Below are 288,358 nucleotides of genomic sequence, written 5' to 3' on the forward strand. Positions count from 1 at the left end.
TAATCATTAGGACTTAACATCTGACAATGACAATCATACCGGTAAAATCCATTGTTGACAAGGAAGAAATAACATTTATAGCCCCAGAAGACAACAAAGCAGAACAGAAACAAGACATGCCACATCTTGACTAATGGGGCATCACTCCCACTTTTGAAACTCTAGGTCTGTTTTCACTTTCACTAAGGGTTTATAGTCCTGTCTGCTTGTATGACTCACAGCTGACGGCAACAACCTGATTCTCATTTTCCAGGTGTTGCTGAGCATCAAGTAGAGTATTAAAAAGTTGAATGATAGAAGCAAATGAGGCAGGGTGAGAAAACAGCTAAAACAGACTGTTAGATTAACAGCAGGTGGTGCAAATGACTGGTTTCACACTGAATACATTTGATGATGCATCTGTGAGTCAACAGAACATATTGTTTTTCTTTTGACTTTCATTTGATTCGGTAAGGATTAGTCATCAATTAGATAAGTAAAGAAATGCTGGACTGTGCCTGTTCTCGAAGAAGTAAAAAGTGGATAGCAGAGTTATATATATATATATATATATATATATATATATATATATATATTTTATCACAGTCTTGTGATAGACCTTTCAACCCTGTCTCATGGTCTTCCTCAGTGGATGGAGTTTACTCAGTTGTCATCAGGTGATTTAATTTAGTTCAATTTATTTTTTTAATTGTAAAATAGGACACAAATAAATGAATAATAATAATAATAATAATAATAATAATAATAATAATAATAATAATAATAATAATAATAAATAAATAAATAAATAAATAAATAAATAAATAAAATTTAAAAAATACAATAAAAATAATATTGGAATAAAATAAGAATAAATAAACAAATAACCCCAATTCCAAAAGGTTTTACTAGAACAGGACATTCCCTGACATAAAGACAAATAAATAAATAAATAAATAAATGTTAGAAAATAAATAAATGAGAGAAAATAAATAAAATCTAAATGAAATGAAATGAATGCATCAAATTCATGAATCAGTGTTTTTGATCATTAGATATCTTGGCTTTGCATTTGCATTGCATTCAGTTCAGTACATTCGCATTTTATTAAGCTTTTCACAGGATCCCAACTTTTTTGGATTCACTGTAATAAGCAGATGTGTACAATCAATTTTTGATTCTAATTGCTGTTACAACACCCCATCTTGTACTGGCGTAGAGTTGAACTCAAGTGCACCTTTGTACAAAATTGTCCATTTTCAGGTGCAGGATTGGTTCTTTTATGTAAACCTCTTTTACTGCCAGTAACCACCAGGTAATGGAAGGTGGTTATACAAACCTCTTGTTCACACTTATCATTTTCTTGGCAATCAGTAAAAGCATAATATACCTCTGAGCTGTGCCATTTGTCTGTTTAGGCCTGCTTCCTGAAAAAATAAATAGAATCATTTACTCTAATTTTATTATTTAATACTCATATATAAACCTTCAATTATTGGGCAATCCTGAAAGCTGTTTGTGGTCCTGCATTTTTTCCACAGTTTGAATAAATCAGGTATGAATAGATTATGATACCAAAGCAGCTCTAAAAAAAATCCTACATGTTCCAAATGTTTTCTGATGTTGCCTCATACAGTGTTAGCATATTCCTTCTCGGTGACAGTTGTAGTTGTGAATGTTCAGTGTTCCGCCTCAATTTGATTATTACAGGTCATGTCATATTGATTATTGCTAAAAACAAGATCAATATGAATTGATTGTCTTTTAGCAGATCCTACTTATTAAGTTGATCTAATGTATGATCAATGCACAGAGACACTGGATGAATCAACACACCTCGATCACAAATGAATTACTGAGATACACTAAACAACATATTATAAGAGCAGAAGAGCATCTGATAATGAGTTTGACTTCTTTCATTACATAAGGACTTCTCTAAAGTGTTTAGATTATGTTATACCAAAGTTTCAGGTCTGTAGTTACAGAACCTAGTTCAAGACACCACAAATAAACACATTTTATATATTAAGTTAACTGTAATAATAATAATCCCAATTGTGAATTCTCTAAATGCTCTTCATTGCCAGAGAGACCCTTCTCATGGAGAAATGCTTAAGCCTTTTATTTTGTATTAATTTGTTGGCATGAAAGTAGAATAATTTAAATATATTAAATAAAGAAATTCTAATATGTGCTTGTCTTTAATAGCTTCTTTGCATAAAATACATCAGCTCTCTTTCCAGATGGAGGTCAGTTAATGAGGGATAACAACTACCAACTGCACAAATTACTATTATTTGTGCTATAAGGCTGTTCCAACCAGTCAAAATGGGAAAACAACTATAACGTTTGGCTCCCAAAAATAGTAGGACATAAAGAAAAAGTTAAGAAAATTCGAAGAGAAGGTGGGGGAGACATGGATCAAAAACTGGACTGTCAGTCTAGAGGAGCAAGTGTTGCATTAAACTGTCTTGAGTTGATATTGCTTTGCAGTTACAATGTGCTGGGACAAACTTCTACTTCAACTAGGTTTTTAACAGTTTTTCACCAGATCTCTGGGAATTATAGTTAGTATACTTTGTTATAGGGCAGGGACTCGATAAAAAAAATGAATCTAATTAATTAGAGGCTTTGTAATTAATTAATCGAAATTAATCACATTTTAATCGCATATAAATATTTGACATGAGAACAGTGAGAAGTAATTTTTTTCACATGGATTTTTAGTATACCATTGAATAATGACTGAATACATATGATAAAGCAACAAAAATATTGTTTATATATATATATATATATATATATATATATATATATATTGTTAAATTGTTAAATATTGTTAATATTGTTCAAGTCCAACAGACCAGTGCAATTTTTGCCATTAAGTGTAGCAATAGCATATTTAGAAATATAGTACATTTCAGAAATTCAGGTAGCCTATAGGTAGGTAGACCTTCTGTAAACTATAATACTTTGGTTTTAGGGTCATAGCTTGCACACACCCATGCTCTTATCAACGCTTCCATCCGTTGTTTTTTTGTAACAAAATGTCCCATCATCCACGGGGCCAACCAAAGCGTCTCATCAGCTTCTTCCTTCATGTTCACTGTGGTTTGTTGTTGTCTGAACTCATGAACGCTAGTTGGTGCTCCAGTATAAATGGTCCGCCTGAAACTCATCCAGTGAGAAACGTTCTGCGGTGCAAAGATAAGTGCGATTAAAATGCGTACATTTTTTAATGCGTTAATTTTTGTGTAATTAATGATTTTTAGTCAATAGGAAAATGGCCCAGCTTCTGACTTGACTTGGATTGACTTGACGTGGTCTCTAATGAAAGTTTAAATTCTTGTTAAATACATCATGATCTTTATTTCATAAATGATGTTCCCATTTAGAGCAAAATAGAAGATAAAGCAGGGGATGATTTACAGCATAGCTAACTCGTGATTGACAGGTCGCTACCACTGCACTGTGTGTTTTCGTCTTTGAACTTTGTTTGTCTTTGGAACAATTTGGCTCCTTAAGAACATCTTGTTCAGTGTTTAGTTGGACAAAAAGACACTGTGAGTAATCGGCTATTTGCTTTTAAACATGATCGTCCCTTGCTAACCTAATTATATAGGGAGTGCTAGTTTTAACTGATGACATAACATAATTTCAGCTCCTGATCTGTTCTTTGGCAGCAAAAACATTCTGGCGACGACCATTAACCAAGATTGTGATGGCTAAAATCGTCAAAATCGAAGATTTAAAACCCCAAGTTCATGAACCAACATCACAGTGACTACACCCACCACAAACCAGTGGTTTAATACTACAGATCTCAGACTTCTTTGGGCAGCAAACTGTCACTGAGCAGCTACTTTTGTCAGAAACAATAACAAAACAGCAACTGGTACAGCCAAAAAAAACCTCTGTATGTATTAATAAAGTAGTCAGACACTAATTGGCCTTTTCCCATCATGTCATGAGCAACTGTGATCTGATTTCATGCTGTGCAGTTTCCCACACAACAGCAGGACATGGTAACAGGAGTTGTTGAGGGATTGGAGGTGTGCGGCCTGTCGCCTGGAGCTCTTCATCTAATGGCTCACTGTGGCTGCTCTGTCTCGTTCCATTACTCCCTGCGATATTTAAAACTGATCCACTGTCAAAAAATGCTGAAAATGAGTGTCGTCTTGTTTTGTAGACGCATTTCTGATGAATGATTGTGGTTTGCGCAAACCTCATTTAATTTTGACTGACTCACAATGAAAGTCTCCTCTCTGGTTTACCAGTTGAACTTTTATGATGTCAAGCGGCAGTTTTGCATTAGCAGTAACTTCATTTAGGTCTGACACAGCTTAAGGCACAATGAAGAGAAAACTGTGAGATTGATTTAAATTACATACAGTTAACGTGGAATACACGCATGCATCCTTTCCTGTGAAATCCTCATGCATGGTAATGGCGTCCAGTCATTCGTGAATAGAGCGGATGCCAGTGGTGGACTGTTATTAAGTCTATTCACCCAAGACCTGCACTCAAAGGGGAAATTATGTTCATTTTCAAGTTCATACATATTACGTTTCAACTAGAACATTTCTACATGACAGCTTGAAGGGCAGCTGAATTGTTGCGCACAAGAATCAAAGGATCATGAAGTCGCACGTCCATCTTGTCAGGCTTCAGGTGATGCGTTTGTGATTGAACAGCCAGTTGTTGAATCAATCAGCTTGCTGTAAAGATCTGTTGGCAGCTATAGGTGTGTGTGAAGACCATAGACTGTATATAAATAATGGACGTAGTGACCGTGACGTCACCCATTGGTTTGCGGACTTCCCGTTTGAAGCATCGAGTTCAGCGTTACACTCGTCGCCATCTTTCTTTATGTATCTCACCATCTTGTTTTCGGAAATGGGGAGCAGACCATATTTGGACTGTGGAGGAGCGAGAGGGATCTGATGACACTGCACTACACGCCTCTCTACACCTCAACCTGACTGAGAGAAGTTGCTGCTAAGTCATGTTAGCATTAACTGGAGCATTAACTTGGATGTTAGTTTTGGCTAGCAAAAACCAAAAACAAAGTGTATTTTACCTTACCTTATAAAACTCCTTGGAGTGTCTGTTAGTCCAACCAAACGCTGAACAAGACATTTTTAAATGAACAAAAACTGTCATTATGTGAAAACACAGTGTGAAAGGGTTAAAGTTATGAAACCAAACTGGTAAATGTCCTTTTTTAATTCTTTTTAAAAACTTTATTGACGCAGTGTCGTAGATAACCATTGCTTTTCTTCTCTCCTGATGACAGCTCCCCTTGTTAGTGACCTGTCAATCAAAGGTAGCCACCCCCCAAATCATATGATTCTTTATCTTCTATTTTCTTCTAAATGGAGCTTAAGGCACTGGCGAAGGTTGCCGCTTGATGATGACCAGTAACCACACAAGGGTATGTTCAAAACAGCAGTTGCAATGGTGACTCAGACAGATGGTTGGAAAGTTTGCAATGACAACTTCTCAGATGGTTCTGGCAGCATCAGCTTTGTTTACACACTGAGAAAAATATTTTTTTTTAACATTACAAACTCTCTGAATATACCTGTATTCACCGTCTGTTGAAACACTCAATTTAAGTGCCTGTGTCTTTAACCCCTCCCATCTTCTGAAAAAACCCAGTCTCCTCTGATTGGCTTGCAGGAAAAATACGGTGCACCACTGTAAAGGTAGATCTCAAACGATGGGTGAAGAGACTCAGATGTGGGGTGGTATATTTTAATGAGACTGCATGTGACAAGCCAACTCTGAATGGGTTATTGTATCAGGCAGCCAACAAAAAACTGAATGAGTTGTCTAACTGTACAGTTTGTGGGTTGGTAGACACTTCAGATACCCAAATGTATGTGCACAAACACTGAAAAGGAGAGTTTTTCACAATATGTCCCCTTTAAATACAATTGTGATAAAACTATCTGGTATCTTCACTTGTATATTATAAAATGTCTGATTTCCAGATTGAGCCTGAAGCACTAATTGCCTTCTTTGCTTGTTCTAAAGCTTCCCTTGCACTGCCACATACTGTACAGCAGGCCCTTATGTTTGGCATGCTAGTGGCAATGAGGATAATTATCAATGAATGGAAGGCAGCGCTCCTTGTTTCTCCAGATGGCTAAGGTAACTATAGTCTCAGAGATACACCTTAAGAGACTTTGAAGGAGTATGCACAGTTCCTATGAAAAATATGAGAGTACCAGGGGCCCAATTATCAGACACCTTAACTCTCCCGTTTGCTAGCTGAAGTCCCTGCTGCCGCATACCAAGTTTAACTATTCTCAGCCATATGCTTTTTCTTTTTCTTTATCTTTGTTTTTTTGATGATCTAGACAGAACATTGTTGTATTCATCTCTGTCTAGTCTGGCTTTTTGTGATACTTCACAAAAAGCCAGACTAGACATTTTTCTTCTGCTTTTGAAAGTTTGTTTGTAAATGTCACATTTTTGTGTGATGAAAATTAACATATAACAAAGTACTGAATTTCAGTTCAAGTTCAAGCTACTTGTACTTTACTGTCTTTTTATTGTGTGCAACTTTATACCTTTTTTCCTCCATATCGCTAGTGATGCCACCGAGGGGCAACCTTTGGGTCTGATAAGTGAAGTTAATGCAGAAGTGCCTTAATAAACCTGCATTCTTTCTAAAGGCCAGCAGGGGGCGACTCCACTGGTTACAAAGGGGAGTGAATAGGAAAATGTCCCTGCTTCTGACTTGATTTATTACCAAAGTAAACATTCTCATGATAAGTTCATGGTCTCAAATGAAAGTTACAATTCTTCTTAAATACGTCATGATGCTTTTTTCTTAAATTATGGTCCCATTTAGAGCCAAATAAACGATAAAACGGGATGATTTAGAGCGTAGCTAACTTGTGATCGACAGGTTGCCACAACAGTGCAGTGTGTGTTTTCGCCTTTGAGCTTTGACCCTTTTATGATGTCAAGCAGCAGTTTTGCATGAGCAGTAACTTCATTTAGGTCTGACACATCTTATAGCACAATGAAGAGAAAACTGTGAGATTAATTTAAATTACATACAGTAAACATGAATTACATGCATGCATCATTTCCTGTGAAACCCTCATGCATGGTAATGGTGTCCAGTCATTCATGAATAGAACGGATGCCAGTGGTAGACTGTTGTTTAAGTATAGTCAGCCAAGACCTGCACTCAAAGGGGAAATTATGTTCATTTTCAAGTTCATACATATTACAATTTTAAATTTGAAAGAAACCTCTACATGTTAGCTTTCAAAGTGTGTTTTTGTCTCTATAACAATTTGGGCGCTTAAGAACGTCTTGTTCAGTGTTTAGTTGGACAAAAAGACACTGTGAGTCAGAGGTGTCAAACTGATCCAGGAAAGGGCCAAGTGGCTGCAGGTTTTTGTTCCAACCTAGCAGGAGCACACCTTATCAGGTGTAATCAACCAAGTGAAGACAGCTCAGGTGATTAGATGAGTGGAGTCATGTGTGCTCCTGATTGGTTGGAATGAAAACCTGCTGGAACTTCCTGGATCAGTTTGACACCCCTGCTGTAAGTAATCAACTGCTGCATGCTTTGAAACATTGTCCCTTGCTAACCTAATTAGTTAGCGCGTGCTTGTTTTACCTGATGATGTAGCGTCATTTCAGCTCCTGATCTGTTCTCTGGGTGCACTGGCTGCAAAATACCACTATGGTGACGGCCATTAACCAAGATTGTAATGGTTAAAATCTTCAAAATCTAAGCTTTAAAACCCCAACGTCACGAACCAATGGGTGACATTACAGTGACTACACCCGCTATAATTATACAATCTATGGATGACACCCAAAATAACTCAAGAAATAGATAAGTTATTCATATGGTACCAAGCTGGTATATTTTCAGAAAAATGCTGACCATAAATAGCATAAAAATGGGGTTCGATTTCATAAAAATCTTAAGAATTATAACACTAAACCTCCAAGTTGACGGAAAATGAGATGACATCACCTCTGTGTCTTCAGGCCCTGTCTGCTGCACCTGTAACAGCACCACTGCATATTGGAAAGTCGTCTAATCGACTTCTTCACTCAGTCAATAATAACCTGACGCTTCATTGTGGATTAATCTTCTGTGGAAAAATTATGCAACAGTTCAGAGGTCAGGTCAAAGGCCGGCTGCTCACAGCGTCCCTGAGGCAGATGATACAAATTATTAAGCATGTCAATCATAGACACTTAAGCGTGGCCTACTTTATTCCATTCTATTCTGTTCTATTTTCCACACACACACACACACACACACACACACACACACACACATGCACAGACCAAGAGGGGGGGATTATTGTGAATTTATGTCTCTGTTATGTTTCTTCCTTTTTTCCCCTCACTGACCTTGTCTGCCTCTAATTCCTAATTACCCAATCATGCGTTATGAGGGTCACAAGGGTGCGGTTCACTCCAAAGTCAGCCATCACCTACAGCCATATAGCGTCAGATTACAGGGATTATATATAGTCTCCCTATCCGCTAATGCGACATATGATGTAAGGCAGAGAACGTACAACAGTGGATTTATGCTATCTGTGATAAATAAAAAAAGGGCGGCAGATAATTTAAGACACTGAACAAGAGCCATGTTGTTTAGATGACAGTAGTTGTACATTATTGTACTGATAATACGTGTATTCAGCCATTCATTTCAAGGCTTTTTTTTATTCTGCCCCCATGCCTGTTTGAGTACACATGTGCCTGTGTGTGTGCCTGTACTAAAGAGGCAGTTAATCTGACCATGTCTGCTGGCAGGACATCAGGTCGCCCCATAGTGCATTTAGGCAAACGGCCAACCTCAAATAACATTTGACTGTTCATTCTGGTAGGGCTACAGTAGCTCTGCCTCCAGGATCTGATGCATCCACCAGCAGCAGCAGCTGGAGTGCAGAGAAACACCAAGAAATGTGGGTTCCCATCCCACACTCCCAAAAAAATAAAAAATAAAAAATACAGTTATCTCTCTAATGCTCTGCTGTATGACTGTTTCATTCTCCAGCAGCCTGGATTTTATACAATTTCGTCAAGAACTTTCCCAGTTTGGGTTTGATAGTACAGTACTTATCAGGCTATCTCGCTCTCCAAATGGGAAAGCATCTAATCTAAATGACTGTCTGCGGCGCTTCAAGTGCCATGCAACCCTCTCTCTTCTACCGGAACAGCTGGCTGGCGGTCGCTTCAGTTCAGAGGAAGAGGCGACGGATGATTGAGGCACATATAGGAAGAGAGAGAGAGGAGAGAAACTGAATTCCAGCGAATTAATCACCGTCTGTTCCACTGTATGTGTGTTTGAGAGAGAGAGGGAGGGAGAGAGAGAGAGAGTCAAAGGCAGCCAAACAGAGAGAGGGAGAGAGAGAGAGAGGAGGGGGGAGTGGAGCCTGACGCAGTGTGAGAAACTGAGAGGAGAGAGACAGAGAACGAGGGAGACAGCGGCGCGGAGGCAGCACATCACATCAGGCGCCGTTTTGCATCCAAAAAAATCTTGACGCCACACTGGCTGCTGCTACTGAGCTCCTTTCACGGTCACCTGCAGAGGAGGCGCGTGCAAGCCTGCTACCAAATCAGTGACAGACAAAAAGAAAGATAAAAATCACACCAACACAGCCACGCACACTGCCAGGGGCAACGAGCGGGACCGTTTCGCTGAGGAAGAGGCGCCGTCTTCCACGCTGACATCTGGAACAGGTAAAGTACAAAAAAAAAATCAAAACACGCGAATATCTGTAGATTTGGCTTAATTTTGGCGTGCCTGCCGTGTGATGTCTGCACTCGCGGTACGTAGGCAACTTTGCAATACGCCAGCAGCTTCTGGCATTCCTGCGGTTCTGAAATCACCGACTCTGAACCCATCTGTGTGCGTGAGCGCGCGTCTCTCTCTCGGTCTGTGTGTGTGTGTGTGTGTGTGTGTATAGTCGTGATGAATGACGGGAATTTGCTGGTTTCGCTCTTCCTAGGCAGCCTCGTTGTCTTATCTCCATCTCCGGTGTGTCCATTGATAATGCAGAAACATAGATCCAGATTTATATTATCAGCTCAGAGTGTGTGCGGTGCTCCGGTTCCTTTGTAGCCAATAACTGTGCAACTTTGATCCGCATTTAAAGATATGTCTGACGCGTGTCATATTTTAAGCTGGTCACTTGGTATCATTTAGTTTTGTCCCGGGACGGGCTGCGGTGGCAGAGAGGGGGACCGGCACGGTTTAGCCCGCATACCAGCACCGCAGTCCAGCGGGCTGAGCGTTCAGCACCTTGGACAGCGACTCTACACACTGTGGGCTGCAGGCAGAGAAACATCCAGCCCAATCAACTCTCTGCTTTCTCTCTCTCCCTCCCTCTCTTTCTGAGATGTCTTTGAAATAGCAGTTTTCATCTGTATGTTTGTGTCAGCATGTTCCTTAATTTTAGATGTGAGTGAGAAGTCTGTGGTAGGAAACACTTTAATGCATCAGGCCTAAAGCTACATTACTTCATGTTTCAAGCTGCACATAGATGTATCCCTCTGGAAGATGTCAGTGGGAATGTGCACAGGTTTTAGTTTTTCCATCTCAGCACACAGATCCACACACACTGCAGAACATCCCAACATAAGTGCTTGTGCATGCAAGAGAGTGATCATGTGCAGACAGGTGACACATTAATGGGGTACTCTTGTGATTTAGTTTTGCATTTTGATAAAGTTTTTTTGGGCGGCAAAGGGGGTCACAAATGAGGCCGCAGAGGTCAAGAGATGCTGACTTTTAGTCCCTCACATTCAGTTTTGTGATTCAATTAAAAAGTCTTTAATTAGACATAGTTAGTACATGTTTTTCAATATTTTACATCCTGTGTTTTACTGATGAGTAAACTGTATTTCATGCATAAAATCAGTGGAGTTCTCCTTTAATAGAAATAACTGAATGTGCAGAGTGCAGTGGAGAAACAGAGCAAATCCAGATGTTTCCATACAGGCATGAAGGGGGTCACTGAATGGTTAAATGAGCATGAAAATGAAGTGAATCAGATGCTTCACACTCACCAGATGTCAACCCAATCAAACACCTATGGGAGACTTTGGAGTGGAGTGTTAGATGTCACCTTCCACCACTATCCTAAAATGAGGGAAGATCTGTTGGAAAAATGTTGTTTGTCGCTCCAGTAGAGCCTGCAGAGCTTATGCCAAGTAGCATGTGTTGTTGGTGGTGGTCAAACTGTTGCACCCATCTGCATGTTTATCACCAGTTTGGCAAACAAGTGCAGGCCAGTTGATAAGTGGCTGTGCAGCAGAAGTCCACTCTTGATGTGCAGTTAAAACGCCACTGAGTGCATGTGTGTATTACAAAGTTGCTCAGCCAGTTAAATTTTGGCTGCCGTGCCCTGTGCCTCCTGCCTACTGCCCCACTGTCTGTTGTAACGGATGTTGTTGCCACTTTGTCCCATAGGGCATGGACTACTAACAGAGTTTTTCCACTGACTGACTCCAGTTGTTGGCTGAGTGCCACAGAGGGAGAGAGGGAAAGAAAAGGAAGATAGAAAGATTGATAGAAAGAGAGAGAGCGAGAGGATCGGGGTCCCAGTCCTCTCGCTCCATGAATAAACATGAGGTAGTCCCACAAAAACGGAACAGCTTCAACGACTCATTTTAGGGACATTATGCGTTGGGGTGTGAGAAATGGTCGGTTGGCTCTTTTCAGGGCCAGAGATCCTCAGTCACAGCATAGCCTTTAGTTGTCCTGGGAATTCATTGATAACTATCTTAGAGGTCGCTCATCTTGCTTTCATCCTGCATTAGCACTGCAGTGCTTGCTGCAGCACACTTTTTCTCAAGAGTTGTGAGAGCAGAACAAAGAGGTCTCCAAACCTGTGGTAACTAAACTGCTCTGTTTGATTCAAGAGGGTTAACAAATTTAGCAAATACAACTAAACAAAGCCTCTTCCCAAGCAGCTACACGGGCAGTGAAAGCTTTTTGTGCTGCCGCAGCAGAAGTGTCAAAGATGGTGGGACTCTAATGGTTACATCTGTAATAAGGAAGGTGGTAACATTAGCAGTAATGAAAAGTGACAACTTTACTAGAGAGGAACTGTCAGAATGTCTGAAAGTGCAAAATGAATGAACAGGGATGGGTTTAATGTCTGTGTGCTGACTTGTCATTACACCCGGTTGTTGCTCCCACTTCACCTGAAGTTGTAAAGCTAGTTTTCTTTTCTCCGTGTATCGTTTACTGCAGACCCAGGAGTGAGCTATCCATCCATGGTACAACTTACTACCTGGAGGCATAACTGTGGGGCAAGTTCTCCAAGAATACTAAAGAAACACTGCTGTGTAATGGGAGATCCCTCCTCGCTCTCCCATCCATTTAGTGCATTTTTCGCCCCTTTAGCTGCCTCTGCAAGGGAGCGGCATAAAGCACCTAGCAGCTGAAATCCCAGGCTAAATCTACAAATCTACTCTCATCAGTTATTATTTGTCAAAGACATCCATATTTCAACAGAAACTAGCTCTCCATATTAAGCATGTTGGTGCAAAGAGAGCCGGCAGTATCTCTTGTCATAATGTTGATCTTTGTTGAGAGGGAATACCCCATGGTGTGGGAGCAAATCTGCATGCAGAGTTAACATGGCACCTCCCTGCTGACTGGGTCTGAATGTGAAGACATTTTTCTAAACTCTGCTATTGTGGAGAAATTGTCTGCTGTTACATTTATTCATTTTCTGTTTTGTTATTGAAATACTATTGGAATACAAATAAGTTGTAAACAAACGTTAGATTAGGCTACTTGTCATGAGAAAAGAAACCAAGCTCACACAAATTCCATGTAACATTTAAACGCACAAACAAACGTTGTGTAGTACACACATAGCAGCACATACACAAACCTATGTGGAAAAAGCTTCTGCATAGGAGGGTAAGGGGGATGTGTAAAGACATGCAAATAGACGTGCCTGCACAAACGCTAACACACGTGCGCGCTGCAGACACACACTTCCGAGCACAGGATGCACACGCTCAAGCGAGCACATGGATTAATAATGTACCATATTCCCTGTAGGAGGCTAGTTAGCATTTCAGGAAGATTGCACTAACACTGGGGAACTGTAATTAGGAAGTTATTGTTGCAAGTTGCAGCTCACACACACACACACACACACACACACACACACACACACACACACACACACAGTATGCAAATAGTGTAGCAAGGGGTGGTGCAGTTTGTTATCCGTTACTCCTAATCTGTGTTTTTATCAGTCCGTGTACTCTTTTCCCCCTGTTATTCTCATACTGTATAGACAGTGGTAAGATAAGATAAGATGAGATAACATAGCCCTAATTGTCATTATACAGACACCTATACAACAAGTGTTTGGTATGACACCATTTAAAACACACTATACGCACAAATAACACAATAATATATCATAATACCATAATCATAACACCTAGTCGAATACGTGTCGAAACAGTAGAATATACCAAAGAACAGTTACTCAAGTACTTGTAATAAAGTATTTCCACTTTATACTCCCTTTTTACTCTACTGCATTTCAGAGAAATATATTGTACTATTTAATCAATTTTTACTCTGTTTTTAAAGGCACAATGAGTAAGATTTGTCTGTTTAGATTTGTAAACAAAACCTTTGGCCCCTCCTCCCTGACTAAATGGCATCTAATTAGCAAGACTCTATATGAAGATGGACAGCCTGACAGTTCCCTGAAAATGAAGCCAAAACATATTGATTGCCCCCTGTTGGCTGGCTGCAGTATAGATTATAAACCTCTGTGTTAGTGGATGGGACAAGAGCCAAACTAAAAAAAATCATTCGTCAAAATTATTTTTTCTGGTTTCTTTGTTTCTGGTGTCGGTTGTTGTCGTCATGCTGATGTTTGTTCAAGTGTTCATTTTTTAAAGTTTGGCTTAAATTTGTTATTTTGTGCTATGAAACAGGTGTGTAACATCATGATTGACAGCTCACATAGTGCTCTGAGTGCCTGGGTGGGAACTTGATACGGCAGCTCCTCTCTTTGTCACTACTACACACACTCGGGCTCCAAATGACATCGCCAGCACCAGATAGCAGCAGGATATTTTGGCTCCACTTTGGTACAGTGGGAGGAAGTGGAGACGTGTTGTCCATTCTTTATACAATCTACGGTCCAGACAGGAGAATTTAGCAGAGCTCCCGAGCTTCCAACTAAGACGACAAAGATTACAGTGTCAGCCAGGCCAAGCCCAGACACATCCCGAACGCATCAAAATGAAAAGAAAGGAGAAAATACAGACAGAGAGCAGGATCCCTGCAGATATACACACTGCCAACACTTCTACTGAGTCATATACTGATTGTGCCTTTGAGTAGCATTTGAAATGCAGCACTTTTAGATGTAATGGGGCATTTTTAAATTGTGACAATGATACTTTTTTCTGAAAACTGTATTTGAATAAAGAAAAAAATACAGTAACAGAATATTCTACGTCCCAAAAACCCTGACAGATTATATTATATTGTTTATCTTCTTTGCATAAGATTAAAATTTTGAAAATCAATTGTTATTTAGTTTATACGGGATATATCTTGTGCACAGGGGCGATCAGATGCCTCGTTTGCACAAGATGAAAAACAAGAGAGACATGTAATCTTTTGGATTATCTAACCATGTGTCTCCCCACCCAACTATAACATAGTTGAATGTTAAACAGTTTGTGCTGCTCACAATGTTAAAAAAAACTACATTTTAAATATTCAACAGTAACATCTGTTATTTCCAGAGACAGCAACCCCCTTCAGTAGAAAGTATTTCCATTTAAAACTGTTAGTAGTGCTGTAGTACTATTATCCAGACTAGATTGTTTTGGCTTGAGTTGCTGAGTGCTGGAGATATCGGATGCAGAGATGTCTGCCTTCTCTCTAATGTGACTATATGGCTCAAAGTGCCCAAAAAAATACACCCCCCCCCCCACCTAACAGCCATGCCTTTTAACAGAAATCCTGCTGCCTTCAAAGTGCCATACAGTTCCATTATATTTGAGAGAAAGCAGACATCTCTACATCCCGCGTCTCCAACACTCAGCAGCACACAGCAAACAAAAAGATTAAAAGATAGCACTACAGGTAGTAGAAAATTTGCATTATATTAGGTGGAATCAGTAAGTTTAGAGAGGTCAAAAGCTGGGCAGAAAACCACTTAATCATGGTGAACTGGCCCTTTAACATAGTCCATATATAGGCAGTTTGTGGGCGCAGGTCGACGACCCTGAATTCAACCTCATCCTCCGTGCTGAAATGGTGCCTAAACTTTTTTGGCCCACAGCTCATCAAATTTTGATGGTCTTCGTCTGGGAATCCTGCAAACTGGAATCACTTTGTGTCTCAAGTCGTAGTTTAAGAATTCCTGAGTGCTGGTTTCATTAACCCGAGCGCTACGTTTTGAAACAACGAGACAACCCATCGCTGACCTCATCCCCCGTGTTCATAGCGTGAATGATGAATGAGCTGCTTAATGTATGCTGACGCATGTCTTGCTGATGCCAGCATGCCAGAACTCGAGCTAATCCCAAACTAAACTCTCCAGCAAAGGTCTCACACCTTTTCTTTTTCTTTCTATCTCCCTCTCCCCAAACACCTTTTCCATCCTCCCCTCGGTTCCTCTCATCTCTCGCCATCTCTGCCTCCATCTTCCCATACCGTCCACAATGCACACACCCTTTTCATGCAGCCTCTGTGTGTGTGTGTGTGTGTGTGTGTATTGAGTCAGCTAGTTTGTATGCCGGCTGCTGCTATACCAGCCTCTCTCTGGAAATCAAGGAGAGATCGTGGTGTGTATGCTGAGAGAGGAAGAGGAAGAAAGAACAGGGGGAGGAGAGGAGGCGAGGAGGGCTAGAGGTGATAGAGACTGAAAGAGAGATAGAGAGAGGGATAGGGATGCCACCGGCTGAAATGAAAAGGCAGAGGAAAAAAATAACAAAAGGGTGGGAAAGATGGAGAAAGCGTTCAATAGATGTGTTTTCCTCCCAGCCTCTTCGTCTCTATTCGGTTTCATTACCTCTGCCCTCTGTTCTGCAGACAGCACTGCCGCTGTGGCAGAGGCAGTTTGGAGACACTGTGGCCTGGCTTGAAAACCCTCTGATGTTCTGCTCTCAGGTGCTCTTCAGGGCTAAGAGGAGAAATCTCTTTGGCTGTGCCATTAACTACTACACACCGGACTATTGAAATTGTATTACCTCCCCTGACTGAACAGCACATCGGCACTTCCTCCATTTCCAGACAAAGATCTGTCATTCAAACCCCAAGATACCAGCAGCAGGAGCGCAACAGGGAGATTGTTTTTTGATTTGTCTCTTATCTTTTAGGCATCTCTCTTTCTGTTTTCTCTCTTCTCTGGTGACAAATTTCTCTAGGGTTTGGCCATCATTTGTATCCCCGTCCTGTTGCTTGAAACATCCCGAGAGCAGCCCTGACAGAGACAATGACGGAGAAGAAGGGCGAAGATAATTCTCTCAGATAACTTTCATATTTGAGGGACGGTTTAAACCCTAAAAAAATATTTTTTGTTTGTTTTTAAAACCATTAGTATGTCCATTTAATACCCAACAGTTAGTTTCACAACCAGTTTACAATATCTGTCTCAGAAATAAGAGTTTAAAAAAAGTCTAGAAATATTGAAACATAGATTCAAAGACCTTTGGTGACGTTTTATATGTCACCATCACACACTGATCCTTCTGTATGAACTCCAAAACTTAAAAAATTTCACACTCACTTGCTATTTAGTACGCTAAAACAGTATGTGAGATGTTTGAGTATTTCTGAAACGTTACTATGACACCAATAATACGTGGATTGCATACTATTTCTGATGTAATATTACAGTATGCACTGTACAACTTTCATAACAGACATTGGCGGACAGCGACAGCAGCTCTGTAACATCAATAACGCTTCAATTTAGCTGTAGGCTAAGTGTAAGATTGCTCTTTGCAGAGGGAAATATATAAAATTAAAGAGGTTCATCATGCTTGCTGTCAGGTGTTGCAGCTGGTGGTAGAGCTGGAGTTGACACAGATTACCATGGTCACACGTCTCCAACAGGCACAGAGGCTCTCAAGAAGTGACATTGTAATTACAGTTCAGTGTGTTCAGAAATGTACATACAACTGTTTATTCGCACTGAAGTATGCTGAAACATAGTGAGTGGTGCAATCTCCTCAGTTTTTCATGACGTTAAGTGGCACATTTTCACATAGATAACAAATTACACAAATATCCCTGTGTGTGCGTGCGTGTGTGTGTGTGTGTGTGTGTGTGTGTGTGTGTGTATGTGTGTGTTATGAACTTGAGTGGACAGCAGCTGGCTACAGTGTCTTCATCAGGCTGACTGACAGCAGAAATTTACATGACGGATTCATGGGAAGAAATCAGCAATGTTTGCATGTAATGATTGATTGATTGATTTATTTCATATTCCCGCACACTGTAGCGAGTGAGTGGAATCTGCATGTACTGAAATGGGGACACAAACAGACCGGGAGCCTTGATCAATGAACGTAGATGCGGTAAATACGTTTAAAACGCATAAAGAACACAAAAATACGGCTAACAAATGTGACAACAATAGACTTGACGTTAGGGCTGGGCGATATGGCCAAAATCTTCTATCCCGATATAGGTAATTTCATATCTAACTAAGGATATATATCACGATATAGCATGTTTTCTGGTTATTTGCTGAATAGATTGTCTATATGAAATAACTACATGGTAAAGTCTAGTTTGTTATGCTCCATACTCTGTGTTGTCTCTGGTTCGCCCCAGCTTTGCCCCTACCTGCAAGGAAAAGAATGTAAAGCTTCATCTAAATGACATTAACTTGCTGTAACACCATACGGCTGCTGGGTTTTGACATTGCGATACAAACATTATAGATAAAAAGTATTTTTATGTTGTTTATGTGACAGATATTGTGATATTGCCCAGCGCTAGTGGTTGTTATTTGTTATTTTAAAGTAGACAATGTAATTTTGTATCTCGATATCTTGATATTTGTTTTTGTCACAATATGATGCCAATGAAAAACAGTAAATTATCGTATTGAACTATTGCCCAGCCATACATGACGTGTTAAAAAAGTTGGAGGGTCTCCGTGAGATGTACGTCTAACAATGTGAATAGACACATTTAATAGAATAGAATCCTATTTGATTCAGAGACGTCAAAAACACTTATAAGAGCGCGTCAAATCTGGATTTGACTTAACACTATATGGCTTCTACATGGATCATCAATTGTTAACTTTTTTTGCCTGAGATACTGCATGATACCCTAATATAATTCACGTGAGGCATCATGTGCATATTTAAGACCTTTTTACAGGGTTCTCTTATTACTATGAGTTAGCTGGAAACACTAAAAAGTCATCAGAGGTCATGTTTTTAACTAATTTGTGCAGCTAACGTAAGCTTAATTAGTTGACACAATCCACGATCACATGGAGAGAGATAGAACTGCTTTTTTCTATCGTGTCCAAAGTTTGGTGGTAAATCTGCCACCGTTATCACTTTAAACTACAAAAGCTGATGTACAAGAACAAAATACTTGACATATGTGAAACAGTAACTAAGTGGGTGGGGTGAACAACTAATTACTGTCAATTATAAAGGAAACTGAAATTGTTAGGACAACATTAAAACCTGAAATCTCTGAGAAAAGTTGGCGAGTAAGCTCTTTGTTTCTGTCTTTGTGTGTAGAGGATCAAAAGGAATCGCTGTGGGATTGTATAAGCTCCTTTATGTGCATTTGTGATACATGTTTGAACTGGGCATCTACAAAGAGAAAAATCATATTTCTTGTGGTTTCACTCTTGTCGAGTCAAGTCAAGTTTGTTTTTTTAGCCCAATATCCAATTCAGTGTCTCAGAGGGCTTTCCAGACCCCAAACAGCCCAAACTTTCTAAGAAGAAACAAAAAAACGTTAGCACATAAAAAATGGAACAAACTTTGAGAGGAAATTCAAGAAGTGATTCTTCGTCTGCCACAGTATGTATGTCAGCAGCAAACTTCAGATGTGTGGAGATATTGTCTATAACTTGAATGTTTTCCTTGTTTGCAGCCTATAAGAGTGTGAAATCATTGGTAGCCCAGTTTGAAAGGAGCTCAGGCAAGAGTTAAGAAGTAAAAAAAGTTGAGAAAAGGCGCACAGTGGTGTAAATGAAAGGAGTGAGGAGGATGTTTCATGATGGAGTGCTACTATTAGTATGAATGCAGCCTAATTTTAGCAGTGTTGCTCACCGAACAGTGATGACAGATTTACTGACTAACCAGATGATATAAAGGGTGCTTATGTACCACATTATCATACCATTAAAATCCAATTGAGTTTCAGCCTCCGTGTTCAAGCTAATACAAAGAACTGAAAAAATCTACATCGTCAAGTATTTTTTGTCTATTACTGAGTCTGAAAAGCCAAAATTTCTTATGTAAAAAAGTCTGTCAGTACAGTAAAATTAACCTTTTTCTAGTTATTTCAAGAATTTTCTAGAGGTAACTATCAGTATTTTCAAAGACAACATAATAATCTATCAATCAATCAAATTGTATTTATATAACACCTTTCAAACAATCCAGTAAAATTCAATTGTGAATGAATACATGTATACAAGAATTATAAATTAGAATTGAAATAAACATTCAATATAAACAATAAAATAAGATAAGATAAAAGCAGATAAAAGCTACTAAATTAAACAAGTAAAAACCATAAAATTGTGATAAAAAGATAATAGGATGCTATATAATAAGACACTACATAAAAGCCAGAATAAAAAAGAAAAAGGTTTTTAGAATAAGAAAGATTGCAGTACCTTTAATGGAAAATTGTTTATTCAGGACTCAAACAATTTAATTTTTAACACCAACACAATACAATACCAATGTGGATTTTTTTGTTTCAGTGTTAAAACAGATCTATTGATGCAGTTCACAGTTCACCGGTAATGTCCTCTTGCTTTTTTGATTATCAAGTTTACACTTTAAGACATAATGGTAGAAAATGTGAAAAAAACTTGAAATTCCTAAATCTAAATTGGATAGAGGATGACATTTTCTCTCTAAACAAAATTGTTTTTTCCTTCTTTTTAAATCAAATTCCAAAATACCTCTTCCCTATACCTACATACCTCTTTATAGTGGCTTTCAGGTAACAGAATATCTGTGGAGCCGGTAATTGGTTGGTTCATTCTGGACTAATGTAGAAACTTTTTTTTTGCAGTTTTTGATGCATTTCTTTACTTCTCACAATTCCATAACAAAAAATATAATACATTCTTTGCATTTATGAAGGAAATGAAACATTATGTCTCAACCATTTCTTTCTCACAAAACAACAACAAAAACAATCAAAACAATACAAATGCAAATGTCTTTATCATTTTCAGTGATCTTAATGTAAAACAACTCTTGCATCTCTATTTCTGCTGAATTTATTTGACCTTAATTTTTGTGTTTATTGTCCTCAATTTGTTAATGTTTCTTGTTTTATTTTCCCTCATACTTTATGTATATATATATTTATGTATATGATTTTAATACTGGTGGTTTTTTCCCCCTTATTTTGTGTAGGATCTGCTACCTATAAAGATGTGAAGAGTTCATTCAAAGCCAACAAAGGCGCAACAATTCTTAATTTCAGGTGATTAAACACTAATGAAAACATAGTTATAAACACTATATTCCATTCCTGCCAATAGATCCCCCTAAACCCTGATCCCTGCCCCTTTAAGGAAACTGATAGATGATTAATTTAGACTGATAAGATAGAGCTACAGTGTGTGCAGATTAATACAGAAACACTGCCTGCAGTCTGTAAACTTAATGGTGTCAGCTGATGAAAAGTGATGCTGACATTTAATGGTAGAGGTGACATTGACTGATTTTTACTGCTGCCTGTTTGTTTTTTTGTAATTCATCTGACCAAACATTGAAGGTGTTGTTTCCACTTCATTGATGTTTCTCTTGTGTTGTTTTTGTAACATGGCCTTTTTTTTCTCAGTTTTTTTTTGGTGTTTAATTTAGCACTTCAGTTATTCACAAGCTTTGTGAAATCAGCCAATTGGCAATCACAACAGGGGCTAAACCATACAAACCTTTTGTCAATTAGCACTCAGTAACACCGGGGAAAATACCCGTGCTTGGCAGCCATGTGTGCATGTGTGTATGTGTTTTGGGTGGTGAGGGTCTGTGTGTACGTGTGTGTGTGTACGTTAGTGCGTGCCTGTGTGTGTGTGTGTGTGTGTGTGCGTGTGCCTGTGTGTGCGTGCCTGTGTGTGTGTGTGTGTGTGTGTGTGTGTGTTTGTGTGAATTTGGAAGTGACAAAGCGTTTGAGTGGGTGGGCTTCTTGTTTCTATGTGTTTGAGTGAGGTCAAAGGTCATAAGTGTATGTTTATGTCAATTTGAGTATGTCATATGTATGTGTATGTGTGTGTGTGGGCAGGAAGTTATGGCGAAAAGTGTGTGTGTGTGTGTGTGTCGAGACAAACTAAATATCTCTCATCGTATAATCCTTTAATTTCCCAGAGCGCTGTGCATTTTATCCTGTTTTTGTAGCCAAGTTGCAGACATACTGGGGTGTGTGTGTGTGTGTGTGTGTGTGTGTGTGTGTGTGTGTATGTGTGTGTGTGTGTGTGTGTACAGTATGTTCATCTGAGAGTTGAACCAGAGAAAAGAAGAAGGAAATGAAAGAGAAACAGTGCTCATATCTGACAGCTGTTGGCAGTATGTACTCTAAGTGTTGAAAGTGTGACAAGCTCCATCTTTGTGTGTGTGCGTGTTGAAGCATATGCTTGGTGTTAAATGTGTGAGTGAAAGCAATATTGGGTGCATTCGATTTTATAATGGCCGCCTGTAGTCAGCCTATCATTTTCTCCCTTTGTCACTATCACTTTACTGTCTCTCCGGCTTTGTGTTTTGATGTGACACGTTGTCTTCAGAATGGATTGTTTGGAGAGCTTTACTCAAAACCTTAACAATTTACTCCTTAATTTCAGCTCATCTGAAGAGGTAAAAACATGCAGTTCAGAGAGTTTTGAAACCACAGCTATCCAGTCGAGCGCTGCAACTCATGATTATTATCCTTATCTATTAAACCTCCAGTTATTGTCTTGATTATCAGGGAGTTGTTTTCATCTACAATACTTTAGACTATTGTGATAACAGGTGATATTTGTTTTCTCTGAGAACCAAAGATATTCAATTTACAATTACACAAGACACAGAAAAGAAATAAATCCTCATACTTGAGGAGCTGGAGCCAGAGGAACGTGGACATTATTGCTTTAAGATTAACTTAAATAATTAATCAATGATTAAAATAGGAGCAATTTAAGTTGTATGAATAGACTAATCGAGTAATTGGCTAGTCGTTTCTGCTCCAATCCAGTCCGAAGGACATCAGGCTGCTTTAAAGCTTATAAAATCCTGTGAAGGAATACTTTATCATTTTGGAAAAAAATGCTTTCTTACCAACAGCTAGGTGAGAAGATTGATACCATTTCATGCCTGTACAGTAAATTATGAAGTTGCAACCACCAGCTCTGTCCAAAGGAAAATCCATCTACCAGCACCTTTAAAGCTCATTAAGTAACATGTTATCTTGATCTTTAAGGAGACTGTTTTTTTGGTAGGTGTAGTATCTCACAGTGACGGCAACACTTACTGCATTTTATTTCATACATGTCAACAAACTGTGCATCAGATGTTGAAAAAAAAAATAATAAAAAAATAACATACATAAAATAATCTAGCATCTACCACTTGTAGCTATACAGTTTGATTATATCTAGTTTCACTTGATAATGAACTGCTACAACAACAAAATTAGCAACTTAAACTATTTATTTGGTGTGACCATAGACTGTGAATATATAGAAGGCATGACAAATTCACGAAAGTGAAAGTGATCGCCCCCTGGTGGCTGGCTGCAGTACATGTCATAAACCCCGCCCCCTTCCTGTGAGTGGATGGGACATGTGCTAAAACTAAAAAGATACCAAAAAAGGGAAATACTCAACTCAAGTACACATACCTCAAAATTGTACTAAAGTACAGTACTTGAGTAAATGTACTTGGTTACATTCCACCACTGTTGAAAGCAGAACAAAGGATTTTTTGCCTCTGCTGACATTTTGTAAAACCAGTATATGAGGCACTGGTGGGCAGATTTTGTTGCTCTTGTAGAGAGCCAGTTTCCTCTTTGTGCTCTAACCTGCTGCTGGCTGTAGCTTCATATTTACTGTACAGACATGAGAGTGGTATCGATCCATCCTCTCGTCTAACCCTCAACAAGAAAGCAAATCCACAAAATGCTGAACTGTCCCTTTAAGCATCCATCTCACTTTAATCTCCAGCATTACTTTGCATTCATAGATAATGTGGTTTGTAAGCTTGCAGAGCCTGAAACACTCCACAGGTTACACACCGTCTTTTAGAAGGTGAAGACAAAATAAAAGTAGACATGCACTCCTATCCTTATTTCTCTATCCCCCCAAGATCACCCACAGACATGCATTACCATGACAACCCCGAGAATCCTGGGTAATGACAAACAAGCAGCACCGTCAAATGCTCAGGATTGTTCCTCTATACCAGAGCTTGAGCAGGCAAGGCACTGCTCAGATTCAGAGAAACTTAACCAAAACCCACATTTTACAGTGCATTTAATTTTATTAAGCAACCAGTCAAATTAAATTACAACCTCTAAAAAGCAAAAAGCTTCAATATACATGTGATACTAGAACATGTGTTATTGCTTTGCACTCGATGTAATGTGTCCTTGATATTTTTTCAAAAACTCTTTTCCACTGCAACCTCTCTTAAGCAGAAGAGGAATGAAACATGTTGTTATGGCAAAATTTTGATGAATGACACTTTATGTAAATCAGGTTGGTTGGGGAGATGGACCATGTTATCTCCATACAGTAAATACACAAGACTCGTTGCTGCAGAATCAAGCCCGCAGGCCTTTAAACCATCAGAGAGTCGTTTGGAAATTGTCTTAAAATATGTAATTTTGTGTGCTGTGCTAAAGATTTGACGTCATGAAAACATCATATAATGGTTGAAACATGCCACATAGTTTAGTTTTTTAGTAGGCAAGGAGAGAAAATTTTATTTACAGAGCACATTTTAATACATGTGCTTGTCATTACATTGCAGAATAGAATATAACAAATGGATGCAAAGAAAATTGATCTACTTACAGATGGTAAATAATCTAGATGAAAACCCATGTAACAAAAGATTATAATCATTTATAGGCATATTTGTTCCAGATGTGACAAACCGAGAATGCCATATTCAACCACAAATCCAAAGAAGTCGGGGTTCTATGTAAAAAATGTAGCAAAGAAAGAATTCAGAGTGCAAATTAACAAACAAAAGGTTATCAGTTTGAATGTTCACCTCCTAAAAACCCACCTGCCCGGGTAGGTTTAGGTGAAGGGTTAGGATTACACCAAAAAAGATTTTGAGCCAAAGCTTGTAACACAAGAACCATAAGACCAAAATGCACAAATGAGGCTTCATTTAAAAGGCAACATCCTTTAGTTTCTGCAGATGTGCTTTTACTGCAGTAAAGTTCATATTGGTCTATCCCTCTACCTTTACTTCTTGGCAGTTGGTGGGTTTTAAGAGGTTAAAATTATTAATTTATTAATTAATTATTAATTAAATGAGTTTTTAACTAAATATCTGTCACAAAGGATTAGCAGATTATTTAATTATGGTTTAATTTCATTATAGACAACGCCCCACCTTTTTTGGAGTCATCCAAACAACTTCAAGTGTCACATAAACAAACACACACTATAACTAAACGACCCTGGCTGGTTAACCCTGGTACACAGTGAACTGCCATTTACACACAAGACCTGCAGCTGAACTAGAGTCCCTAAACACCAACAGGTAGCTGAATGGAAAGTAGGTCAGTGTTCAAAATCACCTGTTACAAAATGTAGACGAATGAGGTATCCTGTAGCTTTAATATGAACTGTTTGCAGAAAAAAGATTAGATATTAGCCAATATTAGATATTCTGTTCAGAAATTATAACATCTAACTTGACTTTTACAATTTTTAATTAAAGGGAGTCTTAAAAATATCACATTTTCATTCAATTTGGGCCTAATAACGAGCTCTGAAGACAAGATTGCGTAATATCTACATGTTTGTCAATCACTGTCTAACCTTTCGTTCCACCTTCATACTTCCTGTGCTGATTCTGCCTTTCTCATAAATATTTCGTATGCAAAAAAAAGGAAAGTCGGCTTGTTTAAAAGGTGGGTTTATTTCTAAAAGCCTGCAAACATATGAATAGGGGAGCAAAGACTAAGTTTAGAGAGCAAACATTATACTAAGATTGTATCTCCACCATGCACACAAAAATAGAGAGATGCTATTTTAGCTGAATATCCAGATAAAATCAGAGTATGGAGCATGAAGCACTCACATACTCAGACAAACACACACACACACACGCACACACACACACACACACACACACACACACACACACACACACACCACACATAAGCAGCAGCATCATGATGTCAGGACCAAAGTCACATCATCTTGGAGAGAAAACAGGCCAGAATCTCATCACTGCATCCTGAAATGAGATTACCACCCCAGCCTTGCTTTTTATATAGAAGTCAATATACCATTCATCCTGCCTCTGCCTCCTTCCCCTACAAATTGTATTAAATCCCAGATATGTCCCTTAGAATAAAGAGCGGCTTGCATGGTGGGTTGGTTGGATGAGAGACAGAGGGAGGAAGAAAGGAGAGAGAGAGAGATGTGAGTGTTGGGGACTTCACAGAGTGCAGAGCTTTTTTTTCTGCGTCACTCAGAGCAAGCTCAGTCAAGGACACATTGAGACGTGTAAACTGAAAATATCACACACGGGAGTTTGTATCTGTTGTGTGTCTGCGTCTGTATGCATGTCACACAAAGCTGGGTGCACCATTATGTCTCTGTGACACACACACACACACACACACACACACACACACACACACACACACACACACACACACACACACACACACGCTGTTAACAAAGCTGATACTCTCAAATCACTGCGCTCACATTAGCTGCTGCTAAATTATTCTGTGCGGACGAAAGTATCTGAACAGCCCCTCTGATACTTTTTCAGACACATAAAACACAATAAATTCCTGCAGATAGAAGACAAGATGTGTATAGCTTCTATAAGTCATAAGATAACGGCTGTGCTATACTGCCAATAAGGTATATGCATATCTGTTGGTATGCATTTTAGTTTCTCTTGCACAGCATGTATTCGCAAGCTCAGCAAACTTGATATTTAGGTATGTGGTATTTCAGGAACAAGAGTCTACTGAGCACTTGAGTAAGATATTCATATGCTGACCACACATATACGTAACATCTGTGTTCAAAACTTGACCATGTTTGTACAATGTGAAGCATCTACAGTGTCCAGGAGTACTTGACACAAGGCCACAGCTGTGTAAATATTGCCTCTTCTATAACTTCTTCATTCATTCTGCTCGCATGGAAGAATTAAATCCTGGTGCATTAAAACTCGCCTCGAACTTCACTCTCCAACTCCTTATTCCACCACAAATGCATCCCAATACATATCCAAATACATACCCTAGTAAAAGTTTTACTCTGTGTGCTTTCTGGCTGCTCTTTGTACTGGATAACTAATATCCAATATATCCTAATATTTGCTCTTGTGAGATACATTTTGTTCCATAATGGATTAAGTAGAAAGTCCTCAATTAGAAGTAGTGTATTTGGGGAGAAAAGGGATATTTGTATTAATAACATTAGATATGCTGTTTAGATTAGATATACTCTTTACATTATGGTACACAAAATTGAGGATAGTTAATAAAGAACGAGTAAGGAGGGGATCATGAATCGTTAATGAGCAGTTTTAGGATTATGTAAGGGATAATGTACAGCAAGCGGGTAATTATTGCACAAAGAGCCCCAACTGGGCGGTGCAGGGGTTTGCAAGGCCTTAAATCACCCTGTTGCGGTTCTTTTCACAAAAAGAACACTGGCTGTACATTATCACGCTTATTAAATGGCTACTTACTAAAGAAATCAATCAAAAGTTGTCAGAATCAATGGTTGGAAGTGTGCCCTTTAATTTTGAACAGATGCATGAAATTACCGCAGCACCTGATGACTGTCAAGTCCGCTGACATTTTCTTTTCCAGTTTTTAAACCCCACCATAGCCCATACCATGTTCCATTTACTGGTTACTTCAAGTCTGTCATCCAGTTCTTTGTGTCTTTTTAACCTCTCCTGCTTCGTCCTCCTGTGTGTTTTTCTCTCTCTTTTTTAGCCATTTACCATGAATGGAAGTTTGAATGCTTTCTGAATATATAAAATTATCAGAAAAAATGATGCTAAATGAAAATTTTGACCTTTTTTTATGCAGACTTGATGTGATTGGACATAGAAGACTGAGAGAGATGTAACTGACAAATCAGAACCAAGTATTTAACAAAAAAAAGAGTATAACCTCCGAATGTTTGACATTTCTGTTTTTAAAAATGACAAAACAAGGATTTAGTTTGCAGAATAATTGCATTAACTACTGATGAATTGTATCAGTTGGTTTGAACTAGGCCACTGCCGAAACTAGGCCATGCAGTAAAGGGAACTCTTAATGTTACAGCATATAATGGTATTTTAGGGCATTTTCACACCTGAAAGTCCGAACCAAGGTCCGTGTTCTGTTACATTGTATACATTTGGTCCTGTTGGTTTTGGTTTCACACTGCAAAAGGAATAACGTACTTTACAAGACAATTCTACTGGACACATCTCCCTGTGCATCTGACCTCAGTGTTACTTCCTTTACGTGTTTACACTAAATGAATCCAGCGAGCCACCTTTTACCTGTGGTAATACTTTTGCTGGTCTCGTATCATTGATACGAAGGTCCAAACTATAAAAAAAGTTGTTTTCACACTACAAAAGGTTCGGACCTTGGTTTGTTTGGTCCGGACCGAGACCACCTCTTTTGGTCAGACCAAACTTTGTTCCTTTGGTGCACCTTTCCCACCTGGAATTTGGGTTCGGATCAAACTGAAAAGTCCTAAAGTCCGGACCAAACGAGATAAGTGTGAAAGCGCCCTTAGAGTGTTCAATTGTGCTTACATCTTTGTGGCACCAGTTCTATAATAACCCTATCCTGTTTCCACCTGACACTGTCTTCATGAACAAAAGGTCTGTATAGAGACTGGCTCCCCAGTTTGTCAGAACTTGCCTGGCCTGCTCAGAGCGCTGACCTCCACCCCATCCAACACCTTTGTGATGAAGTAACGGACAGACTGTGAGCCAGGCGTGTTCATATAGACACCAGCAATGTGGGAAAGGTGCAGCGCTCTCCTTCACCCCCGCTGAGCCGACGCAGAGGGCTCCTGCAAATAAACACAGGGTCGTCCTGCAGAAAAGTGGGGAAAAAAGTAACTCAACTTTTGCCGCAGCACGATGCACAGAATGATCCAACAAGGTGCCGCATGGAGCAATGAAATACGTACAAACGATCATTCTCTGTAGATTACTTTGTATAGAGAGCGTATTTCTACTCTTGGCACTTCAGTTTACAGACAATAAAAACGTCACAATACAAAATACAGTGGAGAAGAGCAGAGGCAAAACATCACACTATGCAGACACACAGCTCAGTGCTTCCAGCCACAGAGAACATATCCCCACAGGAAGAAACAGAAAAAGTCTACTGTCCTTACACTGTACCTCATCACACAGCAGTGTGACTCACCCACCCTTGTCTTCCCTCTCTGGTCTACAGTTGCCAACTCAGCTATTTAGCTCACGTCTGCCCTCTCTGACCATGCATGGCCTCACCCCTCCTTCCCCCCCGCTCTCCTCTCCTCTGTTCTCTTCTCCTCTCTTTCTCCCTCTCTCTATCTGCTCCTGCTGCTCTATAACTCTTAACAAAACCACTCACGCACGCCAGCACATACATGCCCACCCTGCCCCACACATACATTTAAGGTCCTTTATGTACTTAAGATGCAAATGCAACATAAAAGAGTGTCCTGATCAGCAAAAGGTCCTGACGCCAATCACTGTAATGAAGTCCACTGGGACGTGCGCATGTGTGGATTGCATGTGATTGTGTTTTACAGTGTGAATGTGAAGCTGTTTATGTGTGAATGGAGCTCTCTATCGTGGCTTAACAGTTGACTACTGTCCGTCTGTCCACATTTTCTACAATTAGAACTGAGTGACTGAATATTTGGCTCTTCTTCTTCCACCCGCGCAGCCCTTTGATGTGTGCAGCCAGCAGCTGTGTATCAATGGGCCGGCGGCCAATCAGAAGCCGACTAGGGCTCCTTATACTTTGGCCCAAAACCGCAAAACACTGGACTCTTTGATTTGAGTGGCACGATCATTTTGTGTTCAGTTGATGATAAAATGGAACAGAAAGTGAGGTCTGCCGAGGATTGAAGAGTTTTTGATGAGTCTGTGTAAATACTGCATGTCTGCAGCCTACATCCAGCCTGTTTTTGCAGGGCTTTGGCCTCTTGAGCCTTTCTCTATATGCATATAAAGTAGGGCCATATATGCATATTATTACACCAAGTTACTGCACTTTAATTAGTGTCTTGGGGGATTTTCAAAGGGCTAAATTAGGAAATCCAAATAAATCACAGGGGTGTTGCAATAACCTGGCAAGGCTCCGTGAGTCGAGTCCAGAAAACATTCACAAGAATCGATTGAGCCAAGCCAGATAATGTACAGTACATGCGGGACAAATTCATAAATTATGAGGAATACTGATACCATTACATTAATCAACTTAACTTTATGGTGGACATTTTGAGAAATGCTTTTTTTTCTGGCTTTAAAATTGGAGGCCAACCAGTGGCAAACTCGGAATTGGCATTTTTAGGGCGGGGGGAAAATCATACCACAACCTATTTTTCCAAGTTTAAGTGTCACAGATCTGATTACATCTTGTTTGGACATATTTCCTTCTTGGCTCAAAGACTTGATTCTCCCAGAAGCTGGAAACATGCAATAAAATATCTGAGTTAACTGTTGAACCTGAGGCCCTGTGGTGAATAATGATGTTAGCAGGGTGCAATAAGCTACGGAGGCATTTAGATTTTCTCAGAGGCTCTTAAAAAAAGGTTATTTAGATAGTTAAGTTGCTGATGGGGAAACATGTGTACAATACAGAGATACATAAACCGTTTGTGTTTGTATCAGTCAGTTTGATGGGCTGAGAGGAGAATGTATGCAGATATTAAATGTATAAAGTAGCATAAAATGGAAGCATTCAAGTGAAATACAAATATCTCAAACCTGTGATTAAGTACTCTGCTTCTGCAACCAGTTACATTCCATCACTGTCTCCGTCTCTGAGGAAATGCTCCGGAGACAAGTCATGTGTTAATGCTCATCTCCTCCAAATCGGCTTGTATGTGCACCTCAGTGAAAAGGTCAGACATTTCCTGTAAATTGACCTGTTTTCTCACCCTGTTAGGATCACACTCGATCAGGCCTCTAATGCCTCCCCTTGTGACTGGTTTTGCAGGAGCACACATCCACCGTACGGGTCATCCTGGGCCATCTGCTGCTTGTCACCGGCTGATTACTGTGCTTGTCTTCCTGCTTTGTCTGGCACCTGGTTGCTAGAGAAACGGCATGACACGACCATGAACATCCAGTCTGGTGAATTGTCCTTGAGCCAGAAACTGACTCCTTACCGGCTCTAAATCAGGCTGTGTAGCTGGAGGGCAACCGAAAAGAGATCTCCCTAGAGGGATAAACAGAGTATCACATTATTGCTAATTATTATCAGTGGCCCTGATGTGCCGATGATGAACACCTGATTTAATTATCATTGAAGAGTCTTTTTCTTATCAGGCTTATCGCAGCGACGAGGTGCTAAAGGTGCAGGAAATTTAGGAAGTAGATTTTGGAAGTGCTATTTCCCTGCTGGTCTTTTCTAATCTCTTAAAGGAGTCTTGTTTTATATGTCGCATGCGGTGGCCTGAATGCATACAAATCACCCAAAATTATACAGTTATTATAAATGTCAAGGAAATCAGCTGGTCCGTGCACATATGTGTACATAATTAATGAAGTAGCGCTACTCTGAAGAGGGGGGGGACATAGGTCGAGCTTAGAAAAAGACTGGCATTGCCATAGGAACCGGCTGCACCCACGCATTCACGGAGGGAAAGGCAGGCAGAGTCACAGAGAGACGGGGAGAACAAGAGAGAGTGAAAGAGAGAGGGAGAGATGTGAGAGTGATGTCTTTGATGTGACTAGCAGCCTCAGGTCTCTAATCTCTTCCTTCTAAATATTTTTCTGCTTATGCGATGAGATTTACCCTCCTTTTTTATATATATATATATATATATAAATCCCCCATTTACATGTTCTTTGCATCCGTGACAGATGTCCTTGGGCAGAGTGAACATGGAGATGGGAGTCAAGTCAGAGGTATGAGGCTGGTTTCTAACAGGAAATGATGTCAGTCAGCGTACCTCAGTGTGGAAGAGAAAGGGGGGTGGTGATAAACCTGCAGGGTGCCAACTGGAAGAAGCCTTCAGGGGAAGAAACACACTGTTGGATTGTATATGCATTGGACATGTGGGGGCCCATGTGTCACATCTTATCAGGCTGCCCAGAGTATCTTAGCAGCCGCCCCGAGTCTGCAGCGTGAAAGCTCTGTCTGTCACACGCTGAAATACTGAAATACTGCGGCGTCATTTTGTTTGGCCGGGCATTGATCTCTCTCATCTTGCTTACAGCAAACCCATCAAAAATTCCTTTTATCAAATACATCAATTACTAACTAGGGCCAGGCGCGCAACTTTGTTGTTTTTGGGTTTTTTTGTTGGCTTAATCAACTTGTTTCCATACAATAGAGACAACAGTCATGTTTTAGCTGTAACTCGGTGTGTTCGCAAAAAAACCCCAGCAGGCAATATTTTATTCTCTTAGATGAACAACTTGCTGTGAAATAGGGAATGATTTTGAAGAGATTCAGATGGTGAACATTGCTGTGGAATATGTAGCCTCAGTACTCTCTTAGTACTGGCCAACGTGTGAATATGTGTATATATATATATATAGTCATGGAAAAAAACATTAAACCCCCCTTGTTTTCTTCAATTTCTGGTTCATTTTAATGCCTGGTACAACTAAAGGTACATTTGTTTGGACAAATATAATGAAAACAATAAAAATAACTCATAAGAGTTTAATTTAAGATCAGCTCTTAAATTTTCCATGGTTTTCTTGATAATGATTTTGGTTATAAGTTTGTAGTCTACCAATTCTTCTCTACATCTTCAGATCTCTTGCATCTCATTTCTATCTAATCTATTTCATCTAATCTCATCTCTTTCATCTTATTTTCCTTAATTTCCTCGTTCTGTATCTGACTTCTTTCATCTAATTCCGTTATCTTATCACATTTTTATATACTATTTACATACTGATGCTCATTCAGCGTTGTTGTGATGTCTATATTTGTATTTAATATCTGTGATAATTGTGTTTAATGTTGTAACTTATCTCTATTTCAACTGCCTTTTTGACCAGGTCTCTCTTGAAAAAGAGATTTTTAATCTCACTGAGGCTTTTACCTGGTTAAATAAAAGATATATATATAATCTTATAACATTTTTCTTTGAACCCATTAGATTGAATCAAATTATAAATCCTGCTACAAGAGCTTTTTCCACCATTAAATCCACTGTCATGGTGTTCTTTTTCCAGAAATATATGTGCGTTGCATGTAAAAATAAATGCGTTTGTAAAAGTTTAATTACACCGAACAAATTCTCTTTTACTTTGGATTTGTTCAGACTTGATTTGGGGAAACGGTGACAGCTCTGGAGTGACTGTAGAGAATTGTCGGCCCAAGCCAAAATCCCATTCCTCTGTTTTATTTTATATCTCTGTTATTTTTCTCATCTAATTTCTTTAATATCCATTCTTGTATCTGATTTCTTGTATCTCATCATTCTTTTCATTTCTTCTCTTTTACCCAATCTCTCTCATCTCCTTTGATTCATCTCTTGTCACTTTTAAATATCATTTCTTAAAGGTACAGTATCCAATTCTAAACTGAGATTGAGTCTCTGTTGAGTTATGTCAGTTATTCAAACAGTATTTCTTCAATCTTCTCAACTTTCTTAATCTATTTCCACCTTTACATCTCATTTCTTGGATCTCATTTTTGTATCTCTTCTCATTTCTTTAACCTAAGTTCTCCATAGTATCTCATTTGTTGTACCTCCGTTCCCTTTCTCGACAAATTTTCATCTCATATTTTCCTTTCTTTGTCATTTCTTTCTTTATGTCTTTCTTTATAGAACTTATTAGTTTATTCTAAGTTTCTTCTCCTTCTACTTTTTAAAATCTTAATCTTATCTTATTTCTGTTAATGTAATTTATTTAATCATATCTCTTTCATCTCCTTTTTCATCTTATTAAATCTCCTATCTGAATATTATTATCATGATTGATTTATTTCCTGTTATATCACATTTCTTCTGTCTACATATTTTTTTTAACTAATGACTTTTATTTTTTGTTTTTGTTTCTTTGTCGTCAGTTTTCTTGCATCTCTTTTGTCTATCTCATCACATTTTTCTTTTTTTCCCCAAATCATTTTACCATTCTTAATTGTGTAGTTTATCTCTTTTCTTTGATCTTATTTCTTTCATTTTAATTGCATCTCCTCTCATTTTATAAAATTTTCTTTCTGTATCTTAATATCATGATTTATTTCTCTATTTCATCTTATCACATCATGTTCTCTTCTGTCTACATATCTTTATTTAAGTTTAATCAAATTTTTCTCTCATCTCATTTTTTAAATCTTTATTTCTGTGTTGTCACCTCTTGTTGCATCTCTTTTCTATATGTTATCATTTTAAAAAATATTATTTATATATTTCAATATTTTAAAATCTCTCATCTCCTCTCATCTTATTAATTCTTCCATCTGTATCTTATTATCATAATTTATGTCTCGATCTTATCGGATCACGTTCTCTCATCTATTCTCATTTGTCTTTTCATCATCATTACCTCATCAATAACTTTTTATCCAACCAACTCAGAGATACCTGACAGCTTAAAGTGTAAAAACTGACACTTTTGAGATACAACCTGTTCATGTGGCACAGTGAGGGTCTGTGGAAGTGAAAGAAAAAGAAGAGTAGAATGATAAGAGGGTAAGAGAGGTCAGTGGGAATGACAAATAGGAAGCTGGATGTCGTCATGACACCCGTGCTGACGGGACCATCTGTCACACGCACCTATCGTCCGGCTCGCCTGCAGCCACCTCACTCATTATCATCACTGAGGCCTGATGGATGGATTCGTGTGGTGGTACGTGTCAAGTCTGAGTCAACACCACCAGGACTGTGATATGTCGGCTGAGACAGGGGACGGAGTGCTTCCAGCGCGTTTTGTCATTAGATAATTGTGCGTATGTTGCTGGCACCACGTATGCTTTAGGGCAGCGTGGGCTATCGTTCCCCACCTCCTTTCTACTCGCTATTCATGTCCCTTAAGATGGAGCCATTCCTTTCCTTTCCTGTCCTTTCCTTTCCTTTCCTTTCCTTTCCTTTCCTTTCCTTTCCAATACCATCCTATCCTGTCCTAGACTGGCCGTCCTTTCCTTTACTTTCCTTTACTTTCCTATCCTAGACTGGCCGTTCTTTCCTTTCCTTTCCTTTACTTTCCTATCCTAGACTGGCCGTTCTTTCCTTTCCTTTCCTTTCCTTTCCTTTCCATCCTTTTCTACCATTTCCTTTCCTGTCCATTGCTTTCATTTAATTTAATTTCCTGTGCTGTGCGGACCTTTTCCTTTTCCTTATCCTTTTCTATCCTTTCCTTTCCTGTCTGTTGCTCTCCTGTTCTGTCCTTTCCTGTCCTTTCCCTCCTCCTCCTTTCTTTTCCTGTCATTACTTGTCCTCTCTTTTATTTACTGTCTTGTTCTGTCCTTTCTTTTCCTTTCATGTCCTTTCCTTTCTCTTCCATTTTCCTTTTCTAACCTTCCTTTCTTTTTCCTTTCCTTTCTTGAACATCTCACTTCCTGCTCACCCCTGTCATGTTTGGTGAATTCAATTAAAAATGGATGTTGAACTTTTCAAGTGATAAACTTCTATGCATGAGTTTCACTGCTTGTGATTAAAGCTGTGTCTGACAGTTGCCTTTTTGAAATCCTTCTCCCCCGAGGCTGAGCAAATGACAAAAACAAATATTTGGAAAAAAGATTTGGGTCGTTGGCTTGTCACAAAAGAATTTCCTTCCTGTTTGTTCGCTGAGCTGAGATCTCTGTGGGAAATGTGATATTTGACCACCTGAGCCGGTTGTCTTCTCGCGTGCCGTGAGCTCTGCAGTAGGTTTACAAAACCTGAGTGCCTTCGCTGCTTGTTTGAATCCCAATGAAAACCACAAGATCGAATTGTTCTCACTCATTAATGTTCCTTCTTATTCCCTTTGACTCATCTCCCCAACTCTTTCACTTAAAATACAGTATTTCTGCTGCTCCTCTTTCCCCACAGATTCCCTTTCTCTCACTCGCTCTCTCTTCCTGCATCTAACCCTACCTCCTTTAAAAGTGATCTATACCACCAGAGGGGTAATTTGCTTTAGCTCAAATCCTAGATGAAAGCCATTTTTCACCCAACAGAGTCAGGACGGCTACATATTCAAGTGCTAAGAGCAATATATTTCACAGAACAGAGGTGGGAATGGGCAGAATAGTAAAGACCAATGGGGGGAAGGGTTCAGAAAAACCCACAGACCAGAATCTACTCCACACTGATGTATCGGGGACATTCTGCGCCACTTTCTTTCCTTTCCTAACATCAAACAAAATAGCTGGCATTGTTTTTGTGGTGATAAAAATGCGTTAATTAACCAAGGAATGCCTTTGCAATAATTTGCGCAGAGAGAGAATAATGAGGAGGAGAAACACTAACTCGTGCATTATTCATGCTGGGAACCTTTTTATTTTGTACTCATTTTTAAAAAGTAAAACATCAATCTGGTGTTTGCTACCACGAGCCAGACGGAGATTAACTTTCTGTGACTCTGGCGAAAATAAGGTACTGTAGGTCTTCTGTCTACATATTGGCTTTCATTTCACACTCCACTTTAGTAATGTATGGGCGGTCACAGTAAGGTCCAAATCATCCTGCAGCCCAGGGAGCGGCTGCTTTACTGCTGTGGCGAGAAAGAGTTATTATAGCCTTCTCTCTTCCTGCTCCAGTATTGGCACTCTAGAGTGATGTTGGGCCAAATGACTTTACATATTTAATGCATTGCCACAGGCTGAAAGGCAACAGGCATCCACTCCTTGCATTGTGCACTACTTGTCCCTCATGCCTTCTAACAGCAGACCTAAATGATGCTGCTGGAGGGATTCTCAGCTCTGCCCTGGGCTTGTCCACATGCCATTTTAAAGACTGCACTGTGGTTTCAGGTTCGAATGCGAAAAAGAACATTAGCAGATGTGCATGTTCTCTGCCTGAGTGAAATCAAAGTGTTTTGCTCCTCAAGGAGCGTCACGACTGAGCTGTAAGGCATGTGCTGCTCGATTGGCTTTGTGCTCGCGCTGTGAAATAACTGTAAACTGCCTGTGAGATTTTCACACCAACTTGATTAAATCAAATGTTGTTTGGCTCATTTTGTCATCCGAGCCCGGGTCAGATTCTGTTGTATACTGTTCTGCTCAGTGATGTGCAATGTTGGCATATGAAGAGTATCATAAACACAGGAGAGGGCTGAGGTTGGGATTTTATTAGTTTCTGCTTCTTTATCTCCATACAGAAGGTGAATATTACAGTGCTATCGCTCTGAAGAGAGAGAGAGAGAGAGAGAGAGAGAGAGACTGTGTTTGTGTTTGTGTTTGCACTTATGAGTCTATGCTATGTGTGTTACTCATCAGACCAGTGGTCCTTGACAGTCTAACATCTGACACACAGACACACACCCACGCATACTTATACACACTCATGTTTGTATTTCTATACTTTCGAGCGCTCTCATGGACATAATAAATTTCCTAAACCTCTAACTTGAACTTAATTCAAGCATTAACCTTAAAACAAATGGGCATATTTGCTAAGCCTGTCACAAGTTACAGCCAACACAATTTCTCAATTTCATTTTCATTCCCTCCATGTTTCGCACCGCTCAACAGGAATGCCTTAAAATCTATTTTGCATGAGCCAAAACATGCAGTTTCCACCAACAGGGCTTTTCATGCATTTTACATGTGCAAAAGGTACATGAAAACAAAGATTGTTTTCACTTTTAGCAACTAAAGAAGTGATTTATATTCTTGGCAAATACAAAAAAAGTCAAACAAAGTGAGAACCAGCTATAACGTGCTCAGTTTCTAGAAATGTTTTCACTTTCAAGGACAAAAAATAAATATATTGATTTGGTGCTCAAAAGAGCACTTTTTCTTTCTGTACCTTAGAGAATTTCCGTTGTCTTCAAACATTTTCTCGTCCCTAAGTTGTGTATTTTAAGATTTCAATCCAGGTTGAAAATTTAGTCTGATTTTGATCAGTAAGGTTTTAACTTGAAATGTAACAGGTCCCAGAGCCCAAACGGAATGACAAAAAGTAAAGTATGAATCTCTGCAAATACAGCTTCTGCAAAAGAAAAACACTAATTAACTAATATACAAACAAAAAGAAGAAGCCACAATTTAGAGTATATTTTATTAGGTATTTTACTACTGAACTTATGATCAAATGTTGCCTTACGCATTATATGAAATATGCAAATGAAATAGCTCTTGTTTTCTGGATCTTGTCCATCCTGTGTGTGTCAGAACAAAATGTAAAAACCGCCTCAGAAAAGATAAACCAGCAACTACAAAACCTACTAAAAAATCAAGATTTCCCCTCCCAAAAAACAACCCATATGTTATTTGTATTGCAGCTTATTACAGCCCATATTTGAGTTTTTTGTTAGGCGGTGCCCTCTAGTGGCCATAGTAATGATGAAGTTGATAATGGTGATACAGATTATAAAGAATGACAAAGTCCACTTAGGGTGGATGTGAGGAATATTGGATTGGTGGAACAAACACAAGACAGGACCAATGTTCATGTACCATGTAAAAGTTAAATATCAAGGTTTAATTTATTTTAACTTGCATACTTACACTTACACCATGTACGTAATGTACTTAACCTACGTCATAACTTTCTAACGTAACTTAAGTTACATACAAAATGTGTTTATTTTAACCAAAACCAGGTTGACCTCCTGCTACTGTTAGGGGTGAAAATTTACGAAACGCTCCTTTTGGTTGTATTAGAAGGTAGGAACTAATATCGTGATTCTGTGGGTTGGGGAATTCTTTTTCAAAGACGGGTAATTAGAGAGTAGAAATATATTGAATTTGTATTGCTCGTTAAAGAAACACTGGCTTTAAATAGTGTAATGGAATAATGTAATCTTAAGTAGTATGACTTTCACTATGATTCTCCACTTAACCCTAAAACCAGGCCTTACCCTGACCCAGTGTCCTCAGTCTTCACCTTAAGACACAGATACACACATATGTTCAAACTGTGATAAGATCTTAGTTGCAGTCTTTACATAAAGTTTTAATGCACTCATGAATCTTAAATTGGAGTCATGATGAGGCTACTGAACCAAGAGCATGTGTGTGTCTCTTTGTGTGACAGCAAGATGCATGTGCAGGTCTAAGACACTGAGTGCAGTCTCAAAGGGGGAAAAAAGACTGCAGCTTCTTTGTTGATGGTTCTTTGCACAATAGAAAAGGCAAGTGGCATTAAAGAGGAATTCACCCTCAGAGACTTCTGCATCATTTTCAGCCATTAAGCGCTGATGTTCAGTGCATTCCAAGAATTATTATGCGATAAAGTGCTGTAATTTACTCGCCTCTGCATACCCTCATGTACTTTTAGTTCAGTTAGCAACTGCCTCCTGAGACACAAGTATGAATTGGTGTCATTCGGCTGTGAATTATACAGCACTATGTTTCCCAGGAGTGAGATTTTCTGGTCAAGAAAACATGAGAGTCGCACTGTTCACAGATGAAAAAAATGTGCCTTGTGGCTGAATTACGGTTCGGTCTGTCGACACTTCTCCTGCAGGGGAAACAGTTTTTATTTCTCTTTTATAATGGATTTTTGTAAGATTGTTGAACCTCAGTGAGTCTAAGTCCTTACTTTATATTTCTGAATAAACTGATATTCAAAATATTTTGCCGCTGACTATATTTAAAGCATCTCTAAAATCCAGTGCCTGTTGAAAATATGGTACAGTGTGTGTTCATGAAATCTCCTCCATCTCTTTTTGAGCTCCCGTGATTGAAAAAAAAAGTGTCTGAGTGAGAGATTTCCTCCCGCCTTGGAGTTAAATACATGATCGGTAAAATTCCTCCACACATGGATGATTGCTTGAGCCTGCTTGGAATGCATTTTGGGGTAAATTTACCCCGGTATATCACTTCTGCTCTAATCTGCTATCGTTTTCGGTTTTATTGTTGCGCCTGCAGTCTGATTGAATTTTCAACCTTTATCTGGAATTTGAGGAGGTGCCGAACTTCTCCTCAGCTCCGCTCGACAGCCCTGAGCGGAGCATTACAGTAGCACTTTAGTCAGTGTTGAAATTAGAAGTAACACAGTCCCACTGTGCTGTATGTGTAATGTAGAGGTGACTTACAGCATAAGTAAAAACTTGGGTTCTTAGTATAAGTTCTTAGTTCTTAGTATAGTTGCTTCAATCCAATCCAATCCCCTTTATTTATATAGCACAATTTTAGCAAACACAAGGTTTCCAAAGTGCTGCACAAACAATAAATACATAACACAATACAAAGAGATGTAGTAAACAATAGATCAGTAAGATGCAATGAGATAAAATAAATTAAAAATGGGATAAAAATAAATAAAATAAAATGTAAAATGTACTGCCCGCACAAAATAAAATATGCATGAATACAATAAAAAAATAAAATCATAAAATCATAAAATCAACATAAAATCAACATAAAATCAGCACTCTACGTGGTGTTAAAAGCCAACGAGAAGAGGTGGGTTTTAAGAAGAGATTTAAATGTTTTAAGAAGAGATTTAAATGCTTGAATGTAACATAACATATTACAGCAGGGATTTTTCAGGTCCTGAAATCTAAAATAGTCTACAATCTAGTATGCAGGTTTAAAAATGAATGTCTTGGTCAAGTTGTCAAGTCCTTGATGGAAGTGGATGTTTCTAGATCATTTGAAGTGGAGGCTTTGGCCACATGGATAAGGGGTACCAAAATGCAACCCATTAATTAAATAATTTTTTGGAAAAATTGTTGAATGGATAGCGAGCACTTCTGTTTAGGAAATTGCTAAAAAAAAAAAAAAACCCTGAATGTCGTCTGGTGGTTAGTTTTTGGTTGTGAAGTTTCATGAGGCTGTGATTTTAATAGAGGTCACAGCAGGTCATTTTATACAGTGAGCTCCAGTTACTACAATAAAATAAAATGGCTTCTGCGGGGACCAACACCATCACACATGAATACACTTGGGCTCATTGAATCCACAAGAGTCTCAGCCCTCCAGACATACCAAATTTATATGATTTCAAAGCTGTTTAGGGATCCCAGTCTGTACATATAAGAGACTGGTCTCCCCGCAAAGATGACAATATAAGGCGTTTGTACAGACCGCAAAATACAACATACATTTACGTTTTAGACTGTCCTCCACTGACATCTTGCTGACATCGTATTAATGATTGATGGCAATGCAGACTTTAAATGATAGACATCAAACTCAGGAAGGGGATGGGATGGGATGGGTCCAATAAATGGCGATTTTCATCCAGGAGAACGGGGTTCATATCCCATTAAAAAAAAAAAAGTAAACTTATTTTTCATAACTTCCGTGGCTCACTCGTAACTACTTCACTTCTGGCATTTACGTACATTTGACTGTTTAAACTGTCTTTCATAATGCCTAAACAGAAAGTTTTTTGCCCTATACCTAGGTCAGTTTTGTAGCATAAATTCACAGTAACTTCACCTTTTTACAACCACGAACAGTACGTGTATGTATAATGATTTTTGCACTTACAGTACCGTGAGCCTGTAAATGGTCATATAGGTCATTATGGGTGGTGTTGACATCAACCTATTCAGTCGCTGAGGTTGGAGACCTAGGGAGGGTCTTTGGGTAACCAGAAAAGCGCTATACAAATTCAATGTATTAATATTATTATTAGTACATCTTGTTGGTACATAACTATTCAAATACACTGTTTTACAATTGGTGGAAATAACACATTATAATACATGCAAAAAACTGCATGCAAATTAAATAGGATTATCATAGAGCATGTCTATAAAGAGGAGATTTGTGGGTATCCATAGAACCCATTTTCATTCTCTCATACCTTGAGGTCAGAGGTCAAGGCAACCTTTTAAAACTGGCCTGTGTCAGTTTTTATATCTTCTCTGTAACCATAAACCGCCTGCTAAAGGCTCTTAAAGACAGTCATGACAGTCGGACAAGATCTACTCAGAGGGGCAGGAGGGGGGTCCTGGCTTTAAGTTACTGGGGCAACCACCTTGCCCCCAATTACAACCATCATTGCTCCAGGTAACTGTGAGTGCAGAGTGAAGTCCAGTAGTCTCCATTATTGTGCCGTCTTCATACCAGCTGTGATCTCTGATGCGGAGGTGGATATTTCTTGTCCTATAATGTTTCCAAAGGATAAAAAAGTGCTGGAGTCAAAGTTAAATTGATACCCAAAATCAACTTAATCTGTTTTTGAAAATTTTGCCAATAATGCAGGAGCTCTGGGCAGTCCCAGAATATCTGCAGAGCCCTGACTGATGTATTTTTCAAAGTAAAGTCCTGGTAAACTTTTCTAATCATCTTTTTTGATTGGTTTTTGGACATTCTCCATTGTGAAGTACCACTATAATCGCTGCACTTGGCCTTCAGCACGGTGTCTTTGCACAATCTCAGAGTCTTATGTGACCGCTTAAAATGATTTGCCATCCACAAAAAGAAAAAGAAAGAGACAGAAAAAAACACTGATCACCTCAGGCTGGTTGTGTTTGGACAGTAGTGTCATCATTCTCCTTAATGTCCCCGTTAGCATGTTTCTCCCTGTGCACGTTGCTCTGTGATATGCCAGTTAATTAGTTTCTCTGAATTATGTGTTGTGACAAGAGTTTCTGCAGCTAATTCAGGATGCTAAAAAATAAATGGATACTAACGGGAAAAGGGTTACCACTGAATGCACAATTAGGTTAATTATTAGAATAACTTTGTGCCATTGGATGGTGTAATGGTAATGCAGGTCACTATTCAGATATCATCTGAATATTCAGATATCATCATCTCTGTTGCATCAGAGTGACACAGTTTGAAGGTAAAAGCTAACTTGTCCCCTAAAGCTAAAAATGACAGTGAAAAGGTTGTCCTGCCTCCCAGACTGTGACGTCTGTCTGATGTTTGTCTCTGTAAAAGAGACTTTCAGAGGGCTGGAAAAATGACTTTCACAGTACAAGAGTTACATGCTGATTTCCACATTGAATACCATTTTAAATGGCATGAAAACCATTTTCAATGCAGGAATGATTGAAAAGAGTCTCACAAATTAGTCCTCTGTTCACACAACGACATTTGAGGGTGATGTGACGTGTATATGTGAGAGATTAAAACATTTTCAGCTCGTAAAACTGGCCAGAAATGTTCCCTTAATTTCACACATGGCATGACAGCAGGTTAACACAACCACAGCTGTGGGTAATAGTGAAAGGCATTATCATTTAATGTTAGTTTTACTGATTTAATTCTTTAGAAATTAATTAGTCATGTACTCTGTTGTATTTTAGAAAGAGCAGCTGTTTAAAGATGCTTCATATTAATTTCATTATTCTTCATTAAAAGACTTTCGATTTAAAGCTCATGGTTCAATGCAATTTTAGATTTTTTTCATCATTGAAGGTTATGCCACCGTTAGACTAGTGAGTATTGATTTGTAAAGATGAACAGATCATTAGTTTATGCTTTTATGCTCTGACATCTGTCATTTACATTTTCAAATTCTTCTTTAAATGTAAACTGTAATTAAACATATATAGATTTAAGAAATAGTAAGAAAATGGGCTGTTTGAAAGTGCAAAGGTAATTTATCTATTTTTACAAATTTGTAAACTTTGGAACTTTTTCCTCCCTCCTCTTGCAATGAGAGTAAGTACACACATTCTTTATTTATAGCATCTAGTCCAGAAACTTAGCATGTCATCTCCAATGTACCATTGCAGGAAAGTTGCCATAATTACATTTCTTTTTACAATTTTTAGTAGTACAAAATGTAAACCGTACTTTTTTATTTTATCTTGTACAAAATGAACGAAAACACTGACTATGAGGATAGATAATGAATCAATATTAAACCATTTAAAATCTAATCTAAAAAACAAATCAGGTTTGAATTGAAATCAAACACTCTTACTAAGCCTGTTTACAAGATATTATCCCATGCTGATCTATGGAGGAAGCCATAAAGTGCAACTTTATAGATGGATTAGAAAGAATACACTGAATGGAAACTCTATCGGCGCCTCCAGCCCATAAAGTATTCATAAACAGTTACTGATTAGTTTGGGTAGCACTCAAACAAATTGCTCTAACATTTAAAGCATAGACTGGACTGAAAACTAATAAAGCATAAATCAAAAATAAGATCAAACAATAAAAAAGCATAAACAAAACCTTTAAAATGATCTCTGCATTCTTCACAACTGCTGTATACTGAGAAAGACAGAACTTTCTCTGGTGTTCATTTATATGTAAAAGTCCTGCACTCCAGCTTTAAGAAACAAAACAAAATTAATCTGTACTAAAAAGAATTCCCTGTTGCAGCTATATTATAAGCATTTCAAAATGATTAAATACCTTTTTATTGGCCTGTTTACAGGTAATAAAGGGCCTTTTGCACTGTGCTTGAAATTTGAGGGGGAAACCTGCAGCATCTCAGTCATCTGCCTTTAAATTTTAAAAGATGTTCTCTTTTGCCAGAGGAACAGCATTATGCAAAGTCTAAATCTGAGTAGTAGGCACCTTTTTAACTCAGCTACACCCCATATGGCGTCTCAAGTCCCTGTGGAAACCAGACCCGGCCCGAGATCCACTACACCGTGTCTGAGTGTGCTTCAATATCAGTATGTGTGCATACAGTATATTTGAGCTCAGATTCATTTTACATGTTAAAAGAGTAGACAAAAAACTAGCAGAAAAATGTCCAAATATGATGCCATGATGTAATATCATGGCAAAAAAGTCAACACTTAACATGAGCTTTCCTACAGAATGGTACAATATGTATGTTTTAATTTATGTTGGGAGAATTAACATCAAGAATGTAATCATTTTCTCATTACTTATATGTATTATGTCACTTAAAGGAACAGTTCCACCCAAAAATAATTTTTTGAAAATTTTTCTCTTACCTGTGGTGTTTCATAGTAATGTTTCATTCCAGATCTCATGACCCAGTTTCTAAAAATAGTCCACTGACCTTGTTGTGGGCAGTTTCACGTTTTATTTTTAGTATAATTCCTACATGATCTGTAGAGTTTATCTAAATGTGTGATTTAGTTATGAATTTGTGTGCCATATAGATCATTATTATCATTATTAAAAACCATTGCATGAAAACATTTTTTGCGTTTAGTGTTTCACCTTAATTAAACAGTCTGAGTACTTCTTCCACCGCTGGATTTTCCTTCAGAATTTCAAATTTGTATCCCTTATGGTACTTGTTACTGATAAACATAATCACATTACTTCTCACATAACGATTTAATGTGGCTGCTCCTTTTCTAACTTTCCTCTTGTCTTCCTTTCCTCGCACTCCGCCCTGAGACTTTTTTCCTCCTTTTGTCCTCTGCAGCCTCTCATCTCCGCTGGCTCTTGTCTCTCATTGTTCTCAAAGTTTTATCTCTTTCTATGACTGTGTTTTAGATTCTTTGAAATCTGAATATCTAACGTCAAATTAGAGGTCTTAACAATGTATAGTCGTCTTTGTTCATGGAGCTTTTGTCCTTGTAGTGCTCTGACCTGAGGGAAGACTCTCTCTCTCTCTCTCTCTCTCTCTCTCTCTCTCTCTCTCTCTCTCTCTCTCCCTCTCTCTCTCTCTCTCTCAGTAACACACACATGCACACTTTCACAAGAGAAGTCGGTCAAGTGAAGCAGTTTCAAAGCAGAGGACAAAAATCTGATGCCCTGATAGCTTCTGATCACAAGTTGTCTCCATCATCTGAGCGCTAGCACACTCCTGATGCCCCCAGACACCACTAATACTGGGCTGGAGTGTGACTGAGAGCAACAGCACAATACACTTCAACCAACTGTGCACTCAGACGCTTTTTTCTGTTTTGAACTGATGGTCTCTCATCCAGCCAGCGTGACCATTTCTTTCCTCCTTCCTCCTCCTCCCCTGTCCTTGCCTGTCCTCTCCTGCTGTGTACTGCCCTCTCCTCTCCTCTCCTCTCCTCTCCTCTCCTCTCCTCTCCTCTCCTCTCCTCTCCTCTCCTCTTATTCCCTTTCCTCTCCTCTTGTTTCCTCTCCTCTCGTTTCCTCTCCTCTCGTTTCCTCTCGTTTTCTCTCCTCTCCTCTTGACTTGTCTCGTCTCCTCCCCTCTCCTCTTATTCCCTTTCCTCTACTCTTGTTTTCTCTCCTCTCCTCTCGTTTTCTCTCCTCTCGTCTCCTCTCCTCTTATTCCCTTTCCTCTACTCTTGTTTTCTCTCCTCTCATTTCCTCTCCTCTCGTTTTCTCTCCTCTCCTCCCTAAACTCCAGACCATTCACAGGGATTTGCCCGTCTTGTCTCCTGCAGGGAGCTAAAGCGAGGAGAAATGTGGAGAGAATAAAAGTTGTTCAGATGGTTTGATTGCAGTGAGCCCTCGCTCCTCTTACCTTATAGTCTGTATAATAATGAAGAGGGGATGAGAGATGGATGAGGGAAGGCGAGGAGGGAGGAGGAGAGTGGGGAGGTGTCATAAAGAGCACTGATTGTGACCAAGAGTGGAGGTGAATTAGGTCTTTCTAAGTGTTGCATACTGATGAGTCGCGGAAGTGATTGGAATGAAGAAAAACATATGCATAATATCCGTAACATGATGTGACTGTTTGACTATTTTTGGATGCCGGGCAGGTTTTTTGTGTCATAAAAGATTTCAGTGAAGTCAGTTTTTACTCGAGTAAACCTGACAAAGAATGCATGCCTTGAAAAATACACTGACCGCAAAATATAGAACCGCCACAAACTACAAACCCCAGACACTCTCCAGAAAAATGACAGCACAGTTTGAAACACTTAAACCAACATGCACTGACCTGACAAATGACCTCTTGTGACCAACATTTCCTTTCACACTCTCTCCTTTTTCCTCCTGTCTCTCTACATTTATGAAGCGGTCCACCAATTTGTGTCGCCCACAGCGAGTTCACTTCTAGTTGCGTCTTTCCGTTGACTTTGTATGCAATTCTGTCTCCTCTAAAACTTGTTATGCATTCTGTCTGAACACACAGTTAGAGAGGAGGTTGGGGTTAGACCGACAAAGTGTGCATCCCGCCACAGTCAACCGTCAACACTGGTTGTTTCACCATGGCTACAATATTTTTTATTTATCAACCAATAAAAGTGGCCTAAACCTAATGTGGTAGAACATTACTAGACATAAAGGAACGTGTGATTTGTGCATGGTCACGGTTTGGTATTTTGAGAGACCTCAGAGTCCTTTACACTTGGCAGGCTTTATGTGAGGAGGCGCCGGTTGTCTGGAGGTTAAAAGAAAAGATGAATACCTTGATGGTGTTTCTACTCCCATGGCAGATAGTCTGCACCAAGTGGAGACCTCTGGCTCTGAAAAAGGAATGGTATTAAACCTGCATTCTTTCTAACAGCCTGCAGGGGGCAAAAAAAGTCAGATTGTCTGAAGTCTGTGAGAAAACTCACTTGTTTTTTATTACCTCAGTAGACATTTTCCAAATGGGTTCATGGTCTCAATCGCTAGTTTTAAGACTTCTTTAATACTGCATGATAGGGGCGTCCCAGTGGCTCACAGGTAGAGCACATACCACCAAGGCTGAGTCCTTGACGCAGCAGATCCGGGGTTTCGAGTCTGGCCCAAGGTCCCTTTGCTGGATATCTTCCATTCTCCCCGTCACTCTACAATATAGCATGTAAAATAGATTTAGATAAGCAAAGATGGTAAATCAGGGCAGGGTTTGGAGTGGGCTACCTTGTGATTGTTAAGTGGCTACCATGGCCCATTTAAGTGGTCATTCAGTTATTTTTGGGTGTTGTACTTGTTCAGCATTCAGTTGTACTAAAAGAAACTCTTCCCAGTCAGCTGTTTTGGTAAGTCGGGTAGCCTGTTGTTTTATAGCTGTCTCTATCTCTAGTTATAGAAGGGTGAAAAAAGTCTTTTGGACTGAATGCTCTCCAGAATCTAGATAGTTATGTTTGTGAGTAGCCAGCAGGTGGAAGGTAGATCCCTCTCAGACGGACAAAAAGTTACACACTTTAATTCCTATATAACCCATGTAATCATGAGCCTGAGATGAAGGTAGAGAGGAGGGTGAGTCTGGGTGGATGGGTCAAATGAATACAGGACTTTCATCCAGGAGACCACTGGTCATGTGTTAATGTAACATATTTATCTAAGTAAGTTTCCTAACAAACGTAGGTAAATGACCCAATAATGTTCACTTTTTTTGCCTGAACAGGTTGTGCTCTGCAGGGGCTTGTGCAGGTGCACTGATCACTCATATTGCTGGACATTTGAAGGACAGCAACATATAAGACATAATGCACAATATTTCCTAAAATATCATCTGCACCGTTGTATGAGTTTAGGATGCCTCAGTTGAATCATCTGCAAAAATCTGCATATCATGGTGGCGATGGAGGAGGAAGAGCGTTGTGCAAAACTGGAAACATATCAGTGGAAAACAGCATGTGAGGACAGTAAAAAAACTCACAATGGGGGTCCATGAAAGAGAAGAGATCTTCCTTGTAAAGCACACTGTGATTTAAAACAGCGTGTGTGTGCAAAAATCCATGAGAGTCAAAACAGGCAAAAACAAAAATAATCCAGTTTGTAATCTGTTTTTCCAAATGCACAAACACATGTGTGGGCAGGTACCCACTTACACACGCTCACACACTCACTCGCACACACACAGTAGAAAGTGCAGAGTTGGCAGGGCGTGCTAATTTATGCTTGAGTGCGGTTCAATTAAGGCAGATGTAAAGAACTGTTCCCCAGTCTCAGCATGTGCTAGCCTGTTAAACGCAATGCAGAGCACACACACATCCTCTATCTCTCTCTGTCACACACACACACACACACACACACACACACACACACACACACACACACACACAATCACACAATCACACAATCACACAATCACACAATACAGAGGCTGGTAGAAGAATTCACAGGCTTACATAATGAAGTTGGGGTTGTTTACTGAGCCATAGGATATGTCCAAACACAAGAAAGCCATAGCAACACAGAGAAGACAGCATGCCAGAGTGCTGGAATTTATGTGGCTTCAGACAGAACTGGATTGTAGCTTTGGTCAGAAAAGCATCTGGCATGATGCTTCTACACAACATGGAGAAGAAGAGTTATGATTTTTTTCATGCACTGTGTGTGAAAAGAACTCATCGTCAATTAAATAGAAGAAATGACCTAAGGAATGAGCAGCAGAATGACAAACAGTTTCCAGAGGAATCTTTCGTTACAAGGTTTTGCAGACACATTGTCACCTTGATATAAACACCTGTTGAGTGCAGTTGATGGTTTTCTTGCTGGTCATAACTTTTACTAGGCCTTGGCTGTTGCCTGCAGTGGTTATATGTGTTTTTCTGTCATAAAATGGTCCATCAAGCTGATGCAGTGACTCCCACCTACTTCAAGTATTATGGTTATTGTGAGAGCTGCTTGGTAGAGTCAGCCATCTCTTTTCTAATCTGACAATCATACATTAATTTAGTCACTTATGTGCAACAAATATAGGTAAAGAGATAGCTCAGGCATACAGGAGTGTGTGAGCACTCATGATGGAGATAACAGGTGATCAGAAGCTGTGCTAGGAGGCGCCGACCTATCCAGTTGCCTCTCAGCCAGCTCTAAGAAATGTATCCTAAATTTATACTCTAATTTGATTTTGGCCATTCGAAACACAGAGGAAAAAGTGGAGAACATGGGCATCAGCTATGATCCTGAATATTTGGAAAAGCAAGAGCATATCTGCAAGCATGGTGGAGTTTAGCACCAAGGAAAATTAATAAATTATTTGATTAATTTTCAGGCATCAGAGTCTTGATCTTTGACTTTGAAACAGCTTCCTATCTCTTTGAAAATGTGTATATGGTTGGAATAAAGCTGGACTAAGAGTTTTGACTGATTTTTTTCTTGGTTTTTCAGACTCTAGGTGACAGTTAGTGGTTCTAGCTTACTGTTTAAATTATATTTCTGCTTTCTAATGAGCACTATCACAATTGTACACACATTTTTGGCAATACGTGCACATTCTACCTTCTAGTCATGCCAGTTTCATACCAAACATGGCAGCACATACTGAAGAGTGTGCAGGAGCAAACAAAAAGTGCATTACATAAAGCTTTACCCATCTTATGAAGAAGTAACAAAGAAGGATGCTACATCATAAAACAAAGAATCAGGATATCAATTTTCAAACATGCAACTTTTGTCCTTTCTGATATCTTCTACTGAGCACAACAACTCTGATGTCATTTAATATTGTCATTAAGATCAATGAATTCCATGAAAAGACTAAAAACATAAATAAATGTAAAAATAACAAGCCCTAATAAAATCAAACAATAATGATATTAATACAATGACTATATATAAAGTCCTAATCAATGCAAAATTCACTGTGTTTGAAGCCATTACAGACAGAATCAGACTGCCAGGTCAAAAAAGAAGAATTTTTCAGGTTGAAAGAGAGTCAATATTATGAATGTCTTGTGGGAGTGAGTTCCAAAGGCCGGGAGGCAGAAACGCTGAAGGCTGTAGACCCCATGGTAGTGTAGCAGGCAGATGGCGTGGTGCGTCGGATCTTAGAATATAGGAAGGTGTGCACCATTGAAAAACTTCAGAAAGATACAAAGGGGCGAGGTTGTGAAGGACCTTAAAAGTGGGAAGCAGAATGTTGAAATCGATTTGAGTATTTAACAGAGAGCCGATAAAGTTGCCGAAGAACAGCAGTGATCTATAGAGGGAGTTCTGGTAATAATGCAGGCAGCTGCATTCTGGACCGATTGAAGTTTATGAAGACATTTCAGAGGAAGACCAGAGAGGATAGAACTGCAATAGTCAATAAGAGACAATAACGATGTAACCAGGGTTTGAATGAGAATGGTGCAGCCGTTCAGTGTGAGATACAGACAAAGAAGACGAGTAATACATGAAAGTATGCAGACCAAGTGCCGTTGTTGATGATGTGCTGTCCAGGATGACACCCAGACTCCTGACCTGAGGGGAAGGAAGAACTATGGAACTGTCGTAGATTTAGTTTTAATATTGTGGAGTTTGACACAATTGCAGAACAAAGATTTGATTTTTCAGTAAGCAGTCAGTATATTCTCTTCTGCTTGAGCATAACTGGACTTGCACTTTAAAATTGCATGCAGTTCATATATCACAGTCCAATAATGCACACAGGTGATACACCTATCATTTACATTACCTTTTATAGCAGCAAATGGGGTATGAATAACATGCCAAGTGCAAAAAGCATCAGGATGATTAGGGCCTTTCAGGGTGGGCGGGTCCACCAAATACAGGGCTTCGACCCAAGATACCAGTGTTTGTGTCCCAGTGTTTAATAAAAATATTTCCTTGAGTTTTAGTTGATTAATGTTTTGTTAAGTGGTTACAATCAATGTAACGTCACTTCCGATTGCCTTACTATGTCGTGTTTTACCTAAAGTTAACCATCTCGTCTTGTTGCCTAAACCTCACCAAGAACTTTCATTTAACAACATTAAATGTTAAGTTTCTAATTGCGTTTAACAGCCTTCAAACTTCCTTTTCATCTTCTCGGAGGTTAAAAACTGGATAAACACAAATAATCTGATTTTATCTTCTTTATCTTCTAAGCTCAGTCAGTTGGATGAAAAAATACTTAAATTAATAAATAAAAGTATTACACAAAGAAAATTCTTATGGCACATAACATTGTTGCAACTTAAACTGCCCATATTAATGATTAAACCTCCTTTGAGTTGAATAGTTGAAAATAAATAAAAACCATAAATAAGAATATGTGTAAAAAAACAAGTTTTTTCACTTGTATGGCAGATAATTAAATCTAAATTAATAATTTTCACAACAATCATCAATTTTAATGTTACTTTTAAACCATTTTAAATACAATTTATAGCAATATTTATTTAATTTGTATTTATTCACAACATTTTTTTTAATTAAAGTAACATTTTAATGATTTAATGACTTTTGTGGTGGAACATAATTCCCTTTAAAGTAACTAAAGGGATCCAGCTTTACACATTAGAAATACAATGAAATTAATAAATTCCTTCATTTCGTTTAATGACTGATGGTTACGTGTTCCAAATAGCGGCCATGCGACCGGCTTACAGCATGTTAAAAGCCATAAAAAAACATATATGAACAACATGCGAAAGCCTTAAAGCAGATAGATTTTCATATTGTGAAAAAGGTTCTGACTCCAGTCAACAAGTCAATATGTTTTTCTTGCACAATGGACCTGCACCACCTTTCTAGTTCAAAGGTTGAGCTGAGCAAACAATGTAAAATCACTAAACATGGTCTTTTCCACGACAAACAATTTCTCACAAAAGCATTCAATACTGAAGGTCGATTATGATCAGTGCTGCAGCTGACGCAAACATCTCATCTTCTTTCTCTTGGTTTTTTCTTTCTTTCTGCATAAATAAGTGACATACTTAAGATTCGAAGTCTTCCCTCTTTCACTGGCTATTTTTTTCTTTTCCTCCATCAACATCTGTGCACTGTGTGTCCTTGTTCCTGTGCAGTTTTAGTTTCTCTAGCTCTTACTTAATTCCCTGCTTCTCGTTCTCTCTCTTTTTCCCCCCCGTATATCTCTGCTCCCTCCCACATCTTATTGCTCAGAGCAAACAATTACTTGCCTTGTTTGAGATACTCTGGACTAAAATAAATCTGAATAAATGTAAGACTCTCAGTCGCTACAGAAATGTAATGCGGGAGAAGGAGGAACAGATGTAGAAAGGCAATAAGAGGTATACAAAGAGGATGTCACTGCTGCTGAGCGTCAGAATAACTTTCTCTGTGTTATTCCGCTTTGAACACATACATGCAAACACACAATTATATATGTCCACATATTTTTGAAACACAGCTTTGTTTCAAGAAATTACATCCCTAAAGGCAGGCAGGAAATAAAGTAAATTCTAGTGGATGACTTAAAGAAACATACAATCCTGTCAGACCTGAGGGCTTTTTATGCTGTTCCTGGGGAAAACCCCCTCTCATTTCTTGTTTCTTTCTACTTATCTATCGTGTTTGTTGTACTATAAATTATTAGTGCATTCCCTCAAATCATACACCCTGGTCCATGATGTACTGTGACCTCCATTTGAGTCTGTTTTCCCCAACTGCAACTCTAAGATCTTGGAAGAGACTTAAAGAAGATGGAAGGATTGCAAATAGGACTCTGCAGGGCTCCTGGGGATACATATACGCAATTATTTAAAACATTTATGGCTTTTCTGACTTTTATTTTACAGTGTACAGTAGGATGAGAGAGGGAAAACTGGGCAATGGAGAGAGAGTGGGAAGGGATGTTCGCGGTAATGAATTAAATTACTAATTTAATGGTCTCACCCGGATAAAAAAAAAAATATTTTCGGCCATGTCCAATTAAAGTCAAAGTACATTTTCAGCAATCAGCATTATTTTATCTTTGCTTCAATGGAATGAAAGTTGTTCCACATCTATTTTTAGATTAGATTACAGTGTTAAACATTTCACACATAGTATAAACATAGTATAAAAGTCAGTAAAATAAAATATATATACTTTAGAGTATATATAAAAACAGTCAGTGTTCTAATCCCATAGCCATGCCCTTAATTACGTATAACTTTAAGCCTTAATCAGGCAGCAACCTCAGTGAGAAAACTTCTCACTTGATTTATTACCAAAGAAATTTTGGTCTCAATTTGCTAGTAAAAAAATCTTCTCCAAGACAATTTGATGTTAATAGTTCAAATAATGGCCCCATTTAGAAGAAAATAGATAAAGAATCATATGATTTGGGGTGTGGCTACCTTTGATTGACAGGTCACTGACAAGGAGAGCCGTCATCAGGAGAGAAGCAGAGCAATGCGTATCCATGGCAACGTGTCAAGTTATATATAATGTTATATAACTCATAAATTTGATCCTTTCACACTGTGTTTTCACTTAATGACAGTTTATTTGAACGTTTTGTTCAGTAAAAATGTCTTGTTCAGTGTTTGGTTGGACTAACAGACACTCCAAGGAGTCGCTGTTCAGTTTTCTGAGGTAAGTAACGAACATTTTGTTTTTGTTTTTTTGCTAGCCAAAACTAACATCCCAGTTAATGCTCCAGTTACATGAACTAACTAACTACCATGAATTAGCAGCGGCTTCTCTCAGTCAGGTTGAGGTGTAGAGAGGCGTGTAGTCAGTGATCAGATCCCTCTCGCTCCTCCACAGTCCAAATATGGTCTGCTCCCCGTATCGGAAACAAGATGGTGACGAGTGTAACGCTGAACTCGATGCTTCCAACGGGCAGTCCACAAACCGATGGGTGACAACGCTGTGACTACGTCCATTATTTATACAGTCTATGGTCTTAATAGGATTTAAATAATTGAGTAATAATTTCTAATATAAGAAATGTATCCTCCTCAAAATTGTCATGAACAGTGAAATAAGCTAAAGAGACTAAAACCATTTTTAGTATCAGGCTGTAAACATGTTAAATTCTGCTGTGAATTTGGGCATTTTAACATGGGTGTCTATGAGGATTGGCTCTCTGTAGAGCCAGCCTCAAGTGGCCAGTTAAGGAACTAGTTTTTCTGCATTTGCGTCATCTTTCAGCCCCAGAGGTTCCAATGTGAGAATTTTTCAACAAGATATCACGGCAGAAAATGTGCTCCACTTAAGGTTAAAACCTTCAGTTTGCCACTTGTGTGTTATCACCCCGAGCCACCAGGTTTTACTGTTCATATTATTTCATCCCCTCAAATGACCCCCGCTCATTAGGAGTTAATTAAACAAAGAAGGACTGCTATATGGACTGTACACCTCATAATAAAACAAAGATTAACGCATTGAAGCACAAAGTCCTAATCTCCTTTGCTTTTGAGCCTTCTGTAAGAAGCTATATAACATAATATTGGCTTTTCAGCTTATGATAATTTCGTATAAGATCTCTGCAAAGATATATGGATAATACAGCATTTCTGCAATTCCAGTGCGGTTGTGTATGGGCGTGAATGTGTGTGTGATTTTGTGCCGATAATAGAATCTTAATTGGTTGATTAGGGAGGATTAAGGTCATTGATTGGATAGAGCTCAGGGCTCACCTGCTGTTCCCAACATCTAATTGGTTGGCTAAATAACATTTCAATGAAAGGATGGGAGCTGCGGCAGGCGAGCTTTCACACACTCACACACGTACGCACACACACACACGCTCATACAGCCGAGAGGGAAGGACGAAGACGGATAAGAAGAGGAGCAGGGGATGAAGGATGGAGGAGTAAAGGGAGAGGGAGAGAACATCCTTTTACACCCGAGTGTCTCAGCCTTTCTGGGTGACAAAAATATGGACTGTCAATCACAGAGCAGGGTGAAAATGTGTGTGTGTGTGTGTGTGTGTGTGTGTGTGTGTGTGACAGTGGAAGAAAGATGCTCAGAGCGCACAAGGTGCAGGTGTTCAGAGTAGGCCGCTAATAACCTGTGTCAGCACACACACACACACACACACACACACACAGTCACAGAGTCACACACGGCGCTGTGTGAAGTGTGATAGCTGCAGTGACAGTGACAGGATGTGGAAGATGAGACTAATAATTGATTGACATTGGTGTCCTTGCAGCTGTAACTGTGTTTCTATGTGTACGTATGGATTTGTGAGTGTGTAGTTGCCCGTGTGTGTGTGTGTGTGTGTGTGTGATTTGAATGTTGAATTTGTCACACTTACAGGGAAGAGAGTATAGATCCGTGTAGATGTGCTTTTCTGTGCAGCTGCATCTGCACCTGCAGGCTTTTATATGTGCTGTAACATGCTCAGTAGCTTGTTATCAATGTGTTTTCATGTTACACAGACTCATAGGATTCCACCTGGTTTATGAAAGCACAAAGGTACTGCAGGCTGCTGGAGGATTACTGAGATGTCTGCTTGGCAGCAACTGCCTGTATCATTATTATGGGAGACCTTAACGATGGTGAATTATCATTACTGCAGAAAATGCTCCCCTGCACAGTGGGAAGGAGGCACATAAACAAAATATTCACACACACAGGAGGTTGTAAATCCCACTCTAGATCTTTTTTAATGTGCTGTGTAGTGAAGTACTGGACTGAACAGCGGTGCACAAAGATGCCTGCAGAAATGCTTCTGTACAGTAGAATTTGTAGAATAAAAGTCTAAAGTAAATTTGAAAGTTGTATGGTAAATTCTCATTATTGATTAATGACGACAGACTTCTTACACAATTAAATCAACAACGATTAACTGACTTCTTTGACCTAATGAGGGGGATGCCACATTGTTTAGTTTTGCAATTTTACTTCCGTTTTTTAGAGCGGAAGTGCAACTACTTTGTGCAACAGCAGCTTTATCATACTTTTATGATTTTAAAAAAAGGCTGTTATTAAGTTTTAATATTATTTTCAGCCAAGAAAGTAACCAGTAAGACTTGATCAGTTTTTAAAAATATGTTTTCTGAACTGGGTGGAGCTGTAACATATTGATTTTCTATTTTTTATAGATTAAAACTCTTATTTTGTTGTAGGGCTGCTGCCGTTCGCTGAGCCTCTCCTCGCCCAAAACTCGCGTCCAGTTTATCAGGGCAAAAATGAGGCTAGTTAGCTAGCTAGCAAGCCTGCAGTCCCTAGCTTCACTCCCCACCGCTAGGAGACTTTGCTGGGAGGGGAGAGTGCAGTAGCTCCGCAGACACAGCAACTCTAACTCAGCCAGCCAGCCACGAACCCCAGTGCCGAGGATCAGACCCCCGGCGCTGTGGTTTGGACTTTGTTGCTACAGCAGCTAACTGAAGGTCGTGCCTCCCCCCCTGGTCAGCTACCAGCACAAATAGATCTCATTTTGTGGGAAACACTGCTGATGGCTGTGTGAGAACATTTGGTCAGAATACAAAAGCACATCGACAATGTTGTTAGAATACAACGTTACTGTGGACGTACTGATGCGCTCCGGTGCTTTTGTAGTTCCATCTACACCAAGAGACATTTCTGGCCATTTTGGTTCTGTTAAACCGTCCGATTGCAGCAGTGTACTGCTAAATGTTTCCAAGATGCCAATTATTGCTCACGACAAATACATTGATACCAGCACTATGCTAGTGCTAAATCTGAATAACAAATTCAATTGCGTTTAAACTGGAAGAGAAAATATGGACGGGCAGCATAAAATGAAAACATTTCCTTTTACAAAAAACGCGACAGCTTACCTCTTAAATATACCGAAACATTGTATCTCTTTCATTTACACACACACAGACACACACACACACACACACACACACAATACAAAACAATAAGGCCTTGACCTTTTTTCGGCAATGGTCATGTCATGCTAAGTAGGGGGTGAGTACAAACCTGACTCAGCTCTTTAGCTGTAGCATAGAAACACACACACACACACACACACACACACACATACACATTATGTGGACAGTGAGTGTGTGTGTTGAGTGAAAGCCACTAGAATAGCAGTCCCTCATTTGCCATATTGTTCATAAGAAGGTACTTAAAACCAGATGGATCTCTCTTCTCTCTCACACACACAGATGCAAACACACTCTGTCTTCTACAATTTGATTTTGCATATTTATAAGATGAATCTGAATTATTGAAAGGTTTTGAAATGGAGCCAATGAAAGTTCAGCAGCGTGTGTGTGTGTATGTATGTATATGATTGTGTTTTAAAATAAAAATGAGCTGAAAATCACGACATGCATCACGAACTCTGCAGGTATTGATTGCTTGACCAGGTCCACGTGCATGGACGCCCATACACACACACACACACACACACACACACACACACAAACACACACTGCAGACCTACACTTACACGTGCACACAGTATCCCTCAAACTCTTTCCACTGTGTGGGAATCTTTTTAGTGATTCATAGTTTTTTAAACACTTCAGTTGAACTTTTTAACAATTTATATTTTTCCTGACTCATATGTTCAGAGGCCACGCTCATGAAGTTTATTGGAAGAACTTGTTAAATTGGAAGTGAGCCAGTCCTGCATTAGCTGGATCCTGCAGCCTTCAGGACGTCGTGACACTCGTTCAAATATACAATCAGAGGGTCGGTCAGAGTGTTCTTTTCAAAGAGGGAGCCCTTCTTATCCTCCTGGACTAGTGCTTAAAAATAATGATACCTGTACTTCAGACCATTACGCTGAAAACACCAAGCAGCTGCACAGTGCAACCTGCACTTCATCACCAAGGTCAACATCGCAGGAGTCACAGGACTTTGTTTACTGTTTGGCTGCAGGTATTCTCTGGCCTGAATTAGTCACCAAAAGTGAATCCCCAATTATTAGTTTGGTCGAACACAGCAGAATCAAACTGCCTCTGCTCACTCAACTGCAGTTTTTCTAGATGTTTCATGGCAGCTTGTGGCATAAATCCCTCCCCCTCCATGTTGGCCAAACTAAAAAAATATGGCAATATATAAATACATGTCAGTTTCCCCAAAGATGGCTTTTGTCAGTCTAGGCAGTCCTTTACAGTGATGTATGTTGAAGTGTTAATTCTTCTGAAAAGTTTAGTTTTAATTAGTTATTTGATGCTATAGAACGTGGGTGTAACGTCGTGATTGACAGCTGTGACTGACTCATTATTAGTATGGGCTGGACCTTGATGCGACAGCTCCACAGCCTGATCACTGCTGCACACACTCTGGAGCGCCTGTTTCTGAGATATTATGGCTTCATTTTTGTACAGTGGGAGGAAGAGGAGACACCTCGTCCATCTTAATATACTTTTTATGGTTCAAATAAGTACTTAGTTAAGGTTGGAGGACATTTGTCATTATAGTTACAATAACAACCTCTTGGTCAAGGTTAGAACATCTAACACCCTAATCATGGTCTTTGAATTAGTCCTGGATGATAATTTAATGTGACTCTAAAAGTCACTTGCATATATCTGTGTATAAGGCATCTCTCTACATGTGTGCGTACATGTTTAAATGGCTTATCGGGCTCAAAATGAAACTTTATTTATTATTATTGATTTATTTATTTATCACACAAAGACATGTGTGCCATAGTTAGCAGTTTCCCCCTTTAACACTGGTTATTTAATGACATAACATCTTGCAGTGACTGTGACTTAAATTAATAATATTATGACATTATTATTAACTATTTTTTTATTTTTTATTTTTTTTTTTAGCTTTTTAGCTTATGTGTATCACTCTTTTCCCCATTCCTATTATTGTTGTCCCTATAAAGCCACTATTGCTTTGTTTTTGCATTTAATAATAAGAGTAAAATTGCCTTGTTAACAGTATATAGTACATAGTAATCTACCAGGAATGTAGGACTGTCCAACGCAGTACATTCCTACTGTTTTGCCTGCACCACAACAAATATCTAGAATTAATGATCAGGCTGCATATTTTCATACAGGCCTTCTTCTGTGCGTTGCCTTGAGTTCTAAATATAGGCCTACAGTACGTATCTACACTACTTGTCTTTGGTTATTGTTACGATTTTATGTTGAAGGAAACAAGAGGAACGCTGGAGGAAGGAACACGATGCAAACTGTTCTCTTTTAATAAAATATAATGGTTAATAGGAGACTGGTTCATAACACGAGTGCTGATTTTTTTCTTTTTACATCGTCGTTAGGAGGTATAAACGGTCACATGACCTGACCAGCCACCCCAGACCGGCCGTCCTATTCTTGGAATTTTAATGAATACAACCCAGTTTTACATCTTCACATGAATCACTCGGTTCTCAGGCTCTTTTCACTATTAACACCCTGTGGTAGTCACTCTGTGTTAACTTGAGAGTGTGCAAAAATATGAGTTACTCATTTAAATGCTCGTAACAGCGAACCACATCAATCCAATTTACATTTTCGGATGACAGACGTTTGCAAATTTCAGCCTCTGAAGACTGCGAGCTGCACGGTTGTGTACACTCGCAGTTATGAGACACAGCAGCTTGTACATTTTGATGAAAAATGAACTGAATTCAGAGTCATTAGTACAGTATGTGGGCTGCTCCAAAATCCACATACTGTATGATATTTTAGCCCAGGGCTTAGATTAAAGCCTTCTTTACACTGGTAATCATACTCAAAAGGTCTGGGCAGTACACGGCCATATTTCACCCTGATCTCCTCTGTCTTTCTCCAGCGTCTGTATAGTGTATCATCTCTCCCCTGAGAGGGCTACTGTTAGTTTTTCCAAAAAGAGAGAACATGTTTGAAGCACTTACATACAGGGTAAATGGAGCACTGAGTAAGATGGGATGTTGTGCTGTACTTAGTGGTTGCCATGACATTTGTAGCATCCAGACTGAAGAGAGCACTAAAGATTGTCCTCTATCACTGTCATCTGTCATCTATTTAATCTCTTTAATCCTCAACACTGAAGGAGGATCTGAGGCTCACGTTTAATATTTTCACGTACCATTTGAAAAACTGGGAGACTGCTATCAATTTTTGCAGACTAAAGGTCAATAGAGAGACAGAAATGTAATATTGTTGGCTTTTTTAATTGATTTTTGATGATTTATGAACTTAACCCTCCTGTTTAACCCATTTCCAATTTTTGAAATATAAAAAATGTAGTTAAAAGAATTTTTTTATAAAAATAAAAAAATAAATTAAAAATAATAATGTCATGTAAAACCATTGTATTTTATATGTAGGTTTTTCATATGTACATAATAAAGTTTTACCTTAATTTTTTTTTTGAAAAACAAGTGAATTATCCTCTTTGAACCTGATCTGTGAGAGGTAAAGAACACCATTGCACTAAATATTGATTGAGATGGTTAGCAATGGATCTCACCCAGTGACAGCTGGGATTGGCTCAACCTCCCCCCGACCCGAGTTCACTCACACAGGCGTTTGTTAGAATGCATTTCTTTGTAATTCTGCTCAGCATGTATTCACAAGCTCAACGTAAAGTTAGACTTAGGTATTTGTGTATTTCAGGAACAAGACTTGTGTCGCCACTGACCACTTGAGTAAGATGTTTCAATTATGACAGGCTGACCATATAAGCCAGGGATGGGCAACTGGAGGCCCGCACCCTCACTTGAAGTGGCTCTTAGTACAACTACATGCATTTGAACAAGAAATCTTAAAAGTGCAGTGTAAAAATACACAAAATTACTTCTTGCAATTAATGTTGGTCTGCTGTTCTTACACTGATAAAAAAGAAAACGCAGTAGGTTATTTTTTATTTGCTTCAAACCTTTTGTATTCCTATTTATACAGTTATACATGCTTTTGAGCATGAAATATGTTAAGTTACTGCACTGTAAACATATTTAAAATCTGGTTAAGTGCACGGTCCTATATGTGGCCCTGTGGTAGTGTCATGGGTAGTGTCCATGAAAAATTGTTGCCCCCTCCAGCATTTTAGTTGCCCGTCCCTGATATATATAGAGTAATATATCACGTGTGTTGACAACTTTACCATGTAAGCACAAAGGTAAGCAACCTTCAATGTACCAGAATGCCATGGCGAGTGTATATATATATGAAGTTTCAGTCTCTGTAACCTTTCCATTCATTCTGAAGCTGCCAGAACTGAATTTGACGTCATGTAGATTAAATGTGCATTGAACGTCACCTCTCTGCTTGTTCTCCTCATTCATCAAACCACAACAAAAATGCATACTATTAGCGGTTTAAGATAGTAAATGAATGAATGAATTTACCTTTTTACTGTGCTTTACCCATTTATTCAAATGTGACTGAGTTTTAATTTGTTATTTGGCATTGCATGAATGGTGGCAGTTTCTATAATTATTAATCACTGAGTCATTGAGTTTTACTGCTTCCTTACACTTAAATTCATTATATAATCCTGCAGTCAATGAAAAAATTTCCCTCTTCTATCCAAGCATGGGTTCAAAATCAGCTCTCAAGCAATGTTGTCTTGAATTGTGTAAAATTGCAGATGGTGTGAAAAAATATTTTTTGCATATGAAATGATTTCCGGCAACTACGTCAACAGTTGCATTATCAGAGAGTTGACTTAATAGGCTGTGTCTAGACAGGCCAGCGTGGTGCAGGATCTGTGTGGAGCAGAGAAGAAGAGAAAAGACAGTTAACAGTTGGATGAGTTTCTTCAAACCAGCAGCAGTTTGATTACAGCGCGGTGGGATTGTACTACCCGGTTGCTGGTTTTTCAAATTTGGCACAAGTGTTCACTTAGACTCATGGGTGAACTGATTGGATTGTGGAGGTCCAAAGGTCAAGATCTCTGTGACCTAACATCTGTCCCATTCTTACGGTGAACTCGATATCTCAGGAATGCCTTGAGGGAATTTCTTTAAAATTGGCACAAACATTCACTTGCACCTATAGATAAACTGATTAGAGTTTGGCGGTCAAACGTCACTGTGACCTCATGCCCATCCCATTTTTGTGAACATGATATTTCAGGAATGCCTGGAGGTGATTTCAATAAATGTTAAATAGACTGTGCTTTTCTAGTCATAGCCACTCAAAGCACTTTTATTTTCTATGCTACAGATTATTATTCATACACATTCACACACAGGTGGCCAAGGCTACCTTACATGGTGCCACCTGCCCCCATCAGTAAATAACCATTCATTCTCCAATGACGCAGCATCAGGAGCAATCTGGAGTTCAGTACCTTGCACAAGCATAATTCGACATTAAACCACAGACCTTTAGATTAGTGGGAAACCAGAAATATGGCCCAAAATAAAAGCAAGTAACTATACGGTGGGTGGCACCAACTGTGCCTGAGAAAATGTCACTTGCGCTGTTTTTATGTTTTTTCTTATGATTTTGTGAGTGCTTGACATCCTGTCATTATTCCAGCAGCTTGTCTGCTAATCCTCAAACTACAGACGAGCGGACAGTCGTCTGTTTAAGTTCAGTGGAGCAGACGGCTCTGCAGAGTCGTACAAATGTATGTGCAAATGTAAATGCAATGCCATGACATTTCATGAAATTATGAAGCAGCGGTGGTAAGCTGCAGCAGAATGTATAAACACGAAACCCTGCAGTTTCATTACAGCCATCACAAATCACCCAGAAAGGCTGGTACAGACAGGACAGATCAGAGTACCCAAGAAACAGTCGCAGTACACCAAGGAGTCAAATGTGCCAATAATATGTACCGGCCCACTTTGAGCACTGGTCCTCAACATAACTGCCACATTACAATCAAAATGATGACCCCTAACATCCGGAAATGCAGCATGACTTCAGAAGGCTTACTTGTGAGGAAGGTGATATTGATAAATCAGCTCTAGAGTGCAAGACGACATTACAGATGACACTGACAGTCATAAAGTGGAAACTGTTCTGTAACCTTGCTGTGAGATGTGACTGTCAGACTGTTTGAGGAGATGAAGGTTGCCCGTTGAACCTGAAAGCAGAAACCTTTTAACAGCAGACATGTCATGGCAGGAAAAGGTGTTACAAATAACACCAACAACAGCTTTGTTCTATTCAAGTGTCCGAATGAACCATGACAGTGTGATACTGAGTCGGCATGAACAATACCAGGCCTCTAAAAAGTGAAGCAGCTAAATGGAATTCATGGATATTATTCATTTCATGTACTGTGACAAGTCAAAATGTTTTGAGACAGTGAAGTGTGACACTGTTGAGCTTTAGCTTGACTTTAAAACACAAACATGGTGTAAAATTGTTACTCCCAGTTCCCCTGGTGGCTTTGAATGGACTTTATTAGCACTGTCAAGCAGAACAGGTGGCATCTTTTATGACAGAAACTCATTCACGAATGTTTCCAGCTGAGTTATATGCGTTATGCCGTCCGTTATCTCTGCTCAGATGTCTGGTTTGCCTCCACTTTCCGTAACTAGATGTTTAGAAGAGCATTATGTAATTTATGAGTGCTATCAACGATGACCAGCTGGCAGCAGCATCCACAGGTCTGTTTGAAATAAAAGAGTTGTTTGCTTTTTATGGCTTAAGAATGAAATGTGATGTAACGCTTTAAACACCCACCATTCTCCATCTTTCAAAAATGTTTTTGCGGGTGTGTGTGTGTGTGCATGTAATTGTGTGTCTGAAACTATGAGAAAAGTGTATTTTGGAAGGCAGAAATCTCATCTCAGCATCCCAGCATGCAAAGTAATCGTTAAGTCATTGGTATTGATTGAAATCCCTGCAGATATATTAAGGAGATTTTATGCGACGATAAAATCTTGCTCAGTGCTCCTTCAACAACTACATACAATTTAGAGTCATATTGCAGCAGACAGAAATGAAAATCCATAGCACTAATATCAGAGATCCCATATTGATTGGAATTGTTTTTTTTGTTTCTTAGCTTCTTGTACTTTCAGAGCAGTGCCTGCTAAATGAATCCCTGCTGCTTTTATGTGAGGAAACAAACTCTGAAATATTAGTAAGATAATGCGAGTCGACAGATCCGGGAGAGACGTGAGCAGAGATCAGCATGAGGAACCAAGAACAAGTCTATAAACACTTTGGGGAATGAAGCCCTGGCTGTCTGTTCTGGATAAGTGAGAGCCTTGTTCCATGTTTATAAGTTCAGACTAAAGTGATCAAAGAGTAACAGGTGGAGACTCAAATTGAAATTGGCCTTTTGATAAGCAGCTGAATAACAACGAGGGGCAAACAGTTTAGCACATCTTGCCAGCCTCCCCAGCTGGGAAGACTTAATCATTTGATCATTTCAAACTTTGGTTAATGTTGTGACTTAAGTGTTCAGAATACAAAATAAGACACTGAATATCTGCATGGACGATAAGTCTAATCAAATAATTTTTTAAAATGTGCTTCGAAATCAGTGTAGATGTAAACTGTTCCATGGTCTGTTTTTATGTTGGTGTGCAGTGGTAGAAGAAGTATTCAGCCCTTTGGCTGAAGCAAATAACACAATTTACGATAATACAAGTGAAATTGGCATTTAAAGCCCAGCTAAACCTGTAATAACTGATTCTTTTTTGGCCTCTTTTGGGCAGCGGGAACAAATAGTAATCACAAAATTGACATATCATCACCTGAACTTGTGAGCAGACAGCTGCTTATTTAAACACCCAGTAATTATAGAGCAACACTGGGAGTCATGTTTGTGTCCTATATTCACTCTCTTTTAGTGTACTCTGTGTTTTAATAGGTTAGATCAGATTCCGTAAAGTCACACATCTACAAAAACAAACTAACTGATTGAGGCGGTGGTAGACAGTAATAGTAACAGTAACCCCTGTAGTCTGCAAGGTGAAATTACTGGTTTTGTCAATGGAGTCTGGTGGCTTTGAAGAGAGCCTAGATGGCTGTAATGGCTTTGATTTCTGCAACCTCGGGACAGGAAACCATAATCTACTATACCAAGGTTATAATAGTTTTGGATTTTTCATTAGTTTTAGTTTTAATTTTGTTGTGAATTTTTGTTTTCAAAATCAGTTAGTTTTAATTTGTTTTAAGAGTGAGTTTGCCAGTTTTAATTAGTTTTTATTTTTTGGAAAATGCTTAGTTTTAGGGTTAGGGTTAGGGTTAGTTTTAGTTTTTTTGTAATGGGCTATTTGTTGGGTGTGAGATTCAAAAAATTCACAATAAATGTTGCCTTTATTTCCTTTGTCTGATCCATCTCAGCCCCAATAAGTTTATTAAGTCATAAAACCAGATAGATGAAATAGATTTCATATCAACCAAAAAGGTTTACGTATGAAAAAAGTTGACAAAGACGAAAACGAAGGACATTTTCACTATAATTTTTTAGTTTTGTAACCACAAAATACAGTTTCAGTTAGTTATCATTTTTTTAAAAACTTATTTTTATTTTTATTTCAGTTAACGAAAAAAAAAATTCAATTCTATTTTTCGTTATTTCGTTAGTTTTCATTAACTATAATAACTTGATATGTACGACCCCACTTAAAAAAATCCAAATCTATCCCTTTATCTAAAAATATACAGGGTGTCCATAAAGTATTTTTAAGACTTAAGAAAAAATTGCAAGAGCAAATGAACAGGCAAATGTGTGGAAATTATTCCAAAGGAGGCGTAGATATTGAATTTTTTTTTTCCTCATTTGATACACCTCTACACGGGCACCATTAGTTACATGAAGCACATCAAGATGGTGCTCTATTTTTGATGAGTAGCCATTTTTATAGTGTCTTCATTTACCACGAAATATTTAATCAACAGGGTACCAGAAATGCACAAATGCAATGTGATTAAAAACTTTGATAACCAATGACAAATCTGATTAAGATATCTCATCAATTGCCTTTGTAATATTTATTTTAAATTGTAAAAATACTTTATGGACACCCTGTAGATGTATCCTCTGAAAAATAGTATCAAAATAGTATCAAAAGTTAAAACACCTTGTCATGCATGCAGCAGAATGCATGACAAACATCTTATCATGTTGTTGATTGTTAAACTGGTGCCACTTTATGTCCTGCTGTGTAGTTTAATCTACAACAATGCCTCATATTTATAAGATAAATATGTTTAAAATCTTAATCTTCAAAGTAACTTCTACCTATGCATACTCTCTAGGTCGTCCTCAGACGAGCCTTCCATAGTGGCTTCCAGTCATACATCTGGCCAGTTCATCGGTACTTTGTGCTCCTGCATCGTCCTTGAGTACGTCCACATATGTTAGTGTGGGACGTCCCACAGGCCGACGCCCATGTGTTGGCTCCCACAGCACCAACAGTTGCTGGCCAACAGTTCTTGATGCCTTTGGCAGTGTCCTGCTAGTGTCATTCTCCTGGCTGTTATTTTCTGGCTCAACCTTGGTATTCCCTCGTACAGAGTCTTGGTAGTAACATGTGTACCCTTACTGATGTTTAGTACTGCACGCAGCATTCTGGTGTAGCACCCGTCTAGAAACTTCTGCAGGGTTGGCTTCAGGGTCCAGCATTCACTGCCATATAGGAGAACAGACTCCATAGTTGCATAGAAGAAGCTAAGTTTGATTTTACGGGGGAGGTTGGAGTTCCATACACTGGTCATGCCATTCAGGGCCCTCCATGCAAGTGTCTAACGAGGTCGGCCGGCTTGTTAACAAGCCTTAGCGATCTCTGTTTGTTTACAACAAGCACCGGAGTGAGCGGTGTCAGTGGGGTGAAAAGACGAGTGAAAACCTCTAACCTGTTGATTTCAGGTCTACAAGTTATGAAAAACGATCCGACGTGAACCCGAGGTATTTTATTTTGAAAATATACCGGATGTTTTATTTTGTGTCTGTGCACGACTTCCTGTCCCGAACGATCTGTTCTGTGCTGAATTTATGCGCCGTGCTCCGTCGTCCGACAAAAATAGAAGCTCTGCGCAAGTGTTGCGAGGGCTGTCGGATGGCCATGCGTTGTCGGACTCATTACGCAGCGGATTTGCAGTCGGTGGAATCTCACACATTGATTATAATGGGTGCGTAACGGCTCCGACGACGGATCTGCAGCCATTACGCATCCAGTGGAATCCATGGGTAAGATGAAGAGGAAGGGGGCTAGGGTGTCACCCTGCATTACGCCGGCATATACATATGATAATAACATCCCTTTTTAAATTAAATCAAATACTGAATACTAAGTATGAACTAGCAGAAAACAATTTACTACCTAAAATACAGCTAAAGCACAGTTTTTAATAAAAAATATTGATTTACTTTATAGATTTTCCAATACAAATGTTAATCTGATTTGGATGTCCTGCGAGACATTTTGGTGGTAGCTATTTGAATATGTAAAGATCAATTCATAAAAATTAACATGATGTATAAAATTGAAATGTTATCCACTTAGAAACAAAAACAAAGACAGCCACAGCTTCCATATTCAAGTGTTTATCTCTTCAAAAAAATAAACCAAAACTGTCAAAACAAACATACAAACAAACAAACAGCAGCTTTACTCTTCTCCCCCATATGGACAGAGACAGCTGCTCTTCTGCTACAGGTGTTAATGCAGCTCCACTGGATGGATGAAGTCAGAGGCTTGACATTGCAGGTGCATGTATTGAATGTAACAATGGGGCAGCTGTAGCTCAGTTGGTGGAGTGGGTTCACTTATTGAATGCAGTAATCTAAGGTGGCGGTGGTTAGCTTCACTGACCAAGTGTCACTGAAACACCAGTGGCTCCCAATGTATGTACTTGCATAAATATAATGTAACGCATTACCGACAATGGTATAATAAGCATGATACTTTTTATTGGATTTATTTTAGATTTATTGGCCACAATAAATATGCAGCAACCATAGTTTCAACAGCATGGAACCTAAAAATCCCAAAACCTTTCAACCACTTTTATAGTTTGAAACTATACATCTAGACATCTTTTGACCTGTGAGTAAACAAATCAATTCTGTTCCTACAGTGCTTATTATCTGTTCAAATCCACAAGGTTGTCTGGACAGTGAAAATATAGATGATGACGTATTTTTTTAAGCCAAATTATAGAGAGGAAGCTTTTCGTATGTTTTAGACAGCTCCCGTTCTGTTGTCGCTCTGTCTGCGATTTTCTCCATTCATTTGAGAAAGATTATTGAGTTTTTCTAAATGTTAAGGTCCATATTCATTAGTTTTTTGCTCCTATTATAGATTTACAGAAACTCATTTACTGTGGTACCAGAGCCCTCGCTGTAACAGAGCGTACTGCTGCGCAGCTGCAAATAAACTGCAGGGGAACATGAAGGCAGAGAACAGGTGGCGTTTAAATGCCCTGTCTTTTAAAAAATGAGGATTTCAGGACTAATATTCAGAGAGAGAGAGAGAGAGGGAGAGAGAGAGAGAGAGGGAAAGGGAGGGAGAGAGAGAGAGAGAGAGAGAGAGGGAGAGGGAGGGAGAGAGAGAGAGAGAGAGAGAATGGGGTTTTCGTTGAAAATACAGGCCTCACGGTAGGGCAGAGAGCATCTAAATCCTTTAGGGACTGTACGAAAATTATTTGGGTGGGGAGAGGGGGTTGAATTATATTTCACTAAAAAAATCTTCTCGAGCTCAGACAAACTTGCTGCAACCTCTTCCATCCCCAAATCTCTCAAAATGTAACACTGTGTTCATGCATCTAGTTTCAGCCAAGCGGCAACATCACGGGGCTGAAAAATAAGGCTTTATCTAAAATAATTAGATAAAGTATCTAGTTTGTGTATGTATACTTACAGATGTGTATGTGGGGGAGGGAGGGGTGGGTTTTGTCATTTTTATTGTTTGTTTTTTCTTATTTTTTGTAAAGCACTTTGTGTTGCATTTTTATGTATGAAAAGCGCTATATAAATAAAGTTTGATTTGATAAAGTTTGAAAACTGCAATTCCTCAAATGGCCACTTGAGGCTGGCTCCAAAAGCAAGTCACCCCGCATAGACTGCCATGTTAGACATTAGAACTTTACAGCAGAAATAAACATGTTTACAGCCAGAAATCTTTCGTGATGTCCAGAAAACTATGCCCTTATTTCATACAGTCTATGGTTTGACCATTAGCAAGTAATAGAGGCAGCATAAAGAATTTCAGTTTGTATAATACAATTTAAACCCCAATATATTTAAGGAAATATTTTTACAACAGCCACATTAGAAGTGGAATTAGTCATTTCCGATTTATGGCAAATATATAAGTGCTTTGAATATTCTAGCCGCACTCTAGCATAGAATAAATTGTCGATTGCTGGATGGATGGGGTCAACAAAACATCAGGCATTAGTCATTTCCTGTTTAAAACCATCAGTTGTTGTGTTTTTAATGCATAACCATTATCGTTCTACGTGTTTATTATCGTAGACATGATGAGCCAAGTATTTTTTAAATCAATTTTAATCTAAACCATGATGTGTCCCTGTCCTGCAGGAAATATTCAAGTACAAGTAACTCAAAACTGCATTAGTACAGTACTTGACTAAATGTACATAGTTACATTCCACCACTGAAAGGTATCTCAATCAAATCAAATCAAATCAAAATTACTTTATTTAATTCAGTTAGTCTGGTAGAATCTCTGTTACTGGGGATTTTCGCCGGCCGCGGAACGTCTCCGCCGCGGTTTTGCTCCGTCTTCTGCCCGTCGTTAACTCACACTGGGTGCGTTGCGGCCGCGGAATGGCAACATAGCGAGCCAGCCGTATACACACGCGATAATCCTGAACATACGGGAGACCGCGAGATCCCGTGATAAACTGTGTGTATAAAGTAAACACCAACAACAACCAACAGCTTACTTTGCTTCTCTGACGTGGAAGATCTGTTGATCTGACCATCTATCCTTACAAAAACAATATGTTATGTCATAAATGATTGTATGATGTTCCACTTCAACAATCAGTCTCTTGTCGTCCGTGTCTCCGATCCTCTGAGATCCTTTGATTGATTGATTGATTGCTGATCTGACGCCTCGGTCATAACATAATGTTGATGTGAAGTAGTTTTAGGCTGCATGAACTGCATGTTGTGTTTTATTTTGAAAGGGGGTGGAAGTGTATTACGTTGATTCTGAGTCGGACTTCCTGTCTGTTGCAATCTGCTCTGCTGAGATTTACAAGGTTTAGCAACGGCTCGCGGAGAAAATAGAAATGCTACCTGAGATGTTGCTGAAATGTCAGCGCGCCCGGTGGAAATGGTCTCATTGATTAGAGTGGCAGCGATCAGCAACGGTGACCGCGGTGCAACCGCTCTATCGCGCCCGGTGGAAATCAGGCTTTAGAATGAGACAGCCTGATGGCTGTAGGAGCGAAGGATCTTTTGTATCTCTCCTTCCTCCACCACCTCCTCCAGTGTGTCCAACCTGTTAATGCTATATTTGACTTAGTCTTATTCTTACCAGTTGCAGCTCAAAACCAGTTAATTAACTGCATTTTATAAAGTGATGAAATTAATATTGAGCAGAATTTAGTTCAGAGTATTAGTCCGGCGCTCCGCAACCTTTGCAGTATCTCATGTGGCCCCTTGGGAAATCGTCCTCCCCTGCTGTAACCCTTTGTGCCTCAACCTAACCATACCTTAAGCCTGATTTCCACCGGGCGCGTTACTGCAGCGTCACGTCAGCGTCACGTATGACGTTGCAAATAGGTAACACTCTAATCAATGAGAGCATTTCCACCGGGCGCGTAGCGTAACGTTACTGCAGCGTCACGTCAGCGTCTCTACGCGAGCATTAGGTAGGACTTCTATTTCTCCGCGAGACGCTGCCAAATCGCGTGAATCTCAACAGAGCAGATCGCACCAGACAGGAAGTCTGACTCAGAATCAACGTAAAACACTTCCGCCCCTTTCAAAATAAAACACAATACGCAGTTCATGCAGCCTAAAACTACTTCACATCAACATTATGTTATGACCGGGGCACCAGATCAGCAATCAATCAATCAAAGGGTCTCAGAGGATCGGCGACACGGACGACAAGAGACTGATTATTGAAGTGGAACATCATACAATCATTTATGACATAACATATTGTTTTTATAAGGATAGATGGTCAGATCAACATATCTTTCACCTCAGAGAAGCAAAGTAAGTTGGTTTTTGTTGTTGTTGTTTACTTTATACACACAGTTTATCCATAGACTGTATAAATAGAGTTTAAAGTTTATCACGGGATCTTGCGGTCGCCCGTATGGTCAGGATTATCGCGTGATCTCGTTATCTCGCGTGTATACGGCCGGCTCGCTAAGCTGACGTGCTGCTGCTGTAATGCGCCCGGTGTGAATTGACAGACGCAGCAAAAACGCTGTGGAGACGTGCTGCTGCTGTAACGCGTCCGGTGGAAATCCCCAGTTAGCATCCTCATATAATTCATCATTCAACAGTGATTTGTTGAGTTTCACTTATACTCCCAGTTGGATACGTGGACAGCTGCTTTGGACACCATGGACACCCAGCAGTTGTGTGAATACTAACCGCTTAAAAGGTGCATTCCACACATGCACAGTACTCACTATATAACAGCTTGTACCTTTGCAGCCACAAAGGCACAACAAATCTGCAGTATCTGGATGTCAGCATAGAGCCTCTGATGTTAAAATGTCATATGGACTCCAGTAGACCCTTGCATTCTTGTGAACACAAAAAGTACAATACATTTTGTTTTTTTAATTCATTAGGAGGACTTGTTGACTTTCTGTTGCAGCTGGGAGAGAAAACACTTAATATCTAATATCAGTAATACCTTAACATCCATAATTTATGTGTCTCACCACATGATATATTAGTCCAATTAGCTAGATGAAAAATTTAGCCCTTAAACAGTGACAGGATTGTTGTACTTTGGGTCTGGTGAAACTCAACCACTGTGCACTCTAAACTCAACAACTGACTATTTTATTCTTCTTTTTAATTCATCTTGCAAGGGGAGGATAAGATATAAATTTAGAATGAGTACAAATGAGTCCCTCCTCTGCATTCCCAAAAAAGTAGGAAAAATTAAAAATACATTACTCTCCCTTTCTCCGACCTCTCTTCCACCCCTAATAATTTTTGTACGGTCCCTAGGAGGTAAGTTACTCTGTGAGAACAAAAAACAAAGAGAAACTGAGGAGCTAAAATATCCGATACTCTCACTTGAGGTCAGAATTTTTTAGACTGACTTTTTTCCTGCTTTTGCTGCCTTTGAGCTTTTCTGATTTTTACACATGTACTGAAAAATAACAAGGTAACATTCCTGCTTTATACCTCTCCGTAGCTTATCTTTGCTCCCTTCATGCTACCACATGAATCATGCAGCGTGCACAACAGCAGGAATAGTAAATTACAGACCAACAGCTGGCCAGTAAAGATTCCCAACAGAAGCTATAAGACACATTCAAGGACGTCTGCATATGTGAGAAAGTTACCGAGATTTTTCTGCAAATTAAGAGGGAGGAAAAATTCTCCAAAGTACCTTTCTGTGTTCTCCATCCTCTCCTCTCTCTGTCCTCTGAAATGTTTCCACTAGTGCTACAAGTCATTAAAGCCATGCAGCGCCTCCATTATGTTTGTCTATTAAATCAGTGAAGAGTGTGTGAGTCTGTTTAATTGTTTCTCTCACATCTAATTGTACGCCAGCCCACTTCCTCCATTAGAGATACAGTATGTCAGAGGAGCCTCGAGGCATCTGTGTGTGGATCTGTGTGTGTTGTGCTGTTAAGAGTTTAGCCTTAGAGTCCTGTCAAAACCTTGAGTAAACACACACAGAGGCTCATTTGCAGGGGACACTCGACAACGAAAAAGACAAGACAAACAAGGCATGGAACAGAAAAAGACGTTATACAGTACAACTGTTCGGTGTTGGTGTGTGTGTGTGTGTGTGTGAATTCTTTGTGTTCGTGTGAATCCTCTGTGTTCTGGCCTTATTTAGGCTCATTTACAGTAAACAGATGAGTTAGAAATTCTGTTTATCTGGTGTCAGGGGGGGTGGCGGGGGTAGTTGGAAACGTGGGAAAGACGGAGAGAAGAGGCAGAGCGGCTCCTTGCATACAATGATCTATTTATCAATTCCCCATCCTGTTTCTCTCCTCTCCACCCATTCTCTCCTCTCCTCCTCCTATTTCTCCTCCTCTCTTGACTGCCCTACTTGCTTATCCTCTTCAGAGCACTTTAAATGCAACTTAACAACACTTTTTTTCCTCCTTTTTTTTGGCTGCCGCATCGCTCCTTTCCTCTCCTCTTTTCCCTTCATTTAATTTCTGTTCGATTGCTCTTCCCTCCTACAAATAAGATACACATGGAGACAATTGGCTGCCTCCATCTCATTCCCGTTATTACTCCGTTCCAACTTGTGTGTAAATGTGTTTGTGTGTGCAGTTTGTTTCAGAAAAGAGGGAAAGAAAGAAGCAGCGAGAACAATACAGCGGGCCATAATAACCGTGGCGTTGTTGTTCTCGACAGAACACTGCTGCAATGCTTTAATTAATGTCTAAATATAGCGCCTTAAATAAATGCTTAGAGGCTGATTTGAAGAAGTACATGCCAATTTCCTGTAGGCATATTGCTTAATTAAAAATGTTATTTTCTGAATTTAAGATTATGTCAGTCTGTAAAATGGAACCAGAAGCAGCAAGAGAGAGAGAGTGAAGGGAGGAGGAGAGTAAGGTGTCAGAATCTAAAGTGTGAACTTTTGTAAATGTGTTTAAACTGGACTAGGACCCTGTTTACGCTGAGACACGTTACATTAACACCTGTGTCCATCACGCGTCTCCGTCTTATCACTTGTGTTCACAATTCTTTGCTGCCTCCGTCCCTTCTGCTATGGTCAAAGGGCCCAGCGCATACTTACAACGCCCACACTCTAACCAGGCTGTGTAGCTGGAGCAGCCCGGTCTCGCTCCCAACTTGTCAGATATAGACACTTTGTCACAGCCCTCAGCGTCTGGTATCGATGCAGCGAAGTCACCCTTTAGTGTTGGTATGAGAAGCACCAGGCTTCCCATTAACTCCAGTGTACACCCTTGTGCTGCAATATTAGGCTACGTTTACACGAGGACGGTCTGAACAGAAGACACAAAAGTGGCGTCGCGTCTTCACTTTTTATTCCTCGTTTAGACGAGCATTTTTGGGAGGAAATCTGCGTGCATACGGTGATGCAAAAGTGTGTGAAATTCGATTGTATGCATGCCAGGCGGCATCACTTAAAGCGATAAGAGCATCTTTGGGCATGCAGAAGTTTTCACGCCACACATTCCTGTACTGGAGCATGTATGTGACGTAAACACATACGTGACGTGAGCAGATCTGAGCAGAGTTTTGCGTCTTGGCAGTATAGACGGACACGCTACGGCGGAGCGGATTTAACTTTTCCACTTTGGAAGGTGGTTTCAGGTTTTTGCAGCCCCAAAAACGCCGTCACCGTCTAAATGAAAGGCACTTCCGATAAAATATTTTGTCGTTTTTACCCGCGAGCGTCCTCGTGTAAACGGGGCCTTAGATACTTATAGTAAGGGACATACTACAAGAAGTCCGTTTAGGGAGGCCAGAATGTATGTAGTGACGCTCAAAAAAAAATTAAAAACCTAGCTAAAACCAGGCGGCAACCTCCGGGTGTGAGCAGGCAAACCAGGAAGTGCCTTAAGCTGCATTCTACCAAAAATTCCAGCAGGGGGCGCAAAGTTTGGCTGCAAAAAAATTCTATCCATCCATTTCAATGCAAAATGACAAAACTTCTCACTTGATTTATTACCTCAGATTTTTTTTTTATAGTCTCAATCGCTAGTAAAATATCTTCTTTCATGTTAATAGTGTAAACAATGACCCCATTTAGAAGAAAATAGAAGATAAAGAATTGTATGATTTGGGGCGTGGCTACCTTTGATTGACAGGTCACTGACAAGGAGAGCCGTCACCAGGAGAGAAGCAGAGCAATGCGTATCCATGGCAACGTGTCAATAAAGTTAAAAAACAGGACGTTTAGTGGTTTGGTCTCATAACTTTGACCCTTTCGCTGTATTTTCACTTAATGACAGTTTATTTGAACGTTTTGTCCAGTAAAAATGTCTTTGTCTTTGCATTTGGTTGGACTAACAGACACTCCAAGGCATCACTGTTTTTCTGAGGTAAGTAACATACATTTTGTTTTTGTTTTTTTGCTAGCCAAAACTAAAATCCCAGTTAATACTCCAGTTAATGCTAACATGGATTAGCAGCGGCTTCTCTCAGTCAGGTTGAGGTGTAGAGAGACGTGTAGTCAGTGATCAGATCACTCTCAATCCTCCACAGTCCAGATATGGTCTGCTCCCCGTATCGGAAACAAGATGGCGACGAGTGTAACCCTAAACTCGATGATTCCAACGGGCTACAAACCAATGGGGGACAACACGGTCACTTTATATACAGTCTATGGCTAAAACATGATAATCTATAAAATCTAGGCATTTAAACCTCCTGTCATGTTAATTTTTTCATTAACAGCAATGACCTGGGGCACGTTTAATTACTCTAAAGTGTCAGAAACTAAAAAATCCCAATAAACATTGTTTGTATTTCATCAATAACTGCATTTCTAACCATTTCTATCAATATTTAGTGCAATTGTGTTCTTCACCTCTCACAGGTCATCGTTCAATGAGGATAATTTACTCGTTTTTCATTAAAAAAAATTTATGATAAAACTATTTTTATGTACATTCGAAAAACCTACAAATGAAATACAAATTTATTTTTTCTTGTCATGAAAAAATTCTTTTAACTATATTCTTTTAGATTTTTAAACTTTGAAATGGGTTAATTTAACCCACAACGTGACAGGAGGGTTTAATTTGATTAGAGGATATTAATGCATTTTTTTATGTTCCTTAAATTTAAAATTTATGTTTCTTTGCATTGGACTTTGAAAATTAAATATTTTATTCTCTCGAACACCCTCTTTCCAAAGACGAGCAAAAATAAGAAAATATTTGTGAAACCTTGGACTCAATGGGCATGAACAAAATATACAATATACGGAAATGCAAACAAAATAATAATGCAAAGTTGTTCATATACTGTATCAGTTACTGCTTGATGTTTACTGTTCTTGATAATGACTGCTTGTTTGGGGTGGATGGTGTTTTGTTTTGCTTTGCCCTAAACCAAAGAGCAGTGAAAGACGTTTTCATTAATCTGGAAGCATTTTCTTCATTATGGAAGCAGTGGTGGAATGTAACTAAGTACATTCAGACATGTACAATTTTGAGGTACATGTATTTTTCTTGAGTTACTTTTCAGGTCAAGATTTAAGATGAATGACATCATCAATTTAACAGTATATTAAGTGGTTAATATTAGCTCCATCAACAGTAACATGCTGCTTACATAAATGCACCAAAATGAATAATAATCATATAATATATTTAAAATATATAAAACAATCTGAGTGGGTCCATTCTGCATAACGAGTACTTTTACTTTTGATACTTAAAGTACACTTTAAGTAAGTTTTGAATGCAGGACTTTTACTTGTAGTGGAGTGATTTCACAGTGTGGTATTAGTACCTTTACTTAACCAACAAAATCATCTGTATCTGCTGTATATTTTGATAAAAGACTGGAAATGGGAATTGTTTATAATGGAAGTCACATCACATCAAGCAAATATTGTATTTTCCAACCCTAATATTTATTGGCAGTGCAATTTTTGGGTATTCAAAGCATCAAGTTGATTAAAATTGACATCTAATTATGAAAAATACTTCCACATACTAATTCTGCATAATAATCAGCAAATTCAGAATAAGCAAAGATAAGATAGAACTTTATTAATCCAGAAGGAAATTTTGGTTTTGGTTCCAGATCGCTCCAAACTTTCCAAAACAATTACAATATAGGATAATATAAGAAAACAATGAACAAAATAGGTGATATTATATAATATATAATGGATAGAAGAAATATCTGTTTACATCACATTATTTGTGTTTTCTCAAATAATCTGTTTGAATTGTAGTACATCCCAAGCTATCAAGCTATGCAGGAAGGTGACATCAACATTTTTTATCCTACCTACGAAGCTCTGATTCGGTTGCCTCTTCCTCCAACTGGAGGAAACAACAGTCAATGGGCAGCAGGTCTGCTGTTTGTGAATCACTGAGATGTGTGCAGCCATTCACAGGTCTGGAATCAGACGAGGTGTATGTGGCATCGACTACAGAGGCCATGTTCATAGTAGACTAATAATAGAACATGTCTCTTGGTGCAGCGGTGTGGCTCATTGATGTGTTTTTTAATAGTTTTGGGGCAACAACTGAGCTCTGTGGCACAGGGGAATAAGATATCAGGCTTTGACTACACAGACAAGACTTGTTAGTGGGATCGAGTTATTACTGGCTTGAGCCTTTTTATGGGATTTGTTGACAATAAAAGAAATATAGAATTTCACCAGACATATCTTTTTAATAAGGGGAAGAGGATTCTGTTGTGTCTGACTGTGATGATTCGGAGATTTGTTCTGATCACCATTTGATCCCCTTGTATCTGTGTGTGTGTCTGTGTTTGTGTGTGTGTGTGTGTGTGTGTGTGTGTGTGAGAGAGAGAGAGAGAGAGAGGGAGAGACATGGCAAATCTGTGTCTCCTCATTTTCTACCAGAATTGTACATCCTTCCCACAGTAGGTTTTGTTTTTATATGAACAAACAGTAATCAGAGCAGGAGAACCCAGTGGGGGGCAGGACGAGAGAGAAAGAGAGAGACAGAGAGAGAGTGGGTGGAATCATTACTGTGTGTGCTGCTGTATGTTTTTTTTTCTTTTAGAGAGAGAGAGGGAGAGAGGGTGGAGGGGGAGATTACACTGAAGGGATAACTCAAAGCTGATTGAAGGCGAGGCGGGGCCGGAGCATGTGACTGGCTCATGTTGATATTATGGTGTCATCAAGATCATAGTTCGTTTCTAACACCCTTTAATCAGTAAAGCTGCTAAAACGCATGTGTTCAAGTGTATATTTAGTAACGCTGCACTGCTGCCCTTAGCAAGCATTTGCACCAAGATATAAAATTCTCCAGGCTAGATAATAGAAACAAACAGTGGATTTAGGGAATTAAAGGTACAATGAGTTGAATTTTCCTAAAAAAAACCCTCAAATAATGTAATCCCTCTGAATGAACATGTGTGACGTGTGTTGTCTGTTCCTGCAGAGACCCTGAACCAAATTTTTGTCTTTTTTCGCTGTGTTCGAGACATTTCTGGGTGTCACCCTTTGGGTGCTGGATGTGTATCCCACAGACACAGCATGCAAAGTGAGGGTGGGTTCTATAAAATGTAGCAACCAGGTATCAGATTGAAAGCATGCATCTAAGAGGAGGCTGTGAAAATGTCGGACACGTCACTGAAAGAACACAATAGTTAGTGAGGTGAAACACCAAGCGGACACAACTCAGAGTGAACACCATTTTGAAGATTTGCATTAGAGAAGCTTGATGGAAACACCAAAATTCGATAAAACTTTTGAAAATGCACAAAAAATTTTTTTACGCTTGCTTGAGGTGTTTTTTCTTTCAAAAATAGTTAATGCACTAAACGGGAGGCATGAACGAACAATTATAAGTTGCAGAATTTAATCCAATTCCTGAGGATTTCTCTCTATTTTCTCTTTTGGGTAGACAAAGTTGGCTGATTAGCAGACTCATTTTTGTTGTTATTTCTCTCTCTTGCAATCTCTACTGTTTACTGAAAGATAAGCCTACAGCAACACATTACACTGCCATCTTCTGACCGAAGTACATTTATGCAGCTTTGTTTATTCGCTCTAAACCAGTTGATGGAAACGTCCCTAATTCACATTTTCTTTAATGCAACAATTCAAAATGTTGATTTGAAATTTACTTTGACTTGAATGGAATCATTGTTTATGAACGCTGTGCTTTCAAACTGCAACTGACCAATCTTACTCACTGTGCCTTTAAAGTGATTTATAGAATTATCACGTTATTACGGATCGTGGTGAAGTATCACTAGTTTGTACAGTTCAGTAAATTATACCTTACAATTTCAGCACATTAATGCCTCAAAATACAGAGTTTTTAGCCGATTTGTCCTCAATTTATCCCTCCCCACAGTCAGAGGAGTAATATTTGGTGAAAAACTGGTTGGTCCTGATGTTTGGCTCAGATTATCTGGTGATGTTAGTGGCTTACAGTTCCAGTTTTTAACCTTCTGAACTGTTCACAGACCTGCCGGGGTTGCCAAGGTAATCATTAAACATGTTTAATATTTAAAATCTGTTAAAATTAAAATCTGGGTAATTATGTCAGTATTTTCCAAAGGGGACCACAACAGCCAATGAGTAAAATGAGCTGGAGCAGCTAATTGTGTTGCCAAGCAACAGTAAACATTCTTGCCCTTGAGGCTGCAGATACTAAAACTGGCGTTGTAACTTCACCTCCAGTTCTAGCTGTAGAATAGACACTCCATGTTGACCAGGTCTCTCCAACCATTTTCTCATCCAGACTTGTTCAGCCTTCTGCTCTTTTCTTTTTTCTTACTGCAAAGCGTTTATACAGCAAGTTGTTGCACCATGTCAGCCTCCATTTTCTTTACATATTTTCCCCAAGATACCATGTAAATTAGTGTCTAAGAACACTTGTGAGGTTTCTCCTTCTGATGCAACCTGATTTCAAAATCTGTTAGAATTTTAAAACTCCTGTGGTCTGAGCCGTGCTTTATCTGGACAAGAAAAAACATGTGTTGAAGGTGTATCTGCAGATGGTCTGGCTCAGTTTCTCACTGGGATTTTTTGCCAGATATAAACACAGTCTGTACAGTTTGGTAATATCTGCCCAACAAGCTGAAATGTAATTAACCTTCACCTTCTGCTACAGTTTCTCAAAAACAGCTGGTAAAAAGATACAGACAACTTCTTACTTCAAAATGAGCCAATACAGACAATTTCTTCGGCTTGGGATCAGATGTGTTTGTTTACAAGTTTTCCTTCTCTGCCTATCTGAGTTGTATATTGAGATTAAATCACAATGCATGCAAAATAGAGAAATTATTTTTTGTAAAAGTTCCAAGTTGTTGTTGCTGTCCTGGTCAGTTGTTGTATATATATATATATATATATATATATATATATATATATATATATATATATATATATATATATATGTGTGTGACGGGTCACAGCTATCTGTGAGATGCAGCTCCACACTACTGTTGCTCCTACAGACCACAGACGACGACCAGGTGGATTATGGGTGTTTTATTACTGTTCTTTCCTGCAACACAGCACACAGCCACAGTGGTGAGGGGAAGCCAACATGAATCTCGGGACAATCACAGTGAAGTCCTCTTTCCTCTGACTCAATTAATAATAAAATAAAATAAAATAAAATACAGAAACCTGTCCATATAAAATAAAAATAAAAGTTACATCCTGTGTGATCGTATAGTATATTATTTCATAAATCATAGGTGAAAAATCCCAGCATAACCCTTACATAACATGAAATGTCTTTTATGAACACGTTCAACATTTAACATGACAAGTATAAAAATCACAAGTAGCTTATTAACTAATTCAATTCATTAACATAACTATTAACAAATGTGAGCCAAACAAACACCATGAAAAGTCACACAAAAAGTACACAACATATCACCTGCAACGCAGCACACAGCCACAGTGGTGAGGGGAAGCCAACATGAATCTCGGGACAATCTGAACACCGGACACGAGGGAAAGCATTTAAGCTAGTTTAACATCATGAACAAGTCTCTAAACAACATTTTACGGTCCGATAAATAACAATAAGTACTCAAAACTGTTAGAATAGGTCACAGTAAATACGTAACATAGCAAAATATTAGTATAAACATCTGGAACTAGAAGAAATTAATTAATTATCCCGGACCACACAAGAGGACGTCTTACCACAGTGAAGTCCTCTTTCCTCTGAGCAGAACCCACGCTAACCACTGCGCCAATAGATGGCGGTGTTGCACCTTTTTCTGCCATGCTTTAACTGGCATAGATCTACTCCGTTACATATATATATATATATATATATATATATATATATATATATATATATATATGTATGCTTTTTTCCTCGTCCCCTCATTGCACTTTTATGCAGCTGTGATGCTGCATTGGAGCCTGGTCCAATAATATTGTCAAATTTCAGCTGCTGTCACTTAGATGCACATACTGAATACCACTGTGTAGCCTAAAGGCACAGTCACTCCAGCACCAGTCTGCGAAAATTACCTCTTCAATTCGATGCAACCGAAGCGTCAACGACAGACGAATACAAGATTTCCTGTCTTGGTGCAATTTTCCCAGCAGACTCAAAGGTTCACCTTTACTCAACCCCACAAATTTGCAATGTCAGCCAGCTCAAACACTGAGGTACTGTGTTTTAAAATGTATAAAAACTCAGCATTCTTCTTAAAGACTTCTTATTATTTGTCATCGCTCTGCTCAATCATGACAGCCATTTTTTGTTTTGAGTTTTGGGCAATTTTGTTAGACAGAAGTCTTATGTGAGCTTACTTGATGTAGTGAAAAATAACAAAAAATAATAAGTTAGAGATGTCAGACCACTGACAATGTAATCTAAATGAGCAGAAATAGATTTAATGCAGGTTTTAGTTAATTTAGAAATGTTATATTTTGCCTGTTGAACAACAATTTTCTGCTATAAACACATTAAATTGTCAACAATATTATTTAATATGATGCACTGCTAATTTAGAGGATAGAAGGTATTCATTTGGCAGTATGGTTGTGTATCAAACGTCAACTCTTGCTTTACTTTCATTTTGTGTTGATTTGGGCCCCTGTGGACAAAAGCGGTATCCATGATGAGCATCACCTCATGTGGTAAAGATCTTCCAGAATACCTCCGGGGCTGAAAAGAGAAGTATGTAGTAGTGCCACAGCACTGGAATTCCTCAAATGGCCACTTGAGGCTGGCTCTGAAATGGAGTCGATGCGCATAATCCCCTATTTGAAAATGCTCAACTTTGCAGCAGAAATAAAAATGTAAACATCCTGGTACAAAAAATGGTTTGGATTTTTATAGCTAAATTCCCTCTTTGTGATAAACTTGAGTGGGGTGATTTTTTTTATGTTACTCACCCATTCAACCTGTTTGCCACTTTGTTTTTGCTATATTCAGGATTTAGAAGGAGTCCTCTTCAGAAATCTATGAATAGGCCCTTTATAGTGCATTCCTGCAAATGTCCTGCTATATTGCTGTGAAGATCTGTGCTGCTTTTCACCTTCAGGCATTTATTGTGATCCTGCGAAGTTGTGATATTCGTGCCCTTTTGTAGTGCAGTCCGGCGTCAAAGAGGCGGGAGGAGACGATAGTGACGTGCAACACAACAGGAGCAGTGCTGCACAGTAGCACAGTGCTAATAGGCTGCACAGTTAGCACTGAGCAGTACAGTAACACTAGATAATAATAATCTTTGTTTATAGAGCACTTTTCAAAACACATGTTACAAAGTGCTTTACAAAGACAAGTTAAAAACAGACATAAAACAACAGATAAAAGTAATGTTAGAAAATTACATTATTCTGTGCAATTAACATACAGTTCAAGGGAAGTTAAAAATCAGGTAAAATCAGGAAAAGTATGTTTTCAGAAAAAACTTAAAAGAGATCACTGACTCAGCCGACATGTATGTGCTACAGCAGTATGTGTACAGTAAGAATCGTCCGTTTGTTTACAATAAGCGGCGGACACTGTGCACAGTTAGCGATGGCGTGTTTCTGATGTAACGCACAACATCAAATATTCCCCCCTGCTGGAATGGCCGATTCATAGTGATCCTGCTTCCAACAGTCCCACCAATTTTACGCCTCTGTGACTACCTCTGAAGGCGTTACAGAGCCGGGATCACTTAATCCCGGCATCCCGCTTCTGGCGCTTTCATAGTGCAGGCGAGACCTTATAGAGCAGTAAATGCCATGGCTTGAAACGGCACTGTGAAAGTGCCTAATGACGTCATTCACTGCATCCACAATGTATACAGTCCATGGTGTGTACTCAGTGAGACCTTGCTGGAGTCTGAGCTGAGGCTGATTTTGCAGTGAATCAGACTGGTGGCAGGCGTTAAGAACAACTATGTAAAAATAGTCAATCTTCTCACTGATGGTCTTGTTTGCTTCTCTAGGTCATTTAGAGGCATCAGTATTAAATTAAGACTTCTTGTCGTAACTTCAACACATTTATTATTTTTCCATAGCAGAGAGTATGAAAAGCACTGAAAGCTGGCATTAAATTAACCTTTTAACTCACTTGGAGACCAGATATTTCCCGCTTTAAATCCATGTGTAGCATATTTATGCAAATTTCTTGCAACTGTTTTGTGTTTAGACAACATTTAGAAAATTCCAGAGCACAGATTTGTATATTTTTTCCCCTTGAGACTTAGTAGGCTCTGGAACTCATAAATAAACAATGACAATAAATAATCCTGACATGATGACACCTCAAATAAGTCTTTGAGAAGGGGAGGGGGAGGGGGGTAGGCGAATATGCTCTCTAAACAGCACGCCCAGGCTGAAATAACCTGGGAAAAGGGTGAGCATGACACACCGAAACAGTTTATTTATGGTGGTGGTGGTGTGTGTGTGTGTTTGTTTGGGAAGGTCCTAGCAGTATGAGCTACTGCAGCTATAAGGTTCTTTCTCTTTGGGAAAGCAGGGGGTTGAGATAGGGAGAGAAATAGAGAAAGGGGAGCGGGGTGACAGAGGGAGAGGTTGGTGTGTTTTCAGCTGATCCACTTCCTCCCTGATGTTGGCTCTCATTTGTCTTGGCTGGAAACTGAGTACAAGGCTGGAATACTGATGACTGTTACTCCGCACCCCCCTCCTCCATCTCCTCCTCTCTTTCTACCTCTCTCTCATCTTCACCCCCTCCATTTATCCTCTCTACACATACTCTACATTCTGTCTGCTCAACTGATTTCCTGCCTCCCGTCTCTCTCCCCCCTTTTTACCCTCCTCATCTCAGCTCTCTCCCGCTGCAGCTGCACTTCGCCGACCCAAATTTGCCTTCAACCCCTCCTCTCCTCTCCTCTCTCCTCTCCTTCTATCCATCTCTCCATCTGACCTCGCTCTACCTCTCCCGCTGCTCAGTCTATCACTTACCGGCTACATTATCCAGCTCCATTCCTCCTCCCTCTTGCCTTTTCGCCCCGCGTTCCAACCAATTCTTCCTCTCATCTCGCCTTCAGCATCCCCCTCGCATCTCGCTTGTCTTCTCTGCTTCGGCTTTCTGCTTTCTCTCATTTAGCGTCGGCCCCCCTGTCCTCCCTGTTAGGTCTGCCTCCCGTCACCTTTCTGTTTCTTTTTCTTCCCGCCGTCTCTTTCTGGCCAGTGTGAATTAGTTCCTGGTCTATGTGGGTCACGGAGGTGATGAGACGTGAAATCAGAGGTGTGTATATGTGTGTGTGTTCCTGTGACTGAGAGCAAGGGAGAGCGGCCGAGGGAAACAGGAAGAGGAGTTACAGGAGAGAAACACTAAAAAAGACTGTGTACAGGTGACGTCCAGCCTGGTGTTTGAGAAATGAAGCGTAATGTGTATGATGTCTTTAAATAACAACATGATCTTCAGACAAAGTGTGCGGCTACCATCATTTTACACCTGTATCTGAAACACTGCAGGTCTTGGTATCTGCCTTGAGCTCTTTGTCTTGTTTTAAACTGCAAACAACCCAGCTTATAGTAGTTTAACCACCCTGTTAATGTGTTACCTTACACCATCTGGATTCTTGTGATATCACAGGATCACACAGGAATTGTGGCATCAAATATCACGTTATGAGGAGCTTCTAAAGAGATTAGCATAAATGCTGCAATAGTTATATTAGAATTTGAGAGTATCTTTTAATGAAAGAAGGGTTTTGCTCTTCTGCTGACTGGTTTCAGCCCGGTGTGTGACAGTGGTGGACAGATCACCTGCCAGGTATTTTTTTTCCCCTTTTCTAAAATGTTTCCAATGATCTCAGATGGTACTGTGTCACAATCCAGCTGTGTCAGGTTTGAACCCTAACATTGATCCCAAAAATGTGAAAATAAATCTGATTTGAATCCAGGAGACAACTGTACGCATACAAATTGTTTATTTTGAACATTGTAACTTATTTTGAATTGTCATTGTCATAATTTAACACATTTCATGTATTTTAAAAAAAAATGTATCTTGACCTAATCTTAATCCTAATCTGCATTAAAAATTGTATGCATGTAAAGTAAAAGTACATGATGAACAACAAGATGTAATTAAAGTATTAAAAGTAATCATTATGTAAAATGTGTATCTATAACAATGTATTATACTCCTTAAATTGATCATTTTGTTTTATATGTAAAATCTAGATCTCAAAAGTACCTACTATACTAGAACCATAGATGTAATAAATGTGGAGAAAATATATAAATAAGTATAAATGTAATTGAAGGATAAAATATCACAAAATGAAAAGTAAAGTACACATTCAAAAATTGTATTCAAACATTGTATTTGATTAAATGTACATCATTTCATTCCACCACATACAGTCATTTTTCAAACTCTCCCCACAGGTCCCTGCTCGATATAAGATCCTCTCACAGGACATAAAAAAATGTATTTATGGAGGGCGAGGGGTCAACTCGCCCATATTTATGTGAGCGAGCCAGAGGCATTAATATCACACATGTGTTTAAGCCACATACATGCACTTATGTAACAGTTGGCGTGCTCACTGTGAAAAAAACATGGAGGTCATCTGTTCCAACACCTCAAATTGACCAATGTTTATGCTCAGCGGTGCTGCAGGAAAGATCACGAGGTTATGAGCACAGTCTTTCCCACACCGTAACCATGTGGAGTGATATTATAGATGTGGCTGCTCTCTGCAGAATCCACTATAAAGCCTCTGAAAACCACCAGTTTTAACTTGTTGCATTATCAGCCTGTTGTTATATGATATTCTTGAAGTGGAGAAACATAGTCCTCACATCATGCATCGTAGTATAACTTCCAATATGGTCATCAAAACAAATTATAAGAAATACTTATTTGCTGGGGCGCCCCGGTGGCACACCTGGTAGAGCGCATACCATAGAGGTACCGTCCTCGTGAGCGGGCGGCCCGGGTTCGAATCCGACTCGGAGCCCTTTCCCGCATGTCTTCCCCTCTGTCTCCCCCTTTCACTCTGTTTCTCACTATCAATAAAGCCTTGAAAATGGCCAAAAAAAACAATAACAAGAAATACTTATTTGCTATGAATAAATAAATATAGTTTGTGAGTAGAGCCAGGTTGGACACACTGGTGGAGAGATGCACTGTCAAGATGTTCGAGGCCATCCTGAAATATCCGGATCATCTGCTACACAAAACCTTTATGGACCAAAAGAACAGCAGTGGACAGCTCCTCTCTCTCTGTTGCAGGACGGAGAGATACAAAAGATCCTTCGCTCCTTCCAGAGTTACCAGACTAACTGAATTTCCCCTTGGGCATAAATAAAGTAATTTTGATTTGATTTGATTGAGATACCTTTCAGTGGTGGAATGTAAAGATGTACATTTAGTCAAGTACTATACTTAAGTACAGTTTTGAGTTACTTGTACTTGAATATTTTCATTTTATGTAACTTTATAGTTCTACTCTACTACATTTTGAGGCAAATATTGTACTTTTTCCTTCACTACATTTAGCTGACAGCTTTACTTTTCAGGTCGAGGTTTAACATACAAAAGATGATAAATTTAAAGTGATTAGACATTGAAAAAAACAACATTAAACCTCACAACAGTATTTGAAGTAGTTATATGAGCCCTACCTTGAGAAAATAAAATGCTGCTTACATAAATGCACCAATAATAATAATAATAATAATACAATAATATATTTAGAATATATAAAACAATATGAGTGAGTCCATTCTGCATAATGAGTACTTCTACTTTTGATACTTCAAGTACATTTGATGCTGATACTTTTACTGAAGTAAGTTGTTCATATGTCACTTACTGCATGGTGCTTATTGTGTTGATGCTGATTGCTTGTTTGGGGTGGATGGTATTTCGTTTTTGCTTTGCCCTAAACCAAAAAGCAGTGAAAGACATTTTCTGTCGTCATGGAAACAGTGGTGCAATGTAACTAAGTACATTTACTCATGTACTGTACTTAAGTACAATTTTCAAGTACTTGTATTTTACTTGAGTTACTTTTCAGCTTAAGATTTAAGATGATTAACATCATCAATTTAAAATGATTAGACATTTTAAACATTATATTAACAAGTAAAGTAAGGTTTTGAGTGCAGGACTTTTACTTGTAGTGGAGTAATTTCACAGTGTGGTAATAGTACTTTTACTGAAGTAAGATATCTGAATACTTTTTCCACCACTGCTGCCTTGACATGATTGTTGGCAAAAGAGTGGAAACTCTGATATAAGACCCTTATACATTATATATCTCTCCAATATCCTTGTTATCCAAGTTACAGCTTGTAAAAAGAACCAGTTTCTTCCTGCAATGTGGGCCGTGCCTCTCCAGTATCACTTTGAGGTTTATTCAGAATTGAAAAGGACGTGAAGTGCACGGTGCATATATTGGAATTTCTTTAAAATCTGTCTCTGTGGCCGTTCCATATAAAGGACAATGGGAAGTGAAATGCATTTCATCCTCAATGTCACCTAAATTGCCTCCTTTCCACAGTCTGTGCTCCCTTGGTGACCAGGTTTTTTTGATGGCGCTTCTCTCTCTCTCGCTCTCTCACTGCTCAATAACAAACGACATGATTTATGAAATATGTCATCAGAGTTAGCACCAAGGTACAGAGGAGCAGAGCATCTCGCCCCACACTGAGCGAATTCAATTTATCACTTGATGACCAGGGAACTGTGGCGTTGGACCATAAAAGTAGTATTGTTTGTTGTTTCCATTCATTTGAGTTATAAACTGATTGCTTGATTGATTCCTTCATGGACTGATTGATTGACTGAGTACTCTATGATTCAGTTACCAGCTTCTCCTTCTCAAAACTCGCTGTCACCAGCAGGCTGTTTGTGTGTAGCAAACTCAACAAAACAAAGCAAAGTTTGCCTTCAACATGACGTTAACTATCCGAGGAGAGCTTTCTTTTTTACCCAGGATGATCTGTTGTCGCTGTGATGAGGTTTGTCAGCAAGCTGTCTCTCAGCCTCTCTCTGAGTCTTATTCCCTTCTCATTTCTCTGCACCAGCGCGAAGCAAAGAGCAGCCATAAGGTTGTCTCTCTCAGAGCTCATTTTTACAATCTCTGAATTTAATGAGCATCTGCAGCGGAGCAGTCGATGGTTTGCTGATGAGCAAGAACTCGTTTGTTTTGATCATTCGCTATCTGGAGGACTTCAAAGTTGGAAGTCTCGATAGATTTTCTATGGGATGGAGTGGCAGGAGATCTCCACAGCAAAGAGGAAGAAGGACGCGTCCTGAAACGTCAAATCAATGTAAAGCTGCAGAAAACAAGATGCTAATGTTGCATGAATTAAGGAAAACAGAAGGAGCTCACGAAGGAAAGAAGTTGTGACAAATCAACTCATAGAAGTCTGATAAACTAGCTTTAGGTCTTGTTACAGAGTTTGTTTCTGTAAACTTTTATTTTGTATTGAATGCACAGTAGGGGGTTCTGTTGCTGGTCTGCTTTGTACAAATATTTTGTTTGAAGTTCTGCAGTAATGTCCAAAAGTTGTGCAGCATCTGAGCTGAATAAATGAAAGCTTAACTGATGCATTTAAGTAAAAGCTGAAACAGAAAAGGATAAAAAAAGACAGAAAGAACATTAATTAATTAATTATAACTTTATTGGACCGTAGTTCTGTTACATTTACTGTAAAATAGCAACCATAGATTATAGATTTACATAGATAACTCTAAAAGAAGTGGATGTAGCCATCACAAGGGCACCTATTGGTTTGCAAGCTACAGTTTTGAAGCCTTGAATTTGGAACTTGCCCGTCACCATCTTTGTTGTTTGGAGCCAAGTGACCATATTTGGACAAAAGGGGGGAATCTAAGTTAACACTAGTGCTAGCAACCTTGGTTGGTTAGCAATGTGCATTTGTAATTTAAGATAAATAGCTGCCAGCTTGGATTGTCCATTATGAACAACTAAATGCAAAAAAGGACATTTTTAAGTGACCAAAATGTTAAATCAACTTCCATGAACTGAAAACACCATAAATGGGTGCAAGCTCATAACGAAAACACAGGGTGCAAAGTGGTCGCGGTATCTGTTGTTTTGTCTATTTTACTTTAAATGGGACCATAATTTACAAAATGAACATCCTGCTGTATTTAAGAAGACTTATAACTAGTAATTGAGACTGTAAACTTATTAGAAAAATGTTTACTGAGCCAATAAAGTGAGAATTAGGATTATTTTCTCATAGACTTCCATATAATCTGATTTATTTACAATTTGCTGTCAGTGGAGTTGACCCCTGCTGGTCATTAGGAAGAATGCAGCTTTAAGTCACTTCCCTCTTGTCTTCACTCCATATGGTTGTTGCTATATAGTGAGACATATTTAGTCGGCTTAACACTTAAAAAGAATCCATAAACCTGCAATCATATACATTTATTAAACAAACCTTGTTGCCATTTTTTCGACTGGAGCTAAACTCGATTTATACCCATCTTCAGTTTTTTTTTATTGTTTTTTTTACCTCTGACCGAGAATCTTTCAAAATAAGGTACCTCTGCATTTAAAGGTAATACGAAAATAGAAGTTATAAAATGAAATTTTCTTCTAAACTGTTCTGTGTATTGGCATCATTTAAATTGTGTGACATGTTGAATTCCAGGGTTATTGCTGTTTTGTTTTTATTAGTTTTACATCTTAAAAACCACTTCAGTTGTACTTTAATGAATCCCTTGTTTGTGCATTTAAATTGTGTTATAAACTGTTTTTATTTTTTAGCGCTAAGTCCCGTTGGAGTGGGTTTGTAGTGGTTATTTGGTGCGTAAACACTAAAAAATGTATTTTGTTTGTTTGTCAGTTATTCTGACAAATTCATTATGAGAGGAGTCTCAATTCTCCAACAGAGCAGAAATAATCAAAAGACTAAAACAGGAAAGAGGTCAGATTCATTTTCAGATGATTTCAATCAGAAGAGGTAAACATTTTGTTTTCAATTTAGCTTTCAGCTTTTTTTTTGATAAGTACAGCATTCAGTTTTGATTCAGTTAAGCAATCTTTATCTTTGCTCCAAGGTGAGCCTTTTCTTTTAATTGGTTAAAGCTGCTTTTCAGTCAAAAATCCACTAAAACATAGTTTTCCTCTTACCCTGAGTGCTCTCCATGCACCCCATTTTTTTATTTTTGTGATCGCTGACATTTAAAGACAAACTGAAGCATCTGATGACGTTCAAAGGAGCAGAAAGTTACTCTTTAAAGGCTATACACTGACATCTTTTTCTAAAAATAAAGACGCTGTTAATCACAGTGGACTGTTGGAAACAGTTTATTTCTGCAAAGAGAAAGAGGCATTGTGTACGTACGCTGTTTTAGGTGAACTATGCCTTTAACTAATGAAGGTGGCCTGCACATAATGTAGCTGCCGAGCCATGTGTCTTTATAAATAACAATCCTCTGTAGTGTCATTCATCTACATCTACTCGTCCAGTCTCTTTGAGATCCGTCCCCCTCCCTCCCCCCTCCCTCCCTGGGCTCCCATCTCTGTAATTCAGATTATTTTAATTCATATTTCATCCTTCGCTGTTTTATTCCAACTTGATCTATTATTCACGGCCCGCTTTAAAAATGTAACAGTGCGAAGGTCACTGATCCGTGCTTGGTCCTTACTGGCTCATACAAGATACCATGTGCACACACACACACACTCATACATACACAAATTTACCAACGCACGTGGAAAAAACACAGAAATGTTTACAGAAATTATGCATGAGGCATGAGACCCTGTTTTTTTTTTAGAGTGGCCATGTGCATGATGGGTGAGAGACAAAGAGAGAGAGAGAGAGAAATGGAGAGAAGTTCATCCATCTGTGGACTTTTACGACAAAAACTCAATTCTGTTTAGCCTTTAAGACACAATGCCAAGAAGCAGATGACTCGGGCACTGTAGGCCACCAGAAACACAAACTAAATATAGACTAAATGACCAGAAGTTGGCCTCTAAGACCAGTGGAGAAAGACAAACCTGGCAACCCAGAGTCTGCTAGAAAAGAAGCTCAACTTTCTTTTTCACTACAGCCAGCCTACAGTTTAAAGACATAGAAAGTTTTTTTTACAAAATAAAACTCAATTGCCATGAATTCCACACACTGTCAAAAGGCCTGTTCTCATTCGCTCTCCTTACCTACGAAGTAATAATTGTTATATAACAGATGTGATCATGAGCCAAGAGGTGCAGTTTATTTCAAACCATATTGGCATTTGTTGTTAGACTCCTAGTAAGACTGGTCTCCCCTCAAGAATGTCAATATAATGCAGCAAAATAATACTCACATTTACATTTTTGACTGTCCTCCTTCGGCATCTTGTGGACATAGTATTAATGATCGACAGCAATGTGGATTTTAAATAGCAGATATTACACTCAGGGCGGGATGGATTCTAAAGACAGTGGACTTTCACCAGAAAAACAGGGTTTCTGTCCCATTTGAAAACAAAAGCAAATAACTTTTTTTAATTACGTAACTTCTATTTTTTACGTAACTTCTGTGGCTCATGTCACCCTTGTAACTACTTCACTTCTGGGAATTATGTACATTTACTTACTGTTTAAACTGTCTTTTGTAATGCCTTACCAGGAAGTTTTTTGCCCTTAACCTAGGTCAGTGGATTTGTAGTGTAATTCACCAAAAATGCAGCCTTTTTTACAGCTGCGAACAGTACATGTATGTATAACTTTTTAAAAACCATTTATTTACTATGGATTTTGTTCATTTAACAAGCAGATAACAATACAAAGTACAGTAAGTCACATATAATAAAAAACAAGAAACAGGTATAAGGTATAAGCTCCAATGGTTTGCATTCACTCAAACATGAATGTATAATGACTTGTGTGCCATTTTTAGAACTCTCTGCCGTACCGTGAGCCACAAAACGTTCATATGTGTTGTTAGGGTTGGTACTGACAAATGGTCTAATCTGTCGTTTTGGTTGGAGATCTCTAATGGCTGTAGTAATTATGACGGTAAAAGGAGGAGTAAAGGAGGAAGTCAGGTGTGGAGGAGCTTGGGGTTGGTAGATGGGGTCAAAGTATACAGGACTTCCTGTAGAAGATAGTTTTTTATGTCACCTAAGAAACCAAAAGCTTACAAAAGTTACCAAAAAGTTACCAAAAGTTACATAAAAAAGTTAACTTGTAAAATAATAACATCATTTTCTTTGTCTTGTATTAAATCAAAGTAGTTCCATTTCACAATGATGAATAGAGTAATCATATTTGAGAAGATATATGAACCGTTGTGCTTATCTGTTCACAAGATATAAAAACTGATTTATGAGGATATGATGTCTCAGACTGAATCAAAACTCCGAAGAGTGTTTTCTACTGAAGGAAAAATATGTCAAAATATGTCAGAAAAAGTCACAGCAACAAATCATAAAACTCTAATGAGCTTTCTCAACTTCTTGATTTTTACTTTATGTCCTTTCTTTTATCCTCACTTTATGTATTTATTTATTTATTTATTATTTTTCTTAAAGACTTGTTTGAGTTTGTTTTTACTTTTATGATAGTGTTCTATGTAATATAGTGATGTCGTTGTATAGTTAGTATATATATGTATATGAAACAATATATATGAAACATGATTCTCTGTCTTTACGAAAGTTTTTTTCCATTTCTTTTATTAGTGTTTTTAAACAACCTCTGACAACAAAAAAGCAAAACATTCACATCCACTATAAAGGATATTAAAAGGGTAAAATAAGTTGTAGAAGACATACATAACTGGCTTTCCCAATGACATAAATAAAAATAAACTGACATGATAAAAATAAAACGGGTTGTACAGCACGTAGAGGTAAAATCAAAAGCTGCATTAGCAGATAACAGAACAATCAAAAGTACAAAGAAGACAACTGCAGAGGATCACATATTAATCTGTATTTATAGCTCACCGGCTCATTACATTACATAAATCTGCATTCTCCACTTATTAGTATAAAAGGACCCCTAGCTTTTTCAAAGAGGGATTGTTTCACTTTAATAATGAAAGTAATCTTTTAGAAAATCTAATCTTTAAACTGTGGTTACAAACTGGTCTTTTTCCAAAAAATCTAAGACCACAATATCTGTCTTATTATGTCGTTTTTATCAAGTTAGAGTCCTGAATTATGAATGTGACTTTGTTGCACCTTAACCTACTTTATCAATACTGCACTTTACTATATAACAACATAAATTATAATAAAATACAATCTGGCTAATTTGGGGTACAAAAGAAGCTGCCAACAACTTCAGCAGCAAAACTACATATAAAGGAAAAGCTCTCCCCCCACTAAACATACTGTAAGACCAGCTTGACTCAAGCAAAAGGTGCAACACTTAAGCCATCATCTCCATGTGCAAACAGGCTCTCAAAGTTTTACACAGAAAACCCAATACTCACCATCATTGCAGCATTCATTTTCACACTTGCACCTATGAAAAGGAATGTACTATAATGCATATATAATCCATTATAATCATGAGCTATGAGCCAGCATATGCAGGGTTGCCTCTAAGGTAGTCAGGTAACATGGTATAAAGAGCGACAAAGTTCACGTAGGGAGGAGGAGGAGGAGGAGGAGGCAGGATGGACGGATGGTTCAAACAAACACAGGAGGCCAGTGTTCATGTCCTGTACTACCTGACTTATGCACTTAATTAACATAAGTTACGTGACAAAGAGTTATTTAACAGAGTTATTTTACCCAAACAACAACATTTTCCAAAAACCTAACCAAGTAGTTTTGTTGCTCTAAACAGGTTCTGCACTGCAGGTGCTTGCACAGGCACAGTGTTTGCTTGATTGTCCATTAGGATAATGTGTCTTAACAAATATAACATTGTAAGTTTGGAAAATCTAATGAAATACACTGACACCTGCTTGATTTTTAAGATCCTTACACACCCTGCCAACAGAATAAGAAGCTCTGCCTGTTGTCAGATATACCAGGCCTGGTTATGTAATATTCACCAGCATCTAGTAGAAAGTAGTGTGTTCTTATATGTAGTTGTGTCTTTGAACTCTGTGCTGCATGGCTTACATTACATTTTACTTACAGTACTTGTAACTGCATCTTTTACGTTTTTTTTTTCCAAGCTCTCCATCATCACTATTGCAACAATTCCTGCTCTCAGCGTTGTCATTAAGAGAGAATAATCTGTCCAACGAAAGACAGGAAGAAAATGAGAATAAGAAAGAATGAAAGATGGGAAAGGGGTTGGGCAGATGCTGCATGCCGAGCCAGCAGATGGTGAAGTTGCAAGAAAAAAGGGAATATAGGGGGAGAGAAAGAGACGAGACGGAGAGTCATCGACATAGAGTGAAATATGAGGATGAGGAATAGATAGAGAGCGAGAAAGAGAGAGAGCAGGGGGAGTGACGGAAGTTGTTTAAAAGAAACCACAGAAGCAGAGGAGAAGTAGAGGGAGAAACACACTGCGTGCAATCTAACACACTCTTAAACACTCTTACGCAGTCACTGAGTAGCAGATCACGGAGCAGTTAAACAGGATCACCAGAATTAATAATTTAAAGCTGTGAGTGACATGGTTGCGGTCTCTCGATGTGCATTCACTTTGAAGCGTGCACTCTCACACATAATGTACAGAAAGCCGACTCTCTCCCTCACTGATGTGCATCTATGCACTGAATCCTAATTGCCTCCTTTACCAGCCAATTAAATGGCAGTATCTGTCACCATGACAGCTCATTAGTAAATCAGCATTCAGCTTTCAGGCAGTGTGTTTCCAAGCGTGTGTGTGCGTGTGTGTTTGTGTGTTATTCTGTGTGCAGCAGTAATGCCTCATAACTTTGCCCAGTATGCAACAGCCGATCGCTGACCCGACCACGTGTGAGTCTGTGTGTCTGGGAGTGCTGCTATTAGCAGGAAATGGAAAATGTTTTTTTCCCGTGACTGTGCATGCAGATAGACGAGAGAAATGGGAGCTCTGATTCATGGCATTTTGTAGCTGCAGCCGCTTCTGAATCCATTTTCATTTGTTTGGAGGAGAGATTTGCTCCACGCCTGGCAAAACATCGTCAGGCGACGCAGGGAAGCGGGTTTGACACCCTGCCAAAGAGGGAAAGTCCCAGCAGAGCATGCTGGGAGTAATGACTAAGAACAATGGCGTTTTGCCTCAATACTGAGGGGGTTCAATTATGATCTCTACTGCGGCAACTCTGAATGTACTTTATATTAAAGTCCAACGGAAATTACATCGCAATGGATTTTCTACAACACTAAACAGATCTCCTTTGTAAATTACATTTATAAAACAGGATTAGCCCTCAAATGAAAGATATTAATATTTTCAAGTTTTATAATTGCACCAGTCAAAACATTTATGCATGAGGAAGTCAATATAACTTTTCCACTCTCTAGCTGATTCAATCTTTTCATTCATGAGCATGGAAACATTTCTTGTCCTGCAACATGGCTGGCAGAATGCTTCACAAACATCTATTGAGGGGAAAGGACACTGACAATGCCATTGTGCAGCTTAGTTAGCTAAGTATTTGGAATGGCTTAAAACTTCACTTACAAATGTTGAGATTGTTGGTCAGTTCTGATTAGGGGGGTAAAACGGATCAAAAATGCATTGTTGGAAAATAATAGCAAAGAAAAAGGGAAGAAAGGAGGAAAATGAAAGACAAATACAACTTTCAAAAGAACAACTCAAATAGGTTTATCTGCATATTAATCACTGATTTTTGTAACACTGCAAGTCCTATCTTGAGGTGTTTTTAAATGATTTCCTTAATATTTCCCAATATGGCTATTAGTTTATTATTTCAACTTTGTTTAACATCCCAAACAGTGGTGGAAGAACTATTCAGATCCCTTACTTAAGTAAAAGTACTAATAGAACACTGTGAAATTATTCCACTACAAGTAAAAGTCCCGGGGTTAAAACTTACTGAAGTAAAAGTACAAAAGTATCAGCATCAAAATGAACTTAAAGCAACAAAAGTAAAAATACTCGTCATGCAGAATGGCCCCAATCAGATTGTTAAATATATTATAAGTATATTATAAGATTATTGTTATTGATGCATTTATGTAGGCAGCGTTTTCATTTGATAAAGGTAGGGTTAATTTAACTACTCGAGTAACTACTACCGTGCTGAGGTTTAATTAAAGTAAAATATGCATAATCACTTTAAATGTATATCATAAAGAAACTAAAGCTGTCAGCTAAATGTAGTGGAGTAAAAAGTACAATATTTGCCTCAAAATGTAGTGGAGTAGAAGTATAAAGTTACATAAAATACAGTACAAAGTACAGTACATAGTTACATTCCACCAGTAATCCGAAAGTGAAGTGATTTTGACCTCTCAGTGTTTCCTACAGAACTTGATGTTTGGTTGCAACAGTTGTTCAGTATTTGACATCTCCTACCAGAATGCATCTTGGAAATGGCTGTTGAGTTGTCTAATTAACCAAGCTTGTACTGTATATGTGAGCTATGAAATAAACAGATATTTTACTGTACAATTGCTGTTCTGATGATACACCCAGGACAGTTTCATGTCCATCCGAGCATTACAAATGCTCCCACTGCAAACCACCTGCAGAAAAGTAATGAAACTTTTACATACTAAATCTTGCATGCCTAAAATAACTCTTCCCATGTCCCTTACTTTGATACCACTGCTAACAAAATGCTGCCTGTCATTGACTTACATTGCATGTCCATTCTGGCCAGTTCAGCTGTGAGGACAGAGAACAATTTCTGCTGTCTTTGCTAAAAGGAGTTCTTTCTCCCAATGATACAAACTTCATGGGCTTTAAAACAACACTCCCTAATGGGTCACCACAGTGCTGCTATCGGTGTATGCTCTTGTGCTTGCTGAGTGGGAAGAGAAGGGTCATCAAGTCCAAGTACCAGCTCCAAGTCGGCATGAAAATTTTACAAGCTAGCTGTTTTCCCTGTAAGCAGTCCACTTGTTCGTCTCTTGGTTTGTCCTGGCAGCTTGCTTGATTCTTCTCCCTGCACTCCATGCCTCCTTCAGTCTGTTTTTACTGCAGATTGTTCTCTGTCCTCTCCTGGTAGGTGTTCTTCCCATCCTCCATTCCCCTCTTTAGCTCCCTCTGGACAGACTTAAAGTCCTCCCTGTCCCAAAGCCCTGAGAGCTCTCTTCTTCCTATTTAGAGGGGATTTGATGGCTTTGTCATCCGGAGTTTGTCCTTTGGAAAACAGTTTTTTTGTTGAAATCTTAAGTGTCCACACAGACGCTGAAGTAATCCGTAATGCCGTGGGATAGTCCTTTGATGTCCCACAGAGCAGGTTCGAGTCTGTGCATTCATTAACAGTCCAGGCGACCGTCACACACTCCTGAGACCAAACACTCACAGTCCTGACAGCAACCAGTTCCTGCTCGACAGCAAAGAAGCATCAAGTCACGGTCTGATGTGTCGCTGGAGGAGAAGCTGATTGAGCCGTATAAGTAGTTTCAAGTTCTGCTTTTGCATGTGCATAAATAAGATCAAGTACCCTTGTTGATAGTTGATCAAGTGAATAAGTGGCCATTTGGGGCCAGTTCAACAAGCTGTAAACACAGCACTGACATATTATCACCTTAGGAAGTTCTTAAGGTGACCGTGTTAGCATTCAGTGATTTATTTGCACATCCAGCAGTCACTGAAAACATTAGCGTTTATTGTGCTGTATTTCTGACTGCATGCAAATGCCCAAGTGCAGCATTCTTGCTCTTTTTAAGTCTAGTTTGGTCTCCACCAACTCCTGAGGAGAATATCTTCCTTTGACATAGAAATGGTCATTTCATCCACTGATAAAATGAAAATATTGATTTATGCAGCTTTAAAAACCTAATGAAATGAAAAACGTCCTTTAGAGCTGAATCTTTAAGGTGACCTCATCCGTCCTAATCGACATGAACTAAAAATTGAACCACCAAAGATCTTATTATTTTTTAAGAAATACTGACCTGCTGCTGCCCTTTCCGTGGTAAAGTCGCCACTCATATCTCCATTTACACTTTGCAACAAGTGTGCTCCTTAACCTGACTGATGCTAGTTTGTGCAAGGGGGACACTATATTTTACTTCACGTCAGTCTGGCACACATGGGGCTCATACCAACCTGGATCAAAACAACACCATGTGCATACACAGCATCTTTCATAAAGCTGAAAATAAACACATATTTCATATGGTTTGTCTTGGCAGAATCTAAATGGAAAAGGTAGTGATGTGTCTCTGCCAAAAAAGGAAGAAATAAAAACTAAAGTTTACTGCAACATCCCTGCCACCTGCTTGTGTTTATCAACTAGCTGAGATTTAATGTCATATGCCTCCTTCACACAATTTAAATGCAGGCATGCAAAATCATAAGCGATGAAAAAAGTGACAAGAATGGGGGGGGTGGGGGGGGGGGGGGGGGGGGGTTAGCAATTAAAAATTAATGTTGTTTTTGCAACTGTCGAGTTCAGTTTTAAAGGCATGGCTCAGACATGACATTTATGAACTGATCTTACAACCACTACAGCTAATAGGAAATCTGTCACAATTTAATTTCAATTCAGCGTCTGTTGTTTTCAGTGATCTTGGAATTTGTCCTCTTCTCAAGCAACATAATTAGGCTACTTTAACAAGCGTTCAGTTTTGTACATCACAAGAAATATATGGTCCATTTTAAGTACATGTCTACACTGTTGTCTCATGAATTAGTTCGAAAACAATTCTGAAAGCAAATGTTTTAATTACCTCCTGGTTATGATAGTATTAGACTCGCTAATATTAACTTGGTATAAAGAAAATGGAACCATCAGGAGCTCATGTTAAGATAAAGGTGATGGTTTTGCGTTTCCTGGTTTTAGCATGCCGAGTTGTGCCGAGCTGTGCCGAATCAAGTCAAGATTCGGACTAGGGTCAAAGTGTGCCCATTCGGCATCCAAGCAGGCTGCAGTACGTCTCGCCCCCCACAACACAAAGTCCCTGTGCATTCAGCTCTAAGTATTTTTGTTGCTTCTAACTGAATCTCTGCGGTTTGAGGTTTAGTTTCTCTCCTGCGTCACTGTTTGTTCATTCATATAATTCTGAATTTCACTTTCAGCTGTATAGGAGACATTTTCTGATTTTATTGCTTAATAATTAAATCTTTTAAATTAAAAAAGTAAATAGCAGGGGACTTCTGAGTAAGTCAAATGTGTTTATCACTGAATTAGGAGTGACTTTGTTAGCGGCTATTCTACATTAAAACATGTATTTTAATGCAGGCAGAAACAGCTACAGTGAGATATTACATGAAGAGCTGCAGACAACAAATTCTTACTGCACTTTTGCAAAAAAAGCATACTTCCAACTGGTAAACAACTTATTTTACCTGCTGTGCTGTGTGGCAGAAAATCACTTGCAGAACATGTGAATGGAAAAGTCTCTGTAAAATGGTAATGTTAGTAACATTAAGAGTGCTGGAGTCACATTTGACAGTTTGGGTACTCGCAAACATGAGAATACAGAGAAATAGTGTTCAACATCTCAGCCTCATCAAGCTTGCCATATCGGCATGTAAGCTAATCATGGTTATCATAACAATACTATAGAGGTTCTGCCTTAAGGCACTCAAATGCTGACCTCTTAACTCATCAGAGCCACACAAGTCAGACAAATTAACCATTTTGCATTCAGTTTTTGCCAAATGGTGACAAGTTTGCATGCCAATAAATTGCTTTCCCTGCTTTTTCTCTCCAGCACAACAAATTGCAGCAAAGCCAAAAATATCTTTCACCATGTCCTGTCCCCCGCAGCACCAAACGAGTGCATCATATTAAGGAAGTACGGATTAAATTGTGCACGCATTAAGTTCAATGTAGCTGAATTTACTGTAATGCAGTATCTTGCATTTCAAATCAGATAAAGTGCAATATGAAGGAAGAGATAACAGGGACAGTCAGAGATTTTTAAAAAAGAAAAGGAATTTGGTTAAGTCAAAGCAAGCATACAGTACAGTCAAAGTGGCTGTTAAAGGTTATCCAGCAGTTTAACCCATTTGATCTGTTTTTATAGAGCATACTGTGTGCCGTGTCACATATACAACACCACATATATCACATGGTGAATTACACATACAGCCTATATGTTGCTTAGCAGTCAAGAGATATGACATTCAGGGCGACCCAGGCCGCCATGACCGGCTCGCTGCGCCCTGAGCTCGCCTGCGGCCAACTAGATTTTTTCTTCCTCTTTTTTTCACAACAAATCAGATATCCCACGCTGCAGACCTCCCACTGATGGAGACCAGCTGAGTCTGACTCACTCACAGTGCTCCTGGGCTCGTTGGTCACTGTGGTTTTAGCCTTTACAGACACTAGTCTGTGAGGATAACAATAAACACCCAGCTCCTCTCTGCTGTCCTCTCCATCCGCAGCCAAGGGGACTATAGAGGAGCAAACGCACTGCTGATGCACAAGGAATAGCTAAAGAGTGCTGCGTGAGTGTGTCCGTGCATGTGTGTGCGTGACAGTTCAGTAGTAGTTTCTATGTTTAGCTAATTTGCCAGCAGTAATGCATCAGAGCCTCCGTTTTTAGTTATTGTTTTTCTGCAGGCTCCTCATCCATCTCTCCCCTCGTGTTTTCCCCTTTTGTTTCTCTTTTTTCCGACCAAAGCGACCAGACCTCCTCCGTTTCCTCCTCCACTTCATGCTGCTTCACCTGAATGCTTTTCAATTGTGTTGCTTTTCAGTGTATTTTAATGTCAAATGACGTAGAATATGGCTGGGTGGGCTACAGCCAAAAAATCCTTCAGAGACCAAAATGGTCTTCACGGTTCATAGTGCGGAATGTGTGTGTGTCAGTTTGTGTGTGTGTGTGTGTGTGTGCAATTGTGTATTGGAGGAGCTTGTCTTCATCGCCTGCAGTGATTAAAGAACGTTTGTGATGTTTGAGATGAAAAACTGATCTCTGCAGTAGAGCTCAGAGCACGGGAGCTCAGGGATGTTGACTGAACGTCCGACTGTTTATTTTGTCCAAAAGGCTCATAGGACTGCATGGACACACGCACACACACACACACACACACATACAAACACACGTCAATACGTGTGTTGGCAGTGTCTTTCAGCTGCCAGTAACACTCTCTGGCTATTCATATGTTGTTCAGTAACAGTTTTCTATTTTCCCTTTTCCCAGCACCTCTCTCTCTTTCTCTCTCTCATTCGGTGTCTGTCTCCCTGTTGGTTCTGTCCCTCTGTAATATCGCCTGACTTTACTTGTCAGCACTGATAACCGCTAATTCCATTTAAGTAAAATTCCTTCAAATGTAATTTACATAAAGAATCCTTGTTCTTTGTACTGATCCAGAGACTAATTTTGGAATCACAGTGCCGCTCAGATGACAACCTTTGCTTGCCAAATTATTGCATAAAGAGGTTATGATGCAGAAAAGCACCTTGACAGAAGACTTTACCAGTCAAAATAGTGCATGCATAATTTCAACATTCAGTCAATTTGCATTAAATTATCCTGCAAAATGTAGATAATCAGGTTATTTAGCCCACATTATTATTTCATGATCTTCAAATCTAATTTATAGTTCTGCAAATATACTTGGCATTTTGGAAATTGGCTGCAGGGGAATCAAATAAGAGTTATAATCATGAGGGTAAGGTTTAACAGACGTACAGGGGTGAACAAAATATCACCTGATAGTTTAACATAATTCAAAAATTGACAATTCATTTAACCCCTCTGAACAGATATTGTGACTCCTATTTTGAAGAAGTTGGGATGCTGTGCAAAACGTAAATTAAAACAGAATGTATAAAATTCAGAATTCAGAGTGAATATTTCCAAACACTAAAGATGTATCAGTTTGAACATTAACAACCGTAAATAGGAACAGCTGCCCTGTCCGGTAGTGGGTGTGACTTTGATAAGATTGAAATAGTTGGAAGGGGAATGTCTTTGATTTAGCTCTTCTAAAATCAGAAACAAGCAAAAGTGTAAAGAATGGATTTAACCATTTGTCGGTTATTTGTCTGCTATTTAAATGCTTGGCTAACCATCAGCTAACTAGTAACTTTGTGTTATTACTGTCAAAGTAAGTAAGTAAAATACAGTCATGTTTTTGCTTTGGTTTGTTTTTCTGTTTGTCAAGCAGAATTATGTACAAACTACTGGCCTGATTTTCATGAAACTTGGTGAAAGGGTGCAGCTTGGGCTAAGGAAGAACCCATTCATTCAGTTTTGGAGCAGAAATTATTTTTAACTTCTAATATTGCAAGATCTGGCATGGCCTTGATGGAAGTCTGCGTTTTGTAAGTGCCCTTCTAGTTTACAAAAGCAGTGTGGCATGTTACTAGCTAGACACAATATTTAGCGGTGGTTATGGATTCATTTACAAAATGCTTGTAATTTCCTCTGCTTCATGATATCGGCTCTGTCCTGCTATTTGGATTGTGGACTCTTCAACAATTCCAGCCATAATTGGATTAGATAGTGATGTTGTAATATGAGATTGAATTTGTTTCATAATTATTTTTTATTAATTGGCGTATTTTCTTATTTTCAATTTATTTAAACAACATTATTAATTTGGGAAATGTATTAAACTATAATAATTTACCCTAACTACTGTTTATTTATTTTGGAACAATTTTTTTATGTGGAATTACTGTGGTCTTCTGGGTGAAAGGTGATGTTTTGTTGAGGGCAGACCTGGGCATTGGGCTGCCCTGGGGCCACACCCGGCCCGTTGGCTGTCCCTGTCCGGCCCGCGTGAGGTTACCCAGAAATTAGAAATCAATCAACTGCAGTGTTTTTATTTTGAAGGCGATTTATGTATATGCGTGAGTGCATATGAGTTACCTTGTTTCTAAAATGGCATCTCATGGTAAAAAAAAGAAAAGTTGACATGGAATTCAAGACATTCAAGCAAAAGACAGACTGGATCTTTCTCACTAAAAAAGAAAAAATAACTGAAATACACTAATAAATTGCAGGTTTACTATAAAACATGCATGTTCTATATTGTTTTTGTGGTTTGAATCTATGTTATGTTAAATGGAAAAGTGCAATAATGATTGGAGATTTTACTATTTTTACAGTTATATTTGACTTACTCCATGTTAACATAACATGTATTATTACTAGTTGCAGCTCAAAACTAAGAATTAAGTTCAGGGTATTGGTCCGGCTCTCTGCATCCTTTGAATGGTCCATTGGGGAAATGAATTGCCCACCTCTGGTCTAGGGGCATGTGAGGGGAAAAAGTGTTGTGGTTGTTTTCTGCACGCCTGAGTAAACGGTGGAAACGTGAACTGGTCCGCATGCTTTTCTTTTTACCCATGACTCAAAAGTAATTGTAAGTCAATTACCAAGTGAGACTATAATTGAGTTAACGTACGGAAAGACCTGCATTACAAAATGTTTGCCAAACTCTTTGATTATTCCTCATCCTTGCACCCTTTTCTCTATAGAAGTAAAGCATTCTGTGTGTTAAAGGTGAGCATATGTTCCTGGAGTTTTATGCCCAAGGGTCCTATGTTCCCCAGCTCAATTTTCTCCGAACATGACACATAATGGAGACCTTTCAGTTTTATGTTCTCAGCAATGTATTATTTTTGTTTGAGGTCAAATGTTCAGTGTATGATTCCCTTGTTGAAATCTCCCACAGCTTATAGTGTACTGATGTTATAGCCTCCTCCTTAATACCCCCTTAAATTTTCTGACTTTTGAGAAGATATTGTTCTTAAGGGGGATCTTACCCCGTTTGTGTGTCCAGGCTTTGTGTTGGAGCTTGTCATATTTTGGCAGGGGTTGGGCAAAATAACACTTTACAGTAACAGGAAGTCTTCTTCTTAGAGCTTACTCTTATTGTCCACCGTCTGAAGTACTGAAGTTGTTTTTATGTCCCGTTATAGGCGACAAATTCACACACAGAGGCCTAGTTGACACTTGAGGATGAACAGTCATGTGACAGAGAAGGTTGTAAACTCTCTCTGTATGAAATTGTTTTTTTCCTGCGAGGCAGAGGCTCAGATTAGCCTTGGAAATAGGAGCTCTTTCTCTCCGTCTCCCTCTCTCTGTCCATCATCATTGCCAACTGTCAGATGTTGCTGTCATCCTCAGCCGTCCCTTCATCCGTCTCTCTAATGGGAATCCCCCTCTGTTTTCTCTCCACACAGCCCTTATTTCAACAATCCCTTCGTTTTTTCCCTCTCTTCTGTGTCCCATTTCTAGGTCTATCTCTCCTCGCCTTCTGACATACATAGAGCTTTGAGGTGTCCTATTAATTGTGTTATATAAATCCAATTTTTATTATTATTTAACGAGTTTAACTTTATCACAGGGGAAAAGGGCTGAGTCTAAACTTAATTTCCACTCCAGGGTTTTTCTTTCTGCTTAGTTGTCCCTGTTTTGGGTTTTTTAATGTGGCAGACTGTCAGTCTGTGCTGCTGCTGCCTCAAGATTTTCAGAAATGTCTCACCTTTTGTCATTCTAACCACTCTGTCTCCTCCCGCCCACCCCTCCCCGTTCCCTTCTTTCCCTTTTTCTCTCTTTTTTCTGATAGTGATGTGAAAAGCACGCCGAGACTGAAGGCTCTGCTGGTTTGGAGAGGTCCTCCATCTGCAAAGGTAAAAAGTTCTCCTCCTTCCTCGCTGCCTCTGTCTGTTCTCCATTCTGTTCTCTGTCACTGCTTTTGAACGGCAACCTTCGCCGCTAGATGAGAAGACATCAGCAGAATACAAAACATTGCTTATACAGTCCAGATAGAATATGGCATTCAGCAAATATTAGAAATAATCTTTACACTTACAGTATGCTCACAGGGGGTTGAAAACAGTCGCACACACAGACATGCTCTGCAGCCAACAGGATATTCATCATGTGATTTAGCCCTTATTTCCTTTGGGAAAACTTTCCTGACACAAATACATGAGTATATTTTCTATTGCGTGACTGTGTATGTGTGTGTGTGTGTGTGAGAGAGAAAAGGTGCAGAAAATCCTATTTTCTTTTCCCTTTATGAGAAATTGTGAGCTGTCAAAGGTTTAAGGGTTACAGCCACCCAAGGACGGCAAGAAAAAAAACAGAGAGATGCTCGATGTACGTGAAGCTTTGTGCATCGAGCATCAATGCTATCGCTTATCATGTTTACATTATTGCACAATACAGTAGGATGTACATTCTGCAGCTTTTTGCATATCAAGGTCTATTTTTCCCCCAGTGAAAAAATAAGCATCCAGTCATTGTGGCGGTGTGGAAAGCGGTTTATCACATAATGTTGTGATGAAACTCCAGTCTGAAAGGGAGGAGCAGCCAGAGTGTTAGCAGCAGGTTTGCAGCTGTGTTTCAGTGTCGGGGTTCCCTCGAATTACTGAGCTAATTATCTCAAATTAATATTGTTACAGTTACACACATTCACACCTGGAAGCTGCCCAGAACAACCAGTCTGATCAGTCGGTCAGTGAGCAGGGTGGAGGAAGTATTCAGGTCATTTACTTAAAGGGGCTGTCCACAACATTCAGAACATTAATACTAATAAAACCTGAAATCTGAAGTCCTTCATTCAGGTCCACATACCGACCCGCTCACTATGCACTTCTGGCTCATCTGCCGCTACAGGACTCTAACCGTGTGTTCAGACCGGACGCGTAGCGAATTTTCGCGTCGCGTTACTCGCGCGAGTTGATACGTGCGAGAATTGAATTTAATTCGCCCAGAATTTTCGCCCAAGAGACTATTTAGCGCCAAATAATTGCCTCCATTTCATTCTGTCATCAACCATGACAAGCATAGCGTCCCTGTACCTGCTCTGGAAGTCCGAGATACGTCGGAAAACACGCCGTCGTGTCTGGGTGAGTGACATCATCCGGAGGCGCACTCAGCACGGAGAGAGGACCGCAGAGTACTTCCACCTTTTTCCTGTCCCTCCTGCCGACCCACTCCTCCTTCCTGCCTCTTTTCTCCTCTCTCTCATGTATGTATCTCGGACACTGTCGTCCAGAATCTCAACGCTGATAGGCTGTCCTGACACAGCGTCACGCGAATATTTCGCCAAAGTTGAATTTATTGAACTCACGCGAATTCGGGTTGTTTCATTCGCGCCGTGACATTCGCGTCAATCGCGGCATTCGCGTCGCGCGAAACCCGCGATTCGCGCCGCCGGCAAAAATTCGCGTCTATTCGCGTGTTTGCATTGACTTTGTATGTAATCTTGTCGCGCGCGTAAGGGTGCTTTCACACCGCTAGTTCGATTATTTGGTCCGCACCAGGCAGTAAAATTGTTACATTGTAGCATACAGACTACGTGTGGTCCGCCTTCACACATGCAAACGAACCACATTGGTCTGAATGATGTTTCGTCATCTTCCGGTGGAAATAACGCCAATTTCAACTTTCACAATGGAGCGACACGTTCACACACTGTTTCGTGCGCTGGCCCTTGCTTTTTATATCATCAACATTACCCATTTCTGGCAAAATATCCAGTTCTGGAATGAGTCGCGGCTGCAGCTGGAGAACAATCATCGGAAATAATGGATCCGGCGAAGGCACATATCACGTCATTTCAGACAGAGGAGACGCGCTATTTTCACCAATGCTGTCCTGCTGATGTGGATGATATTGTTATCAGTATGCATACTCTGAGAAGTATTTTGAAATGTATGGGGTTGGATCGAATGAAACATGTATATTACAGATTAAATTAATTTCATACCAGTGTTTCCCCAACATTCTTTCAGCAGCTGCGCAACACATGGCTAATTTGAATATTCAAATTAGCCATGTGTTGGTGGGTCATGACATGAATGAATGTAGGGGAATATACAGGCAGCACGCAAATTAAGCATTGGTGCATTTCGAATAGTTCGTTTAGACCTGAGTTGGTCCAGGTTTGCGTTCTCACCAGAGGGACCGCACCAGAGGTTGGCATTTGGTGCGGAATCAAGCGGACCGAGACCACCTCTTTTTGGAGGACTCGGTCCGCTTGATTTAGTGCGCACCCGAGTGCGATTGATGCTTTCACACCGACGAAAACGAACCGAACTAAGGGCTTTTGGTTCGAATGGACTGTTTAGTGCGCACCAACTGCTGTTGGTGTGAAAGCACCCTAAGGGCGCTTTCATACCTATCTCGTTTGGTCCGGACTTTAGGACTTTTCAGTTTGATCCGAACCTAAATTCCAGGTGTGAAAGGTGCCGAAAGGACCAAAGTTTGGTCCGACCAAAAGAGGTGGTCTCGGTGCGGACCAAACGAACCAAGGTCCGAAACTTTGCAGTGTGAAAACAACTTTTTTTATAGTTCAGACCTTCGTATCAATGACAGGAAGTTTTTTCTTCTTCTGCTCTCGAATTACGGTACAGGAAGTTACGTCACGTTAATCAGCCGTTACAGCAAAACACAATTAGCCTATGGTACATGGGGAGATGAGGAGATTAGATGCCTGATTGAAATCTGGTCGGACGACTTCATGAAGAACCACCTGGAGAAAACACTTAAAAATAACGAGACTTTCAACTTGTTTTCTGAGAGGATGAGAAACGAGGTTTCGAGAGGACGGGAGAGCCGTTTTCTCCTCCTCTCCTGTCGACAGCGATACAGTTTTGGCATGATGAGGAGGCTCATCTTGCGAATTCCAAGCACTCTCACGTATTGCTCATTAAGCTGGTGCTGCTGGTAGCAAAAGACCAGCAAAAGTATTACCACAGGTAAAAGGTGGCTCGCTGGATTCATTTTGTGTAAACACATACAGGAAGTAACACTGAGGTCAGATGCCGGCTGGCCTAACAACGCAGCGTAACCACAACAAAATGAGCCGCGGAAGTACACAGGGAGATGACGTGTCCAGTAGAATTGTCTTGTAAAGTCCGTTATTCCTTTTGCAGTGTGAAACCAAAACCAACAGGACCAAATGTATACAATGTAACAGAACACGGACCTTGGTTCGAACTTTCAGGTGTGAAAACACCCTAAGTCTCAAGCTAGACTCTTCTCCTCTACAGTTCCCCGATGGTGGAATGAATGACTGAACTCCATCTGATCTGCTGAGTCCCTTTCAACCTTTAAGAAGAGACTAAAGTCCCAGCTCCTTCACACATATTTTACACTGATGAAGAAGCATCTTATACACTGCCTGATAGCACCTACGTCCTCTTACTCATGTTTTCTCTTCTGACTAGATATTTGCTTGGGTTGCATTGTAAAAGCAGTAAAAAGCTATTCATGCCATCATGACCAGAGAGTGAAGTTACGCTGTTACGCCCCATGTGTGTTTTAATCCTATAGCTTCTCTGTTCTTTGTTGACAACAAACAACAACTTATTGTTGTGGTAGCCAGTCTGCCTGCATGTGCATCTTAGTGCATGTGAGTTCCTGTGTGTGTCCCAATTTATGACGCTCTGCACTGCTCTCATATGATGGTAATCACCAATAAGGCCTTCTTGATCAATGGCATTGCCACGGGAGCATAACAGCCACCTGCCAGTTTACCCCTCAGGTCACACTGTCAGCTCTGTCCACTGCTCACTCTGTCGCCTTCAGAACTGTTCATGGTGCCATTAAAACCGTATCCATATGCTCTAAATTCTGTGTACAGCCACTTAAAATCACTACACAACACTTGGAGTCGTCTAGGAGTGACATTTGATCACCTGTATTAATGCCTTTGTTGCATTTTACTGCTGCAGATGTTTGAGGCCGTGCTTATTTTAACTCCTTTATAGGCTGTTGAGTAGTTTAATTGACATTAAGGCATCATATTCGATAAGATTGTCATTTGTTTGTAACATCACTCTCCTGTGAGAACCATGTACCTCTAAAAAGTCAACTTTTTCTTTTTTCCTTTTACCTTTCCCAGCTTTGCAGCAATGCATTGTCCATTTTTTAATAGTTTATAGAGAGTATATTTTGTGAATTGTCCTCAAACAATAAAATCAACACATCTGGAGATATGACAGGTAAGGGATGAACAAGTGTAATCTAAAAAGTAGCTGTGTATAGGAGTATAGATAGAGAGTAGCATACAACAGGAATACTCAAGTATACCTTGAATTTGTACTTAAGTAAAGTACCTGAGTAAATGTACTTAGTCACATTCTATGACTGGTTAAGGGACCTGCTCAAGGGCATCTCAGCAGAAGTAATGCTGCTTTTTTTTACTTTCCCCACCCAGATTTATCCTGTCAGTCACGGGACAGAGCTGTAGCTATCTCTGAGGACACTCAGGCTATATCCTCTGCATTTTCTCTGGGAATTTGGGGTTTTGGCAACCTGGGGGTAGTGATATTCTTCAGTTAAAAAAACTCTCTTAGTAGATATTTAAGGCTGATTCCAGTTTCCTGAGACTCGCAATATTTTCAGTTTGACTCTTTTCTGTGGTAAACATTCAAGAATTTATCCATCAGGATGTTATTTTGGGCAGCGTGGAGAACGCTTTGAAAATCCCTTAATAATTTAAGGCTTTCATGCTGGACCTTCATGTTGAAAAGTAAAATTAAAAAATATATATAAAAGAAGAGTTAACTGAATAAATAAGATATGAAATAATTAAGACATTTCAAAGGCTCTTTGGTGTCTCTTTGGTGAGTCAGTTGGACATATGACCTCAGTTTTTGCAAGAGTTTGGTTTCAGCCTTAGGCAGGGACTGAACTGGTGGTCACCAACCTTCTTTACTAACATTTAGGCTACAGTTGGATGTTGTTTTAAGTTCTCCTCTCTTGCTCTGCATAATATTTCCATTTGTGCTGCACACATACCACTGTGTGCTGCAGGAAGAAATGGACATGATGTCCTGGATAAAGTGGACTTCACTCCAAATGAGTTCCACTGATACTGGTTTTGTTTTGATTTTGCACTGTGATTCAGACTTATGATCAATATCCTCAGTTCCCCTAAGCTCTACAGATCGTTTCTTTTGTTTTTTTTACAGCCAGAATATTACTGTTTGATTCAGATTCTCATGGTATTGTTTCCAGCTCCAAGAGTTGGAAAAAAAACATCTCCAATAGAATGTTGCTCAGTATCTGTTGGCTGCGTGACAATAACAAATAGATTGATGATAAATTCCGCATGTTAACTTAAAGCAAGACATACCATATGTATTTTTTGTACAAATGAAAAGCTTAATTCATGGGCAATTAAAGGAGCTTGTCCTCAATTCAGTGCACTCACTTGCTCTGCCTAATGACCAGTAGCTAATGGTGGCAAACTTTAGGCTGATATTTATGTGCAATTGACATTCGGACCATATGGCTAAAATACAGAATATTGAGTTCTTTCAGTGAACTATTAATAATACCACAGTGTAGAAACACTCAGGTAAGGTCCTGCATTCTTATTGTTCTTCAGTAAAAATACTAAATTACTGGCATGGACATAAACTTAAAGTACAAGAAGTAGAAGAACTCATGAAGCCAAAAGCCCCACTTCCGAACAATCTATATTACATTATATTATTGGAATATAATAAGTGAATGAATTTGTAAGAATCCCAAATGCTGCAGCTGGGAAAGGTGAAACATATTTGAATGACTTAATATACTGCCAGGTGGTTTAATACATAATTATACATACAATACATACATAATTTGCATACATACATCATCATTTATTAGTTGATTATATTTTCCATTATGTAGTGGAGTGAAAGGCACAACATTTGCTCCTGAATAGTAGTGGAGTAGAAGAATAAACGAATATAGAATTTAAATGCTTAAGTATAATTTAAGTACAATACTTTAGTTTCATTCTACCACTGCAACAATATCAATTATTACAGGTTTAACATTTCTTTATAACATACAGTGCTTAACACATTTATTAGACCAGCGGTTTATGCCACAGCTGTTCTAAATTATCAGCATTAGTAATTACCAAAATATGTTTTTATGTTTCTGTAATGTTTGATAGAAGCTCTTTAACCCAAATAATTTAATCCTAAAATATAATTATTATTGTTATTCATTAAATTTCAAATTTGCTGTTCTACAGAAAAACTGTAAAAAATAGTAAAGCATATTAATATTTCTTGATAAAGAGGTCAAATATTTGTTATTTACTTGCATTACTGAACAGAAAAAAAGTTTTAGTGGTTGTATGTTCTGCTTGATTCATTTCTGACCCAAATCTGGAATATAAAAAGGTGAATTCAGTTTGTTATTTGCCAAATAAATAACAATAACATTTTAGTTTCAAACAAGTTTTGAAAGATTTCTTAAATATTTATGTTTTCTCAATTTTCTAATAAAGGTTTTAAGCACTGTACTACACAATATTTAAAAAAAATTCCAGTCAAAACTATTGTATGCATGAACATTTTATCTGGTGAAATAAATCTTTTAAAAAACGATTAAAGAATCTGTTGTCTATCAGAGTTGTGCACAAATAAATATCCTTAAAATAAAAATGAACAGCAGGAGTGTTTGCAGATCTTGTTATGATAATTTCTATCCTGTCTGCCGTGATCAATAATCGCTCGAGCTGCAGCTTGGACTCTGAATTGCAGTCACGGTCTCACGGTGGGAAGTCGTCAGTCAAACCTGGAGTTATCACACCGACCATCAACAACATTCACGTGCAGCTGAAAAATCACAGTCTTCATCGCTGCGGGAAGGGACGAGATAAAGATTGAGAGACATCATCATTATCGCCACTTTGATCGCTTGTGGAGTCAATGTGACCTTCATCATTCATCAGTTTAATCACAATCACCATCATTCCAGCCTCCGCAGCTTTCCACATCATTGTTGCTCCGTACGGCCCTCCGTCATTCCTGTTGTCTCTCCGCCAAACAGCGTCCCTGATCTCATGTGGCCTCCTGCCCTCGTATGTCAGTACTTACACACCAAATGACGTTTGACCAGGATTCAGGGATTTTCTGTTTCCACTTGTAATGCATGTGAATGACCTGTTTGTACATGTCTGCCTGCGTATGTGCATGTGTGTGCGGGGGGATGTGTATGTGTAAGGGTGCGCGTAATGAGGTGATTTTTATTCGTCCTCCCTGTCCTCTTGCCCTGTCAAGACCACAGATTCAATTTGTGTGTTGAGATAGAAAGAGAGAGCGAGAGTGAGAGTGAGTGAGTGAGAGAGAGAGAGAGAGAGAGAGAGAGAGAGAGAATTTCCTGCCAAAGGATTCTCATCTTTGAGCCCAGAATCAGAGATGGATGCAGAGATGAATGCTATTTTTTGCCAGGCAGTGTTTACCTCTGTGTGTGTGGGAAAGAAGATGGAGAGCTCAAATTTAACAACTTGGCATAAGCTCGTGTGCGAGAGAAAGAGAAGAAAAGGGATAGAGGGAGGAAAAAGAGTGGCAGGAGAGAGGAAGAGGAAGAGGGTCTGTTGGGTGTGAACAGAGGAGTTCGTGGGGTGACGAGGGATTTGGGGTAAAGTGGAATTTCAGATTACAAGAGGGCAGATATATCTGACAGGAGAGACAAGTGCTGCTCTGTGCATCTTGTGGAGCCCAGCGGGCGGATGAATAAATGATACATACGCACAAAAACAATGCATACTGTATGTCACTTTAGCTCAGAAATGGATATTTATTAGGAAGAAGGAGAGAGAGTGGTATTAGACACACACACTTACTTTTTTGTGATATGGAATTCAGGCAACTAATTTAGTGTCTTGAAGTGGAAACCTCCAAGCCTGAAAGGTAAAGCCAATGTGGGAATTCCTTAAACCTTCATCCTCTCTAGTGGCCATCAGGGGGCGACTCCACTGGTTGCAAAAAGAATTCAGATTGTGTTATGGTTCATGAGAAAATGGCTCCACTTCACATTTTCATAATGGGTGGTCTCAATCACTAGCTTTAAGTCTTCCTCTATTAAAGCATTATCTTCATTTTATAAATTATGGTCCCATTTAGAGTAAAATAGATGACAAAGCAGAGTATGCTTTGAGTTGTGGCTACCTAGCAGCTAGCACAGTGTTTTTGTCTGAAAACTTTCAAAATGCGTTTTCAGTTCATGAAAGTTAATTGTAACATTATGGTTCACCTAAAAATCTCCCGTTCAATTGTATATTGTATTATCAGACAATGTAAGAAGTTGGTTGTTTATTTTTTCTGCAGTGCTAATCAAGCTATCTAGCTTGCACTAGACTTTTCTCCACCCTCTTGTCCAAACATGGAAGAGACTCTGCACTTTGAAGTGTCTCATTTCATATGATGTGCATGTGACTGTAGTAGCTGCAGAAACTTAGCCATTTCCGATTGGTGGTAAAGTGGCACTCAGACAGGCTTTGAAGTTGTGGCTAAACTGTGGAATTGCAAGTTCCAGGTCCACAGCGTAATGTCAAGGGGCTTTATGGGCTAAATAGTGCAGAATATCCATAGAAGATCTGGTTTATTGTTTATTGTTAAATGGATCCCAATTGGGACAAGCTAGTCTTCCTGGGGTCCAAAAAATACAAATCAATCAAAAATGATTCAAACAAGTTATTACATTCATAAGTATTATATTCATTATTACAATCATACAGTCCATTCCCTACTCACAAATTTAAATAGTGCATTCCGAAATGGTACTTGAAAGATATTTTACTATTCAGTTTTCGTATATTCAGTCAATTTAACATATTTTGAACACTTTATTTGGCTTAATGTGATCCTGAACAGCTTTTATAGGAATGAATGTGGCCCTGCCTCCAGTACTGTATTTCTGTGTATCTATCCATGCTTTAAAACACAGACCAAAAACTAATGGGTGATGTTGTGAAAGCTAAATCCACTCTTTTTTACATAGTCTATGGGTTTCTCAGAGATCCACTGCTAAGTCGTGTCAGTTTTTTTTACATAGGCGCCAATCACATGGTAACACTTACTACTTTAAACCTCCTATCTAGAACTTCTTTAGCAGAATAAACTCACTTACCAGTTTATGAGGGGCACATGGCTAAAACTCATGCAGCGTAATACCATCATGAAGGTTATAATGTTTTAAATAGGAGTTGATTGAACTTTATGGTCATTTTGGAGGCTGCAGTTTGTGGTGCTGTTGAATTATATTGCATTATACAGAGAGGTGATTCTGTTATTTCACCCACCATCATCGATATAAATGAGGTGGACGAAGTCGCTCGAGTATTCCCATAATCTGAATGTAGTGCTAAAATGCAGCACTCCATTCAATTGAAAACACTTTGTCTGTTACCACAATCCAAGCAGCAATTGTGTCTCCTGCACAATGGAATTGAGAAAACAAATTAGCAAAATAGAAAAGGAGTTTCTCAGAGACAGGGTTGAGCGGGCGCAAACTCAAGCTGTTGCACAGTACTCATAAAAGAAACATATTGCTTACCCTGCAGAAATATCTGCTATGCAGAGGAAATCACACAAATGAGGACTTGAGACTTGACTTGGAGTGCTTGAAGACTTGACGTATTGGAGTCTTGAGTCCTTGAAAACTTCACTTCAAAGAATAAGAATGTATCAGTGCATTTAAAACCTGGTAAAATGATGCACAATGAAATGAAAACCCTAGCAACAATCAAGAGAATTGAAGTATATTTTCTCAGTTATGTAAAAACACAGCTGTAAAAGCAAGAATATTAAGATGATATCATGAGGTCTCACACAGTGTAATTATTGCAAGCATGATTTCTTTTATTCCAGCAGGGAGTAAACAGCTTTCCACATCAGTCCAAACGTGCAGTAAAGCACACATCAAATAATAAATAATACACGTTCCTGAGTGATCAATCACAAGGCTGTTATGACTCGCAGTATGTAATGGTGCGTAATGATACAATGGCTGCTGCGGGGCTGTTACTGTGTGCTGACTATGCAGGACTGAGAGGAGCAGGTCTTATTTTCTGGCCAATACAGTGATGATTTAGGTTTATGTTCAGAGCAGGTTTAATGGAGATGTGTCAGTGTTCATTCAGGGTGGAGGCTGTGAACCCTACATATAAATAAAAATAGTGATGATTAAAGAAATTTGAATTTTTTCCTCTTACTATTATTTTTTTGTCTTTCCTGGTGGGACTCTGGTGTATAATAACCCACTCACTGGTGTTATCTCCATACTTTTCTCTACCTCAAACATTTTTGAACATCATGTACTAAAAGCTAAGGTGAAGAGCAGTTTAAAAAAAACCCTGTGTTTAGGTTTGTGGGGAAATACAATAATAAAGTAAGGTTGAGCCAGTCTTCTTTCAACAAAAAGTTCTTTCTGTGAAAAGTGTGAAAAAAACGGCAAGGTTAATGGTAAAAATACTGCCTATACACTTTTTAAAACAAGACTTTTCTCCCCCAAATGCAACCCCATGTTGCTTCATCTATAAAACTATTGCAGTTACTTTACTTTTTTAGGTTCAGTGGTTGTGGTTGTGAAATGACGCCCTACTCTGCCTCTGATTGTTCTACCCTGATATTCTTAGCCTAACGTTAACAAATCTCCCTCTTCGTGCCCAACTCTTTTACACAAGACAGATCCTTTCTATCCAAAGCCCATCACCTTAAAGTGCACTGTGGCTGCTTTTGGAGATTCTGGTTTCATGAAGAGTTTGTGTGACTCAATCAAAACCACGTTTGGTTCCTACAAATATTTGAAAGGACTACAAGTTTCCCTTCATCCTTAACAGATGGCTGTGGTGGCTGTCAAAACATGGCAACCAAATTTCAAGGGATTTCCCGAAGAATTTGGAAGCATCTCAAGCTCTCTGTTTCATGCATCTGACTCCTGGACCTCAGACTGACAGGATGCACAGAAGCCGAGATAAAGATATTATTTTATTAATGCACACATTGATACGATAAAACAAGAAGAATAAGAAGCGTGCATGGCCTGATATATCATTAAAGTCGTCCGTTATCTCTCAGGTTGGGTGTAGGCTCCAATAAACATCCAAATTAGACAAGTCGGAACAGCACGCGGAGCAGATCCATCTTGGTTTATTGATAAAGCAGCAGACACATTTCAGCACTGAGCCATCATCAGCACCACACTCTAATTACCCGTGTATCTACCTGACTGAACAGGTGCTATGTGTGCCATTTGTAAACATCGATATATATTTGTCAAATGAAGTGCCATACCTTGGTATAATTGCAATGCACACCACATTAAAGACGGTCTATAGCTTCCATTTTCCTTGTTTGTGTGATTTTTGTTCGAATCAAGCCACGTTTCCCATAAATTACGTTGTAAAGATGCAGAATTTCTGTCTTCCTGTGCCTTTGTGGCATATATTTGCATACATTTATTGTCTCTTTGGGTTCTCTGCAGGAGATAAAGATGTTGTAATTTATTTTTCCACAACCTTCTCATTCCCTCCACATTCTACAATAGCAATAAATCTGTTTATCTGCACTGCACAGATCTCCATATTGTCATTAATTATCAGAAAAGTTTTATTATTCGAAAACAAGTAAACAAATCTGCCACAGCAGTGTTAATTTCAGCTTGTTTCCAGCACACACAAAAAAAGTGTAGAATCAAGTGTTACAGTATTTGACATTTAGTTTGTCGTCTTATTTTTTAGAAAATCCTTAATTCATACAGGGATTTGGTTGAGAAACTCACTGTACTAGCAGATTCTTTTTTCAATTGTGTTAAGAAAACAAGACATTCATTGCTCTATGACTCAGAAAAATGAGTCCAAAAACATCAATGAGTTAGCATGCAAACACTGATCTCATGAGGGGAAAAAACGGTTGAAATCTTGGAAAATTTACAAAAGAACAAACGTCACACAGGAGTAGAGGAGCAGGAGTAATGTGGAGTTTTGAATGAATGCATAAAAAGGTCAGGCAGGTACTGTCTCCTGATTTAAACCCCTATGAGGACCTGCTGACTTCAAAAACCATTCACTTATCTAATTGTTTCAAGAGCGGCTTTTTATCCAAACATTAGTCCTTCTCTTCGACATGAGTGCCTGAAGTTTAGAAGACAAAAAGTACTGGGTTTGGTGCCAAGTGTAAGAACAGCTGCCTCTGTTCTGTGCTACTGTAGGCTGCAGTAGATATCCCATGAAATCTGTTTCAGAGGTATATAAAGGAGAAGTGACTGTGGAGGTATGGAGCGAGAACAATGGCTGTAAGGTTTTGGCATTGAGAATAAAATCTGGCATTGAAACAGGAAACACTGGCACTGAATAAAGTTCCACTAAGAAGTAAAACAGGTATTCAAAGTTGTGCTTTTGTGCAATCTAATTTGTTTTTCAATGTCAATCTTCAGGTTTTTTTCTTCATTTTTCAGTTTCAGTTGTTCAAATGTTTTTATGCTTTTTTTTCTTCAATATTTTCCATTTTCACTGTTTTGGAGTGGAGGTGAGGGGTTGGAGAGAATGGGCAAGGAGACGTACATTTCTGCATACTGAGGAGAGAGCATCACTCCGGCTTCAAAGCCTGGCATTACCACGCAGTCAGCATGCGGTCCTGGCATTGTTTTAATCCATTTAAGATTTGTAGAGTCATAACGTTTTTCTGAAAGTAAATATCAGGAAATAGTCCAAATGCCCTTTGATGCGACTTTCCTGTAACAATAACACACAGCAAGCTTTATACGATCACAGCAGTTTACTAATTTAGCATCATATGATGAAAATGTAAAAAATAACACCACAGAGAAATGAAATTAAATATTATTACACATTAGAGTGTCATTTTTTAACTAAATTTAGAGTGTAATCATTACTCTGAGCAGTGTGAAAAAAACAGTGTTAACTATTTTTACACATTGTTAATTTTGACACTGAATTGGGTAGAATTAACCCTGAAAAGTTGACATTGGCCATAGAGTGAATTTTAATCTAATTTCGAGTGGGACCAAATGTTATCTGAAATAGGGTTAAATACAACTCGTTAAGAGTTAAACTGACACTGACATTTGAGCACAAATCCATTGCACATGTTATAGTGGTACTTGTGATGTCACAAAGACTTATGATGTGTAACATAATCTATTTATTTGGTGCATGAAATGTGAGAAGTGATTGTTTTGGCTTGTTTTGGCTGCTTCAGGCACCGGTACCGTAACTATACTAATATATGTGCATCAAAATCCAAACAGTAGCTGACTCGACTGCAGTAAGCATCTTGTTTTACTGTAAAGCTACAGCAACAGCTTTTACAAGTTCACCTGGAACCATTGTAATATTATAAGATCTGTATACTAGACACAAAGATGTTATTTAGCCAAATGAGAATCGTTCGTCTTGTGCATATGTGCATACAATTTTCTAGCTTTCAGGTTAACTTCTGCATTATGTAGCCCACTGAATATGCATGTATTACTATGTGTTTCTCCTGCTGGCTCAGCTCGTAGACTTTACATTGTGATGATGTCACAGGTTGAGGAAAGTTTTATAAATATAAAACCTCAACATCAAACTTTCAGAATGCAAAGCGTCCTAACTTGTTTGTAGTTCAGGATCTCCCGACAGCATATTCACAGATATCTCTTTTATCATTGTGGTCTATGGAGAAAATCTTTTTGGGCTGGAGGGGGATTTTTTTTTCTGCAATACTACAAATAGCCACTGGGAAAAGCTGGCTGCAGGGCTGAGCAGCATCATTGTATCCAGTTCTATAATTCATTTGTGGTGGGAACTTCCAAAAGTTTGTTTTGTTACCAACGATAGCCGACATTAGCTGATATTAAGACCTTAGCCTGACCAGTATAACATCAGCTGAAAGCTCAGGGCTATGAGAAAAAACAGCACAGAGCAACAGACTTATATTTGCTGTTTTGGCCTTCTTGTGGAGGACATTAAATTAACTTTATGCCTGCTGTGTGGTGATGATTTATAGCAGCCTGTAGATCCAGAATAGTGGCATTCTCCTCTCAGTATGCAAATTGTATTTAAATCATGCTCTCCTTGCCCCCTCACTTCCACGCCAAATCAGTGACAGAAAGTTGAAACAAAGTGAAGTGAAGAAGAAAAATCTGAAGATTGACATATCAAAGCACCAAAACTATCAAATTTAAAAATAATTTTTCACGCCTGTGTTTCATTTTTCAGTGGAACTTTTTTCAGTGCCAGTGTTTGCTGTTTGAATGCCAAATTTTAATTTTGAAGCCAAAACTTGCTGTCACTGTTCTAGCTGCCAGTCCTCAGTCTCTTTTGTTTACAGTGATTAACGTCTCAAAATAAAAGTGCTAATGATGTGTTTATGTTCAAGTGTTACTCTTAGCCAAAGCAATAGTACATGCATGTGTGGGAAAAAATTGTTCGGGCTAGATCCTGTCAGCGTCCTCGTGGTTCATTTGTCTCCGCAGCGTGGCGGTGACAGCTGTAGAAAGAGAGACAGACAGAGCAAGAGACAGACGGAGAGAAGTCGATGCAGAGCCAGCTGACAGTTGAAAGGAGATCAAAATCAGCCACATAACTTCTCCTCGCTGTAACACGGGCCTACACATCCTCGGCGCACGTGCACAGACGCCTCCGAGATGTGACAGACGATTGTCTAGCATCGAGACGCGCGAGGAAAACAAAACCAAAAACAAACAAAACGAATCACAAAGTATGAGGAGGTGTATTTCGAATGCAGAGGAACTACCAGGACAGATTGAGATGCTTGTGTGTGTGTGTGCGTGTGTGTGTGTGTGTGTGTACATGGGGGACTCTGCTAACTTGAGACAAAACTGCTTCTTATTCACTGAGTTCTGCAAACAAGGAAAAACCAGTGAACAAATAATGTAAACTGAGTGATAAAGAGATAAACAGAGCTGCAGCTGGAAAGTTTCTGGTTGAGGGTTTACCTTTCATTCACACACACACACACACACACACACACACACACTCTCTCTGTCTCTCTCTCACACACGCCCTCCATAACCCCACACACACTTTAAAGAGTTATGGTTTATTTAGAATTAAAATCAGATTTCAAAGTGCGTACAAGCTTTGGGGCGACAAAGATTAGCTCCAAATAGCCGATTATCTTCTGGAAATTAGCATCTTTGCCCGTGTGCGTTTGCAAAACTCTGTTTGTGTGTCTTGTCCTAAAGCATCTCATTTGAATTCTTCAAATGTGAAATTTGCAAGGTGGGACTCACACTCACAGACAGATGTCTCTTGGGATTATGCAAAACGGTCGAAACCTCGCTGTAAATCTGCAGCCTAGTCAGATCTCTTCTACCCAGCACCTAAAACCATATTAAATCTTCCCTGTACATTATTTTGGTGAGGAAAAATGACTAATAGAATAATCCCTCGTCCTCTCTTTAGAACCAGACTCTAAGCTCGTCACAATGCCCGTCTGAGGCAGAGGAGAACCAAAAATAAGCTGTGAAGAAGTTGTTTTTGTGGCGAGGAAGGCAGGTGAGGTGCTGTGAAAGAAAGAGCTCATTTTCAGCATCAAACGGTGTCTGAGAGATAAGTCCTGTGATAGCAGGCGTGGATGTGAGGTGCTTCACTTGGAATGGATTTGCAGAAGTGCCCAACTATGTTTCACCACATGAATATTCATCTGGGGAAGCTCAGCTCTTTATCCCGTGGAATATTTATGTTGTTAAGATATACAGTACATTTTTCAGCTGTTTTCTGCATTAAAGCTCTAAAAACCAACAGCGGGACCAAACATCAGATTGACAAAGTTAGCAACTAACTGATGATCATAGTGCTGCATTTACTGACTAAAGAGGTAGATATTTCCCTCAGGAGTTGGTAGAGATCAAAAACGGAGCTAAGAGGAGAGTAAATATTAAACTTACATTCACCAGGTGGAAGCACAAATTACTCCAGATGAATGTTGATGTTCTCTGCTGCATGTTGTCAACCTGATGCAGTGATATAATGTTAATCCTGTATTCACAGATTGTTAAAAAATAAAATAAAATAAGGACTAAGGGTTAAATAAATCAGAATCAGAAATACTTAATTGATCCCTGGGGAGAAATTGCTTTGTCACAGTTGCAGCTGTATAAGAAATAGAAACTAGAAAATTTCCTCTGGGGAAATTTTGAAAGGGCCACGGGGGCTACTGCCGGTGTGTGTACACTATGATGAGATTCTTCAGAGATTTCAAACTATGCCCTTTAACCTCAAAATGTGTGTGTGTGTGTGTGTGTGTGTGTGTGTGTGTGTGTGTGTGTGTAATTAAAATCACATAAAGTTACTGTGTGTGCGTGCGTGCGTGCGTGCGCGTGCATGTGTTTGAAGTATGCATGTGTGAGGAGTGTGCATGTTTCGCGCGTGTGTGTGTGTGTGTGTGTATCTGTAACTGTAATCACATCAAAGATCAAAGGCAATCAGATCAAAGCAATCAACAGAATTAGCTGACACCTGTTAATGAAAGAGTGACAGCAGCCAGAGGTGGACTGGAATTTCTGGCTTCGAACAGAAAGCATTTTTGGCAAAACCATAATACCTATCATTGATCCGACTTCACTTTGAGCGTCCTGAGTTCTTCCTGAACGTCTACATATGATTTTTTTTAAGAAAAATTAAAAAATAGCTTTGTTAGAGTGATCTAAAAAAACTGTTCCATCTTCCTTTTTTCCGATATCTTCCTGCGTTTTTAATATGGGAGCTAATGAGGCTGTTGGTGGTGTTGGTGCCGCATCTGTGTGTCGTACGCCCAAACTATAACTCTGACAGCTTTACCAGAGGATTGTAAGTGAGAAGACAAATTTTCCTACATTTCTATGTATAAATTATTTCTGTAGAGTGGAATTTGCTGCCGGGAGCGCAGTTTTAATTAATTTTACAGAGTGTAAAAGTTTTTTTACACTCTGAGCGATGACATCACACACTCTGACACGAACATTCCGTGCAATACACACCCATTATAATCTCAGAATTTCTCCCAAAATTATCATGGTCATTGAACAGGGATTGATAAAAAACTATATGACCTATCGAAACGTGGATTAATACACCGATACACAAGACTTGTGTCTACTGTTTAAAGTTTAAATGGAGTCTCTAGGTGAAATTATGCCGGAGAAGTAGACGTTTAAAAATCTCCAATGATTGTTCTTTTTCGCTCATTTTTTGTCAGCCGTCCCATTCATTTCAATGCAAAATTTTGAGCAGTTTAAAATGTGTATTCTGTAGAGAAAAGTAATCGCACACCGATCCCGATTAAACCGCACGTTTTGATATTTAATTTGTCCTGCAACTCTTTAAGTTGTAGGACTAGTAGCGGGACGAAATTGCGTCCGGAAGAGGAATAAGAAGAAATCCACAGTATAATAGTAGTGCTCGGTGCGATTGCCCCGAGGCCCTAATAAGTAAGTCTGTTAATAAATTAAAGATAAATTAAAGAAGTGTGCTGCACTAAATATACAACAATATAAAATACACATGTCACAGGTATTAAGTAAATAGAGATATGTAGACAATATTAAATTAAATTAAATTAAATTAAATTAAATTAAATTAAATTGATGATTGAAATCGAAAAATTGATGATTGAAAATCAAATTTAGATAAAATTACTATGAGCTAAATGTACTTAATCCCTTTATTAACATATCAGCACATTTTAAGTTTGTATGGTGAACTTGTGAGCAAACAGTTGCTTATTTATACATCCACATGTAGGTTTGGTCCAAGTCCCAAGTCATTTTGTCTTGGGCAAGTCAAGTCAAGTTGAGTCCAAACAGTTTTTGAACACATATCTATTGAAATGTAACTTCACTTAGAGATTGGATTGCAATGTTTATGCAAATTTTTTTGCAGAAAAATGAAGTTACAATGCCAACATTTAATTTTATTTATTAGGCTTAATTGGTGAAATCAGTCGGCACACAAGTACACTTCCTGATGCAGATGAGTTTTCAAATGACAAATAAAGTTTGTAATCAGAATCTGAAACAGAATTTGCTGTGGTGTATTGGTACATAACAAAGTACTAAATATAAATATATCAAGTAAAGTACTTCAAGTCAAAAACCAGCAGCATGAAAAGAAAATATGAAGAATAGAAGAAGTCGTCATACAAACAATATATAAACAGTGGAAATGTAGAAATATGAGTGAAGGAGCTGTGCAAGCAGGAGCGCGCAAGTTTACAGTATTTTTATTAGCAATGGGTAACGTTACACACATACAGCATTTAACAATTTTTAGTATTTTTATTTAATTTTTAAACTAAAAACACAAAATGGACAAGTCCTGTCTCAAGTGTAAGTCAAGTCTTAAGTCATTTATTTTCCGTCAAGTCATCAAAACAGTGATTTGACTTGACAACAAGTCCATGTATTATACAATGTTGTATGTATATGTAAAATCTTCTGAAAAGTAACTGCAGCTGGCAAATAAACAAACATTTTTTTCCTGTAATTGTGTCATATTTGAACATGAGTAAATATAGCTTTAATTGCACCACCCCATCTGAACTACAGCATGTTGTTGTGTTAATAATAGCTACCTGTTTAAACATACGGACGCAAAGGTCACTTGCTGCTATAGGAACAGGCTGGTCCACTGTTGCATGACATCAGCGTGTGTGTGTGTGTGTGTGCGATTGTGTGTGTGTGCGGGGGGGGGGGGGGGGGGGGGTGAGAGATAATATCCGGGAGAATTGATAAAGACAGATTTATAATGCTCAGTGGGAGCTTCTTTGTAAGGGCCCGTATTACATCGTATCACATATTTTCAGGAAAATGTGACACTTCAAAGATAAGAGCATCAAATCATCAAATGTAGTGGATTTTCCTGCTGTTCTAGAATAAAGATTTTCAAGCATGTCAGAGCTGAATTATGAAGAAATATCAACAAAAACCAGAAACAGACTGAAGTCTCACTTCTATCAGGACCAATATGTCAAACAGAGCTGGTTTATCTGTGAAGGAAATAAATATGTTTTTGTTTGAAATACGGGGGGAAAACATTGGTACAAAACATCATAAATCATTTATATGAAATGTAAGTTGATGGAGAAGACGATTCAGGCAAGAAATTTCAAAACGTACATCTTATTCCTTTATTTTCTGGTTCTAGTTTGATCAGATTTGACATTCTGAATTAATCTATTTTTTTGGTTTCGACACATGTCAACCTCAGATTTCACGGCTGTTTTCTTCTTCGGTGGATGTGTAATAAGAGTAGCAGGCATCACGGTACGTCTGAGTGCTGCTAAATGGCCCTTTTAATATGTGCATGTTTGCCAAGTATTGAAACATGATACAGAGACGTGAGGAGGTTGGCGTAACAAAGAAGGAAGCGGTGGGGAGATATGACGCTGGTCAAACAGATTATTAGCAGCTTGATGTGTCTAAGAGGAAGTGTAACCATGAAAATGAAGCTTTGATGCAGCACCTCCAGAGATGTCCATCAAACTGTGTGATGCCGGTGAAGAAAGCAATTATTCAGAGTATTTAAAGAGCGTAGAAATTATTTCTTGGCTGCATAATTTATTAGAGGTGTGAATCAGCAGAGGTCCCACGATATGATTTTATCCCGATACTTGAGTCACGATACGATATTATTTGGATTTTAATCATTTTGCGATATGGTGAGTATTGCTCCCCCCCCCTCATACACACACACACACACCTCTATTTAGTTATTTAAGTAAATTATTCAAAGTGCCTTTTCACTTATAAGGTTATTCCATGGCTTTATTATTGTCTGACTTTACCAGTTTACTGTCACTGCAACTTGAGAACTCTAAAAGGCCAAAAACATTTCCAAACACTTCCAAAACTACAGGCATTTAACTGATGCTATGACACTATGGCTCCAGTTTTCTGGGAGGTCTTTCCTCATGAAATCTGGAACCTGGCTGCAGGGATTTGCAGCCACAAGAGCATTAGTGAGGTCGACCACTGATTCTGGGCGATAAAGCCCGACTCACTGCTAACAGTGTGTTGTATGAGGCAGAGATCAGGGCTCTGCAGAGGCCGGGGAGGTTCATATTCCTGTCAGATTACGTTCTAACACTGTGTACTGTACACTGCCATTCTCAAGACGTAAGAGAAAATGTTTGCTTTTGTGAGAACTTTACTGAGGCTTCCTTGTAGTATCAAACCAGCTGTTTCTCAACCTGTTCTGGTGTTTGATAAGCTTTCTTGTGGATGTATAACATAACCTCCAGAAGCCCTGAGAGGCAAGGGAGAAAAACATTCTTGTGATCCAGTTTGATCTCTTCTGTGTTTATGACTCAAGAACAGGGCCGGGGGTGGGGGCAGGATAATCTTTCTAAATCCCTATTTATTTATTTTTTTAAATCTGTGAAACAGGTGGTTCTGGCAGGTGAAACTTTTTTTCCCTCAGAATCATTTTTCTTCTTAAGGTTTATTCCTGTAACACCCATTTCGGCTACAAGCGCCTGAGGTGCACCACCACCCCAAGACCTAAATGTGACTGAAAGATTGAAACACATGGTTAATTTTGTTAACTGGTCACATTTCATTGGGTTTAGGAAACAAAAGTTCCTGATTAAGCTTGGGAACCAGACTTTTGGCGAACGATTAAGAAAGAATAAATAGCCCTTCTTCCTATCTAGAACATCGGGTTGGGCTGCCCATCAGCCTGTTTTGGCCCAAAAGAGAGTGACAACACCAGCCACTACAAAAATCATCCTGACAAAAAAAAAAAAAAAACTGGCAATTTATTTTCACCTGTTTTCACCATTGAAAAAACTTCTAATTTGCAAAAGATATATATATATATCTTGGAAAAACTTTTTTTCACCCGTTTTTTAGTCATAAACTAAGGAAACAATGTAGATCAGACTTATAAAATAGAAAATTTTAAGTTTTCCTCCCCCTCAGTTGCCTGTCAGGGCTTCTGTATAAACCAGCCTTCTTGGATTGTTTTTTATCTTCTCGCCAGTACCCGTAGCATCATGCCTACACCCATGCAGCCCTTTGCATTTCTGTAAACTCAGCTTTTTCTTTTTTTATGTCTGGACGCAGCGTGAGAGGTTTTGCTGCAGTATACCAACATTATGCTTCTTCAGTCGGCGTTCACATGGCTGCAAGAGGTTACATGCTGGGAAAACATAAACACAGGTCATTTTAAGCAATCAGTTCTGTCTGCTTTCATTCATGGACAGTGTCAGGGGTTTGATGAATACACCTATGTATTTTAAACTATGTTCCCAGTGTGCTGTGATAGAGATGACACAAGTCTTTTGTTTTCCTCTTCTCATTCACAATCTGTCCTCCCACTGCATCGCAAAACCTGCCACTCTCTGCTTCTCTTTCACTCTCCGTGTGTCGGTGTGAGAGAGTTTTTGTGTGCATTCCGGATGTAAAAACACATTTATCACATTGTGCTGGCCTCGGCTCGCTGCCTCCTCCTTCCCTTCCCTTCCCAACTAATGTGTGAATGTGTTTATGTGTGTGCTCATGTTCAGGGGGGGCCTGTGCGTGAGTTTGCTTGTGCGAAGGCATTTTGTTTACACAGAATCATGTTTTATGTATGCGGGTGCATGGAAGCATTGTGGCTGTAATGCATGTCTTAGCAAATCAACAAGCTATGCATTAAAACTGTGCATGTGCATGTGTGTGTATGTCAGCTTTTTATTGGCCAATTCAGTCAAGCGGTGTCCTTAGGTCAACAGATTTTATGAGGTATAGACAAAAGGTTTACTGAGTCTCATCGGATCTCTCTCTCTCACACACACACACACACACACACAGCCTCTCCGTGTCGGGTCATTCCAATCACACCTCTTGAGGCACAGTTGCGGTGAAATGACCTTGGCGAGGTTTCTGCTGGTTCGTATTTAGTCGGATGAAGCTCCGGCGTGATGAGGTGTTGACCTCGACTCCCACCTACTCCGTAGCTGCTTTGTGTCTCATGTCACAGAGCAGCTTTCCCACACACACACTCACAATACAAGTTGGGAGGCAGATACCATGTTGTTTTTCTCGGTCCCTAACACTGGAAATAATGAGGCTGCTGGTTCCCATGATGCCTAACTGGCCAGGCGCCCCCTCTCCTCACGGCCAATCAAGTGGCAGACCCCTGCTCATTATTGTTTACGCAGGCAGGCACACATTGCTGTATGTACACATACATATATACACACACAGTCTGGCTTCACCTAATGCTGATTTAGCAGCACATACCATCTGTCAAGAATGATTAACCTTTCCATCAATCACTGGTTTCTCCATTATCCAGACACACATTTATAGAGCAGCCACATGTACCGCACCAACACATTCATATAAGGAATGAATATAATATAACGACATGAGGAATCCAGATTTTACCTGCAGTGTTTTAAAAAATAAATGACTGTCTGCCACTGATATAAGTTTATGGCTCTATACATCTTCTTTCCTAATTAGCTTCTTACTGTAAGTGATGGTCTCCTACATGGACAATGTATTAGTCAAAGTGAAAACAACACAACAGATTTCCATATTCAACTTTTGTCTGCTCATGCTGACACTGCTTTAAAGTGGAGGGCGCTCTGTTGGAAACACACTAATCAGAATTAAACAACAGAATAATAAAGATGCTGTCAGACAGGAAGCTGCACTACTGCATTGGACAGCAGGATGCAGCTCTGCAGGTCTGGGAACTGGAACCTCTGATCCTGCAAGCTGTTGCTGGCTGCTGGTCACGTAGTTTAAAGGGACAGTTCACCCCAAAATAAAAAACAATGCATGTTTTATTCCTCTCACCTCATGAATCTAGATTGAGTGCAATGATGCACACCTGCACACTCTGAAGGCTGTTCCATTGTGCATTATTACAGTAAGGAAGGACTCTGGCCTCACCTCTGGAGGACCCGACTCTGAAGGAAGGAGCCTACCAAGGAAGGATCCTTGACATTTGGATACAGTGACTGTAGGCTCCAGCTAAAAGAGAAAGCAATATAAATGATTTACATAGCCTGTTAGACAGCTAATATCTGAAACATACTTGATCTCCCACTCTGCAATACCAAACTTTGAAGCTGATGTTGCTGATGTTGTCCACTACCCAACTTTCTCCAGATTCTTCATCTGTATCATACAGTCTAGCTGTGTCCCAATGTCAAGGATCCTTCCTTGGTAGGATCTTTCCTTCAGAGTCGGGTCCTCCGGAGGCGAGGCCAGAGTCCTTCCTTTCACTGGTGCAACGCATAAATGGGACAGCCTTCGGAGTGTGCAGCTGTGCGTCATTGCATAATTGGACGTCCTGCTTAAATTCAGCGCCGCTCTCGGCCTCTAGTATCTGTTCTTATCAGTTGAATAAAAATAAATAAATACATAAATAAATTCAGCGCCGTAATTTCAAAATCAGTTCACGACATGGATGTGTCTTTGGCATCAGCACTCTGACACATATTTGTAAAAATGGAAGAAGATGCTTTAAGGTTGAATCTCCACGATTTATCAAGTAAAAGCCACAAAGTGGATTAAACTTGAATAGTTAACTGATCCTGGCTGAATTTGGCCGCTACTTAGTTTCATAAAAGCAGCGGAGCATAATTCATCATGGAAATATATTCTGTGATTTTTTATTTTTTATTTTACAGTACAGTACAATAGCAGTTATTTATAAATAACAATAACAGATAATAGCGGACTTTCGGTCCCTGTAAACACAATAAAGAAACGTATAACTTTCTGAATGGCATAGTTGCACATAGTACATCATCATGGACGCATATAAATTAATTAACAATAACTTTAGCGACTGAGACGGCATTAATTAACTTAATCGGCAATGTATCAAGATGACGTTTATTATCTTTAGCTTAATATTCTGGCATTTGTTTATGTATATGTTTTTGCTTGACTTTGAACACACGTTTTGTAAGTTATGTGACAACATTCAGTATAAACTGAAAATACTTATATATTTAAATGCATATTGCGCCGCCGGCGTCGCTGTTTCTACGCTCGCCATTTTTAAATCTCCCGGTAGACTGGTGTGCGCAATGCTTTATGGGTAATGGGAGCGCACGGAGGATACACACATGCATCCTTGGAATTTGGGCAGAAGAAGGACTCTGTCCTCCGGAGCATCCTCGACATTGGGACAGTCCTTCGGCGGATGTCGATGACGTGGCATCCTTCAAATCCAGCCGTTTGAGCATCCTTCCTTGACATTGGGACACAGCTTCTGTGTCCAAAATCCCTCCTTATATACCAAAAACTGTATGCTGCATTCTACTATATGTAATGTGGACCATTTTACTTGAGTGTCAGAAGTGTTAAAGTCAGAGAAAAAGTTATGTTCAGGTCATTGAAACCTCTTTATGCTAACTTTCACACGTCACATATTGTACATGCAAATATTACAGCCATTGCAAGTACATGGTTGCCCATGAAGTTGAAATAAAATATGTTTTACCTCTTTCCATGAAAATATTGTGACAGTGTGATTTATTATTAGCAGATAGTGTATATCTTCTCAAAACTTTATTAGTCAATCCCTTCCAAACATATATGAAACCACAATTAACAGAGGCTTTTGTCTGAAAACAAAATCATTCCAACTTTATATTCGACCATGTATATTATGAAGGTTGTATGATATGGTACACATTCTCTATAAGTGGATGGAGTAGTTGTCACAGAGATTGATCCGTTGACATGCAAGCTCAGTAACTAATCATATTTACATGCTTTGTGATTAATTAATATAAATTACTCACATATCAATAGGGTTAGAAGCATTTAAATGTATTAAACCAAACCACGAAAATTGGCCCGCATTTCATTGCAATCCATTTAGCGATTGGGTTGGTTAATCTGTCACAGGTAGACTCGTTCACTGTGACGGAGGCCGAGCTGTTCCCAGCATGCTGTTCAGCGGTGTAACAGTTAATAGGGGTCTCCTGTCAACACACTGCACAGTGTGTACACACAGCATACTGCTAATAAATATGTCCTGCGGATCTCAAGAGCTCCTACTCATCGCAGAGAAAAAGAACAGAAGAGAAACAAAGACTCCTTCCATTTTAGTAAGATGTTTAATTTTGTCAGGAATTATGTAAGATTTAAAATATATATATATTTTTAGTTGCTTCAAGTTATAAAATGAACCCACTCAGTCTTTCAATCATTCAGTCAGCACCCACTCACTCCTGTCTACTCTCAGATTTAATTATGCTGTTGAAGGTCCTTTGGGTGTTTCTTAAAAGCAAAGTGTGTGTGTGTTTGTGTAAGTACTGTATGTTATGTACTGTATGTGCATTTTCTGCTGACACACAACTGTATTTGCACACATGAGCAACCACAAAGGCATACTAATGTTTCACGCATAGCCTTATTTTTGTGTGTGTGTGTGTGTGTGTGTGTGTGTGTGTGAGAGAGAGAGAGAGAGAACACGTGGTTTGTTGTCCTGTCGTGTCATTGAGCTGCTGAGACTGTAGGTACCCTGCAGCTACTGTTTGGGAATGTGTTGTTTAGTGCAGACAAGGGAGCAATCTACTATTGGATTTTGAGAAGGATGAGACACTTCATACACAGGACAATACTTAATTTAAACAAGCCGACCCAGTTGTTGGATGCTGCTGCTGAAAATTCTCTTGGTTTCAGAGTTTAGAGATGTTTGATTACATTGTTAAAGGAGCTCTGGGCAGGGTTTTTATGTAAAATTACAAACATTTTATCAGCCTAAATCACAAAGTAGAGCACCATTAGCGAAGAGCTCCGAACTAAATGAGACACAAAGGATTTGCTCTGTATTTTAGAAAGTATTGTTGTTTTGGTATCAGTAGAAAATGTACCCAGTGTCCTCCTGCCCATATATACCAAAAGCTTGAGCATCACCGTAAAAGCAGCAAACTATTTGTGTAACTGATGCAGCTATATTTCATCTAAAAGAAAAGGTCACACTGGGTGAACATTATTCATTTCCTTCTCGAGTTAAACATTTTAGAATAGTTCCTGTGCAGAATTAAAGCAAAGCACAAAAGTTTCTTTCAGAAAGATGAGTCAAAGCTTCATCGAGTGAAAGCTGGACTTTACTAACCGTCTTTGGCAAGTATTGTCCAGCCATGTGCCGTTCACTGACATTATGTTACTTGATTACTTGGTATTAAAGTCCTCCAAATTGACGGAGCACAGATTGTCAAATACAACTTTAGACCACGCACGAGACAGCTGCTGTCATTTTTTTTTCCAGTGGCCGGATCTCAGAGGGGGGCCAAACTGTATGAGGTGCATGATGACAAAAACAAGTGGGGGGAAATATAAGAAAGAGCATTTAAGCCAAATTACCGATTTAACAAATGTTGTGCTTATTTGGGCCGGAAGGGAGTCAAATTCTAAGCTAAGTCTGTTTCACAACCTTTTTCACTACAATCCTTTTGCTCTTCAAGAATGATTTAAATTAGAGCAAAAATGTGCATCTCTGCTGTAAAATCTTGTCAGATGCACAAGTAAACAATTGCACAAAAACACTTGCAGAGAGAGTTTTCTCATGTGCAACCTGTGTGTATGGCCCCCTGTTGTTGAGCCTTTTGAGTCCAAAACAACTTAAAATCGGCTTGCCTCCATAAATCACACAGCTCATTAAATTGACACATTTCTCTACATGAAGTGCCTCAATACTTTGCCTCTGCTGCCAGCAGTTTTTAAGTGTGCTACAGTATGATAATATTATAAACAGTGTTGTGCAAGTTCACACTTCACAAGAGGTAGTTTGAAGTTCAGTTCACACAGATTAAATGAACTAGTTCATGTTTATAGTCCACAATTTTGAGTTCACAGTCCCATAAAATGAACTAGTTCACGTTCATTTCTTTTATAAACCTTTGAAATGATTTCCTGTGATTGCTTGCAGATATTTCCCCAGACTGGTTGGATGCTTCGACTCAATGTTTTGTTTCAAATTTGTGCTTCTGTTGATGTGCTGACGGTTGGACTTGTTTTTTCACACCCAGTGGGCAACATTTCCATAAAAATGGGAGATTTTTTCCACCTGTTGGAATCTGTAGTGATTTTTTCATAAAACCCCTTCAGCATTATTTGCATTGAGTTACCAAATCTAGCCTTAACCTGACCTTTGACCTCTTTCTTAGACTTAATCTATATTGTGCAAACTATGTCTTATTAGGAGGTCTTTAAAAAGGGATGGGCTGGATAGTAATCAGTTGTTAATGATGCCTCACCTAACCTTAACCTGAGGTTTGACCTCTTTGCTGACCTTAACCTGTGTGGTGATGGGAGTAGTTGGTTGTTATGGATGTCTCACGTCACCTCACCTTTTATTTTCCTAACCTTCACGTGTCTTTAACCTGAATTCATTCTAATGGCCAGCAGGTTGCAAAAAGAAGTCAGTTACTATGCAAATCACTTGAATTATTCCTTCTGTGACGTTTTCCAAATTAGTTTATGGTCTCAATTATTAGTTTTAAGTCTACTTCAGTACAGCATGATGTTCATTTTTATAAATTATGATGCTATTTAGAGCAAAATAGATGATAAAGCAGGGTACACTGGGTTGGGGCTGCACACTGTGAGAACTTTTCAAGTTAACTGGAAAATTTTGGTCACTTAGAAATTTGTTGTTCAGTGTTTGGTTGTGCTAGAAGGAAAATCTAAGCAGTCGGCTGTTCATTTTGAATAACAATTGTCCCTTGCTAATCAAGCTAACTAGCTAGCACTAGCATTAGCTAATGACAATTCATTCTGTGCACGCTTTGGTTGCAAAAAAACAATATGGCAACTGCAATAAACCAAAATGGCGATGGCCAAAATGCTGAACTTGAAGCTTGAAAACTGGAGTCCAAAAACCAAAGGATGACATATTTTTATTATCTATGATCCCCTATTAACTGACCTTCAGTCAAATCCATGGCTCCACCCTTTGCTTCAGTCTGGCACCATGACAGAAACCATAAACACAATCTGCTTACTTTAAACCATCCATTTAGAATCTAACATTTGACAGCCTATGATTAAAGCAGATGCTTACTGGATGGTAGTATTCGTGATGGGTTGCTGTGCTGTATTGGCGGTTTTGCAGCAAATATAACTAAACGCATGCGATGTGTAGTTGCACGGCGTGAGCTTTTGTACCATAGTGTTCCATTATTTGCATCATTCATCTCAATTGCTGCTCCCACCATCACAGCAGAGGCTGTCTGTCTCTCTGTCAACGCAGCAGCAACCTGGATAGCAGGTGAGCAGCAGTTCCATTACGTTCAACCTCCCAGATTCAGTCACTAACTCACTGGTGTCAGTCACACACACGCAGATGCACACAAAATGAACAACACAAGCTGACAGGCGTGCAGAGACACAGACATGTGCTCGTGGCAGACGTACAGGTCATATGAATATTTTTAACCGTAATGTGTTTATCAGGAAGTGGCAGGGAAAAAAGTGATTTTGGCCTTGTGTGAGTGCATGTGCTCAGCGGCCACACTGATCTTTCTTTTATAACATTTTACAGTTGGCTGCATGTATCAAGACAGGAGGGAAATGAACAGCTTGAGGTGTCTGAGTGATGCTTCTTCAGCTGCTGCTAGCCGTGTGTGTTTGTGTGTGTGTATGTTTGTCTACGAGCGAGACAGACACTGTAGAGATAGAATGAGAGAGCGAGGGATGCTCTCCTCTGTGAGTTATGGTATGTAGCCCTGGTCATTTGTCTGGTGAAGTTCTAAAGCCAAACTTTGCAAAAGTTTTGAGACAGGCCATAACACGGTCCACCTACCAGAGCACATAAGCTCTGCTTTCTATTACGGAGAAATCTCTCACTCACTCAGTATAGAGGTCCCATATTTTACTCTGAAGACAACAAATAACTACAGTAGAGCTGTTTGTTTGGTAACATCCAGTCCACTTCTCAGAGAACTATTTTCTGAAGGAGCACTAGATTGATCCACGACATACTTGTTTTGCGTATTATCAGTCTAAACAGATGTGCTCTTAGAGGAATAATTTACAAAAATCAATCTTCAGAGTATCATTTTCTGAACTGCTGCAGGCTTGAAGGGTGGATCTGAAAACTTTGTTGCTTGCTTTTTCATTGAGATTGGCAGCTTTAGTCATCTCGGATTCACAGCAGCCAGCGCCCTATAGGACCAGAATGTGGAACAGTGAAATTAATTTGTGCCCTCGTGAAACTCTGTAGGTGGTGCTGGATTCATGGAGAAGTGATGAGTATGCATGCTCTTGTTTGCTAGACAGTTAACACAATTTATGGACAACTGTGTAGGATTTAGGGGGCTCTATTGGCAGAAATTGAGTATAATATTCATAATTATGTCTTCATCACACTGTAAAACTTTTCAGTGTAAATTTACAGTGATTAAGCGGCAGCAGCTTTACCTGAAATGCTCTAATTACATATTCTTTCTCCCAGATTATATTGCAATATACAATATGACACTGTGGTTCGCCTCCGGCCTGTGGCTCTTCTGTGTGGAGTTTGCATGTTCTCCCCGTGTCAGCGTGGGTTCTCACTGGGTACTCCGGCTTCCTCCCACAGTCCAAAAACATGCACTTAGGTTTAATTGGTGACTCTAAAAATTGAGATGTGATTGTCTGTATCTATATGTCAGCCCTGTGATAGTCTGGCGACCTGTCTAGGGTGCACCCCGGGTGTATCCCCCTGGGATAGGCTTCAGCGACCCAAGTGCGGATAAGCGGATAATGGATGGAATATGACACTGTATGACATCAATGCAGTAGAAAATTGTTCAGATTTCACTGTATAAATAATTACATCTAAGTCTTACGATGTTCTTTTTACTGTACTGTATTTTATTGTGAAGGACAGAAGTATGGTCCGAATGTGTTGATAACAATAGTTTATAACGGTGTTATTTATTTGGCTTACCATTTTCCTAATTCGCCTGCGTTAGCGTCCTTTAGCTGACTCTGGTAAACAAATACTGTTGTATTTGTTTGCTTAGAATAAGTTCTGCAGTGTTCCTACTGTAGCCCAGAATGGACAAATCAAACACAGGCGCCTTTCATGTTTTTACGTTACCTGAAGGCCATCGTAGTTTCCCGTAGACTCTTGGAAAGGAATGAGCGAGGGGAGGGGAGGAGTACTTTTTGAACCCACCATCACAACAGAGGTTTCTGTGATGGTGCATTAAAGAGAGCATTGTACAATTTAGAGATCGGCTTATGTGGCATTGAACTGAAGGGTGATTTCAGGATAAAACTTTTCAGCTATTGTAAAGTCTGTAGATCTTCATTGCTGACTAAAAAAGTACAAATAAAGTACAAAACGTATTTGGAGTTATCTGTAAAAGTCATTCTGGTTTGTCCTGCAGAGACTGAAAGCTTTGTGCTGCAGTTTTGTGTGTAAATGAGAGCTACAAGTCCTTTCCTTACCCACAATTTCACTTCTCTCTTTTTTTTGTTTTCTCCTCCCTCTGTTGGAAGGTAATTCTGCATTGTGGGCACATTAACTGGAAGGTTTTTATCATGTTGTGGATTCCACATGATTAAACCACCTACTGCTTTATTTTTAATGTGATATTTATTTATTTCCAGTTGGGCTGCAAGCTCTCTACCAGCAATTGTGGCCTGCAGATGAAAATGAATCATTCCAAATTATAATTCCTTCCATATGACCTTGTACTCTCAATTGCACCAATATAGCAGCTGGGGTTTAGAAATTATTGCAGTGATTCCATTTTAACTGATTTTGGTCTGAACGTGTTATTATTATATATTATATACTTATACATGCTGGTGTGATTTGACCCTTACAGTGGAAGTCAGGAAAAAAAGTGTCCAACATAATAGGGATGGGTGTTTGGAAGAAACCTGTCAACTTGAGCATCTATAACGTTAATGATCAATCGATTAATCGCTTTGTTTCTATGCGTACTCGAGTATGTATGAAGACATGAATACAGAATAGAAATAAGCAGAATAAAATAGGCAGAATAAAAAATATATATACAGTACAGTGCAAAAGTCTTAGGCCTGTTTTGATAACGGACGCTTTTATTTTGAAAGGACGAAAAGAGACTGTTTATTGTCTATCTATCAAAATTTCACATTGACTACTAATATAAATGATCATGTTATGCTTACAATTAATGAATTGGTGTGAAAATAAAGTGTAACTTCTAATCTTTCGAACCGTATATTGTTTTAACTGTGTACGTTAGCCTCGGGTTTACCAGAGTCGGCTAAAGGACGCTAAAGCCGGCGAATTAGGAAATTGGATGTTTCTGGGTAAGCCAAATAAATATCACTGTTATCAACTATTGTTATCAACACACCCGGACCATACTTCTGTCCTTCACAATAAAATACAGTACAGTAAAGATAAAGATGTACTTTTAAGTACCTGAGTGTCGCCCAGGCGTTCTTACTGCTTTCTCTCTTCAGATTTACTTTCTTATTGTAAATCTCCATGTAAATAAATGAAATTTCACACGTAGATTGTTAAATATGTATAAATCAATGATATCTACACTGGTGGTGGCGATCTTATTGGAAATGACGGTGAAACACCGGAAAGTGCAGCATTGCAGATGTGTCCGATTTGGGATACAGTCTTTATAGCACTGTCGCCTCCCTGTACTGTAGTTCAGAAGTGCTACCAGAAGTGTCATTTTGGTGGGGCAATGTTGTGTAGGCATTGTTGCGTTGAGCATGTGTTTTCATCAAACTGAACATTGTGGAGAAATTGATGATGGTGCTGGAGTAGTTTGAAAAGTTTCTATGGACGTTTTGACAAATATTTTGGAGCTATGACCCATTATTGTGATCTATAGTGGCAGCTGTGGATTCTCACCACACCTGTCATCCTCTGCAAGAAAGAAAGCTACAACAACAGAAAAGCACCATCTTTCTCGCCTTTGAGCTGAAAGTATTTTTTGAACTCAAAAGAGTGATTTGCAGTTGAGAACTCCTTCAACACCAGCTGAGGAGTAACAGGTCACAATGACCACTGATGCAACACTGATGCCGGACACACACAATGGCAGAGTTGAACGGAGGATAGAGCCGTCCGTGTGTCTGTGTGCTTCCGTTCTGGCAGGTGTGTAAAGCCTCGTCTTTTTGGAAATGAGTGAGTAACGTTAATGTTACTGTGTGGATATTGGAGTCCATTAGTTTTGCATGTGTACAATGTGGGAGCCTGACAAATCCTTTTATATCAGAGAGTGTGCATGTGTGGGTGTGTGTGTTTATTTGTCTGGGATCACACATAGCTTTCAGACATGTTTATCTTCAACATTAGTGTGTGTCCGAGAGTGTGTACGTGTGTGTACTTCGGAGTGTGAAATCCCATTAAGCGTGTTAAAACCCTCTTTGGCCTACTGCCTGCACAGAGGGAGAGAGGCTACACACACACGCGCACACACACACACACACACACACAGTTATCACACCTGTGTACGTGTTTGTTTTTCTGTGTAGGCCTATGTGTGTGTGTGTGTGTGTGTGTGTGAGAGAGAGAGAGCATCTGCGTGTATCAGCTTTTGGAGAAGTGCTTTGTCAGGTGATGGTGGTAATTTTCTGATGTACTCTTCACACCATCAACACTGTCGTCTGCCTCACACCTGACACAGAGTTAACCCCTTTACTTCATCTTACCAACCCAGTCTTTACTGCGCCAGCAAAGTATTTATAGAGTTTTCAGCGTTTGTTTTCAATAAGTAGTTTGCTACTTTACTCAATTAAATAGATTTTGCATTAAACAAAACTCAAATAAAACTCGTGCAGACATCCACCAAGGCCATGTCCTATCTCGACAAGAGATGTGTTATTTGCAATGTTGACAAAATAATCTGTGTATGTGATTCGGATCTACTCGGATCTACTAATGAAATGGGTTCTTCCTTTCTTCCATACTACACCCGTCCACCAAATTTCATTAAAATCAGGCCACTAGTTTTTCCATAATCCTGCTGACAAACAGACAAGCAAACAAACTAAAAAAACATGACCTAAAAACTGAAAACATGACCTCTTTGAATCAATACATTTGCAAATTACACTGTCGCCCATAAAGTTGGAATAAAATATATTTTTTTACCTCTTTCCATTAAATGATTGTGAGAATGTGATTAATTATTGATAGATAGTGTATTTCTTCTCAAAACTGTATTAATCAATCTCTTCCAAACATATCACAATGAATCCACAATTAACAGAGCATTGTGTCTGAAAACAAAATTATTCCAACTTTATGGGCGACCGATTATATGTTTTGGTCTTATTTTGTCTTTAAAAAAAAATTTTTTTGGATTCCAACTTTAGAATGCAATATAATAACAATAAGAGGTACTAAACAGGGAATACATAAATAAAATATAAAATAATGTAAATATGTCATTAATTGTTCAAATAAATGAAAAAAATGATTTTTTAAATAATAATTTAAATTTTAAATGTATAATACCATCATAAGTGAATGTATTATTATTGTTAGTTAATATATTAATATCATTGTTATTATAATTATTATTCAATTTTGATTTAATTTGCCCACATAAATAAAATACCTTAGGGATGACACTATTTTTGGCAAACAGTATGTGGACCACACACACAACCTGTATTTGATTTATGTAGACATTAATGCCCCTCTGGGAAGCAAAATCCCACTGCTTTTCTTGGCACGACCCGCTCTGTGGAGCATTTATGTGCCAGGTGTCTGTGTTTGCACGAGGCAACAAACCTGATTTTTCTGGTCCTATCCCTTTACTATTATGTATCCTGACCTTAGCTACTCAAGGTTAACACCAAACCTAAATCAACTGGGCTGCTGTGCAGGGCCGGTCTTGCCAAGGGAAGCAGTGGGATATCACAACAGCCTACATCCGGTGAGTCAGACCAAGTGTTTGTATTATTTGGATGGTGTTGAGGTCAGGGCTCTGTAGAAATCAGTCAAGTTCTTTAACACCGAGCTCGAAGAATGCATTTCTTTCTAGATGTTCCTCTGCACACTGCAGCCTTGACTTGTTCAAAAAATCCTAAAGATGAATATACACAGGGTGTAAACCACAGCTTGGCTCCTCTTAATAAGTCATGAGCTTCCCAGAAAACACGATGTTTGAAATTTAGGGCGTCTCAGGATATTGACAAACTTGCATGAGGCTGATTCATCACTACTGACTTCAGTACAGATACGAGCATGCACAAGATTCGTATCATCACCATCAAACTTCTCTCATTTTAACTGAAATTTAGAAAAAACAAACTTTCCTAGTCCTACTATGTCTGCTCACCAAAGCACCACAAATCATTTTTATGCTTTGTGATTGCTTCTGTTTGTGTGTTGTTGTAGGCTGGTTTGTTGCAGTGGTGGAAAAAGTTTTCAGATTCCTTACATAATTAAAATAACTAATACTTGCTTAAGTAAAAGTACAAAAGTATCAGCATCAAAATGTACTTAAAGTATCAAAAGTAAAAATACTCTTTATGCAGAATGGCCCAACTCAGATTGGTTTATATATTTTAAATATATTAGAGTATTATTATTATTGATGCATTTATGCAAGCGTTTTAATGCAATAATGATATAGGGATCATTTTAACTATTTAATATACTGTTATGAGGTTTAATTTAAAAAAAAAAAATCTAATCACGTAAAATTGGTCATGTTTTTATGTTAAATCTCCTAAAAAGCAACTAAAGCTGTCAGCTAAATGTAGTGGAGTATAAGTATAAAGTTACATAGAATATAAATACTCAAGTAAAGTACACATACCTCAAAATAGTACTGAAGTACAGTACTTGAGTAAATGTACTTAGTTACATTCCACCACTGGTTTGTTGACACCTGACCCCAGCTGGTGATGTCTTAATTGTACTGATTACTTGTACTTATATGTGTTAAGTAACTTTAACTGTTGTGATGAGATTTGATCCCATGTTGGCAGCCTGGCGTCCTGTTTTTGATTTATTTAATTTGTTCTTTGACCTACTGGTGTTATACTGTGATGCTTGGTTTTGATAGTGTGCATGTGGATTATTAACTGTGTATTATACATCAGATGTGCTTACATAAAACAAGTAGGCCTAGATGTTTGCAGCTTTGAATGTTTCTTTGGAACAAGAGACAGTCAGTTCTTTCTTTGAGGCATGCACAAGCACACACTCCTCCAAAAAATGTAATTCCCCAGCAACCCTTCTTGATGAGTGAATAATTTTAAAGAATATTCTTCGTCTTTTAAAATTTCTCCCTGTAATCTTAGCTTTCTTTTTATATACTACAAATACTCGACTCTGAACACAAGGCCTGGAAATGAAATTATCTGGAAAAGGGAAATCACATTCAAAACCAACTGGGTGCTATTATGTAACACGCTGTAGCATTAAGATATGCTTTAATTTTAACCAAAATCACAAACCAACGAAAACAGCCCTTGACTACAAGTGCATTAAAGTACTTATCTTTAACCATAATAGGATGAGCAGATGGACGATGCCATATTTCTCTGCCGATGGCTGCCAGTCATTTAACCACTGAGCCCAACATGGACCAAAACTGGCGCTGGATTTGCAGTGGCAATTATGACATTGATTTCCTGACAGTTCTGATTAATAAATGTGGTTGATTCGAATAGATTTTGTAAGTGCAACTGAATGTGGATAGAAGAATAATTTAATCAAAATGAAGGTAGAAAGAATCCAAAGTAAAAGAGAATTCATTCAAACAAATCTAAAATGTAATGTAATCTAATCAGAGTTCTCTATTATAAACCCTAAGGTCAATACCTGAATATTAAGGAATTCATATACATTTTGAATAAAAACACATCATCACGCTTGATCAGTAAAGTTAATATAGTGTCTTTATAGGAGAAGCCTGAGGGTTGACACCAGCAACAATAATAATAATTATAATGTTATAAATAGTAATAATAATAATAATAATATTGATTTATATAGTGATTTTAATGGTACTCAAAGTCAACTTACACAATACTTGAAACAAATAGATACAAAATACAGAGAAGAAAAACAGAAATGAGAGTTTAAGAGTTCAGGTTTGGCGGTGGGAGTCAGGTCTTGTGAGTTTTGAGTCTGAATTGCAATTGTGGACGGAGTTCCAGAGGGTTGGGGCAGAAGTGGAAAAGGCTCTGTCGCCAACAGAGAACAAAAATATGGACATCACCATATGCGAGGCCAGGGGTCAGTAACCTGCAGCTCCGGGGCCACATGAGGCTACTCAGGCCGTCTTCAGTGGCTCCATGTGGCTGTGAGAAAAAAAGATACCAAATCAAATGGTTATTTTTTTACATTTTGATTTTCATTTTTCATTGGTGTAGGCCCAAAGCAATTTGTATTGTACAATTGTAAATATGTGTATCTTATATTTTTATTACTGGTTCAGTTCCAAGGACTAACAGTTCAAGGACTGAAATTTGAACGCACACTTCAAGTGCAATTTATAGACTGATACAAAGTAAACACTGGGAAACCATACATAGCTGGTCCTTGGAATCCTTGTAAACAGCAGTAAACAAAACAATCTCATCTCAAGATTCAGCTACTTTTCATTTGTCCAGAAAAGCTTCAGAATGGACCTTGAGTCGAGTGTTTAGTGACCTACATGACGTACAATACGTAGTATATCAAAATTATTCTAGCACACTCGAGACTCCATCCCTACTAGCTGCAATTTGTATTATTTGAGTTTTAATTTGACCATAAAAAGCCCAACAACAAGGATCATAAAAAAGATTATCTGACATATTTCCACTCTGGCCCTCGCTCTCATTTTCTCGGCTCTCTTTCATGTCGCTCTGACTCTTTCCACCGTTGCTGCTGCTGCTGCTGCTTCCCATCTTTTCTCTGTCCCCCGCTCTCTCTTCTTTTTCCTTTCTCCTCTCTGAATACTAAACGCATTACGTAACCATACATTGCTTCGCCACAGAGGATCATCCATGGCATCTCACATGTTCACTTCTCTCTGCAGGGGAGTGACAAGCGGAGCACCGCAGGGCCGATGGAGGAGATTTATATCAGCAGTGTCTATTATTCTGGCATAACCCTCCCCTCCTGGCTGCAAAGACAGAGACAGAGATAGACAGACAGACAGTGAGAGACACTGCTTTAGAAAGAAGACAGAAGACAGATGAGGCAGAGATGTTCTACCGTGATGAGAAAATAAAAGAGCTTGTATGAATAACATTTTTATTTTCCTATTTTGTCCCAGTTGCCATCCACTACAACAACAGCAGTGAACGTCTCTCTCTCTCTCTCTCTCTGTCAACACCAGTCTGGGTAGCAGGCAGTGGAATATTTCTATAATAGAAATGTCCGTCACGCTCCGTGTTTCCATATCTCTTATAGAAATGTCCATCACGCCGAGTCTGGACGTCAGCTCAACCCCCAAAACTCTGCCACCCCTCAGCCCCGCCTCCTCTAAAACCCCAGAGGCGGAGGAAGGGGGGTGGGGGGGGGCAGAGGAGAGATGGAGGCTTTCTCTACCCATCAGGGATGTGTGATGTTGTGTGATGTTGAAGCCTTATTTCCGTAAAAGTCAATCACTCTGATAGAGGTGGGGGTGAGCTGGGAGGAGAGAGTGGGTGTTGTAAAACGGACGAGAGAGGATGGGTGAGACTCGGAGTCAAAACAAATTACATTCTCGTGGATGTCTTTGAATCGTGCGGACGGCAGACAGACGTACTCTCGCTCCGTGTCTCGTCATGAGAGGTGTAGTTGTACTTCCCTCTGAGCGAGCTGCTTTTTGATCCGACTCTCTTCTTTCACTCCCGTACCTCCTCTCGCTCTACTCTCTCTTTCCTCTTCACTTCTTCCTGCTTTGCAATCTTATCTAATCCACATGACTCGCTTTCATCGATTGCACAAATCTCATGTGTCATTTATGCCCCGTAAAGTGTGTGTGTGTGAGACTGCGTGTATGCATATACACCAGGGGGCCGAGTAGTTTTGTACTGCCCAGAACACTCTGTGTAATACTGTTTGATGTGATGTCCCAAGACACCGAGAAAAGATTTATTCTTCACAAGCTTGTCCACAGTTTGACATCTTTGCGTCCTGGGGAATCAATAAGCTTCATAGTTAAAAGAGAGTCAAAGGGAACTCTTTCTTTCTTTCCTTCTTTCTATCTGTCTTTTTTTAGTTTAATCTATATTTAACGAGGTTACACCTACTGAGATCCAAACTCTGCAAGGGAGACCTCACCAACAAGGCGGAAACATACTGTAGACCAGGTTTTGAATAAATAATAAGGTTCTGGGGGACAGACAGACAGAAAGACTGAGAGACAGAGGCCTAGCATAAAAAAAATAACAAAAACCAACTTATTCAGAGCAATGACAACTCACATGAATTCATCTCGCACAGCTCCAGAGAAGTCTTTGAACTCCGGCAGAGAAATGAGTTTCTGAATTTTCAAGCTTTTAAGCAGACAAATTTACACGATGAACTCAAAGCATCATAAAGACTGTCTTGCACATCTCTGTCAGGGCTTGAGGCAACAAAGGGAAACACTGTACACTACTCACGTCCATATTTCTCTGTTACATAAATACCTAAATTATTTGGAGCAATCCTAAAATAGCCCTGTAAATCAACATAGAGCATTAAGATAAGTTGTGTATGGCAGCGTTTGCAGAGCAGCCGGAGAGTGTTTCAAAGTAAAATCAAGAACTTTGCACTCAGAAGCATGGAAAACATTAAAGTTATGCTGAAATTGGAATTCTCTACAGTTCTTGTAAAAGGAAATATAACTAAAGTTATACTTTAGACTAACTTGGACACACAGTATTTGGTGAACGTTTCTTATTGGCATTGTATGACTGACATTTAAGGGCCAGAGGCGTGTAGATTGTAGAGCATGTCTTAACCTTGTATAGCCTACAAATGTTAATAGGAGACAGTTGTTCCCCTTTTTAACAAGCCTGCTGTTAGTGATTTAAGATATCTGTCTCTTTACAGTTCAACAATAAACCTTTAAAAGACTCCTCGTGCTATAACTGTAGTCTGCATTTAACAAAGAAGGTGGAAAAATGCTGAAAATGACCTTCTTTCAATCCCGTCTCCTGAAATTCCCATACAACAAATCTGCATTCTCACCAGGAAGTATGTAAGCAGAAGTAAGTTAGCATGTTATCGGCCTGGGCTAACGTCTCAAACTCAATGAGGATTTTGAATCTGTTGGTGGTTAGAAGCATGAAATATGGTCTGTGGTTAACACGAGCTGAAGAGATGTCTGTGACATGAAACGCGTTAGTAAATACCTCCACTTGTGAATTCTGAAGTTTTTACGTGTCCTTAAAAAGGCAGCTGCTAATAAGTGGCTAAATGAGACTACAGTGGTTGTTGGGGACATTAAACATCATCACACTAGACACGAACAGGAACTCTCTCACAAGTCTGCCTCAAAGCCTCTAGTCGTGTTTTTCAGTGCTCTTGCAAACTCTTGTAGATTGTAGACTAGGTTATTAAACAAGTTATGGAGTAGTTCCCTATAGCATAACATTAGCTTATTACTTCTGTCAGCTGCATTAACACTATAAACATTATAAAAGTGATGGTCATTTGTGATAATCATCCTACTGCTGAACAAAACGTGTAAGCATCAGGAACGTGTGTTTGCCACAGAGCTTATTTTCTGCAATGATACAAAATCCAATGCAAAAATCCCATAGGTGAATTCTCTATAGTACCCATGGCGATGCTAACTTCCAGGTTGGCAAAAAAAATATGTCATTTCATTTGCTCTCTATTGCATTTCAAAGGGAAATGTGTTTTCTCCTGGATTACTGTGGCAGTTTTTAACATGCAGTTAATGTTGGAGCAAAACCATTCTGTTCGGTATTGGCAACAAAACTACTTGGTTATGTTTAAGAAAACATCATAGCTTGGGGAAAAAATAAGTATGTTATGTAACTTGTATCAGCAAAATAACTAATCCGCTTTCAAACGGACACAAACTCTGGGTGAAAGAAACTCCTGGGTTTGTTTGACCCATCCATCCATCCCCAATTACCTCCCTATGCTGCCCCTAACTATAAACATATTTGATGTCAAAAACATCAAAAATAAACATAATCCATGAGAAAATATGTTACCCCTGAAAGGATGTTGTGTGAGATCGTAATGTTTAGGAGTTCGCTAACAGTAATTACAAACATTGCATTTCCTTTGGATGCTTCTCAATAAAAAAAATACTCACACATTTTGCTACATGAATGCTTTGTAAGTGAATCACCAGCAGCAGGAAATGTTGGCTTTGCATTAACAGTAACTCAGTTCAGCTCTGACTGTGTAAAAAGAGTGGAGAATAAACATCGAGGCTGGTATCTGAGAAATAATTGTACTTGATTAGATGCATTCATCGTTTCGTCTGAAGTTAGCGTAAGACTGTCAGACTCCTTTAATACTACTGAGTGGTTATTGCATGAAAATACAGACTTTAAATGTTTTCAGAAATTGGATTTGAGTTCATTAACAGTTTAAGGATTATAACATCAATTCATTGCCCATAGTAAACAGAAGCTGCCTTTATCTTTTTCATTATTCTCTGGGACTTTTGTTAACATCCACATCATGCTTTCATTTGTTTTCCTGGTTTTCTTTCACCTTTATCATCATTTTTAGTACTGGCACAGTGTGTAACATCCAGCTACACACTGAGATTGTGAACTGTGTGTTTCTGCGTGTGTGTTTCTGGTTCTTTGTCATGTATGTGTGTATATTAATGTGTGCCTGTTATTAATGTCTCCATATTTCTGCCCCGCTTACAACCTGCCCAGGAGTATAACCCATCTCGTAAGTGCTGTTCATTAGTCACATGAATGAAAAAAAAAGAGTGCCTTGCAGTTGTTTGCCTCCGACAACAGCCAAGTTGCAGCTTTCATGACTCTCCAGACTCATTAGTAGCCATGACAGTAGACCATGCTTCTGCCACAAGAAGCTGCAAATTCTACAAATGCTACAAACAGTAGATCTGTGCAATCCCCACACTTTCAAGGTGGACACCCAAGATTAATGTCGACAATTCAGTATCTGAGTAAATGTGAAATATGGTCACAATCTTCCCTTCCCTTCCTGAGTTATGGTGTTGTATAACGACCAGAAAAGTGTTGAAGCTGAACATTATGATGTCACACTGGAGTCGACCTTTGATCTTTTTGGATATAAAATGTCATCACATCATTATTTTATCCTATTAGACATTTGTGTGATTTCTATTTTTATAATGAGCAAATTCATTCTGGCCAAAAATTTATTTTGTGAGGTTATGTGACCTTTAACCTCTGTGGGTTTGTGTAGGTGGTATTCATGTGGGAACAAAAATCAATTTCAGTTTAACCCATTTAGGCCTAAAACGCCTGGAAAAAATGCCTGGAAAACCTCTGGGCAATTTTGAAAGAATCCCCTAAAACCTGAAGTTTTTTCTGGAAATTCAACAGAAGATTTTTCAGCCTCTGTAGCAGATAGAAATTAAATTCAAAAAGTATTTGCGAGCTTACACCTGTGGCTTTCATTTATTCGTCCAAACCTTCAATAAATCTTTTTTTAAAAATCAACAAACTCAGCAAATAGAGGAAAAAAAGGCCTTTTCGCCTTTTATTGAACAGGAGAGTTGAAAGAGACAGAGAATGGCAGTGAAATGCGACACACTCCTGCATGTATTCTGATGCAGTTCATTGGCCAAGAGACCAAAATTAGGTGGAAAAACTACAAATACTACAAATTGACGTATCTGCTTTCTCGGCCTTAATGGTAGAATAACGCAACAGCGCTCCCGGTTTCAATGGTAGAAATACGGTAATGCTTAAATGGGTTAAAAGAATAATTCAGCTCTGGTTTTATTTTCGTTCCAGTAATAACATTTTGCAGTCAACATTACCTGTTGAGATCTAATAATAGAGTGGAAAGTTTGACTCACTTTTAGAGCCAGCCCCAAGTGGCCATTAGAGGAACTGCAGTTATTGACACTTCCACGTTTTCAGCCCTGGAGGTTGCCGCTTGGGTTTTACAGGGAGTTATGTGCTGTGTTATTTCTCACTTGGCAGCGTCCACCGAAATGAACAGCTTAGAGAGTGCATACCTTACCTAAAGATGCACAATCCTCTAATTTTAGTATTTCAATAAAAGAACATTTTAATAGGCAAATCAGCTTCAGTATCTGCATCAAATTACACTCACACTTCATTGGCAAACACTGAATACATGCACTAGATTTGATTCATTCAAGTAACAACAGTTTTTAAAAAAAATAAACTACAGGATCTTTTGCAAAATGTTAACAACTTTTCTTTGGCGCATGGCCTAACCTTGAACCAGATGCAACTGGAATCTGTTAAGTACCTCTATCAAACAAACAGGACTGAAAATGTAGCGGTCTTGGCAGGGTTAGAAAGAAGAGCTTTAACCTTCCTCTACAGGATACAACATCTTTATTGTATTTCTAAAGCTCTCCTCTACTCTCTGACTCATTGTGAGGATATTTTTTCTGGCTGCTGTTGTTGTTGGATACTTCTATGACACAAAGAGGTCTGAGAGGAGAAGTGAGCATCAGAAATACAGTGAAAAATATGTTGTTTTCATTGTGAAAGCCTAAAAGTTATGTCTGTTTCGATTTCAAATATTTGTGTTAACTTGCCTCATATGCTGCTGTTCGTTTCTCTCAGATGAGCAGCTGGCCTGCTGAGATTATGATCAGTGAGTGTATGAAGATATTCAGCCACGAAGCTTTTAAGATTCATTTAATCAAAGGACATTGGGCTTTTTGTTTTTTGTCTTGCAAGTTTGGCTGCTTGCTTGACTATGTGTGCATGTGAGTGTGTGTGTAGATGTACTGAATAAAACAGGGGTGTAATACATAAAAACACACTCCTGCAGAGTGGCTCGGTGCCCTCAGTGGTGTGTGGGAAAGGTGACACACTGCTGTCTGTTTGTGTGCATCAGTGTCACCAAGCCCCCGTTCTTCACACTCTCCAGGCTTTTTTTCACGTACATTTTTCCCCCCCAAAAAATCACAATATATCCTCAAACTAGCACGACCACGACAACATAACTGTCACCCTCTCTGTAAAGCAAAGTTAAAGTCCACCTCAGTCTCCCTCCATATGACGATTTGTACCCTATAAATCTTTGAGTCTGACACGACTGGAAAGTGAGCCGGTCATGATGCTGAGTGCTGGAATATTCCAGCAGCGTGTGTGTGTGTGTGTGTGTGTGTGCGCGCTGAGAGAGCGTGAGCATGGTCGGGGGAAGGCGATGAATGATGCAAAATGGAAAAGAGGCCGACAGATTCTTAACAGTTCCTCCATGTTAGCTACTACAAGTGTATTTACTACAAAAGGAGGTCAAGTGCAAACCAGTAACTGCTACTGTATCTATTTCTGCTCTCCGCTGCCCCGCACTCCTGTTCTGTCTTCTGGCCTTTCAGCCGACATCACTTACCTCGGTGCAAAAACAGGTCAGGCAGAAATCAGCCGTCTTTGCATGTTAACTAAATTGTTTGGTCTCACCGCCTGCTCTGCATCCTCACTCGACCCCCACGTTCTCCGCTCTCAACAGTTTGTTTACCCTAGCTTAACCCTTGGTCAGCAGAATGGACATATCCTGTGCATATGTGTGTTTGTTTGTTTGTGTGTGCGTGTAGCTGGCAGCACTTCTTACCCTTTCTCTGGTGTCCTAACTGGGTAGTTTGTCTCATGCTATGTGGGAGGAAGTCTCACCATCAATTATAGATTGTGCTGACTGGATGGAAAAGCCTCTTGCTTTTGCGTATACACCTCCAAAGGCTCACATAAGCCAGTGTGCATGTATGACGTTTATATAGAGTGCCATAGAAGTCAGAGCTTTCAATTTCTGTTCCAGAGGGGAGAAAACCTCTTTCAGATCACCAAGAACACATATTATTAAAAATCCAGCACCTCAACAATATCGTGCATGATTTACTCCATCCGTCTAGACAGGGGTGGCGCATTTTTCAAAAACAAGTAATATTGTTACCTGATAAATTTTCAAAACTCTATTTCCCACAAGACTGTTGCAGATTAAATGTCAGCAGGTTGACAGACTGAGACCAGAGTGACAAGCGATGAGAATAAACGAGGAGGGGAGAGCAATCTCACAAAATTTGGTTTTGATATGATGCAAAGTAATAGCACAACCAGAGTCATCAATACCAATAGTTTGTTTTGTTATTAAAAGTGTCTACTGAGTTATTGTGTAGAGGAAAGTCATGTTTTATGATTTATGAGGTGAATTTATCATTAAAAGGCTTCTGAATGCATCTTCATTACCATCAAATGAATTGCCGAACAATGAGTATTTCTTTTTACCATTCTCCGTTAATAACTGGATCAAATGCGCATTAAAACACAGGACAGATTTAAGTGATAAACAATATTATTGTTATTTTTGTCATGCATACAACAGCTGCAGATATACCTTGCACTAAGGGGAGAGCTCATGAGCCTAATATGTGAATCTAATGGAGCATTTTGTTTCTTTGGTTAACAGTCCAATTGATGCTTGTATTAATACTAAACAGAAATATTGATAGTATCAATACAGGTACAGGTAATACAAGGTACAAAACTGCTCAACTCTGCTGGCTACTAGTGTCAACTGTCAACTCTTGGCTGGAGTAATAAAATCAATACAGCATAGTCTTGTAATATTTTGTGTTGCAATATTGGGCACAGAGTCTTGTTATTTTATTAGATACATTATTAAAGCATGACCGATACTGTAATTTTGGGGCTGATATCAATTTTAAGGAGTAAAACATTCAGATATCGATATATACACATACACAAATAACATTGCTGTTACACTTATTTATATTATGTTATGTATAGTCAGAATGGGATAAGTAGTTTAAGTTTGCCATAATGTTACTTTTCTTGATGCTAGCTGTGTTTTGCTGCAGTGATTTTGAGCTCTTGCTTTTTTGTCCCTTATGTTGAATGACATTATAGAGATGACATCACTAAGAGCAGCTTTTTGTCTTTCATTCTGTGCTGCTTGTAAATTGGATCATGCTCCACTGGACGAGCGTGTTTTTCTGCATTAAATTCTATAATAAAAAAACAACAATAAAACATTTTTGGGAATAATAACTTAATATCTGTGATATGCCAATATCAGCCGATAATTGGTCAGATAATTGGTTATGTTGCAAATACAAATTTACAAGTTTTGGTACTAGAATATAACAATAAATTGATTTTTTTTTTCTACTAGATGATGCTGAGTTGAAATGTTCTTCCAATTTAACAGTAATTTACCTTTTTAGTTCTGCAGTTGCTGGAGGGGCTGCATGGCCTTTTTTGTACAAGTTGTGTTGTTGAAAATACCCAAACGGTAGTCCACAAACTTGCATTCACTTAATTTGGATTCTGTAGACAGTTTGTGATACAGTTTGTCAGGTACATGCAGCATTTTTGACAGGTTTTTATGACAGTGTTTGTCAGTCTGTCTGTCTGATTGACAATCCAATTTTGCTGCAATAAAAATGACTGAAGTGTGATGAACAGACTGAAAACTTTATTGTCTTAGCTAAATTACATGTTGACAAAGATGTCATTTTGGGACATTATATGTAGTTGAAAAAAGTTCATAAACTGTGATATATATTTTTGCACTGTGACTTAAAAATCGTCATAATATCATATTGTGGTGCTTCAGGTGATTCCTGAAATATCTGAACTACTATTGGATGGATTTGCATAAAATAGTGTATGTTCCCCTCAGAAAGAATTTATAATAACTTTTGTAATCCCTTTTTTTCCCCATCTAGTGCCACCAGTGGCCACCAAAATTTCAGTTTGTCACTTTAGTTTATGAACAAATGACAAAATGAATGACTTTCTCATCAGCCTCAGCTATATGCTTTTCCTTTTTTAGAGCGGATTAGCAAATGTCAGCATGCTACACAAAACGAGATAGTGAACATTATACATCAAAACACCAGCACAGGGCCTCTTGTCTTGTTCAGACAGCAGAGATTAGAGCTGGGAAGCTGCACAGATAATAGAAGAGAGTGTTGGTCAACATGATGAAAAATGGAGCAAGTTGTAATGACGTACAGCACATCATCATTATCTTATAATATGCGTAGTAAACCTTTTTTCTTAAGAGAGAGAAAGATCAGAGGAAGCTCATTCAGAGATAACAATGAGTCATGGTAGCTGGTGGAACAGCGGCTCACCAGGATATTACGTCAGGACTTTTTGCTCTCTACAAGGACACAAGAAAGTTCACAGAAGCTTTGTGCCATTCTTAAAAAAGCATTGCTCTCCTGCTCAGATTAGAGGTGACACATCAGCACCTCTCTGCCTCACTATTCATCTGTAATCAATAAGGAGGGAACAGCTGCCAAAAGATGCTTCAGAGGAAGGTCGGACCTTTCGCTCCTTCCCACTCCTTCTTCTACCCCTCCATAATGTCACATCCTGTTTGTTGCTCTTACAGCTGAGAAACAGGCTCTCAAAGAGAAGAGGGAGCCACTATTCTCGCAAACTCCCCAGACAGAGAGCCACTCTACAGCCCTCTCTCTTCCCAGCCTCCTCTTTTTCTCACAGAATCACTGCCTCTTTCTCTCCTTACCGCCTTATCCCTCCTCTCTGCCTCACTCTTTGCTCCATCTCGCCATCTCGCTCCCCTCCCCCAAACATCTCTCCTCTTGCACCCACTTCTTCATCCTCCTCTTCACCTGCCACTCCACGGCTCTTTGCGAGCCTCTTTCTTTTTTACCGCCTCCCTCGGTTTCTCCTGTTCCATCAGACATCAGCTGTTTTTTTTTTCACAGGAAGTGCTTTATTTAGAGCAGATTAATTAATTAGATGCAGTATCACAGTAAGGGCCATTCTTAGCCCAGGTCTATCAAAGCCCCGAGGCTAATGGTGTGGCAGCAAATGTGTGTATTCTTAAGATTTGCAGGTACTTCTTGTGTATCAGCACCAATGTGCGCTAATTGGACTTGTCAAAAAGCTTTTTTGAGTATAGAAAATGTGTGTGTGCATGCATAAATGTGTGTGTTTGTGCAAGAGTGTTATATAAGAAGAAATAACTACCTCTATCTCATCATGCTGGTAACGGGTTGTGTTTGTTGGTATAAATCACTGTGTTTCATTAGCGATTCTTTCCTAACACCCTCCTCCCATCTCTCTCTCTCTCTCTCTCTCTCTCTCTCTCTCTCTCTCTCTCTTTCTCTCTCTCTTTCCCTCCAGGGACGAGTTCTCACACCAAGTGCAGAGCAGCCAGCAATGGGGAAGAAAGAAAAGAGGTGCTTGTCCAATCAGAGATGCAGAAGGCCACAGAAGACATGAGTACCAGCCAATCTGGCACCAGGACCACTTCCTCTTGCCAATTTACACATCACAAATCAAATGCGACCCCCTAATTAAGCAATTGATACAGTTTACCTAGACACGCATACTGCCAATGAAGTGATACATCCCCTTCCTGTGCTCTACTTTGATAAATCCTTCATTCCCAACAGAGGTTTATATAACTCAAAGTTTAATTATAAGAAAAAGCTAAAGGAAAAATACACTTTACCATGCTGTGACTACACTTCAAGCAGTAAAGACACAAATCTGACATAAAAAAAAGACAACACCAAGTGGCCACGCAGTGAGATATTACATTACAAAAAAGGCCTCAGTCCCTTTGAAATGGCGCCAGCCTGCATGAATAAATGTTAGATGGCAAGCATCTCTGCTCGGCTTTCTCCAATGGATATTGTGACGACATCCCAAATGGCCCAGAGGACGGGACAGGGACGGCAGAGACATAACGTGACAGGAGGTTCCTCATCAGTGGTGCTGTCCACAGCCAGCTCCTTCCTCTGTTGGCTCGCCCTGCTGTCAATAATGCGGCTGCCAATGGTAACAGCTGACTGCTGGCTTATTGAAGGCGAGAAAGGCTTTGTGTGGCTGGCTATCTGCAGCATGAACCAGCCGCCTTATGAGGCCATCCCCTCACACATTAACAGGTGAGGACACTGTGCGATCAAAGAGTTTTGTCTGTGTTATTTTTGCCTCTTTGTCAAACATCTACAGCCGTCACTCTTCTTCTCTCAACAGCACTATTGTGGATCTGAGGCTGAATGAGAACAAGATACGGTCGGTGCATTATTCTTCACTCAGTCGCTTTGGCAACCTCACCTATCTGAACCTCACCAAGAATGATATCAGCTATGTGGAAGACGGAGCATTCTCAGCACAATTCAACCTGCAGGTAAGCAACAACATATTGCACTCTTATCAGGTGTAATGTGTCAATATCTGGATTTGTGATAAAGGGAAAACCTCATTGGGTTTTCTTACTCTTGTGATAAAAAAAAAATGATCTGAAGCTTATTTTCAAGGCTGTTATATGAACAGTTTCAAATAATAAATATAGGAACTTCTGATCAATTTCAGGCTTATAACATCAACTTCTGGTTTAACTTCTGCAGCTCGCCTGCGTCCTTGGCTGACTTTTCATCTTTCAGCGGCTGTAAACGATTTTTATCTAGTCTTTCCACAGTGATATTATGAAACTATGACCTGATGAATTCATTAGTCAACCATGTCTGGCTAGATTGGGAAGTGGGTGAAACAAATGCTCCGAAGTTGAAAAACTGACATGGCCATTTTCAAAGATGTATGACCAGAACGACTTTACAAATAGTGCTAAGCTGCATCTCCAATTAATCTTCAGGTTCCCAGCTTTCAGATGGTGTTCACCTCTTTCATGTGACATCTACTGCTGACCTGCTATCTCCCCCTAAAGAAACCCTATCCTCCACCCCCAATTCTCTTTAAAAGGGGTTGGTACGCTAAGGGTTACAATTAGCTCCAGTTTAATCAGCTTCTGCAGGCTATAAAGCCAATTATGTAATCCATTTAGATAAATATATAATTAATGCTGGGTCCCCAACCTCAACACTTCTTTGATACTGGCAGAAATGCATCTGTACAGTAGCAGAGTTTCACAATCTATCAAGTATATTGTATCAAATAGCAGCTCAGATTCATAATTTTGTTTACTCGTACTTTAATGAAATATTTAGATTTTCACATTGAGCTTTATTAAGTCAAATTTCTCATCCAGCTGTTTATGCTTAGACAACATTTCATATCCGAGAACTTGGTTTCTTTAGGGAAAAGGGGGAAAGTGGGTTTGTTAAAATAAGGTATAATTTTGCATTCATAAATTCTTCATAATGAGCACTATCACTTTTGATATTAAAGTACACTTAGCTGATAAATATTCTAAATGAAGGACTTTTAACTGTAATCAAGCAGAGTATTTCCACACTGTGGTTTTGCTCCTTTTCCTTTAGTAAAAAGGATATAAAGTCCAGAATTATACACACAGATGGACACACAGACACACAAAAAGACGACGTCCGCTCATTATGGCTTCCAGAAACATTCAGGCAAAAGTGTTTTCACCAAACTGAGCTGAATGCAGCCATAATGAGCTGGCATGCTTACACATCTACCCCAGCTGCTGGATCTTTGCCAGGAGGTAAAATGTGAACAAGAAAGATCTTAGTAAATTGAGCACAGCATAGAGGCTTAGATCACCATGTGAAACACGAATTGTACTGAACCGTCGTCTGTTTGTTCTGCATGTTTCCAGCTTGTAGTGTGTGATGCTTGGCGCTGGCCGGCTATTCAGAGATTAGAATAATCCCACTTGTCTTTGTCTCCCCAGGTTCTCCAGATGGGTTTTAACAAGTTGAGGAACCTGACAGAGGGGATGCTGCGAGGTCTGGGCAAGCTGCAGTACCTCTACCTGCAGGCCAACCTCATCGAGACTGTTACACCCAACACCTTCTGGGAATGCCCCAATATAGAGAATATAGACCTCTCCATGAACAGGTAACAACAAGGGTCCATGTGTGCGTCAGTAGCCATCTTTCCATTAAAGTTCAATTGAATTTTGAAGTGAAATTTTGAAATGTCGCAATAAAGAAAATGCAAATTACGGACATTTCCATCAAGTGTTTTAGAGCAAATTAACAAAGCTGCATAAACATACTTTGGTCAGAAGATGGCAGTGTAATGTATTGCTGTAGGATAATCTGTCAGTAAACAGTAGAAGAGATTGAGCAAGAGAGATAAAATAATACAGAAAAACAGGTTGTTAATCTGACAAATTTGGCCACCCAAGAGAGAAAATTTGTCATCAGGAATTGGATTCAATCGAGCAATTTATAATTGTTCTTTCATGTCAGCTCGTCTTAACCAGCTTGACTTTTATTTGCATTTTCAAAAGTTTAATCGAACTTTGTTGTTTCCATCAAGATAATTTCATGCAAATCTTCAAAATTTGCATATAAATGAGTTGATGGAAACGTGACTAATGAGAAAGAGAAAACATATTAGTTGATTTATCAATTTGATAACTCAAGAAAAGAATTTGCAGCAAAATTGACGTTTGATTAAAAAGGATATATCATTAAAAAGTCACTTTTTCAGTGCTTGTGCACATACATTTGGGTATCTGAAGTGCATAACAAACCACAAACTGTGAAATAAGACAACCAAGTCAGTGTTTGGTGGGCTGCTAGATCAGAAAATAAGCCCTTCAGATTTGGCTCCATGTCCTATGTCACATGCAGGCCCAACTAGAGAAGTACCTTTGCAAAGATGCACCATGTTTGTTTTTTATTTCAAGCCAATCAGAGCAGACTGGGCTTGTTGGGAGGGGGCTTAAAGACACAAGTACTTAACTACAAGTTGGAGAAAAATAAAAAATTTTGTGTGCATGTTTTTTTAAACATTAAAGCATGCAAACATAAACCCAAAATACAAGTATGAAACAGTAAACAATATCACCGTTAAATCTTCAATGTGAGGATTCGCTGATTTTCTTTTTTATCACTAAGAATAGAACAAATGTGGGTTTTTAATTATTAGTTGGACAAAACAAACAATTTGGAAATGCTGCCTTGGGCTCTGTGAAACTGAAAGAAAGGTAAATTAATTTCAAAACTGAAAAAGGCTGCTTGGGATCTCACTGGTCTGTCTGGGTTCATCACCTGTTGTTCATTGTTAAGTGATGCTAACTGGGCTCAGCGAGAAAACAAGGTTAAACATTTTTTAATCAAACATTTTCCTGTTTACGAAGATAGCCCCCAAAAATCAGAGCTCAAGGGCTTCTTTCTAAATTCACCAATTCGCACTGAATGTTTTGCAGAACATTCGGGATAACAGTTTCTCTCACTGACAGTATCCTGTTTATGTGGGATTAACTGTCTTGTTCTTGCTATCACTACTGTAACTGGAATTGATCTCTTGACTTATACGTAAAAGCAACAGCAGTAGTTTAACTGCTCTTAGGGCTTGTTGAAAGGTATTTTGGGAAATGTTTTAGACCAGAAACTAAAGTAGGAGAAGACTGAGAAACAAGTGTATTTAAAGGGGAAGCCTGCAGATTTTACACATCAAAGTCTTGAGGAATGCTGCTGCTTATGTGGAAAAAAATTCAGCAAATATAAAGCTCTGGAGGGAGCTGTGCAAAGTCTGATCAACTGCCCCAAGTGATGTCACATGAGAGGTGTAAAGTCTACATTTTAAAAATGAAAAAGTCAGTGGGTGTGGAGTTGTAAGGAAGTGAGCTCACCAGACCTCTGTAGTCCTCTGCTCATCTCTCCTCCAGGCTGTAGCGTAACACCCAAATCTCTGACTGAACTGCTGCTGAGAGATGCATTGTGGGTAATTTAGGAGCCAGGTTTTGTAAACGGAGGATTATAAATGTACCTTTCTTTTTTTCACACTGTCCATCTGTGCAATGCTAAATGGGTGTAGCACTTTCAGCTAATTTTATGCTTAAATTTAAATTTATGATTTTCCCTTTGCCTCTTTTCAGGATCCAGGTGCTGGATGGCAGTTTGTTCTCTGGACTCTCTAAGCTGACCACTTGTGAACTTTACACCAACCCGTTCAACTGCTCCTGCGAGCTGCTGGGTTTCCTGCGCTGGCTCTCAGCCTTCCCCAACAGGACCAGTGAGAGGATGGTGTGCGACTCCCCTCAAGGGTTCTTCGGCTACAACCTCCTGAGCCAGAATCCCCGCATGCCCACCCAGCGGAACGCTCTGCACGTGCTCAGTCTCGTATGCACAGACGACGGCGTGACGCCCTTCGACGTCATCGGCCCACCTGACTCCACCACCCTGCCTCCGGATTTTGCCTCTCCATGCGGATTGGACGATTGTGCTTCCGGGACGCCTCCCGATGAGGAAATCAGCTTGAGCCCCATTTTCTCAGATGCCAGTCCGATCATGACGCTAAAGCAGGTGTTGCATTCGAGCGCCATTATCCAGGTTCAGATTCCTCATCCGTACAGGAAAATGTACATCCTGGTGCTTTATAACAACAGCTTCTTCACAGATATCCAGAATCTGAAAAATCAAAGGGAAGATATTGAGCTCAAGAACCTGAAACCCAACACTGACTACACATACTGTGTCGCTTCTATACGAAACTCCCTGCGCTTCAACCACACCTGTCTGACCATCTCCACCGGCCGCCGGACCGGAGTTGGAAGGATAGCCAATCAGTCGTCAGCCACCCACTACATCATGACTATACTGGGCTGCTTGTTTGGCATGCTACTCTTCCTTGGCCTGGTTGTCCACTGTTTGAGGAAGAAGAAGATCATGCAGGAGAAAGAGAGGAAAATGAGCAGGATCCAGAGGACTCTGATAGAGCTCAAGTATGGTGGTGAGGGGGATATAGAAGGAGGGAGTGGAGGATCTGTTTCCCAGAAGCTTGGTGCTGGGGACAGTCTGTCCAGAATGCCCTACCTTCCTCAGGGAGGCGAGATAGATCCATACAAGCTGCAGGAGGTGATAGAGACACCGGTGCACAAGCCTGCTAAACTTAACTACATGGAGGTGAGAGGGTCCGGCATTGAAAGGGAGAGAGAACGAGAGCGAGAACGAGAAAGAGAAATGTCGCCGCAAGCGAATCCCCAGGGCTCAGTAGCAGAGATCTCAACCATTGCGAAAGAAGTGGATAAAGTTAACCAGATCATTAACAACTGTATAGATGCTCTCAAATCTGAGTCTACCTCCTTTCAACAGGGGATGAAATCCCCCTCTTCTGCAGGCGGAGGGGCTGTGTCTACTGCAGAGCCTCAGCTGGTGCTTCTCTCTGAGCAGGGAGAGAGAGAAAGAGCGGGCGAGTTCCTCTCCCCGGTGTATAAAGGAGGAAGAGGAGGAAGAGAAGAGAGGGGGAGAAGCTATCATCATTCTCTGCAGCGACACCACAGCATGGAGGCACCTCCGACCTCTAAAAGGCCCAGCACCTCCTCCTCTCCTGGTTCTGCCCGGAGCCCTCGCTCATTCCGCTCGGAGGGAGGCTACCACTCGTCAGAGACCCGTTACATCGAGAGGACCTCGCCCGGAGAGAGAGGAGAAAGGGGAGGGGGAGGAGAGCCCATTCGCACAGTCACCCCGGCAGCGGCTATCTTACGAGCTGAAGCCCAGAGAATCCGCCAGTACAATGAACACCGCCACTCCTACCCCGGCTCCCAGCAGCACCTCCAGGAGCTGCAGCACCACCCCCAGATCCTGCAGGAGCTCCACCACCACCCAGGGGGCCGTAAGCCCTCCATGTTGGACCCCCTCACCCTCAGCAGGCAGGCCAAGCAGCGGGAGCTTGCCTACTCCCAGCTTTCGCCACACTACCCGCTCTCGCCCCAGTACCACAACCTCAGCTACTGCTCCAGCCCAGAGGAAGACGAGGAGGACGAAGGGCTCCTCTGCACCCCAACCCTGGGGCTGTGGGAGAGGTTCAAACTGCACCGCAAGAGGCACCGGCAGGCGTCCATGGAGGACGAGGGATACGTGGCAGCCGGACATGCGCTGAGGCGAAAGGTTCAGTTCGCCAAGGATGAGGATCTTCACGACATACTGGACTACTGGAAGGGCGTGTCGGCCCAGCAGAAGACCTGATCCCACATCCGGAGACCCCAAACACTTTGAAGATGGAGAATAACAAGACCGCACTCATGACATATTGATACAGATCGACTGATACAAAAATGACCTGTAAATACACACAAACACACACAACTTACAGGATCTACAGAATCAAACTACACACACCTATATACAAACACACACTTTACACAAACCAAGCCTTTGCTTCTGAGAACATGGAGGACCAAACTAATATATTATATTGAACAACAAAAATCATAACTTATAGAGAGACTGAGTTACTTTTTGTAATGTAATTAACATTATAGCTCAGAATTATGTAGCTATTTGTACTAAGTTTTGAATGAAGAAAAAAAAAATCAACATTAAGAGCAGAAACCTTAAATGTTGCCAGGTGACCCATCCTGAACGGCTTGGCTTATGATCTGCCTCGAGCCTGACGATCCTCAGATCTGATCACGGCAGACTAACCTCACCAATTCTTCTCACCGCGGCGGATTGATCCAGATTTTGCTTGTTTTCGCATCGCGCCCTGCGTTGCTGCTTCGGAAAAAGGACATTTTGAAAGATTTTGCGGTGAAGATTTAAAACATAAAAGTGAAAAATTCCGGATGGGTCTCCAGGCAACAGTAATATTCAACTGTGCTGAGAATGAGTAGGTAGCTCTCACCAGAGAGTGAGTATAATGTGCCAAATCAACCAAGGGGGAAAGTAGAGCCCTACTGTGTACCAACTTCTCCTCGCCACTGTTTTTATATACAGAATTTAAAAATCCTAGAATGATATGTTATTACTATTAATTATTCTTATTACATTACTGGTCTTATTATTATTCCTATGCTCCTCATCATTAATATCCTATTATTTGAATATGGCATGGCTCTGTCGTGTGACTGTGTTTTGACTGTTTTGAACCTCTCAGCTGAGAAGTGCACACCAACAGACACAAACAGTACGATGGACGAGACATTTGAGTTCTTCTTTTCTACCAAGAGGAATGTGCTCTCTGCTGAGCCCAAAAAACAAGCCCGTCTTTTCTCTTGGTGAACCCCCGCTACACCTGCTCCTCATCCTCCTAAAGAGGGAACGCTGTACAGATGAGAGAGAGAAGTTCTATATTTGCAACAGAGGTGACTGTTTTGTTTGTACAACATGGTTTTGAAATCTTTCAGACTTTTCAGAAGCCAGAATCCCAAGTTAGTTACCTACCTGCTCACTTACAATGGTACGTTTTTGATTTTGAAATCGAACTAAAAATTCTAATCTTCAAATGAATGTCTTCAATTCCCACAGGGGAAACATATCTGCACTGTTCAAAATCAAAAAACGACTCTTAGGAAAAGACCTAAAACTCTCAGCTTCTTTCCCGATACACTGTAGCTCCACTGTGTTTTATCAACAATCCTTTTCTTTTTCTCTCCTCCCATCTCCCAGGTTTTTACTTGTTATGTTTTGGATTCCTCTGGTTCCACTGTGGTGCCATTGTGCCAACTTGATAAATCACAAAGAAGTATTTGAAATGATTTTAAATACTACTATTTAAAGACCTCGTCTCCTTCACATCGATACACATCAGTTTGCCAAACAGAACAACAATTTGCACAAAACGATTCACCCCCATTGGCTCACTGCTCCCCTTCTACCCTCCAATCATTTCTAAGACCAAAGTACTGTGGTAGTAAATTGATCCTTCTAGTCCCTTGACCCGGCCCCAGCTATTCACCCACCATCACCCTTACAGTTACCACTCTAGCACATGCATACACATTCAAGTGTACTCATGCACACACAACCACAACCACACAGATGAATGTATTCTTTGAGAAATAATACGGTTTAGCAGCTGGATTTTCTGTTTCTGATGTACAAGCTGTTTCCTCAACCGTCTGATTTCTTCAGATGGCCACTCGTGTTTCAGAATTGGACATACATTTGGAATATTTGGCTTTATAAAAAGACAAAATCTGACCACCCAGGACAGATTTTAATGGGCGGTTTTTGTCACACCAGTGTGTGTCAACAACTGAACCAAAAGTTGTCCACAAGAAGCCCAAATCTGCCACTGCAGACGTCTATTGAAGTGCTAGGGGTAATGGGGTTTTGCCTTATCAAAGGTTTTCAAATGAAAAGTTCCTGATATTAGAAGTGTTGTAGTAACATGTGATAAGTATCACTAGCGTGGTGAAAAGAGACTTTATGTATATCTGCAATATCTGCAGGATCTAAATACTGGAGGCTGGAAAGAGGAGAAAAATGTGATAACAAAAATACTGTTTATTCTATACAGAACCGTGCAGAGCAGCTCATTTAAGAGAAACCAGGGATGGAGTCAAGGACATTTCAATTCAGTGGATTTTAAATTTGACAAGCTTGTAGTATTCACAGTATTGACAAACAATTTGTAATTACAAAGGCTTATACTGACTGAATCGCATCCACGCTTTCTGAATTGAAACCGAATTGACTCCAACCTTGAAACAACACTGAAAACTACACAATGGAAACAACAGAGCTGGCGAACAATGAAAAGTTTATTAGTGAATGGAAACACTGTATAAAATCTTTTTTCTCTGCTATAATGAGTTCAGAATGCTCAAGTCATTAAGCCCAGTTAAAGCCATAATCGTGGGTTAGTGAAATCACCACAGCTGTTTGTAGCACTGCAAAGCACATTCATTAGTGTGGTTTTAAAAAGAAGGCAGTTGGGTTTTTTCTCTCCTCATACTGCAGCAGCTATGACATGGTTCCTCTGCTGCTGCAGCAAACTCTGATCCAAAAGGAAAGTGATGAGCCGTGGTTGTTTCCGCATTACACGTCCCAGATTGTGGCTTTAACTTAACAACAGCCTTAAAACATTCAATTTTCTTTAATCTTTTTAACTTAAGCATTGCTTTGAAAATTGAAGAATTTCCTGGTTTCTTAACTTATACTTTCCTGACTGCAATTTTATAATTGCTTGATTCTTAAGCCTCACTTGAGCATTCTTTGAGTAACAGTAATATCAATGTAGCGATGTATTAAAGTACTGTTTTTTTCCGTTCTGTTTATGAACAATAATGGCCTGAATTTATCATGTGTCAGAGAGTAGCAGGAGCAGGGCTCGCCTGGAACCAGACAACAACAAGCTGACGGTCGAGGCGACCGGTCGACAGTGACCCTAATCAGCGCTGCTATTCTTTGAAGCGTGATGAAGAGAAACTGTGTTTTTGAAACAACAATGCCTAGAAAGTGGAAATAAATAGAGGTCCTACTGACAACAGACAGAAATGACAATGGAGCATGATGCAAGGAAATCCTCAGTGGAAGCTTGTGTTACATTCTTCTAGTGAATGACTCAGGAGCGAGAGAGCAAGAGAGAGAGAGAGTGAGAGACAGAGAGAGAGAGAACGCTCTGCCATAGGATCTCTCAGAGGCTTTCTTTCTTTATTTTCTTGTCAAAAAATTAAAATGAGCACAATAAAATAGCCTTTCTTTCACTGTCTCCTTTCCTGGAGAAACCATACATAAGTTACAAACTCAGGACTTCACATTTCAACACAGTTTGACCTGCTACTTTTGCTTGAGTGAATGCTTAAAGGGTCAGTTTTATACAAATCACTTCGCTCCAACCACAGACAGATTTTGGTGTTATTTGTCAAGGTTTTGAGATTTCAGTGTGTGATATTTCTGATTCCTCTTCAACACAATGGGGGGGAACTACATTCAATATATTCACAGAAACATCTATTTCCATCACTCTGTCCCAGTTACTTTGAACAATCCATACAACACATTGTCAAAAGTTTCCAATAAAGTAGTTCCAGTGAAAACAGGTCATAGTCACAGTGTCCCTATTATTCTGGATTATAATCAAGAATAATAGGGACACTGTTTCAGGAATGACAAACCGCCAAACAATAATCCTGAGACATGAAGGGGCAGCTGCTCTGTCACATCTTAGCTTTGGTTTGAAGAATTCAGACGGGTTTAAACACGTTTTAGTAAAACACAGTACTGTTGGTACACATGGACGCATCTGTGGTTTAGTCTGAATCCCGTGGCTGTGTCCTGAAGAAATCACCTAAACCCCTGTATTTGTCACTATATCTGAGATTAAACTAAAGTTGCTACAGATAAGGTTTAAAGGGATATATTTCATGTTTTGAAGAGGTGTTGTATGAGGTACTTATCCATAGTCAGGGTGTTACCTACAGTAGGTGATGGTCGATACATCCCCAGTTTGGAGAGGCAAGCAGGAGTACCAGCACAAAAGCTTAGCAATGTCCTGCTGTGGACAGGAGCAGCAGCAAAATACAAAACTAGAAAACGTCCATATAAAGAAATTTAAATCAGTGTAAGTGTATGCTATACAGTCATGGAAAAAATTATTAGACCATTTTTTTCTTACATTTTGTGTTAATTTTAATGCCTGGTACAACTAAAGGTACATTTGTTTGAAATAATATAATGATTAAAAAAATAGCTCATGAGAATTTAATTTAAGAGCTGATATCTAGACATTTTCCATGGTTTTCTTGATAATAACCAAAATCATTATCAATAAAACCATGGAAAATTGGCTAGATATAATTTCTTAAATTAAACTCTTATGAGCTATTTTTGTTGTTATCATTTGTCCAAAAATGTACCTTTAGTTGTACCAGCCATTAAAATGAACAAGAAATGTAATTTGTATCTGAGTTTTAACTTAAAGGGGGTTTAAAGGGATAGTTTGCATGTTTTTGAAGTGACGTTGTATGAGGTACTTATCCACAGTTGGTGTATTTCCTACAGCAGTTGAGGAAGTTTAGAGAAGCTGACAGTTGTACACACGGCACAAAAGCTTAGACAGGGGCAGCAGCGAAATGTATTTCATCCAACGAGAAAAGGTCTGCCTTAAAATCAGTTTAAGTATCTGCTATATTTAGAATATTTTCACAGCTTGATCTTGCCATCAGACAACCTTGTTTACGTTCACGCAGGGGGAACTGAAGCAGTTATCTGCTCTCATCAAAGCCACCAGACTCCATTGACAAAACCCATAATTTTACTTTGCAAAACACAGGACTTGCTGGTCTACCTCTACCTCGGTCGGTCAGTTAGTTTATGTTACTGTGTGAATTTGGTGAATCAGCTCTCACCCTTTCAAAACCTCCAAACCAAATCACCAAATTAAGGTGGCAGTAGACCAGTAATATAACTCCTGTTTTCTACAAGGTAAAATGGTTTGGTCAAAGAGTTTGGTGGTGGCTTTGAAGAGGCAATAGATGGATGTAATAGCTCAATTTCCCATCAGAAAAAGACAGTAAGGTCTGTCTGACAGTAAGGTAAAGAGGTGAAAATATTCAAGATATGGCATATGCTTAAACTGATATTGATTTTTATAGTTTAGTTTTATCTTTTTTAAGTGGCTTAAATTAATTTTGCTGTGCTCCCGGTCCACAGTGGTACATTGCTGACTATGGATAGTACTTCATGCAACCCCACTCTAAAGATCAGAACTAACCCTTTAAGGTCATTATATTCAGAGCTCAATATAACGACAGATTTATACAGCTCAGACAATATTTATTAATTTCTAATCTTTTACTATGTATGTTCTGTTGAAGGTGTAACAGTAATCATGGGTTATACTTATCGACTTAAAGCTCTATGGCAAACAGCTGAGAATGCTACAATACAGTGGAAAATAAAATCGAAAAGTACCTGGTGGAGTCAAGCAGAGTTGTACCATTGCTGCCTAAGTGTGTACAGTCATGCTGGCAGCTCTGTAAGGCTGTACTTTGGCCCAGAAGTGCTCTCAGATAAATGCGGATGTCAGCATGCTACCATTCTGATGTTCTGATTAGCAGAGACTGATTGGAAAGTCATAAGTTTTGCAGGTATTTGGTCCTTAACCAAAGTACTGGACAATAAAGTTGGGTGATTTCTGGCTAAAACCGGTTTGATTTCATGCCCACCAGCAGAACTGGCATTTGTCATTGTGGCAAATTAAGGCAAATTATGGCAAAGTCAAAAGAAGTCTTCATTGACAACCAGTGCCAACACTGTCTTTCCTTCATATAAACTATACTTGGGTGGGCAGCAATGTGTCTAAAAGTATCTAAATCCTGGACAGATTTACCTTGAACTATGTGTGGCTTGAAAATGAGAAAACTAGCCTCCTTCAACAGTGTCCTGCTATCTGATATATGTGGTTACCTCTGTGGTTGCACACAGTCATACATATAACTTGTAGCCAATATGTAGTTTTATAACATCAGACAACACACATGAAGCCATCACAATAATTTATCATTCAAATTGGTCAATCCATGACTGACTGATATCAGTTTTTGGCTTGTAATTAATCATAATGCTGTTAAAGAAATTTAAAGCCCATGAAAAAATATATATATTTTGACAAATCTATGTCTCAGTCCAAATGCAAAAAATAGCCAAATGTGCTGGAGGAAAACTTAGATGATCATGGATACTGACAAACTCGAGACATCCTCAGTCAAAATACTGCTTCAAGAAAGACTCCAAAAAGGGAAAAGAGGAGTAATGTCGCATTGTATTGGTACTGTGGATGAAAGAGGGTGTCCTTGGTGAGATGAATCAGGATGCTTTGCTGAATTGGAATTTTGACAGCAGCAAGCGAACCATCTAATGATGAGTGTTCATATTCTGTAATTCGGTGTTTAATACACCATGAAAATGCAGCATTTAAAAACTTTTCAAAAATAAGACAAATTCTCTTGTTTGTCGATACGTTTGGTGATGTAACCTTCTTATATATATATATCAGTATGTTTTGACTAAAGTTTTGATAAAGTTTTAACTGTCAGCATCTTAAACGTCATTGTGTGAAATCTAGGCTACCTTACTTACAAAAAGGGCTCCTTACTTGCTGTTTACATAGTTACACCATCCAGTTTCACTCAGAGGCTCTTAATGAGAACCTTAACAGTGCATGATGCAGGTAAGTGCTCGGCTCTGAGAGACATCAGCAGTGCAACACAACGGAACAGCTTTATTTTCTCGCTATTTATGCACATGTTATAATACTGTGGTTACAAAAGAAGGGGGGAAAAACCTGAACGCATCTCACAAAAACACAACTGCTTCTCCAACTGCTGGCTCTTTTACACAACATGGATGATTATGTCACACTCAGTGATGGGTAAGTACATGTACTCCAGGGCTGAACTCCACTGATTTTACACAACACAATGAGTTTATTGGTCATGACAAGTACGAGTCAGTCTGTGAAAAGCGAAGATGTATGATGTCTTCTGTGGCTGTGGAGGAGCTTTGTCAAGTCTTGGAAAAAATCACTGAAGTGACATCACCTGGGTAACTGGCTCGGGCTCGGGGACTACACACTGTGAAGACGAAGCCTGGGTTACAAACCGCAATGATCTGGAACTGCTTTTTGTCACTTTCGAGTAATAAGTAAATAAATCTGATTTACATGGGGACATGGTTTTGTGTTTATCACTGAGCTGAACCAGATAATCTTTCTGTTCTACCCTCATTGTTCTTCGTGAGGAAGGAAATAATAACGGGGTTAACAGGCGAGTCGCCTTTTAAAGAGAGATATTATCTTTTTCAGGAAGCTCTGTGTGTTCCAGTTTCCAGTTTATTTAGTTACAAAAGTAAGAGATAAACATTTAAAGAAACTTTGATGAAATTTTAAAGTGTTAAATCTGGCAACAGTTTATGGTGTGGTAGGTTGTAGGGATTTTTTTTTAAAGGGAACAACCAATTTCAGTGTTTATACATGTTATTCCGATGGTCTAATCGCCATTTTCTAAAAAAAAATTCTGTTTCTGTATGGATTAAAAACATGAAATGTAAAGTGTTAATTAGTGAGCTTATGAGGTGGGTGGAGAGCTAGCGCCTCTTGACTCTAGGTCCAAACTTTGAGTTTTCTTGTAAACAAATAAAAGTTCTGTTTGTGTTTCTTATTAAAACCCATCATGTCTGTCCTTGAAGAGGAATCAAAATTAGAATCAGAATCAAATACTTTATTTATCCCCAGGGGGAAATGCTTGTTGCAGTATAAGAATATAATAGAACACAATAATAATAATAATAATAAAAATAAAAATAATAATAAAATCTGTAGGAGGAGTTTTTTAAAGTATGCCGGGTGGAAATGGGGAAAATTCCATATTCGATCCAAGATGGCTGACTTCCTGTACGTTTTAGAGAATAGCTTCTCCAGACTTTTTGGTGCGTCTTCCCATGATACACATATGTACCAAATTTCGTGTGTCTACGACAAACCTGTGTGAGATAACGATATTTAGGGGGCGCTAGTGAGTCATTTTGCCACGCCCATCCCCGCGAACACTAGAATGCGTACATTTCACGTGAGATTGACGTATATTCCAAATATGGTGAGTTTTGGAATATGATAAAGACTCCGAATCAGCGATTCATTTTTCAGAAGGACAGACCAATAACAATAGGGGCCTCGCACTGTTAGTGCTCGGTCCCTAATAATAATAATAATAATAATACATTCAATTTATGTAGCGCCTTTCAAGATGCTCAAAGACAAAACAAAAAAGGGCAGTATACAAATGTTTTACTCCATAAGAAGGGAGAAGAAGAAAATAGTTTGTCAAAGGTTGTAGGTGGTTCTGAAGAGGTGAGTTTTGAGGGATTTCTTGAAGATGAAGAGTGGGGGGGAGTCTCAGATGATTTTTGGGAGTGAGTTCCAGAGGGTGGGAGCAGCGATGGAGAAGGCCCTGCTCCCCCAGATGTGGTGTTTAGTCCTGGTGGAGAGGGACAGGAGGTTAGCACCAGCAGACCGGAGAGTGCGGGATGGGATGTGCCGGCTGAGGAGCTCAGACAGGTAGGAGGGAGCCAGGTTAGGGAGGGCTTTGAATAAACCACGCTGAGGGACTGGGAGCCAGTGGAGGTTATGGAGGAGTGATGAACATAATGTTAATCCAGATGATTTAATTCCAGCCGAACTCTACAGCCCCTCTCTAACCATTACAGAGTGTGTAAGGCTTTGAGGTCCATTAAGTGTCGACGCTCTCTCCCCACAAACTGTGGTAACACTAAGTATAAATATATATACAACCAGAGCTGTAGATAGTGAAGAAGTATTCAGATCCCTTACTTGAATAAAAATATTGATACCACACTGTGAAATTACAATTAAAAGTCCTGTATTCCAAACTTACTTAAGTAAAAGTACATACGTATCAGCATCAAAATGTACTTAAAGTATCAAAAGTAAAAGTACTCATTATGCAGAATGGACCCACTCACAACATTTTATTGTATTATTATTACTGGTGCATTTATGTAAGCAGCATTGTGATGTTGTCTGGTATGGCTATTTTTCGTAGACTTAATATACTGTTTGTAGTTTAATTTATAAAAATTTGTAATAACTTTAAATGCATCATGTTTTTTTGTGTTAAATCTCGACCTGAAAAGTATCTAAAGCCATCCGCTAAATGTAGTGGAGAAGAAGTGTAAAGTTGCACAAATGGAAGTACTCAAGTAAAGTTCAAGTACCTAAAATTGTACTTAGGTACAGTACTTGAGTAAATGTACATAGTTACATTCCACCATTGCTCACAACTCACTTGTGTGTGAAGTGGCGTGCTGTTTTTATTTTGGTCACTGCAAGCATTGCAGTATGGTTACTATGGCTGAACATACAAAGGACAAGGACTACAGAAAAGTTCAAGAGCGACATAGAACAAGATGAATTCCTCTCCTGTGGTGGTAAACACATCTTAATGGGTCTGCCGTTTTATATAGAGGTTAACAATATATTCAGCACTGATAAAGAGTAAAACTATACACTGGCTCCCATCCCGCTAACAAACACACACTTGAGAATAGTAACAACACAGGTACCCACATAGAGACTCTCTTAGAAGGGACATGAATGTGATTCTAGAGACTTTCAAAGCTCCACCAGACTCCCTGTGTTTCCAGGGGAAAGAGAGAGTGGGATTGATCTTCTCATCCAGCCTTCAACACAGTGAATAAGCATTTAAAAAGTAAAAATGTTCTCAAACAGTAGAAAAGATTTGTCTCCTATTTTGAATGTATATCACCTTTTCATCCAGACTCACTGTGATTTCGTAGCTCAGTCAAAAGAACATTTGAAGGATGACACACATCTGCAGTACAATAAGTCAAGGGCTTATCTTTCCAGGTGAAATAACCCCTTAGCTTCATAACGTCGGTGTAATTCGTGCAGAAGCACAATCCCATTCCGTCTTGAATTGACTGACTGAAAACTGCAACTTCGGTACAACACCGGCGAGGTTCATTACTCCTTATCTTTAAACTGCTGCGGTACAAGTGGCTCAGGGGCCTGACAGTGGGCGGCTTCTATCAAGACGAGAACATGTCCTAACAGGGGCTTTTCATTATCCTTACATCTCCTATCTGTCCTGTCTGATTTTGACCCAGGGCAGGTGAGTTTGCTATGTCTCCACCGTTACATCATATTTCTCCCAAACCTCTTTTTCCTCCCTTTATGACACCTCAGATCTCAAGCTCACTCTGAAGCTCACATAGACACACAGGAGAACCCTGTAGCAGTAGCACTCATGTTGTTGTGCGAACTTCTACACTAACGCAGTCATTTCCAGACACTGGGTAGCAGGAGACTTGATTTGGGTCGGTTAATACATTTCTTCCATAGTGCAATATGTACTGAAAAGCAAGCAAGCCCATCTATCACATTAGCAAGGTGTAATTAAAATAATACCTAATGATATTTGACATGCAATAGAACTCATGTGGTGAACAAATTGACTGTTGACTCTTTGAATTAGTGATGTGCAGATCAAACAGGATTTATTATTTGTAATAGGAGAATTTATTAAGAGTTAGAGACCCACACCTGCATGGATATTTTACTCCACTCGACCAGTTGGTTATGGCATTTTCTTTCCATTTTTGGAAATTTATGTTTGTTTGTTTTTTACTTTTTTTGATATAATATAGTATAACTTTTTTTTGTCAGTTTTTGGACATACTATAATATGGTGGTTTTTTTGGTAATTCTTCATCATACTGTTCTAATAATAACATGACAATACTATTCTATGGTCTGTGGGGTTTTTTTAAAAACAAAAAAACAAAATTACTGCTTTTTAACTACACACTTTTTAATATATATATATATATATATATATATATATATATATATATATATATCAGAGAGGAAAGTGTACTCTTTAATAAAGAGAGGGTGTCTGTCTTCTGGACTGAAACTGGAAGATGGTTCCACAGGAGAGGAGCTTGATAACTGAAGGCTCTTTTGGAGACTTAAATTCTGGATTTTATAGGGAGCCAGTGCAGCGAAACTAGAACAGGAGAAATATGGTCTCTTTTACTTGTTCTTGTCAGTTTATGAGCTGCAGCATTCTGGACCAACTGTAGGGAGTCGTAATAATCTTACCTTGAAGTAACAAAAGCATGAACTAGTTTGTCTTCAGCCCTTTTGGGACAGGATGAATCTGCTTTTTGCTATGTTAAGTAATCGAAAAAAGGCAGTCCTTGAAGTTTGTTTTATATGGCAGCTAAAGGACAAACATACAATGACATTTTTATCAATAGGACCCTTTTCTACCTTTCAAACTATTTATCAACTTCACCTTCTTACACATTTAGGCCAGTATCGCAGTTTAGTGACAGCTTTTTCACTTTCAGCATTTTCTGCAGGAAATGCATTTTCTAGTTGTACTTATTGTTAGCTATATTGAATCTTGGCATACATTATAAGGACAACTCAAGAGCCTGTTAACTCTGCCTCAATATATTTGTAGTTTCTTAAAACCGTGTGGATAAAACAAGGTAGTTGTTTATCAAATGTATCTCTCTGATATGCCTGTTTTACCTATTCAAGATAATGAATGTAGAAATAGCTATAAAAATGAACAGGAACGTTTATGTAGGCACAAATTCAATCTTGCCAGGATTTGTAAATAAGACTTTTTGTGAGATGGTTGCCGTTTTTTTGTCATTTTTAAAAATTGGGTCCCCAGAAAAAAACATTTGGAATGCACTTTACTAGTGGATGCTGGAAGAGTGGGGAAAACTGTTTATACTGAGACATTAAAATAATTTCATTTTAAACTTTTCAGGATCTGATTCTGTTGTTGAACTTTTAAAATGACACGTGATATTTACAGAAATGCACATAACACAGTCATGATGCAGCGCAGCTTATTAAAGAGCACTCCTGGGCCAGCGGAATGAAAGATTTCAGTCCTGTACCCGTTGGGGCGGTTGAAAAGGGCAGCCAAACAACTCCTGCTATTACTGCTGCTCACAGTGGAGGAGAACCTACATTAAGTGTAGTTTTGAAGCGCTCTGGTTGAGAGCTGCCCTTTCTAGATGCGGTCTTATCAAAGCAGTCTGACGCAGATCGGAGAAGGAGCCTCCAGCTTGCCCCGGCTTCAGAGTTTGGAACACAAGTAGTTGTCAGGCTCGTCACAGCCGGAGCCGCGGTGACCAAAATATCTGTCTTTTTATGTGTGTGCTGCCCGTCTCCCCCCCATCACTCTACAGCCGTCCACACTGAAGCCTGCCCAAGTACAAAAAGAGGCCTCCCCAGGCACAAACAATAACTCCCCCTCCTTCATTCTCCACATGGCATTTACAGTGACACCTCCGGCAGAGATGGAGGGTAGGAGCGATATGAGGACAGAAAGAGGGGAAAAAAGAGAACGGAGCAAGAACCGGAATTAAGAATAAAGGGGTAAGGGAGATAAAAGAGGACACAGAGACAGAGTTCTTTGCTCATTTTCAGTGTTTTGATTTCTCACAGAGCCTTGGGGGTTGTCTTTGTGAAATAACCTTTTAAAAATGTGAATTAGGCTCCCCGTCTCTCTCAGAGATCGGGGCCTAATGTGGGCCAGCCTGTAAAAGGAGGCGGCTTGATAGAGCATGATGTTAAGAGTCATAATGGGAAACATTCTCACCACTGTATTACTACATAATAAAATCAACCCGCTAAAGGGAGAGCCCTGCATCTCACTGCAACACACTCTCTCTCTCACACACACACACACACACACACACACACACACACACACACACAATGATAGGCCAGGCAGCATTAATAATGTACAGTGTAAGTGAGAGAACACTGTGGAAAGGTCGAGGCTGGCTGAGAGGCGAACAACATGACTTATGAGTTATTAGGTCAGCGGTTACACTGATTATCTTCTCTTTGACTTGGTGAACGTATCTAACTGTTTACTGGTTAAATATCTTATGAAGACAGTCATCCAGGAGAAAAAATATGGAACAGGAAATGTAACAATTCCAGTTCAAATCCTTTTTAAAAACAAGACTAATTGCATTTCGTTTCAAAACAAGGACACCATCTGAACAACTCGCGCTGGAGTGCTGAAGATTGTTGACCCTGAAACTCAGCTGCTTTCATTAAGAGTGTGAGGAGCGTGTGTGTGTGTGTGTGTGTGGAGAAATCTGGGGACAGATGCAGAAAAACAAGGCACAGGATGAGGGCCGTGAAAAAAGAATACACTTAAAAAGACAAATGAATGAGCAGAGAAAGAGAAGCAAAGGGTGAACAGAGTGCGAGGAAGGCTAAATGACAGCGATTTTGTCGTTTAGCCTTCTTCAGACTCTCTCACCTTTCTAAATTGCCACACAAGGTGACACTGAAACTTGCTCAAAATATACAAACGCACACCAGCATGCATTCCTGCACACGCTCCCAGATTGAAGGAGGCTAAGACGAAAGATCAAGGCAGTGCAAATTAAAAGTGCTCTAATTAGCCAAACTGTCACTCTCCGGCCCTGGCAGCCATATTGGAGTCTGCCTGGAGACCTGCCTGCCGGCCTGCACATTTCCACCGGCTCTCTGAACAGTCATATATACTGTATGTGAGTGAGGATTAGAGGCAGCGGCTGTTGAGAATTACACTTGCCAGACGTTAAGCACTGCAACAGCTCCAAAATGTTATAATGAATGGAGAGAGATGTGTTAATGAAGCTGCTCTGCGGAGGTCCATCATCAGAGGTATAAACTTTGCCCCGTTACTGTATCAGCCAAATTTGTTCTCTTGGTTCGGCACCAATTCCGAGTGCATTATCGCACCATTAGCTTTGGCTAATTGTTATGCCAGAGGATGATCATGAGGTAGCTTCTGCTAATGGCTGAAAATACCCAAAATTTCAAATGAGATCATATTTTACTTTAAGGTGAATTAGTGCATTTTTTAAGGACATATCAGGGTGTTTGCATGTTTCTTCTCATTGTCAAACATCTCAATATAAAGTGTACCATGTGCTTCTTAAAGTCACTATATGTAGATTTTTTTTTGTCATTAAAGCATCTTTCAGTTAACACATTACTTTTGGTGATTCATTTAAAAAATGTAGCATGTTTCAAAACTTACTGAAGTAAAAGTACAAAAGTTATTTATATTCCAAATATATTATTGGATTTTATTATTATTATTAATGCATTTATGTAAGCAGCGTTTGAATTTTGTCAAGGTAGGGCTCATTTTAATAACATAATATATTGTTATGATGTTTAATTAAAAAAAAAAGTCTTATCACTTTAAATTGATCATGTTTTTTATGTTAAATCTTGATAAGAAAAGTAACTAAAGCTGACAGCTAAATGTAGTGGAGTAAAAGTACAATAATTGCCTCATGTTTTAGTGGAGCAGAAGTATAAAGTTACATAAAATGGAAATACTCAAGTAAAGTACAAGTACCTCAAAATTATACTTAAGTACAGTACTTGAGCAAATGTACTTAGTTACTTTCCACCACTGTTTTTCAAAATACACTGACTATATATGATGATGATGTAAGATATCATATGAGACTAGAAGATGTAAGAAATTCAATTCTTCATGATATGAATGAAAATGGGTTCTATGGATACCCGCGAGTATCCACTTTACAGAAATATATTCATTGTTACAAGCTTCAGCCTTAAGATGAGAACTCTGTCCATTCACTACACATTGCCACTTTAAGATTTTACCTACCAGGTTCATCAGATCCTGATTCAAAACCATTGACATTACATTGCTGCTCAACATTTTTCCAAATAGTAATTTCTGACCTTTCAAGGAGCCTCTGATAATGAGTTAATGCTGGAAGAGCATGAAAATCAACCTGCAGGAACTTAAAATGTGGTTGAGTTTGGTAATCGATCACAATAAACAGTTCCTCTGCTTTGGGTTTTGACAGTTGTGTTATTGTCGTGAGGAAAGGAGGCGAGCACAGTGAGTGTTTGAAGAGCTCTCCCTGTTGGAACCAACAAAGTCCTCACTGACAATTAACATTCAGAGTCGGCCATAGAACACCAACTTTGGTTCATGTCAAAAAATAAGTTCCCGGCAGTGCTTTTCGTTAGTCGACTATTAGATCTTACATGTCAGAACTTCACTTCACATCACTGCCAGAGTTTCCAGAGAAGTCTTTGCTCAGATACATCACAAAATGACAACAGCATAAACAAACTAACAAAAACAAAAAGTGTTCAATGTAATGGTTCATTCCTTGCAAGTGTTGTGTCTCTGTGAGCCAGCTCTATTGCAAACTGAAGGATGTTAGAACACAATGGATGCTTAGAAGATAGAAAATCAATCTAGGAAGTTTTTCAAAAAAGGTTTTGCTCTGGAAAATGCTAAGCAAAACTTTAGAGTAAACACAATATAGGCTCAGTGGATGAGCTTAGTCATAAATCTGTTGGTGATGAGATGTTTAAGGGAAATGACAGAATATTATAAAGTTGTCAGACAAACTTATGTTCATTTTTTTTGTCTGATTTCTGGCTGAAATAATGAATAATCTCACCTTTTACTTAAAAAAAGACAATTAAGAGGAAGAACACAAGTCATCCACATTGTCTCGTGCTTGACTTCCACTGCATGGTTCAGCTGGGCTCATCTCATTTTTTGGTCCCAGATCTTTTTCTGTATTTCTTGCAGATAGTACCCCCTCAGTGTAGGCGGGATTGTCAGCTGATTGCCATAGCAACACTGTGTGAAACTGCCATGACAGCGTCCTCAACGCGACACTCGCTGAATCCTTTCAAACAAACAGAGGAACTTCTGCACTTTGTCTATTGTAAGGCATAGCTTTGCAGGCTGCTTTTTAAAAAATCTGGGTCAAGTAAATACAGAAACTAAGGTTGCTGCTGTTGGCAGCTTGGCTATTTAACCCTCTGAATCGCCAAACACGCCAAACACGTGACTTCTTGGCATCACAACGTAAAAAATGAAGCGTCAACTTCCCTCTGAAGTACTATCTTCAAACTCCATGCCAGTAGTTGTTTGATAATAATAGGCCATATATAACCAAAGATAAGGCTGACCCCAAATTTCAAATAAGGTCATTTCTTCTCATTAAACCATCTGAACATAGTACTATAGTATAGTAGTATGTACTTGTTAAAGTCGTGATGTGTAGATTTTTTTTTTCGTCATTAAAGCATATTTCAGTTAACTTTGATTAGAATTAGTGAATTAGTCAAAATGAATGCATTACATTTTGTGATGAATTAAAATATTTAGTGCGTTATGCATCCAACACAAAATAAAAGTTCTGGGCTGTACGGATGCAGTTTTCAAGATACAGTGATGATAATAGGCCGATTATAACCAAAGATAAGGTAAAACATATTGTAACCTGTGTTCATATTTGCCAGATTTAAAATTCTTCATTGAGCATGATTGTTTGTTTTTAAGTAAATAAACATAATTTTCTAAATCCAAATTTATGTGTTTTTTTTTTTTTTGGTTCAAAATGTTCAGGTTGTATTGGTGAGGTTATTCTGCAAAAAAATGATGCCAAAATGGTATGGTCAAAATATTTAAGTGGTATATACAGGCAGAATGAAATGTATTCAAAAATGACCAGATTAGCCCAAAACTCTAAAGGGTTAAAAAAGACAAAAAGCCATGTGCAAGTAAAATCAGATTTAAAAAATATATGTTTATTTACTTAAAAAAAACACCAAAAAAAACAATCATGCTCAATGAAGAATTTTAAATGCGGCAAATGTGAACACAGGTCACAATATATTTTACCTTTTCAAGTTTGGTTATATTTGGCTTATTATCGTCACTGTATTTCGAAAAGTCAATGTGCTAGTGACTTTTTTCTCTGACTAATCAGTGGTCTGCAGTGTGCAACTCCACCTGTTATTATCGCTCAGCTCAGTTGGAACCTCATTGAAACCATGTTCTATCCACAACATTTGTTCAAGGAAAACCAAAAAACAGCAAGTCAAGATGAGAGGAGTCGTGCAGTAGGCTATCACGTAGTGGAAATGCGGCATTAGGCCATAACCTGTGACGAGGAGTCACAAAGTAGGCACAGCTTCATATGATGTGTCCCAATCCAAAAAGTCAGGAATCACTGAGTTCAGCTGTATACAAGGATAAGGTAGAGTACTTTACCACCTGAATTTAATGGATCATTTCCATTTCAAAAGGAACTCAACCAATTTTACACATCAAAGTCTGATTCTAGACATGCAGAGTACCACTGTATAGGTGAAAAAAGTTACATAAAGCCTTTTGTGGCTCCAGAGGGAGCTGTGAGAAGCCTGATAAATTACTCCAAGTAATGTAATCCCTCATTGCACAGGAAAATTGCGCACAAATCTATTGCGAGCTCAGTAGGTTGGTTAGTGATCAGTTGTTCAAAATATTTGTAATGATGTGACTGATAACGCTTTCTACCCTGCTTGACTTCTTTTTAGCACTGTAGAGATCTAAGCAATTAACTCTGCATGTACAATATTATTATTACAGCTAGAAATTAAATCTGAAACTGTGAAAATAGTTTGCAATAAATAGGATCAACAACCCCCAAAGCATTTCCGGTAAATGTTGGACTGAATTCAGGTGTGAAAACAGCGAAGAAGTTCAATCACACATTACTGTGTGTACACATGCAGGCTTTCTCACAAACACACCCCCACCCAGTGAGTACAGTATCATGCTTATTCTGCTCCAAGGGGAACCGGAGGAAAAGCAACTCAGATCTGAACTAAAGCATGACAGCTGCTCTGTCTCTGCTGGGACTTTGGAGAGGGAGAGAGCTGGGAACTGGAGGAAAAGGTGGGAGAAAGATACAGAGCTTCTTGTGTGAGTGGAAAGCGGCAGATGGAGACTTTAGTGAGGAACATATAGACTGGAAGAAAAGAGGCATGGGAGATGAAATAAACGTGACGGGTGTTGTCTCGCTTCTCTTTTTGTCCTGTAACTTTCTCTGGTCTCCAGCTGAGACTTGTCTCAGTAGTGGCGATGTCTCTTCGCAGCAGGTCTCACTTATCAATATTTCTCTGTGGTGGGAAAAAAAGCTGAAAAATGAAGTTGAAATGTCACTCCTATACTTCTTAATGAATAAATCATGCATGAGAATTGCTTTTAAAGATTTAGTGCTGCCTTGGAATGATTTCTGCTGCGAATGTTTAAAACACGCTTTTCAAAACTGATTGTTTGCTGCTTGTTGAGGACTGTGTGTGTGTTTGTGTGTGTGAGAAATCTGATGTATGCTGCAGAGTGTATAAAGCTGAGCTTTGGCATTCTCAATCTCAGTCTACCACTTCATTTATAGTTAATGGGATATCAGGGGGTGTACTAATTGTTTTTGACTGAGAGATGATGAGCTGATGAAATAAAGATAAAGGTATGAATAAAAGAGTGGAAAGAAGCGGGAAGAGCAGAGAAGATGAGGGGAATGAGGAAAATCAGGGTTTAACAGGAAGTGAAAGAAAGAAATGGAAATAAGGAGGATAAAATCTGAACGGAGAAGGTCCTACTGTTCTTTTTCTGTCAACTGAACCCAAAAAACATTACAGCCTAAGAAGAATATCAAAAACCTTGAAGGAAGTGTCTCTTCTTTTTATGAGGAGCCGTATGGGCCATAATTCATTCTTCCTTTTCACATACTCAAAAAATACCTCCCACATTCACAATTTTACCTCTCACATTCACAAAAAATACCTCCCACATTCACAAAAAATACCTCCCACATTCACAATTTTACCTCTCACATACACAAAAAATACCTCCCACATTCACAATTTCACCTCACATACACAATTTTACCTCCCACATACTGAAAAAATTGTGAATGTGAGAGGTAAATTTGTGTATGTGAGAGGTAAAATTGTGAATGTGAGAGGTGTTATTTGTGTATGTGAGAGGGAAGAATGAATTATGGCCCATACGGTCCTCATATCTTTTGCTATCATTATACATTTCTAGATTGTGTCACACCAGTGACGTGGCAGTTACTTTCTACCTGTTGTGGAACATTTATAGTCATAAAAAACACATTTTACTTCTTCTATCACTTCTGGACCAGTTCACTTATTCTCACTGATGAAATGGAGCCAACCAAGGGTTAAATTAAGTTTAAAAAGTGAATGATGAAACAGCTTTAGCTAGAGGCCATTGTGTGAGCACAACAACACTGAGGAGTTCTGACCGTCTGTCTGGGGTAAAGAAGAAGAAAAATAATGTGTTTCCTCCACAGAGGGTGAGCTGGACACATTCAGGAGTTTCTTAAAGTATTTCTTCCACCACCCAACAATATATCTCGAGGAGGTCAGCCAAACTCCTCTGCCGGGGTAAGAAAATATCTCCCCAGCCTGCGTCGACAGTTTACAGATACTCCTCGAACCGAGGCTAACTAAGCCCCAAAAACCTTCTTCAGCTATAATTTTTCCTCCAACACCAACTACAACCCTGACTTCCAAAAAAGTCGGGATGCTGTGTAAGACAAACTGTGTATATTGACAAAAAAGTTTTTCTTCTGCTGGAACATAAACTATATTATCTTTGAACAGTTTTCAATTGAATATATTTTTAATAAGTTTTTATAAGTTTAGCAAATTATTGCATTCTGTTTTATTTACTTTTTTGACAACATCCCAACTATTTTGCAATAGGGGTTGTCCTCTTCCATTCACCGTTGATTGTTTACAGTCTAACTGGCAAGTTATATGCAAGAATAGAGTTTAAGTGAGAAAAGATGTCTATGACCAGATTTTTTTATCTTCGACTTAGCAAGTGGTTATGACTACACATGGAGATAGTTTACAAAATCCACTTGACATCAGTTGTAGGACACGACATAAAAACCCGGCGACTCGACAGCTAGTCTAGGCTCCACAGCCTCTCACTTCTTAAGTTTTTTACAAAGAAAATGCACAGAGGTACGCAGTCTACGAAGAGGACTGAGGCCAGGAGGAAAAAATAATGAGAAGGATATTTTTTCATTATGCAGTTCGAGAAGAAAGTCAAAATGACAAAAATAAAGTTGAAATATGGTTTTGGAAAAAAAAAAAGCTGAAATGTCAAGAATAAAATAAAAATTTATGAAAAAAAGTTGAAATGACGAGACTAAAGTCAACTTTTTGTGTTTGGTAAAGTTGTAAAGATATTCACAGATTGGTTGTTCCTGTGTCAATTAGTCACCAGAGGAACATTGTTTTAGAAAAACAGCGTTTATCCGAACAGTTTGGTAGACGCCAAGCTACAACCTGATTTTCATCAATGTCATAAAATGAGCAATAAGCACAATATTTAAGGGTGCAGTAGAACTAAAATCCCCCGACACATAAATGAGCTATTCTTGGTAGTAGCTACTACAACTCGTTTTGGGAAAATCTGCTTTCATGACATTTATGTGAATTTCATAGACATATATTAGACATATTGAGAAAAATCTCAAAGGTAGTAGCTTGTGGACTACTTTACCAAAGTCAAAAATTGATTTCATTCTCGACATTCGACTTTCTTCTTGAAGTGCTTAATGAATTATTTTCTCCTGGCCCTAATCCTATCCTACGTATTAACATTTTTAAAGTTAAATGTATCAAAATGTGTACTTATTCAGTGTTATTAGTTGGCGTAATAATCTAACTTCAAATATTATAATTCAAAAACGTACAAAGGATATAATTAAAAAACTATAACAAAACACAAGCTTATCTTTGCCTTAAACACAGGTACATATTTAAAAAGGCTCAATGATTCTGAGGCTGCATTTCAGCCAATATCATTTCTGCCTCTTTTGCTCTGAACACAGAACGTTTATCTGAATGCAACCAAAGCCCGCTCACAAGTGATCAGTCAATACTCAGACTCCGGGCAAAAACTAGAGCGCTTTCAATATCAAACTCTTGCCTACAGACTCTGATTTCATATTCAGTTCTCTGTTTGCAGAGAACACTTAGGTTGAGATGGAGCAGGCCAATCCGCCACCAGACATTCGCCAACATGCTGCAATCCCAGGGGGCCTCCCAGTATCCTCGTCCGGGCAGATAGAAGTCTGAATCATACTTTGTGGGCGTTCAGACAGAAAACAGTCCTGTATTGAAATAATACAAGGGCAGCATTAGTGGAGGTGTGCTTCAGGTACCTGTGAGACAGTAAAGAAGATACAGGAAGTCCAGTTGGAGGAATAGAGCTGTGAGTTTGAAGGCTAAAACGCTGCACAGAGGTTTATAATATAGTGAAGGACAAACATTGTATCTCTTGTTGCACTGAACACAAGGCAAACAATAGAAATACAATACAATGTCATCTTCCAGGAATACGAACTTGGTTGGTGCATGGTTGAAAAGCAATGTAGCATCTTATCTGATGACATCACATTTCACCCGAGCTACATTCATCCATCTTAAACAGAAAAACCCTGCACTTTATTTTGCTGAAGCCCTCTGTGTTCGCACCTCTAATGGATGGTGGTCCGAGTTACTTTATGCTGTGCTAATGTCAGTATCATCAAACAAACAAACAAACAAACAAACAAACCAAAAAACCTTGTGAGATACTTAAAACGAAGAACAAGAAAATTTTATTTTTATTTCACTATGAAAGTTTAAAGTTTTAAACCATGTTATCTTGCAAAGGCTGGATATTATGGAGGAGGATTAGGGCCAGGTATGACAAGAAAATAATGAGACTAGGAAAAAAACAAAAAGAAATTACGAGAATAAAGTCAAAATACAGTGTTGAGAAAAACGTTTTTGAGTTTGGTAAAGAACACTGCAAGCTACAACCTGATTTTCCTCAATATGCCTAATGTTTGTCTAAAAGATTCACATGAATGACAAAAGCGGATTTTCCTTTAAATATTGCCCTTAATGCTCATTTTATGACATTGATTAAAATCAAATTGTAGCTTGCAGTCAGTAACTGTTTGGATTGATGCTGTTTCTCTTAAACAAGGTTCCTCTCGTAACATATTGACAAAGGAACAACTAATCTGTGAATATCCTAAACAAGTATTCAACTTTATTCTCGTAATTTTCTACTTTATTCTCATAATTTCCTACTTTATTCTGATAATTTTTGACTTCTTTTCAAAATCGTATTTCAACTTTATTCTCGTCATTTCGACATTTTACTTTTTACGTTTTTTTGGCAAAGAAAATGCAAAAGGGTACACTATGGAAGAGGATTGGGGCCATGTAGGAGGAAAAAATAATGAGAGAAGGATTATGCAGTTCAAGGAAAAAGTCGAAATGTGGAGAATAAAGTCAACTTTTTGTGTTCGGTGAAGTTGTAAAGATATTCACAGATTTGTTGTGAATTCATCAGAGGAACATTGTTTTAAAGAACGGCATCTATCTGATTGATTTTTATCAATGTCATAAAAGGAGCAATAAGCACAAAATTTAAAGGTTTAGTAGGACTAAAATCCCCCTAAACATAAATGAGCTATTCCTGGTAGTAGCTACCAGGACTATTGTTCTGGTTAAGTCTGCTTTTATGCATTTGTATTTTTTTTTTTTTTTTTTTTTACAAAAACAGGTTGTAGCTTGTAGTCTACTTTACCAAACTCAAAAGTCGACTTATTCTCCACATTTTGACTTTTTTCTCAAAGTGCATAATGATTTTTTTTTCCTCCACTCATTACTTTTTCTCTCCTACCTGGCCCCAATCCTTGTCCGTAGGATTTGCAGTATCACAAAAGCGTGTGAAAATTACAAGATCGCTTGAGAATCCCAGGATCACATGAGAGCTAAATCTCTACGTGTGGACACATTTCTGCGGTCATACATTATATATCAGTATATTGCCCAGCTCTATCCTGGAGTCACGTAACAACACGGTGGTGTGAACGGTCATTAAATCTTCCAGTTCCTCACGTCTCTGATTATGGTGTACTGTAGTAGTAGTAGTCAGAGGTTAAGTACATGAATGTCTACAGTAGATGAATATTCTTTCAGGCAGGTCAAATTTTAAACAGTCAAAGATATGCTTTATTGATTACATTTGCATTACATATTTAAAACAGTAAGTCAGTCATTTTACTGGATGTGGACAAAAGAGATAAAGCCTCAGAACAACACGCTGCCTGACTGAGAATGTGCTGCACCACTATACTGTATGTATTGCATAGCTCATAAGAAACCCTCTAAAATATTACCTCTAGGTGAGAGCTGCGGGGTGTGCAGAAGATGTGCTGTGTTGTGAAAATGATAAGTGTGCGAAAAAAAACAACGAAAGAGAAAAACAAGGACAGTATGTGGCATGTACTGTACAGGAGAATATGTTTTCTCTTGAGACATATGGCTGCACCAGCTGGAGTTCTTATATTGTTGCTGTGATAAGTGGCTTTATTCTCAGCTCACTTCCTTTTGTTTCTCAGTTTTATTGGATTGCTCCCTTGCTTCCTCTTCACCCCATGTTTATTTCTGCCATTTCTCTTTATTGCTGCAGAGAAATTTCCCTCGTCTTATCTCGTGTTCATACTCGCGCCGACACACACACAGACTCGGTCGTTAACTAAATTCAGAAACGGGAGGAAATCATAGTTCATTCAAATCAAATCAAATCATACCCAAAGACGTATTTTTTATGAGTTATAAAGGTTACAACTGTAAGCAAAAATAAATGCATTTTTATTGAGTTTCAGAGATTTCTATCAAATGTTTACATTTACATGAAAGCATCCCTGCTGATCTGATACAGTTACAGGTGTGTATGAAACATGTGAGGATAGAAAAGATACCCTGTGATGAATAATATGGTTTCTGTGAGAAAAATTTAAAGAAAAATAAAAGAGGTTAAAAGAAAAATAACTAGCATTAGATTGTAAAAATGACACATTTCTGTGCCTTCAGAGTGAAGCAGTTGCATTTTAATTGGGAGGCACTAAGGGCTGTTTGCCATCTCCTAATATGTTAAATGTCTTTTATCGCTCAAATGGTTTGGTAGAGGCAAGGCTGAGTCTTTTGTCTGTGTTTTCATCTATTTTTTTTATATCACCACCTCCGCTCTTATTGCCTCTTCTGACAGAAAGAAGCAGAGAGGGTTAAGTACAGGACACTTGAGTTTAGACTTCATCTACAATTCAAACAAATCATTAGTTTACTATTTTAGTTCATGATTAAAATTAAAAGGATACATTGGATTTTTTTTGAAGTGGCTACAGTAGAGTCAGCATGCCTCCAGTTTGAAGTGAAACAATGTAGGGCCTTTTTTTTAGGTGGCTAAAATATGTTTAATACATCTTTTAGCAACTGTGTTGCTGCTCCTGCCTGCTCCAAATTGGAGGTTCGCTGTACTACACCGACAATGGAAAAGTGCCTCATACACCCCACTTAAGAACATTCCTGTCTGTTTGTTGTGTTTGCCCTTTTTATTCATTTTATTTTTTCTGTAATTTATGGTCATGGAAAAAAGTATTAGACCATCGTTTTCTTCAATTTCTTGTTCATTTTAATCTTAGAGCTGATATCTAGACATTTTCCATGGTTTTCTTGATAATGATTTGGGTTATTATTAATAAAACCATGGACAATGTCTAGATATCAGCTCTTAAATTAAACTCTTATGAGCTATTTTTGTTGTTATCATTATATTTGTCCAAACAAATGTACCTTAAGTTGTACCAGGCATTAAAATGAACAAGAAATTGAAGTAAACAAGGGTGGTCTAATAATTTTTTCATGACTGTATACTCAGACCTTTTGCTTCTGTTTTTGCTTCTATGACGCATTCATTTCCCCCATTGTGGGCTCAATAAAGTATGATCTAATCTAACCACTTCAAAAACATCCAAACTGTCCCTTAAACAAAAAAAAAGAAGGACTAAACTAGACTCTGATGAAAACATTTATATATATATATATATATATATATATATATATTCCACGACTCAAATGAGAAAAAGGAAGGTAAAAGAATGAAGCCACAGATCTTGCATTTAAACTGGATTGGCTTGGTGTCGTTTTAACCACAAACCACTGGTGCAAAACTTTTGTGAATAACAAGAGAGAGGACACAAAAGCCAGAACAGACCCAAGAGACCCTAAAGAGACTCAAGACTCGCCGTGGTAAAGACCTCACCAAAGGCATCAAGTTAACCACATAAAGGTTTCTCTATACTGCGTGTACTTATCTAGGTGTGGACTGAATTTGTGAAAAGCACGCTCCAAATCCAAACATCGGAGGCTTTTATGTGTTATTTTCATGACAACTTTATCCTGTTAAGAAAAAAATGCACAGTTTCACTGATGAAATATTCAGTGTACAATGAGGAATACTGAGTTGCTTCCTTAGCTCTTTTGAATACGAGATGGAAGTATTTCATCAAACAAGGTGTTCATCTGCCACAACACAGCACTGACTGTACTATTCATATATTAAAAGGTGTTGAGAAAACTCCTGAGAGAAAAAAAAGTCAAGAAAGAGAGCGCAAAAACACAGGAATCACAGGAAAAACAAATCCAAGTTGATATCTGACGCTTCTATCTATCTAAGTTTGTTACTTCAGATGGTGGTTTGTCGGCTGAAGAGGTCGAGGGTCACGGCTGAGAGGAAAGCCGGGATGCTCTTCTGGTGATGCAGGTGAAGGGCCACCATCTCTCCCAGAGTTTTAGAAAACTCCGTCTCCATGAGCTGCATGCTTCCATTGGAGCCCTGCACACAAACAGAATCATCAATAGACAATACACAGTATCAAACAATAAGACCTGGGTTTTCCACTACGCCCATCTCTGGAGAAAAAAACTTTCACAGTGAAGCAAGATCACTTAAAGTTGTTATTGTCTATAGGGGATTGTCAAGTGTGAGTGTGTGTTGTGTGCATTCACAGCAGGGTGAAGGTGTCTAAATCTGTGTGGATTAATTAAAAGGAATGAGGAGCAGCTCGGGGCAATGGAGTGAAGGAGAAAGGGATGAGAGAAACGAGGGATAAAGTAATTAAAGCATGGCAGGGATGGAGGAAGGTAGCGAGGAGCAGAGTCCCATGGCATGCAGGGAAGATATTGAGACGTCGGAGAAATGTCCTGTGTCAACGTGTGTCGGAGACACAGATCTTCGTTTGATAAGTATCATGAGAAGACTTATGAAAAGAGATGGCGATGGGAAGTAGTCAGGAAATAAATTAAATAAGACATTTAATCCAGGGGGCAAAAAAGAAAATGAATGGGAGATTTAAAACGGTGCTACGTTATTTCCCACGTGGACACTTTTACTGGAAGTCCAATTCCATAAACGTTCACCCACCGAGTGTGATTTGGAGCTAAATAACAATCAGAAAAATATGATTTTAAACTATAATCTTACTTGAGCTCAGCATGTTTGTATGAAAATTGAACATGCTATAGCAGAGGCACAATGGAGAGGAGTGTAGCTGATGCAAAAAAGAAGGAAATCCTACTTGATAAACCAATTAGTGTGCTTCCTCACACACAACAGGCTGAGGTGAACTCAGCTGTTCACTTTTGTGTGAACAGCAACAAATCTCTAAGGGGTGAGAGGAGAGGATAACTGAACTAATGACATTTGCTAGCTGACTGCACAATGCTAAACCGAGGCTAAACGCACTACGGAGAGCGCTTCAGAGACACAGAATGACTTGCTGTTTCAATATTGTTCTTTAAAGTGACACTGATGTTCACTTAAACATGTTTTTGAGCTGTAAACCAAATCGTATAACTACACTGTCATGTATCACATCAATGCTGGTGTTAATAATGACAAACCAAATGTATAAAAATCTGTATATTATGGTTTGAGAACACGCCCTCTGCTGTATTAAATCAGCCCTGAACTTGCAAGGACACTGCTGTCGACAGGTTGGGACGTATCGGTCATCAAACTTAAAGAAAGACCTCGAACGCCTCGCACATTAAAACCACCTACTCCGCCCCCCTCCTCCCCTACTAAATGACAACTCAGTTTGTTCATTCTGCTGGAATGAATTAATGTGTCTTCTCACGGAGTAATTTAGCTCCAAATTTACTTTTTCAAATGAGAACGATTATAGGTACAACCCATTGAAATAGAAGAGGAATAGAACAGACATTCCCATTGAAATGATCATAGCTGGATGGTCGGAGCAGCGGACATTTTTAACAGCTTTGGTAACCTTGACGTAGGGGGATCCTCCTATATAAACCTCTGGAGAAAAGATCAACTTTCAGCAAGTTGTGGTTTTGCAGTAATTGCATTAACAAGCATTGAAGTAGCACAAAGCGTGGAGAGCCACTAAATGGGGTTGCAAAGGGGTGGAACTTTTCTGGTAAATTTCCAGAAACTTTCCATGGGAAGTTAATTTGGGGAATTTTGGAAATATTCAAAAAAAAAAAAAAAAAAAAGACATTTCAACAGATTTATTTGTAAGTAAACTTTATCAAGTTTTAATTATTTAATCGAACAATCAATTCTTTTATTGAACAACAAAAACATGAATGTTGAGTTAAATAATACTCCCCCCATCCCACCCATTCAAAAATTACGTTAAATGACACCCCCCCCCCCCCCAAAGTCCCCACCAAAATCCCATTCAAAATATTAAATTGAAAAAAATGGAAAGGAACGGCGGAATGCACAGTGCATATAGGGCGCGTGGTCTCAGTAGGGGGCGTGGTCTCAGTCACCCTGCAGTAAGCAGTTTGCTATGTGCATGTGATTGAGGAATAGCATAGACGTGTACTTGCATGAAATCTGGTTGTTTTAGTCAAGATTATGCTATATATTATGCTATATAAATACATATGTATGTATATATTTTTTTTCCAAACTATATTTAAGTTCCCTCTTAAGGGCCAACCTTCAATGTTGTAAATTCCCCATTTATTCCCATAAATTCCTGTTAATTCCCATGGAATGTTTCCAACTTGAAAATTCACAGAATTTAGCAATCCTAACATTAAATGATCGACATATTTTCATCACAGCATATGAGAGTATTGCTAAAGCCAGATGAGTGACAACTTTTTTTGCCTGACTCTATGTCATATGAGCGAGCTAGCTTATTCCAAAATCCTTTAATGCTGCACTGGTTATATAACATAACCTGAAAAAGGGGCAACACTGAGTCCAACGGTTGCTCAGCCTCAAACCACTCTGCTAAAATTCTATTTAAGCAAGAAGAGAGCAAACGGCAGTACTAGCTAGCCAGTCATCTGAGCTACTGAAACTTTACAGCCTCATTGACGTGTGCTGCCACCACAACATCTAACAACAACTGCCATTTTATTATGTACCAGTGAAATGACATGGTGAATAATGCAATGTTTGTTCTGCTGTTCTACTTGTGTGAGTTTATCTCTTTATCTGTTAGTTATGGTTCCAGTCTATGGTATTTATTCCGCCAGAGGTTTCCTTCTTTCCCTTTTCGTACAGGAAATCAACTATTTCTGACATTTATTACCATCCAAAATCACATTCACTCAGATGAGGGCAGTGCTATTACTATAAAGACATAAAAAACAAACACTTCAACTCTCAGAGAAGAGTGTGAAGAGTTTGTGTGGAGAACTCTGGTCTTGGAAGCCTTTTTTGTATATGTGAGGGGGATGTGTTCAAGCTGATAAATAAGTATAAGTTGCTCTTTAATAACATTCATTTTCTCTACAACCCCAGTGACATGGACTCTTCTTCTTCCTCCTCCTCAGCATATATTTGCAATTGGCCCTTTATGATAGCATACAGTCAAGAGACTGGAGAGAGGAAATTAGGAAAAGACGGAGGATGACATGCAACACAGGTCTCCAGCCGGATTCGTTGCGGTTATGTGGTAAGCACCTTAGACTACTGGGCCACCATGACACACAACCTCAGTGGATTTTTCAAGATTAAGTGTGTACTCCTGTCTTTAATTGGATCATTTAAAAAAGTTATCAAACATAAAATATTGTTTACTTTAAAAACAAGTTGTTTTCTCTGGGGAAGATGCACAAATAGATGGGGAGGTAAAAAAAATGTTGAGTTTTGGAAATAAATGTCTTTTAATTTGAAGGATGTGACAATTCCCCTTTCAAATGAGTCAAAGTATTGCAAATAATCTGGTCCCTATATTTGAATTTTGCGTATGCATGACTGAAATGGATCAACCCTCACTGAGAACCATCTCCTCAGATACATAAAGCCGAGCGAAGTGACAGCAACAGGAAATATGCATCTCCAAGGACTCCTCAAAAAACAGTTATGGAAAGCTCTCAAAGTGCTACTCCTTACATGTGGTCTTGACTGCATTCTAAATCAATCTTTACTACTGCTTGCGTGGACACGGCAGGGAGGCGAACCAAAGGTTTTTCTAATCACACCAGCTTTCTCATCACTAGTTTCCATCGCTCTATCTAAGTGCCTCACTCTGTGGCTTTATTTCCTGACAGTCCCTGGTGTTTTCTTCTCCTGCACGGCTGTCTAAAAGCTATGCCATATCCTCAGGCTGCTGCTCTCATCACAGGCGCACACACACACAAACACGCGTGTGGACATGGCTCTAGAAACTGCCGGGGCTTTGGGAACATGGAACGCATACATCAAAGAAAACACTGAGGCCTGTTACCATGGAGATCTCAATGTCTGAAACACCTTCTGCCCAAGTTTGTCCTCAGAACAGACTCTGTGGGTGAGTGGGTGTGTGTGTGTGAGAGACGAAGTGGACAAGTTGAGGCCTGTGGGAGCTGAGAAATCCCACATTTAATCGGGAAAAGAAACTAAAACACTTTCACAAGTTAAGTCCATTTCAGACAAACTCTGGGGCGGTTAAATCCTTATTATTGTTGTTATGGTTTGTTTGGTGGCTTGTGAATGCTCCAATCATACTCTGGTGAGGACCAACACAACCAGTCCAAGACCACATGTAAGAGGGGGTTTCAGTTGGCTTCCAATCGTACTCGGGTGTGGTTCGATTGCATCATGAATGTTATCTAACCCAATTACTGGAAATTAACCAAAACGCAGCAGATTGTGGCGACATGCATGGGCATTTTGTGAGTTGACAGACGACCGGGAGAGGACTGACTTGGACTTCTGCTGAAGGCCGATGTTTGCTTGACATCTGGGTCGTCGTTTGGTAGGAACACCAGAGCAGATTTACAGCCAGTATAATCTGGTATTGGAGGTGCGTTTGGCTCCATGGTGCTTTGTTTATTTACGTGTTTACATTTACCACAGACAACTTTCCAAATGATAAGAAATAATGCTGCCAGTATAATTCCAGCCCTCCACCTTCGTACATGCCCCTCTGCTAATCTTTTTTCATTATTTGGTCCGCTTACATTTCTGCACCGTAAAGGCAAACCAGAGTTAATACAAAACAAATCAAAAGTATTTGTTTCGGACTAACCAAATGGGCCCTTTCACATCTCAAGTTTGATCCAAGCTAAAATTACAGGTGTGAGAACTGCCCTGGACCACACCAATGAGTCAAACTTTGTACCAACAAAAAAAAGGCGGTCCCGGCTCAAATTGAACTTCAATGTTAATTGAAAACGGATTTAAAAAAGGCCAAAAATTCCCTCCAAAATACCACATTAAGACACCAAGACCACGGGAATATCACAGAAAATCATTAGGTGTCAAAAAATTTTGACATTTTGGAGATTTCTACAGGAATTGCATTATTCGTCCAGTTCCAGCCATTTTAATTCAGATATCTTGGAGGTCAGAGGTCAAGGGATCCTTTTGAAAATAGGCAAATACATTTTTTTCCCCCCATTAAAATTTTGGCTAAATTTGGAGCATTAATACGCCCTCCTTCCCGACATGATATCAAGACATGTTAGCACTAACAGATTAATTCGATCTTCTAGTTTCACATGATACTCACTACAGCCTCTGAAAGAAAAAGGTTGTCTGGGCCAATCAGAGGATGGGCAGAACGCTAAGGGTTTAAAGGAATGTTTTCCTTTAAATGTTTAAAGGAATGAGAGAGAGAGAGAGAGAGAGAGAGAGAGAGAGAGAGAGAGAGAGAGAGAGAGAGAGAGAGAGAGAGAGAGAGAGAGAGAGAGAGAGAGAGAGAGGTTGAGAAAGTTGAGAAGTTGGCAGTGATTGCGGTCAGAGCAGAAACCTGTTAGTGATCAGAGCAGACAGTAAAATCAGCAGTAAAGTTGTCAAGTGGTAGTAAATTCAGTTTAGTTTTGTCTCTGAAATCAAACTAAGTAAAGTTTGTCTGTCTTGCTTCTAAACTGCTGGGTAAAGTGAAGTGGTTAGCCAAGTTGGTGAGAAATAAAATCTTTTTTTCAAGAGCATGAGAAAGATAGCCAGTCTACAAAAAATTCAATGCCAACTTTAGAGATGATAACAACAGGACATATTAGGCATAGTGATAGTTATTTACTGTGCTTGCATAACTGCAAATCGTGACCAAAACTAACTAGATCAAATGTATACAATGTAACAAAAGCAAGAAACTTTTGTTAGTAAAAGGCCCAGAGATACCAGCCTCATTTCTTGAAGAACCACTAGTGTCCCCGCATAACATTTAGATGTGAAGTGGCCAAATGTGCGTACAGACACAGACAGGTGGCTGAGCAAAGGTTATACAGATTTACACAGATTACAAAAGGTTATAGACACAAAGCTGAAGTGTTGTTGCTCCGGGGCTTAGATAGAGAAGAGGTGTAAGAGTAACATGAGGGAGGAGGCAGAAGATGGAGAGTCCATTCATGCCAGCACATATACCATTCTGACTGGATACTGTTCATACAGCAACAACAGAATAAAACTTCAGATAAGAAGCCACAGAAGGCTTACTAGTAGACTTTGATGAAATAAAGAGTCAGGGCTTCTGGAGAAGTAACTTTAGCTCATGTCTGGGGCCTGTCCTGCTAGGATTGTATAGCATTTTAACAGCTCTACTGTCAATGTGTTTGTTCATTTACAGACTATGAATCTACAGCCATGTTAGTGGCTCTGTAAGGCTCTGTAAGGCTCCTACCAGGCGGCAATCTCCGTGCCTGAGCATGGAGGCCACCAGGAAGTGCATAAAGCCTGCAATTCACCGAAAATTCCAGTAGGGGGTGCTAAGTTTGGCTGCAAAAGAAATCTGCCCATTCATTTCAGTGCTAAATTTGAAAACTTCTCACTTGATTTATTACCTCAGAAAAAAATTTCAGGGACAACATTATGGTCTCAATCACTAGTAAAAAATCTTCTTCAAGACAATTTGATGTCAATAGTTCTAATAATGGCCCCATTTAGAAGAAAATAGAAGATAAAGAATCGTATGATTTGGGGCGTTTCTAGCTTTGATTGACAGGTCACTGACAAGGCGAGCCGTCACCAGGAGAGAAGCAGAGCAATGCGTATCCACGGAAACGTGTCAATAAAGTTATATATAACGTTATATAGATAGAAAAGAGGACGTTTACCGATTTGGTCTCATAACTGACCCTTTCACACTGTATTTTCACTTAATGACAGTTTATTTGAACGTTTTGTTCAGTAAAAATGTCTTGTTCAGCGTTTGGTTGGACTAACAGACACTCCAAGGAGTCGCTGCTCAGTTTTCTGAGGTAAGAAAGATACATTTTTTTTTTTTTTTTTTGCTAGCCTCCCAGTTAATGCTCCAATTAATGCTAACATGAATTAGCAGCGGCTTCTCTCAGTCGGGTTGCCGGTGTAGAGAGGCGTGTAGTCAGTGTCGTCAGATCCCTCGCGCTCCGCCACAGTCCAATTATGGTCTCCTCCGCGTATCGGAAACAAGATGGCGACGCAAGATGGCAACGAGTATAACGCTGAACTCGAGGCTTCCAACGGGCAGTCCACAAACCAATGGGTGACATCACGGTGACTACGTCCATTATTTATATACAGTCTATGCCTCCTACCAGGCGGACGGGCCCAGAACAGGCAGGCGCCCGGGAGGAATGATGCCTGTACCACCTCAGCTGGCTCCTTTTGACGTGAAGGAGCAGCGGCTCTACTCAGACCTCCCTCCGGATGTCTGAGCTCATCACCCTGAGCCCAGCCACCCTACGGAGGAAACTCATTTCAGCCGCTTGTATCAGTGATCTCATTCTTTCGGTCACTACCCAAAGCTCATGACCACAGGTGAGGGTTGGCTGAAAGGAATGTCATTCATTTTGTATTAATCAAGTATATTTTGTCATAAACCAAAGTATTGGGCACATTGAAATTCGCTAAAGGAAAAGTCAGGGGATCACCAATGTTATTAGGATTTGTTCTCTGCAATATCATTATGAAAATCTATCCAGTAGTTGTTGGGCCTTTCAGTCTGAGAGGAAGTCGTGGGCTCGCTATAGCGACGTCACATTACTGTATTGTGACTACAGCAAAAGGTAGTTGTGTGAACAGATACCCGCTCACTTAAAGAAATTTCCAACAAAGCTGATCTTCCTCAAGTGACAGAGCGAGAGCGTAAACAAGGACAGCATAACAACTTAATCATTTGGTGACACTCGATATACAAAGCCTTCACACAAACATCCCACACGGTGAAGGTTTTGACTCATCAAACTGTGCCCTTCTTTGTCCAAACCCAGCGCAGAGTGCTTTTCTGCTTCTTCATGGCATTTTTCTTCCCTTTCACATGTTTTTCTATTTTCTTGAGGCATTGCTCTCGGCAGACTATGGGTTTCAAATTACACATATAGATGTTACTGGTTGTAGATTTCCCTGTATATGTGTTTCATTTAGGTATAACAATATTATACTGTCACAGTAAGCTTCAGCTTAAGAGAAATACCTGATGTGAAAATACTGGAATGGAAATTAAACATGTAAACTATTTCACAGCATGTAAACTATTTAACTTCAAACCATTCCAGGAGCTACTTTGATGATGAAGACCGTAATAAACTGTAAACTTATCTTTTCATTGCATCTTTCCCCCTCCTCTACCTGCTGCACACAAGGTAAAGCCTAGAACAGCAGTGATTGTCGTGCCAAGGGCGTTTCAGATTGTTAAAAAAAAGTTTCTCCTTCCGAGCTCTACTCTAAAAGCATGTGTATTTAGCAAGTTATCCATGGAAAAGAAAAATACAGTTACACCACCAAACAATAAAAAGTTGGACCAAGTAATTCCTCACTGAAAGCTTTTCTTTTTATCATATAAATGTGCTGAGTAAATAAGTTAGTGTATCTCATGTTTTGGGTTTATCTTATTTAAGTGAAAGTTGATTGTGCTTGTACTCTTTAGGCCGACTGGATGGATTGAAAGCTGAAGTGATAACATGCTGAACATAACTGTCATGAGAGCAACAAACAGGTTGAAAAAGTAGACTGATGGACAGTGGCTACCCAACTGTAAGTGCATAATTGACTCAATGAATGACTGAAATTAGCGTGCTTGTTCTGGTAATGCTTCACAGAGGGCCAATACCTGGCTGCCTCAATGACTGCAAATACGGCTTTACGTATATTGGCTAATCTGCCTAATGAAGTGCTTGGCACTGACGTTATGTGATTCTGTTCACGTACAGTAAAACATCTTGCACTAGAGGACAGATGGAGTGGTTCAGTTATTTCTGCTTGTTACCACCATTAAGGCCAGATTTATTAACCCATTAATTAAGTTTTTGATTAAAATTAACCATAATGACTTTATGAGGGTTCTCTTAAAAAAAAGTGCAGTCACAGGAAGAGAAAAAAGCATTTTTGACAGCTTAAAAGAGAAGCAGGTTTTGAATAAATGCAAACCAGAGGGCCACACATTCGGCAACACTTGTTAGATTTATTCTCACGTATCTCTTTCCTTATGCACGGAAACATTCAAAACAAGTTAATAAAAAGGTCAGAAGAGGATTTTTTTAAATCAGCTTTATTCAAATACTGACCTTATCAATGCTTATTTGCATATTCACGCTTCCCTAAAAAGTGTTTTAAAATATATCTGACCTTTGTGAAAACAACAAGGTTGTGTTTATATTTCAAAACAACTGGATTTCCCTCATTCAGCAGAGGGGAGAATGCAAGGTGAGGTTAAGGTAATACCCGAGATCAGAGGCTCCTCCTGCAGGAAGACACCAACCTCATCCAGCATAGTAACAGGCCGAGGTGGAAGAAAACTCAAAGTATTTGTTTCTCCAGCATCATTGACAAGAATCTAAGAAGACAAACTTGCACACAGTCTAAGAAGGACAGACCTCAACAATGGAGAGAAGGAGTGCTACCCCATTTATCCCCTCTTTTCATTTGTCTATCCAATTAAAGGAAATCGATACTTCCTGGCTTGAGATGCAGGGCGGGGGCTTTATAGTGACCTCATCCAACCAAGGAGCTGCATGCTGCCTGAATCCCAATCATGCTCCTCTAGCAGAGCAGACAGGGTCAGAGTAAAGGGGCACACCCACGGCCTCAGACAGTGAGACAGGAACACAGGAAAGACAGGAAAGCAGAAACAAATGACTGAAGCTTCTGTTTTATGAATAAGGTCAACTCTACATGTTTCTTTGCTCCTGACCTTGAAGTACCTATGCATTTCAAAATATTTTATTTCTCATTAATGTAACTTAATCTTTTACAATCTATTTTCTTTTTTTGATGCACAAATGTGTGAAGTCCATGCATATGGATCAGAGAGAAGGGTATATATATATATATATATATATATATACCATTATCATTTAGCAGCCTTTCTGAATTAATTGATTCAATGTTTAGTCTGTGAAATTTCCTAAAAAAAAATAAGAAAAATGCCGACCACAAACTGACATCTTCAAATGTCTTGATTTGTGTGACCAATTGTTATTAAAAAAAACCCAGACATTATTCTAGAGGTGACCCCAAATAATCTAATATTCCAGAATTCACTTCTTTATGTGGAGAGGCTACTGGGGGAAATTAAATTAGGCCTGAAAGTTTTATTTACAAGCATTAAAAGCACCCAAATAAGTGATGTCTGTCTACTTCTCCTCTATCTCTCCGCTATCTCTCAGTATTATGAACACAAACACACTTGAGGAGCTGCTGCATTTATTTTTGCACAAACTGCAACTTCCACCTTGTACATTCACCTGTTATCCTCACTGCTGAACTTAACTCTCTGCCGTACTGCTGCAAACTGCATTCTCCAACACTTTCGCTCTCTCCTTTTCTTTCTCTAACACTCACTCTCCACATACACACACAAGCACACAAACCAGCCTATGCCACTCTCTCAACATAAAGCTCAAACACAGAGGCATCAATGAGCACAAAAAGTGATTCAACAATCACATAACCAGCAAGTATCTGACATTTTTAATTGAAAAGAGACAGCTGAAATGATTATTTATCTATATTCCCATTTTTTTCTTTCGCGATTTATGTCTTGAGCAGCAGATGGACTTGGGGCAGACAGCCACAGACTGTTTTTACACAAATGTCTGTAGCATTCAATTGGAAAACTACCACACCAAAACTCAACACTGTTAAACACAATCATCCTCTGCACTTAAACTTATCACATCCAGGAAGAAAAAAAACATTGACAGATTGACATCAAAGTGTACAGACTTCAGCACATATAGGATAGAATTGGATTTTCAAAATGAAACTCTCAATTTTTTTTCTTCCAATCTATCTGTCCATCCCACCCCTCTCCCCTCTCTCTCTCCTTCTGTGTCCCTATGCTCATCCAAAAATGGCAGGGTTACTAGGGGCAACAGCCATGTGTGTCATGGCACTCAGTCCAATTTGTCTGGCTAAAGTGGTGTTTAATTTTTAATTTCTAAAATACATTTTTCATTGTGATATGATGTGATACAGCTGGGTTGTGGTTGTAATTATTTTTAATTTATTCTAATAGCAAGTGGGTCGACAAACAGTCATAGGTTAAATTATGTCAATTGATGGCATCATATCAATGACTTTAAAAAATGATTGCTTCTTTCATCGCTTTGGTTGCAATTACATTATTGTTGCATGTAAATGTAACTAAATCTGATTAAATGCAACCTTATTAATCCCATTGGTATCACAGACTGCTCCACTTTTATTGTACTAATTTGGATTATTGTGCTGCTGCAAAAAATAGAAGAAAAAAGAAAGCTCACATCACCAGAAAGTCTGACCTCCTCAAACATAAATTTTACTTTAAAAGGAAAATGATCTGCTATTAGAAACATGTGTTTATCATATTTTTGCCTATTTTTTTTACTTGGAAAGGCTCCTTGCATTCCTATTTCCAATTGATGAGCCATTTCTATTATGTGTAACTGTGACTGGCTGAAAAGATAATGATTCATCACCACTCTTCTACAATTTATATTTTAGCTCCCAGCTCTTTGCGCCTTTATACAAGTCTGTAAGACAGCTTCACTGTCTCTGCAGACATGACACTTCGCTTTGCAACTGTATTGTTAAAATAGAGGCCTCAGACTGTGTGTGCATGTGTGGATGAGACAGATGGGTCTATATTGAGGTGGTGACATGCAGTTCACAGATCAGTTGACCTCTGTCTTCGCTCTCCACCGCTAATGAGGGGACTTTTCTTCCCAGTTTCACTCTATGTCTTGTTCTCTCCTCCCTCTGCTGCATAGATCTATCTCCAGTTCATCTCAGTGCTGAGGCAGAGATGCACGGAGATTCAGAAATATGTCATTCTAAGTCTCATTTACACCTTTGCCTCTTCTCAGATCCCACCTTCCCCCAGCTTTTTGCTCCACAACGCCAAACACATACAGTTTTCACAACGCTGTCTGCATAACTGCAGCATCATCAACAACATTTCCACTGCATGGCATGGCAGCTGATTGGTGGGAGTGAAAAAAAAACAAAAAAACAGAAGGCATATTAATTGAATAATCAGAAATATGCAGATGAATAGCTTTCAATTTAAATGCAGATTTTGGCATTTTTCTGCAGTCGGGAGGCGGATGTCAGGGAGCGACAGAGAGACAGGCTAGAGGAGAGCTCCCACCAAAAATAATTAAAGCAGCAGCCATTCTATCCATATTTATATTCTAATCAGCTTTTTGTTTACTGTTTTTAAAGTGCTGTTCATGTGTCTGAAGGGATAAATAACTAATGACTACATACATCTAACAGAAAACTATTTTGTGAGTTCCTAAACAACTGATCAACATGATTCTCCTGAGTAAAAATACATAAAACATGGTATTAGTAACAGTTGTCAATATTAGAAAACACATTAAGATGTCTCTGGATGTTCAAGGAACATTTTTGTTTACTTTTAAAATCTTTGCCATTCTTAAGCATTAACCTAAAGCTAGAGGAACCTCAGAAATGTGTGCATTTAAGACTTAATACTTGTTCATTATGGTGGTGGCATAAGCTCCCAAATGCCATCAATAACTGTTAATTGCTTCTGTGTTGGTTTTAAACTGTGGCCGCCACCTTTAATGTATGATTGACAGGTCATTAATCAGCTGGTAAGAGTCGAGACAATGACGGTGTGCTGACCTCTGTGAAGTAAACAAAGCCTGGCCTTTTACAGAAGAAATCCATGCAAAGGTCTGGATTTCTCTCCATTAAAATTCCAAGCAACAATTTCCAACTGAGGAAGGAAAAGGGGGCATTTCTATGCAGTGTGATGTTCAGCCAGAACTCAATAGAAAACATGATATGCAGTATGTATTTCACTCAAAACAAAAACAAACTGGACTGGTAAATAAGATTTAGCTGCTGGAATTTTGAGAAGCTCTGCAACAGGTGAGTTTTTCTAAATAAGGCCAAATTTGCAATAACACTGTTTGTTTGCATATTTACTGTTACAGAGTTTTGGGCAGGCATGTACTGCAGCTTGTTAAAATGGATAAGCTAATGCATGCATATCTTTGCCTTACACACACAGTGATGGACTGGCAAGACCTTGTTTGGCCATTTGTTCAGCAAGTTAGTGAATTTTACAGAAAAAAAAAATACTGTTACTATACCAGATTTGGTTTATCGGCCAAAATACATGGGGCACGGACACAATGTGTCACAGAGACGTGCAAAATGAGGTCTGCCAAGTGATAATTCAGTTAGTTATGCAGGTAAGCATATGTTACATCAGCAGGTAAGGCATTCATTAGCTGGATTGTTTCAACTACAGGACCATGGATACACGTTGATTTGATTTATTAATGTATTTTATTGTGAAATATAAAAACACCCACAAGGTACAATGATGTCTTTATTTTAATCACTTTTAAACAGCCTGCAATCCATGTAGACCAGTATTATTATAGCCTGTATCAGTTGACTGATTATCAGCTGATATTGGCCTATCGAAGGTATTGCTACTGGTATTGCTGTATATGGTGTCCGATATGTGCTGTTATGAAACATTTTTTGACAATATATGATGCAGAAAATGTTGCTTGGTGTGATTTAGAAATGGTATAAGCTTTTATTTGACTTTATAAACTTTTTTAATTCTTTTTTTTTTTATATAGTCAGCAGTTAACTGACACTGAACTGTAATGATGTTTATTACGACATTCATTTTATTCCTATTTCTTCTTTATTTTCTCAGTTATTATTTATAGAATCGTCTGACAATATAATACATTGTTTTTAAAATGTATAATAATATCTAAAAATGTTTTAGTGAGATTTGCAGAGTAGTGAAAAATCGGTGCACAATCCACATAAAAAATGTCTATTGTCAGTCCAGCACATAAAAATGACTATAATCGGCCATCATATCAGTTATTGATGAGTCTTCCCATCTAAAATCAGTATCAGCATCTGTCTCAAAAATCCCATATTGGTTAGGCTCTAAAAAATAGGCTAGATTAAATTTCCTTCAAGTAACATGCATGTTACTCTTTATATTCTCTTTATTTTAAGGGGTCCTAGACTGAAAAAAGAATATGAGCCTCTGGCTTAAAATTGTTAAAATCACTGCAGCTGAACCAGAGATGTTGTCTTTTTTATTCCAAGGATTCTTCAGAACCTGCCAACTAACATTACCCGCATTGCAACTGACCACCAACCATTTTGTGTTTGCTATGTTAGTAGTAGTAGTAGTATTGGTCAATGTAGCCTCCAGGCGGGAGCCTCAAGCAGAGCTGAGGAGTGAGCTGCAGAGGTCTGCTAACGCTGCACCCCCAGATTTTTAACTATAGTCTTCAGTTATCAAACTACACGCAACTCCCTGTGGAGCACAAAAGCCTTTATACAGCTCTTTTCACATACGCAGTAGTACTCATATAAACAGTCTTTGATGTTCCCCTTGAGAAAATATTCATCAATAGCATCTATTCAATCCTCAGTACACATGAGTGATTACAAGCATGTATTAAACGACGCAAATTTCGAATATTGCATCTTACTTTCTTTCCCAATTCTAAACTTAAAGTGCCGATAAAATCATGTGACTGACATTAATGTGTGAAGCACAGTGTGACAGAGCTGCCGAGTACTTATGTGCAGCTCTGGTGTATCACGTTACCATGGAGACAGCAGACATATGTTCCACACATCGACCAGAGGAGCCAGTGACGCCAACAAGCACGCACGCACGCACACGCACGCACGCACACGCACGCACGCACACGCACCCTGAGGGCGAGCAGGACAGGAAACTGTCAGGAGAAATCAGAGTCAACATTCTGTTCTTTCTTTGGGATTTTAACTCCAAGATTTCTCTCTGAAGGTTTAAATACATAAAGTCATATCCACAAAAAAACAGAGTTAATTTATTCACTCTTGTATTCCCATCAGCCTTTGTGTTTACTGTTTATTAGTGCTTTGCTCATGTTTATCTTCATAGCTATCAGCGATACATCAGTGAGTGTTTTGTTTCAGTCAGTGAGCAAAGTGGAATTGAGTCCCAGCAAGCCTTCTTTCTCTTCCCAAAATATTTAAAACACCCACTCATCTATCCTTTTTAGTTTCATTTTTAGTGCTCTCAATGTTGTCTCACATGCATGAAGAGATCGTGCATGTGCACACAATGAACTGACAAGAGGACTAAGAACAACATGTGATAGGAATGAAAGGCATGATTGATCTTACTGCTATTTCAGCGCTAATCCAAGATTGTTTTTGGAAAGATTTATCATAAAGATACATATAAACACGATCCACCAACAGTGGCTTTTTCCAATTACTGCATAGGTCTTTAGTCTGCATCATGGCCTTGTTTGATCAGATTTTGCTAAAAATAGATATACTACAGTGTTACAGCAAGAACTGAATTATCTTCCCAGAGTACAGTGGGAACAGTATTCATGGATGAAGCCTGAGGAAAGCCTAAATATGGTAAATAAAGCCAGCAATAAGCGGAATATGTTAAATAAGATTCAGAGAGAGCTGTTCATTGAAGTGGCACTGCAAGTCTCCCCATTCATCCAGTGATGGAGGGATTTTAGAGGAATATTTGTCAGCCCACAGGCCAAGCATCACACAGGGGATCATGCAAAGTTTAATTTCAAAGGATAAGAAATGTTTTCTTTTTCAACAAACTCTCCTAAAGGTTTGTATGCATAAATAAAATGCAAATTCATTATGTATTAAAAAAAGTTGTTTTTTGTGCGTGTTAATAGCACGAAATATAAAAAAGTTGACTGTCCGATATCTTTAATTTAAACTTAATGTGTGTTTGACAGCCAGTGTGTTCATCGTGTAGTTATTTGGATATGACAGGTGCTCATTATGTTATTATATTATTGTCAATGTGATAGTACCAGTTTCCACGACTACCGTGTGGAAGTGACTGGTATCAATATTTTATGTGGAAGGTGACATCTGGCTTGACTAAAATATTGTTCCTAACTTTGTAAAACAAAGCATAATAAATTAATACACAGATATAAATTTACTGGATTGTGAAAAAGCTTTTTAAATGCAGTAACAAAACTTAAACAAGAAATACAAACCAGTATATAAGGTCCATAGCATATAAAGAAAAATTAATTGAACATAATAAGATGAAAATTGAGATTCCCTTATTAGTCTCACAATGGGGAAATTGAAACTCTGCATTTAACAGTCCTTTTTTTGACACACCAGTGAACACAACATGCTTAGGAGCAGTGGGCAGCACATCTCTGTATCCGAACCAGTGACCCATCCGATTACAAGCCTGATTCCTAACCTCTAGGCCACAGACTACTACTCAACCCCATTGTCAAGATTCCTGATCTACCTGTTTGACAGTATAAGCCGGATATCCGATGTCAGTATCAGTGCATCTCTACTGTAATTGCTGTCAGAATAAGACGGTTAAATTTCAGCCTGAATGCACGTTTGTCCAGCCTAACATTGTTGAAAGACAGCATTCGAGGGCAGGAAGCCGAGTCATCACTGCATCTTTCTCTCTGCTCTGAAGCAGGTGAAGGAAAAAGGAGAAAAAAAGAAGGAACTGACTGCAAAATGAGAAAAAAACTAATGTAACGAAGGTTCTTGTTATCTTAGTGTTTCATACAGTCAGGAAGAATGAAACGGGATTGAACGTTGGCTTGTTTTTACCGTGGCAACAAATGGGTATCGAGTAGAGGTGGGGAAAAAAAATTGATACAGTATAGAATCGCAATATTTTGCGTGCCGATATTATATATATCAATATTGATATTTAGCGTTCCAACGGCCGTCAGTATTTTTGCCTTTTCATTTTTTTCCAGAGGCTGTAGCAGACTTACTTTTATGGATATACTGGTATCACACTAGAAACTAGAAGATCTAAGGCATCTATAGGCACCATGTCCGTCAGGATATCGTGTTGTGAAGTTGTCGAAATAACGCTGCAAATTTAGGCTTTTTTTATGTTTCATTCAAAAAAATTCAGAGTAGTGAAGCTTCAAGTTGAGGAAGTTTTATAAAATGCTACAGTTGTTGTCGTCCATACATGTTTGATATCATTTGAGTTCTGTTTGACTGAATACTTTGTTGGTCAGTCTGTGGGTTTGACTCTCATTGTGGAGAAATAAAAAGACTGAGGTGAGATGAATAGACTGAGAATTTTCTGGTATTTCACAAAACTATTCTTATTTTAATTTATTTTTGTGGACACAAAATGTAGTTAAACAGTTAAATCGCAATATATTGTATCACAATACGCACCATATCGCAAAATTCTTAAATCCGTATCCTGAAAAAATCGTATCGTGGGGCCTCTGCTGATTCACACCTCTAGTATCGAGTATCTTGGAATTTACTGGTCTGGATTACTAAATAACTGGTATCATGAAAACCCTTGTTGCGTCTGTTTGGATAAAAACGTGCATTTGTGTGGTTAAGGCAGTACATTTTTTTGTCAATAATATAGTTACATAAGAGTTACATGAGATAGGACACGCAACATGTTAGATTAATGTTAGACTCATAAAAAGGATGGATCTGTGTGCTGCTTTTTAAAACTCAGCTGCATTTAGACTTTATTATATATTTTTTGCAACCTGTCAATAGTGTTGTTGTGAGCACTGAATGTGCTGTAACTGCTGTCTGCTTTAAAAGGAGCTCACTCATTCCCCTTCACTCTCTAATCAATAAAAAAAATTGGTAATAAAAGAAAACACAACACCTTTATCGGCCCTTATCATTTTAAGTAGCTGCCACAGTGCCTGCTACAAATAACCCTCCAACACTCTGGTGGCATTAAATCTGATTGGTCAGAAAATGAGAGCGGCAGAGATAACAGGCTTATCACTGTGTGACAAAGACTGACACAATAAACCTTTTTTTGGCCCAGCTGTGCCACAGTGCCGCAGCTCCTGACCGCTCCCATGGCTCAAGTCTTATTGGCCCTGTAGCCTGCAGCAACTCTGACAGTCGAGCTGTGCTTCAAAGTTATTTTAAAATTAAGCTATAACAGACAAACGACTGAACCATTGAAGCAGTGATGGCTTACAATCTGTCTTACACACGCATACGCACTCAGAGGCAAACACACATTTGTGTGGCGTTAATCATTCCCAAGTGGCTGATAAAACAGAGACAGGTCATTAAGACTCGACAGTGTTCATAAACTGTACTTTATGAACTGTCCTCTTCCTTCACCCACTCTCACACACAGACACAAATTATTTTTGCTTTTTCAAAAGACACTTCTTTAAACCAGTGCCATTTTTAAACGTTTCACTCCCTCTGCACATCACCTACCCTCTACCATTCCTCCATACATTTGTTTCTTTGCCTCCATCTCTCTCTGGTGAGAAGGTTGACAGTTAATTGGGAGTATGTTTTAATGAGCTGGCCCTGAGATTCTATCTTCTCCTTTCATTAGGACGGGAAGACAGGTGAGGGAGTGTCAAGGAAGTGAAGGAAGAGTGAGATAGGGCAAGGGACGGAAGGAAAGAAAGGCAGAAAAAAGGAGAAGAGAGAGAAGTCAGTGGGTCGATAGAGAGCATCTAGAAGTTTTTAGTCATTGCTGTTGAGAGCACAGCTCTGTGTGCATGTTTGTTTATTTGTTAATGAGCTAATCAATAGCAGAGGTGTGTAAGAGCAGCGGTGGGTCTGCTTTGGGAGATTACTTACAGAGACACACAACTTGTAAAACTTGTTTGTCTACAATGTGTCTCTGTTGTTTTTTAAACGATTATGACTCAACTGAAGTTGTTCAACTGAACTTTCTCAATTTAAGGGTCTTTATCTGACAATTGCACTGCTTCATATGACCTGTCTGCGAGGAAGATGACAGCATGATGAAAATACAGTACTATTCTTCTAATATCTTAGAGGAAATTAAAAGAAAAATTATTCTGTGGGTCTGCAGCAATCTTATCACTGTGTGTGCATTAAAAACTGCAAACGAAATCTCTGTCCTGTGACGTTAATCTGACGTTTTGGACTTTGTGTTTACATGAATCTTTAAATGGATAAATGTTAATGTTGTAAAATGCAAACAGGGCCTCCCTTTGAGGGGCCGTATAGGCAATAATTCATATCTTCCCTCTCACAATCAAAAAATACCTCTTTTTTTTGTATGTGAGAGCTAAAAAAGTAAATGTGAGAGGTAACATCGTGAATGTGAGAGAGAAGACATGAATTATGGCCTAAACGGCCAGTCATACCTCCCTCTTCCTGAAACTTTTAGAAGAAAAAATGTTCAAATAACTCACTCACTCACACAGCTAAGGTGTTTATCTCGCTGATTAGCAGAGCCTCATAAATACCTAATCACTGATGCTAATCAGCCCTCTCACCTAGGGGTGAGCTAAAAATATAAATTACACACATGCTCATGTTAGCCTAACACACACAAGCATTTTCTGCACACTTTCCCCGTCTAAATAATTCTGTGATCACAGCCATTTTAACATAACATTGCATTAATCCATTATTAATTGACAAACAGCATTTATCCACATAAACTAGCTGTGACTAAGTAGCTTTTGCACCGTACTGCTTCTTGTTTGCAAAACTGTAAACAAACCACACAGTTACAGTTGACTTTGACACCCACAACTTTGATCTCCCACCACTCAAAACACAATCTAACTTCTGCCTTGATTCAGTAGAACAACTGCGTGAAAGTGCCGACATAATTAGACTCTTTCACTTTGAAGTCTACAAAAGCATGTATAATTCAAAACATTTTATCAGAAATGTTGTGGATAAAGCAGAAAATAAAGTCAGTGTAATGATGAAATTAAAAAAAACATCTTAGAACCAGACTAACAGTCAATAAACTTACAGTATCATTATGTTAAAATGCATATAAAACATGCAAACATGCAGCATGTCAGTCTATAGTGTTTTATGTTGGCACTCATCTCAAAGTACAACTGAAGGGAACAGTAATTCAGGAATTATTTACAAGGGTATTTAAATTAATGCTTGAATATCAGTTATATTTGTGTGGTTGTTAACTTTTTGGGGAATGTTAATGATGTTTTGTAAGTTATGTATGTATAATTTTCACTTGATTTGATACCATCAAGATAAGTACAGTGATTCAATATTAGGATTTATCGCAATTTCATACACTTATAGGAACTGAGATGTATTATCAGAACATAAATAACACAATGATTAGTGAGCTAGTGCACCCTGCAGCCCGTCCATCACCTCCATCACACTCCCCGCGGCTGAGACTACTTTCAGAGGAGAAGCGCGAGCGGAAGCAGCGACGTTAGCTGTATAACTTGTATGCAGCCAGCCTGGACGCTGGGTTTAACCTGAGTAATGATCTTCCATTGAACGGCGCCTGGCTCTGCCACCCATTCGTCCAAGGCAATCCAAAATCCTTGCATTTCTTGTTCCCTGTTGGTTGAACGCACTACCAGTTCCTACCAGAACAGGGGCGTGCCTCTCTACCTTTAAAAAGCTCTACAGAGAGCATCTTCTCTCCTGGCACCACACCACAACTCTACTCCTTAAAGAATCCTCACTAGCACTTATTGCTGAACTAATGGCTCTTATTGCACTATACCTTGATTGTTTCCCTTTTCTGTAAATCGCTTTGGATAAAAGCGTCTGCTAAATGACTAAATACAAATGGTACAGTAGCATACGGCAGGTCTGCGTCCTTGGACGGTCTGCGATTCTCTGCTTTCTCGCTTTGGCATGGTTTTGCATTGCTTATAGACTACCAAAATAAAAGCGGTACCACTTCCACCTAAAATAAAGCAAGTACATTTTAAATATATCAAACCAGGCGCTTTCTATTCTTTATCAATGGCTCCAGTTGCAGCTTGTTGGAAGTGAAAATCAGCTGTTTTTTACTCAATTGTAAACTGAACATCATGGGATTGTGGACTGAATGTTGGACAAACCTTGGATTTTCCTTTCAATGTATTTAATGACCTTTGACTTAACAAAATAGTGAGAAGCATTTTCTGAAGTTTATTGACATTTTATAGATGACGTGACCATTTATTTGTGGAGAAAATAACCAGCAGATTAATCAAAAACAAAGACAGTTTTAGTCCTACTTTGATTTTTTTTCCCTCTCAATCCTAAACATAAGTTTACTTAAGTTATGATCACTTAAGTATTGTTTCAGTAGTCTTTTCCCCCAAAAAACCCTAAATTAGCATTTGACACTTTTTACAGATTAAATGGTGGAAAAGTAGTATAAATTACAATCCCTGAGAAAAGTTAGTGACAAAGATTGAAGAGACAAAAGCTTTCTTGCAGTTAAAATCACTACCATCAGTGTGTCTCGATACCATCCCTGCTGAGACTCACACAGAGCTGAATGAGAATAGGCGACAGAAAAGCATCTCATTCGCCAATTTCACTTAGAACATGATAAAGGGCTGAAAGTAAACGTGAATACAGGGTGAAGAAATCATTTGGATGAGAGTGCGGCATAATGAATGCATGAGAAAAGAGAGAGGGAGGGGGGAGAGAGAGAACGTGACAGTTGCAGGTTAAACAGCTTACACCATAGGAGGGGGATTTGGGTGCCTCTGCTAGAGGGGGATATTAGCAGGATTATCTGGCAACCCTGTTGCTGAGGTGAATAACATTAGAATCCTATTTGTAAAGACTTCTATGCTTTCTGTCCAAAATCCCCCATTTGCTCTCCACTTACTCCTGCCTCATCCTACAATTAGTGCACTTTATATTCTCATAACCCAGATTACACTCGCATAACAGCAAAAAGAGCATGTTCTGCATGTTATGTATATTGTTATTCATGTGTACTTTGTGTGTGTGTGTGTGTGTGTGTGTGTGTGTTACTTTAAGTCTGGTTGTTAGTTTGTATGTGTGTGCATGTGCGTGGTGTGAGTGTCGTATTCCATTAGTAGTACAGGCCTCCCTGCTCCCATAGGCCACCAGGCGTGTGTGTCATACACACTCAGACAGAGGAGAACACCCTGAATACTAACACAGGACGTGTTAGCAGCTGTTATGTGTATGTGTGTGTGTGTCTTTGTACATCTGTATGCATGTGCACCCAACAGATAGAGGGGGGTGGGAGGTGGTGTGTGGTGAAGTGTGTTGTGACAGAGAGTGTTGAGATTGGAGTGAGTATGTGTGCATCTGAGTGTGACAGTACATACTATAAGGGCATTACGACGCGTGCGTGTGTGTGTGTGTGTGTGTGTGTGTGTGTGTGTGCGTGTGCGTGTGTGTGCGTGTGTGTCTGTGTGTTTTATGGACGCAGTCTGAGGTTAATAAATATTGACAGTGAATTATCTCTTCTGGCAGGGTCGCAGGTGGGTTCGACGGAGCAGATTGGACACACCAGCAAGAAAAATAAATAAATACATGCACGCCCACATGCACATTCAAAATCCGCATGTCTTATTCGCATGTTAATCTCTTCTCTACTAGCAGCATCCTAGTGAGTCCTTGAGCAAGGCAGTAATAACCAGTCGCACTCGTCTAGCACTTGACCACCATAATCACCCTGCCAAGATAATAAAGTTGCCATCTACCTCGCCGGTATGGATTCTCCACGGTTTCTTGTTCTAGCTAGAGGCCCCCCCTATCATCACACAACACAACAACAACACGGTGATTAGCTGCTGCTACACACTCAGATCACAGAGCAACAGAGAGAGGGGGAGAGATAAACAACAGCAGAGATCAAGGGTGGAAAAAGTGTAGCGGGATAGGATAGAGAGGAAGGACGGGGACAAAGAGGTAGGAGCGAAGGGAGCACAACAGGATGTTTTCACTGTAAAGCTACTTAAAGAAAGGATTTGCTCAACAGCTAAGGGACAGAGACACGCACAGAGTTTTTATTTAGCCCACTCAATGAGCGTATGGGGAGTTGTGATCGATTAATGCAGCCCGGTTCTGTGACATTGCCCAGTCATCACTCTCTCCCTCACACACACCATCATTCCTCCACTCATGAGGTACACACACACACACACACACACACACACACACACACACACACACACACACACATACACACACACACACACACACACACACACACAGCGGAGGTGGGTCCCTGTCGGCGTGGCGCTCCTCTCCCTGCACGGCTGAGTCGGGCACAAAGCTATAACGTGGCCTAATGGTGCATAAACGTGGATATGGGGGATTCAGTAAAAAAAAAAAAAAGGGAGGAAAAAAACACCTTGCAAGGTCAAATTTGCACTTCCTGAAGCATTTGAGAAAGGTCCCTCAGAGACCGATATCAGCGCTCACACAGATGTTACAGCCTGTAGGAATTTTGATGTTGACAGTGTCTCCCTTTTAACTTCACACTTCTACGTTAATGATCACCATGCATATGCTTGCTGAAATACACACTGCCAGTGGCTCATAGCCACATGTAACTAAATGTATCTGCAGCTTAACATTGATATCATTATGTGACACTGGGGTTTTGTTTATGGCCGTATGTGTTGAAGGTTGGATTACTTCTTAACACACTTTGAGCTTAAGCGTTTCATCTCTTTGTTGTGTGTTAATACGGTGTCTTTGAAAGCACCGTTATATCATTAAGATATAATGTCACATTACATTAACATTAAAGAGATAGTTTTTGAAGTGGGGTAGTATCCTTACTGGGGATTTCCACCGGGCGCGTTACAGCGGCTCCACCGCGGTTTTGCTCCGTCTTCTGCCCAGCGTCAATTCACATTGGGCGCGTTACAGCCGCGGCACGGCAGCATAGCGAGCCAGCCGTACACATGCGAGATAACGAGAACATGCAATAATCCTGACCATACGGGAGACCGCAAGATCCTGTGATAAACTCTTATTTATACAGTCTAGTTATATACTGTGTGTATAAAGTAAACAACAACAACCAACAGCTTACTTTACTTCTCTGACGTAAAAGATCTGTTGATCTGACCATCTATCCTTATAAAAACAATGTGTTATGTCGTAAATGATTGTATGATGTTCCACTTCAACAATCTGTCTCTTGTCGTCCGTGTCGCCGATCCTCTGAGACCCTTTGATTGATTGATTGATTGATTGATTGCTGATGTGGTGCCCCGGTCATAACATAATGTTGATGTGAAGTAGTTTTAGGCTGCATGAACTGCGTATTGTGTTTTATTTTGAAAGGGGACGTGAGTGTTTTACGTTGATTCTGAGTCTGACTTCCTGTCTGGTGCGATCTCCTCTGTTGAGATTTACGCGGTTTAGCAGCGGCTCGCGGAGAAAATAGAAGTCCTACCTAACGCTCGCGTAGAGGCGCTGCTGAGACGTTGCTGTAACGTTCCGCAGCGCGCCCGGTGCAAATGCTATCATTGATTAGAGCATAAGCTATTTGCAACGGTGACTGCGGCGATGCCATTCCGCGGCTGTAACGCGCCCGATGGAAATCAGGCTTTAGTCAGTATTTAACCTCGTAGTCCTTTCTATCAAGAATTGGGGGTTGTGGGCAGTGGATGTTTAGGGGGAGACAGCAGGTTAACAATAAAGGCCACGTAGATGTGGTGGACATCATCTGAAAACGGTGAACATGAAGATTCATTTGAGATACAGCTCAGAAGGGTAAGCGAATAATGTACAGTAGTGACTCTGAACTGTCCCTTTGAAACACACAAGTCACACAATAACAAAAACTGACCAATCGAGGCAGCGGGAGACTCCATAAGTGTATGTATTTGTCAAAGGAGTCTGGTGGCTATGAAGAAAGCATAGATTGATATAACGGCTTCCTTCCCATCAGAAAAAAAAGGGCTGCATCACAGCATGATAAAAAGCAGTGAGAATGTTCTACACTTAGCATATAAGAAAAGAAGCAGAGGGAAGGTTGTCCCTAGATGTTTTATTATTGTCTCTGCACCTTAATCTCTTTATAATGTACTTTATTACCTGTGTCTTTTTTATCTACTGCTGATTTTAATGTGTCTGAGTTTTCTCTTAGTCTTTTGTTTTTTTGTTTCTGTAGCACTTTGAGATTTCTTTATGAAAAGTGCTTTACAAATCAAAAAATTATCGAACTGTTAGCCTATTATAACACAGGTATGAATATCTTATTTACTTATCTTATTAGCCACTTTAACTAATATTGATATTTTATAGGTGGGCCTTTTATTCTGTGGTTACAATATGTTTAGCTGCTGCCCTCGTCCACAGCAGTACGTTACTTAGCTTCCTTGCCGGTACTCCTGACTATGGCTCCATACACTCTTTTTAAAGCAGGCATGTCCAAATTGTTCCAGAAAAGGCCATGTGGCCACAGGTTTTCCTTCCAACCAAGCAGAAGCACAACAGACACGAGTCATTTAATCTACTGATCTCAGGGTTCAAACAGCTGATGAGCCAAATCATGTGAGTTCTTGATTGGTTGGAACATAGCCCTTTCTGGAATAGTTTGGACATGCTTGCCTTAAAGAAATCGATGGAAGTAACCCAGTATCGAGTAGGGCCGAAACTTCTCCAAACGATAACTGATTTGGATCCTTATGGTTTTGCTCACAACAAACCACTACAAGCTACCACAGCAACCTCACCCACAGTCTGTCAAATACAACAAACTAAACTTCACCCCACCACTGAGGTAGAAGCTCAATGTCTAATACATTTGTAACAGTTTGAGTGGGGAGGAGTAGTGGTGGCATTTTATGCAACTAAGTGCTTCCATTCACAGTGACGGGTATAAAATAAAGCAGGAAATAAAAGGTGCCAAATTAAGTACTCTACAGGTATTGGTATCATTAGGGATATTAGTATTGGATATTTTTAATTGATACCCAACTGTAAAGTATTCAAAAACAGTGTGTGATATGTGTTCACACACCCAGCCCTAAATGTAAGTGTGTGTACCTTTTTGAAGAGCAGGGAGTCGTCCATGTGCTCTGCATAGACCGAGGTGAGCCTGTACTGGTTCTCAGTGGTGATGTCGATCTGGTAGCCGGTCAGGACGTAGCAGACTGTGCGGAACTCTTGGATTTTCCTCTGAAACACCTCCTTCAGCCGCTGGTTCCTGAGCTCTGAGCTCTCCATCTGTTTACGTAGATCTGCAACACACACAAAAGTCGGTAGAACACATCGGCCAGATATTATAACACTATATTATAGTAACATTGCTCTTTATAAGTACATTAGCAACTCAGACATTACCGGTTACAGGTTCTTCAACACATGCAAAACCTCTTCACCACCGAGCTCCGCAAGTATACACTCAGCTCACTTAGCTAATGCAGCATAGATGGACGGCTCCATATCAAAAACACACTCCCTGAGGCACTCCATCTGCTCACTTAGGGTCTAACAAAACACTATAATGCACAGGGTGTAGTGGTGACTAAAGTAGTCAGCTGTGTCTTCGAGCTGCGAGCAGAGAGATCCGTGGAAAGGAGGAGGAGGATGACGGGGGCTCGACTTTAATTTGTTGAAAATCAATTTGCGATAATTACTTTAATTTGAAGACTTGATTTGAAAAGGCGGAGAAATTAGTTTGAGCAAAAATGAGTCTTTATGGAAGAAATCATTTTAAATGTTATTACTGCGGGTTTAAGTGAAACACATGCGTGTGAGTGTGTGAGATTAAGTATGAATATAATGTAACATTAGAAATGGGGAAAGGAGTGAGGAGAACAAGCAGACATTTGTTTCCATGATGTTAATGGAATCATTCTCAATAGGTTTGTGTATTTACTACTGAAACGTCAGGCAGCTGGGGATAACCTTCATCCACACGGTAAAGCACATTCTCCATTGGCCGTCATCAATCCTCAACTATTTGATTGTTATTTCTGATTTCAGCCAAAAAATGAGCTCAGGTTGAAAGCTTTTTTATGTGAATCCAGTCATCTTTAGTTGAAGTGTGCTCTTTTCTTTTCTAAAGGTACGCCAATGATGAAAAGTGGACAAATTACTTTAATTAAATAGCAGTGAGTTTTGTTGTCTGTCTGCTCCTGCTATTTACATCAAACAAAAGGTCTGTTTTTCATTTCTGTCACAGTTAAACAAAAACATCTGAATGATAAACACTCTTCGACTGAGGCAGAATAAACGCTTATTTAACCCCTCTGCAAAGCTTAGATTGTGTTGATTAATGTCTTCACTGTTAAAAGCATTTCAGATGCTCTAATGTGCATCTACTTTAACAAGCATTAAATGCAGCCCTCTGGAGTCGCCAAAATCGCTGATGCATTACTTCTTCATGCTATGATGACGTAAAAACGAAGCAATATTGAGTCCTGCTGTCAATTTCCCTTCCCGTCCTGCTTCAAACTCCATCATGATTGGCCGGAAAAAAAACTGAGATAAGGTCAAATATATGTAGTATAAAACTGTAGAACTAGATGTGTTCACATGTGCGGCATTTAAAATTGTGCAGAGAAGATTGGGTTTTTTGTATGACTTTTGGGTTCTAAGTGTTGACTCAGTAAATTGATAATTATCAGGTCATATGAAATAATAACTTTTTAAAGTGTTTTTTAAGACTCCAAAGGGTTAACCTTCTTAGCCCATTTAGGCCCAAAACGCCTGGAAAAAATGCCTGGAAAACCTCTGGGCAATTTTGAAAGAACCCCCTAAAACCTGAAGTTTTTCTGGAAATTCAACAGAAGATTTTTCAGCCACTGTAGCAGATAGAAATGAAATTCAAAAAGCATTTGAGAGCTTATACCCGTTGAGTTTATTTGTCCAAACCTATGGTGGCCCTGAAGTGCAAAACACACCAGCAATTCACACAACACGCCAGCAATTCACACAACACGCCAGCAATTCACACAACACACCAGCAATTCACACAGCACGCCAGCAATTCACACAGCACGCCAGCAATTCACACAGCACGCCAGCATTTCACCACAGCACGCCAGCATTTCACCACAGCACGCCAGCAATTCACACAGCACGCCAGCATTTCACACAGCACGCCAGCATTTCACACAGCACGCCAGCAATTCACCACAGCACACCAGCAATTCATCACAGCACACCAGCAATTCATCAAACCGGAAAGGGTAGGTACATATTGGACACTGATCCTCCTCCTGATTGGTTCCTGCCGTCATTCACTTCTCCATAGTAAAACCAGTCGCCCATGTAGTGCGCCCGTATTGTTATATTTATGGTAAATTCATTGAGCCGGTCCAGAGCGAGCTGACATGAACAATAAACACTTTACTGTCATTCTTTTTCACTTTGCAGTATAAAACTCTTACCTGCAGAGAGGAGATGAAGTGTTAACTTTACATGAACACTCCACGTGATATAATCAAATTGCGTCGCGCCAAAATGTATTTGTTGTGTCGGCGAAATTCACAATACAATGCCCTTGTATATTCATTCATTCAGCCTCTCCGCTTATCCGGACTCGGGCCGCGGGGGGCTGGATCCCAGCTGACGTTGGGGGAGAAGCGGGGTCCACACTGAGCAGGAGCCGCTGAACTGGCGACCCTCTTGCTGTGAGGCAAGAGTGCTAACCACTACACCACCGTGTAGCCCAGTAAATATTACATTACATTAAAAAATAATCTGTTTCCAATCAATAATTCCAGTCTAATACCGGAGGACCTCGGGTCTTCTCACTCACAAACTCACAGAACGTGTCTCTGTGGAATATCAGAATAAAATGCCCTTTGATATTTACTGTACAGTAATTATCCAAGCGCATTTTATTACACAACAAATACATTTTCGGCGCGACGCAATTTGATTATATCACGTGGAGTGTCCATGTAAAGTTAACACTTCATCTCCTCTCTGCAGGTAAGAGTTGTATACTGCAAAGTGAAAAAGAATGACAGTAAAGTGTTTATCCTTCATGTCAGCTCGCTCTGGACCGGCTCAATGAATTTACCATAAATATCACAATACGGGCGCACTACATGGGCGACTGGTTTTACTATGGAGAAGTGAATGACGGCAGGAACCAATCAGGAGGAGGATCAGTGTCCAATATGTACCTACCCTTTCCGGTTTGATTAATTGCTGGTGTGCTGTGGTGAAATGCTGGCATGCTGTGGTGAAATGCTGGCGCGTTGTGGTGAAATGCTGGCGTGCTGTGTGAATTGCTGGTGTGTTGTGTGAATTGCTGCCGTGCTGTGTGAATTGCTGGTGTGTTGTGTGAATTGCTGGCGTGTTGTGTGAATTGCTGGTGTGTTTTGCACTTCAGGGCCACCGTACAAACCTTCAATAAAGTTTTTTTTAAAAATCAACAAACTCAGCAAATGTTACATTTGACTGAATAAAAATCCTATGCATAATACTAATACATGCCCATCAGCAAGATGCAAACATGATATGACCATTGGAAGAAATAGACATAGTTCTCATTAGCCTACTGTAATAAAAAAAATAAAAAAAAATAATAATAATACATTTGATCTATATTGCACTTTTCAGGGTACTCAACGACGCATAAAGTAATATAAGACATAAACAGTCATGATTTCTTATATCATCATCACTATCAATTAGTATTATTATTAGGGCCCGAGCAGGCAACGACCTGCGAGGTCCCTATTGTATTTCGAATGATTATTAGGGACCGAGCACTAACGGTGCAAGGACCCTATTGTAATTGATCCGTTTTTTATTATTATTCTTCTCCCAAATGAATTGCCTTTTTGGGGGCTTTATCATATTCAAAAAGTCACCAAATTTGGAATATACATAAATCAGATTTGAAATTTACGTATTCTGGTATTCGCGGGAATGGACCTTGCAAAATGACTCAGTAGCGCCCCCTTGAAATTTTCAAAACATCCTCACAATATAGGTTTTTTTCACGTAGACACACGAAATTTGGTACATACGTGTATCATGGGAAGACACACCAAAAAGCCTCAAGAACCCATACTCGAAAACGTACAGGAAGACGGCCATCTTGGATTGAATATCGCACTTGTCATCGTTTTTGGCCATTTCCAGGTCGCATACTTTAACGAACTCCTCCTACAGATTTTATCCAATTGACTTCAAACTTGGTCAGTACCATCACAAGGCCTTTGGGATCAAAAGTTGTATAAAGCTTTACCGCCGCTCACACTATGTGGGCGTGGCACGGCGGCAAAATATGGCGTCTCGCCATAAAACACGAGATCGTTATAACTTCCACATACTTTGTCCCATCGGGTCCAAACTTCTCATGCTTCATCAGAGTCCAGCCCTTAACACTTCCACACAACAATATTTCATAAAGCCCCGCCCCTTATGCTATATCACGCCCCCTTTCATCACATGACCACCTTGCATACTTTACATAACTCCTCCAACAGATTTCATCCCATTGACTTCAAACTTGGTCAGTAGCATCACAAGGCCTTTGGGATCAATAGTTGTATAAAGCTTTACCGACGGTCACACTATGTGGGCGTGGCATGGCGGCAAAATATGCCGTCTCGCCGTAACACACGAGACTGTATAACTTGACCATACATTGTCCAATCTGTCCCAAATTTCACACACGTGATTAGGGTCCAGCCCGGAACACACCCATGTGTCAATATTAACACACAGTCATAGCGTCCCCTGCTGGCTACAGGAAGTCACATGTTTTCTACTTAGCCCTCGCAGTAGGCTTCACGTAGAGACACGAAATTTGGTACACACATGAATCATGTGAAGACACACCAAAAAGCCTCTTGGACCCATATCTCAAACCCAACAGGAAGTCCGCCATCTTGGTTCGAATATCACACAATTCATAATTTTTACCCATTTCCACGCTGCATACTTTAACGAACTCCTCCTACAGATTTTATCCAATTGACTTCAAACTTGGTCAGTACCATCACAAGGCCTTTGGGATCAAAAGTTGTATAAATCTTTACCGACGATCACACTATGTGGGCGTGGCATGGCGGCCAAATATGGCGTCTCGCCATCTAACACCAGACTGTATAACTTGACCATACATTGTCCAATCTGTCCCAAATTTCACACACATGATTAGGGGCCAGCCCTGGACACACCCACGTGTCAATATTGACACCCAGTCATAGCGCCCCCTGCTGGCTACAGCAAGTATTATGTTTTACACCTACCCCGAGCACAGTGGTAGGAGACACGCCATTTGGGACGCATAGGGACTCCCCCGACGTGCCCTACCCCGACGTGCCCTCCTCCGACGGCTCCACTCTGCGAGGGCCCGTTCAGTACTGCTTGCAGTCCTAGTTTATTATTATTTTTATTCTTTGTCCAAAATGATCGCATATTTCACTGCCTGAACATACCCCAAAACTCATGAAACTTTAAATATAAGTCACACATGGTGAAAAATTTTATAATCTATTGTCATCCTGAATTTCCACCACTAGGTGGCGCTATAATAAAGGAAAGTGCGTTTTGGCTAATAACTCCCACATACTTTATCGCACATTCAAAAAACTCATATCCACGCGTTCACTGAGTTGTGCTGAATCTCGTGATATAAGCCACTCCCATTTTCGCCTGGAGTTTTTTTCCGCAAATTCGCGAAATGTCGCAAACCTACTTTTTCGAACTCCTCCTAGGCAATTTCATTGTTTTGCACCAAACTTTGCACACTGCATCTATGGACCCTCATGACAAAAAGTTATTAAAAGAATTTTGATTACTCAAATAATACTCAAGTTATTAAATAACAACTTCCTGCAGGTGGCGCTCTTTTCAACACAAAACACAAAGTGTTGCATATCTCCACATTGGTGTGTCTGAATGACATGAAACTCAGGTTGCTGCTTCCCCATGAGCCCCTTAGGCTCGATGCAAAATTTTGGGCGATGACCACTAGGTGGCGCTCTTTAAATTGAAGTATTTTATATCTCCACATCGGTTCGTCGGATTAACACCAAACTTGGTATACTTATTGTCAAAGCCCTCCTGAGGATAACCCTTGAAGATTTTATTGATCGGCCCCTAGGTGGCGCTCTGGCGGCAGTTTAATTTAATAAGTGCCACTGTGCCCAGACCATAAGACTTAAGGCAATGAAATTCATAGGGGTGGTATAGACTGGCCCCTGTAACGCACAAACCCCGACGGCAGCATGCCCCGACACGCGTGTACTGCGAGGGCCCGTTCAGTACTGCGCGCAGTCCTAGTTATTATTATTATTAATATATTATTAATATCTCCAGATGGCCACAAATCTGTCTGTTCTTCAGTGAAAATATGTCGTCTAAAACATATTCCTCATCCATAAATCCCGGTCGATTGGTTCAGAGTTCAAAGTCCGGATCAGCAATAAAATCGCCGGTACTGTTTTCATCATGGTCGCTTCCGTCACTTACTTCTGAGCTCCTCCGCTATAGTCGTCTTCCGCCATGATTACAAAGTTCTGGAAAAGTCCCATGTTGCATTGCGACACTCCCACATGTATTCTGATGCATTTCATTGTCCAAGAGACCGAAAATAGGTGGAAAAAACTACAAATACTACAAAACGACGTATCCGCTTTCCCGGCCTTAATGGTAGAATAACGCAACATCGCTCCCGGTTTTAATGGTAGAAATGCGGTAATGTTTTCCCGGCTTAAATGGGTTAAAACCAACATCAACCTGTTACACATGTTTGTGTCTTGTGCCATCACAAACACATACATCTTGTTTTCTTGAAGGAGCAGTAAATAGTGACAGTGGAGCATTTCTATAGCCCAGTCTTGCCTTGATTGATAAGTATTTCTACTCATCACTCTTCCTCACACATCCTAGCCTATTACATTTGAATCCATCATTATCAAACAAGTAAATGGCTAGAGAAAATATAAACCTAAAGAGTCTCTGTGTGTCTGTGTGCCTGTCTGTCTCCTGGGTGACTGGGCTCCTCTTGAGTGTCAGTCAGTGCTGATAAATACTGTTTCAAGACTTCAGCATTGTGACAAAACTGTCACGATATGACAGCTATCAAACTGCCCTGAAAATGGCTGTAAATTCTCAAGTGACAGCATGAAGTAGACACTGCTTAAGTTTACAGCAACATGCACACAAATGGACACGTACGCTGGGAAATGAACATGTTATTGCCTGTGCGAAGACCAATGTGTACAAGTGGACACACAAATGTGCCAGTGTGTGTGTGTTTAGATGGTAAATCAAAGCATTCGGGTTAACCAACTGTCAAGTTTTAAGAAAGTTAGTGACTTCTGACTTTTGCCCTTAATTGCTCTCTACGGGTCTGGGCAGGCTGTCTCTTAAAAGGCTGTCAAGAAAATTCCGCTGCTGAGGGAAAATCTTATTTATATATTTTTGCCTAGTGATTTTCCAACCTGAACTGCATCCAAATTTCGTCATGGAAAAAAATGCAAAAAATGGGTATAACACAAATCATTTGTTGTTTTACCGACAAACAATAGCAGGAGTTGGAGAAAAATGTCACACATCTGACCAGAATATGACTTTTGAAGACTAGTTAGGGGAAATAAGTCATACTTTAAAAACGTAGGAATAATAAATAAATAAAAACAACAACATATTTTCCCTCAGCGCAGAGATTATAGGTTATTGCAGCAAAAGTATGGGCTATTACAGCACTGGATAGATTAATATGTTAGTGTTATGGTCTAATTCCTGGCTAGACCACTGAGAGAAATGGCTGCTGAAATAAAATCTATGTAGAAGCCTTGCAGCAGGAGGACGGGTTAAGTGCTTGTTTAAACTCAGTATGTTCGATAAGATTTTGACTTTCCACACCAAAGCAACCCTCAGGACTTTTTCCAAAAGCAGCAAAAAATAAATAAAAAATGAAATTCACAAAAAGCAGTCATGTGTAAAAGCTAGCAATAATACTAAATAACATCGGCTCAATTCACTGGTTTAATTTAATTTGAAAAAAATGCTTGATGAGTGTAATGGATGGGTTTTTTAATCTAGTGCAATAATTAACCAAATTAAAGAAGAATCCCTGTCACTGTAACTCTAGCCTTTATTTTTACAAGTTTGCCATCATAGTAGTTTAAAATCTCATTAATTAAGAGAGCGTACTTAGCTCGAAGGTCACTAGTAGCACTGTTCAATTAAACACAAGAATGGCTGAATATTTAAATAATTTTGGTTGCAATTAAAAATCTTCTGATGACTCACAATTAAGAATGTAAATTGACTTTTCATGAGTGTATTAAATGTGTCTGCACCTGAGTAATTTACAAAAAGCAAAGATGTACTAACTGTGGAGAAAATATGGCTAATAATAAATCATCAGTTACCAATTTCTATTTGCACAAATTGTTTTAGTAGACTAAAAGCATGATACTATTCTTATTAAGTCGAGACTCAAAACCCACAATGTCTCATAGGACAATAGGGGAATTTTTTGCCACGTGTATTAAGCAGTTATTTTTTCAAGCAGTTACTATCAAAGGTCTATTTCAGATCTGTCACTTCTAAATTGGAGATAACATTTCCACAGTGAGGTTCTTTAGGGTATAAACCAACATTTACCCATACAGAGTATATAAAGTCATACATTTTTATATAGATCTGTGAAAATTACAAGGACAAGAAATGAATTCAGTTTATCTTTGATACTTTTCCAGACTTCCTATTGCTTTGACCCCTGGTCTGATGATAACAGATATCGCACATTAGGTCCGTATTATCTGCTAGAGGTTGAATTCAGCACACCGGTTAGAAACTCAATTATCATTTCTGGAGAAGATTGGGTCAGGAGCAGACAGGTTGAATTAAAGACAAGAAAAGGTGACAATGAAAAGAGGAGTGAAAGGAAGTGTAAAAGAGGTAAAAGATGAGTGGAAGTTAAAAAAGAGAGAAAAGACAGGAGGTGGTGAGCGAGAGACAGGAGAGGAGTGGATATGAGAGCGAGGGAGAGCAGAGCCGTGTGGTCCTCGGAAGACAAATTAGCCAACAGACTTCCGGCGCTGAACTGCCCTGAACTCCAATTAAATATTTAACCCTGTCATAACTACACTTTCCCTATCTAACTGTCTGTCATATACTCACACCTTAGAGGACAAAGGCCTCAGTGGCCTCAAATATCAATGAAGCAGTTTCCTTCCTACTTCGGTTAAGGGTGGCAGCCAGTAGAGGGTGAAAGGTAAACAGCTCTCTCATTTAACAGTTTTTATTAGTCTAACAGGGAACAGGACTTGTCATAAATGTGAAAAGTAGTAAAATATCCCATTGGCTCCTTAATTTTAACCATGACAGTCTTCTTACCTGCTTAATAACCTCGGTAAGTAACGGTTCAAACATAATGAACAATTCAAATAAAACTGTTTAATTCAGCCAATCTTACTCATTGGTGGATTATTTGGTACATAGAAGAACTAACTGTCTGATTATAGCTCAAGTTGCGTCTTTTATATGCATGTACTTACTGTATCTTACATTAATGAAGTCTGTTTTGGTCAAGATTTATTTCCCCTATAACGTTTGCTGTGACCCCACCCTCAGCTCTATCCTCAATCTATGGTCATGAAATTGTGATGGGCAATGAAAAAGTAAATGCCCAACCCTCTTTCATTTATATGAGGCTACTGCAAACTGCCTGGAGTCTGTAAATGTGCGTGTGTGTCGGCCCTTACCCAGCACCTCCTTGGACGGCGGCAGGCTGAGGCCGAGGCCCGAGGCGTGCATGCCGGAGTCGTCCTGCAAATGGACCGAAGCGCCGCCGTCCTGCAACGAGCGGACCAGTTCCCTGAGATGTGTCACTTCCTCCTGAAGAGCCTCAACATCCTGCTGGCGCTGTTGCTTGGCCACAGAGGTAGGGTTCATTTTGAAGTGGAGAACCCGGGTTTTGACGGGATCGTAATCTCCCTGAAACAAAAAGTGACATAAAGACAAACATCAGATGTTCATTTATTGTACAGCCATCTATAAAATGTCAGAACATAGTCATAAATGACCATCACAGTTTCAGAAAGTCTTTAAAAGTATTGTTTGTCCAACTAACACATCAAAAAACAATATAAAACCAACAAAGGTTTACGCTGGAATGAGAGAGAATGGGTACCATTTTTGTTTGAAAATATAATTTAAACAAGTAACCAATTACTAAAGCAGTTGCCAATTGATGATGATGATGATGATTGATGAACCTCAATTAATGGACTTCTATCTAAAGGTTGGAGGAAAACATTGATAATGCATATTAACGCAATATTTTGCGTGGCAATATAATATTGATTCATGGCCGGCAAGTATCAATTCTTAGCGTACCGGCGGCCATCAGGCTGTCAGTATTTTTGTGTTTTTTTGGGGGGGGTTTTAAGCGGGCTCACTTTGATAAAATAAAATGGAGATACTGGTATCATATGAAAGTAGAAGATCTAAGGAATCTATAGACACCATGTGTGTCAGGAAGTTGTCGAAATAATGCTGTAATAATAATAATTTTAGCTTTTTTATGTTTCATTCAAAAAAATTCAGAGCAGTGAAGCTGCTTGGTTGAGGAAAGTTGAGGAAAGTTTGATCAAATGCTGCAGTTGTTGTCGTCCATACATGTTTGACCAACAAAGTACTCAGTCAAACTGAACTGGGTGGGTTTGACTCTCATTGTGGAGAAATAAAAAGACTGAAGTGAGATAAAAAGACTGAGAATTTTCTCTTATTTGACAAAACAATTCTTGGTTGAATTTAATTTTGTGGACACAAAATGCAGTTAAACAGTTAAATCACAATATACTGTATCGCAATTAGGGTTGTCAAAAGTATCGATACTCCAAAAGGTATCTAGACTAAAACATTGTATCCGGATACGATACTCATTTTCAAAAGTATCGATTAATGTTGTCCGTGTGATTATTAGCCATTAGCCGCAGCTAGCAATTAAAGGCTGACGTCACGTTAATGATTTTAAACAACGTAAATAAATAAGGCACGTAGTATGCCCATATTATGTTAATTGACACATTGTCAGTATACATATATATATATATACATACATATATATACATACATATATATATATATATATATACATAAATGTTGGTGACTGAAAAGTGTTGTTTTCTCTCTTGAAGTCCCAGAATGAAGCAGAGAAAAGTCCACCTGCAACCAAACAGCAACACACACAGCCGAAAATATTGTTCTAATTGTTATTGTTTATTGTATTTATTTATTTTTTGCACTACCTCAGACCTGAAGCTTGTTATCATAGTTGCAGTTTCTTTTTGCACAACTGTTTTTTTATAAATATTTAACCTGTGGTTCTGTTAATTTTAACATGTTGCATTTTTCTTGTTAATAAAAATATTTCTGTTAAATTTTGGGGTCTTTGTTTTTATCCTTGTGGTATTGAAAATGGTATAGAGTACCGAATATTTTCCTGAGTATCGGTATCGAGTTGAAAATTGTAGTATCGTGACAACCCTAATCGCAATACACCATACCATATCGCAAAATGCTTAAAATCGCAATAATATTGTATCGTGACTCAAGTATTGGGATGAAATCGTTTCATGGGGCCTCTGCTGACTCGCACATCTAACTCTATCAGCTATAAATGACTACACAAGGTCAGTCTTTCTTCTGCTGTCACTGTATCTTGACTTTATATAAAAGTCTGCAGATCATGAAGTCAATTCAGGTCTTGTTTGGATGAAAAACAATACAGGGCCAAAATGGTGTTGCTATTTAAGAGAGTGTGTGTTTCTCTGTCCTTCTCCTTGCACTTTTTTGATCAAGTAAACAGCATTTGAAGTTCTCACACAAAACAACTAACAACCTTGAGAATATGTGAGCTGCACAAGGCAACAGCACGAAAACTGAAACCCTCCATTGTACTTGTGCATTTCTGTGAAGTGTGTGTGGTAAAAACATGGACATGGCTTGAACAGACTTTGAGATTCAAAAGGCCAGGAAGACTTTTATGGAAACCATCAGAGAGAGTGTGCCGACTCTGATTCAGGGGAGTAAATGGGGAGGAGATGAAAGGTGAAGTGTGTGCAAAAAAGTATTTTCCAAGAAATCAATTCATGCTTTCAGTCACAATGGCTCAAGAGAACTTGTACATTTTAAATACTGCGCAGCGTGTTGCATTTTAACCTCGGATTTCTTTTTCATTTTCTATACTAAAGTGCTGCTGAAAAGTTTTTGGATTAAAAAAAATGTCTCCTTTCTCTTTGCTCACCAAATTGTTCACAGATTGTTTTTGCTTCTTGTGATGCAAGTTTTAAAGCATTATTTTTAGTACTTTAGCTTATTTTATAATAAAGTTTGACCTTTCTTACTTAAAGTACACGTACAAGAACATATACATCCAGCAGCACAGTGCACAAAGGTTATCTTCTGATTTATTTTAGCAGGTAAACACGCAACAACGGTTTAGTAATTACTTTTACCGAATTAAAATGAAACTTAACAGAAAGACCAAACTGTGAGCCTATATCCTAAAGGTGAAAGGTCCTGTTGTGGTTCAAATAATCCATCCGGGATGTGATCTGTGTCTGTTGGGACAGTAAGATTACTTCTGCTGAATCCCTCTTTTTTTCCAAAAAATAGGCCGAAGACCCAGCTCTTTACTGATCATCTACGCACATAATCAACACACATAATACAAAAACAAAAATATTTGCACCATATGCACTCTCTACTGAAAAGCACTTACGTCCTAAAAGCACTAACATCCTAACAGGACTCAACTTAGTCTATGCCACTTATTCTTGCTTATTCTTGTGTTGTTTCTTGACTTCATCCTTGCTTTGTTGTCTCTCACATGTATGTCGCTTTGGAAAAGTGTCTGCTAAATGACATTGTAGATTGTAAAAGTACTTTACTTTCTATACTCTAACCTTTTATTCATTTTTAACTCTGTTCTGTATTATGTTTTATACTTACTTTATTTATTTTATTAAAACATGCCAAATTGTGTATGAAATGTGCTGAATAAAATAAATAAAGCTATAACAGAGTTATGGCATATTCATGTTTCAGAAATATACATTTATACGTGCACAACATTTCTAGAAAGTAGATGTCAGGTTTCTATTCAAATGTTGTGCAAATTTCCAGAAAATCAGCAAAGATAATGCAAATGAATGTGCATTTCTATTAATAATCTACTACTGTGAAGATTGGATATCCCGGACACACCAAGCCTCTGGGGCTGGTGACGCCGTTTGGAGCCAGAGTGTGCAGAGTAGCGATCGGATGGTGGAGCGACAGTTTCAACATCCTGCAACATCATGCATGATGTTAAACCTTTCTCATAGCATGAAAAATTAACTGCTGAACATACATCAGCGTGGTACATACCTAAAAAGACAGAAATCATCTTTGAGAAAAATGTATTTGACTTTGATTTTTTTCAGTTTGACCTGTTCCTGTGTTCCTATACGTGTACAGAGTTTATGACCTAAACTGCAGCCCTCCACCAGGGGGCAATCAAGATTTTTTTTCGCTTTTTCACATTTATTTAGTGCAACAAATGGTGAGACCAACAGCGCACGGATGAAGCAGGTCTGCTTGTGTAGGAGACAGGGCATTTGGAATTCAAACAAGTAGCTTTACTTCCAACTCTCTGTATCTAAAGATACTCATTTTCTCTATAACCTATGACCGTTCTGCTTTACCTAGCTTGCCAAAATCTTCTCTGCAGAGGCTACAGCAGGATACAGTGAAGTTATGAGCATCAGGCTGCCTACCTGCTTTATTTCCCAGTATGCTACTCTTTGCCCTCAGCACAGAGCAGTGTGGACCACAGCAGCGAGATACCCTGCACTGATTCAGTATTTATTAATGTGCTGTTGTGTAATGTTGTGTTTTAACCCTGGAAACACAAAATGTGAAGTTCTATATATATACTGACACACTAAATATGTGAGGCAATTAAAATATTTTAGAGATTGTCAACAGAACAGTTCAAGGAAATGTTTCATTTCATCTTGATGTGGATATTATTTTATTTACTGATGTTCAACAAGATTTAATAGTAGCAAAGTATCTATCGAACACACTGACACAAACTTGCACAACATCCAATGAGCAAGAAAAGGAGAAAACAGAATACGAAGCTAAAGTAATGGGAATGTTTTTCTCCTTGTCTACTTTGTTTTGTTCTGACTCTATAGGGTCTGGGTAAATGAGAAGAGTCTATCTAAGCTTAATGCCAATATAAGAAGACACACACAAACAGGAACACACACACACCAATCTGAGCTCTTGATTACTAGCTAAATTAGATTCCATATGCCCCCAAGCGACGGTTGCCAAATAAACTACAGGCGTGTGGGAGAGCAAGAGGCAAACGAGGAGAAAAAGGGATATGAAGACGGGAAACGGTGAAGGACATAGAAAAGAACACGACGAAAACAAAAAGAGGGTTGGGGTATGGCTGCCTACGGTGTAGGGGAAGAGGAGCATGGATGAAGGGAGAAATGCTTTGCACGCTTATAAATAACGCTTTGTATAATTTAAAAGGAACAGAGGGATTGAGCTTTCCAAAATGAGGAGCACAGAATGTGAGTATTTATATCAAAACATTTTCAACTGGACTGCACACACGTCACAGCCAGATAAAGTCAAGGCTTATTTTTTTTTCCCCGTGTAAATCTTTTGAAGTTCTACATCTGTATATGGAGGGTTTATTCAAGGATGCTTGTGTATGTGCTGTAATAAACAGGGAGAGAAAAATGGAAGGGAGAGCCAGATAGTGCGAGACAGATATGTAGATTAGAGCTGTAAACCCAGCACAAAAAGAACAGTAAAGTCCTCAAAACGGAGCCAACAGCTACGTGCTGTCAAAAAGGGAAAACTCTCTGAAACATACTTCCTTAAAATTAGGCCAAGCTAAAGAAAATTAGAATGATTTGGCCCTGGAATTCATATTTCACTTTTTGGATGCCTGGACTGTGCCGAAGGGCAACGTTTTAATTGACTGCTCAATAGCAAAAACAAAAGAGAGGTATTCCTCTTTGGCATTAACGCACATCGCTCTTAGAGTGAGCCGAGAAATAGCATAATCATTTTTTAATTGGTTGAACTCGTATATCAGACTGAAGGGAGAAAAGGAAAAAGATTGTGATACATTTTACCTTCTGTGCAGAAAAACAAGGTACAGACAAAAAGGTAATCAAGTGATCATGATGCTCTGAAACATAAAAATTAAACCTGTAAAATTCCAACAGGGACTATCTATAAAATGTTGAAAGCTATAATTACTATAAAGTGTAGAAAGGTATAATTACTATAAAATGTAGAAAGGCATAATGACTATAAAATGGAAAAAGGTATCATTACCTTGCATTGTACATGCAAGTCTGCTGTAGAGAGAACAAAAAGGGAAAGTGGTGCACTACGTATTTATAAATTATAATTTAGTTCACTGCTGCAACATCAGAAAAACGCCAAATTGCCTGAGTTTCAAAGTGGATGTTAGCAAACTGCTTAATATTACAGTGGCCTATTTGTGTGTGTGTGTGTGTGTGTGTGTGTGTGTGTGTATGTGTGTGTGTGTGTGTGTGTGTGTGTGTGTGTGTGTGTGTGTGTGTGTGTGTTTACATGCATATATACAGCCTACTCTCCCACACAGTATTTACAGTGCAGCAAGGTGGAGTGCAATTCTAAGTGCCCGAGGCTACATATCTCTTATTCATAGAACAACAATAACAACACATCTAATACCAGGGAGCAGAGGCTGTTATAAAAAAGAGCAAGAGGCAGGGAGAGAGAGCAAAAGAGCAGGAAATCAAGAGCATGAGACAGAGAGAGAGAGAGTAAGAGGGACAGACAGGAGGGAGGGGAGAGGATCGAAGTCCAGGGAACAATGTCTGTTTATAACGCAGCTGAACAAATCGCTCCGAAACATCCACTCATAAACTAAATACAGCCGCAACCACAGGGGACACATGAGTCACTGATGGAACAGGTGACACACTAATGGTGAGTGAGTGAGCAGAGGGGTACTATCAAAAAAAATCCAGCACATCCTGAAACCCCATGGACTGACGAAGTGAGGTTGAAGGGAGAGACTGAAGAGACACTCTAGAGTCACATCATCAGAAGCACATTGGAGCCCTTGATATTGGCTTTTTCAACCGCTCTCCTTTGCAGATTAACTGTACTCTTCCAGAGGGAATCACAGGTCCATTTAAAAGGATCAGTACATCCAAAGTACCAAAAAGAAAAAGAAAGGAGACATCTTTTCCTACTGGCACTGGACACAGATTTATATGTCCATCTCTGAAATGTATGGCACTTCCTCAATGCAACAAGGTGCAGGGAGAATAAATAAATACAATATAAAACGGTCCTAGTAACCTAGTAAGATCGATTGAAACAAAACTCTGTTTTGTTTAAATCAATCTGTGTTTACTACCTTGCAGTCTTCTTTAGAGCCTGGCCCATTTATCGGTTGGCCGGTTTTATCAGTCAATATTGGCCTATCACAGACTTATCTTATTAATCAGAATCTGCAGATTTGTTATCCAACATGCAGAGCTTTAAAATACTTTTTTACAGAATTGAAAATGCAGAAAATGATGCTTGCAATGATTTAGAAAGTGTCATATACCTATTTATTTCATAATTATTTATTGTTTTGTAAGAGTTTGAGTTAGAGTTTGATACATTCTGTATTTATTTGTGTTTTACACAGCTTCCCAACTATTTTTGAATAGTGGTTGTATAACAATTTTGAATATTCTTTAATTAAGATATTTGTTAAAGAAAAAAGCTTTGCAATATAGCCACATCGGCCAAAAAACAGCTCACAATCTACATAGAAAAGGTCCATTTTCATTCCAGCTCAAAAAATGACTATCAGCCCCACATCGGTCATCAGTGAATTTTTCCCCTCTACAATCACAATAGGTATTAAAATTCTTCACCATATTTTAACTGATCAGTGGAATATTCCAACACTATCACCCTTGTGTGCCTGTACATGAGTTAAATAAAACCGAGACCCACTCACACAAAAAACGCTCCATAGCACCACTAGGTCTAAAAAGATTCTTTAAGGTCAGATACACATGTAAAGCACAAACTGAGAATAGAACATGCTGCTCTGGAGAGCAGTAGGCCTGCAGCTGAAGGGCTCCAAGATCCACAGGTCACCATGAGTTGTCATCTATGGCATAAAAACAGAATAAGGCTTGTAGAACCTGATAATGTAATACATTCCCGATAATGTAATAACCCTGATAATGTAGTAAAAATCTGCACTTCAGTCCATTGAAAATGTAATAAAACCTGATAATGTAATAACTTCCAGATAATGTAATAAAGTGCATTTCACAAGAATGTAATACACTTTTTTACCAATAATGTAATAAGTATAAGAGTAATGGGAGGTTATTACATTATCAGGTTAGCCTTCATTTCACAAGTCCTGATAATGTAATAATTCCCCAATATTGTAATAATTTAACAGTAGACCACCCATTACTTGGGTTCAAGTGGTGATACTGTGTAGGCAACTCCACTGCAAAAAAGCCAACTTGTATTCTTTGGCCTAAAACAGAGATTTAATTTGGTAAAACTTGGAGATATAAATTACTGACATTTAGGGCAATAATGTAAGTTAGCACAACAAAGGAAGCCAGTTGTTTGCTCAAAAACAAGTTTGTGAGCTGTTGTTACTTATATCTTTAAGTTGGGGTTCAAAACAAGGGACAATAGTTCTGCTAACTCTTATTTCTTTGTTGTGAAATTCGGTCATTAGCGAAAGCTAACGGCTAACTGATGCTAACGGCTATCTGATGATAGCGGCTAACTGATGCTAGCGGCGCTGCTTGTTACAGCTACAAGAGTAGCCATTAGCGCATCAATGCTAACTCAAAATTGTGGTCACAACATTAGCTGACATTCATAGCGCCGTTACAATCGTGCCAGAGAAATTCAGAGTTGAGCAAACTCAAAAACAAAACTTAAAATATGTAGTTTAATTGTCCAACTTAAAATTTTATCGAAGTTTGTTGCCTTGAAATTTTTAGTTCACCCATCTTTTCTTTTTTTGCAGTGTCTAGCTCAAGAGCTCTAGCGCCACCAACAGGTCAAAGTTGTTTATTAACTTTTGACCACTTGAACCCAAGTAATGGGTGGTCTGCTGTTAAATTATTAGAATATTGGGGAATTATTACATTATCAGGACTTGCGAAATGAAGGCTAACCTGATAATGTAATAACCTCCCATTAATGTTATACTTTATTACATTATTGGTAAAAAAGTGTATTACATTATTGGGAAATGCACTTTATTACATTATCGGGAAGTTATTGCATTATCAGGTTTTATTACATTTTCACTGGACTCAAGTGCAGATTTTTATTACATTATCAGGAATTTATTACATTATCAGGTTCTACAAGGCTATGGGGTCATCTTCACATTCCCTGGTGTAAACCGCAGACTGGCCAGTTGCACTGGCAGGGCATAAATATCACCAATTTGCCTCTAGCCAACAACAAAGATATCTCAAAAGGCAGCACCCTCATGTCTGTGTCTCCAGTTGGTTTTGTGAGGGTCCACAGAGCAATCACTTTATCCCAAGAAGTAGAAAAAGGTCTGGAGAGGCAGATCATGTGCCTTTTACAAAAGAGCAGACAAGTGGATGCTGGACTGTTATCTTTTCTCCAAAACCATGATAGCAAGAAGAAATAGCAGTTTAGGTGGACTGCTGAGGTGACTTCCTCCTCCTCGCAGGCCAAGTGGGGTACAGAACCAGCTGAAAGACTTTGGGAAAGGTGAAGATGAGGAGCTTTTTAGATCATGTGGTATTAGCATCAGACTATCTGGAAGGCTCTGACACAGGGACCTGAGGCTTTGGGAGTTTATGGCTAAGGTTGTGGCTAGAGGGCATGAAGGCAAAAGTCTGCAGAGTGGAAGAATATTTCCTGAAAGTCTCTCTCTCTCTTCTGAATTCATAACCCTTTTATCATGGAGACAAGTCCGGTGCTGAAGATTTCCTCAAGAACAAGTGGAATATTCAATAAGCCATCCCATTCCTCATCAGACAAGTTGAGTCCCAATGACATGTAGACTGTTCAAGTCTTGGGAGTTTCTTGAGTCTTTTGGCTGGTAAGTGGACTCCTTGTTGATGTGCCAGCCACTGGACAAATGGGTAGTCTCCATTTTATCATTGAATTATATATGTATCCAATATGATATAGCTGTAATTTACGTGGCAGAGAGATGACGGATAATGGCTTTAAAAGGTTGTGATGGGACACTTTCTGTCAGTACTTAGAAACTTTAACTGCTATTTCTTCTCATTTGAAAGTCTTGGAAAAAGAAGCAAAAAAAGAATAATGTATATGCTCAGTCAAATGTGTTTCAGCATAACTGTCATTACTGACATTTGTCTCTAAAATTGCATCTCACACTGAGCAGACTGAAGAGGAGGATGCGGTACTCTTCCCTGACGTCTTGAATCACTTCGCTGATTTACCAGATAAGAACGGAGCTGCGCTGCTATCATCTCTTTGGCTCAAAAGTCAGAAAGCTGTTATCAATTTTATACAGAAACATCAGGGGGTTTTTTTCCCTTTCAACCAAGGTACACAACTCCCTACATGCCAAACCAGTGATGGGTGACGGGAAGACACACCGTCTGTTGGGAATGAAGCTCCGTCAACAGCAAAGACTTACAACATGGAAAGCAAGCTTCAGTCATGACGGGCAGGTTTTAGACAAATTCAAAGTGAAGACATTTACACCAAACCTGACTGAAGAGACAGCTTCTTCTCACCCTAAATTGTTGCTGCTGCTGTCCTTCAGCCACCAATATCAGCATCAGTTTGAGCTTAACTGTCCACAGTATGCAGCAGCCTCATTAATATAATAATCTGGCGGTCATAGGAGGACATTGGTAAATAGCACAGTCTTTGACATTGTCGTTAAAAATATGCATGTCTTTCACACTATTGTTTGCAATTGTCTCAGTGAAATATAGGAGGGACAAGGTTGCCCAAAGGATATTGGTTATGACAGTGGTAAGTGTCCGTGTCACGAGGGCTTGCTGTTTGAGTAGGCTCTGTTTTTATTTTCCCTCCTAGCAGGGGTGTCAGCTGCTGGCAATTGCCTGGTGTGTCCATCTGCCCAACATTATGAAAAACAAAATATTTAACAAGAGTCAAAATATCTCCACAACCACTTGCCATAAAACCCCATACTCAGGAGATATTCTTAGCCCCGCTACCAGAGAGGGAAAGAGCAAAAGTGCCAACACTGCAGCCTCAAGTGATTGCTTGCACCCATTCAACATCCTCCCATGTCTGCACTTATATAGTAGTGATGATTTCAATATAGAAGATAGAACTTGACCCCTTGAAACATTCATGTTCACTTTTAACTTTGAACAGGTAAAACTGCCATGAACATGCAAACCTTTTACCTTCAAAGACAAAAAGACAAAGTTAAACAGCCTTTTCACCTAGCACTATGTCTCTTTCAATCTGTAAATAATGCCTAAACTTAATGTGGCCTTGGGAGTATTATAAAAAAATGGGTATGCCCGTGTAAGCACATGTACAACAGAGAGAGTACGTTGATGCAACCTCTTGCAACTGCAACAATTATCTGTGTCTAGACACTAGCATGACAGCAAGAGCAAAAAGACAAAGTACAGGAGTGTTAACTCTACTGTTATTGCTGCCATTCTCTGCAGTGCAAGGAAAGAAAGTCAGGGTATAAAAACAAACAAGACAGAGACACCGGAACCACAATTTTTTGAATTATGAGCTAGTTTCTAAATAGCTGTAATTCTGCTGTACTTGTTGGAGCCATGTTAATCATGTCATTTGCGTATATGTGCTAATGAACATGACTTTCTCACCAGTAAGTGAAAAGGGGCCAATCGACTCAGGGGCTATGTGAGGTAAAACAGAACACACATGGAGCAGAACAAAACGTTGACGGGTTCTGAAAACCTGTCTACAAATAACATTGTTCTTTATAATAATAGGACAAAATGGTGACTGCAGTTTCTTTCAGATGGCCTTGTCAGACACATTTGGAACAAATATCCTTAAAACTACCCTTCAAAATACAACAATCATCCAGCACACTCTGTTCGATTCAACCCTGTCACTGATTTAGCCTACAAAGCAAGAATTTGTTCAAGTTTATATTTTGCTGCTCTCTGCCACCAAGTGATAACTGGTAGCACCTATAACCAATTCATAAAGCCTCCATTTACTATTCTGAACCCCCGAGTACGTAGTGGGGAGAGAAATCCAGTGCACAGGCGTAATGTGTTTATGTTTCTGTCATCATCAATAATGAATGTTTGGAATAAATAGAGAATCCACTAGTTCTGAAAATAAAAAAGATAAAAGCATTGCAGTTCTGCTTCTTCCCATACATTTATAATATAATCTTGGAGCTCCCTTCTCAAGGAGAGAACTCATTAGTTGGCATGGCCAACAACAGCATCCATCAATTAGAAGTCAAATAAGCAGCTGCTTAAAGAAACATATAATTGAAAATAAAAACAAACAAAGTCACAGACCTAACATCTTTGATTATGGTGTAAACTGAGAGGTGAATGCAGTCATATTGCTGCTTTTAAAGATATACGCAGAAATATTTTGGGTGTAAATTGATAACCACTTGCAGATATGAGAAGGTTCTCAGAAAACATTAAAATGTAAAGTGTTTGCCCACTTTGATATTTCTTCCTATGTTGCAGTATGTTTTATAAGACAAGTAGTGTATTTGAGAAGAAAACTTTGCACAGTAAGGAAGCCTGTTGAGGAGAAAGACTACTCAGTGTTTTAAGTTTCCATGTTGACAAGCATCCCCTAACCAGTAAATGACACAAGAAAGAAGGATGTAGACTCATAACATATTTTTCATTAAAAGTAGGCTACTTTTGCTTATGAATTATATTCCAAATATAGTCCCCAGGGCTCCAGATTGCAACCAACATGGTCACATATGGGACCACTGAGCCAGTGAAGATGAAAAAAAGGGTGCGATAAAAATCACATGCTGGTGCCACTCACAGTTGGTTGCAACAGTGCTACCAGTGGAAAAGTTACACTGGAGCCTTGGTTAATTTGCAAAAAATGTCAATTTTGAAGATAAAAGTATCAATCTGGTGACTTTGAGAGCAAAATGAAGAGGCTGTATCATTGAAGAACTTAACTTTCTCTTGTAAACTATTTTATGCCCTGGTTGTCTAGATATAAATGATGATGCTGCAGTAAAAGTTACTCCCACAAAGCATGGTAAACGAGACAGGGTTGGGTAGGTTGCAAACATCCCTATAGACCCCTGATGCACTGGGGACAGTCTGCCTCATTGACAGTCGTGCTGGGAGCAGGGGGCCGTGTCCCTCCCTGCAGGGAGAGAGGGTGCAACGAGCACCAAGTCCACAGCACCGAGAAGGGGTGAGGCCTGGGTGAGGGAATATTTCAGCAAAGTTTGATGTAATATTGCAATAATTAACATACAGTACAGGCCAAAAGTTTGGACACACACCTTCTCATTCAATGCATTTTCTTTATTTTCATGACTATTTACATTGTAGATTCTCACTGAAGGCATCAAAACTATGGATGAACACATATGGAATTATGTACTTAACAAAAAAGTGTGAAATAACTGAAAACATGTCTTGTATTTTAGATTCCTCAAAGTAGCCACCCTTTGCTTACTAGAATATAAGACATGTTTTCAGTTATTTCACACTTTTTTGTTAAGTACATAATTCCACATGTGTTCATTAATAGTTTTGATGAATCTACAATGTAAATAGTCATGAAAATAAAGGAAACGCATTGAATGAGAAGGTGTGTCCAAACTTTTGGCCTGTACTGTACGTCTTTGGCAACAATCGACAAATCAAGAAAATATTTTACCATCATATCCCTACTTTTTAATCACAGGATGCAGACTGAATCAGATGCATTTGTTTAAGCAATAAAAGCTTCCCAGCTCTTTAAAATGTCCATTGCACAATACAGATGTACAATGTGTAAGTACAGATGCATGTAAATCAGAATTTCTCAGGAGCTCCTCCTGACAGACTACTGGTGGGGATGACTGAGCACAAGTCCATGAAAAGCAGTCTCATTCTTGTGGTAATCCGAGTGGTTGACAGTCCCACTAGTCAGCATGATCTCAATATAAAGCCAGGGTGGAAATGATGGGGTAGGCTACAAGAATCTGACGTACAAGCCGATATAATGAAAAATGGTATTGTCAATTTATTCAAGCATTCAATTCTGGACGTCTTTCATGCCTATTCATTCAGCCATTCATTTCTCCTTTCAAATGCTTCTCCATTCAGTCACTCATCTCTTCACTTGGTCTGAGGTTAGAGGTCTCTTTGTGTGCATTAGACCATGGAGGAGTCATAAAAATTAACTCCTAAGAACTGACCTGATCCATTGACCGCGCAACCTTGAAACCTGTGTGCGCACACACACACACACACACACACACACACACACACACACACAGTTGTCAATTGCCTTAAAAGTGGTGGTCATGCTTGAGAACACATAGATTTCATTCACCCCACGGCTAAATGGAACCAACACGCTTGCCCACACACGTTTCATTAAAGTGCCCCAGTAGGCTTAGTTTGGCACAGTCTGAGTCAGGGGAGTTAGAGGACCTGAGTGAGATGAAACACACACACACACATATATACGTACAGAGGCAATTTAAAAGGAGAAGGGATCGGGTATAACTGAGGGAGTTAGTTAAGTAACTTTGCAAGATGAAAGTAGCCGGATTAGATGCACATAGTCATGCATTTGTGTGTGTGTGTGTGTGTGTGTGTGTGTGTGTGATGTTAAGGTGGCCTTCCAACCAGGATTCATTTCATTTCAGCCAGTTTCATTCCCATCTGACACGACGGAAGGTCTACATCTATTTTGATGATATCTCCCCTCGCCCCAGCACTCCATCCATTCTAATCCCTTTAACCAATAAAGGAGGATTTTAAATCAGCCACAGGTTCTTCAACTTTTCCATTGGATGCTGCTGGGATCACACCTGGGTCCAATTGTGCTTGAGCAAATCTCAGATATGGGAAGCGTTTGTGTGAATCAATCTGCAATGTCATATGGGCTAGGCTGCTGCCCCTGGGGTTATTAAATTGGTTCCTTTGTGCCAGATGAGTAAATCCATCACAGAAAGCTGTTGCAGGGAAGTCTCGGTTTCCTACCTGTAGGTTGTGTCTCTCCAGTCTCATCTCCAGAATGTTGTTCTGCTCCTCCAATTGCTGCCGCTCCGCCTCTAAATCTTCAATTTTCTGTCTGAAAAATGCATGCGCACACATTCACTTGTCGACTTGTTTATTAACATAACAACTATGCACATTGTTGGCTCAATAGGTTAATCCATGAAGTATAGCTCTGCTCACAGACAAGTTAATCCACCCTCGCTATATGCATGAATCTTTCATGTCTCAGGCTTTCAATTAGTCGTCTTTGTGGTGGGTTGTGTGCGTTTGTGTGCTAGCTACCTGAGTATGCTGACCTCTTCTTTGGTTCCCGACGGGTTGCTGTCAGCAGAAGAGGCCTGCTGCTTCTTCAGAGACTCCAGCTCCAGCTCCACCTGGGACAGACAAAATAAATGAGGCCTAGTGCACTAACATCAGGCCACCTTTGGCCGTGTGCCTGGCAGAAACCTTCTGGCTTCCTGAGGACTCTCTTCCTGTGTGCTGCTATCTTTTTGAGACAGACATCCAGACAAACAGATATATCCTTTATACACCATTAGTCCACTGACTCATTTCCCATTTTACAATGCTCCAATCTATTTCCCCCTAGTACTTGCTTTTACTCTGTCTGTGCCTTGGTTTGTTTCCCTCCAATCTCGCTCTCCTCTCTGCAATTATCCTTCAATTCCATTTGCACACCCATTTCCCTCTTTTTTGGAGAGCATCTGTCCGTCTCTCAGCTCGTCCTCACTCCCAGTCTTCCCAAGACGGATAAGTAATTACTGCTATACCAGACAGGTGGATTTCACGCGTCAATACTCATTGCCATGGCTCTGTTGATGTCTCCTCGGCAACAACGAGACACGAAAAGAAGGAAGATCATAGAACAAGTGAAGACACAAAGACAGAGTCACAGTGTGTGTCATAGAGTTTAGGTCACACCTGCCAGCTCTCTGCTTTATCCTGGTTTGATAAGAAATGTTACAGCCGTCTCCTTTTTTGTACGTTCTCTGATATTTAAATAACCCTCAATTAAGAAAAATGCAAATATGAAAACGCAACAGATGAACTTGCTCTTTTAATCTGGCAAAATTCACAAATGAGACTTTGCATTTTTATTTCATTCAGTATAACCTGGCAACTACTCACTTAGAGTAACAATTTAATAAAGCAAGAAGCCCCGAGAGGCCGCGGCTCCGTGTCAGCCCATAGCTCTTCTAAAATCACGGTAAATCACAGACTTTATTTGTTTTAAAGAGCAATGTTCCAATATTGGTGGTGCAGTATGTTTCTTGTCACCTGTCAATTGGTGTCACTGCAGTGACAGAAAAGAGAAAGAAAACAGCATCTATTGTACTTGTTCCATAAATACACATCTATATGGGTAATAAGGCTGTCCCCTTGAAAAGGTCTACAGGACTAACTTCTTTGTTGGGTGCACAGGGAAATAATGATGTTAGTCAGCGTGTTAGTCACAGAGACATTAGAGCATCTTTGACTCAAAGAAAGGCCAAGTGCACCAGCCAGGATATCAGTCGTGACTAAAAAGGTACCTGAGACAGCTCGAGTGTTGATGGCTGGGGTCACAATGACTAATCATGGACTACTAATTAAGATTTCCACAGCTTTAAAAAAGGTTTTATGTAGAAACTTTATGCATCCTACTGGCAGAGTTTGAATACAACTTGAGTTCAGGTGTACTTACTGTTTGCAGCTGTAGTTTCAGAGCCCCCGTCTCTTCCTGCGCTTTGGTCAGCTGGCCCTGAAGGATAGCACAATGTGGGAAAAAGAGCATAAAAAGACACAAATGAATAATGGCCTTCCTGGTATACAGCAAGCAGGGTCGACCAAATATTATCTAAAGTGTGCATTTCATTCAGCTTTGAATCTCCGACACTTTTCATATTTGGTACCAGTGTTGCTCACAATAGGGATGTTTCCACTGAGTACTTTTTGAGTACATTTTGGAAAGTGGGAGTATTTAGGCTCCGCCCACTAGTTAGTTCCCCTCTGCCTCTGTTCCCATACAGGTACTTTGTAGCGGCTAACCAACAGAATTCGAATTTGACAAGAGACCGACGCGGCAAGCAGTGTTGCCAACTTAGTGACTTTGATGCTATATTTAGCAACTATTCAGACTAGTGACTAGTGACTCTTTTTCAAAAAAGCAACTAGCAACAAATCTAGTAACTTTTTCTGGTGTTATTGGAGACTTTTGGAAACTCATTCTCACTCTTTTTAACAAATAACAGACGCCGTCCCAAAGCAATCACAAGCGGCCCAGTCCTCCTGCAGCCGTCTCTCCTAGCTGCAGTCAGCAGAGCAGGAGACATTAACCCCTCAACATCCAGTCTGCAAATGAGTCACGCATACAGGAAGTCGCCACCTCAACTGTGTCCAATCAGTGTTGACTAGTTAGTAGCGGCTCAGAAAAGGCAGGTACTTTCTGAGCCGCTAACAGGTGAACTTGGGCGGATTTTGGGCGGATCCTCTCCCAAGCCACACCCATAGCGGCTCACTTGAGGGAAAAGTACCTAATGGAGCGAGCCTAATGCTCCACGTGTACCACAAGTGTTGTTTGATCCGTTTTCAAATTAGATATCTGTCAATTTGTTCACTAAGCAAGAGGGCTGAGCATGTAGACAGGGAGCCGCTGAGCATCACACATTTACAGAGCCTTTAGCTATAAGCAAGTGTCACTCAATGACATGGGTGATAAATTAGGAGGCAGCAAGGTGAGTATAAATCATCGTTTTTTATTTAGTTTTAAGCTACGTGAAAGCTTATTAGGACACTATAAGTGGTTTTTGTGTTTGTGTGCACACCTCCATCTCTGCATTGTGGTTCTGTGTCTTCTGCAGCACGTCCTCTGCCTCTCGGAGACGTTTGTTGAGTTGAGGAGAGTACTCGGTGGGTGCCAGCTCGCTGTCATAGGATTCAAGTATGGCACGCATTCCATCGCGCTCCTGTAACACACACGCAAATTAACATGACACTTGAAAATGGAGACCCTTACACATGACATGACAGAATTTTGTGCTATGATATGTAATATTTGTGTGATACAGAGTGAAAAACTGTGTATATCAAAGCTTTTTTTTTTATGTCTTACTGATTTGTCTGTGTTACTTTTGTATGACTGTTCGGTGTGCTAATATGACAGGCAAATGCCTTTGTAAATGAGGAACAAAGTATGAGGCAGCTGCTCCTTTGTCATCCAAGCTGTGACAAGAGAAACTTGGGGTTATGGTCGTGCTCATCTGCGTTTCTCCTCATGTAATAATCAAATCAAAGATAAATGTCTTTGTAGATAAAGGATAAATAATAAATCAAAAAAATATTCAAAGAGTCATGACAGAGAAATGTCTTTGCAAATGAAGCATATAATATTATGCTGCCTCATCTTTCTTATCTGAGATGAGATAATTTATAATTCAAAGGTTTTTTTATCCTCTATATAATGCTGGAATGAAAGACATGTCCTCCACACTGTACTGTCCAGAAAATCAACCTGCAAAGCAGTTGCTTCTCTTGGAGAAACGAGGATAAAAACATCCTCAAGTCAATGTCTTCACAAGTGTCACTCAGACTGACATGCTGTCTACAAATAGCTCACAAATCTCTGTCACTGTGTGTGTGTGTGTGTGTGTGTGTGTGTGTGTGTGTGTGTGTGTGTGTGTGTGTGTCTGCATACTTGATGTTTGAGTGTGTACAGTATGTTCATTCTCCCACACAAAAGCATGCATGTCTGGGTAAGGTTTCCAAAAAATACCAGCAAAAATGTTCAGAAAGAGAAGTCAACCATCTACAGGGTGTATTAAAAATCAAAAATGGAGGGTGTGAGTGTAGATAATGGTTAAAAAACAAAGTAAATTGTAGTTGACAGACACAGAACAAACAAACAGCAAGGGTCCTGAAACTGCATCTGAATCATTCCACTTTCTTCAACCACAAAACTTTAAATAACTAGTGTGCATTGAATTCCAAAGTGAAGAAATGAACTCTGACATTTTTAAGTCAGAACAAAGTTATGCTCTACTTTTCAATAATGTTGAACTGACCCAGTGTGTCTGGAGAGAGAGGGAAAATAAATATTGAAGCCAGTTAAACTGCTACAAGTGGACAAAACATATATCTTCTGAAGCAACATTTGTGTTCATTTTATGTTTGTTCAATGTGTAGCACTTGCTCTCTGCTGCATCTCAACTGATTTATGCTACCTTGCTACACTTTTATATGATATTGATTACATTAAGACTTTAAAATCAAGTTTAAGTTGGTGGGGTTGGGCTGTTAGGGGCTGAGACTCAACCAACTCTAATCTGTGGGAAGACTTTCCGGGGTGAATTATTGTGGAATTAATTTCGATTAGATGAGACCAGTCTGTGAATTTGTGTTCGTTGGGACAGTAAGACTCTTTAGTCAGTGGCTACAGAGCAAAAAAAACAAAAACAAAAAATCGGTGTGCACGTGGAACAGACTCAACACACACAATTGTAAAGCACTCATTAAGTTGCTCTGCTGCACTTTTTATTATCCACTGAACCAGTCAAAGGTTTGAACAGACGTTCTCATTCAATGTTTTTTCTATTTTTTTATTATTTTCAACATTGTAGATTAATACTGAAGGTATCAAAACTATGAAAGAACACATGTGGAATCATGTAGTAAAAAAAGTGTTACACAAACCAGAATATTTTTTGCACACTTCTGGCATTTTCTTTGTCAGATTCATGAGGTGTCAGCTGGAATGGTTTTCAGTTAATTAAATCAGTTAAGTGCGCCTTGTCAGGACTTAATATGTGAAATTTATTGCCTTCTTAATGTGTTTGAGACCATCGAAACAAAAGGTGACTAAAATATAAAACATTCTGGTCTGTTTAACACTTGTTTACTACATAATTCCATACGTCTCATGTTGAATGAGAAGGTGTGTCCAAACTTCTGACTGACGGTGTATTGTATATTTCTTTATTTCCATTTTACAAATTGAATGTTTTTAATATGTTAATTTTTATGCCAGGTCAATGTGAAGCACTTGGTGCCTGTAACTTCTTTGTTGTAAAACACTTTGTGCTGCATTTCATGTATGAAAGTGCTTTACAAAAAGAAAAGGTATTATCATTATTATCGGCCAATATGACATACTAGACAGATGAAAGTGCCATTCAATAATAAGCAGACGTCAAAAACTGCACAATCCATTTACACGTCTGAAAAATTTACCTGACACAACATTTTAGCTTGTAACCGTAATAAATGATTACCACATTTAATTACATAGTAACCCTGTACTGGTTGTCAGGCAACATGATGACAGAGAACAATCTAATCTGTTTAAAAACTGGCAAACAGCCCGTTTATTAAAGCAAATCCACTGTCAGTCAAGATCGTCAAAACGATGCGTCTCCTCCTTTCCTTTCACTGCGCTGGTCCGCTCTGCATTACAGAAAGCAAATCAGGCTGCATTTTGTGGCAATTAAGCTTTTAATAAACATCTCACAAACAGCTGCTCAGGACCATCCTTGAATTCTGAGACTCATTGAAAGCTCAATAGTCTGTTATTTACAGCTAATTTGAGGTAGCGTGTGAAATTCAGGTTTAAGTCAGGTAATAATGAGAGGCACAAAATAACCATTTCAGATATTCCATGTAAGATTTGTTGATTGGCAAGTAGTGCAGTCTTTTTAAAATGGCTTAAAATTACCTTTTAATTCCTGGATGTAAAAATGTAGGAATAATAGACTGCAATGGCTCGGTGAGATTATCTCATAGGCTAGTATCTGAAGACAAACCGTGATTACCCTAATCAGATTCATCCTGTGATTAGCCAGATCGAAACCAACATAATCCATTTACACATGACTGAGTCGGCTTCATTTAAAAACACTATATGTGAAATCATCCTTAATTCAACTTTATTTCTTCTGGCGCCAAAGCTGCATCATTTGTCATGCAGCATTAGACAACTGTCTAATACATCTTGTGAGAAAGGAGAGAAGAAGACAAACGGGGAGACAGACGGAACAGAAGTAAATACAAAGAGGTACAAACACATTTAGAGGTCAGTGTGTGTGTGTGTGTGTGTGTGTGTGTGTGTGTGTGTGTGTGTGTACGCTGCCAATCCTAACCAGCAGGCCCCTTTGGCTATTTACTGTCTATTAACGTGCAATGAAATTCACTCAATCTTAATCAAAAATCTGTCGGCTCTTCTGTGATAAAAACTCTAATTTTAAAAAACACATAAACAAACAGTGTGAGTGGGAGGATGGAGTGATAAAACTATCATTACTGTTTTCATCATCTATTTTTTAAAATTGCTTTTGTGTCAACCGTTTTATCTAGTGCGTGAAGATGTGACTGTGCCTCTAATGGGTCAGCGAGTCGTCCTGGTAAAGTGCATGAGAAACAAACAACATCTGAGCGGGGCTACAGTAGCAGAAAAGGAGACGTAGCCTTGTGGAGGAGAGGGAAGATAAAATGTGTTCTCCTCTCCACTTCTTTAACAACCTGCTGTCAAGGTGCAGCTGAGCAAGGCACTTAATCAGCATTGATTTGTGAGCCGGTATGAGGCCACAGTCATTCCCACAACAAGTGGAAGGAGGAGCTGGAGATCTGTACAGAGCTCAAACGGTTGGTCGATTAATCGACTAGATGGTCAATACAGGTGCATCTCAATACATTAGAATATGATGAAAAGTCCATTTCCAGTAGTTCAAGTCAAATAGCCCTAACCAAGTATTGAGTCATATAGATGGAACTACTTATCAGAGGCCAACATTTCCATATTAACCATACTTTTTAAAATTGGTCTTTTGTAACATTCAAATTTTTTGAGACACTGAAGTTTAGGTCTTCATTAAATGTAAGCCATAATCATTATAATTAGAAGAAATTAAATAAATTAAGACATGAAATGTTTCATTCTGTGTGTAATGATCTATCTAATTGTTATTTCCACTTCCTAAATCGAATTGCTGACATAAATAAACTTTTCTATGATATTCTTATTTCTGACATGAGGGCTGGGCGATATATAGATATGAAAAATATATCAATATATTTTTAAATGTGATATGAAATTAGATCATATTGCATATATTGATATAGTTCATTTCATTTTTCTTTATTTATATATAAATGCTGCTCTTACTAGGGCTTGTCATATTTAGTTCTTTTGTAATGTTCATTATCCTTTTTCATATAAATATATTTTATTTCAGAAAAAGATTGTCCTTTTTTTTTAAAGGCTATTTTTATTTAAGATATGTTTTTATTTAAGTGTGCACTTAATGGAGCTTTGATTTTTATTTTTTTATTTTTTTAAATGTACTCCTGTTATACAGTATTTATGTTCACTTAAATAAACAGTTTCAATAAATCTACTTCTGACATGTCATATTTGGCTTTGACATTGACTGAACATTTGCTCTCACTTTGCAAAAAAAATATTGTATATCGTATATCGATATTCAACCTACATATATCAGGATATGACTTTTGGTCCATATCGCCCAGCCATGACACAGTTGCTTGTGGCTACAAAGTCTTTAGCTACAGAATGGTGGATGATGGATTCCATCATACAGCGGATCAATGCCGCATAAAAGTGAAAAAACTCTGCCAACAATACATTAAAGTGGCAGCTCTTTCCTTCACATATTCTGTGTCCTTCGTCATATTCACTAGACGAAGAACATCTGTTTACAATGGTTGGTGCGCTTGATAAAGGCCAGTGTCAAAGCAAAGCAAATGAAAAAGATTCCGAGTCCACCACACTGTATATGTGAAAGCGACCTTAACATGCGATACACTCCTTTGTTTCATTTCTTAGTCGGGAAGGCCGATATATTGAATAGATTTCTTTTGTTATTTCATGATGTAGAAAATTCTTCATCTTGACAATCTTGACAATTACAACATACACAAAAGGTAATTTTTCAATCAGAAAGTAACACTACTGATGCCCCTGGGCTTACTTCAGGCACACCTGCAACAACCTAAGGATATATAGTTAAAATGCCTTTATGAGATTGAGCAAGTAAAAGTCAAAAATAGACATAAATAATAGCATTTTCCCAAAGCGTATTTTAAACTTTTATATGCTATAACTAATAAAGACATTGGATTTTATAGGCTTGGCTCCATGCGAGTGAGCCTGAAGTAAGCCCAGTGGCTTCTCTGCGTCTATAATTTACTCGTTTAACTTCAAGAGCGCCTCGCATTCACCTGGAGGTTTACTATCTCACAACCATGAGCACCCAGCATTTTTTCTTTTAACAATAATGATAGCTGGCTACATAATGTGTCTTATTAATTTGAAAGATACCCTGCAGGAAGACGATAAAGGGAACTCACAGCAACAAGAAACGTCTGTACGACATCTTTTACTATATCCTTTGTAATCTTACTACACAAATGGCTTCATTACATACTTACTGCTGCTTTTATGTTATGTTTATTTAGAAGGTGCATGGACGTCAGGGGGTATTGTACAGTGACTGTCACTCTGATGAACACTTAACAGTTAGTGTCAGAAAACCTATAATAATAACCTATAATAAACCAATAACCCCTGACCTCCATGCATATTTCCACTTTCACTCTGTTTTTAATGTACATACTTGTTGAAAATGATGCACACTTTATATGTAAATATTATTTAAATCTCAATTTGCAATATATCACACCACTGTACACTGAGAGCATGTTAACCGGAGTGAAATTGCACATTTATGCACGCATATTTGGACAATATATCTGATTCAGATTCGGATATGCATTTACAGTTAATTTTTCAGCACTTTCATCTCAACTGTTTTGCCCACTTAGTACATATTTTAATATCATGTATTCTAACACAGGCAGAGTAAGCTGACTGTAAAGCAAAGGACAAACGTCCATACGAGTGGACAATAAAGATGTCTGTCCTGTTCCTGTATTAAAATAACAAATAGGGTTGCAAAATTCTGTGAATCTCAGTGAATCTTTCCATGGGAATTAACAGAAATTAATGGGAATAAATGAGAATAAACCGTGAATTTAAAAAATTGAAGGTCGGCCCTCAACAGGGAACTTAAATATAGTTGGGGAAAATATATTTTAGCATAATCTTGACTCAATGGGGGTCATTTTACCTAATTTTGGAATTTGGTGGTGTCGAGAGGGATGAGTAACTCAACATAAATGCTTTTTTAGTTCAATTAAATAATTCATTGTCCAATAAAATAATTAAAACTTGATAAAGTTGTACTTACAAATCAATCTGTTCAAATGTCATGTTTTTCTGGAAATTTACCAGAAATATTACAACCCCTAACAAATAATTAAAATATTTAAAATATTGATTGGTTGCAGCCCTACCATATAAATAGTAAATCTATGGAATTGTAAAAAAAAAAGAAAAAAAGAAAAATGATGAATGAAATATTACATAAACCCTGGTGGTTGTAGTTATGGTTTGGTGAGAGGCAATAATAGACTAAACTACAGTTTTTAAGGTTAATTTGACTTTATAAATGTTCAGCTGGTTTAAACAAACATGTTCAGCAGACCATCACTGAATAGACCAAAAGGGTAAAATTTTAAAAAGCCCAGCATTCAACAACAACTACAATGTATTTTTTTTTTCAATTCCATCCGGACTTGACGATAAACAAAATTTATTCACACCCTCCGAATGCTTGTTAATGGTTGAATGTGGTCTCTGCCAAATCCAAGTCTTGGGTCAAGTCATATTTTCAGCATGCCTGTAGCTCTGCTGAGTTATGGTGTTGCCTCAGTGTGTGTGTGTGTGTGTGTGTGTGTGTGTGTGTGTGTGTGTGTGTGTGTGTGTATGTGTGTGATTTGTGTACAAAGAGACTGAGCATGTTGACCTAGGGAATTACACACACTGAGAAATCGATATCTCACCGAGGTCTAGTCAGGAACTGCAGAGCAGGGGGATGCAGGACAGACAGACAGACTGATAGATGGATAGAGGAGTCACGTGACATTTATCGACCAATCAGAGGGGGGGAGAGGGGTAAAGGGCAGATTAGGAATCCTGTGCTGGCCTTGAGATTCAAGTGCTTGCTGTTTCCTGAGTGTTTAAAGTGAAATTCTGGCACTAGGATGTGGTGAAAGGCTGTGTGACAAGAGTTTGAACGCCTGCTAATGTTTCTATATTTATGGCTTTGTTTTTGTGTGTGTCATTGATTGTCGGGCACCTTGGTTAATAACAGCACTCTCTTCTGTAGCCGGCGGACAAGAGCGTCCTGCGTCTCCCTCTTCTTCTGCTCCTCCAGAGTTTTGCTGCGCTGCTGGGAAAGCTCTGCGCGGAGCTCCGACTGGGAATGCTCCACACTCCTCACACTGGATAAAATAATGGGTGGTAGGTAAAAACATGTGTGGGGGTTAATGACAGGGGGAGATGAGAGGGCAGGGAATGAAGGAAACAGGTCTTTTAATGCTCAATGTTCAGAAAATCAATTCATAGTCAATTTAGAATAATACCCCCTAACAGATGAATGACACCAAATAATCCCCAGACAACTGCCCAGAAATTATTTGCGGCGGCGACTTGTGCCAGGTCCGATCAATAAGACAATTATTATACCAGGACAATAATTATGCCACAAGCTCCCTTCATCCCCTCCCACACCCACATTCTGCTGTTTCTAATATTTCATAATGAGCCCAATACGCTCAGCAGAAGAGAGATGCTTGTTAGCTAATGAAAGCTTTCTTAGCTGGACTGAGCTGCGGCATGAATATACCAGAGCATGCGCGCAGCTCTCCCTACAGACATCACCTCTGCCTAAACAGGACAAGTTTAATTAGTGAATTCCCTCTCTCGTACTCGCAATCTCACTCACACACACATGCGCTCACACACCAGTGGTTACTGTCAGGAGTGCTATCAGAATCAGGAGCAGTTTAATTAACTTTGTGACAATTAAGGACTTCTCAGAGATACGCTCTAATAGATACATGGGGGAAGGGAGGCACGCAGGCAGACAGAATGAGAGAAAAAAAAAAGTCTGATGGCAGAGAGAGGGATTTTGTGTACACGTGAAGGAATTGTGTGTTACCGGCTGTTCAGAGTGTAGTTCTGCTCTTTCAGAGCAATTTCTCTCTGCTGGATCTGAATCACCTCCCTGGACAGATCCTCTGGTTTCCTACAGACAGAAACACGCAGAACGGTTAGCACCACACACACACACACACACACACACACACACACACACACACACACACACACACACACACACACACACACACACACACACACACACACACACACAATGAAAAATCAATATGACTGGGAGAGCAGAAAGGACAGAGAATAGATGAAAACGACGGCGTTTCCATATTCCTTTGTTATCCGGCCGGTGGGGAGCTGGGAAATAAAATGACATGAGCAGCAGAGGGAGAGATGAGAGGAGGATAGTGGGCTAAATACTGGTCACAGTTCTGCAAAACAAACTCACTCCGTGGGAGAGATTGACAGATTATAAAACACACACACAAACACACAATGGGAAGGCAACAATGCAGAAGGTCACATACTTTGACAAAGATTCACCACATGACCTCAAAACTCTGAATCCTGGCTGTAACTATAGATCCGTCCAAAAAGTGAACGCCATTATCTCTTTATCTCTTGTGAAATGGGCATACATTATAGGACAGCTGCCAACTCGCAGTTACAATCACACACCTGAAAAGTGATGAAGCTTGCTCTGTAGTGCCACTCGTCATCGTGTGTTCATAAAGGCACAAGACTTTAATCTTTGTGTAAGATTGCTTTTCCACCATTACAAAAAAAGTATGTCATCAAACTTTAGGTTTCACGAGAGACTCTCAGTAGTGGCCTGAGACCTGGTATTGTGCTCCAGCATTAGGCAATCTGCTGAGTCATATGACAAATTAGGCTCATGGAAGTAAAAGGCTGAGCAGTGGAGGTTCACATTAAGGCTGGAAAACCAGACCAAGTTGGGTGGCGTGGATTTATCACCACTTCCAATTCTGCTAGGTGGAGCCTTAGGTATGAAAATAATCTCATGACTAAAATATGAGTTCATGAATCGTATGATGGAATAACTATGGTACCCAAAGTAGGTAATTCCACATCGCCCTGAGCACAGAGGGATTAGCCTTCCCCTGATCTTATGAGAGAGGCTGCTTTAAGTGTTGTTTGGGTTGGGGTTTTTTTTGCAGGTCATGAGGAAGCCATCTCTGTTTATGCTGCAAAAAAACATGTCAGTTGCAAATAATTGGGTGAGATATTGTAAACTACTACGAGGTAACTACTGATAAACGCACCGTCAGGGTAGCACAAGTCAACTGTCAGTCTGTTTTTGAGCACACACTTAAGTGGGTTATTCCAAAGCCTGTGTTACCGGTACAGTTTTAGAAAACATTTGTACACAAAAAGGAGCCCACTCAAATAACCCAAAGACAAACTCTCTCTTATCAGATAGATATTAATTACTTTTTCCTATGAAACTAGAAGTTCAACTGCATCTATGAGTGAATACATTGTGACAGAAATCTCAACATGTTGCTTTTTTTTGGGTTACTTTTTCTAACTGGGCAGGCCTAGAGGTTAGGAATCAGGCTTGTGACTAGGGCTGGGCGATATATAGATATAAAGAATATATCAATATATTTTTAAACGTGGTATGGAATTAGACCATATCTCAAATATCGATATAGTTCAATTTTTTTTCTTTCTTTATATATAAATGCTGCTCTTACTAGGGTTTGTCATATTTAGTTCTTTTGTAATGTTCGTTATTCTTTTCTCATATAAATACATTTAAGAAAAAGATTGGCCTATTTACTTTCATAGGCTATTTTTATTTAAATGTGCACTTTATGGAGCTTTGATTTTTATTTTTTAAAAAGGTACTTGTTGTTATACAGTATTTATGTTCACTTACCGTAAATAAATGGTTTTAATAAAACTACTTGTGACATGTTATATTTGACTTTGACTGAACATTTGCTCTTTGTGATAAAAACATCGGCATATATATTGTATATCGATATTCAGCCTAAATATATCAGGATATGACTTTTGGTCCATATCGCCCAGCACCACTTGCAACCGAATGGTCTCTGGTTCAAATCCCAGGACTGAGAGGTCAACTGAAGACTGAAGTGCCCTTGAGTAAGGCACCTAACCCCCCACACAGCTCCCCGGGCACAGACGGTGTGTTCAGGATGGGTTAGATGCAAAGGACAAATTCACTGCTCACTGTTCCAGAGTTTGTCTTAACCTTAACAGAAACATTTGGAACCTATGAACTGTTCAAGTTCAAATTCCAACGATAATGCCTGTTTTTACAGTTTCTTTCCCAAGTTATCTTAAATATTCATAAATCCTTGATTCTAAAATCCATTCAGAAGACACAAAGGCAGTAAGTTTAAGCAATATCCTGAATAAAGGATCTGAGCAAAATAGAGCACAACATTTTCACCAAATTTTCTCAGGCCTGTTCATCCTAGAGACTATTTATTTTTGATTTAACTTGACAGAGTGTTCGTTCATCTGTCCGCCGTCTATAACAGCTTGTCCTTAAAGAGCTACAGGGGGCTGATGCCGATATGACATTGGGTGAGAGGTGTGGTACACCGTGGACAGGTCGCCTGTCAATCGAAACGCTGACACTTTGATACAGACAGCCATTCACGCTCACTTTGACGCCTATGCCCAATTTAGAGTCAACAATAACCTAACCCGCATGTCTTTGTGACAGGGCCAACCAGTGCAAAAAAAAAAATTGTTAATAAGAATCTTCAAATTGCTACTTTTTCCAACCCAACACCTCCCAAATACATTCAGTTACAACCCTTATTTCAGAAAAGCAATTTTAAGTCAAAATTGTGGCATTATTCTAAGAATTTAGCAGTAGGCAAATTGTGCTATTCTGAGACTGAAAAACAAAAAGTAAGACAAAAACTTAAAATTTGGGGACTTGGGAGCAGGTTAGAAAGAAAAAACAGAATCCCTTATAGTAGGAATCATTATTTAAACACACATATACTGTGTACACAAACTGACTGAACACCTCTGACTGTATTTCTATGTTTTTCAGTCCTCTGGAGACACAACTGCACCAAATAGTCTCAATTCTCTCTTAAGCTGGTAAAAACAATTCCTGGAAAGTAAAACCATTTCCAGAAAACCTCCCTGGATATTTCCATCATCTGTCAGTTTAATGTTGGTCCACGCAAGAGCCTAATTTTCCGAAAATATTTTGAATCCTTTTCTGTCAATCTCGCATTCAATTGTCAAACACATGGGTACACACACAAGTGAGCACAATGTTATCAGACTGTGTAACAGACGGAAAGGAAATAAACAACAGAAACCAGCCAACTGCTGGCAAACTCAAGCTGCGGCTGCGAGGCTTGTCTCCTCCACCAGGCAGCCACGCTGATTGTTGTTGGGGAGGGTTAACTTCTGTCCAAAAGTTATTTTCGTGTGACAAAACAGCACAAATGGCTGAGTTGGAGACCAACTCCTCATCTACAGCACCAATGTGTTTACTCCTCATTAACAACTGCTCCACAACATATTCTTTTCACGCCGTTAATGACCGCCCAGAAATGTCTGGCAACAAAAGAGTTACAAAGTTTGAACTGAAGCAACAGAAAGTTTAAAGTATCAGTAGCTTGAATTAATGACAATTTAATTACAGGCCAGCAAAATTAACAAATCAATACATATTAGTATGCCAAAATACCGCCGCCCTCATGAGATATTTCATGTTTAATGAAGGAACAAGAAGCAGCCTTGTTTTGATGACAACATTAATTCAGATGCTTATATTAATAATGGCGCTGTGATATTATCATTCTGTCACTGCTGTCATCAATTGAGACTTGCAGATCATTTTTGAATCCAGAAACAGAGTTAACATGAATCCCGATTTGGCTTCACCGTTCTTTAAAGTCACACTATGCAGGACTTGTTGCTTACGGTTTGTTAACACAACTTCCAAACTTGGCCCCTCCTCCCTGGCTTCAGATTCAGGCTTGTAGAACCTGATGATGTAATAAATTCCCGATAATGTAACAACCCTGATAATGTAATAAAAATCTGCACTTGAGTCCATTGAAAATGTAATAAAACCTGATAATGTAATAACTTCCCGATAATGTAATAAAGTGCATTTCCCAATAATGTAATACACTATTTTACCAATAATGTAATAAAGTATAACATTAATGGGAGGTTATTACATTATCAGGTTAGCCTTCATTTCGCAAGTCCTGATAATGTAATAATTCTTCAATATTGTAATAATTTAACAGCAGACCACCCATTACTTGGGTTCAAGTGGTGATACTGTGTAGGCAACTCTAGCTCAAGAGCTCTCGCGCCACCAACAGGTCAAAGTTGAATGTTTATTAACTCTTGACCCGTTCATCCGTTTTTCACAAACGAGGTATCCATGACACACGAATGCATTCAACAGCTTCTTGAAATCTAAAGGTGCTTGGTGTTATACTTTATTACATTATTGGTAAAAAGTGTATTACATTGTTGGGAAATGCACTTTATTACATTATCAGGAAGTTATTACATTATCAGGTTTTATTACATTTTCAATGGACTCAAGTGCAGATTTTTATTACATTATTGGGGTTATTACATTGTCAGGAATATATTACATTATCAGGTTCTACAAGGCTGAATCCCATTACCACCCCTTACCCCTCCCGCCTTGTTTTTACACGTTCAAGTCAGGGGTAGGGCTGTCTCAATGCTTTATTTGGGTTAAGGGCTAGGGCCAAGGCGTAGGGCTACGTAGCCCTTGAAATTAAGCTTCCGAAGGACCACACTTGAAAGGGAGGGCTTTGAGGAATTTCCCATCATCCCCTGCATTACCTGTCAGTGAAGTTTAAAGCCGGCCAGCAAACTTTTAGGCAGCGATGGCTCAAGCCAAGGAGACACACAAATGTAAGTATTTTCAGCATTTTGATCACGGCAGTTGTGTAATGATACTATGTTCGAGAGGTTTTTAATTGTCAAGGTTTGTTTTGAATGACTAGTCTTGTTTGGACAGCATTTTGGATTGTGTTGACACGACTAAAATTGCTGTCTCGCGAGCTTCAATCGTGTCTCATTTCTTAGGGGAACGTTCTTGCCCCTACCACCATCAACTCTGCATTTTAGGGGCAAGTGGAAGACAGAGGGGTAGGGGAAGAGGTAGGGGTATGGGGTGGTAATGGATTCAGCCTTACTCTTGTTTTGGAACAAGCTTTCTCAGCTTGGAATATCGCCTCGCTATATATTTGGGTTTTTCGGCACCGTGTGCTCAAAGGGTGATGCCTAGAAATGTCCAGAACGCAGCAAAGTGAAAAAGAAAAGAGAAAATACACTGCCACACACTTCTAGTGGGTCTTAAATTACTAACTGTTTTTGTTTGTTTGAAAATCCTACATAATATACCTTTAACTTTCTCATAAAACATATAAAAACAGTTGCTTTAGTAAAACATAAAAATTACGTAGCTGAAAAGATTCCGCACATTACAAATTATGAGATAATTACTGCTTCACAGCCTTTAAGGTAATCACAATAAACAGAGTCAATACTCATTTTTACGCAGCACTGTCGTTCTGGGTGAAATAAAGTTGAACAGATTGCTGAATGAAACGCTCTTGCTTCCTATTTGCCTCCACATCACAGGACCATGTCGGGAAAACAACATCCTGACAATTAAGGTGGCCATTTAGTCAACAGTAAAAACAGCTTGAAGGAGTTTCTAACTGTTGATTTGCAAGCTGCATTAACCTTTACTTTTGATCAGTATGAGCCTCACACATATGGCTGCCCTTTAGAGGCTGTATGTGTAAAGCAGTTTTTTCTTGTTTTTCCTTTTTTCTCTCTCTCTCAGCAAAAGCACTCAGGGAGTCAGTAACATGGCGGTCTCAACACCTGAATTTTGAGGAGGGTTTCATATTTTCAACTCAATTTACTCAAGGTGACAACCTACTCTGGCTTAGATTCTTAGAGAAATGATGACAGCCCGACCAAATGGTTGTGTATATTAAACTGAGACTAGCATACATTCCTGTGATCCCCCCCAAGTATTTTCATAACTGTTCAGTTTGAAATCACCATCAGGTCTCATAACACATTACATAAGACCAAAGTGAAACCTTACATGAGGGACGATTTAATTTCATAATTTTTACGATATGCCTACCTTTTTATTCTTGGCCTGTAGGACGGTGTAACACACATTTTATGCACACAAACACACACTCAAACCCACACAGAACAAAAACCGACCGGATATGCTGTGTGGATGTGTTCTATTTAACATTCTGTTTACATCACAGCCAGAGTTAATCATAGAGATAATGGCGTGCATGCGTGTGTGCATGTGTGCATGCATGCATGCGATTGACAAGGCTGCAGTGTTTATAATCTGTCAGTTGTGCTCCACTACTCACGAGGAAACATGCAATCATTCTCTCATTACCAGTTTTGACTGGATGCAGACACACTCAGCAGCGCGCACACACAAGCAGGTACAAAACAAACACACACACCTATACAGGCTGATGGAATCAATCCACAGTGATGGGGCACATTTATTCAGAGTGACCACAGCTCCACCTAGTGGTGGTCTTTCGTATTTCATCACAATAACGTTAATAAAACTTTTGAAAACAGACACTTGTCTGTCGGGTTTTTCCATCTTATAATCACACACACACGCCCACTTTGACAGGGTCTGACCTTATGTTGAGTCCAGTAGATTGACCCAGATTTTCCCAGGCTTGGAGCTTCTCTGTCAATCTCTAAGGATTCAAGAAAACAATAAGTCACATGTCTGTCCATGAATGGGAACTACATAATATTGTTATTATGACAGCAGTACAGGAAAAGCACAAGATATACCACAGTTGAAAAACATGAGTGAATTTTGAAAATTTACAACACTGGCGATTTGATAAATATTAAAAATGAAACTAAAACCCATATAATTTCAACTTGAAATATATGAATGAATAAAAATACACAATGGTGAAGCCTAAAAGATAATCTGGTGAAATCATCTAATAAAACCAAAGAATTCTTGACTCCCAGTGTACTGGTCAGGTCTAATATACAGTACAGGCCAAAAGTTTGGACACACCCATCTCATTCAATGCGTTTTTCTTTATTTTCATGACTATTTACATAGATACGTAGATTCTCACTGAAGGCAATTTACAATGTCAATAGTCATGAAAATAAAGGAAAAACATTGAATGAGAAGGTGTGTCCAAACTTTTGGCCTGTACTGTAGGTACACTTTTAATTTATTCAATGATTAGAGTAGTGGAATATGAAAACGATATACTATAGAGTAAAATACACAATATAATCTCTATAATCTATCTATAATATACACGACACATAGTGAGTTTACCTCCTTTTCCAGTTCCAAATTGACCAGCTCTTCTTTGGTTTTCTCCATCCTCTCCAGCTTCCTCCTCAGTCCCTCCACCTCCTCTTTCAACAGGCTGCAATTCTCCCTGCTCTCCCTGGGGTATAGAGAACAAAAACATAAATAAATAACTTTTTAAAAGTTTGGAACTGAGTTTTTGGTGCAGAAATGGCCTCTTTTGACCCCTGGCTACATTCACAGAAGTGGCTTGTAGATCTGATTATAGATGTATTGAGATCATAGTAACATTTTAAAAAAGATTACTGTGAATAAGCAAGTTAATCTGGTTATCCATAAATCTCTGCCTTACAAGTAATTTCTCTCTAAAAAAGAGAAACCGTAACAAAGATCAGCACAGAAGAAAATCAGTGGAGTGTTTTCACATTTTACATTACATTTCACATTATATTTCTGTTGATAACATTTCAGTCCTGCAGAAGACAGCCAATAGATGTTATCACTGGTGACAGGTGTTATCAGAGACTTTCAGACACGATGTATCTTTTAGAGCCCGACTGATATGGGATTTTTAAGAGAAAATAATTTCACATATTTCCGATATAGGGAATTTTTAAGCAAAAATTAAAATAGACCTAACTCATAAGGATAAGGAACAACATGGCGATTTTCATCAACAAATAAATCATTAAAGAATATATTACAATACTGTACACAGAACTACAAATTTTAGAAATACATAAATAAAATAAATAGCTAAATAAACATCAGTACTGTATGTTCAGTACCAGTCAATTGCTGACCATTTAACAAAAGAATAAATAAAATAAAATAAATAGCTACCAGTATTTCTAAATCACTGGAAGCATCGATCCCTGCATTAAATGCTTGTAAAAAGAAATCTGTGCATATCGGACAACATATACAGTTAGATACTGGTGTATCAGTCAGGATCTAATGAGCATTTGCCTATTAAAAAAATGATTAAACTACGATAGAGTTGTGGCCAAGCAGTCAGTCACCATACGATCAGCAGAATTCTAGATGTGCAATCAACATCATTTTTAATCCATTATCTGATAATTGAGTTTCATGCAAAGTAATGTCTCTGGAATACCAACAGTGGGGAAAATCGTGTGCATGAAAAAACCCTGAATGTTGTTATTGTGCACCAAATCTTGAGAAGGGTCACATTTTTCATGTGGCGTGTCTTTTCCCCAACTTTCCCTTCTCAAAAGCCACCAGTCACCTCATGCCGTGATGACCCAAAATCACAATGAAATATCAAGAGATTTGAAGCAAACGTTTGGAGCACTGTGGGGTCGCACTGGGCTGTTAGTCTGTCTATTCTACTGAAAAGTGAGACTTTAAAAACTGAAAAATGTATTCGACCTGAGAAAGGCATTATCCTCTCGGAGGCGCTTCAACTCCTTCTCCAGGTCTGGAACCTTGGCCACCTCTGACTTAACAGTCTTGACGATGGCGATGTCTTGCTCCTGCAGGGCGAGACGCCTCTCCAACTCCTGCCAAAACATGGAGAGAGAAATCAGCCAAAAAGAAACACTCACTGTGTAATCAATGACAATGATTCAAATGACATTGAGAGTGTTTATATGCATAAGACTACTTGTTGTAAGTCAAGACAGTTTGTGATCATGATGTTGACATGCAACTCACTCTGATTTGCATATCAACACCACATCACTGTATACAATATCTTCACAACTGTGTTTCTGTTTGCCTGCAATGGTGCAGGTTTGTCTTTGACTTCTCCTCATCTGTCATCTCTGTACAAACAGTTTTAGTAGCTGGGTGTTTGAACAATGCTGCTTTCACTCTGCTGGATTTGTCTTCATAATGTGGAACAAAGGCAACAGGCAATAAACCTTGTCTTAGACATTACCAGACTTGCTTTCATTTCAGCATGTAGATTATAAATGCTGTATTTATTAATTTTGTATTCTTGTTTTTCTAAATACCTGCCACTTAACTGTGGACAATTGTGGACAGGGGCATGTTTCGATCTTATTTTGTGGAGAGTAGAAAAAGTGGTCCGCTATGAATAAACTCTCTAAAATCCTGGGGGCAGTTCCTTACGTTCCACCAGGTCACTTTACTGGTTTATCTATTTGCACTATCTCTGTTTACTTTGGACCACATGAGGCCTTCTGAAATTTTTTATATATTATATATTAATAATATTATATATGTCATATACCACTTATACTATACTGTGTATATCTCTGCATATATTTAAATATATTTTTCATTGATGTTCATACTACTACATGCAACAACATATTTAACCTATTTAACATGCTGAAATATATTTTCTCCAATGTGCAATATCTGTAAAATGCAGAAAAAAAACCCCACAAAAATATATATTAATAATAAATGCCAAATAGCAGAAATGTATGTATAGAATGTGTATAGAATGTATGTATAGGTCTTATATTTTATATTCTTTATTCTGTTTTCCATATCTATGTGTCTGTATCTTGAGCTGCTGTGACAACGAAACTTCCCCACCGCAGGATAAATAAAGTCATATTTTATCTTATCTTACGTCCAGCGACACAAACGTAACTTAAGCTAAGAACTTGTTTATCAACTTAATCCTTGCCTCAAAAGGTTCAGTATGTGGTCCTGGAGAAAGACTGTTGATTGCCCTGTCTCATTCCCAGTAGTTCACAGGTGGTGTACCATGACGATACACCAACCCAAATCATCGATATTTGACATCCTGTGAATGACACTCCGCAATCAACTTTCTTTGATATACTGTCCCTTAAACCCCAAGATTAAACCGACCTTCAACTTTGACCATTTCTTTTTTTTGTGATCATCGATTTACACATACACATATATTTTTGCTCCGTACTCTTCTAGCACTGCCGCAACCGGGACCAGAACTTCCCTGAACATATTTAAATGACTAAGACGTGACTGATGATAAATTCTCAAATCAACCATCACTTTGTTTTACTGGTAAATATGTAGATAGCTAAATAGCTCTAAAATACATTGACATTAAAAAAAAATCTATCAATCTCTTGCATAGGTGGCCAGCCCAAACAGGCTTGCAAAGGCAGACTTTCAAATTCCATAAATAGACAAATTATAGGGAAAATATAGTATACTCTCTATGCATTCATTCTTGACATGTATCAAAGAAACATCATAATATTGTATGCAGGTATGATCCAGTCTAGTTTTACTACCCCAGTTTTTATCTAAATTTTATCAAATCAGGATCTTTGTTCTGCATTCATACAAAAGGTCCATGTTCTCACAGCCATCCAGGTGAAGTACAAAGTTGTCCAAAGATGCCGAGATCACAAACTGAAATAACAGAGTGGTAAAAAGTCAATGTCAGCTATATGCAACATACCCTAATCTGAGTGTAATCGGACCAGGAGGACTGGGCAGCTTGAAGAGTTTGGCAAAGCTGAGAGACTTCCTGATACTTCCTGTTTATAATACAAAATCAGACAGAAGTGTGTGGTCAGCATTTGTCTTTTGCAGTACAGCATGAAACAGAGCTGGGTAAATTGGTAGTCTTGGGATGTGTCTGTACCTGCGTTGTAAATCTAACTGTTCCTGCAGTTCCTGGTTTTCCAGGGTTTGAGAAGAAATTGTCGAGTCTTGGTTTATAATCTTCTGCTTCAGCCCTCTGATCTCATCCTTCAAAGAGCTGATAGACTGGGAAGAGATTACAGAAGTAAGCCAACAAAAGATAAGAGACATGACCAGAGTACAAATGCAGTAAGTGTGTGTTTGTGTGTGTGTGTGTGTGTGTGTGTGTGTGTGTACCTGGTTTGCAGTGCTCAATCTAGTATCTCGCTCTTCAAGTTTCCTGTTCAGGCCCTCCAGGTTCTTACGGTGTGCACGGTTTACCTCCACCTGCTCTGATAGGTTCTTGGCTGCCTCAGTCTCTCTCTCCTCCAACTTTTTGATTCGCCCCAACAGATCCTGGTTCCGGTCAACCTCATGCTGTACCATAAAAGGGTGAGAAACAGGTTTTACCTACTGTCTCCCCTGAGACGTATTAGGTCAAGTCCATTTGTATTATATGATTGTGTAAGGGTGTGCGACCTTTACCTCCAAGTCTCGTGCGCTGTCAGAAGCCACCTTCTCGAGTTCAAATCGAGCACGCTTGTGACTCAGCTCCATCTGCTTCTTCTCCTGGTCCAACTGAAGGTAACGGTTCTTGGAGTGAACTCTATCTGCTGCTTCCAGCAACTAAACAAAAGGCAAGGCAGTCAGTGCAGAAGGTTGCATGTTAATAACGGCGCTACACAGCTTACAGTTGGCGCTGTCAGTTTTTGTATACCTCCATGCTGCGCTTGTACTGACTCTGCAGGCTGCTCCCCGCTGTGTGCTCCGACAGCCTCTGTGGAGGTTCAGTGTGGCTGATGAAGGAATTGAAGGACTTCAAAGTTGTTAACACAGTGGTGTCATCTTCTAAATCCATTTTGAGAGTCGCTGTGGTGTTGTTGTGCACAAATGGAAGGTTCAGAGATAAGACAGATATACTGCAGCACTAGAAACAACACAGCATGGCTATTTCAATGACAAATACTTTTACAAAACATGCTCTAAAATTCTTCTGAAACTTGTCAAAGGCCAGGTTCAACAGCCTGCTCAACGTATTAAGCTCCAAAGCCTGGCAGCAGATACAGGAGTAGACAGTGATTCTGGAGAAATATTGTTTGACCACAATACCCAAACAAATACACCTTTCCTATCAGTGCTCCCTTTTTCCGTCCCTCTTGCTCTCACTGCCTTTCACGGTCTTTCCCCTGTCCTGTGCATGAACCTGCCTATTGCTGACACTTTGTTGAACACTGACCACTTTGTTTACTTCCCATTTTCAGAGCTAGGGCTGTGTATGAACACGGGAGTGTTTTTTTTTTCCAGCATGCCTAAACAAGAAGATCATTAGGAGATATTAATTGAATTTGATAAAAAGCTTAATATCCCAGACTCCACCATGAATGTTAAATCAAAGCAGTGATGGAAGAAGTATTCAGATATTTAGCTTAAGTAAAAGTAGCAGCAACTACAGCGTAGAAATACTCAGTTACAAGTTAAAGTCCTGCATTAACCAGCCATGATTATTATGTTATGGACTTGTCATGCAAAAATTATTGAGGTTATGTCCATATATCGTACAATATTGGCCGTTGTGGTTACATGCACGTTTGTTTACATAAAAATGTCACCAACATTCTGGCCAACACAATGCCATAAAAATAGCAGTTTTCTCAGCAGTTTTTTCAGACCATTATAAGATTTGGGCACAGCACCTAAGTGTTTTTTCAAAGCGCCAAAGACATGCTGCACACACGTCATGACAGTCATGACAATGTCAAGCGCAAGAGTTGTTTTTCCTGATGGCTTCTGAACAGCCAGAAAGTATGAAAGAAAGTCCAAATGGACTTAGTTTCACAGCTGCACTCAACCGCTCTGGAGTGCTGGTATGTCAACCTCGTTAAAAAAGGAGTGGCAACTTGTTGTTCTTACTTATATCTAACTTACAGCTAATATGCTCTGACTTTGCACTTTTTTAATAACAAAGGTCCTATCCACTGAAGAGCTGCATATAGCCTGTTAAGGAATGAATGAGGCTTTTTCCAGTATCCCAAATAAAGTAAAAGTACAAAAGTGTGAGCATTAAACTGTACGTTAAGTAAATGTGTTCATACTAGAGAATGGTTAGTTGTTAATAGTTTAAGAATAGTGTATATGATATTACTGATGCATTAATATGTGCATGACAATCATTTTGCATTTGGTAAAGGTAGGGGTTATTGTTTACTACTTATTTTCCTGGGTAGTAGGGGTGTAACAATACACTGATCTGGATTATTATGTTGATTCAATAATCAACGATCCAATACCATGCAAAGTGACGATATCAATACATTGATCAGCACCTTTGAGCTACAAAAACCTTTATTTTCCGACTTTTTATATATTCTTTTGTCTAATTAAAAATAATAGATTTGTTCAATGTAAGCTCAGTAATAAAATTGTTAAATTACATTTAAGTTACTTTTTGTGAGTTGATATAAGTGTAACTGGGTGGTTGACGTGAATTTAAATTCAAAGTGAAAAAAATAATAATTCAAAAATATATGTCAAATGATATATAATTATATTCCCTTATATGTGAATAATTCAAAACTGAATGTGTCCATTTCTAATTCTTCACATATTATTCACTTTTTGGTGTGGTAGTCCTAAAATGTGTCCACCGGTGCAACACAATAAAGAATGTCATTATTTAATTCAGAGAATGTTGGACAGATAAGATAGATAAGCCAAAGGCATATTAGTTTGTCCCAATTATATTTCCACATCAAACATACCCCAAAAAAATTCAGAATTATGTTATTTATATACTATAAGATGTACACATACAGACTTCACCCAAATGCCTGGGTTACGTTCATTATAATTGGTATAAAACCCAAGGAATCTTCATTTCATCCTTATAGCTGCATAGTGATGATAACATTATTGTACTATCCCACACTTTTTACATACATTTTTCATTAAAATACCTTTTCCACTCACAATTCAATTTGTTGCACCACAGGACATTCCGTTGCACCATTGGACAACAGAGTACTAGTATGCCCATGTCGTGTACAAAGTCAAATTAATTATCAAACATTGTCAAATTTACTTTCTGCGTCTCACTCTCAGGAAGTTCTCTTTCCTCTCAGGATCTTCATTCAGCCTCTCCCTAAACTTCCTAGACCTTTCCTTGGTGGTCATCTCAGCCTCTCACTTTCAACATGGAAATCAAACTAGCTTTAACAAAACAGGGAAGGAAGGTTTGAGTTGTGTTGTCCTCAAATTCTGAGGTTAAGAGAAAATGCAAAAAAGCTACTTAAATTAGTCATTAAAAGTTGCTCTCGTTAAGGTTGAGGAAGTTTGCACCCATCCATGATCTGATGTCAGCCAGACAATCAAGCGATGGCTGGAGTGTAGCCTGCCCATCAACATTAAGAGGCAGATACAGTATAGCTGGACATCTTCTGCAAAGCAGTGGAAGGAGATGTTATGTTTGACTAGGATGTCCCCTAGGGGTAAAATATATAATAGGGAGAGGATGGGACCTAGTATAGAGCCCTGAGGGACCCCACAGGTGAGGGGGGCAACAGAGGAGAAGAAAACCCCAAGCAGGACAGAGAAGCTCCCGTCAGCCAGGTAGGACGGGCCATCCAAATGCGGCCGTCCATTAACCTCCATTCATTTTTTAGACTCGGAGTAACAGTGTTAAGTTTTACATTATTTTCAATGATCAATCAATGTAAATTGATAAAAATATTCAGATCAATACTTAAACTGCGTTGTACCAAAGGACTACCTTAAGACGACCAGTTCCAACACTGCACGGAAATAGTAATATTATGAAAATATTTGAGACAGAACTGATCTTGTGTGCAGTCCACCTGCTCCAGAGATGTCTTCTGTCCTTCCTGACTCTGGAAGGACCCCTCTCAGTAATGGGGTGGTCACATTAATGCCTGTTTTATATCTACATAATGGCGTTGCTCCAGGAGGACACCAGTTTTGCGGACAAAATGTAATGTGTCATAATAACTCTACATAGGGACCTTAACACTTATATCCTCTAGATTCATTAAGTAAACACTCGTATGACATGCATTCAAGTATTTTAATGTATTTAGATTAATTTTTCATTAAATTACAGTTGTTTTAAGATAAGTAATGCTACCTAGTACAGTTGCACCGGTGGACAAATGTCATGTTCAAAACAGAATATTTGCATAGTTGAAGAACGATACTCATTGTTTGCAGATGGATTAGATGTAGAAGAATGAACTGCATATTAAAACATTATTTTTAATGAAATATTATCAAATTTTAGTAATATTTGTCACTGGGAACACAAAAATTGAGCGTCACGTCAGCCACCCAACTGTAAGTGTGTTAATTTGGCTTACAATATGGTCTCATATTGATCGGAGGTCCCTGAATCCAATCAGATAGAAATCGTATCATTGCAGACTTTGTGATATCAGCATATATGGAATCGATATAGTATCGTATCAGGATGAAACTTGTGATTTACATCCCATCTGGATAGCTTGTCGATTTTGCAAAGGGATCAATGAAGTTATACTATCTGTAATAAAATACCACCATTTATTTATTGATTTTATGTTGCATTATTAACCTGAATCTGCAAAGTAATTACAGTAGCTAACATTACTAAAGTTGTCAAATACATGTAGTGACGTAAAAAGTAAATTTTGTGGAGTGGAATAATAAAGTAGACTAAAATGGAAATACACAAAGCGTAGCTCACATTCGTAACTTCAGTATTTGATGTACTTTTCTTGTCACCATTGAATAAAATGTAAGAGTAGCTGACATTAGCTTATTGCTGACATTATTTGCTTATTAGCAAATAGGCTAACCTAAGATTAGCAGCTAAAATTAAAACATAACATTATGGCGCTGCATTATATGAAGTTGTCCTTGCAGTATTCTATTCCAGCCTTTGTGTTTAGCTGTTGAAAGTGTTTCAGTCACTACAGGCTGGGGGTGACGTTAACTTCATTTAAAAGTGTGTGTTTGTTTCTACAGGTGCTAGCAGGCTAACGATAATAAAGAACGAGGTAGCATTTAAATTTCGTTATTACAGTCTCGCTTGGAAGCAAGTGTCCTCACCTCAGAGCTGACTTGTTTGTGAAGAGGAGCAGGTTGGTAGAAGATAAGTTATCTTTGCTCTGCTAGCGTGTTAGCTGCACACAGACCTGCAGCTGCACACTCCAGAAATCCCTCCAGTTTAGCTCGAATGAGATGCGTGTACTATCGCGAGACATCTTGGCGTATCGCGAGAGTTTCAGTTTCAGACATTCCTTTTAATACAGATGGATAATGGAGACTCATTACAGCACGGTTCGGGTGTTTTACACAACTAAACACATGTTTCTACGCGAGTGAATGAGTATGTAAGTATGTAAGCGTTTTGGTATATTCCCAGCCATAGATAAACAGCTATTATGGCCGTTTTATGCGTTTTTATAGGAAAGTAGACATTATTTAGCCTCCATATAAATCCACCTTCAGGCAAATTTAAGTCAGAAACAACTCTGATTGTTTGTATACCAATTGTTTATCTTAATCATTTAATTATTTTTCTTCTGTTCTTACTACTTACTTTTAATTTTTTTTTTTCATTTTCTTGCCGGTCAGTTGCTGATCTTATTTATTTGAAAATGTATTCCCACTTCTTCATGATAAAAACTTGTATCTGTTTTAATCGTGTTTAATTATCTCTGAGATTTTATCTTTACACTAGCCACGTAGTGTTTGTGGTTGCAACTTCTATGGTAGCAGTACATTGTGTTTCTACCTTGAAATAAATGTGATATATATTCATTACATATGTATAAATAATATATATTGCTTGCTACCTTGAAAAAATGAAGACTTACTTACTTACACAGTTCACTGAAGCATTGAAACTCGGTCAGAAAGCTTTTTAGGTAATTTCTAATAAAATATTGGAAACTTAATCAGAACACATTGGGAAAATATGTTATATTATTCAAAATTAACCATCAGTCTGGCACCATATGCTTAGATGTGTGTGACCTCACTGACAACAAAAGCATGTAGTAGCACCGTTTGTCCCACAGAGAGCAGCACTGCCATATTCATCAGCATTCATTTTACACAGCCTGATGAGGGAACACAGAAAGCTGTGATTGCACACTCTTGAGTGTGAATAAGTGGATATGGATATTGTATGTAGAACAACCTGATCTGGCACTGATGACATTCATTTATCATCATGACATACAGTACATATGGGCTAGTGTGGCACTAATGGCGCAGTTTGATGGATGGCAAACAAGATACTGTATGGGTGACATGATATAAGACCATTTGGGGCACTGTTACAACCAGAAACATTAAAATTCATGTTTAACTGAATCACAACCAACCATAAAAATTTCTGATCTAGACTCGATTCAGCTACAGCCTTATAAGCATCAACAACCTGCTATTTATCCAGCTTTGCTCTGTAAAAAAAAAATCTTGATTGATTCCCACAAGTGAATTCATCCTCTGCATTTGACAGACAAAGCATAGCGCCAAGGACCAACTCTAGTTCTATGACAAGTGCTCTGAGCCTTTTAATGTGGGAGGGAAGATGAATGCTTAGAGGACTTATGTAAACATAGAAAAGGGGCTAAGAAATGACCTTACCTACAATATGAGAATACTAAACATAAGGTCACTGTGTGACCCAAATAAACATAGAAAACCAGTTATTGAGTGATCACACCACCTTGTTAACTGGAAAAAGCTGTGGACACTGGGACTGGGACGCAGCAACTCCATCCTATCTTGGGCATTAGCTGGACGTCTAAACCATAGCGAACAGTAAAACAAGCTTTAATGGTATAATATATAACTTTCCCACATTCAAATTACAAAAAAATGACTGTTATACATTTTGTTGAGCTGTGTACTTCCAACAATTTTCAAACCTAGATCATTTGAATTTAGCTAACAGTTTAATTTGGTCAATGGCATGGCATCATATCTCCTGCGCTGTGGCTGTTTCTGTGGTAGTTTTGAGTGACATGAGCAAATACTACAGCAGTTCAACTCTCAGCACCTCCAGGCCTTTATTCAGTGTTTTCACCAGTTTTAATCACAGGGTCCAATGGTTCGAGTTATGATCTGAGCTTTTCGCAGGACTCTAAAATAACCAAAATTAGGGGTTGAGACGGAGATAACGAAACGAATAATAGCCCAACAGGTATGCTTTCTCTGTGTGTGTGAGACACAAAGAGACAGAGAGAGAGAGAGAGACAGAGAGAGAGAGAGAGAGAGAGAGACAGAGAGAGAGAGAGAGAGAGAGAGATGGTGTCATGGCAGTCTATACTTCAAGTTTCTATTCAATATATTAAGATGTATCAAGTGTTGGCTGATACATGAAATTTCTTCTTCCAAATGGGTTCCTGGGTTCCTGCGTTCTGCGGTGTAGTTCTTCCTCACAGGCATAGTTCTTGCCAAATTCTATATGCACTATGGTGTGTTAGTGCTGAAGTGCAGTCATATTTCCATTCATTCATTCATTATCCTTAACCGTTTATCCGAACTCGGGTCATAGGGGGGCTGGAGCCGATCCCAGCTGACATTGGGCGGAGTACACCCTGGACAGGTCGCCAGATTATCAATTATTCACACTCTCATTCACTCCTATGGGCAATTTTAGAGTCACCAATTAAACCTAAGTTGCATGTTTATGGACTGTGGGAGGAATTCGGAGGACCTGGGGCGGTTGTGGCTCAGTTGGTAGACCATTTGCCCACTGATTGGAAGATTGGTGGTTCGATCTCTGACCATGGCAGCCTACATGTCGAGGTATCCTTGGGCAAGATACTGAACCCCAAATGGCTCCTGATGCTGCGTTCATCGGTGTGTGAATGAATTCCCAATGGTGGCAGGTGGCACCATTTAGGGTAACCTCGGCCACTGGTATGAGTGTGTGTGTGAACGGGTGAATGATGGCAGTCTGTAGTGTAAAGCGCTTTGGATAAAAAGCGCTATATAAGTGCAGTCCATTGACCATTTACCCAGAGAGAACCCACGCTTATTAACCTAAGTAATGCTCAATACATTAAAAATAAAATGCATTATTTGTGATTTCAGTAATGATGTTTGGTAGCGTATGAGTGACTCCCACAGATGTATGATTTTCACAGGAGTTCAGAGTCCTCTATATGGGTGCTCAGCTCCCGCCCACATGAGTCAAACCCTGGTGAGTACATACATTTTGGAGAGGAGGAGGCCTCTGTAGATAATTCAGCTCTCAATAAAAACCTTCTGAACGGCAGCTCTGCTCACAGTCCCTCTGGGATATCCTTTGTCCACCAAACAACATTGAATAAACACTTGTTTTTAACCTGAAATTGCTTTATTCCATGTTTTAACTGTTTTTATTCACCTAGTGTGTTTATTTTAGAGAAGAGGAGAGCTTTGTGTATAATTCGGCTCCCAATAAAAACCTCCTGAACAGTAAACACTGAAGGAATACAACCGGGAGAAACTGGCTGCAGTGACAGTGTTGAAGACAACTCCCTCAATCCCATGCTACTTCACGATGTCACCAAACTCTGAAAATTACACATTGTGTGTTTAATTACTGAAAAAGCACACCAAGTTCCCAGTGGAGAGCAGCAGGTCAATGGGTCACGGCCAATGCCTTTTTCACCACTATTTATGTGAGAAAAGAGCTTGACAACTATAAATAAAAGCTAGGGCAAGCCACAGAGGGCGGTTTTTTAAAGGTTGGGTGAGATCCAAGACGGAGGGGTGGAGGGGTGTGAATTCGTCTGAAAAGGTCAGACAGAAGACATGTCCTCCTCAGAGTGACACGAGAGCTCCCGTTCCCTCTGTCACTGTCTCTTTCTTTCTCATCCCTTCACCCCCAAGAGTATTCGGCCTGTTTCGGTCCACTACTCCTCACGCCCCCCGCCCCTCCCGCCTCTCTTGTCTCCCTTTCTTGGACCCCCTATCTCCCTCGCTTAGTGGCTAATAACACTTTTCCCCCCGCTTTCTTTCTTTCTTTTTTTTCCTTTATCTGTCACGGTCTGACTCAGCCGCTCTCTGTCTCTCTGTCTCTCTCTCAGGTACTGTGTCGCCCTCCTCGCTGACTCCACCCGCCCTCACCCTCCTGAGGTCGGCCTGAACGCAGCGATCTCTGTAAGATGACGTGAATGCAAAAGAAAAAAAACACACATACACACATTCAGATGCACACAGACATTAACACACACATCATAAGAAGTAAATCAGCAGAAGAGCCTGCAGATGTGCCCTTCATTGCCATCTGTTGTATTTTTTAAAAAAAAATGTAAATGCAGCCCACAAAAAGCCATCTTACATTCAATGGCTTTTCCACCCACAGCAAGTAAACATAAATACTCTAGTTTTATGTAAACCATAAAGGGGTTGAAGCTGGCATCTAATCTATATAAACCTGTTTTTTTCTTTTTTTCAACTTGTTTTGTTGGTTGAAATATTTGCAATTACATGGTGAAATTCCAAATCACTGCAGTAAATAGCTATGAAAAATGCTTTTATAATCACCTGTCATCCAAGGTTGTGTAGTAAAGTCACTGAAGACATTATTTAACACTATAAAGCTTGCTAAGTCACTGCTTCAGTGCATTTTAATAATCTTTTTATTTCCAGACTGCGCTCATATTTACATCTTGTAGTTGTAACTGCGAGGCTTCACATTTATTAAAACTACATTTGCGAAATTTTGAGGCACGACGTCTTCGTGACGCAGAAAATACCACTCATGGGAGCTGCTGTGTCTGGGCCTGAAATAGACATGAAGTCAGTCAAATCATGTTTTGCTCACAGTGTAGACAGAGAGAGAGGTCACCCCTAGGTCACCAAGACACAATGTGTTGCTTCAGTAACTATTGTAACTGTAAATCTGTGAGGGGAAGAGAGCAGCAAAATGGCCAATTAGGAGGGAAAAAAGGATATTAAGTAGATAAGAGGGGGCAGAAGGTGAAGACAGAGAAATGGGAAATTTCAGTCACAATGGGTCCATAAAGTGGAAAAGGAAGACAGAAATGGGAGAGAAAAGAATGGAATTGGAGGGGAAAAACACAGAGGGGGACAGAAAACAATGTTAGAGATCAAATGAGGCAAAGGTTAAAGAGAGGAATCAATAAAGTAGTGATTTTATATTCTCCTAATGAAGGAGGACAGAGTCAATAGCTGATTCAGGCTTCCTGTGTTGTCAAGCCCCAGGGAATACTTCAGCAATATTAGTTTATGCCTGACGTGCATGCTCATACGCTCATGCACACACACACACACACACACACACACACACACACAGAGCATGACAGACGCAAAGGAACCTGATGATGCGTAAAGAAACCACAATCTGATGAGAAATTAAAAATAAATCGCACTTACTAATTAATATAATAAACAAACTCAACAAACTCAGTGAAGCAGTCGAGATGGGGAGGGGACGTGTGCGTCACAGGATTTTCTGAATTTTTCCCCCCTGGGGTTTTCCAACATCCAGAACATTTCTGCAGTCCACAGGGCAACCCTCCAGAGAGCAGCAATATCATCAGTGCAGAACACATTACAAGAAATGAATGCTTTTGCTCTGCACAACCCTAAATGTAAGCAATATGTACAGCAGTCATTTCAACTCTCAAGTCTACATTGCACGATATGTGTGTCGCCTGCATGAATAGCCTTCACTCATCTGTTTTCAAATCAATAATCTTCCCGACAGCATTCCATAGGGACTCACTTGGTATGTTATGAAAGATAGGACGTTGTGTTTGTGTTGGTGTGGGTTGGGTGAGAGTGTGTCTGATGTGAGCCGTGAGATGGAATGCAACAACTCACAAAGATGCATTTTATCAGCGGGGTGGCTTGATTGACACATAAAGAAATAAGAAGCCATTGCTGCAGGTGTGTCGGGTGAGAGGAAGCAGAATAAGAATTTAAAACGCATACAGTGGGAGGAGGCGTGATGGTGGTACCAAGAAGATGAGATGGAAAGACGGGAGGGGATAAAAAGAGGAGGTAGGAAAAGGGCAGAAGTGGTGGAGGAGGAGGAGGAGGAGGAAGAGGTGATGGAAAGAAGTGCTGTGACCAACAGTCAGATAAGCAGATACAAGAATTCATTCTGTGAGGAGTGATGTATGCTGTGAATTTTGTGTGCTGATACTGCACTTCCACTCATATTGGATTTTAAAGGCTGATACGAATGTCAATATCTACTGAGTCAATAATGGATGATAGCTTCATCTATAACCTCAGGGTAACAAATTTCTTTAAGGTTAGCAGGTGTTGATGGTGCTTGATGCAGGTCCTTATCCCTGCTTTCTGCTTACTCAACAGGAAAATAATTAAAAGGGGTAACTTCTATTTTTAAATAAATACACTTGCATGGCTGCTGGCTAGGAACCACTTTACTGCTTTTTTTTTTAAGTGTTTCGTTTAACATTTGACTGTGGTTGGCTCATATACCATATTTTAAAGCCATATCCAGCAGTATAACAGTAAAATTATCCAACAGATCAAAGCCTCTGTTCAAACAATTTCTGCCCTATCACTATACCTAGTATGGTCAGGAAAGATGCCACAACATTTGTCATCATTGATTTAAAGTCTTGAAATTTGGTGCAGACATAGAGCCCTGTTATATAGCCAACTGTCATATTTTACATATTTGTTTTTCAGTGGTGAAAATGGTACATGGACTGCACTTATATAGCGCTTTTATCCAAAGCGCTTTACACTACAGACTGCGCTCATTCACCCATTCATGCACACATTCATACTGGTGGCTGCCACCATTGGGAATTCATTCACACACCGATGAATGCAGCATCAGGAGCCATTTGGGGTTCAGTATCTTGCCCAAGGATACTTCAACATGTAGGCTGCCATGGTCAGGGACTCAACCACCGACCATCCGATCAGCAGGCGACCACTCTACCAACGGAGCCTCAGCCGCCCCAGAAAAAGTATTCAGATCCCTTACTTATGTAAAAGTGCTAGTACCACACTGTGAAATTACTCCACCAAGTAAAAATCAATTCAAAACTATAAAATAAAAATGGACCCACTCAGATTGTTAGAAATATTTTAAATATATTATTAGATTATTTGTATTGATGCTTTTATGTAAGCAGTGTTTTAATTCCATATCCAGCAGTAAAATCAACCCATAGATCATAGCCTCTGTTCAACCCATTGTAAATGGTCAGGAAAAATGCTACAACATTTGTTTTCATTGATCTAAAGTCTTGAAATTTGGTGCAGACATACGTTGAGCAATTTTATAACTGTACACATTGAACCTTTTTAGATCACATTAAAATTCCATTGAATTTGTACCAAAGAAGGTGGATTAGGCCCCAACTTGCCCATATGTATGGGATGATAACTGCTGATAAACGGCCAGTCAGTAGTGTGATAATATCCAGATTGGGTGGGAACAGCTATTTAGGACTAAAGTGTTTAAGACGATAAACTTAATTATTAAGGCCTGGAGTCGCAGGCATTCTCAGCTCCTTAAGTACATTATCTTACACTACCAACAAGATATGTATTAGGACTGATTTCAAAGGACTATTTATGTGGTCTTGGGTGTTTTAATGCTGTATTAGTACTACCTTGTTCCTAATTTGGTTGTCTCAATAAATGTTTTTAAATGTTTGATCACTGTTTATGTGTCTTGTAAGCCCATTAATAATCTACAAAAAGTTATCATTAGCATTCATTTGGGGTGTAAAATATTCCTTTAAAACATGATAAAATCCAAATATTTTTTACAAACCTGACAGCCAAAACACATCTTTTTTTTCTTTTTCATCAGACTTGACAAATCTGGCTTTAATTCATCCCATGTCTTTATGCCTCTAGGCTTTGTTTGTCATTATTTCCCAGACCTCCAGCTTCATGCATGTATGTAACTACATGCAGTATGTGTGAGGAAACTCAATTTCTGGCTGCATTTCAAACACACACACAAGCGGCCGACTGTGATGTTGTTTGGATCATTGTCGATTTATGACCTTTACTTTTGCCCAGATATTGCTTTGTTTTTCTCCTGGTATCAGAGGTCTTCCCATTTGCAGCCACATTCTGGTGGGATGTTTGCTCATGCAGTGATAAGGGCAGTGGTATCACATACAAAGCCATCCGATACATGATACATAGTACCAGCTGCTAGTCACCTCTGGGTGATCTTTAACATTCATCCGCAGTGATAACCACTGATATACAAGCTCTTTTACAGCTCGATGTGATACATTAATGCAACATGATGTACATCTTCACTTTCTCTAATTAACATTCTCCTCTTCTGTCTTGCAGCATGTATAGCATTGCACTGAATACTGATGTTACTGCATTTAAACCAATGTTATTTAACACCTTCTGGCCTTGGACCTAATCTGCAGATGCAGAAAAACTGCTCAATAAAACCTTAAATGGGGGGGGGGGGACCTCAGGAAGAGCAACAGACGAATATGCAATGCAATAAATGTTTGTGTGTGTGTGTCATTTTATTACGTTTAACCAAGATAATAAAATGACAGTATAGACAATCCAAATGTCACAGAAGGTGACATCTCTTCATAATCTGTATAGGAAGAAGAAAAAACAGCTTGAGCCTGAGCCTGCCCTCAACCATGTAATCTGGAAAAAGGACAGGCCACACAAACACACAAGATGCACCAGTAGCTACTTAATAAAATTGAGGCAACAGATTGCATGCAATATTATTAATTAAATCTAACTACATTACAAGTTGAGTTAATAACAACTTAACAGGAAGTGTTAAGTGTCAATTAAAAATGGACTAATTCTATTGTGTTGGATTCATTCCAAATTCTCTTGATTTAGAATTACATACACATAAAGATTATATTTAATGTGATCAAAATAAGTAGATTTTAAGATAAACATTTTTATATTAAAGTTACTTAAACAAGCCTAAAAATCAAGGACGCATTTATATTTAATACATTTTATCAAAAATATATATATATTTTTATCCCACGATTTTTGTAACCCATTTTATTTATCACCCAGTTTTTCCTATCATGATTCTGGGCGCCACCTCGTCCCTGTCGGTCTGGGGAGAGCCCTGAACTGGACTCATGCTTCCTCCGAGACATGAGGAGTTAGCAGACCGCTTCTTGTCACCTGACGGGGAGATTCCCCGGTAGGACGTATCGCGTGGGAGGATCACGTTATTCCCACCAGTTCCTCTCCCTCCCATCAGGCCCTTTTGCCGACACCGACCAGCCCTACGGACACCGGAGACATGGAGGTGGGGACATGCCTCCAACGCCCACAGCGTCCTGGCGGGAATCAACCCAGGACCTTCTAGCTGTGAGGCGAGAGCGCTACCAACTGCGCCACCGTGCCCCCTACATTTTATCAAAAATATTAAGTAAAATTAAATGACTACAGAATACATCAAAAGATAGAAGAGGAGAGGAGACAGAGATCCAACATGTGGAATGAGGCAACAGCAGCCAGACGAGAGAGAGAAAAGGTCCCAGGACAGCCAATGATCCAGACAGAGATAGAGACACACAGCTGTGCTTGTTCGATACGGACTTAAAAGGACTGTCCTTGGTACTCAGTGAACCCTTAAAAATCATATCTGTGTGACACTATGTAGAAAACAACTCTTTCCACCTCGACCTTTGCAGATCTGATAGCTTTGGCGGGATTAGGAGTAAGTGAGATAGAAGCTGGCACGTGTCAGAGTCTCTCACCAGGGGAGGAGCAGGGGAGCGTGGGAGGGACCAACTTCTAATAGAGGCCAGTCCCCCTCATACCTGGGGCAGTCAGTTCATCACTCAACACCTCTGCCCTATTGATTTTCTCTGTCCCACTCCTCCTTCTTACATGATGAAATCCTTGGGAGCAGTTGCCATTATGGTGAACGTTCACATGTTGGTGAGTGCAGCAGACAACTGCCGAGGTCACAAAGATAATGAAAAAGTCTTAATCGAAAAATAATGATGCAGCTGGTTCACTGAACATCTGGAATAGCATGCACATTAAAACACAAGAATCCAGCAGCTGTTTCATCAAGTCATCTGAAATGAATCAATAAGTGGATGGGTGATTTTTTTCCCACAACACATAGAAAACAGAGAAATAAATCAAGGAGAGAATATCATTATTCTCATAAATTAGATCAATATTGGTGCCTTTATGATCTTCATCAGTACTTTATCTGTGCCGACATACATGTTAAACAGCAGGGAACAAGACACATTAATCAATCACTGAACTGTGAGCCAAGTAATATATGGTTCTACAAATGAAAAAATCCATCTTCCCGCTTACAGTTGGTATCTCCCTGGTCGGTAATTAATCAGAGTTTGGATTAAGGCCTGGAGAAAGAGGGCTTCCCAGTTTAAGGGAACAAAAGAGAGGTGAAGCTTCATAAGAAATTCATTATGCCATGTGTCCAGTCAAAAAATTAAATTAGTTCCATCCTTTAAGCCCTTTTTGTCACATTACATACTTGTCAAAGGTACAATAAGCCTTTAAACCTGCCATCCAACGTGAAAGTACTTTAATATTCCCAGCAGCTCAATCTTTGCCTGAAGTCTTAAAACTAAAAAGTTGTGGAATTTACAACAATGAGAACCAGAAAATCGCTTTAGAGAGTATGCCTTTTTTTTAATTTACCAAGTTTACAGGACTAAAGATTCTTAATTAAGTATTTATTAATGTTTGGCCCCAGCAATCGTGACTGCTTAGTTTATGAGTAAATTGATGGCAACCGCAACCGATTGATCAGTTTTATTACCAGTTTAAACACATTCAAGTGTCTCACCAGGATTACATGTTGGTCAGTTATTTTATTGTCGTCATAGTAATTTCTTGATAGACTTGGAGGTGATAGGTGGACTAGTTTCTCTGTTGTGTGTGTGAAGGTTAAGGTGCTGTTATGGACAGTGTTACATGTGCTGAAAGGATATTTATATCTGTATAAGGTACATATTCCAACTTGAAGGTCCTCTCTTCTAAAGGCTTTGCAAAGCATTGAACTGGAACATAGCCCTGTTATATAGCCAACTGTCAAATTTTACATAATGTGTTTTTCAATGGTGGAAAATGTATTCAGATCCCTTACCTATGTAAAAGTACTACTACCACACTGTGAAATTACTCCACTACAAGTAAACATCCTGAATACGTACTTCTTCTTCTTTCTGAACTTACTGTAATACAAAATTCTATCAAAAGTAAAAAGTACTTGTTATGCAGAATAACCCCACTGAGATTATTAGAAATATTCCAAATATATTATTAGATTATTTGTATTGATGCATTTATTTAAGCAGGGTTTTAATTCTGTAAAGATAGGGCTCATTTTCTACCTAATAAACTGTGATGAGGATTAAATAAAATAAAAATATTTTTATCTCAAAACATTCTAATCAAAGCAACAAATATATCATGTTTTTTATGTTAAATCTCAACCTGAAAAGTAACTAAAGCTGTCAGCTAAATGTAGTGAAGAAGTTACATAAAATGGAAATACTCAAGTAAAGTACAAGTACACCAAAATTGTACTTAAGTACTTGAGTAAATGTACTAAGTTACATTCCACCACTGCTGTTTTGAGGCTGTTTGCATACCTACATATTCAGAGTTGTGCTGAAAGAGTAGGTGTGTGATTGATTGTGGTGGGCCAAAATGCCAGGGCCGTTTTTTTGTCAATAGTCCAGTCTGGTCGTGTGGTTTGGAGGACTTTTTTATAAATGCTCCATTATGTTCACCAGCTAATTGCTCTCTGCCTGGCTGTGTTGATAAGAGGGGGGAGACTGAAACAAAGCAGTAGAGCTGCGACCATTAAAAACAAAACAATGAGCTGATAAAAGGTGCTAAAGCTGTCCATTGCATTGACAGGACCGGCAGAGTTGTTAACAAGGAGAGACATTTTAACGTTACAATCATATCTGGATATAAAAACTGTCTAAAAACTCTCAAAGAGGCTTAGTCCTTGCAAACAGTGGGCCTGGGTTTGAATCCGGCTCTGACACTCTGTCTCTGTGCAGAGCCATCCCAAGCCTCCATGGGGCCCTAAGCAGAATTTGATTTTGGGGCCCTTTATTTCTGCCAATAATATTGATTGTTGATCCTTCACAGACCTACTATAAACTCATTGCGGCTCTGGCAATGTTGTTTACATTATCCTTTTGTCAACCTGATATGTCTCTACACATGTATAGGAGTGGCCCAGTTAATAACACCATAATAATAGTAATAATAATAATAATAATAATAATAATAATAATAATAATACCAATGAATGAATGATGTCCAGGGTGTCACATATGGATTTTGATCTCAAAATGTAGAACATTCAACCAGAGGAGTGAGCTAGGGTTGATTTACAACTATCTATCCAAATATCGTAACTATCGTTCCAAATGGTAAAACATTGTATAAAAAAACATATATTTAATATATTTTAGTAAAAGTGACATCTGGTTTATTATTTTTGGCTTCAAAAAACTGCAACAGCAATGTGTGAAAATAAATTGTAGTGCAAGAACAACAATAAAGTGCAACAACAAATAAAATCACTTAGAAATATCCATATATCTATATATATCATATAACATCTTTACTTCTTGAATAAGTCAACCAGCTCTGCTTGTCTGTAGGTATATTGATAATGTTAACTTCAGCCATCATGCCTTTTGAGGAATGAAAAGTTCTCCTTAACAGGCAGTGGCCCTCTGATCACCTGCTCAGTCCTGTCTAAATCTGAGAGGAATAATACATTTTTTTTAATTGCTCTTGGGGGGCCCCTGGTGGCCAGGGGGCCCTAAGCAGTCGCTTAGTTCGCTTATGCCTTGGTCCGGCTCTGTGTCTGTGTATGTGTCTGTGACAGTGCCACTGTTGAATAAAGCAGAAAAAAGGCCAAAATAATAACTTTAAAGAAAGAAAAGAAAAGAAGTTTCAAAGAAAATTTGAATTCTGTTCTTTGTTGCTTTGTTCAGTTGCAAGGCCATGGTGTGCATCTAACAGTTATAAATAACATTATTTGATTTACCTATCATTGTTGTGTACTGTGTGTGTGTGTGTGTGTGTGTGTGTGTGTGTGTGTGTGTGTGTGTGTGTGTGTGTGTGTGTGTGTGTGTGTGTGTGTTGCTGTATCTCTGATTAATGTACCATTTATTCTGGCCAACAGGGAGTTAATTTGTCATCAGCCCACTCTTGCAGGGAGGGAAGTGATGAGAGCTTCAGTCGACAACAGTTTCTCTTCAGGCTCATTCGCTCACGCCGAGGTGGAGCAAACAGCAGGAGAGATTATCTCAAACTCCAACAAATGAAATATGTGCTTTTTCTGTCCCCAGATTCTCCTCCCGCTTCCCTTTTCTCTCGCCGCCCTGATCATCATTTCCAACTTCTCTCATTGACTTCCTTGTCGCAGGAAGGGGAAAGCCTGGAGCAGTGGTGATAGTTCTGCAAAGTCTTTTTTCTTAATATATAGGACAGACTTTGAAAGCAGCATGTGGTCTCAAATTCCTCTTCTTTTTGGGAAACCAAATTTAGGGCAGTTCAAAAATTGTAACTTCTTTTTATTCTGTGTGTGTGTGTGTGTGTGTGTGTGTGTGTGTGTGTGTGTGTGTGTGTGTGTGTGTGTGTGTGTGTGTGTGTGTGTGTGCGCGTGTGTGTGTGTGTGTGTGTGTGTGTGTGTGTGTGTGTGTGTGTGTGTGTGTGTGTGTGTGTGTCTAAGACACTATGGTCCAGAACAACATATCACAAACATTAGTTATCATTCTTGATTTCCCATTTTTTAAAAGTCTGTTGGCACTGAAAATGGCAAATAAAAATAGAAGAGATTTAGTAAGACGGTGAAAATTATAAACAATCATAGGCTAAATAGGCATAAATACATTATATTTTTATTATTTCAAAGTCCAACAACCCACAGTTGCTGATTAGAAAATCTTTGGCCCTTGGACAAATACAGCTGATGACCCCTGATCTACAGGATGGATGGTGACACAATTTTGTACAAACAAGGGTTCTCGGACAGTATCCCAATAACTTCAGTGATCTTGTTTCCCCTCTAGCACCCCCACAAACTTTTGTGGTTCTGTGTGAAATGTCAAGAGCAATCAGATGATCTGCCAGCTCTGAAAAGTGAAACCAATATAGCAGTGCCTTAAATCAACATTATTTTTAAAGGCCAGCAGGAGGTGACTCAAATCGTTGCAAAAAGTAGTCAGATTGTATAGAAACCTATGAAAAACTGACTCTACTTCTCACTTGATTTATTACCTCCTACCTGTAAACATTTTTCTCATGAGTTTATAGTCTCAATTACTTTAAAATAATTATTCAATACAGCATGATGTTCATATTGTAAATTAAAGTCACATTTAGAGTAAAATGGAAGGTTAATCTTGATTTTCTTTACGGCAGTCCTGGTACAACTGAGTTATATTGACTCAAAGAAAATTCTAAAAATGTCTCCACATTTTGTTGTTTTTAATGTTGCTTTGTTCAGTTTCAAGGCCATGGTGTGCATATAAAAGTTATAAAAAATATTATTTGATTTACCTATCATTGTTGTGTACTCATCACAAACCATCACGATGAACCATCATCAGGCCAAGCAAAAATGAAGGTTTGTCAAATAAAGTTTAAGAACAGAACAGAGAAATTAGTTCTCTCTCCCAGGAGAACAAATTTCTCTGCAGCTTCTAATTTCTAGCAGCTTTTTCGACATATCATCTGGGCAGAACTTTGTTCTTGTGTGGTATCCAAGAACTATTGTGCAATTTGTCAGAAAATTTGAATTTGACATGTGCTGCAGTGGGAGGGCCCTATGGCAACTTCTGCACTTGAGTTTCTGGTAAAGTATGAATTGTCCTGGCCAGAAAGAACTTTTTTCTTGTTCTTGAACAAGAAAAAATGTCTCTGCTCTCGTGGAGACTTAGACAGACTTTATTGTCATTCAGTTATACATAAAAATATACACATTGAACAAAATGCAGTTGCATTGGCACATAGTGATTGTACTCTGGAATGTCAGAAATAAAGTATAAATATAAAATATAAAACTGTAAAAAAAAAAAAAAAAAAAAAAGGAATATTAATATTGCACAGAAGTGTAGCAGCAGAAAGTGCTTTTGTACATAGAAAATAGACACAAAAAATATAAAAACTAGTTCACGGTGCAGTAAAAACAAGTTCACAGTGCAATATGTAGTAAAAGTAGCAAAGTAGCAAATGTTGGCATGCAACATGAGCTGTTTGTCATTGTGAGCATGTAAACTGTCAACCTGGCTATATTATTGCTATATGTATGTCTCTATACAGTACAAACACGATAAATACATAAAATATTCCTGGATTGGAGAGGGAAAAGAAAGTTTGAGAATGTTTTTGTACTGTATTTATCGTCGATTTGTTTCTGCATTCTTCAGGTTTGGTGCATTTTTATCCTCTGAGCAGTCATGCCTGTTGAGAATTAATTATTCCCTATCAGGACATCACAAAATGACTGCACATTATGGGAGACAATGACCTGTGGATGCACATTAGGGTGCAACGTGCACTGCTTTTTGCTTCACTGTTCTCTAATTAGGTGATACATGAGACAAATATGAAGTCAATCTGAGTAAAAAGCAAACAAGGAGTCACATACATAATGGATAAAGAGCAGAGCATAGCAGGTGCTCAGGTTTATGAGCCTATAAATAGCACAGAATTGTCACAATATGATATTAAATTGCAGGTCACATATTCAAAAACTAATTTAGAAAGCAATTATGGCTGACAAAAGACGATTTACTTCTATATTAACAGCTAATGATTTTCTAATATTGCTATATTATGGTCTATATTTATAAGGCTGTAAATACAAGACAACAGTATCCGTCCAATGTCAAACTGTTTCCTGTTTGTGTTGCTTTAAATATCCGACCCTGCCTTTGAGTATGAAAGAGACGGAGAAAAGGGGAAAATAAATCAGAGAAATATAAAAAGCCTTGTCTGATAAATTGGCTGATCTCACATAAAAGGGCTCTAACATTAGCAGAGGGGTGTGTGTGTGTGTGTGTGTGTGTGCAAGGGAGAATGACGGTTTCATGAATTTCCTGCCTAAATGTGAATTTTATCTCTTGCAAAGGTCTCCCATAAAAAATTATGACAGTTCTTTTTTTCTCCCAATTATTCTTTCTTGTTATCAAACATGCACTGATTCACACATCGCTTCCCAACTTCTGTTCTCTTAAAAGGTACAGCACATAATTTCCTCACTGATTGTTTCTAGCAGACAGCTTTTAAAATCTGTCCTATACAGTCACCTGCAGCCACCCACTGTACGACAAACAATGAATACTTAAAGTGAGCTAGTCAAACAAAGATAAACATAAAACATTATTAACATAAACCTATCTCCCCTAAAAAAAGGGAGACAACTATTCATATATGGTGTAATATTTATTCTGCATGTCTGTTTGAAATCTTTTCAATTTGTTCGTCCATTAAGAGTTAAAAGAGCTCATTGAATAATATTCCATTAGGTACTGAATTAATTTCCTAAGTCTATAAAACACTGTTCCTCAAGGATCCACATGTGTGTCTATGTGATGGTGGAATAAAACCAAGTGTACTCAAGTACAGAACTGAGGCACTTGTGATGCTTTGTTTTAAGTTTTTTAATTTCATGCTGCTATATACTTCAACTCATTGACATTTTAATGAAAAATAGGCAGCTGTAGTTACTTTACAAATAGAGATTTTACATACAAAACATCTGATGAACTCAAAGTATCATACAGTGATGTGAATTTAATCACTCAACTTGAAAAATTATCTCCTATAAAACAGCACATTTATCATAAATATGTTCATCATTAACAAATATCTGGTAAATGAATTACCTATAATTTTCATTAAACATTAATATCTAAAGCCATAGGTTGGCTCCATAGGTTGCTATGGGGCTGTAACAAGCGGGAAGCACAACATTGATATTTTATCCTCTTATACTGTAAAGTTGATATGGCAGACCAGTTAGCAAACAGTTTCCCTTTTACATATCCAGCACACACCAAAAAATTGTAAGCATTCATTTGGAGTGGTTTAGAAAAAAGCTGTAAAAACCAAAACAGCAAGCTAAAGTCTGATTAAAAAGCTCTGTTCAGGCTGATCTCATGAGCGGTTTGTAGTTATTCCTACAAAAACTCATGCACTTAAATGTGTAGGATTCACACAAAATTGTGTCTGTTTATATAGCACACATGGCAGGTGTGACGGTGCTTTTGAATCTTTATGTTAAAGGTGTGACGGTGCTTTTGATACGTTTTGACTTTATACTACACGTTTTGACTTTATACTACACTGGTAGTAGTATAAAGTCAAAACGTATCAATCTCTTCCAAACATGCCGCAATGAAAATTCGGATTGTGTCTGAAAACTAAATTATTCAAACTTTATTTATATATATATATATATATATATATATATATATAGTATTCCAACTTTATGAGCAACAGTATATAACTTTAGTTTAGCATAAAAACTGAACACAGTACTTGATAACAAGCTGTGCTTCGAACCACATGTTGAGGTTACCTCCAAAAAAGTCCAACAGAGACTGTTCTTTTTAGGGAAAATGAGGACCCTCCACGTCTCCTCTGAGATGATGACTCTCTTTTACAGAAGTTTTATTGAATCTGTTTTAACCTTTTGTATTGTTGCATGGTTTGGAAACCTGAACCTGTCCAACAAGAATGGCCTTGGCAGGCTGGTCAATACTGCTGGAAGGATTTCAGGAAGTGGGCAGGAAGGTGTTATGTCTCTGTATAACAGACAAGTCCTGAGGAAGGCTAGCGCCATTATGGATTGTCCTGATCACCCTCTTTGGAATTAATTTGAGCTCTTGCCCTCAGGCCGTCGTCTTAGGGCCCCTAGGTGGAGGACTAAAAGACTCCAGGTTTCATTTAACTAATAGAAAGTAGCCCTCAAATTGCTCATCTTCACAAGTCTGCTTCTTGCACATCTGCACATTGCACTTTTTACCTATACTAGGTAGTAACTCTCCATTTAGGGGTATCAGCTCTGCAACGAACATGTGTCAGTGATTTTACATATGCGTATGGCATTTCTTTGACTGTGTTTTATTAGATATTTATTGGGTCTTATTCTATTATCGTTGTGTACCTTGTCTTGTATTGTTGTGTACCTTGTCTTGTGTGTCCTGCTGCAAAACAAATCTCCCTTCAAGGGACTAATAAAGTGATTCTGATTCTGATTCTGATTCACAGAGGGAAACTCTGGTAACTGGTAAGAGGTAACAAAAAAAATAAAAATTCAACTTTATGGGCAACCGTGTATTTCCGTTTCACAACATTACAACATTACTAACATGTTTAAAACAATATCATACAAACCACATTGTTTTACTTTGTGTATGAAATCATACAAACCTGTTCATGAGAATACGTTGGTCTGCAAGGTCAGATAATAATGTATGTAGGTTTGTTTCTAGGAGCAACGTTCTTACATCAAACATAAACAGTTGATTTATTGTTAAACCACTGTTAAAATACAGTACATTACTTTAACTCATAATTATGCATATTTTCAGAGTTGTTTCTGCTACTTCTACTCTCAAGCTCAAATGTGTGTCCGGTGTGTAGGATTTAGGGGCGAAACGAATAACCAAATGAATACTCACTAATAATACACTCTACTATACTTTCTATTTCTGCCAATAGATCCCCCTCAATCCTGCACACTGCTCCTTTAAATAAAGGTTATCAGCATGTCTCCCACTGCTGTATCTATGTGTTACGCATGTGTGCATGTGCAGGTTACTTCTTCTGTGTTATTGGCCCCCAGAGATAATATGGATGTGAAAGCTGCACAAATGTCTGCAGTACTATGATGCATTGGCAGACAGGCCACCAGCAGACTGAAAGGTCATGGAAAGCATTGAAAAGGACTGTATGTCTGATTAAACCATGAAATTCATTTTCTTTCAGCATATTGATCTCCTAATTGTTCCCAGCTTCATTTTTTCACGTTCAAAAGCCATTTCGAGTCTATGGTAGGAGGACCACAATGTATTAATGTATTTCCTGTGATATTTTCCTCTATGAGCTGCCATCTGTACTTTCAGTTTAATTGCAGATTCATTTTCGGCAGTCAGCGTCTCACACAGAGAACAACAAGTTCCTGTTTTAGTAGGAATACATAGTCTTGGCTTATGCTTTATGCATTGCTGTCTTTCTTCTAGCTGTGCTGTAAACTAAGCCATTAGCAAGTCAGAGCATGCACTGCTGAGCAATCATGTATTCTAGCTACAGTCGAGACTGTAATATAACATTCTGAATGAAGGTGGGGGAAAAAATTGTTTTGCAGGTGTTTACATCCGTCATAGTTAGGGCCCAAACTGCATGGGGAATAAAACAGGTAACAAAACCTACAGTGGCCTTCAACAAATCTAGCTTTGCAATATTTGATATGTGTTTGGAAGATCATTGAACTGGTTAAGAAAAAATCAATGCAAACAGGAAAGTCATGACATTTGTTTACTCACTACGGTTTTCTCCACTGTCTCGTTTTCTGTCTCTACTGAAATGGACATTGATGTCACCACCACAAATAATGTCGACCCCATTTATGCCCTAATGGTGCTGCCCTTGGAGGTTTAAACAGAAGATATTTCAAGGATGACTCAAGCTCAAGTGACGGATGACCTGTTGTCCTTTGGGCCTTTATTAGTCAGCAAGTCTGGATTAACATGTTAGTGAGCCCCGGGGCGCAAATTTACTGCTGGACCCCTACTGACCCCTCGCTGCCACCTCCCAAACACAACGCACGGTGTATCTACCCTTTCGCCTCAAAGTTACCATTAAGAACAGAGCACTCTGCAGCAGCATATCGGCTTTATTATTCACACAGAGACTGAAAAACCAAGCAGTGTTCTGGAAAATTACAAGCCTGCAGGTTTGTTTGTGGTAATTTGATGAAGCACTTTCATTTAGGGATATGCACAAAAATGAGCACAATATAGACTAAACTAATTAAAGCTATCATAATCAATGTTTTTGTATTAGCAGGGAATCAATGCATGTGTGGGGAAGGAGTTTGCTTTTAGTCACCGACAAACAGACCATTATTACCCGAATCCTTATCTCTGTGAGTGTTTTTATGTTAAAGCATAAAAGCATTTTGGCTGAACCACCACTTTGACCTGCATCGTTTTTAGACCAATAGACCAGTAGACCAAAATTATCGACAGGCTTTTGTGGATCGTGGAGCTTTCAGCCTAAGAAGTTGATGATGGCCAAAGCAGAGCTGAAAGGGGAGTTAATATCTGACTTACAGTCATCATATAGACATAAACATAAATCCAAATTAATGCTAATGTTGCTCTGTTTGCTGTGTAAATAAATCACTGGTGGCTACTGTAGTTACGTAATCAATATCTTAGTGTCGATTTTACAACATGTTTCCAATATGGCCAGAGATCTCTGTAAATGCAGATGAAAGATCAAGTCGATTGTGTTTCTATAGCATCATATCACAAAATCACAAATTAACCTCAGGGGCCTCTGAACAGCATACAACACCTTATATTCTTTGACCTTTAGAATTAAATATTCACACAGTGTCTTTCTACAAGAAAAAGGCTTTAAGATTAAATAACAATGCAGGTCTCATCTTTGTTAATACTGTATTATTGGGTGCAAACTGCATGCCTGACAAATCTGAATTTAATCAAATGACCAAAAACCAAATGATTGGCAGGAAACCTCAGGGTTTTGAGCATCAAGTAGTACAAGGAAAGAAAGTGCTTTTAAGTAGCAGTTAGGAGTCTAGAGTTCTAAAGTGGAAGTGAGAGATTTCTGCAGGCAGACAGGATAATGACCTGCACTGTGTAAAGAATTGAGGGCTGCTCTGGGAGTTTTGGATGAGTGAAAATCAAGCTATCCCACAATTAATGGAGATGGTTTGAGCAGCCCATCCATCTCCTGCTACCCCTGAGAGCTAAAGGTCCCGAAGAAGACCAGAAAATCTTTTGCGATGACTTTATCACTCCGTGAATGTTCTCACGAATGTGTAAGGTCTCAGAGGTTACAGGCCGCATGGGACCTCGCTAGATTGTGTGCCAATCAGCTGTCTATGGCTGGAGCAAAACAGACCGGAGCAATCTAACCTTCACATAGACCTATTTCACAGCAGCTTTTTTGACATAGGTGGGAGGGCAAGCACACACTTTACGTCATAAATTAAGTTTATGTTCCATTTAGGTCTAAACATATTCTGACTCACCAGATGCAGACTGTTGGTATAAACTGGGGCACACTGTGTTCAAAGGCAGTTCCAGGGCCGGTTCTGAGCCTGTGCCTTATCTGTAACCAGCTCCTCACTTTTGAGTGCAAAAAGAACCAGCTCTCGACCAGGAAAGCTGGTTCCAGAGCAGCACCAACTCTTTGCTGGTCCTGAAACACAAACCACTTCCGTCAGGCTCTGGGGGCGGGATTATGGTGACCAACAAGACCAACTAAAATGTGTATCAATTATTTTAATGGATTTGTTTAACTGCAATGGGCTCAGGGTAGCGGGCTTACAACAAAGTCTTACATTAACATCTTACATTGAATGTTAATAAGAATGCAATCACGGTCAGCTTAACTACCAGCTTAACTACATATCATGTTTGGATGCTAAGGTAATCTTGCAAAGCCAGGAGCAACATTTATAAAGAGACAATGTAGTCCACCATTGTTGTTATTATAGTTGCAGAGATCGGAGACGTTTCTAGACAGATACAGTGACGTAGTGGCTCTCAAACCTGTGGAAGGGCAAACAGATTCTGAGACCTGCACCAGCAAAAGAATCAGGTTCACATTGGTCAAAAAGGGGTATATGTGCTTAACTGGGTAGTGCGTACATTTCTACAAGGTAATTGCACACAACTTTTATGTACTTACTAGAAGCTTGGTGATGGTCAGCCACAGATATCACAGCATTGGCAGTTATTTATACGTCAGCTAGGGAAAAACTTACTGCAGCTCCAAGGTTACATGGTGTCACTGATGTGTGCCTCCTCCAAAACGTATAACTACATGAGCATACTGTATCAGGCCTGTGCTGATGGAGATAGATAAGACAACATAAAGGAAGCTAAAGAAATACATTGCATTGCAGATCTTCTGCTCGATCGTCTGTAGGAATAAATGAAGGTAAACTCAGAGATCACCAATGGTAGTCTCCTATTATGCAAAAAAGGGCAATAAAAAGTTACCTGGATGTAACTTCAGTTCTAGAAATCCTTAGTCACTCTGCATCTCAAAATAAATGGAAGCATGCTAGTTATATTTCAAAAATTATAAGAAGGCAGATAGCCAATGTGTTTTTCTTCACTGTAACTTTCGTCTTTCTCTCACAGACAGAGCTGAGGCAGTGTGTTCTCACAATGGCCCTCATTTATCAAACGAGCGTACGTCAGAAAGTGAGCGTAAAGTGGGCGTAAGATGATTTCTACGCAAGCCTCGGCATTTATCAATTTGGACGTGAGCGGACGGTACGATCAGATCTCACGTCTGCTCTCAGTTCGTGTACGCAAATTTGAGTCAGCGTGAAGTGCACACGTCTGAGTCGGAGAATTGATCTTAGACTATTGTATCGATGCCTGGAGCTGATAAAACTCTGTGGTGTTTTGATTTTTAATAGTGACAAAGCAAAACATGTTTAGACTACATAATTTATCATTAAAACATAATCCAAAAATAAATACACCCTGCGATCGTGAAATTCTTTAAACAGAATACTAGCCGAGGATATTAAATGTTGTTGTCTTCTGCTGTTTACTGTTATCCAGCTCCGACACCGGAGCGTCAGCGTCTCCTCCACCAGCGGTGCTGCCCGAATAGAAACATTTCCAATCAGCGCTGCCACACGCTCCTCTGACTAGGACATCATTATTAGTAAATGTAAAGAGGTCAATGATATTTCTCCATCATAATAATAGCAATATTCGGATATTATATAGATTATTGGGCTTTATATATCACGATGTAATTACTCAAACCTCGCCGGGAGTTTAATAGTCCGCTACTCTGCTGACAGCACCACTGATTTCCTTCTTTTTCACTTTTTATGCTGCCAAACAAAACTAATTTGTTGTGTTGCTGCTGTTGGACGTCAGCGTTTCACTTTCTGACTGAGAAATTCCTTTTTGAATTAAAACTTACTTTAAAACATTGTTTACCTCCTTCAACCAAAAAGCTTAAAACCTTTTAAGTCCGTGCTCCAAATGTAAAATATTCACTGAACTTGTTTGAGTTTATAACTATAAGTACTTTTATTTCATAAACCTCCGTCGCTGCGTTTTTCTTTAACAGGTCTATATTGCCCCTATTGTTAATTGTAACGGTGCACTTTGCTAATAAAGCTGACTTTAGAGGGTGAAAAAATCCTCCTTTTGGCCGCATTGCGCCCTTCGGTGTCGTAAACTCTGAAGGCGAGTCTTCTGAATCGGGTATATATTAGGGCGTGGTATTTAAATTACGCATGTTTCGAGCCGCCACATTTATCAACAGCCGATATATATTGATAAATGAGGGCCATTGTGTGTGTATGTTGTTTTTATGACATAATGGCCCTCATTTATCAAGCGAGCGTAGAAACGAGCGCAGATCTGAGTGTATATTTCGTCTTACGACAGGGTCCACGTGTGATTTATCAAACGATCGTATCTCACCAATCACAGCGTAAGAATGATCGGCTGTTGATAAATGTGGCGGCTCGAAACATGCGTAATTTAAATACCACGCCCTAATATATACCCGATTCAGAAGACTCGCCTTCAGATTTTACGACACCGAAGGGCGCAATGCGGCCAAAAGGAGGATTTTTTCACCCTCTAAAGTCAGCTTTATTAGCAAAGTGCACCGTTAACAAAAGGGGCAATATAGACATATTAAAGAAAAAAACGCAGCGAGTTAACTTAAAAGGTTTTAAGCTTTTTGGTTGAAGGAGGTAAACAATGTTTTAAAGTAAGTTTTAATTCAAAAAGGAATTTCTCAGTCAGAAAGTAGTTTTGTTTGGCAGCATAAAAGGTGAAAAGGAAGGAAATCAGTGGTGCTGTCAGCAGAGTAGCGGACTATTAAACTCCCGGCGAGGTTTGAGTAATTACATCTTGATATATAAAGCCCAATAATCTATATAATATCCGAATATTGCTATTATTATGATGGAGAGATATTATTGACCTCTTTACATTTACTAATAATGATGTCCTAGTGAGAGGAGCGTGTGGCAGCGCTGATTGGAAATGTTTCTATTCGGGCAGCACCGCTGGTGGAGGAGACGCTGACGCTCCGGTGTCGGAGCTGGATAACAGTAAACAGCAGAAGACAACAACATTTAATATCCTCGGCTAGTATTCTGTTTAAAGAATTTCACGATCGCAGGGTGTATTTATTTTTGGATTATGTTTTAATGATAAATTATGTAGTCTAAACATGTTTTGCTTTGTCACTATTAAAAATCAAAACACCACAGAGTTTTATCAGCTCCAGGCATCGATACAATAGTCTAAGATCAATTCTCCGACTCAGACGTGTGGACTTCACGCTGACTCAAATTTGCGTACACGAGCTGAGAGCAGACGTGAGATCTGATCGTACCGTCCGCTCACGTCCAAATTGATAAATGCCGAGGCTTGCGTAGAAATCCTCTTACGCCCACTTTACGCTCACTTTCTGACGTACGCTCGTTTGATAAATGAGGGCCATTGTGTATCGCAACCTTCGAACGAGGCTTAGCAGCCGAAAGGATTCGGTTTGTGTGTAAGTCCAACTTCTGTGTAAGGATGAAAATGTGAATTATTACAGAAATCAGGGGTCATTCTGACTGGGATCCGGCAAGAGCTGTGTCAGTCTGAGACTAGCGCTGCATATCTTAACCTGTGACCTAATAAAAGGCCTACATTAAGACCAGTCTTTGTCTCCGGTGTTTGTTTTCTCTTGGGCTCCAATCTACAAACCTGAGAGACCTTTACAATGCAAACCCAGTTACTGTGGCCATGATATGACTTCATTATTTACAACACACTCATCTAGTGAAGATGATATCAACAGGTGAAATACAAAGTTCATTTATAAATCAAAACCTCCTTGGGAAAGTACACCTTGTGTACTGTGCAGGAAGTCCCATTAGAACCCTTGCAATAGATTTAGCTTCAGGGTTTTAAAGCTGGAAGTTCGGTTCTGTTTCCCTCCAACATTGCATTCAGTAATAGTAGAGTGAATCAATACCAAAGTCATTCATAAGTAACATTTTGAATGCGTAATGACACCTAGGATTAGTCATCTTCCCAGCATAGAAGTACACAAAACCAGGTCCGAAATAGAAGAATTGGATGACATCCAGATCAGATCCAAACTAACACGTTATTAAATATTGCTCTCACTTACAGCTTTACACTCTTATTCAAAGCACTACATGAAATCAGGTCTTCACAAGTCAAGTGTATGACATAAATCTGACTCACCAGGTTCTGCTGAGGAGAGCAGCTGTATCATGATGACAATCTTCAGTTGTAAATTTTAGGGATTTATGAATTCGCCCACTGGATCAAACCTGTGGTGAGGAACATAGTTTTATGTTGCAGATAGTAAGAGGGCACAGCAGGCACAGGGCTGGTACGGCAGCTGTGTCTCGGCTGGTGAGACAGAGAGGGTTCACTTAATTCAGATGGAAAGGGAGAGAAAAGCCGACTCAGCAGGAAGCTAAAACACAGTGATCCTTACAGTCTTATCATAAACTCCATAATCTAATGTAAAAGCTACCTTTGTGCATTTAGAATGACTAAGATTTATGCTTTTTAACTTTCCTAGACAATGGACCAAACATAAAAACTCTATAAGTCTTTATTAATAAACAGGATTATCAGAGGGCTTAACTTTTAATATTAAAGCTGCACATTAAACCCTTTTGTTTCAGTAATGGCGTCTTACAGATACTGTTCTCTCTCCTGCAGACATGAGTTGGCTCTTGCAAATTGCACACACTGGTATGAGACACAAAGCCTGTGCTGCATTTAAAAGAGCCCTGAACTGTGATTATTCTGAGCACCATGCATGGGCAGCCTGTGGGCTCGAGGTTAGAGGATCTAGGTTAGGATCGGGCTTGTAACCGGAGGGTCGCTGGTTTGAATCCCAGGACTGACAGGTCAAGGGCAGAGCTCCCTGCTCCTGGGGCGCAGAAAGGCCCACTGCTCCCAGCATGGTGTGTTCACTGGTGTGTAAAGGATGGTTTAATTTCAGAGGACAAATTCACTGCTGGCTGGTTCAGTGTGTGTGCAAAAACAAATCCCAATCTAGAAGTAAATTGCAGTCTTGCCCTTTCCCTGATGATCTGAATAAGTCTCTTACTTTGTTGTTTTTGGTCTGAAGAGTTGCTTAATCTAAAACAAAAAAAAAATGTTCAAGGTTCAATATTTCTTTATGAGTGCCCAAGAGCAAATCTCTAGTGAAGACAAAAAACATTTCTGTATCTTTTTGGTCTCCACGTAGTGGCTGCTAAA

General features: G+C 39.1%; 2 protein-coding genes across 2 annotated transcripts; one reads left to right on the forward strand and one right to left on the reverse strand.

The window, feature by feature from the left end:
- The first annotated feature begins 9,561 nt into the window (after positions 1-9,561).
- Positions 9,562-159,641, forward strand: LOC131971945 (protein ELFN1-like). The gene is made up of 6 exons (XM_059333638.1): positions 9,562-9,720; positions 104,747-104,810; positions 152,134-152,900; positions 152,992-153,145; positions 154,613-154,779; positions 156,773-159,641. Exons 3-6 carry the CDS (start codon positions 152,611-152,613, stop codon positions 158,859-158,861), a joined length of 2,700 nt encoding a protein of 899 aa, XP_059189621.1. The 5' UTR covers positions 9,562-9,720; positions 104,747-104,810; positions 152,134-152,610; the 3' UTR covers positions 158,862-159,641.
- A 22,421-nt stretch (positions 159,642-182,062) lies between these two features.
- mad1l1 (mitotic arrest deficient 1 like 1) lies at positions 182,063-262,054 on the reverse strand. The gene is made up of 18 exons (XM_059333664.1): positions 261,897-262,054; positions 257,518-257,669; positions 257,286-257,426; positions 256,998-257,177; positions 256,762-256,886; positions 256,576-256,654; positions 254,574-254,704; positions 253,206-253,320; positions 252,530-252,591; positions 245,856-245,942; positions 244,992-245,136; positions 237,609-237,749; positions 236,489-236,545; positions 235,087-235,178; positions 234,787-234,877; positions 220,252-220,483; positions 210,602-210,795; positions 182,063-184,753 (listed from the first exon to the last, which is right to left on the reverse strand). Exons 2-18 carry the CDS (start codon positions 257,656-257,658, stop codon positions 184,604-184,606), a joined length of 2,163 nt encoding a protein of 720 aa, XP_059189647.1. The 5' UTR covers positions 257,659-257,669; positions 261,897-262,054; the 3' UTR covers positions 182,063-184,603.
- Between the last annotated feature and the right edge of the window lie 26,304 nt (positions 262,055-288,358).

Source organism: Centropristis striata, chromosome 1 (assembly GCF_030273125.1).
Source record: "Centropristis striata isolate RG_2023a ecotype Rhode Island chromosome 1, C.striata_1.0, whole genome shotgun sequence".
NCBI lineage: Eukaryota > Metazoa > Chordata > Actinopteri > Perciformes > Serranidae > Centropristis > Centropristis striata.

What these genes read in the sequence shown, in the direction of transcription:
- LOC131971945 (XM_059333638.1), top strand. Translation starts at nt 152,611, where the DNA reads ATGGCAAGCATCTCTGCTCGGCTTTCTCCAATGGATATTGTGACGACA. An exon ending in ATCCCCTCACACATTAACAG is followed by an intron (nt 152,901 to 152,991) that starts GTGAGGACACTG and finishes TTCTCTCAACAG; the next exon opens with CACTATTGTGGATCTGAGGC. An exon ending in CAGCACAATTCAACCTGCAG is followed by an intron (nt 153,146 to 154,612) that starts GTAAGCAACAAC and finishes TTGTCTCCCCAG; the next exon opens with GTTCTCCAGATGGGTTTTAA.
- mad1l1 (XM_059333664.1), bottom strand. Translation starts at nt 257,658, where the DNA reads ATGGATTTAGAAGATGACACCACTGTGTTAACAACTTTGAAGTCCTTC. An exon ending in AGTACAAGCGCAGCATGGAG is followed by an intron (nt 257,427 to 257,517) that starts GTATACAAAAAC and finishes CCTTTTGTTTAG; the next exon opens with TTGCTGGAAGCAGCAGATAG. An exon ending in TGGAGAGACACAACCTACAG is followed by an intron (nt 220,484 to 234,786) that starts GTAGGAAACCGA and finishes TTTTTGTTTCAG; the next exon opens with GGAGATTACGATCCCGTCAA.